This window comes from Tamandua tetradactyla, chromosome 24 (assembly GCF_023851605.1).
Source record: "Tamandua tetradactyla isolate mTamTet1 chromosome 24, mTamTet1.pri, whole genome shotgun sequence".
NCBI classification, from domain to species: domain Eukaryota; kingdom Metazoa; phylum Chordata; class Mammalia; order Pilosa; family Myrmecophagidae; genus Tamandua; species Tamandua tetradactyla.
Genome location: NC_135350.1, coordinates 55,069,564 through 55,357,921, shown reverse-complemented (window position 1 = coordinate 55,357,921; position 288,358 = coordinate 55,069,564). Strand labels below are relative to the sequence as shown.

The 288,358-nt window shown below is 36.5% G+C and overlaps 5 protein-coding genes and 1 pseudogene across 9 annotated transcripts in view; 5 read left to right on the top strand and 1 right to left on the bottom strand.

Annotated features, from left to right (window-relative positions):
* Window positions 1–335, top strand: part of LOC143668227 (uncharacterized) — a 4,264-nt gene extending 3,929 nt beyond the window's left edge. Inside the window, exon 4 of the mRNA XM_077142811.1 lies at window positions 1–335. This exon is cut by the window's left edge and continues 2,493 nt beyond it. The gene's annotated coding sequence lies outside the window, so the exon portion shown is untranslated.
* An 11,471-nt stretch (window positions 336–11,806) lies between these two features.
* On the top strand, window positions 11,807–13,649 carry LOC143667983 (growth-regulated protein homolog gamma-like). The gene is made up of 4 exons (XM_077142424.1): window positions 11,807–12,002; window positions 12,105–12,228; window positions 12,332–12,415; window positions 13,188–13,649. Exons 1-4 carry the CDS (start codon window positions 11,903–11,905, stop codon window positions 13,201–13,203), a joined length of 324 nt encoding a protein of 107 aa, XP_076998539.1. The 5' UTR covers window positions 11,807–11,902; the 3' UTR covers window positions 13,204–13,649.
* Window positions 13,650–74,476: 60,827 nt separating this feature from the next.
* MTHFD2L (methylenetetrahydrofolate dehydrogenase (NADP+ dependent) 2 like) lies at window positions 74,477–229,252 on the top strand. 4 transcript variants are annotated; one of them, XR_013168425.1, is made up of 8 exons: window positions 74,477–85,399; window positions 85,956–86,078; window positions 121,185–121,337; window positions 122,634–122,741; window positions 138,335–138,427; window positions 179,401–179,509; window positions 189,154–189,279; window positions 221,871–221,981. XR_013168425.1 is itself a non-coding variant. In XM_077143172.1 (7 exons), the coding sequence occupies exons 1-7, from the start codon at window positions 85,246–85,248 to the stop codon at window positions 229,181–229,183; spliced, it is 792 nt and encodes a 263-aa protein (XP_076999287.1). In that variant the 5' UTR covers window positions 74,477–85,245; the 3' UTR covers window positions 229,184–229,252. The 4 variants fall into 4 exon arrangements, 3 of the variants coding, with proteins under 3 accessions (XP_076999287.1, XP_076999286.1, XP_076999288.1); XM_077143172.1 differs by lacking the exons at window positions 179,401–179,509; window positions 221,871–221,981 and adding an exon at window positions 229,149–229,252; XM_077143171.1 differs by lacking the exon at window positions 179,401–179,509 and having other exon boundaries at window positions 221,871–223,213.
* LOC143668541 (chloride intracellular channel protein 4 pseudogene) lies at window positions 96,071–101,547 on the bottom strand (annotated as a pseudogene).
* Window positions 229,253–229,344: 92 nt separating the features above from the next.
* Window positions 229,345–238,100, top strand: EPGN (epithelial mitogen). 2 transcript variants are annotated; one of them, XM_077143174.1, is made up of 5 exons: window positions 229,345–229,441; window positions 229,963–230,052; window positions 232,441–232,561; window positions 233,473–233,625; window positions 235,286–238,100. In XM_077143174.1, the coding sequence occupies exons 1-5, from the start codon at window positions 229,399–229,401 to the stop codon at window positions 235,338–235,340; spliced, it is 462 nt and encodes a 153-aa protein (XP_076999289.1). In that variant the 5' UTR covers window positions 229,345–229,398; the 3' UTR covers window positions 235,341–238,100. The 2 variants fall into 2 exon arrangements, with proteins under 2 accessions (XP_076999289.1, XP_076999290.1); XM_077143175.1 differs by lacking the exon at window positions 233,473–233,625.
* Window positions 238,101–271,699: 33,599 nt separating this feature from the next.
* Window positions 271,700–288,358, top strand: part of EREG (epiregulin) — a 19,310-nt gene continuing 2,651 nt past the window's right edge. The window contains exons 1-5 of the mRNA XM_077143170.1: window positions 271,700–271,806; window positions 283,226–283,312; window positions 284,829–284,952; window positions 285,534–285,683; window positions 287,538–288,358. The exon at window positions 287,538–288,358 is cut by the window's right edge and continues 2,651 nt beyond it. Coding sequence (XP_076999285.1) covers window positions 271,758–271,806; window positions 283,226–283,312; window positions 284,829–284,952; window positions 285,534–285,683; window positions 287,538–287,619 — 492 coding nt within the window. The 5' untranslated portion in view covers window positions 271,700–271,757 and the 3' untranslated portion in view covers window positions 287,620–288,358. The remainder of the gene's footprint in view (window positions 271,807–283,225; window positions 283,313–284,828; window positions 284,953–285,533; window positions 285,684–287,537) is intronic.

The following is a 288,358-nucleotide window of genomic DNA, read 5'->3' as shown; positions in this document are numbered from 1 at the left end:
GGGAAGAAATTGGCCACAATGGGCATGAAGGAATTTTTTGCGGGTAAAGGAAATGTTCTACATTTTGACTGTGATTGTGATTGTGATGATAGTTACATAGTTAAACACATTTCATATCCTTTAAATCAGCGAATTGTAACCTATGTAAATCAGACCTCTATAAAGTTGATTTTTAAAAGGTGAAATAAAGAGGTTTCCAGAAAAGAACAAAAGCCAAGAGAATCTGTACCTACAGATCTGTCCTACAAGTAATACTAGGGAAAGTTCTTAAGGCTGAAGGAAAATGTTCCTAGAGGGAAGCCTGGATACACAGGAAGGAATAAAATGAATCAGAAATGGTTAACGTGGGTGTATGGAAACAAATACTGTTTAAAACAACAGTCACGGTAATGATTTATGGGAATAACTACATATGTACAGTAAAATATAGGTAAAAAATAGTGCACAGAGCAGGTAGAGAGATAAGTGCATTTAGAATGTAACATATCTTCAGTTGCTGCAGATAGTATTAAGGAAAACCGTACTGTGGGAAGGACATATATTGACATTTCTAGGGCAACCACTAATAAATAAAATGCAAAATTTTACATTTAAAAATATGAAAAGGAGATCAAATGCAATAAAAGTAAATCACTGAACAACACCCCAAAAAAGCCACAAATGAAGGAGAAAAAGAGGAAAGAAACACAGATGGGATGGGGAAGATGTCAAAACTGTTCCTTACAGACAAATTACTTTTATAAGTAGAGTCTCCACCCTCCAGAAGATGGAACTCGATTCCTCTCCCCTGTGAGTATGTGCTAGACACAGAGACTTGCTTCGGTGACAAGGCTAAGAAATAGAATGGAATGAAGGATCCCAGCAAAACCAACTTAACCAAGTGATCGAGATCAACATCACCAGTGATGTCATGTGGCTGTCATGTGCCCCCTGATGTGATGTGAAGGGAATTTTGCATCCACGATGTTCTTCTCCCAAACCCATAAGGCCAGTATAATAATGAGGAAAACAACATAAAATTCAGATTGAAGAATTTTATGATACACCTAACCAATATACTTCAAAACTGTCAAGGTCTTATAAAAGCAAGAAAAAGTTAAGAAACTGACACAAATCAGAGGAAACTAAGAAGACATGAACTAAATGAAATGTGACATCTTTGACTGGATTCCAGAACAGAAAAAGGATATTCATTGAAAAATTTAATAAAATTCATATTGAATAAAGACTGGAGTTTAGTTACTCACAATACACCAATGTTAATTTCTTAGTTATGATAATGTACGATTATTATGTAACATATTAACATTAGGGGAAATTGGGCAAAAGGTACACAGGAACTCCAATTTTATTTTTTGAAAGTCAAAAATGATTCCAAATTTAAAACTTCATCTTAAAAAAATGACGGGGCAAATAGAAGGCAAATAGCAAAATGGTAGACTTAAATACAACCATATTAAGAAACGTAAACTGGAATAGACACTGTAATTAAATGTAAAAATTTATCAGACTTTATAAATATGGCAATTCTATGCTGCTAAAAAAAATATTTAAAAGGCCGGAGTCACTCCCTTCCCCCTTCCCGGGCCGGCTGGGAGAATAGAGGCGGTCCCCTGAAACTGTGGCAGCAGGCGCCCACACCACGCACAGCCCCCCGGACCAACTGAGAGAATTGGATCGGAAACCCCCAGGCCGCGGAGAACGGTGACGGGTGGGGGAGGCCCCTTCCAAACCCGTGACTTCCGGGGAACGTGCACTCTCCCGGGCGGGCTGCTGCTGCTGGCGCCCTCCCCCACGCTTGTCGCCCCGGGCCGACTAGGAAATTCGGACGGGCTCTTTCCCGGCTGCTGCGACCAGCAACCCTCCCTGCATTTGGACCCCGGGCCGGCTCAAGCCGCTTCAGCTAGCGAACCCCCCGGACGGCGAGAGTTTTCCAAAGTTTAAGGTCCCACAGCACCTTTTACTGGTGGGACCCGCAGACAAACGTGTGCCACGAGCGCCACCTACTGGGCAGGATAAGAAAAACAGAACCCAGAGATTTCACAGGAAAATCTTCCAAACTTTTGGATCCAATACCCAGGGAAATCTGTCTAAATGCGCAGACGCCAACAGAAGATAATGGATCATGCTCAAATAATTGAAAATATGGCCCTGTCAAAGGAACAAACCAATAGTTCAAATGAGATACAGGAGCTGAGACAACTAATGCTAAATATACAAACAGAAATGGAAAACCTCTTCAAAAATGAAATCGATAAATTGAGGGAGGACATGAAGAAGACATGGGCTGAACATAAAGAAGAAATAGAAGAACTGAAAAAACAAATCACAGAACTTATGGAAGTGAAGGACAAAGTAGAAAAGATAGAAAAAACAATGGATACCTACAATGATAGATTCAAAGAGACAGAAGATAGAATTAGTGATTTGGAGGATGGAACATCTGAATTCCAAAAACAAACAGAAACTATCGGGAAAAGAATGGAAAAATTTGAACAGGGTATCAGGGAACTCAAGGACAATATGAACCGCACAAATATACGTGTTGTGGGTGTCCCAGAAGGAGAAGAGAAGGGAGAAGGAGGAGAAAAACTAATGGAAGAAATTTTCACTGAAAATTTCCCAACTCTTATGAAAGACCTAAAATTACAGATCCAAGAAGTGCAGCGTACCCCAAAGAGATTAGACCCAAATAGGCGTTCTCCAAGACACTTACTAGTTAGAATGTCAGAGGTCAAAGAGAAAGAGAGGATCTTGAAAGCAGCAAGAGAAAAACAATCCATCACATACAAGGGAAGCCCAATAAGACTATGTGTAGATTTCTCAGCAGAAACCATGGAGGCTAGAAGACAGTGGGATGATATATTTAAATTACTAAAAGAGAAAAACTGCCAACCAAGACTCCTATATCCAGCAAAATTGTCCTTCAAAAATGAGGGAGAAATTAAAACATTCTCAGACAAGAGTCACTGAGAGAATTTGTGACCAAGAGACCAGCTCTGCAAGAAATACTAAAGGGAGCACTAGAGTCAGAACCGAAAAGACAGAAGAGAGAGGTATGGAGAAGAGTGTAGAAAGAAGGAAAGTCAGATATGATATATATAATACAAAAGGCAAAATGGCAGAGGAAAATATTATCCAAACAGTAATAACACTAAATGTTAATGGACTGAATTCCCCAATCAAAAGACATAGATTGGCAGAATGGATTAAAAAACAGGATCCTTCTATATGCTGTCTACAGGAAACACATCTTAGACCCAAAGATAAACAAGGTTGAAAGTGAAAGGTTGGGAAAAGATATTTCATGCAAATAACAACCAGAAAATAGCAGGAGTGGCTATACTAATATCCAACAAGTTAGACTTCAAATGTAAAACAGTTAAAAGAGACAAAGAAGGACACTATCTACTAATAAAAGGAACAATTAAACAAGAAGACATAACAATCATAAATATTTATGCACTGAACCAGAATGCCCCAAAATACGTGGAATACACTGCAAACACTGAAAAGGGAAATAGACACAAATACCATAATAGTTGGAGACTTCAATTCCCCACTCTCATCAATGGACAGAACATCTAGACAGAGGATCAATAAAGAAATAGAGAATCTGAATACTACTATAAAGGAGCTAGACTTAACAGACATTTATAGGACATTACATCCCACAACAGCAGGATACACCTTTTCTCAAGTGCTCATGGATCATTCTCAAAGATAGACCATATACTGGGTCACAAAGCAAGTCTTAACAAATTTAAAAAGATTGAAATCATACACAACACTTTCTCGGATCATAAAGGAATGAAGTTGGAAATCAATAATAGGCGGAATGCCAGAAAACTCACAAATACCTGGAGGCTCAACAACACACTCTTAAACAACGAGTGGGTCAAAGAAGAAATTGCAAGAGAAATTAGTAAATACCTCGAGGCGAATGAAAATGAAAACACAACATATCAAAACTATGGGATGCAGCAAAGGCAGTGCTAAGAGGGAAATTTATTGCCCTAAATGCCTATATCAGAAAAGAAGAAAAGGCAAAAATGCAGGAATTAACTGTTCAATTGGAAGAACTGGAGAAAGAACAGCAAACTAATCCCAAAGCAAGCAAAAGGAAAGAAATAACAAAGATCAGAGCAGAAATAAATGAAATTGAAAAGATGAAAACAGTAGAGAAAATCAATAAGACCAGAAGTTGGTTCTATGAGAAAATCAATAAGATTGATGGGCCCTTAGCAAGACTGACAAAAAGAAGAAGAGAGAGGATGCAAATAAATAAGATCAGAAATGGAAGAGGAGACATAACTACTGCCTCTCACAGAAATAAAGGAGGTAATAACAGGATACTATGAACAACTTTACGCTAATAAATACAACAATTTAGATGAAATGGACGGGTTCCTGGAAAGACATGAACAACCAACTTTGACTCAAGAAGACATAGATGACCTCAACAAACCAATCACAAGTAAAGAAATTGAATTAGTCATTCAAAAGCTTCCTAAAAAGAAAAGTCCAGGACCAGATGGCTTCACATGTGAATCTACCAAACGTTCCAGAAAGAATTAGTACCAATTCTCCTCAAACTCTTCAAAAAAATCGAAGTGGAGGGAAAACTGCCTAATTCATTCTATGAAGCCAACATCACCCCATACCAAAACCAGGCAAAGATATTGCAAAAAAAGAAAACTACAGACCAATCTCTCTAATGAATACAGATGCAAAAATCCTCAATAAAATTCTAGCAAATCGTATCCAACAACACATTAAAAGAATTATACATCATGACCAAGTAGGATTCATCCCAGGGATGCAAGGATGGTTCAACATAAGAAAATCAATTAATGTAATACACCATATCAACAAATCAAAGCAGAAAAATCACATGATCATCTCAATTGATGCAGAGAAGGCATTCGACAAGATTCAACATCCTTTCCTGTTGAAAACACTTCAAAAGATAGGAATACAAGGGAACTTCCTTAAAATGATAGAGGGAATATATGAAAAACCCACAGCTAATATCATCCTCAATGGGGAAAAATTGAAAACTTTCCCCCTAAGATCAGGAACAAGACAAGGATGTCCACTATCACCACTATTATTCAACATTGTGTTGGAGGTTCTAGCCAGAGCAATTAGACAAGAAAAAGAAATACAAGGCATCAAAATTGGAAAGGAAGAAGTAAAACTATCACTGTTTGCAGATGATATGATACTATACGTCGAAAACCTGGAAAAATCCACAACAAAACTACTAGAGCTAATAAATGAGTACAGCAAAGTAGCAGGTTACAAGATCAACATTCAAAAATCTGTAGCATTTCTATACACTAGTAATGAACAAGCTGAGGGGATATCAAGAAACGAATCCCATTTACAATTGCAACTAAAAGAATAAAATACCTAGGAATAAAATAACTAAACAGACAAAAAACCTATATAAAGAAAACTACAAAAAACTGCTAAAAGAATCACAGAAGACCTAAATAGATGGAAGGGCATACCGTGTTCATGGATTGGAAGACTAAATATAGTTAAGATGTCAATCCTACCTAAATTGATTTACAGATTCAATGCAATACCAATCAAAATCCCAACAACTTATTTTTCAGAAATAGAAAAACCAATAAGCAAATTCATCTGGAAGGACAGGGTGCCCCGAATTGCTAAAAACATCTTGAGGAAAAAAAACAAAGCTGGAGGTCTCGCGCTGCCTGACTTTAAGGCATATTATGAAGCCACAGTGGTCAAAACAGCATGGTATTGGCATAAAGATAGATATATCGACCAATGGAATCGAATAGAGTGCTCAGATATAGACCCTCTCATCTATGGACATTTGATCTTTGATAAGGCAGTCAAGCCAACTCACCTGGGACAGAACAGTCTCTTCAATAAATGGTGCCTAGAGAACTGGATATCCATATGCAAAAGAATGAAAGAAGACCCATCTCTCACACCCTATACAAAAGTTAACTCAAAATGGATCAAAGATCTAAACATTAGGTCTAAGACCATAAAACAGTTAGAGGAAAATGTTGGGAGATATCTTATGGATCTTACAACTGGAGGCGGTTTTATGGACCTTAAACCTAAAGCAAGAGCACTGAAGAAGGAAATAAATAAATGGGAACTCCTCAAAATTAAACACTTTTGTGCATCAAAGAACTTCATCAAGAAAGTAGAAAGACAGCCTTCACAATGGAGACAATATTTGGAAATGATATATCAGATAAAGGTCTAGTATCCAGAATTTATAAAGAGATTGTTCATCTCAACAACAAAAAGACAGCCAACCCAATTACAAAATGGGAAAAGACTTGAACAGACACCTCTCAGAAGAGGAAATACAAATGGCCAAAAGGCACATGAAGATGCTCAATGTCCCTGGCCATTAGAGAAATGCAAATCAAAACCACAATGAGATATCATCTCACACCCAGCAGAATGGCCATTATCAACAAAACAGAAAATGACAAGTGCTGGAGAGGATGCGGAGAAAGAGGCACACTTACCCACTGTTGGTGGGAATGTCAAAGGGTGCAACCACTGTGGAAGGCAGTTTGGCGGTTCCTCAAAAAGCTGAATATAGAATTGCCATACGACCCAGCAATACCATTGCTAGGTATCTACTCAAAGGACTTAAGGGCAAAGACACAAACGGACATTTGCACACCAATGTTTATAGCAGTGTTATTTACAATTGCAAAGAGATGGAAACAGCCGAAATCTCCATCAACAGAAGAGTGGCTAAACAAACTGTGGTATATACATACGATGGAATACTATGCAGCTTTAAGACAGGATAAACTTATGAAGCATGTAATAACATGGATGGACCTAGAGAACATTATGCTGAGTGAGTCTAGCCAAAAACTAAAGGACAAATACTGTATGGTCCCACTGATGTGAACAGACATTCGAGAATAAATTTGGAATATGTCCTTGATAACAGAGTCCAGCAGGAGGTAGAAACAGGTTAAGATAATGGCCAATTGGAGTTGAAGGGATACAGACGGTGTAACAGGACTAGATACAAAAACTCAAAAATGGACAGCACAATAATACCTAATTGTAAAGTAATCATGTTAAAACACTGAATGAAGCTGCATCTGAGCTATAGGTTTTTGTTTTGTTTTGTTTTGATTTTACTATTATTACTTTTATTTTTTTCTCTATATTAACATTCTATATCTTTTTCGGTTATGTTGCTAGTTCTTCTAAACCAATGCATATGTACTAAGAAATGATGATCATGCATCTATGTGATGATGTTAAGAATTAATGATTGCATATGTAGAATGGTATGATCTCTAAATGTTGGGTTAATTTCTTTTTTCCGTTAATTAAAAAAAAAAAAAAAAGAGAGAAGGGATAATTGGAGCTGAAGGGATACAGACTGTACAACGGACTGGATATAAAAACTCAGAAATGGACAGCACAATACTACCCAATTGTAATGCAATTATGTTAAAACACTGAATGAAGCTGCATGTGAGGTATAGGTTTTTTGTTTTTGTTTTGTTTTTTTCTTTCTATTATTGTATAGGACCTAGGAATTAAAAGAATGAAAGCATTATCTTATGAAAACTAACTGAAGGAAACCTGATATGGATATAATAAAATATTAATTAATAGTAGCAGTTGTATTTATATATAGCTAATGTATTAGTCCTTAAGGAAAGAAGTAGTATTAGTGATAAAGAGAGATGACTTCAAAATGAAAAGCAATTCTACAGGAGACCAAGCAACCCTAAAATTTTATGGACTTAACATTATATCAAAATCTATGAAGCAAAACTGAGAGAACTAAAAGGAGCAATAGACAAATCCATCCCCTTAGTTAAAAGCTTTAACAAACTCATTCAATACTTAATTGACAAGGCAGTAAAAAATCAGTAAAAAAAAGGCAACATGATCAAACAATTGCCCTGAGTGAAATACATAGAACACTTCACCCATCAATTGTATAAAACACGTTATTTTTTCAGCACATAGAAAACATTTATTAACAGAGACCATACATGGGGTCATAAAGAATACATCAACATATGACTAGCCTTGAAACATTACCGTGGACATTCGCTGACCATCACAATTTTAATGATGATTTGTCATTTTCATAACTGAAATGTGCATCATTCTCCTGTGTGTGATATCTTCACTGTGGTTTACAACTCATCTCTCAACTTCCTTAATTTTGCTTTCATACCATTAGAATCATCCTGGTGCTTTCATCCCCATTATAACCATAATATACAATATTTCCATGGAGAAATTTCCTCATTTCTTGTGTAATTTTTCAATTCCATACATCTTTGTGTATGGAATACATTACATGAATATAATGTAATTTAATTACTCAATACTACTTCCACAAAGGTTTAGAAACAATTTTTAGGAAATGGAAATTCAAAGCTTATATTAAAATCTATTTTTAAGGAAATACATTGGATTATTGCTCAAATCTAACATATTGGATGGTGCCGAGTAGCAATTGCAATGTATTTAAATAATTGGAGATTGCAGAAATCATCAGAATTGTCCTTATACAGGAATAGAAAAAAAATTAGGTATTTAGCAGAAGGATGTGCAGGTTAGATATTGAAGAAGGATTTCATGTTAGGAGCTTCACTTATATCTAACTTTACATGTCTTGCAGAACTGGCCTCAGTCCCTTGAATGTTGAGTGTGCCTAATGAATATGTTTTTAAATACTATACAACATCTTCTCACTTTCTGCCCATACCTTGAACCTTTAAGACACCCTGGTAATCTCCCACTTTCCAGTTTCCATGCCTTTGCTCACGTGGTCCTCTCTTTCTGGAATGCTTTCTGCCCGTCTGTGTTCCCCCATTTACCTGGAAAACTCCTACTCATCTTTTACGACTCACGTCAGTGAACATCTCTTAGAGGAAATCGTCTCTGATTGCTCTCACAAACTAACTCCAAAAGAGTTGTATAGGGTATACCTCCATGCTCCGAATACCTTAAGATAGGATTATCGTGGTGTTCAGCAAGCTTTCTCAAAATCTTCTATTTATCTCCCTTATTACATTGAGATTAGAGAACTGCAGAGTCTGTCCTATTCCTTGTTGTATTCCCAACTTCAAACTACATTCCTAGCTTTTTATATACTGAAAAATTGTTCCATGAAAATGCTGGATCAAATGGAGAAAAGGATTAAACTTCAGTATAATTGCTCCTTTGGTTAAAAAGATAGCTCTAGCACTAGGTAGAACCAGTGGGGGGGAAAAAACAACTCAAATGGGCTTAATGGAAAGGGAAATCATTAGACCTAGAAAAGTGAAAGATTTTTGAGTACATAAGATAAAACTGGATCCTAGAGTACAATTTAGAATCAGTCTTACTCCAGGTCAGCCTGTTTTTCTCCATGCTGGCTTTATTTCAGGCAGGCACTGGAAAAGTTCCAAGCCTCTGTCCTAGTAGTTATGACCCGGTCAGACACAAGGGCTTGTTTTCCCAATCATTTCCCAGCAAAAAGGACTCCAGGTTATGTTTCTGATTTGGCCAGGCTTAGCTCACTCACTTGCTTACCCCTCAGCCAATCAGTGCAGTTGGGCATTAAGCCCAGACAGAAAGGATTACTTTGGGTCACAAGTCCATTCCTGGAGCTTTGGGGTATAGCTACCAAACCACAGCACACAGACTGGGAGGAAGTAGAGATACTTCACATAGGAAAAACAGAGCTCTGTTACCAGAAGGGGAAAGGATTCAAGCCAGGCAGAATCCTGAATAGAACTAGAGGGTGGACTTGCTAATGACATTGACACTCTACAGAGGGTTCTGAACTATAAAGAAGTGGATGGATGCAAGGGTTTAATGCCAAGCTCAGATATATTCATCTTTCCCCTTTCAGAGCCAGAGTCATTATACCAGGAGTTGTCATTGTAAACAAAATAGAGAAGCTACTATGATGGCTAAATTCCCCAGGGCCAGCCCATGTGCAGCAATACTGCACTGCCCATTCCAGCTGCCTGGACACAGTGCTTAAGATGTGGCAGCAACTCCACATTTTTACAGCGTGTAAGTTTGTGTTGATAACATCTGCAAGAGATGAAGAATACTGTAGCACACAACAGAATCTAGCAATGAATGTTTCTATTTTAGGAATAATTCTATTACTATAAGTATTAGTGATAAAATGAGTTAAAAGTTTGTGCACAGAAACCTGTTCTAATGCTAATACAATGAATAAATTGATGGGAGAAACATGTTAAAACAGGAAAGAATTTGAATATTTTAGTAGGCTTCAGCACATCTGTGCTTTTCTTTCTGAAAAATCAACATGGGGCTGTCAGGTATTGAAATATGAAAAATGGTGTATTAAGGAAGGGGAAAACAACTTCCTTTTGCACTTCATTTTGTAGTAACTGATTTTTATTGGGCAATTTTCAGGCATAAAGTTGTAGATAATTCTACAAATACGAGATGCCTGAAATGTGTCATCATTCTGGTTGCCATTGTAAATACTTAGATGCTCTATTCACCACGAACACTTGCTACACCAATACTGTCCGGTGGGCTCTGACAATCATTACGGCGACTACTTTTTGTTTTCTTACGATATAAGAATTAAAATCTAGGCAGCTTCTTGTTAATGCTGAAGGCAAAGCATTTCAGTTATTTTATGTAAAGTGCCCAAACAAGGTCAGCAGAAAACTGTTATCCTCATCTCAGCAAATATGAGCCCAATAAAAGTCCTGGTATAGGCAGGTTCCAGGGCAGAGCATTCATCTCCATTCACCTAATTTTTGAAGTGAAGTAGATTGGTTTGGAAAATTAGGGGGATACAAAGGTGATGATAGATAGGCAGATGAAAAATAGATATAGGTATAGATTTTTAATTTAAGCAAATAATATTTAAGCAACAAAATAAGATTCTTGCTTTTAGTGAACTAAAACACTGGAGACTTTTGACCACTTTGCTAATTTTGAGCCTTATGAAAAGGTGAAGTTGAACTATTTAACTATATGAATAACAAACTAAAAAAAGAAGGGAAAACTCTTATCTTCAAATTATCAATCACTTGCTTCAAAAAAAAAAAATAAATTATAATACAGTAGCCCAAGCTGCACTGTTTGGAACTCAAATACTGGATTTTATTTACAATGAATACTTGGGCAAAATACTGAAATTCCTTGCCACTCATTTTTCTTATCTGTAATAACTCTCGAAAGATCTACCGGAGGCTATTTTGTGGATTAAAACTCCACATACATTTAAAAAACAACAAATGTGATACTGGTGGCTTACTCGAGTTTGGGAACTTCCAGAATTTCAGAGAGGAAGTCAGGAGATATTTCGAAAATTTGTCTAAGTTAAAGGCTGGTCTCCAAACACTAGTGGTACGATATGGCACAAACTGTGATTTATTTGTACTTGCAGAAAACAGGAAATAGGCGGAAGTTCTTATGTGTAATCTAAGACGGCAGTAAATTTTCAGAGTGTGTTTATGCAGATAAAAATTAAATCTTAAATCAGAAAATAAGCATATATATACCTACATAAAAATGGAGAAGCAGGTCGTCCCGCTCCAATGCCCCCCGCCCCCGAATTAATTTCCCCAGTTCTCATAACCAACATTCCTTAAGGTGCCTCCGCTAATGAAGTGGCAAACACACATGCACCCGCTTCCATCCCCCTCCAGCCCCGAGGCGGGGCCAGCGCGTTCCTTCCGGACTCAGGGACCAGCCCGGGACGACCGGGAATTTCCCTGGCCGCGGGACAACGGACTTTCCTACCCAGCCATGGATAAAAGGGGTCGCCGGTCACCGGGAGCCGCAGAGCCCGGACCGCAGGCAGCTCAACCAGAGCCCGCTCTCGCGCTCCACGCACCGGCACCTCCCGCCCTCCGAGCCGAGCACCATGGCCCGCGCCGCCCTGGCCGCCGCCCCCCGCGCTCCCCGGCTGCTCCCCGCCGCGCTGCTGCTGCTGCTCGTGCTCGCCGCCGGCCGGCGCGCAGCAGGTGAGACCTGAGCCCGCACCCGGGACCCCACCGGCAGCCAGGCGTCGGGTGGGCGCCCCTGGGGAAGACAGTCCCGCTAACCGGTCTTTGATCTCCTTCCAGGGGCGCCCGTGGTCTCTGAACTGCGCTGCCACTGCCTGCAGACCGTGCAGGGAATTCACCTCAAGAACATCGAAAGCGTGAAGGTGACGTCCCCGGGAGCCCACTGCGCCCAAACCGAAGTCATGTAAGTTCCGCCCCGCGCTGCCGCTCACCGACTCAGCCGCCCCTCGCGTGCCCACATCTGACTCCCCAGCCCGACCTCATGGCCCTTCTCCCTTCTCCTGCAGAGCCACTCTCAAGAATGGGCAGGAAGCTTGTCTCAACCCCGCAGCCCCCATGGTTAAGAAAATGCTCCAAAAGATGCTGAACCGGTGAGTTAGCGTTTTTATTTGCAACCTGTGCCTGGACTCATTGGTCACAAAGACTGGCATCTGCCTCGTGAAAAGTATTTTGGGGAAATCTTGAGTTAGCTGAAGTATTCAAATCATGATTGTTATTTTCACAAAAACTGTCAGGAAGATCATTAATCTGCTCTGGTGGCAAATCTCTTTTCAAATGAAAGTAGGTAAATGTGTGTTCATAAAATATTAAGTAAATTTGGCCATTGATCCTAAAATGCCTCCTTCGTCTTAAAGAACAAACTGCTTATCTTAGATCCTCTTGGGTTTCAAAACCAAGTGGAACTCTTGATTTGGGGCATCCTGGGCTGTGAAGAGAAGAGGTGTTGCAGTTAAGACTCACCTGTGCTCAAAGAGAGCTGCACCCTCTCCCCTATTAGCCCTGTAACAGAAGACATTTTTAATCTCTTTGAGTCTCAATAAAATGGGGAAAATAATGGTAGCTACATCATGGGTTTACTGAGGATAAATGAGGACGTGCATGCTCATTTTTAGCCCAATGTGACATACAGGAATGATCAAGATGTGTTGGGTTTTGAAAGCGATAATGCAATTGCCACCACTGGTGCTATATTCCTAATCAAACAGCACCCAGGGCATCAGTGCCAGTAATTACTTGGCACAAGGCTGGAGGAGCAGTCTCATTCAGGAAATTGAAGGGTGTCAGGAATCTGAGGCAGGGGAAGAAGGCTGAACAGATGGGTGTTTTTAGTATCTACTAACGGCAACAATTTTCTCCACATAGAAGCAGCACCAGTTGAGAGATGGAAGCTCATCAGTGACTGTTCCTGAAGGAGGTTATATCTTTAGAGAAGGCGAAAAGAAAGAAGAGAAAACAGACGTCTCCTGAGGACAGCTGGACTGTGCTTAATTTGTTTGCCTATTTATTATGAGAATTTCCTTCTATTTATTTATCTGTATTTATTTTTTTCAAATGTTTGTGGTTTGTTTTATCTGAAATTTAAAGATGTAAGTGTATTTGGCAATTCACTGTACTGTTATTTTTGAGTCATTGTTATGTTAAATCAAAGCTCAGTTCTGACTTTACTTAAAGATGATGGTTTTAAATGTTCTCCATTCATTGAACTGATGCTTTCTGGGAATCTCAGTAACATCCTAGCCATTGTGAAAGAGGCTGGAGGTAAATAGCGGAGGGCACCCAAACAAATAGACAGTCATCTCACTGTTAGGATAGCAGAATGCGTGTGTGTGTGTGTGTGTGTGTGTGTGTGTGTGTGTGTGTGTATCTCTTTTGTATGGAAGAATGTCAATTATTTATTGAAATAATTTCACAGTCTGTGTTCAATATTTCTAATGTTGAAGCTGTAAAGGCTACAATGTTCTAAATATCCCTTGGACATTTTATGTCTTCCTTGTAAGGCATAATGCCTTGTTTAGCATTAATTATGCAATGTTTTTCTATTTTTTGAAATAGAAAGGTTTAAATATTTCTTAATACATTCTTATTAATAACATGAAAATAAAGCTTTTACAAAAAAATTCATGCTTAAGTTTTGTTTTATACCTCTCAACCTTTTTATTCCTTCTGAGTACCCAAAGTGCTGTGAATTTATAACAAACTATAGATCATGCCTTTTTAAAGTCTGTGACTGGCTGTCTCTTCTGTTATTTCTCTCCTATTCAAGAAGATATATTTGATGCTTTCTCAAAGTCCAAGCAGACCACTGAGAATCCCTATTTTAGATAAAATATAGATTTTTTTCACTATCACCAACCTGTTATTCAATTCTAGCTCTTAAAAAGTTCCCAAATTTGAATAGTTTTTACAGCAAGAGCTCTCATTTAAATTATTTTGTTAAATGGTTTTTCAAATAATTATGCATGTTTCCCTATTAATGCACCTGGGAGTTAATTTTAGTAAAGTGAATTCCTCCTCAGAGTACAAACAATTTACACCATGGGAAAACAAAAAAGGAAAAAAGAACTTGATCTGTGTAATGGTAAATTGATAAAAAATTTCATTCTCTAACATCTATGAATGCTGTGTTTTAGTTGCATACTGTTCCAGTGCTTCCTAAGTATTGAAATTATGGGCAGGACAAAACTGGTTTGTGGGAAGGGAGTGTCTTCTGTTCCCATAAACTTTTCTTCTGAGCTTCTTTGACTACAGGTCATATAACCTGACCATGCACAGAAAATACTCCTGTACTTTAGATGATCTCTGAGACACCAGGAACAGAGGTTACCTCCCTTGGAACTAAGATTACAAGGACAGGAAGACATCAGATGCAGATTAAATGTGAGAGGCCCTTCAATAAGGAAGATCTGGTCTAAAATCCGCTACCACGTATGGATCAGCTCTGTAATTAACCAACTGGACTATTCCAAGTCAAACCTCCCCACTTCTGTCCCCACCTCTCACCTTCCATTCCAAACTCTCCCTTAAGTATTGGGTCAGAGAGATAGAGTTGAACCTTGCCTCTGGTTTCTTTTTTCAAAATCTGGCCTCTGTGCATGTCACGCAGTGGTAATAGTACTGTGCTTGGTAACAGTGTGGTGATGGTTTAAAATCTACTGAAGCTTTTTGTTCTACTATTCAATGAAATATATTCTAAACCTGTAAATTTGCACTTAGCATTGTCCCAGAATTTCAGAAACACATCCACTTTCCATGAAAGAAACAAAGGCTGTCATCTCACGGTAAGCAAATATCTCAGTCATCTGGGAAAGAGTACATTACAAATCAGTAAAGGAAGAAAGTTTCTGCACACATAAGGGAGGCAAGGCAGTGTGTGTGGTTATCTGTCATTCAGGACCTATTCCTTGAGTTCTATTCTTGACCCTACTTTATAATCTTAAGTAGAGGAAAGAGGGCTGTGTTGGCAGTCTGCAGACCTGGAAACTTTTAGAGGTCTTTCCTAAGCAGCTGGGTGATTTAGAAGAAAATTTCTCTGAGACCCCATTTTCTCCCTTAAAAGTAAGCTAACTAGTCTCTTCATAGCTCCAGTGTTATTTGCTAAGATGAATCAGATGAGATGTAAAAGCAATTTATAAACTATTCAGAGGTAAATGAATGTCCACTACCCTGGAAGCTCCATAAATGCAACATTGACTCCCTAACCCCAAGTCCAGGGCATATATTTTAGGCCATAAGGAAATAAAACTTCCCTGAATTTCTCGCCATTTCTGGACAAAAATCTTAGCCTCCCAAGACTCTTCATTGACCACAAGAACAAGATCTTTAGGTTTTGTCTAGTTTCCTGGAAATAATTCTAAAGGATAATAAAAGTCCTCATCTCTCTGAGATGTTCAAGTGGTTACAGCCAGTACTTGGTCTCTAGGTGTCAGGTTGCTGGAGAGATTGGAGTGTCATCTCCCTAGGTATTGGCATACCAAAAGGGATGAAGACACAGAACTTGGGGAGATTTTTATTTCTATACCAGAGGGTTAGAGTTAGAACTCAAGCCTAGTAAGTTTCCAAGGAGACCCTTTCAGGATAGGAGGCAGACAGCTGCATCCTTCTCCTTTAAAAGTAAAGAAAAATCACTGGTTTATGAGTGTCCAGCTATTTGAATGGGACAATTCACCTGGCTTTCATTGCCTTATCTAGGAGGTAAAGCTTGGGGACAAATGGGGGCTGACATTCTTCTTTACTGTGAGGTAACTGATAAGAAATCTGTCTCTGTCCAGAATACCTCATGTGTGATTCCAGGATAAATATTTAAAATTGAAGTATTAAAAACCCAACATAGATATCTTAATTTAGAACATGGAAAGTATGAGGAAGGATATGCAGTAAGCTCATATGGCAATTAAGAACATGAGCTGTGAGAATTAGACTGACCTAGGAGTAGATTCCAGCTCAAACATCTTCTAACATTGTGACCTGAGGTCAAGTTTGCTGATTAAACTAAATTTCACTTTCCCCTTTCATAAAAAGAGTACAAAAGTGGAGCTTTCCTTTTGTAGTTGTTACCAGAATGATGTGTCACTGTTTGAGTAAAATGTTAAATAGTGTCTTGGAGAGGGTAATGGTTATAGAATTTCTAGGACAAAGGAGAAGTGATTTAATCTGGGTGGGTGATTTTTTTTAGTTTCATGATGCTGCTATAAAATAGTATGACAAACTTAGTGGCTTAAAACAGCATACATTTATTCCCTTACAATTCTGGAGGCCAGAAGTCTGAAATAAGCTTCACTGGGTAAAAGCTAAGGCTTCAACTGGGCTGGTTCCTTCTGGAGGTCCCAAGGAAGAATTCATTTTCTTGCCTTATCCAGATTCCAGAGGCCATCTACATCCCTTGGCTCATAGCTTCCTTCTTCCATATTCAACGCCAGTGGCATAGCAGCACAGCAGCATAGCATCTTCAAATTGCTTTCTCTCTGGCTTGACATCACATTACCTTTGTCTAACTCCAACTCTTCCTAAATCCCATTTATAAGGACCCTGGTGATTATATTAGGCCCATCTGGGATACTCTCCCCATCCCAACATTCTTAACTGAATCACATCTACAAAGTTTCCTTTATCATGTAAGGTGACATACCCACAGATCGTGGGGCTTAGGACAAGAACATCCTTGGGGGCCATTACTGAGCCTAGCACAAGGAACTTGAATTCAGTATTCAAAGTGTATAGCATTTTTCATTAGGGTAATGAAGTGTACATGCCATAGAAGGGGGAGGTGGTGATTGTGGAGGAGCCAAAATGGTGCCAACAAATGTAGCTTTTAACGTTTCCAAGTTAAAGGAAAGCAGACTTTGGTATTTTTTCAGATTGCTACTGGAAAGTTTCAGAGCATACCCAAAAAAGCTTTATTGCAAAACTGTAGGGAAGACATGGATGATCGGAAAAGCAAGAGGAAAGTCCGTGTGGAAAACTTGGAGCAGCTCCCTAGGTCTACGTTCATCATTGCTCTTTGGCCTGTTTGCATAAGCATCAACTCGTTCCTGGAACAAACAGAAATGCTAAGTATAGGTGTCCATTAAATTGTCTTTTAGACTTTGGAGTGCAAGGGAGTCCTCCAATGGGAGTGTCAGGGCAGAGAGAGGGCCCAGCATGTTCGAGGGGTTGGTCACAGGGTGACAAGATCAGAAATGGGATGTTTTCTGCATTAACAGATCAGTTTTTGCTCAGTGCAAAAGTATGATCATGTGACTTTGAGGGGTCATAAGGAAACAGGTAGCTGTGGCTGATATTTTCAGTACAAGGGAGCCAGAGCAGGAAGGATGAATGGATGAATGACCCATTTTGCCATTATTATTACTGTTTTAGTTTCCTGTATGTGCTCAAGCATATACCATGAAATGGGTTGGCTTAAACAATGGGCATTTATTAGCTTACGGTTTTGAGGTTAAAAAAAAAAGTCCAAATTAAGGCATCAAGATGGTGATGACACTCCTATAGACTGTGCCAAACTGGGGCTGGCTGCCAGCAATCCTTGGTTTTTAGTTTGTCACCTGGCAAGGCACATGGTGGTATCTCCTGATCTCTCCCTTCTCTTCCATTGATTTCAACTTCTGGCTGTTTCTTCTCTGTCTCTCTGAATTTCATTCTGCTTATGAAGGACTCCAGGAACAGAATTAAGACCCTCCTGACTGAGGTGGCCCATACCTTCTTAACTGAAGTTAACTTCATTAAAAGGTCCTACTTACGAGTTCGTATCAATAGGAATAGATTTAGATTCTAGGGCACTTACAGCTTACAGTCACCACAATTACTTATTTGGGAGTTATCCTGAGGTATTCTCTAGAGACTTACAGAAACACCTGGTGGGAGGTGAGGGATAGAAGAGATGAAGATTTTGCAAGAGCAGGAAGGAGGCAATATTTTCTCTTCTGAAACATAAAAATTACAGTGTAAGAGACCTGTTCTACCCGTAAAGTAGAGTCTGAGGCAAAGATCTAGGTGCTACTGATGTATTAATGGATTCAATCCCAGGGAAGCAGAGGTAAAGATAAGAGTCAAATATGAAGGTGTCTTATTGAGCTAATTCTCTCTGAGTACAACTCATTGCACTATCTTTCAAGGACAAAACCATATAAATTCTATCCCATACAGTTTATATGGGGAGAAGAAAAAGATTACCTTGCAGGAGGTCAACTCCCCTCACTTGTTTAAGTTACTCAAGTATGCATAGGAAGTCTGTCTGATACCAGGTCTTACATCAGCTGAAGAGGGCAACTGGATTCCTGGAAGCTGAACCATGTGACTGGTGCAGGCTCACTCAGTGTTTAGAGCAGCATGCTAATAAAACCAGTTTCATGGTCTCAGACTCTTCATGTATTTCCAGCCAGCCATCTCCAACATGCATGTTATAATTCATGTGACATTGGTGAGAGGGTGCTGCTTTGAATCCATTATGTGCCCCAGGAAAGACTATGTATTTTTAATACATTCTTGTGGGGGTAGACTTATTGTCATGGTACCTCTTGGTTAGGCTATTTCAATTGAGATGTGACTCAGCCCATTCAAGATGAGTCTTAATCTCTTTACTGGAGTATTTTGTGAAGAGGATTAAAGACAGTAAAAACCCAGAAAGCTTAGAGAGAAATCCCCTGGAGATGCGAAGAAAGGACCCACAGGAGCTGAGAGAGAAAATCACTGAAACTAGAAACTAAACCCAGGAGAGAAAGACCAGCTGACTCCAACCGTGTGCCTTCCCATGTGACAGATGAACGCCGGATGCCAGCTGTGTTTTGGCAGCTTTAACAAACCAAAATGGAGGGTAAGGATGGATTGGGGCAACCCATTACCACCACTGATAAAACAACTAATTCCATATAGAATGAGGAACACCACCTTCCCAGAGCAAAGACAATCATACTCTTCATGAAATCATAGAACTTTACAGCAGGAAAGGGCTGTCAAAGGAATACTCTGAAGCATCTGGTAAAGGGGAAAATAAATGATTACTGGCAAAGGATTCAAGGACTTAGCCTTCAGAAGGATGGGCTCACCACATTCAAAAACAAATTTTTATAGGAGAAAATTGCAAAATTACTAAGATTATAAAAATTATACTTTTTTCATAAGGAAAATGAGGCAGAAAACTTTCACTCATATTTATAAAATTCATGCAATATTTTCAAAAGGCATAGGAAAAACAAGAGACAAAATTGTTTATGCTTTAGAGTTCTGGTTTATGGAATATATTTAAGATGTTATTTGGAAGACCAAACCAATCAAGATGATTCTATTAATCGCCATTTATCTCAAGATTCGAGTGTGTTTTTCTCCCTGACCATGTGGTATGTAAAATGATTAGTCATTTTGGAAACAGGACAATGTGCTATTTTTCTTCTAAAGAAGCTTGCTATTATTTGACCTAAATTCTCTATTTTATGGATAACAAAATTTGGATCTAGAAAGGGGCTTACCTGAATAAACAGAATTGGGTTTAGAACCCAGATCTTCTGATTCTCCATTCAAGACTTTCCCTCTAATTCCATGCCAAGAGAGAGCTACCCTTTATTTTCTCATGTCCATAAAACTTCCTATTGAGTTATTTGGAATTTCTTGGACAATTCTCAGGAGTAGTCTTTCTTTGTGCCACTACATACACACCTAAAGGCACAGAGGGCTGCTGATTACATTCCTCTATTAGTTCAGAGAACATTAGAATGTTAGAGCTAGGCAGGACCTATACTGGTCCACAAGGCATATTTCAAATGTACAACACAAACATATACTGACCCACACTCAAGCTTGACATTTGTCATTATGGACACCTAGGATGACATGTATTACCATCCCTCAGACCTACGAAATTGGTTTGGTAACTAGGGAGATCCTGGCTCAGTCAGAACAAACAAAAACAAACAAACAAAAAAACTCTTGCAGCAGCAAAAGAACAAGGTCAGAAACATATTGATCTTCTAAATGTTTATTCTTTGGTAATCTTAGTTTTCCATTCCCTCTCATGGTTGTTTTGGATGCCAGTTAATGTTACCATGGCAGCAATCCTAGACTTAACATACCACCTGAATTAAAAAATTAACAAATTTGATCACCCCTTCCTTACATGCCAGCAATTGGAAAAGCAGCTGTGTTGCATGTTTGAATTCCCCAATGAAGAATCAATCCAAGAGGCCATGTTGAGCATTGACCTTCCAGTTCTGCAGAAACTACAAAACTGATAGAAACCAAGACACTGGAATTGCAAGATCTGGAAACTAGAGTCAACAGTCACCTTATTAGCAGAGGAACAGCTTCTGATTTCTGTTCTTGCACTTGGAATTTGAAAGCCAGAGCCTGGATCAATGATATCTGTGCTTCGGTATTCAAAAACCCAACATGAGGGGTCTCACCTCTGGGGCCTTATCTTTACCTGTGAGTATGGTACCTGTGTGGAAACATTTTATCCTCTGTCTTATGAGTGATAAGTAACAGGTGACTGGGCTTGTGCCTTTACTTTCAACAGTCCTCTGAAAAGAAAATTAGATGGTCTGGCAAGATTTGAAGAAATCACATGAACCCAGTCCCTATAGCAGCAATGTGGAGCTCAGAGAAAAATCTGCCTTGGGGGCCACAAACAGGTACAGGTCCACAGACTCACAAAACTCATCGCCTCACAGAGCTATCTAAATGCAAAACAGGAAGGACAACCAAGGTTTTACTAAAATAAGCAAACAAACAAAAGCTATGACAGTTCACTTGACTGTCAAAGGACATGGGGGTGGATTATGGACTCTAGAATTGTCTTTGAACACATTGTGGAACCTCAGTTTCCTTCTGCTTTTCAGTTCCCCTCTGCTTCTAGGATTCTTCTCAGATCGTTCAATACAAACCACTGCAGTGTGGGATAAAGAAACATGGGCTTTGTGGCCAAAAACACTTTGGGGGAAACAAAAAGCAAGTCTGCCACTTTATGTGACCTTGTTAGGTTACTCAACTGTTTTAAGCCTCAATTTCTGCATCTGTAAAATATAAACAATCCTTGAAGGGTTGTTTTATAACATTTCTTAAGCTAATACACCAAAAGTATATAAAGCAATACTGGTACAAAGCAGTACTCAACTAACAGTTACTATCATTACAATTTACAGTATCTGTATCAAAATAGATAATTTGAGGAAGAAAATATGAGGCACAATTTAAAATGGGATATTTAATGTAACTTACAAATTTGTATAGCTTTCAGAGAGGCTGGAATATCATGACAACAATATTTATTTTAAAACAACTGAGACTCTGCTTATCATATAATTTTAATAGAAGTCAATGAAGATTAAATTTACTATCAATCTGGTATAAAGTATCACAGATCTAGAATTAAAGACCCATATTTGAAAGGGAAGATCACCAAATAATACAGTATCTTCTACATGCTGCATAACAACCATTAAGAAAACCTAAGTTGTAATTTGAAGTAAGAAACCAGTCCTTTCCTTTGATCAAACATTTTTAAATCTTACGCTTATATATTTACTTTCTTACAGTCATCATTCTAGCTACAAACAGTGATATCACAAAATTTGATCTAATTCTCCTGGTGTATTAAGAAATTCCTTAAGAGGCTTAAGGAATTTAAGATTGTATTGGAATAGTGTTTCTGATTCATTGTAGCTTTTTGTTTGGCCTATACCCAAGAACCCAGAAATTGGTTGGCTGTTAGAAAGTCATTCAAAAAAATTTTTTGTTTTGTATGCTGTATGGCAGGGGTCACATTTCATCTTTTTCCATATGAATATCTGTGCTGGTTTGAAAGGATGTATGTACCCAGGAAAAGCCACGTTTAATCAAAATCTGATTTCATAAAGGTAGAACAATCCCTACTCAATACTGTATGCTTGAAACTATAATCAGATCATTTCCCCGGAGATGTGATTTAATCAAGAGTGGTTGTTAAGGTGTGTTAGGTGATGACATGTCTCCACCCATTTGGGTGGGTCTTGCTAAGTTTCTGGAGTCCTATAAAAGAGGAAACATTTTGGAGAATGACAGCGATTCAGAGACAGCAGAGAAGAACGACGTACCCACAAGAAGCAGAGAGCCCACAAGCCAGTGACCTTTGGAGATGAAGAAGGAAATGCCTCCCAGGGAACTTCATGAAGTACGAACTCAGGAGAGAAAGCTAGCAGATGATGCTTTGCTGGCCATGTGCCCTTCCAGCTGAGAGAGAAACTGACTGTGTTCACCATGTGCCTTCTCACTTGAGAGAGAAACCCTGCACTTCATCGGCCTTCTTGAATCAAGGTGTCTTTCCCTGGATGCCTGTGATTGGACATTTGTATAGACTTGTTTAATTGGGACATTTTCTAGGCCTTAGAACTGTAAACTAGCAACTTATTAAATTCCCCTTTTTAAAAGCCAGTCTGTTTCTGGTATATTGCATTCTGGCAGCTAGCAAACTAGAACAGTATCATATTATTGCAGCTCTTTTTGTTGAGTTCTTTTTTCTTTGTTTGTTTGGCTTTTGTTTGTTTGTTTTGGGAAATGCATAGGCCAGGAATTGAACCTGGGTTTTCAGCATGGCAGGTGAGAATTCTACCACTAAACTACCTTTGCACCCCCAAAGTCATTCAATTTTATTGCATTGAGACTTTTCCTAAAAACGTCACTCCTTGTAATCAAACTTTGCCTCCTGGAGCACCTGTGTCTGCAATGTTTATTAGCCCTTTCTTTATTTGCTGAAACTTTATTCATCTTTTTAAGTACAACTCAATGATATCTCACTTTTGAAGGCTTTCCTGATTCCCAGGAAAAGAGAAGCACCCCTTTCTCTCTGATCTCGTGGTGCTTTGAGTAAATTATAACTCTCAAACTTTCAAAGAACAGAGACAAATTCATTATATTTATATACCAGCGCTAAGCTAAGCACTGGTAGATAATGTGGACTCCATCAAAGAGTAGCAAATAAGAGAGATATTCTGATCTTGACACATTGAGGCTATGTATTAAAAAATACATAAGAGGCACTGTTGGTAATTATATTAATTATTCAGCTTAATGGTTTGATTTTTTACAGAAAAAAAATGTGCTAAATAGAACACAATCAAGGTCATTTAAAAAAACAATGAATGGAATTTAAGTTTATACTTCATTGTGAATAATTCAGCTTTGAGAGCTTTGAAGGTTAACATACTGCTCTTGATAAGGACCAGAGTTATTATTTTATTCTGAAGTCCATTTTCTCTGAACCTTATCAATAGACAGCAAATTCCATTAAGACCTTAAATATGAGTACGTAAATGGACAAAAAAGGCAAAGGTAAATTAGAGCATCTTAATTTCCTGCCTTGTGAAAGCATGGCTTTAAAAAAGATGCATAGAACTTTCTCATGACACCATTCCTTAAATCATCACTAAGTGAAATAGTATTGGATCCTTCAAAATTGCCTAGCTCCATCCCCAGAAAATAAGGCCAAAAGTTCAGACCCCTATCAACAAATTCATTTCATTCTGCACTCCACACTCTTTTCAAACAAAGCAATCTGGAAAAACAAATTCTACTTCCTTATTGACTTATAACTGACAAATACCCCTCTGATAAGGAACTCCTTCAATTCTTCAACAAGGAAGGATAAAGGAACAAAGGACATTCCTGCAGTTGTGGTGCACAAAGGACACTGCAGTGTTGGTTTCACCAACATGAAGTCAGATGTGGTTACTGAGATTCCACTAACATGCTCCTTTTGGCTGCCCTTATGACTTCTAATTTTTCCTTCTATCCATTGTAATGTTTCAGGAAACAACTCAGATCTAAAGAGATTTTTATTGGCTCTCAGAAAAACCAAAACACTGAAACACCTAAAATTAAAACAGGACATTTTACAGAATGTCTTGTGCCAAAGAAGTCCATAGAGATAGAACCAAAATCTATTCTAATACTTTGAAATAATGATTACAAAGATCCACTCTTTAAAAAAAAATTTTTTTTTAGTTAGAGATGTTGTAAGTTTACAGAAAAATGATGTAAACTATAGAATGTTTCCATATATTCCTCTATTGTTACCACTTTGCTTTAGTGTGATACCTTTGTTATAATTGATGAAAGAATATTAAAATTTATTATTAACTATAGTCCATTGTTTACATTAGGGTTCACTGTATTGTACAGTCCTATGCTTTATCCTTTAATTTTTATTCTAGTAGCAAATATATGACCTAAAACTTCCCTTCTAATCCCTTCACATACATAACTCAGTATAATTATTGATGTTCACAATTGTGCTACCATTACCACCATACATTTCTAAAACTTCACTATCAATTTACATAGAAACTCTGTACAAATTAAGTCCTATTTCTCCATTCTGTACCCTAAACCAAACCTATATTCTAGATTCAACTCTATATATTTGCTTATTCTAATTACCCCATATCAGTGAAATCACCATATTTGTCCTTTTTTTAAATTTTTTTGTCTGGCTTATTTCACTCAGTAAAATATTCTCAAATTTCATTTATGTTGCAACGGATCAGGACTTCATTCTTTTAACCGCAGAATGATATAGTCCATTGTGTGGTATATATATACATATACACCATATTTTCTTTATCCATTCGTCAGTTGATGGACACTTGAGTCGCTTCCAACTTTTGGCAACTGTGAATAATACTGCTATGAACATTGGTGTGCAAATATCTGTTCGAGTCCTGATTTCAGTTCTTTGGGGTTTACACCTCATAGAGGGATTGCAAGATCATATGATAGTTCTATACTTAGCTTCTTGAGGAACTGCCAAAATATCTCCCATAGTAACTGCACCATTTTACATCCCGACAGCAATGAATGAGTGTTCTTATTTTTATAGTGGGTATGAAATGATATCTCATTGTGGTTTTGATTTGCATTTCCCTCATAGCTAATGATGTTGAGCATCTTTACATGTGCTTTTTAGCCATTTATATACTCTCTTTTGAGAAATGTCTATTCAAGTCATTAGCTCATTTCTGAATTGGATTGTTTGTCTTTTTATTTTTGAGTTATAAGATTTTTTTTTTTATTTTGGATGTTAAACCCTTATCAGATATGTTGTTTCCAAATATTTTTCCCATTGAGTAGGTTTCTAATTTGATAAAGTCCTTTGATACCCCAAAATTTTTAATTCTGAGGAAGTCTCATTATCTTTTCTTTTATTGCTTGTGTTTTGGATGTCAAGTCTAAGAAACCATTGCATAACAAAAGATCTTGAAGATACTGCCCTATGTTTTCTTCCAGGAGTTTTATACCTCTGATTCTTCTATTTAGGGCTTTGACCCACATTGAGTTAATTTTGTATATGGTGTGAGATAAGGATCCTCTTTCATTCTTTTGCATATGGACATCTAGTTTTCCCAGCATCACCTGTTGAAGAGTCTATTCTTTCACAATTGAGTAGATTTGGAATCCTTGCCAAAAACCAATTGGCTACACAAACTACACAGATTTCCATAGATTCAATATTATGTAAATGGTCTATTCTGATAAAGATAGGAAATTATCCATTCCGTAATAATTAGAGATAAGAGGCAGAAAAACTGAATTATGTTTATTTTTTGTTTGTCAGTCAGTTTAGCCTGTTTCCTTGAGTATTTGCAGGTGGCAGTGAAGAAGAAGGAAAAGTTTCTTAATCCCTTTGGGGAAGCTGATGATCATAGTCTGGTAACTTCTCAATTTTATCCTGCCCAAGAGAGAGCTTCTCAGTTTGGACTGAAAAATGTAAGTTAAATGGGATCATGATGTCAATGTGTACCGAATTTAAGTTTTCTTTTACTGGGAGCAAAGTTTAAAACCACACAGTGCCCTTTCGGTGTTGTTCCAGCTCGGCCAAAAATTGGGTTATAATGTAGTGTCACTTTCTCAGCTCAACACAGTTTCTCCTCTTTCTTATGGGGAAATTTTTCACAAAATCATTTTCCACCAAAACCCAGGGGTGCTCTTTGCAATATTTTTGCAGTGGTGCCATTACAGGCTGCTCTTGCTCCTTCTCCTTCTGTGATCTCAGATTCCCCAGGTATCGGTTTGATTCAACACTCTATATCCTTTGTTGTGTTTGGGAGAATGTATGGGTGTGGTCAGGGCCCAAGGTGGCTGTTCCTGCTCCCTGTCAATTCCTCCTAGTCCCTGTCCAGGGAAAGTGGCTGGAAATACATTTTTGCATTTCTGGCTAAGATCTTCCAACCAGGACAGGCAAGAGCCACCAAGAGCTTTCTATTCTGACACACACTAATGAATCATCAGCTGGTAGTTTGGGTAACAATTTTAAAATCCCAAATACTTTCGTTTGGATTATGCAAAAGTCTATCAAATTTATTTGAGTGTTCAATATGGGAACAATGAACTGTCACTGAGCAATATGAAAACGTTACAGGCTTAGTAATTCTAAAGGAAGAAACCTCCAAACCCAGAAAAGAGTAAATATGAATTTGCATTTTTGAAGAATGTGAAATAATGGTGTTTGCTTACTTGCTCATTTTGCATAAACTTATCTACTAAGAAGTGAAAATTCAACTTTTTGGAATTCATAAGGCAATATTAAATACTAATGAAATCCTAATTAAATGCTTATTTTAAAAAATCAATTGGCTATAGATATGAGGGTCTATTTCTGAATTTGATTCCACTCATCCATATAACTATCCTTGCACCAATGTCATGCTGTTTTGACTACTATAGCTTTATAATAAGTTTTTAAAGTCAGGAATTGTGAGTCCACCAACTTTGCTCTCGTTTTTCAAGATGCTTTTGGCTATGCAGGGCCCTTATGCATTTTAAATAAATTTGATGATTGGCTTTTCCAAGTCTGCAAAGTAGGATGTTGGAATTTTGATTGGGATTGCATTGAATCTATAAATCATTTTAGGTAGAATTGAAATCTTAACAATATTTACTCTTCCATTCCATGAGCACAGATTTTAGATCTTCAATTTCTTTAGCAATGTTTTGTAGTTTTCTGTGTATAAGTCCTTTATGTCTTTAAATTTCTTCCTAAATATTGTAAATGGTATTTGTTTCTTAATTCCTTCCTGAGGCTACTCAGTAGTAGTATATAGAAACACTAATTTTGCTTATTGATCTTCTACCCTGCCACTTTGCTGAACTCATTTATTAGCTCTACTATCTTTTTTTTTGGTATATTTTTAGGGATTTTCTATGTATAGGGTTTTGTAATTCGCAAATAGTGAAAGCTGTACTGCTTGCTTTCCAATTTGGTGTCTTCTATTTCTTTTTCTTACCTAACTGCTTTGGTTAAAACTTCAGGTACTATGCTGAGTAACAGTGGTGGCAGTTGACATCCTTGTCTTGTTCCAGATCTGAGAAGGAAAACTTTCAGTCTTTCACCAGTGAGAATGAGGTTAGCTGTGGGTTTTTCATATATGCTTTTTATCATATTGAGGAAGTTTCCTTCTATTTCTAGTTTTCTAAGAAAGGATGCTGGACTTTGTCAAATACCTTTTCAATTGAGGTGATTATGTGTTTTTTTCCCTTTGTTTTATTAATGTGGCATACTACATTAATTGATTTTCTTTGTTGATCCACCCTTGCATATGTGGGATAAAACCCACTTGATAATGGTGTTTAATTCTTTTAATGTGCTGTTGAATTTCACTTGCCAGTATTTTGTTGAGGATTTTTGTATCTATACTCATATGAGAAATTGGTCTGTAATATTTTTTTCTTTGTAATATCTTCAGCAGGCTTTAGTATAAGGGTGATAGTGGCTTCATAGAATGAGTTAGGTAGTGTTCCTTCCTATTGATATTTTGGGAAGAGTTTGGGCTGTATTGGTATGAATTCTTCTTAGACTGATTGGTAGAATTCACCTATGTAGCCATCTGGTCTTGGACTTTTCCTTCTTGGAAGGTTTTTGATGATTGATTCAATCTTTACTTGTAATTCAGATGTTGAGATCTTCTATTTCTTCTAGAGTCAATGTTGGTTGTTCATGCCTTTGTAGGAATTTATCCATTTCATCTAGGCTGTCCAATGTTTTGGCATACATTGTTCATAGAACTCTCTTATGATCCTTTGTCTTTCTGTGGGGTCAGTAGTAATGTCCCCCTTGTCATTTTTGGTTTTATTTGTGTCTTCTCTCTTTTTTCTCTTTCAGTCAAGCTAGAGGTTTGTCAATTTTATTGATCTTATCAAAACCAAATTTTGGTTTTATTAGCTCTCCCTATTTTTTTAATTCTCAATTTGATTTATTTCTGTTCTGTTCTAATCTTTGTTATTTCTTTCCTTGTGCTTACTCTCCTTTTTTTTAATGTAAGCATTTTGGGCTATAAAATTCCCTCACAGCCTTTGCTGCATATCAAAAGTTTTGATATGTTGTTTCTTATTTTCCTTTGCCTTGAGATATTTTCTGACTTCTCTTGCAATTTTTTCTTTGACCCACTGATTGTGAAGGAGTCTGTAATTTAGCCTTCATATATTTGTGAATTTTCCAGTTCTCTGCCTGTTATTTATCCCCAGCTTCATTCCATTATGGTCAGAGAAAATACTTTCTATAATTTCAATAATTCTAAATTTATTGAGACTTGTTTTGTGTCCCAATATATGGTCCATCCTGGGTAACAATCCATGTACACTTGAGAAGAATGTATATTGTGCTGTTCGGGAGTGCAATGATCTGTATATGTTTTTAGTTCTAGGTCATTTATCATAGTATTCAAGGTCTCTGTTTACTTATTGATCTTCTGTCTTGATTTTTCTATGTTGATGAAAGTGGTGTATTGATGTCTCCAACTATTATTATAGTGTTGTCTATTTCTCTCTTCAGTTTTGCCAGTGTTTACCTTATGTATTTTGGAGTACCATTGCTGGGTGCATAAATATTCATGATTGATATTTCTTCTTAGTGAATTGCCCTTTCTGTTTATATATACTCCCCTTCTTTGTCTGTTATAACAGCTTTTGACTTAAAGTCTATTTTGTGTGATATTAGTATAGCTATCTCAGCTCTTTTCTGATTACTATCTACATGGAATATCTCTTTCCAACTTTTCACTCTCAACCTATTTGTGTCTTTGGATTTTAGGTGACTCTTTTACATAGCATATAGTTGGATCATGCTATTTTATCTGTTCAGCCAATCTGTATCTTCTGATTTACATTCAATATTATTGTTGTAAAGGTGGTACTTACTTCAGCCATTCTGTCCTTTGGTTTTTATGTATCATAACTTTCTTTTTTGTCTATGATTTTCTTTATTGCAACCTCCATTTTTCTAAAGTTGATTTTTGATGATATATATGACTGATTCCTTTCTCATTACTCTTTATATATTTTAAGATTCTAGGCACTATGTTTATGTGATGCAGGAAAATAATTGCTCAGTATTTAAGGTCCTATTCTAGAAACTGCCATGTACCCTCTCAAAAAAAAGTATCTGAATTGGGAACATGACTAAAATGTGAACTGGAGTATGTAGGTTTAATTTTGAAGTCAATGGACATTTATAATAATCAAAAATACATGTCCAGCAGTAAGGATACATGCCTAATTCTATATTGTTTGGAAATCCATTGCATACATGAATGATGGATGTTTAGTAGATACAGTATGACTTAGCAGGCTCAAAATATTTTTCTAAGTTGTACAATATATAATAATATAAAAATGTATATAAAATATAGATAATTTGTGTATAGATATATACAATAAAAAATGTGTAAAGTTATATCATTTAATTTCCTAAGCTTCTGAAAGCCAATACCACAAAATGCATTGGTTTTAAACAACAGAAATTTATTGGCTTTCATTTCTGAGACTGAGAAAAATGTCCATATCAAGGCATCATCAAGGTGATCAAGGTCTTTCTTCTCAAAGACCCTCTGCCAGCAATCCTTAGCTCCTCCACCACAAGGTAAGGAACATGGTGGCATCTGCTTGTCTTTCCTTTCTCTTCCAGGTTTCATTGCTTCCAGTTTCTTGCTTCCATGGCTTTCTCTCTCTTTGTCTGAATTTCACCCTCTTATAAAGGACTCCAGTAAGAGGATTAATACCCATGCTGGTCCATTCCTTAGCTGAAGTAACCTCATCAAGAGATCCTACTTACCATGGGTTTATATGTGCAAGAATGGAGTGGTTTAAGAACCTGATTTCCTGGTGTTCTAGTTTGTAAAAACTGCCAGAATGCAATATACCTGAAATGGAATGACTTTTAAAAAGGGAAATGTATTAAGTTGCAAGTTTACAGTTCTAAGGCTGTAAAAATGTCTAACTAAGGTAAGCCTGTACAAACGTCCAAATTAAAGCATCTAGGGAAAGAAACGTTGGTTCAAGAAGGCCAATGATGTTTGGGATTTCTCTCTCAGCTAGAAAGGCACATGGTGATATCCGTTAGGCTTCTCTACAGACTTCTTCAACAGTTTCCCTAGAGGCGTTTTCTTTGTGCTTCTCCAAAGGTCTCTGGCTACATGGGCCCTGTCTGCTCTTTCCAAAATGGTTCCCTCTTAAAGGGATCCAGTAAGAAATGCCACCTTGAATGGGTGGAGATACATTTCCATGGAAACCTTCTAATCAAAAATTACCACACACAATTGGGTGGGTCACACATCCATGGAAACAATAAAAAATATCTCACCCAGCAATAGTAAAGGGATTAAAGGTCATGGCTTTTCTGGGATACACAACAGATTCAAATTAGCACACCTGGGGTATATACAGTTCCAATGTATAGAGAACACACACACTCAGACAATTTCTGGAACAATAACAAAATAAACTATGCTCATGTCCAAGACCAAAACATGGAACATTACCAAGATACCAGAACCACTCTGTGTGTCCCACTCAAGTCTCATCACTCTCCCTCCCAACCAGTCTATTGGCCCTTATATTGAACTCTGTGTTCATCAATCTCTGTTTATTTTTTATAGGTTTACCACTGTAAAAGGAAGTAAAACAAAATAAAGTGACTATGGCTAAGAGATTAAAAATGGAGTCAAGAGGTCATTCTGGAACTCCCTGAGTGAGATATTTCTCCCAAAGATGGCCTCCCTGGAGCCAAGGGATTAATATCAAATGTTGTTCAGTATTGCTTTCAGTGAAAGATCTTGATCAAAAGGAAAAATGTAACAAGAAATAAAACAAAATAGAGTTACATGCCTAAGAGATTTAAAATGGAATGAAGAGGTCATCTGTAGGTTCCTCTTAGGAAGTTCTCAGCCAGATACCACAAGGTGCCAAAATATGTAAGGCACAAGCAACAATGTTCCTCAGAACCCTAAGGATATCTGAATACCATAAATAAACCACAAGATAAAGAACTCAGTATCCTGTCTTACCTGAGGGACAATTAGAGTACCCCAAATACTTTCAGACACACATGACTTATCTTCTTTCTCTTTAGACCTTTCTTGCTAGTGCCAAGATGAGAAACTATTTGGGTTGCCACCTGAATCTGTGTTCCCTGAATTGCAATTCTAAGATCCCAAATAAATTCCTGTGTTGTCTTGTAGCTCAGTTTGTTATTTCTCTATTGATACCACCTGTGAGTAAAATCCTAAACAATTAATTCTTAATTTTCTTTATTGTTAGACTTAGGATAAATGAGATAATACTGTATAGATATGAATTATTCAGGAGTATGCTTGTAAGTTTTATCTAGACTATATTCTCAGATGATTTCTGTTGCATTTTATGACACCAATATTTATTTATCTGTTGCACTGTTGGATGGACAAGTGATTTACTTATAGTTTTTGCTATTATCAAAAATGCTGCTAGGAATATTTTTGTACTGGCCTCCTGGACACATGCATAAGAGATACTCAAGGATATGTATGTAGTAGTGGAATGCATGGCTCATAGAGTGTTCACCAAATAATACCAAATCATTTCCAAAATGGTTGTATTAATTTATACTGCCACAAGCAATTCATGGAAGTTCCTCTTCCTCCACCTACCAACCAACACATAGAATTCATATATATGGGGGTTTGTCTCTGGACTCTTGTTTTCTCCCCCTTTAGCCACTATGCTTTCACCTACATCAATATCATGTTTTATGAATTATTATAGCATTATAAAAACTGTTGGTAATGGGAAAGACAAGTTCCCCAATATTGTTCATCATATGTGTGCCTTAACTCTTCCTAGTTCTTTCATATGTACCTTAGAATCAGCTTATTAATATAGGATTTTTGAATGCAATTACATTGAATTTATAGATCAGTTTTGGGGGTAATTTGCATGTCTTTAAAATGTTTTCTTACAATTTATGAACTTGAAATAGCCCATAAATTGAAGGCTTTCAATAATGTTTAAATTTATTTCTAGGCACTTTACTGGATGCTATTGTAAATGGTGGTTTTTAAATTACATTTTCTGAGCTTGCATGTTACTTTTGTGTCATCACCCTTCCAGTAATGTTCCCATAAATTATTTTGCACTTTCTACATAGACAACTCTGTCATTTACTACTAATGGCAGTTTGTTTTATCTTTTTCAATCATCATATATTTTATATATTTTTCTAGCCTTACTGCACTGTTTAAATTTTTAGTGCAGTGTAAATGGTGATTGCAAGCACTCTTGTTTTCTTATCAACAAATCTCTTAAACATTTTTCCACTAAGTATGTTATTTATTTATTTTAAAACCTTTATGAAGTGTAGGAAGTGTTCTGCTACTAATAATTGCTTAAGAGCTTTCTTTTTTACATTACAAATGGATACTGAATTACATTATTTTTAAATCCTGGAATTTGCACTCCTAGCTTTGCAAAGTCCTGGAGCTGCAGGTAGAAACCTATATTCTGTGAGGAGCACTGAAAACATCAGAATCAGTTTAAGTGGAAACTTAAATGGGAACATGCCACATTTTCCTTATGATTTGGACGATGTATGCTCTACCTATCCCATAATAAAAGTGTTCTTAATGAGATTGTAAAAACAAAAACAAACAAGCAAAACAAAAACCCATGCCAAAAACACCTGCCAGAGAAATTATTATTATATTGATTCTTTAATTAAATTATTTAGATACTGCTAAATAATATATCATAAAAATTCTATGATGGCAGCTTGGGAGATACAAACTTAACTCAGAGCCTTGTTCATAGTGATGGATATTTTCTTGATCAGTCTTCTGGAAAAGGCCCTGTATTATAATTAACATTATTCACAATTAATGGTAGTGCATACAGAACAGAATATTATATCCTAAATAAATGGTTGGTGCAAGATCAGGGACAAATTTATTTTTAAATATAGGTATTTTACAGTTATGAAGAAATCTAATAACTAAAACTAGATCACTTTAGAATTTAAAGTGAAACTTTTTTTTTAATATAGCACTCCTATTTTTAGTTATCCAAATATTCTTTTTTTAGAGTAACATTGAAAGACAGGATATTAATTTGCTTGGATTCTAAAACTATTTGGGTGTTGACCACTATCAAAAAGATTAATGGCAGATATAGTACATGCTAAGTTATCTTCACATTCAAATTTGAGAAGTGACAAAGGCTCTGCTGTATATTTGAATGATTTGGGGCTACACCTATCATGTAATATGACATGATATACAAAGTGACCTCTGTTACTATTTACCCCCATTAAATGTATGTGATTAAAATGGCTATACATTCTCTTACGCATATCAACAAAGTAAGCATAGGCATATCAGCTAAGACATATTTTGAGAGAAAATTTTTTTCTTTAGGAAAAATCCTTTATCTCCAACACAGTGTTCCTGTAAGCTCAGCTCCAAGAACAGTGGACAAATCATTGTGTGGAACTGGTTTAGTGAGAGCAGATTTTAATGCAGGGATTGAAGTACAAGCATTTATTTGGGAGGTGCAGGGGACATCAGAAGGAAAGTGGGGGGAAATAATATAGAGACGAATAAAGGGTGAACTATTAAGCCAGTTACCATTCTCACAGCAGGTTCTGTTGCAGGAAGATCAGAGTGACACAGATCATGAGTGCCAGAGACAACAAGCCTCAGATTCAGGAATCCTCACAAATCACAAGGAGGACAAGTAAAAAATAAATCTATATTGTGTTACCTTATAGTAAATGCTGGAGGATAGAGGATAAAGTAAAAATTTTAAAATAAAGTAATCTACATTAATTTATGTGCTCCAGAGGCATAGAAAGATCAGTTCATTTAGTCCCTGGATATTATATAACACAATTCACCCAGGTATCTTAGTCCATTACAAAAATGAATTGATCTGAATCTCTTTTTGTTGTTGTTGCTGTTTGTAAAATAAAGGAAATCACCAGGACTTTTTAGAGAGCTACTTAGGTGAGTGGCAAACAAGCTTATAATAGAGAACTAATATCATTAAAAATTTGTTTTGTTAGTCACAAAACCAGTTTTGAGACGGTTTCTAAATTTCTAGAGGACTAGGGTGGAATGAAGATTTAGCAGGTTATCCATTGAATTATCTAAGTTCAGTTACATTTTTTTTTAACTTTTTAAATTGTATACTATAGCATATATACAAAGCAAAGAAATAAAAAAGCAATAGTTTTCAAAGCACCCTTCAAGAACTAGTTACAGGACAGATCCCAGAGTTTGTCATGGGCTACCATAAAATCCTCTAATATTTTTCCTCTAACTGCTCCAGGATATAGAAGCCTAGAGGGTTTAAATTTTTTTTTTATCATCACAATTGACTTTTTTCCTTCTTTTTTTTGTGAAAAATAACATATATACAGAAAAGCTATAAATTTCAAAGCACAGCAACCCAATTAGTTGTAGAACATATTTCAGAGTTTGACATGGATTACAATCCTACAGTTTTAGATTTTTACTTCTAGCCACTCAAAAATACTGGAGACTAAGAGATATCAACTTAATGATTCAGCATTCATATTCATTTGTTAAATCCTATCTTCTCTATATAATTCCACCATTACCTTTGATCTTTCCTTCCCTCTCTTTAGGGGTATTTGGGCTATGGCAACTCTAAATTTTTCATATTGAAAGGGTCTATCACTAATATGACACTAATATGACTAATATGGTGTGCTGATGTTCTGGAGAGGCTAGGCTAGGTTTCAGGACTTATCTGGACCAGGGACCCATCTGGAGGTTGTAGGTTTCTGGAAAGTTACTCTTTGTGCATGGAACCCTTGAGGGATCTTATATATTGTCCTAGGTGTTCTTTAGGATTGGCTAGAATGGTCCTGGTTGGGGTTGGCAGGTTATGACAGATTGCAAGGTCTACCTGAAACTTGCATAAGAGCAACCTCCAGAGTAGCCTCTCAACTCAATTTGAACTCTCTCTGCCACTGACTGTTTATTAGTTACACTTCTTTTCCCCTTTTTGGCCAGCATGGAATTGTTGATCCCACTATGCCTGGTCTGGATTCATCCCTGGGAATCATCTCCCATGTCTCCAGGGAGACTTTCATCCCTGGAGGTCATGTCCCATGTAGTGGGGATGGCAATGATTTCACTTGCAGAGTTGGGCTTAGAGAGAATGAGGCCACATCTGAGCAACAAAAGAGGTCCTCCAAAAGTAACTCTTAGGCATGCTTATAAGTAGTCTAAACCTCTCTGTTACCTACATAAGCTTCACAAGAGTAAGCCTCATGATCAAGGGCATGGCCTATTGATTTGGGTGTCCCTAAAGTTTGACACTGTATCAGGGGATTCCTTAAAGGTAAAGTTTAATAGTTCCCATCCCTCAGGGGACTTTGCCAATATTTTTTGATTATATGCTTAATATAGGATGTATCCAGGCATTACAGTAATCTATACAGGATTAAAAGACCTCTTTCTTATTCTGGCCTCCCTGTGTTTCAATTGTTCAAATGATCAGCTACCCTATTTTTGTAGCCTAATTATATACACTTAATGATTCTCATTTCTAACACTTTCTCCCTGTGACTTTTTTTATTTAAGCTCAAAGGATTATTCACTTATTAACCTAGACACACTGAGAAATATTATGCCTATACTGCCCTTAGGACTGGTTCTCCCCTGCTTGTGTGGTGCTGCAAGGAGGCTGTTTACAATTAAGAGTTAAAATGTAGGTCTTGGTGCTGACAAGCTCAATCCATAGATGAATCCCTTATAGCTCTGTGACCTGGGCAAGTTATGTAATTGTTCACAAATTAGATTTTCTTACTTCTTCCCTATGAAACCCTATGCCCTAGTTATGTCAAATCACATCTTGGCTCCCTGAAAGTATCATTGGTTTTTTTTGGCTCAGACGTCTTGCACATATTGTCTCTCTAACTGGAATATCTTCCATCTCCTCCCTATCCCCCTTTCCTGTTCATCTGGCTAACTCTTAAGATTCTTCAGGTCCTAGCTTATAAATCACTTCCTCCCAAAGGCTCTTCCTGAGTCCTCCAAGTATTAGTTAACTAATGAGCAGGTCATAATAACAATCATTTCATTTTCACCTTGATTTCCAAGAGAAAGGAAATTAACTGACTTGCCTAAGGCAAAAAACAAAACAAAACAAAAAAAACCTGTTACTGGCAAAGCCAAGGCATGGTGCCAGGAATTTTGATTGTTATTCCATTCCTTTCATTATTTGCACTTCATTTAGTGGAATTCAACTCCACCCTGGTTGTACTCAGCGTCTCTAGAATGTTGAGTTATAAAACCTTCAGAAAACCCTCTGTATATTCCTGGCTGTGATTCATTTCTTCTTAGTGACATGATAACTTATCAGGCCGTGTAAGACATCCTGTAAGTTGCTTCTTGCCAGCTTGTGCCCTTTCTTCATTGGAGCATCAAGTGCTATAGTCTTAATCCGGACTGATGACTGTCTCTTGCACTTTCTTCTTGGTGCCAGTGTTAACATGTAACTATGATAATTTAGTCATATTTCTCCAGAATCCATATGGAGAATTTTTTTTTCCTTTGAGTCTTTTCCTTGCTTCTCACTGCTGAGAAGAATGCCCCCTCCTCCCCACACCTTCACCCATGGCTATGCCCAGCCCTATTTGCTCAAGGAGGAAGAAGTGGTGCATGATCTTCCCCAAGCCCACTGTTCCTTTGTTTTTCCATTTTGATTTAACCACAACTTACCCAGATGCCTAAGCCAATAACCTAGGTGTCAACACAGAACAGATCTGCTCCCTCTGCCCCACAATCAGTCTGACTCTGGGTCCTGCCATTTACACCCCCTTAATGACATTTGTATGAAGCTTCTCCTCTCCCTTCCCTGGGTGACTTCCTTAATGTGGACTTTCATCATCTTTCACCTAGACCCTGGATGTAACTTTCTAACTGGTCACTGCAATTCCATTCTGTCCCCTCAAGTCAATGCTACTCACCACAAAATGATTTTTCTAGAACTCAGATCTCATCTTGTCACTTTTGCTTGGGATTCTTCAATGGCTTCCCATCACCTGTAATCAATATTATTGAACTTGAGTGACTTACTAACCTGATTCAATCCCAATACTAAGTATATACCCAAAAGAACCGAAGATAGTGACTTAAACATATTTGTACACCTATGTCCATGGCAGCATTATTCACAATTGCCCAAAGATGGAAGCAACCCAAGTATCATCAACTAATGAATGAATAAACAAAATGTGGCATTTACACATTTTGGAATATTTTTCCAAATATGATAGAACACACGATGGAATATTTTTCAGCTATTAAAAGGAATGAAGTCCTTATACATGTGACAACATGGATAAACATTGAAGACATCATGTTGAGTGAAATAAGCCAGACACAAAAGACAAACATTGTTGTTTCTCACTGATTTAAAACAATTAGAATAAGCAAACTCAGAGTAAGGAGCTAGAATATAGATTATCAGGGGACAGAGTAGGGATAGAAAATGGGAAGTTATGGCTTAAAATATACAATGTTCCTACTTGGAATGATGGAAATATTTTAGTAATGGATGGTGATGATGGTAGTACAACAGTACTGAAATGTGTATCTGAATGTGATTAAAAAGGGAATGTTAGATTGCCATATGGTAAAGAATAAAACGGTTTTTAAAATCCATGGAACTACACTACACAAACTGTGAACCTTAAGTAGAACTATGGACTATACATAATAGTACAATCATAGAAAGATGCTATCATCAACTGTAACAAATGTTCTACACCAAGATGCTGGTGGTGGGGTGTTAAATAGGAACCCTGTATTTTCTGCAAGATTTCTGCAAACACACAACTTCTCTAATAGAGAAAAAATGGGAAAAGTAATTTTATGTTGCATATATGTTCCTTGTTTTGGTTTTCTAAAGCTGCTGGAATGCAATTTACCAGTAATGTGCTGGCTTTTACAAAGGGGATTTACTGAGTTACAAATTACAATTCTAAGGCCATAAAAATATCCAAATTAAAGCATCAACAACAAAAGCTGAAGGCATCTGGGATTCGTCTGCCACATGGAAAGGCATATGACAAGGTCTGCTGCTGCTTCTCTCCCAGCTTCTGGTTTCAATGATTGTCTCCAAAATGTCTATGGACATTTCTTTCTCTCTTAGCTTCTTCCAGGGCATTTTCTTTCTGAGCTCTCCTGAAGAACTCCAGTAAAGCATGAAACGCCCACCTTGAATGGGCTGGGTCACATCTCCATGGAAACAGCCTAATCAAAAGGGCCCCAAACAATAGGTCTGCCCCCAAAAGAATGGATTAGAAGGACATGGCTTTTCTGGGGTACATACAGTTTCAAGTCAGCACATTCTGCCCTCTGCACCCTCAAAAGACATGTTCTTTCCATACATAAAATACATTAATTCCCTCACAAGATCACAAAAACTTAAACCATTTCAGTAACAATATAAATACAAGACAAAGTCAAAAACAGTACATCTCATCAAAATCAACTACAGCTATGGTCTATCCTAAGGCAAAATTCTCCTCTGGCTGTGAACCTTTCTTCTAATACACAAAGGAGGGACAGTCATAGGATAACTGTTCCCATTTACTCAGGGAGAATTTGGAAGGAAAATAAGGGTCAAGGGTACCAAACAGTTCTGAAAACCTGCAGAGCAAAGTCCATTAGATGTCAAAGCCTGAGAGTCATCTATAGAAAGATTTTTGTCCTCAGGGGCTGAGCGTGGCAGGCCCACATGTTTCAAGGCTTAGGCAGTGGCCTTGCTCTCTTCAGGCAATGGGGTGAGGGTTTTAACATTTCCAAGCATTGGGGAGATCACCTTGTTCTCAGCACCACCCTGCTCAAGTATCTGTGTGGCACTTAGACTTTCTGCCATTTCGGGGGCGCATTCTCAACCTCCTTAGAACAGTGGGGTGGTGGCTGGTCTCTCCCCTAAATTCCTCGGGCATCTGAGAGCCCTGGAGTGGTAACACTTTTGGAGAACAATGGGGTGGAATGCCCACCCTTTGCAAATTCCAGGACAAACTCACCCGCTTCACATACAAGGGTGGGCTTGCTCTCCTGGCCCGGGGTTTCCGGGCTCCGGACCTTAGCTTCCATGGTTCTGCCCTTGAAGCCATTTTTCCTTCAGTCTATCCTTTTCCTGTCCCTGTTAGTCTGGATTGGCAGTGGTTCCATTTATACAGATTTTGCAAAATATCTTCTCACTTTGGTATGCAGTATACAGGGACCACAATGACTAGACAATAGGACTTTCCACAAATCCTTACTGGATAACCCCATTTCCAATTGTAGCTTGTCCTGTAATGGCTGACTGGTTCAATATTTGGTTAAATCCTCACATGGGACACTATTCTTAGGGGACTCATTTTTCAAATGCTCAGGATATTCCAAACTCTCAGTTTCTAGTTTCTTTGTACCCAAGAGTTGAGTTCTTAGCTTATCCCTTTTCTTTTGAGTTTTAAGCCAGGCTGTATTTTCCTCAGCTAGATATCCAAGCTTGTTGCTTTCAAATTCTACCTTCCATCTAACACCAGGACTCAATTTTGCCAAATTCTCTTTAAAACAAGGATTGCCTTCCTTTCAGTTTGCAATAACACACTCATCATTTCTGTCTACTGCCTCATTGGAAGTATCTTTAGAGTTTGTATTTCTACCAATATCCTCTTCAAAGCAATCTAGGTCTTTCCTATCAAGTCTCTCACAGTTCTTCCAGAGTCTTCCCCTTACCCATTTATAAAGTTGTTTCAGCATTTTTGGTATTTGCATATCATAATACCTCACTTCCCTGGTTCCAAAATTGGTTTTGGTTAGCTAAAAGCTACCTAAATGCAATACACCAGAAATGGGTTGACTTTTACAGTGGGAATTTATTAAGTTACAAGTTACAGTTCTAAGGCCATGACAATGTCCAAATTAAGGCATTAACAAGAGGATATCTTCTCTGAGGAAAGGCTGCTGGCACCTGGGATTTAACTCTCATGTGGGAAGGCACATGGTGACATCTGCTGGTCTTCTCTCTAAAATGTCTCTGGGCTTCTGTTTCTCCTAGGGCTTTTAGTTGTCTCAGTTTCTCTCAGCTCTGAGCTCTCCAGAACGTCTTCATCCTCTCATAAAGGACTCCAGTAAGGGGATCAAGACTCAACTTGAATGGGCTGGGTCACATCTCCATGAAAATAACCTAATCAAAATTCCCACCCAGTGATAGGTCTGTCCTCACAAGGATGGATTAAAAGAACAGAGTCTTTTCTGGGGTATGTAACAGATTCAAACCAGCACATTACTAGAATATATATATATATATTCTATGTATTTATATTTAAAGTGTAGGATTGTACAACACAAGGAATGAACCTTAATGTAAATTATGGATTATAGTTAATAGCATAATTATAATAATATTGTTTTATCAATTGTAGCAAAGTTACTACACTAATGCAAAGAGTTAATAATCAGGTAAACTGTGCATGTGAAGGGGTATATATGGAAAATCAGTATTTTCTGCATTATTTTTCTGTAAACCTACAACTTTTCTAATTAAAAAACTTAAGTTTAAGAACAACAACAAAAATATTCCATAACCTTGTATTATAGAATTTTTGAGTTCACTACAATGAAAAACACTTTAAAAAGAGCATAATTAATATAATTATGTATAGTTTATATTCTTAATGAGTATTTAATTTATACAACATTTTCATGGTTCTGATATCAAATCGCAGTTATTTTCTAATAGATGCTATATGTGAATACAATTAAGTATAAAAGTATAGGGTAAAATCTCTGGGAAATGCATCCTAATACGTTCTTATTTCCATGCTGTGATTATGGAACCAATAGTGGGGTTTTCTCTACTTCTACTTCCTCCTACACTGTTTTTCTGTTACTTTCAAATTTTCTGTATTGACTATATAACTTTTGCAACTGAAAAATTGCCTTTATTTCTCAAAATTCCAAGGCTATGATTAATGATCTGCAATATCTAGATGAAGTTAATAATGTGTTCACTATTAAATACACTAGTGATGGGAGATTTATCTCTTTCATGGACAACAGTTTTATTTCTTGTGTTATTATGATCAAAAAGGTCCTCCCGCTCAATTTTCTTATTAAATTTTTGCAAATCTTCCAGTGCAACATTTCTTTTCTATCCACATCTGACATGCTTTATAAACTATTTGAAACTATTGGTTTTATGAATTATAGGTTCCCTCTAGTGGCCAAATTAATTATGAAAAACCAAAGTGTATAATATATATAGAATAAATAACATAACAAGTGTAATGTGTGTATAATATGATATACATTGTTAGAAAACAGGTTCCTTTGTAGTACAAGTGTAGATTGCATCTGAGAATAATAAACACATTTTAAGCCCTGTGTTTTTATCAATCTTAACTGAACTACAATTTATGAGCAAATAGTGTGTAATTCCATGAGTTTCACAAATGTATGTGCTATGTACCATCAGAAACAGGAACATTTCCATCACTTCAAAAAGTTCTTTTGTGTTCTTTTGCCATTAGTCCCAGTTGACCAATACAATATGGAACAGAAATAATGAGGACAGAGATTCTTCCCTTTTCCAGCATCTTAAGGGTCTTTTACAATTAGGTATGATGTTAGCTGTAAGTTTTTCACTGATGCCCTTTATCACCTGAAGGGCATTCTTCAGGAAATGAAGAATTTCCCCTTTATTCTAGTTTACCGAGGGTCTTTTAAATTCTTATCATGAATCATTTGAATTATGTCAAACACTTTTACTACATCCACTGATAAAATCATGTTTGTGTTTTTTTTTTTCTATTCATGTAATGCCTTGGCCTTGTATTGTTTAAATATAAGGGTAATTCTGATAAAATTATCTGGGAAGTGTTTCCCACTTCCCTATTTTGAGAGATTTGTGTTGAGTTATTATCACTATGGTTTTTCTGTCTTTATATTTTATTGATTTGGGGCTCTTATCTTTAGTTTAGCTGTTCTTGAGGTAGATGTTTAAGGTAGAAGCTTAGATCATTGATTTTAGACCTCTATTCTTTTATAAAATAGACATTTTAAGCTCATCACTTCCCTAAAAGTATTACTTTAACTGCATTCCTCCAATTTTGATATGCTATCTTTTCATTTTCCTTTAGTTCAAAGTATTTTCTAATTTCCCTTTACTGTTCTTCTTTGTCTCATGGGCTATTAGAAGTTTGTTGTTATTTTTGGGGGGGCAAAATGTAACCACCTTTCTTTGAATCTTGGATATACCACTTCATAGATTTGTGACTTGGGCAAGTTCTTTAATCTCTTTGAAGCTTAGCTTTAAAAAAGCATATGGAAACTGGGAATACCTTCTAGGGCTATTGCGAAGATTAAATGAATTGATTGATGTAAAGCACGTAGAATAGTCCTTGCACAGTGCAAGCCTACAAAAAACATATCAGATACTACTATTGGTATTATTATTATTTTTTCATACAATAGTCTTTTATTGGGCAATAACATGCCAGACACCAGGATTAAAATACCAAGCAAAATGCAAAGGACTTTGCTTGTCATGATCACCATTTCCTGATAATCAGCTAGGTTCCTCTTCCCAGTGCTTCTCCCAACTCTAGATCCATAATCACATTTGAGAGTATTTTTCTTGTTATCACATCTAAAAAATGAATCCACGTGAATAGATCTTTTCCAGAGAGCATACATAATAGCCCAGTAATTGCTCCACCAGTTGCCTACATCTACTCATTTACTCATCCCTTCAAAAAGCCTAAGAATGGGTATATTTTACAGGGGAGGGGGAACTTAAAGAGAATTCAACATTATTTGTGAAACTAAACAGTATGTTACAATGCACTGTGAGGTCAGCTTCAGTGTTCCTTTTCTTCCTTTTACAACCACCCAGACCAATGTTCAGAGTCATTATATTTTTTCAATTTAAGGAATGTAAATTAATTCAGATAAAGAATCCCATATTTTTACCATTTAAATTATTTTATTGTTCTCAGTGATATATTTATAAGTTCATGCCCACCTTTTTTGATGTTTTTGAATTACTTTTTAAAAACACTTTTATTGTAAAATATATATACAAAGCAAAGAAAGAAAAATGTAATAATTTTCAAAATGCACTTACAGAACAGATCCCAGAGTTTGTCATGGGTTGCCATTCCACCACCTCAGATTTTACCTTCTAACTCCTTCCAAACACTGCAGCCTAGAAGGAATATTAATATAGCCATTCAGCAGCCATATTCATTTGTTAAACACCATTTTCTCTGTTATACCACCTCTTTCTCCTTTAATCCTTCTCCCAATCTCTAGGGATCTTTGGGTAATTGTCATTCTAACTTTCTCATGTTGAGAAGGGGTGTCCACACTAAAAGATAGGAGGATGAAGTTAATTGATAATCTTAGAGAGGCGGGTCCCTCTGAGTTTCAGGATTTATTTGACTAAGGAACTCTTTGGGAATTATATGTTCCGGGAAGGCAAACCTAGTGTATGAAACCTTTAAAGAGTCTCAGTTCAAGCTAAGTGTTCTCAAGAGTCAACAGGAGTGCTGTCGATTGGGGTTTAGCAAACCATGGCAATTAGCACTATCTAACTGAAGCTTGCATAAGAGTAGCCCCCAGAATGGCTTCTTGACTCCATTTGGTCTTTCTCGTTATACTTCTTTCCCCGCTTTTGGTCTGGAAAGTGTTGTCGATTCCACAGTGCCAATGTCAGACCCATTCCCAGGAGTCAAGCCCGGTATTGTCAGGAGATTTTTACCCCTGAATGGCTTGGACCACATAAGATGGACGGCAATAGTTTTCCTTGCAGAGTTGGGCTTAGAGAAAAAGAGACCATATCTGAGCACAAAGAGACTTCCTGGAAGCAACTCTTAGGCCTCATTATGGGTAGACTTAGCTTCTTCCCAACTGAAATGAATTTCATAGGAGCAAGCCTCAAAACCCAGGGCGTGGCCTATTTTCTTAGGAAAATGTTACAGAATGTTAAGAGGGTACCTAGGCTATCCCAGATGGGAAAGTTTAATAGTTCCAAAGTATATATACATATACTTCTTTTCTCCCTTCAGACCTTCAAGGTACCCTACCAATGCTTTTTAATTATCAGCCTACCATAGTCTGAGATATGTCCTGGTGTAATATTAAGCCATATAGATTTACAAGGCCTTATTCCTGTTCTGGACTCCAGCAGTTTGAGCTGCTGAATGAGCTATCCAGACAAGTTAATTTAGTTTGTGCATTACCAAAAATTTAGGTTTTATACATAATAAACTTTTAGGCTAAACTGTAGAAAAAGTGAAAATTAATTAACCAGAGTAAACAAACCTTACAGTAAGCCTCAACTATAAAAGAAATTTGCATTATTTTGTAATTGTGTAAATCTGACTATTTTACAATTAAGATATTCCATTTATCAAAAACTTCAAAAAGATTAGTAAAAATGAAGCCACAAACTGAGAGAAAATATGTCATACATGCAACTGATAATAGATTGACATTTAACATTTAAACAATTTCCATAAAGAAAGGAAAAAAACATGGAAAAAGACAGTTATTACACAGAGGAGTAAAAAAGGGGCTAATAAAAATATGTTCCATGCTTTAGTGGTCAAGAAAATATAAATTAAAATCTCAGTGAATACTATTTGTTACTCATTAAGTTGGCTATAATCAAAAAGACTGATAATAAAAGTCTTATTCTCTCTTATTAGGAGTAAAAATTAGTAAATTATTTTAGAGTATTTGATGCTATCTTTAAAATTGAATATGTACACCTTATGACTCCACAGATCCACTTCCACAGAAACTCCTGCATAAATGCAGCACGTCATATTAAAAAATGTTCAAAACTGTATAATGTCATTTTACTATAGTGAAAAACTGGAACAAGTTACTGGGTCCAACCAGCTGTTTACACTTGGATTCATCCCATCGCCCTTCGTCTATTCTGCTGTGTCCCAAAGGACTCAGCTCCCCTTGCCTTCTGGGGAATTACCTGTGTCACATTTCCTATTCTTAAAGTATCTAGTGTGCCTCCTGTTTCCTCTCTAGACCATGACTAAAAGGAAATCAAAATTTCTGTTCATAATTTGGTGAATAAATAAATTTCCCTAATGGAATATTATTTAGCAGAGAAAATGCTTGAACAGCTACATACAACAAAAAACACAAATTCTGGAAACATAGAATTCAGGGAATAAATCAAGCGCCCAAAGACTGCATATTCTTTGATATAATTTTTTTAAGTTCTTGAAAGAAGCAAAACCAAGTATTATATTGCTAAGAGTTACATACCTGATTATCTTTTAAGTCATGGGGACTTAAATTTCAAATAAATGATTGGACGATGGAATAGGGGAGAAGGAGAGTGAGTCATCCAAAGATATTGGAAACGTTCTAATTGTTATTTTAGGTGGTAGATTTATGGATATTCTTTTTATTGTTATGCTTCATAACATAAATGTTTGTGTATCATGGCAGATAAAATAATGGTCACTCAAATCTATCTATCTATATCCTAATACCTAGAGCTTGTGAATATGTTATTTTACATAGCAGAAGGGGTTTATGCAGATTTGATTAAAGTTGAGGACCTTGAGTTGAGGAGCTTATGCTGGATTATCCCAATGGGTCCAATCAAATCACAAGAGTCTTTAAAGGTAAAGAAACTTCTCAGCTATAGTCAGTCAGAGAGAAAGAGATGTGGTGATGGAAGAAAGATTAGAAAGCAATTCACTTGTTTGCTGGCTTTGAAGATCAAAGAAGGGTCCATGAGCCAAGGAATGCAAGCAGCCTCTAGAAGCTGGAAAAGTCAAGGAAATGGATTCACCTCTCAAGCTTCCGAAAAGAAACATAGATCTTATTCATTTAGTCCTGTGAGACCCATGTAAGACTTCTCACCTACAGAAATTTAAGAAAATAAATGTGCATTGTTTAAGCCACTATGGCAATAGAAAATTAGTATACATGCTGTACTGTTTTGAAATGATGTATATACCCTAGAAAAGCCATATTCTTTTACTCCAATCCTATGGATGCAGACCTATCATTGGATGGGACCTCTTGGTTAAGATGTTTCCATGGATATGTGACCCACCCAATTGTGGGTGGTGTTAGGTCAGGAGAATAAGGAGGGCTCTATGGCTGGACTCATGAAGTCGCTTTGGAAACGGAGGTAAATTGTTACAACCAAGGTCTTTATGGAGCAAACATCGGCTCATTCATTGCTCAACGGACATCTAACCACCCACTGCTCAACCCACTAGCATAATAATCCTTTGTTTAATGTGCCGCCCCTTTCATGCCATCACCTAACCCCTGCCCTTAAAAACTGCACTCGTCAAAGCCCATGCCCAGACTCACCTCACTCCATCTTGGGTTTGGTGAGCTCTGCCTGGGAGCACAGCCAATAAAGCACACTCACTTAAAATTATTTTGTCTCCTTTCCTTTCTCTCAAATACCTCATATCTTAAAACCTTTCATCTCGGTGCGGTAAACCCGGGAAAGGAGTGTGGGTGCTGTCCGCCCAGCCAGGGGCACCCCAGCTTCCTCTCGCTCTTCCTCCACATAGCCAGATACCAGGGATCCTTTGGCCTACTGCTACATCCATCACTGATTGGGTAAGTCCCTCCCCTCCGAGCCCAGCTGCCAGGTCTCACAGTTCTGAGAAGGAGAGAGACTGTTCGTAACTTACTCTCCGAAAATTGTGAATTCACATCAGGTTCTCTCCCGAGAGCTGAGGTGAACAGGGATGCCTGCAAGCCTCATACCCTTTCCCGGGACCCAAAAAGTCACCGGGATGCTCCGTTTCTCGTTTCCCTCCCAAACTCAGGTCCACGACCTGAATGGGACTTTAAACCAGCTCATAAGAGCTTTAAGGACTCTCTCAGGGTGTTGGGACGTTGATGCCCCTGGGTCAGTCCTTTGTTCTTGGAGCCATTCCTTGGTTCTGCGAGACCTCTCAGCATGGGCAATAAATCTTCTAAAACCCAACCCCTTACTCCTCTAAGGTGCCTACTGGCAAACTTATCCACACTGAAAAATTACTTCCAGACATCTAGCCAAAATGCCTCTCTTACTTTTGTAAAAAGGCTTGGCCACAATACTAACTGGGTAATGTTTCTCATTGGCCTGAGGGGGGTACTTTCGATTTTAAGGTCCTTAACGACCTCTGTAATTTCTGCCAAAAGAATAACAAGTGGGCTGAAATTCCTTATGTCCAGGCTTTTCTTCTCCTGCACTCCCATCCCTCTCTTTGTACTCCTTGCACCACGGCTCAGGTTCTCTGAGGCAAGGAAACCCTCAAACCCTCCCTCTCCTCTGATGAGACTTTCTCCTTTTCTGAACCCCCTGACTCATCCTTTTTCAAGCAACCACTGTCTCCACGAAATCCTTCCACACAATCCCCTCCTCCCTCACTCTATCCCTCTCTCTCTCCGGTGGCGCCTCAGAGGCCATCTTGCCCCTTGCCTTCTTCTTCTGGTCTGGTGAAGCCTCAGCTGCCATTTTGTCCCTTACTTCCTCCTTCTGCTCCAGCTGCACTTCACCTGCCATCTTATCTGTCCCCATCCTCACTTCCCACTGCCCCGGCAGCCCTCCTGCCGCCATCTTATCCTCCCCTTCCATCTCCATCCAGCCCCCCACTGTCCTCAACAGCCTTGCCCTCCTCACCTATAAGCTCTCATACCTGCTCAAAGGACTCTTTACTCTGTCCACTACAGGGAGTTGTGGGAGCTGAAGGGTTAGTTCGAGTACACACCCCTTTCTCCCTAGCTGACCTCTCTAATATTGAGAAATGGCTAGGTTCATTCTCCAGCAACCCGACCGCCTCTACTAAGGAATTTCAATATCTAACTAATGCCTACGATCTAACCTGGCATAACATTCATATAATCTGCTCTTCTTCCCTAACCCCAGATGAAAGAGACCGTATTTTCAGTGCAGCCGGGGCCCATGCCGACCAGGGCCATATAACTGACCACACCATGCTGGTAGGAGCCGAGGCAGTGCCAGACCAAGAGCCAGGGTGGGAACATCAGGTTAACACTCCAGCAGGGAAAACGGGCGAACTAGGCGGGATAAAATGCTTACATGTCTCATAGTGGGTATGCAGAAAGCTTCACATAAAATAATAAACTTCCATAAACTAAGGGAAATCACCCAAGGTCCTGAAGAAAACCCGGCAGGATTTCTACACCAACTCACAGGAGCCCTCTCTCAATGCACCCGCTTAGACCCTGACTTGGAGGCTAGTAAAACCGTGTTAGCCACACATTTTATATCCCAGTCAGCCCCAGACATAAGGCACAAACTTAAAAAAATTAAGGACGGTCCTCAGGCCCCTACTTGTGACCGGGTAAACCTGGCCTTTAAAGTTTTCAATACATGTGATGAGTTGGAAAGGGCAGAAAAGGAGTCCCAAGACCGCCGAAAGGCGAGTTTACAAACCCAATTCCTGATTGCGGCCCTGCGGCCTACCGCAATGGAGAAGAAGCTGGCTATGACTAATCCACCGCCAGGAAAGTGTTTCAAATGTGGCCTCGACAGACACTGGTCCGGCCAGTGCCCCAATCCTCAACCACCCAAGGTACCATGCCCTCTCTGTGGAAAGAAGGGAACTGGAAAAGTGACTGTCACTCAGCACCTGGCCATGGGGCGGCCATCCTTCCCACCCCTAGTCCACCACTGGCAGTCCTGGGCTTGGCCACCAATGACTGATGACACCCGGCCTCAGCGACCCCCATCACCCTTGTAGAGCCCAGGGTAACAGTCAAGGTAGCGGGTAAGTCCACATCATTTTTAATGGACACGGGGGCTACCTTTTCCGTCCTTCCCTCCTATTCAGGTGGACTCTGTCCTTCCCAGGTCACGGTTATGGGCACAGATGGCCATCCTTCACGCCCCTTAACCACTAAGCCACTCACGTGTTTACTAAAGGGACATCCTATTACACATTCCTTCTTAAAATGCCTTCTTGCCCTAGCCCGCTGCTGGGGCGGGATATTCTCACCAAGTTAGGAGTATCACTACACTAAACAAAAACTCCTCCCGCAAATCTACTACTGCCTCTACGTGTAGCCTCCGCCTCTGCCCAGGACCCTATCCTTCCTGCTCACCCCTTACCACCCCACCTAGTCGACGCAAAAGTGTGGGATACCTCCACCCCTATAATAACTTCCCATCATGAGCCAGTTCTCATCCTACTAAAAAATCCGTCCTCATTCCTCTTCCGGCCACAATTCCCCATTTCCATAACCCATCAAAGGGGACTGCAACCCATCATCATCCGGCTCAAAGGGAAAGGACTCCTTCTACCTACTAATTCACCATGTAATACTCCTAGTTTACCTATTTAAACACCTGATGGTTCTTACCGTTTAGTCCAGGACCTCAGACTAGTTAATGAAGCTGTTATTCCTATCCACCTGATAGTCCCCAACCCATATACTCTTCTCTCACACACACCTCCTCACACTCCTCACTACACGGTCCTGGACCTCAAAGATGCCTTTTTTACTATACCTCTGGACCCTGCCTGTTACAATCTATTCGCTTTTACCTGGGAAGACCCGAACTCTTTAGCTGCCCAGCAACTTACGTGGACAGTATTACCTCAGGGGTTTCACAGTAGACCCCACATATTTGGCCAACCCTTAGCCAAAAACCTAACACAATGCAGTCTAACTCCCAATATTATTCTCCAATATATAAACAACTTATTAATTTGCAGCCCTTCTGAAGATGCCTCCACAGAAGCCATGGCCACTCTATTAAATTTCTTGGCAGAGAAAGGATACTGGGTTTCACCAACCAAGGCCCAACTTTCCTGTTCCACTGTTACTTATCTGGGCCTCCTCCTTACTCCCACCTCTTGACACCTCACACTTAACAGGCAGCAAGCACTCCGCGAACTCCAGCCTCTGGAAAATGCTAAACCTTTCTAGGTTTCATGGAATTTTTCTGGCACTGGGTCCCTAATTTTTCTGTTCTAGCAAAGCCCCTGTACGATGCAGCCAAAGCAACACCTGCAGGTCCGCTGAACAACCCCTCTGCCATATCCAAAGCCTTCTCAGTCCTCTGCAATGCTTTACTTCAGTCACCTCCTCTTGCCCTCCAAAATCCTAACAAACCATTTATTCTATTTACTGATAAAAAGTGGGGAATGGCGGTGAGGGTTCTAACCCAACCTCTGGGGCCACCTATACTCCAGTAGTTTACATCTCCAAACAGATGGACTCTACTACCTGCAGCTGGCTTCCCTCTCTCCGGGCATTAGCTGCAGCAGCCACCCTAACTGCAACAGCCACCCTAACCCATGAAGCTCTGAAACTCAGCCTGGGTAAACCTCTCCAAGTTCTGTCCCCCCACCGTTTGCAAAACCTCTTATCCCATAAGTCTCTGTCTCTGCTCACTCCTTCTCATGTCCAAAAATTTCATCTACTATTCCTGGGAAACCCGGGCATTGCTCTCTCTACCTCACCTAGTCTAACCCTGCCACTCTTCTCCCTCAAGAGCCCTCACACGGTTCCTCCAGCCTTTATTCCACCACCCGTCCTTGACTAACCTCATAACATCGGTTTGTTCCTCTTGTCCCACTTGCCAAATGACAAGTCCGCAGGGAGGGTTGTGCCCTACTTTCCCAACTCACCAGCTAAGGGGCCACCTTCCAGGATAGGACTGGCAACTCGATTTCACGCACATGCCCACCCATAAGAAATTTTGGTACCTCCTAACTATGGTCAACACTTTAACAGGCTAAATAAAAGCTTTACCCACTACACGGGAAACTGCTAACATGATGGCAGACACCCTTCTAAAACAAATCATTCCCCATTTTAAACTACCTACCTCCATTCAATCTGATAATAGCCCAGCTTTTATTTCTCAGGTGGTTCAACAAACCTCATCGGCCTTGGAAATAAAATGGAAGCTACATGGTCCTTACCGACCTCAATCTTCTGGTAAGGTAGAATGAGCCAACGGTCTTATCAAAACTCAACTAACCAAGTTGGCCATTAAGCTATGACAATCCTGGGTTAACCTCCTTCCTCTAGCCCTCACCCAGCTATGTGCCACTCCATGGGCACCTACTTTTCTAAGTCCTTTTGAGCTTATGTATGGCCGCCCATACCTACTTAATCACCAGTTGCCAGTGCAGCCTCCTCCTTTAGGCTCTTACCTGCCATATCTCTCTTTAATCAGGCAATTACTGTGGGAACACGCTAACTGATTCCTGCTGCAACCAGGGGAAACGAATCCTGCCAAATCCCCCCACAATCTTCAACCAGGAAACGAGGTACTCCTCAAACAGCTGCAGCCTGGATCACTCCAACCACGGTGGACTGGCCTGCACACCGTGACCCTCACCACTCCTACAGTGGTAAAACCATTGGGGGTCTCTTCTTGGCACCGTCTACCTTGGGTCAAATTATATAAGCGGATGAGCCCTCCTACACCTGCCAGCCTCTGCGGCCACTCGGGTCCGTATCACTCATGCTGCTCACCCTCCTAACTCCCACTGGAAGCAAATCCTACGTCTGGAATTCCAAATCAGGGAAACCTTTAGCTCAGGTAACTCTTCAAAATCGATGGGCCTTAGACCTTCTGACAGCCAAAAAAGGAGGGACGTGTACATTCCTCCAAGAAGAGTGTTGCTATTACATCAATGAATCAGGTCTGGTAAAGCAAAACATTCAAACCCTAAACAAGCTAAAGGAAGATTTCTATCACAGGAAACAAGAAACCTCCTCTGCCCTAAACTGGTTCTCCTCTCCACAAGCAGCATGGCTTCTCCCACTGCTAGGTCCACTTATCTTAATTTGTCTCTTTTTTCTCCTAGCTCCTTGCCTCCTTAACTTCCTTCAGGGTCATGTAAGAAAACTATCCCAAGTAGCGGTCAACCTAATGCTTCTGCATCACCACCTGCCAACCTCACCAAACTCCTGCAGCCAGCCTCTCCTCTCTCCCAACCCTAAAAATTTCAGCCCATAGCCTCACACCATCCCACTACAGCAGGAAGTAGCTAGAAAGATCTCGAGGCCCTACTATCACAAAAAGGCTGGAATGTTAGGTCGGGGGAATAAGGGAGGGCTCTATGGCTGGACTCATGAAGTCGCTTTGGAATGGGAGGTGAATTGTTACAACCAAGATCTTTATGCAGCAAACACAGGCTCATTCATTGCGCAACGGACATCTAACCACCCACTGCTCAACCCACTAGCATAATAATCCTTTGTTTAATGTACAGCCCATTTCATGCCATCACCTAACCCCTGCCCTTAAAAACTACACTCGCCAAAGCCCATGCCCAGACTCACCTCACTCCATCTTGGGTTCGGTGAGCTCTGCCCGGAGTGCAGCCAATAAAGCACACTCACTTAAAATCATTTTGTCTACTTTCCTTTCTCTCAAATACCTCATATCTTAAAACCTTTCAGGTGGGACCTTTTGATTAGGTTATTTCCATGAGGATGTGACCCACTGTATTAGTTAGGGTTCTCTAGAGAAATAGAATCAACAGGGAATACTCACAAATATAAAATTTATAAAAGTGTCTCACATGACTGTGGGAACATAGAGTCCAAAATCCACAGGGCAGGCTATAAAGCCAACAATTTCTATGAAGGGTCTGGATGAACTCCACAGGAGAGGCTCGCCAGCTGAAGTAGGAAGAAAACCTGTCTCTTCTGAATCCTCCTTAAAAGGCGTCCAGTGATTAGATTAAGCATCACTCATTGCAGAAGACACTCCCCTTTGGCTGATTAAAAATCAGCTGTGGATGCAGCTGACGTGATCATGATTTAATTCTATAAAATGTCCTCATTGCAACAGACAGGCCAGCACTTGCCCAACCAAACAAATAGGTACCACCACTTGACCAAGTTGACACATGAACCTGACCATGACACATGCATTATTTTCTGTATGTTAAATATTAAGCATTAATTTTTTAAATAAAACATCATGTTGTTTTAAATGACATGCACCAAAGTAAAATGACCCAGAAAGTTTAAATGTAAAAGAACGTATATACATATATATATATACATATACATATATATACACACACACACACACACACTATTTCTCATGTGAAAACTAACTAAGGATGAAGGGGTAAAAGTGTAGTTCAGTGGTGGAAATCTTGCCTGCATGCGGAAAATCCAGTTTCAATTCCCAACCTGTGCAGTCTCTCCCCCCCAAAAATCAACAAATGATGCTGCGATAAGGGGATAGTCACATGGAAAAAGAATGAAATGTGACCCCATCATACAGCATACAGATAAAAGAAAAAAACTAATCAAGATGGCAATACTGATATCAAACAATTATAATTAAAAACAAGAAACTAACAAAATAAAGAAAATTATTTTGTAGTGATGAGATTAACTATAAGATAATCATGTCTTTAGTCATTGATGAAATAATGTTGGATGGATCATTCAAAAACAGAAAAATAAAGTAGAATTATCATTAGAATATGTCATGGTCAGGTTCATGTGTCAACTTGGCCAGGTGGTGGTACCTCTTTGTCTGTTTGGGCAAGTGCTGGTCTGTCTTTTGCTATGAGGACATTTCATGGAATTAAATCATGATCACGTTGGCTACATCCACAGCTGATTTCATTTGTAATCAGCCAAGGGAGTGTCTTCTGCAATGAGTGATGCTTAATCTAATCACTGGAAGCCTTTTAAGGAGGATTCAGAAGAGACAGGCTCTTCCTGCTTTGGCTGACCCTCCATCGGAATCGTCAGGCTCACAGCCTGCCCTGCAGATTTTGGACTCTACATTCCCACAGTTACATGAAGACAGTTTTATAAATTTTATATTTATGAATATTTCCTGTTGATTCTGTTTTTCCAGAGAACGCTAACTAATACAGAATAGGAAACTTTACATCACTGTTAGTCTTTAGTAAGTTGAATGGAAAAAATATATGGAAAGAGGAATTAATAGTTATGCCATTGATTATACATGTACATACATATATAAACATATATATAATTAATTTTATATGCCAAAAAAATTCACTTTTTATAAAGTCAATGACATTACAAATCCACAAATAAAGTTGATGAATTCAAAATATGGAATTGGTAGCCGCATTATTTGCAATGCAATAAACTGGAAAATAATTTTTCTCAATGAAATCCACAGTCATTTGGAAATTAGAAATTAATTTCTCCTTATTATATAACTTTTGAGTAAAAAAGTCAATTTTACAGTTACAGAAGATGTTAGATATAAAGTGCAAAGAATTGGTAGGAATCTCTATAATTTGGTGATATAACATGGCAACATTTCCAGAAGTTCATCAGAATCACAAAAGCATAGTGGTTCGAAGGCTGGTCTCTCTGGTCACACTTCCTGGAGTTTTGACACCATTTCTATCACTAAGCAGCTGTGGCCTTTGACAAATTATCTATCCTCACTTACCTCAGTTTCCTTATTCCTTCATTTTGGTGATAACTCAAAAGATGTCATATGGAAAATATTTAGCATAGTCTTTGACAAATAGCAAGCCCCAGGTAAACATAAGTTGTTATTATTAAATCCTTCTCTTTAATTAAAAAAAAGCTGAGATTTTTTATTGTATTGAATTTATTAATCATGTTAATGAAAGCTGATATATTTATAATTATAAGCATTCTGTTTTTTTCTATTAATATGTCTTTGTATTCATCCTCAGCAGAGTGTTAAAGTGTTTTTCATAGGTCCTTCACTTTTGCAGATTTCTCTTGGACTATTTCTACAGTTTCATTGCTATGAATATTGTTAGCTTTTTTGATCATGGATAATTTTTATATTCAGTTTATTAAATTCGATCTGGCAGTGATGTTGAATTTTATCAAACACCCCGTCTCTTCTTCTCCACATTTGTGTGATGCATTAATTGATTTACTTACAATATGATACTATCCTTATGCTCATGTTTGGCTGTGGTAAATTTTTCCTTTACTATACCATCAGATTATACCCACAGTGTTTTCTTTAATAGCTTTGTAATTTTGTATATGTGATATTGTTTTATAGTTTTCATTTTGTGTGTGCTTTTTAAAATTTGGCTTGAAATAATAAAGTAACTTGAGAATTTTTTTTTACTCCATATTCTGGAAAGATTTTTTTTCTGTTGTTGTTGTTGTTGGTATGGGCAGGCACCGGGAATGAACCCTGGTCTCTGGCATGGCAGGCGAGAATTCTCCACTTAACCCCCATCGCACTGCCCTCTGGAAAGATTTTTATATAGATATTATCAGTTGCTCAAGAGTTTAAAAAAACTCTTGGTCTGGGAATCTTTTATAGTTGTAATTGACTAATAGCTTCTATTTGGTTTTTCTACTTCCTGAATGAATATAAATCCTGATAATTTATATAAATCCTGATAATTTATATAAAACCTGGTTTAAAAAGATATAAAGAGGTTTGTTTCTCTCATGGAGAATTTCCTCATACAGAATGTCATTCAAAAGAGTTCATGGAATTGCCTTGACAGACAAGGGCAACATCTCCTTAAGAGCAGTTAGAGAAAAGAAGGAAGCACCAATCTGTTAGTTCAAAGGAACTATCTGTGCCAAAAATGTGATCATCTTAAATACCCGGTGGAACTTAACTGTTCTGGCTGATATTGCCAAGACAACCTTCTTCAGGAGGTCGGCTTCCCAGCTCAGGTGATAGTTACTTACCTACTATTACTTTGATTTCGTGCCTAGTTCTTGGTTTGTTTGCTTGTTGGTTCTTTGGCTGCAGTTTTTCTTCTGACTCCTCAGTACCTTATTTGGCTTGTTTTATGAATGAGATTTTTATTTGCATTTCTGTTTGGAGTACTCCAGTGCACATGTCATTGGGCAGGACCAATTCTAATTGCCCCACAACAACCTAATCCAACCTTGACAGCTTCTAATGCCAGCAGTAACAGTTCACATTGATATTCACTTCTAAACATTTGTTTTGATGGTATGATTGTTTGAAACTGTATGTACCCCAGAAAATCACGTTCTTGAAACTAAGCCATTCCCATATGTATGGAATACATGTAAGCAGAATCTTTTGGTGAGTAGCATCTTAAGTTGAGACGTGACCCACCTCATTCAGGGTGGGACATAATCCTCTTGTAAGAGTCCTTTATGAGAGAATGAAACACAGAGAGAAAGCCATGGAAGCTGAGAAAGAAAGCCCCAAGAGCCAGTAACCAAACCTGGAGGATAAGGGAGAAGACAGCAGACACAGTAATACGTCTTACCATGTAACAGAGGAGTCCTGGATCATTGACAGCCTGTCTTCAGGAAGAAGGTATCATCTTGATGATGCCTAGATTTGGACATTTTCATGGACTCAGAACTATAAGCTTATAAACTAACAAAAACCCCATTGAAAAAGCTAACCTATTTTATGGTATCTGCATTTCAGCAACTTTTGCAAATTAAAACAAATAGGGAATATTACACCATGTAAAGATGACCTATTAACTAAAGAGATCATATTAAATCAGATGTTCCAAGCAATGCCATGGACACTGTGGATAAAATGCATGGAAACATATGGCCCTGCGGCATAAAAATGCATTGCCTTCTTAAAAGTGATATTTGCAACTTTTGCAGTAATAGCTTTCATTGGAAAACTTGGAATAATCATTGGAGAAAATTTTCTTTATGTTGTTGAACTGAGTAGCTTCTTCTGTGTATAATCTTGTTCTTGCTCCTGATTTAATTCAATTGAATTCAATAAATATTTGTTGGGCAGGTATTAAAAGCACATTGAGGATAAAAATGAAAAAAGATATTGACCTTATCCTTGAGTTTCCAGCCCAGTAGGGAATATTGACCAGTAAATTAACAACTACAAATAGAACAATAAACATAACTCAGAATCCCTCTTTAAAGAACCTCTCTTAATATTGAATAGACATTTTTACCATACAATTTTTTTAAGGAACAGTTTTACATTTAGAGAAAAGTATCTGAGAAGATAGTACACACAGTTTCTATATACCCTGCACCCACTTTTCCATATGTCATGGTCAGGTTCATGTGTCAACTTGGCCAGGTGGTGGTACTGGGTGATCTGATCAGGCAAGCATTGGCCTGTCTGTTGCTATGAGGACATTTCATGGACTTAAATCATAATTACATTGACTGCATCCAGAGCTGACTGCATTTATAGAAAAAACTGCTTTTGTCCCCCTTACCAAGAAGACACTACGGGGAGTGTCTTCTGCAATGAATGACATTTATTTTAATCACTGGAAAGCTTTTTAAGGAGAATTCAGAAGAGACTGTCACACTTCCTGCTTCAGCTGGTGAGCCTCCTGTAGACTTCATCCAGACCCTTTGTTAGCGTCGCCAGCTTCACAGCCTGCCCTACAGACCTTGGATCCTTATATTCCCACGGTTGCCCAGCCAGCCTCTCTGAGAGTTCATTGAGAACCTTCATTAGTTGCCAGCTTGCAGCTGCCCTACAGACCCTGGACACTGTATTCCCATGGTTACATGAGACACTTTTATTAAGTTTGTATCTATGGATATCTCCTGCTGATTCTGCGTCTCTAGGGAACCCTAGCTAATACAATCTATTATTAACATTCGATATTGTATGGTACATTTATTGCAATTAATGATCCAATACTGACACATTATTATTAACCAAAATCCATACTTTATTTAGATTTTCTTAGTTTTTACTTGTCTCTTTATGGGTCTGGGATTGATTCCAGACTACCCCATTACATTTATTTGTTACTTCTCCATAGAGTCCTCTTGTTTGTAGCAGTTTCACAGACTTTTCTTCTAAGGTCCAGGATGGTTTTGAGGAGTACTGGTCAGTATTTTTTACTGTCTCTAGAGTTTTGCCTTTTCTAGAATGCTATGTAATTGGAATCACATCTTCAGACAGGCTTTTTTCACTTCGCAAAACACATTAAAGTTTCATCCATGTCATTTTATGGTTTGATAGCCCTTTCCTCTCTGTTGCTGGATAATATTCGACTGTATGGATCTATCACAATTTGTTTATCCAGTCATCTATTAAAGGACATCTTGGTTGCTTCAACTTTTTGGCAAACATGAAAACAGCTGTTATAAAAATTCATTTGTGGTTTTTGTGTGGACATGAATTTGAAAATCCTGACTACAAATGATTTGAATATGTTATACCAAACCATGGGCAAATAACTAAGTGTGAGGTTGCCAAATAATAACATAAAACTATGTTTAGCTATTTTAACAAACTGTCAAAATGTCTTCTAAAAATAACTGAATCATTTTTCATTCCTACCAGTATTGAATGAGAATTCTCACTGCTCCATTTCCTCAATGGAAATGTCAAATGTTGTTTTTGAACTTTAGCCATTCTTATTGTTGCATTTTTAAAATTCTCATGCTACTACTTGTAACAAATGATGTTGAACATCATTTCATATGATTTTCTGCCATCTGCATACTTTCTTCAGTAAGGGTGTGTTCAGATATTTTGCCAGTTTTTAAGTTGGGTTGTTTTCTTATTGTTGAGTTTTTTTTAGAGTTCTTTGTATATTTTGGAGAGAAGTCCTTTACCATAGATGTGTTTTTCAAATATTTTTCCCAGTCTGTAAATTGTCTTTTCATTCTCTTAATGGTGACTTTCATAGAGCAGAAGTTTTAAATTATGTTAAAGTTCTGTTTTTTCATTTTGTTCATTCCTGGATTGTGATACTAGTCTTATCTAAAATTTCATTGCCAAACTCAAGATCACCTAGATATTCTTCTACAGTTGTTTTCTAGAACTTTTATAGCTTTGTGTTTTCTATTTAGGGTTATGATACATTTTGAGTTAATTTGTAAATGATGTACGATTTGTACCTTCATTCATTATTTCTGCATATTGATGTCCAATTGTTCCAGTATCATTTGATGAAAAGACTATCCTTTCTCAATAGAATTATCTTTGTTTCTTTGTTAAAAATCAGTTTATATTTGTATGTGTCTATTCCTGGGTTATTATTCTGTTCTGTTGTTCTACATTTATTCTTTTCACCAATATTATACTGCCTTGATTACTGTTGTTTTAAACTTAGTCTTGCAGTTGGCTAGTTTTACTTTTTTACTATGTGTTGACTACTCTAGGTCTTTTGCCTTTCCACATAAACATTAGAGTCAGTTTGTCAAAGGCTTACTAGGATTTTGATTGGTATTACATTGAATCTATAGATCAAGTTAGGAATAATTTCTATCCTAATAATATTGTCTTCCAGGCCATGAACATTCTCTATCTCTCTACTTATTTATATCTTCTTTAATTTCTTTCATCACAGTGTTGTAGTGTCCACAGGTAGATCCTGTACATATTTTGTTCAATTTATATCCTTTTTTAGTGTCATTGTAATTTTTTTTTCAAACTCTGATTGTTCATTGTTGGTATATAGGAAAGAAATGGACTTTCATATGTTAACTTTGTATCCTGTAATATCATTCTAATAGCTTATTAATTCCAGAAAGTTTTTATCAATTGTTTGGATTTTCTATGTAGACAGTTTATGTCACCTGGGAAAAAGACAGTTTTATTTCTTCCTTCATATATGTATTCCTTTTATTTCCTTTTCTGGTCTTATTGCCCAAGGTAGGAATTCCTGTACGATGTTCAACAGGAGTGGTGAGGAAAGTCCTCATCTTGTTCCCAATGTTGGGGAAAGAATGGAATTTCTTACCATTTGGCGTAATGTTAGCTGGAGGTGTTTTGTAGATGTGCATTATCAAGTTGAGGAAGTTCTCAATTCCTAGTTTGCTGAGTGTTTTTATTATGAATGGATGTTGAATTTGTTAAATGCTTTGCTTAATGAAATTTTATTCATATAATCATCCAAAGTATACAATTAATGGTTCATCATATCATCATATGGTTGTGCATTCATCACCATAATCAATTTTTGAACATTTTCATTACTCCAAAAAATGAGAACAAAAATAAAAATAAAAAAGAAAAGAACACCTATAACATCTCATACTTCTTATCCCCCCTAATTATTTATTTATTTTTGTCTTTATTTTCTTACTACTCTGTCCATACACTGGATAAAGGGGTGACAGTCACAAAGTTTTTACAATCACATGGTCACACCATAAAAACTATATAGTTATACAATCACCTTCAAGAGTAAAGAATACAGGTCAACAGTTTCAGGTATTTCCTTCTATCCATCCATATACATTAAAAACTAAAAAGGGATATCTATATGATGTCTAAGAATAACCTCCAGAATGACCTCTCAACTCCACTTGAAATTTCTCAGCCACTAAACTTGACTTTGTTTCATTTCTTTTCCCATTTTTGGTCAAGAAGTCTTTCTCAGTCCCACAATGTCAGGTCCAGGCTCATCCTCAGAAGCCATGTCCCATGTGGCAAGGGAGGTTGACAACCCTGGAAGTCATGTCCCATGTCTGGGGTAGGGCAGTGAGTTTATTTGCAGAGTTGGCTTAGCAAGAGAGGTCACATCTGAGCAACAAAAGAGTTCTCTGGGGATGACTCTTAATTGTAAGTAGAATTTGCTTTTCCTTTGCAGCAATAAGTTTCATAAAGGTAAGCCCCAAGATTGACGGCTTGGACTATTAAATTGGTAGATCCCAATATCTTCTAGGATATAGGAAATGCTCCAGATGGGAAAGTTAATGTTTCCACATTTATCTCAAGTCCCTCCAGGGGACTTTGCTAATACTTTTTTTATCCTTTGGCCAGATTATTGGGGCATCACACTAACCTGTACAAACCAACAAGGTCTCATTCCCTATTCAAGTTTCCATGTAATTATGGTGGTCTAATAAACTGACTATACAGGTTAGATAATGTGTTACAGAAAACATAAGTTTTGCCCCAAATAAACATTTCTTCCTGTAGTCTCAAACAGAAGTTGGAGTTCTAAAACACAGACAATATCATCCTTTACCTTTAGTCTGATTTATATTAGCTCTAGCAAGATCAGCTTCATTTATATCTCTAATTGAAATCTGATCATTTTTTCAGCTCTTTAGACAGTTGCTGTATGAGGTAATGCTGAGTTTCATAGTCGCAGAACTCTAGCTCTGAGTCTCAGGCATCAGAAATTCCAGGGAATGACCATGTTATAGATAAAAAAATTCTGCATCTCAGAATTTAGAACAATTACAACTCAGGAATACATGTAACTGCTGTAAGAGTTTACAATCTAGGAACCTTTACAATAAGCCTTCCCCTGATAATCTATGCTGTCTAATTCAATTCTCAAAGTTTGCACTTTATAATTAGTTCATATTAGTGAGGAATTATAATGTTTGTCTTTTTGTTTTTGAGGGCTATTATACTCAATATATTGTCCTCAAGGTTCACCTAGTTGCATGCCTCACAATTTTATTCCCTCTTCCAGCCACTCAGTATTCCTTTATATATATATATACAGTTAAGCCTTGCATTCATCAGTGGATGTACCCTTAGGTCATTTCCAGCCATGGCAAATCATGAATGCTGCCATAAACAACAGTGTGCAAGTGTCCATTTGTGTTCCTGCTTCCAGTTCTTCCAAGTATATACCTAATAACAGGGCTGCAGGATCATATAGCAACCCTATACTTAGCCTCCTGTGGACCTACCACACTGCCCTCCAGAGGGGCTGCACCATTCTACCTCCCCACCAAAAGTGAATAGGAACTCTTTCTTCACATTTTCTCTAGCACTAGTATATTTCTCTTTTTTAAACAGCTTTATTCACACCCCACAAATCTATCCTAAGTAAACAAACAGTGGTTCCCAGTATAATCATATCATGCATTCACCACCAGATTCTATATGAGGACATTTCCATTTCAATTGTTACATCATTAATAGCTCAGCTGACTACTGTCTTCCTCTGAGTTTCCTCTGTAACCATAAAAGCAGTATTTGAGCAAACTGGATGTAACCTCATTCAATCAACAGGAACATGATGTGTGCTTCAATTGAAATATGGGGAGGATCATCCTCTTCCAGGACCAAAAGTAAAGACTTCACCACTGTGGTTTGGACATGGCCCAACTTGTCCCAGAGCCACGGGCACCTCCCAGGTGGATCCAGGGAAGTTTCTGGGTCATCGGAGGCTGCAGGAGAAGTTGCCTCTAGGCTGTGGGTGCATAGGGCATGCAGCTTCTTGGTCTCTCTTTATCACACCCTCTCCTGGCCTGCTGGCTGAATCACTGAAGTGGTGTTCAGATTACTCAGTGACAATAACTGAGGTTAAAGTGAACTCCTCATAGACTCAACACTGAAGGTGAAGAAAGAAGAATCAGCTGAAGGATGAGCATGGCTCCTAGACTCCTCTGTCCATCTAACTGTCAAATGCTTTTCTGCATGAATTGATATAATCATATGTTTTGTTCCTTCTTTAGCTTATTGATTTGGTGAATTACATTGATAGATTCTGAATTTTTGAACTGATTTTTCATATCTGGAATTCCACTTTGCCATGGTGAATAATTCTTTGTATATATTATTGGGTGCAAATTGCTAATATTTTGCTGAGGGTTTTTGCATCCATAATCATCAGAAATATTGATCTGTAGCTCCTTTCTTGTATAGTTCTTTTTGTTCCTTTATCTGGTTTCAGTATTAGGGTAATACAGGTCTCACAGAATGAGTCAAGTAGTGTTTCCTATGCTTCTATTTTCTAGACAAGGTTGTGGAGAAATGGCATAATTTCTTGCTTAAATGTTTGGTATAATTCACCAGTGAAACTATCTGGACTTAGTGTATTCTGCTTTGGAAGGTTATTAATTACTGATTTAATTTTTTAAATATGTATAAGCTATTCAGATTATCTGTTTTTCCTTTGGTGAGTTTTTTAGTTTGTGTCTTTAAAGAAATTGGTTCAATTGAACTTACTTGTCAAATTTGTTGACACAGAGTTGTTCAGAGTATTTCTGCATTATCCTGTTCATGGTGTCAGTAGTGATAACTTCCAATTTCATCTTTGATACAGGTAATTTCTGTCCTTTCTTTTTTTTTTTTTCTTGGTTAACCTGGCTAGAGATTTATTAATTTTATAAATATTTAAAAAAAAACATGTTTTGGTTTTGTTGTTTTTCTCCATTGTTTTCCTGTTTTCATTACATTTTCTTTAGCTTGCTTTAGGCTTTAGGTTCTCCAGATACAGTAGTGGATATGTCTATCTCTCCTTTCAGTTATACTCTTTTTTGCTTCACCAATTTTAGGTGCATGTTGCGTATTTTTAGGTGCATGCACATTTAAGGTTATTTTGTCCTCTTAGAGAATTGACTCCTTAATCATTGTAAAGTTCCTATTTATTGCTAATAATTTCCTTTCCTTCTGAAGACTTCTTTGTCTAAAGTAAAATAGCTATTCTAGCTTTGTTTTAGTTAGTGTTATCATGGTGTATTTTTCTCCATTCCTTTCATTTTAACCCAAGTATTTATATTTAAAGTGTTTTCTTTTATACATGCAACATGTAGTTAGATTCTGTTTTTTATCCACTCTGACAATCTGCCTTGAGTGTATTCAGATCTTTCATATTTAAGGTGATTTATGGATATAGTTGGATTAATATTTGTAAGTATATTCTATTCATTGAACTTGGTCTTTGTTTCTCATTTTTCCTCCCTTCTTTATCTGTTTTCTCAGATTTTAATTGAGTATTTTATATGGTTTCTTTTTCTCTCCACTCTTAGCATATCAATTTACTTCTTTAAAAAAAATTAGTGGCTTCCCTAGAGTCCATAATACACATTTATATCAATTCTAAATCCACTTTTAAATAATACTGTACTGTTTCATGTGTTGTGCAGGTACCTGCTCACAGATTACCAATTCCTTGTTCCCATTCTTTCTAACATTGCTGTCCTTCCTTCCATTTATTCATTTTCTATAATCACCTAACTGATTGTTAGGGTTATTATTTTAAACAAACAGTTGTCTTTTAGAAAATGAAGAATAAGAAAAATAAATGATTTATTTTGCCTTTACTTATTAATTCTATAATGCTGTTCCTTTTGTAATGTAGATCCATGTTTTTGTCCTTATATTATTTTCGTTTTCCCTGAAGGACTTTTTAAAAATTTTCTTGTAGTGTAAACAAGCAATTAGGATTTAAGGGATGATTTTGATTTCTGAATCATTATATAGATATTACTTTTTGCTTTCTGGTATGTTGGAGTAGACAGAGGGAAATTTTTTATTTTTCTTCTAAATTGTAATCCAGCTGCCTCGATTTCTGATAATGGTTGAATAGCTCTTATCTTCTGCTCCTGTGATTGTTAAAACCTTGTGATTAACCTTCATTTGTACCCAGTTATCCAGTTTTTCAACTTTAGAGTCTTATAATCATTAAAGACAGCCCCTAATGTTTATTAATGAAGGGTCTTGGGTGAGCCCAGAATTAACCCACTCCAAATCTAAGTTATCTTGACTGGATCTAACCAAAGTGGGCCAGCTTGACATGTGCAGTAGCTTAGACTTTAACCCCCAAGTCACCTATACCTCATTCCACCATTTTCTTACACACATTCTGTGACTAAGCATGTAATTAATCTGTGCATGCTCCATAATTAAATCACCTCTAATTATATCATCTGGGGTCACTGTGCTCTTTATCCTAAACCCTGCCCATCTTTTCTCTAATAAGACTATTATAATTACTGGACTTTGGGGAGACAAATTTTGGGCTGTTAGGCCATCTGCTGTCCTGCTACACACCTAGTAATCAACGCTTTCTCTCTTAGAAACCCCAGTGTCTCGGGAATTGGTGATAAAGTGAGTTGGGCAAAAGAATCCACAGTCTTTGTCTGGTAATGGCAGAGCAGCTTTGCTGGCAGTTTTTTGTTTTGTTTTGTTTTTCTAAGGAAGCCTTTATTTCTCTTGCAATTTTGATGGATAATTTTACTGGATATATTCAAGGTTGGTGGCTATCCATTTTCAACATTTTAAATATTTCACTCTACTCTATTTACCCTAGCATGGTTTCTGATAAGAAGTCCACAGTAATTCTTATCCTTGTTCCTCCATAAGTAAGCTGTTTTGTTTGTTTTTTTTCTTGTTTTGCTTTGTTTTCTTGGTTTTGCTGCTTTCAGAATTTCTCTTTGTTTTTGGTTTCCTGCAGTTTGAATATGATATGCCTAGGGTAGGAATTTTTGGGAATTGATACTGTTTTGTGCTCTCTAAGCTTCTTGTTTGATATCTGTCATTAGTTTTTGAAAATTCTCAACCATTATTAATTCAGATATTTTCCCCACACTTTTCTCTTTCTTCTCATTTCATACTACCATTACATGTTACACCTTTTGTAATTGTCCCACCATGCTTAGATATTCTGTTCTGCTTTTTTCTCTTTACATTTCAATTTGGGACATTTCTATTGACATATCTTTAAATTCACTGATTCTTTCCTTGACTGTGTCCAGTCTACTGTTGAACTCATCCAAGACATCCTGCATTTTTGTTATACTGTTTTTGATTTATAGTTTTAAATTTTTATTTTTTTAGTTTCTATCTCTCTGTTTATAGTACTATCCATTTTTCCTTTTATGTTGTCTTCTTTTTCCTTTAGAGTTCTTAGCATATTAATAATAATTTTATACATGCCTTGTCTGATAATTATAAAATCTGTTTCATATTGGTCCGGTTCTGATGCATGGTTTGTCTCTTCAGATGATTTTTTTTCCTGCCTTTTATCATACCCTGTCATTTTTTGTTGAAAGCTGAACATTATGTACTGGGTGACAGGAACCGAGATAAAAGGGCTTCAGTGTGAAATTTTATGTTAATATAGCTAGCACCTGGGCTGTTTTCAATGTTTGATGTAGTTGAAGGTTCCAGAAGCTTCAAATTCCTCTGGGTCCTTGTTTTTTACTTCCATCTTGACTTTGGGTTTTCCTTAATTTCTTCTTTGAATTAAATCTGAGACTTTCAGTTTTTCCACTGTTTCCACTGTAATTCATTGCTACCACACTGGAACCCAGTTAATGAGGTAATAAGGTAGGGAAAGAAGGGAAGTACTCCATAATTTATTAAATCTCTACCTTATAGGGAACCTGCGTCTTTGGGTTTGACCCTCACAAGCGTTTCTTTTCTCTCCCCAAGTCCCTCTAATGTGAGACAGAAAAACTAGAGGAGCTATTATTGACTAAATAGCTTTATTCCTAGATGAGATCAAATTTTGGTAAAATCTTTTCCCCAGCAGAGTAAATCTTTGTTGTGGAGAATGCTCTGGGAATATTTCAAAATGGTTACTTTCCCCTTCTGTCAGACCCATGAAGGAAAATTTGGTTCTTCGCTGTGAAAACCTAATGAGGTACTTGGAGGTCAAATCCATAAATGTGTAGTTGTCTCCTCAAGACTGCACTCCCCAAGCAGTTTTCACTCTCATGCTTGTCCATACTCAGCTTCCAGAAATTCATCAATATTTCCTATTTAAATGTTCTGGAGAGTTTATAGCTCTATTTTAGTTTCCAGGTTGCTATGACAAATACCACACAAAGGGTTGGCTTGACAATAGGTATTTATTGGTTGATAGTTTCAGAGAATAGGGGGCTTGCTTACTTCTGGGGTGCATAGTGTTCTGCCTGGCTAACAATCCTTTGGTTCCTTGACTTTTCTATCACCTGCCACTGTCCTCTAATTTTTCCACTGGGCTCCTGTTGACTCCCTGCTTCCAGGTCCTTCTCATGGTTTTCTCTTATAAGGCCTCCAGCCAATAGGATTAAGACACATCCTGATTTAATTGGCCCCACTTAACTAAAAATACCCTCTTCAAAAGATACTATTTACAAGGGGTTCCCACACACAGGAATGGGTTAAGATTCAGAACATGTTTGTGTTTGGGTACATAATTCAACCAACCACAACTCCAGTGACTTCTGCTCCAAGTAAGCAGATCTCACTGTGATTTTCTGTGTTTGCCTGTCTCTCCAAATTTCATGGTGCCAGATTGTCCTGTCACCTCAGCTCTCTGACTGATCCAATAAAAGTCATTGGTTTTCTGTTTGTTCAACTTTTTGCTTGTTGAGATGGGAGTGATGATTTTCAAGCACTCTACATGTTGGAGCTGAAGACAGAGGGGCTGAATAAAGTTTTAAACTATAAGATATTTTGTGGTGCCGAGAGCTGGTAAAATGATTCAACAGATAAACTGATGCTCTTGGATAATTCTGATATATGATCAGGTTCATTTCTTTCTGGGGGTCTCCTGTTACAAAATTACATCTAGGGAAATTTTTCTTATCAAAAGACACTGATAAGGAAGTGAAAAATATGCCTTAGGTGGGAAGAAATTTTATCTATCTCTATCTCTATATCTCAGTTTATAAATCTGACAAAGTAATAATAAAAAGACAAGCAACCCAATTAGAAACTGGGCAAAAGTCTTGAGTAGATACTTTACTAAAGAAAATGAATACACACAAAAAAAGATGCCCAATCTTATTATTAATTAGTGAAATGCAAATAAAAACTGCCATGAGATACCACAAGCATGCTCCCTGGCATGGATAAAATTTAAAGGTTTGATAAAACCAAACGCTAGTGAAGACATGGACTACTAGAAATAGCACATATTGATGTTAATTTAAATTGAAGCAACCACTCAGGAAAACTTTTTTGACAATTTCTTCAAACTTAAACATATAGCTACTGTATGACCCAGCAATTCTATTCTTTGGTATATATTAAAGAAAAATGAAAGTATATATCTACAAAATGATTTGTGCAAAAATTTTCTTAACATCTTTACTTATATTGTCAAAAAGCTGGAAAAAAAACTCAGGTGTCCTTCAACAGGGAAATTTAAAAACAAGTTATGATATATTCAGCAATAAAAAGAAACAAGTTATTGACACATACGAATGTATACATTTTATAGACATTAGGTTAAGTGAAAGAAATCAGATACAAAACTGTGGATACTCTCTAAATCAATTATATGAAATCCAGTGAAAAGTAAAATGAATCTATGATGATAGAAATCAGAAAAGTGGTTGTCTGGTATGAAGAGGGATGGTGACTGACTCAAAAGAAATGCAAAGAAATTTTCTGGAGTGATGAAAATATTTTATCTTTTGATAGGGGCTTGGATACTTCTATGCATGTATTTCTCCAAACAAAAAATAATATGGTCAAGATCTGTGCATTTTATTGTTTATAAATACTACATTTAATTAACAAAAATGCATCTAGGGTGGCGGACTTGGAGACAGACGCCAATATTAACCTCATGGTCACAAAGTTAGTTATAATACTGTTGGGCCAGAGGCATCATGCTGAAATCAGGAAAACTCTTCTTATGACACAGCGCGGTTGAAGGATATTAACCTCCTCCATTTACAATAATAGTAGGTGCATGGGAAGGTACATAGAGACTCTGCTGGTCCTTCTCTACTGGGTTGGTTTTAAAACGGCTTTCTCAGCTCCTATGGGTCCTTCTGGCTTCTGGGGACATTTTCTTTCTCTCTGTAAACATATCTGAGCTCTCTCAATTTCATCTGTCTTTTATCCTCTTCTAGAGGATTCCAGTAAAGATGATGAATACCCACCTTGAATTGGGTGGGCCACATCTCCCTGGAAACAACCTAATCAAAAGGTCCCACCCAACAGTAGTTCAGCATCCACAAGAATGGATTAGAGCAACATGGCTTTTCTGGGTGTATAACAGTTTCTAACCAGCAGAGTAGGGAAGAGAAATGTCTAACTAATCTCCCTGACAATAGGAATGAAGACTGACATATATTTTTGAAAGGCCAAATAATTAAAGAAATCTTTGAATTGATGAGGCTATGTTTTGAAATTTGGTGGTGTAGTTTCATTACTAACCTTAATTGGTTTTCAAGAATTTATTTAAAACCCTCTCTTTGCCCAGTACTGTGTTAAGCATAGTGGAAGTGCAAAAGAAGTAGGACCCTGCCAGGGACAAATCTATGGTGAAACAAAGTTAAGTTTATTGGCTCACTGTAAGGAAGGAGAGCACATACACAGTGGAAACCAGAGGTGTCTCAACAAAGAAAGAAAGAGAAGGGGTTATTACAGGATTTGGGGAAGGGTACAGTTTAGATGAAATTTAAATGAAACAGTAAATTGATAGACTGAAAGCAAAGAAGAACTGTGTGTAAAGGGTTCAGCATTAGGCCCACTGTAAAGTGGACTAGGGGCATGTTTCCTTCAAATCTGCAAAGTTAAGATAGATGTATATACTAAATATTAAAAATATGGGTGTGCAATGTATCCCAGAGTAATTTGGGATATATGAATAAAGAAGTCTTTACAAAGTCTGCTTGGGGGACAGAGGAGAAAGGAGGAAATTTTCAACTTCCCCATTTGGGAAATTCCTCATATTCTTGAGAGCAGTGGGGACAACCAAATCAATATTCCATGCCCTTGATCTTGGGGTTCACCCCTATGAACGTATTCCTGCAAAGGATAGGTTAAGCCTACTTAAAATTATGCCTAGGAGTCACCCCAGAGAACCTCTTTTGTTACTCAGACGTGGTCTCTCTCTTCCTAAGCCAACTTGGCAGGTGAATTTACTCCCCTCCCCTTCCCCCTATGTGGGACATGATTCCCAGGGGTGTAAATCTCCCTGGCAATGTTGGACAGAACTCCCAAGATGAGCCAGGACCCAGCATCATGGGATTGAGAAAGCCTTCTTGACCAAAAGGTGGAAGAGAGAAATGAGACAAAATAAAGTTTCAGTGACTGAGAGATTTCTAACAGAGTTGAGAAAAACCTGGAGGTTATTCTTATGCATTATATAGATACCCCTTTTGAGTTTATGGTACATTAGAGTGGCTGGAGGGAAGTACCTGTAACTATTAAGCTGTGTTCCAATAGCTTTTATTCTTGAAGATGATTGTATAAAAAAGCATTTATAATATGCCTGTGTGATTGTAAAAACCTTGTGTCTGAGGCTCCTTTTATCCCGGGTATGGATAGATGAGTTAAAAAATATGGATAAAAAATAAATAAATAATAGGGGGGATAAGGGGTAAAATAAATTGGGTAGATGCAAACGTGAGTGGTCAATGAGAGGGAGGGGTAAGGGGTATGGGATGTATGAGTTTTTTTCTTTTATCTTTTTATTTTTTTTCTGGAGTAATGCAAATGTTCTAAAAATGATCATGGTGATGAATGCACAACTATGTGATGATATTGTGAGCAATTGATTGCACACTATGTATGAACTCTATGTGTGTGAAGATTTGTCAATTAAAATATTAAAAAGAAAATGGGTGCTGCCTCAGCATCCATCTCAGGCTGCCATTGCCACTTGTCTCCACACTGAACTTTCTCCTAATTAACAAATGGCTTTCTTGGGGCATAACATTCCCCAGAGCTGAAACCCACATCTGCATTCCTGCACTTAAACAAGCCTCACTTAAAACCCACCTTCCCTGTCCCTTAGCGTGGGACGGTGAGGGGCGCGCCAGGTAGGTGAGGAACCGAGTAGCCAAGACACAAACCTCCAGCCTCCAAGGCGTCCCAGGCAACCCCGCCCCCGGGCCCTGGCCCCGCCCCTCAGGAACGCAGCGTGCCTTTGGCCCCGCCCCTCAGGAGCGCAGCGTGCCTTTGGCCCCGCCCCTCAGGAGCGCAGCGTGCCCTTGGCCCCGCCCCTCAGGAGCGCAGCGTGCCTTTGGCCCCGCCCCAAGGGGGCCGGCTTCTCTAGGTCCCGCCCCGCGCGGCTCCGGGAAACCTGGCTGCGGGCGGGATTCGGTGGCCCGCCTGACCCGGCAGGGGCGGGGCCGGGCCCTCAGGGGCGAGGACTGGAGGAGCAGGAGCTTGAGCCTCGGTTCGGAAGCCGGGGGGATTCGCGGCCATGGCGGTGCCGGCGCGCGGCTTCTCGCTGCTTAGCGCCGGCCTGGGCCCGCTGGCGGCGCTGCGCGTCTGGGGGCCGAGGGCGGCCGGGCGCGCGTTCCGGGGCCTTCGGAGCAGCGGCGTGAGGTACGAGGCCTCCCCGGTCCTTGTTTCCCTCCGGCCTGTGGGCACCCGGCTCGGAGCCTGGGCCTGTGGGAGGGGCGGCAGGTGCGCGGGCAGGGACAGCTGGCCCGGACCGGGGTCTCACGCGTGGACCGAAGGCTGGTGGTCGCCGCGGGGCTGGGGCGAGGCCCGCCTTGGCTGTGGACGGGGCCTTGCGGGTCGCGGGTCGCGCGTCCCTGAAGGCGGAAACCCGACGTGCTGCGTTCCGGGCGCCTGCAGCGGAAGGTCCCTTGCGGCTGCCGGTGCTGTTGAGTGGCTTGGGGAGACTTGATGGTTCGGTTATATATCGTGTTTGGTAACACAGGATTAGGCGGAGTCCGCATGGTTTGCTGATGTTTGAATGTCTGAATTCCTTTTTTAATGGTTATGCTGGGATCTTTCTCCAGCTGTTAAGATTAATGACTTCACAAAATCAGATATTAATCTTGATTTCTCAGTCTTTTTCTGCATGGCGCATCTCGAACCTCTCCGAAGTAAGCAATTTTAGATTCGTTGTTGCACCCGGTTGCTGACCAGTGCAATGAAAATTCAGAAAGGTACTGCTTTATCCGTTTCTGTACAGCGTGCCCAGGAACACATCACCCTTCTGCCATTTACTTATCTTAATTATAGTCGCCGCCCTAATAAACTAAAAATATATTCCCTTGACTCATAGCCAATGAATCCAGTCCGGAAGAGCCTCTGTTTTCAACCTTGGACTTCCACTAAATAGGCTTTCACTGCCTTATTATGTAGCCAGAGATCGTTTTATCCCCAGTGCCCAGCACAATGTCTGTAATAAAATAATGCTTAGTTATGTGGAAAAATAGCCAGTTCTTGTTTAATATAAATGACCATCTCCTCCATTGTGTGTTTTCTTCCTCAAGTGACAAATTAAAAATTACTGTGTTCTAGTTTGCTAGCTGCCAGAATGCAACACAACGGAGACAGATTGGCTTTTAATAAAAGGGAATTTATTTTGTTAGTTCTTCAGAGGAAAGGCAGCTAACTTTTAACTGAGGTGTTTTTCTTATGTGGGAAGGCACAGAATGGTCTCTGCTGGCCTTCTCTCCTGGCCTCTGGGTTCCAAGAACTTTCTCCAGGGTGATTTCTTTCTGCATCTCCAGAGGCCTGGGCTGAGCTGTGAGTGCTGAGATGAGGTATGCTGAGCTGCTTGGGCTGTGCTACCTTGAGCTCTCTCATTTAAGCAGCAACCAATTAAGTCAAACATCATTCATTGCAGCAGGCATACCTCCCAGCCGACTGCAGATGTAATCAACAACGGATGAGGTTCAGGTACCATTGGCTCATGTCCACAGCAGCAGAACTAGGTGCCTTCACCTGGCCAAGCTGACAACTGAATCTAACTACCACATACTGTAAGATAACCTTGGACAGTTTCTAGTGACTAAGGTCTCCTGCAAGAATGTGAGAAAATAAGTCATTCAGTGTTCCAGTTATGTAAACTCCAGTGGTATCTAAAGAATTTGCCAATTGATTTGGAATTACCAGCTCTATTACCAAGGAAAAGCAGATGCTATAGGGTATTTTTTATCTATCACAGAATTGAAAGAAACATCTATTTAGTCACTCTTTAGAAACCTAACTTATTCTTTGCATTTAAGTTGCTTTGAGGCTTTTCTAGTATTGAAAGAAGTATACTTTTTCCAAATTGTACAGGTTAATTTCCCTTTGTTACCTTGATGCTAACCATACTATGTGTTCTAGTTTGCTAGCTGCCGAAATGCAATGTACCAGAAATGGAATGGCTTTAAAAAGGGGAGTGTAATAAGTTGCTAGTTTACAGTTCTAAGGCCGAGATAATGTCCCAATTAAAGCAAGTCTATAGAAATGTCCAATCAAAGGCATCCATGGAAAGACACCCTGGTTCAAGAAGGCCGCTGAAGTTCAGGATCTCTCTCTCAAGTGGGAAGGTGCATGGCGTACAGGGTCAGAGTTTCTCTCTCATCTGGAAAGGCATGTGGCGAACATGGCATCATCTGCTAGCTTTCTCTGCTGGCTTTCTTTCTTGAAGCTCCTTGGGAGACGTTTTCCTTCTTCATCTTCAAAGGTCGCTGGCTGATGGTCTCTATTTCTCGTGCCTATGTCATTCTGCTCTTTCAGAATCTCTCATTCTCCAAAATGTTTCCTCTTTTATGGGACTCCAGTATACTAGTCAAGACTCACTCAAATGGGTGGAGATACATCTCCCCTAATCCAGTTTCACAGCCACTCTTTATTGGGTTACATCTCCAGGGAGATGATCTAATTACAGATTCAAACATAAAGTATTGAATAGGGATTATTCTGCCTTTATGAAATGGGGTTTTGATTAAAACATGGCTTTTCTAGGGTCCCTACATCTTTTCAAACCAGCATACCATGTCTATTTTTTCCATGCCTTGTATACTTAAATGGAAATCACAAACAGGAGACTAATACGCCCAAACATTTTGTTGTGGTCACTTGTTTCAATTTGAACACACACACCCATCTTGGAGAGAACAGAAATCTATTTCATTATATTTCTTTATAATATAAAATAGTTGGGTACAGTAATCTTGGAAGGAAATATAAATGATAAGAGGAATTGCTTTCAGCCCTATGTGATGCAAATTAAGACTGTAACAGTAAATTCTCTTTTGATAAATATATATATTTTAAGGCAGCTTGATCAGGTTAGGATTAGGTAGTGCTTTTAACAGCCCCTTGGCATTGAGTACCATATCCAAAGGTGAGGTTGGCTGTAAGGTTGAGAAACACCTGTGGACTGGTGGGTTTCTGGTGGGGAGGAATTGGACAGTGTGTTGATGTTTATTGGTGTCTCTTTTCTCTTCTAGGACCAGCAGAGAGAAGAGATTCCATCTTCCAGAGGTCGCCACTGTCTGCCTCCCCACTTGTCCCAATCCTGTCTTTTTTTTTTTTTAATAGCATATAAAACACATCACTTGTCTAATTCTAGTTAATGTGGCTTAAATCTGACAACCTTAAATGAAAAATGTTTTTTTCGTTATTTTTCTTATTTTGTACTAATTTCACACCTATAATAACAGAACATAGTAAATGCTTTTTTGGTGTTTTTTTTTTTTAATGCATGGAATGTCTAAAGTAACATTGGATGGAATTTTTGGAGTTACACATGTTTTGAAGTATCATTTTTATCTCAGTGGTTTTCCCCTTAAAATTTGCTGTTAGTTTTTTTCCTTTTCATAAGAAATTATATCGTCTTATACTTTGGGGAGGAAATATAATTAATGTCAAAGAAATAAATAAGCCCTGTTATTTGTTTCAGCTTATTATTTTTTATAATTAACTACCCATATAGCCAAAAATAATAAAAATAAAACAATTCCCTCTCTCCCTTCCCATTTTGCCCTGTAGTGTGAGAAGTTTATAAATCAAAATGTCCTTGGGTTATAAACATCACATGAGTCTGTGCCCAGTTGTTTTTAGTCTGTGGAGGCTGGCCGTAGCCAGACCCATCTGGCTGGGAGATTACAGACTTTGTACATTAGATGCCGTGCTCAAAGCCCCTTGACACATATCCTACAACAAGGGGACTTCTCCAAACCTAGCTTTATTTAGGTCATCCTACCTGGACTAATCATTTTCAACAACTAAATGGCTATCCCATGTGTTTTTTCATATATTTCCCTGTAACTCAATGATTCCTTAATTAATTTGGCAGATTCTCTCTCCCTTCTTTCTATGATGCCTTTGAGCAGTCGTAGAGTTTTGTATACCAGCCTACAGCTCCTTATGGAAGCTTCACCTTTCTTTATGTCTCATTGCCAATGGCTCTGTAGTTTTTGTAGCTAGGCTAACATTTAAAGAATCTACATTTTTGGACTCTGTAAAAGATACTGGTTGACTTTATTTAAATATTCGTGTTTCTTGAAGTGGGTAGTTTTGGAGTAGGTAGTGAGTTTAATTTAAAAAACAAACATTTTTAACAAGACTGTTCATTTTCCTTTAAACTCTCCTTTCTCCCTTGTAGCACTTAATATTTCTGTCTGTACTATAGAGTTGTCATTTGAATTAAAGACCCTTTTATCCTCATGTGAAACTTGAAGGACCAAGACTCCAGTTAGGAATGTTAATAAAGCTGATTTTCATAGACTAAATTCAACCAAGATAGAGCTATTCCCAAAAATTGACAAACACAGTTAACTTAAAATTATTTGCTATTTCTTTGGTGAGTATGATGGCGTGGTTTTCCTATCTGACCACCTTGCCTAGTCTAGTGAAAATGAGGTATAGCAACTATTTGGCTACAATTTTGATTCTAAGCCGTTCTTAATGTCATTTTAAATTTAGAACCTAAATGTTTCACCACTTAGTGTCTCATGTTAATTTTATGTCTGTGTCCCAGCTGTTCAGAGATGTGTTTTAATTTAATGTCTCCAAAATCAAGTTTTCTGATTAAAATGAATCAATAGATGAAAATAAAAAAGGGGCATAATGTTGATCTCAGATCTTATTAATCAGTCATGATCTTACTAATAATTTAGCAGTTTCTTTAATGACCTAAATCTTTGTGAAGTGCTTCAAAGTTATGTGATCATTTAACGTTAATATACTGATGTGATAATAAAAGCACGTAGCAGAGGAAAAAAACCCACCAGGTACTCTTCCATGGAATCCCATGGAGCTCACATAAAGGTTGTAAAATAGTTTGACTTTGAGATGATTAGGTTGTTGGCGGTTTAAAGAGATAAGGGTTTGGGTGAAATTTGAACTCTGTAACCTAAAGTAATGACCATTACAATAAAATTTGCTAATAAGAAGTGCAATTTGGACTAGAAAAATATTACCTCAAAGGTAGAAAACTTTTGTGGTCAGAATGGAATACAGTCCAAACCTAAGTTAATGTTAGAGCCAAAGACGATTTCAGGATTAGATATCTCAAAAGCTTATCCAGCTGTTTCATTAACTCACATTTGTAAGCATTTTTTTTGGGGGGGGGGGTGTGCATTGGTCTGGGAATTGAACCCCGTCTCCCACATGGAAGGCGAGCATTCTATAGCATTGAACCACAGATGCACCTTGTATTGTTTTTATTAACTTTAATGACTGCAGAATATTATATTGAATCAATTAACCATAGCATATCCAACCATCCTATTGTTTCGTTGTCTAGATTTTGGAAAATATGAAATGATTTACTCTGAGATTTATGTTGGTGGACCTATAAAATAGCTCTAATTAAAACTATTTTCAAAATTGACATTTAAAAATTATGCATTAAAATAATTTGTAAGTATAAATTTTGTGAACATTAACTTTGACAGATGCTAAATTATTATTCTTGCTGTGTATTCATGCACTCGAGTTGGTTTCTTTACCATATCTCCCTCTAACACCTCGACACTGATACTTATTCAAAAAAATGTTAATAAGATCTTATGCTTAATTTTTAAAATTCCCTGCACATTATTATAGTTGTGAATTCACTCTTTTCTTTAGACCATGATGTTTCTAATTTTCAAAGTACTTCTACAGATGGTAAAATACCTGGTAAGCTCAGAGTAAACTCTGCTAAATAGAAAATATTTTAATTCTAGTTAGTTTCATATTGAAATATTTCAGTCTAAATGATTTCACAGATGCTATCTTTGTATCTCCTTTCAGAGTACCTTTTTTGACAAATATTTAAGAAAAATTGTTAAATAATTGTTCTTATTTGTAATTTTTTTAAGTATTTTGCCATGTTTAGGTGCAATAAAATTATTAGTTTTCTAAATTATATTCCACTGCATTACAGAATACAGATTTATTCAATGAAAAATTCCCACAAGTTGAAATATTTTAAATTGGGCTTATAGAATTTCAAAATTACTTAAACATTGAGCTGCCATTGTTTAATTAGATCAGTTCTTCCCTTGTTTATGAAAGGATACATTTCTGTTTCAAATATGTTTGATTTCAGTGATTGTAATTCACTAAAAGCTTCAGATCTGAAGGGTTTTTGTTCTGTCAATAATGTTGATTAGTAATTTCCAACAGATTTTGAACAAAGTGCAACAATTGTGGGCCATTCAGATTGGTTTAGAAAATAATTTTTCAAGCACTTAGCATTTAAAAAATATGATTATGGGGCCAGCAAAGAGAGTACATTCTGCTTTGTTGACTTTGTTTCATCACAATAGTTTTGTAATTTATTCTGCTTTGTTAACTTTGTTTTATCAAAAAGTTTTATATTTTAGTTATAACTGTGTGTGTGTTTATATATGTAATATTTCTAAACTTTGTTATCAATTTATACTTCGGTTAGTAGGTTATTGTAGCTTGTTTGGACACAGTTATGGATGTGTGTCCCATGACCATTTTTGAGCACATTCTTAATAAAATTAGTTGTCCTTGCCATGACTGTTCTTCACCAAAATTTGTATTGTCAATGCAAAGCAAATTATTGCCAGTGTTTAACTTTTGAAGTGAATTTATAGTAGCATTCACAATAATGTCAGATATTTTACTTTTGTCAGAATAAAATTTCTAAAACTTTCCTTTAGTTCTATATATTGATTTAAAAAATCTAACTAAAATTAACTGATTTCCCATTTAAAGCATTTCATAACGCTAATCTAAAAGTGGCATCATTTAACTTTTGTGAGTTCTGCTCATATAGCCATCCATGAACAGTTATTGCTTCACATACATGTGTGTACAAAAAAACTTGGAATTGAAGATGAGCAAAATTGCAACTACATCCTTTTGATTTAAATGAAAAGTCGTGCTTCTCAGAGTGATAGATAAACAGCTTTTGCAACTACACGTGTTCTTATTTTGATATAGGTTCATTAAAATACTTTAACTTTTGAAATAGGTTTTGGTACTTCTTCAGTAGACTTGTGTCATGTAGTCAGGGATGTGTCCATGCAATAGTGAATGATAAATAGATGTTTTGCAAGTTATGTTATCAATTTTCTTGAGAAAAAGATTTATATTATCTTTTATTAAATATGCATGTTGATTTTATTGTGCTCGTTGTCAAAAGAGTCGATTGCAAAATAAGAAAGTAAAGAATGACTGAAGACCCATTATAGTCAGTGGCAAAAACCATTACTGCAAGAACATATGGACTATTTTAAATTATTATATATGTCTGGATTGACTGCTCAGTCTTTGAATCCCTACACATATTTCGTATACAGCCATGCTTTTCATTGATTCACTATTTGGGATGTCTGGAAATTCCATGCATCTTCCCATGGGAAAAAATTGCCTGGCATATCAAGTAATACTCATTAATGCCCTATTTTCACCTTTAAAAGTATGTTGATTTGGTCAAAAAGGTATAGAGTCCCCTGCTATTTACTGTACATCAAATATGCAATCATTTGACTCCTTACCTATTTCTCACATAGTGTACCCTTTTCCTACTTGCTCAATTGATGTTTCCTGCAAGGCAGACATGTTTTCAGAGACCCCAAAAGGAGATATTACAAAAGGCCCTCCCTTGTGATACTATATTCTCCTCTAAATTTGGCTTTATAGGGAGCAGTGAATCATAACAGAAAGGGGGTCGGGTAGTAGAGTAGGCACAAAGCACTCACCTAAAGGCAGAAGTTCGGAGTGTCAGCCTTTATTCACTCTACATTATTGTCAACTTGCTGCCAAAGATTATAGCAGCCATTTGGCGACTGACACAGGCTGACCATGTGCTCTGAAATACACTAGACCACTTTGAGCAAGGATTGTGGCAAGCTACCAAGAACGCCATAGACTCAAGGAGAAAGCATCACCTGAGACCTTGAATTTGGACTTGAAGTCTCCAAAATTGGGAGCCAACAAATGCCTCTTAGGCCAACCTATTGTTTGGTATTTGTTGTAGAAGCCCTAGTAATCTAAATCAGGGACCTAAATCAGTGGTTCTTAATCTGAGCTCTGCAGAATCACATGTATTTTTTTTTTCTTAGCAAAACCCTGTGATTTTAAAATTCATCCTATGGAGTATCTCAAAGTTCCAGGCAAGTCCTTAGGAATTGTATGTGATCAACTGTAAGTCCTGTAGTGTTCTGTGACAAAAATTTTGTCAGGATAGCGAAGGCTTTAAGACACAAAAACAGGAGCTCTAGTGGAAAACAAGGTTGAGTTTTACATGTTTTCAAGTACTTGTCATCAAGTATGTTAGAATTAACACCCGTTTGTCAAAAGCAAATATAAGTGTAAGGACAAGCAATGTACTTAAGATATTTGCCACATATATAGCTGATGGAAATTAATGTTCTGAATGCATAAAGAATTATTACAAATAAAACTATTACATAAAAACTATTACAAACTCTGGAATCTGTCCTGTAACCACTTGTTGAAGAGTGCTTTGAAAACTATTGCTTTTTTTAATTTCTTTGTGTATATTATACTATACAATAAAAAATTTAAAAAAAAAAAATGAAACAAAAACATCTGGAAAAAAATCCAAATTTCCATCTGTAGAATATTCAGGCAATGGAGTACTATGAAACAGAGAAAGTAAAGGAATTACAGTCAGATATGATAGTATGGATGAATCTCAACGAAGTTGAGTTAAGAAAGAGCAGGTTGTGAAAGAGTATGTTCAGTATGAATTTGTTTATTAAAACTGAAAAATTTGCAAAATTAAATAATCTTTAGCAATGTAAATATGAGGTATACTAGCAAACATAAGGGTACTGAAGGTGTAGTAATAAGCATAAGCTTTCTGCGCTACAGAGTTTAGAGGCTAGTCCAAGGGACAGTAATTTTAATGAGGACTTAAAATACTATAAAACTTAAGAGGGTTTAATGGGAGCTCATAGCAGAGCAGTTCCCCCAGAGGATTTCCCGGAATCAATGTCTTCCAAGCTGTGGCTGAATGTGTTCTAGTTAAATAGAACCAGACTTGGTAGAGAAGGTGGAGAGGTGAGAAAGAGAACAATTATTTCAGTCAGAGGAAATAGTTAAGGTCTGGAACTCAGAACATGGCAACTGAAGAACTGAAATATAACTGATGGGTACTCATTTCATTAGCGTTAAGGCTAATGGAAACTCATGCAGGAGCTGGCAAGCCATAGGGAATTTGTTTAGTTGAAACTCTCTTTTCCCAGTTGCTTAGATTGAAAACTTTGGAGTTATCTTTGACTATTTCTCCAACCCTACACCCAACCTCAGTAAATACCAATGTCTTACATTCAAAATAAATTCACAACCAGACCGTTTACCACCTGCCACCTTTGTCCAAGCAACCATTATCTGTTTCCTGCTATCCTACAGTGGCCTCTTAACTAGTTGATGTCCCTACCCCTCCCCAACCTTTGCTCCCATAGAATCTAATCCTCCACATTTTTACCATAGTTGTCATGTGAAGATGAAAGTCATTTCATGCCACTGCTTTTCTCAAAACTTCTGGCTTCCTGCCTGACTCAGAGTAAAAACCAACACCCTTTCAAAGAACCACAAGGCCTTATGTGATCTGACTGATTCCCCTCTACTTCTCTGACTCTGTGTTTAGTCTTGTTCCACTAGTTCTTTCTACTGTGCCTCAGACATGCCAGCATGCTCCTGCCTAAAGGCTTTTGCATCTGCTGTTCCCTAGAATTCTTCCCTCCAGGTAACAACAGGATGTATTCCCTCATTTCCTTCAGTTCTTTTGAAATGTTATCTGATTTGTCAGAGAAGTGACATTCTAACCCCCTATGTAAAATCACAACTCTGGCCCCCAGGTATGCCCTTTGCCTACATTATTTCATACATATATTTTAAACATTTACATTAAATTTTCTTTTACTTTATTTATGTCTTCTCCAATTAGAATGCAGTTTCCATGAAAGTGGATAATTTGTTTTGTTCACTAGAATAGTGCTTGGCACATGGAAAGCTATCAATGTATATTTATTAAATGAATTAACAATGGGAATATAGTCAGGAGTTTCAACCAGGGAAGTGACATGATTAAATTTGGAAAAATAATCTTGGGTTCAGTATGAAGTTAATCAAAACTAAAAACTTCTGGTCTTCAAAAGAAATTGTTAAGAGAATGAAAACGCAAAGACTTGGAGAGAATATTTGCAAATCACATTAATAATAAAGGGCTTGAATTTAGAATATACAAAGAACTCTCTCTGAGCTCAAAAATAAGAAAAAGAGCTATTAAAAATGAGCGAAAGATTTAAAGGCACTTCACAATAGAAGCTATATAGATGACAAGTACATGAAAACATGCTCAATATCTGTCATTAAGGAAATGTAAATTAAAATCATGAGACACCATAACACATCCACTTGGATGTCTAAAATTAAAAAAATTAACCATCCCAAGTGTTGTCTACTATTGGTAGCTATGGGGAGCAACCGGCACTCTCTGGTAGGAATATAAAAGTAGAACCACTTTGGAAGACATTTTTGGTGGTTCCTTTCAAATTTAAAAAGAAATATGACCCAGTCATTCCACTTCTAGGTGCTTACTCAAGAGATATGAAAACGTGTGCGCACACAATGACTTGTCCAAAAATGTTTATGTTAGAGTTATACGCCATGACTGAGCACACAATGACTTGTCCAAAAATGCTTATATTAGAGTTATACGCCATGACTGAAAACTGTAAGTAACCAAAACAGCCGTGACAATTGAATGAATAAACAAATTGTGGCATGTCCATACAATGGAATACTACTCAGGAATAAAAAGCAATGAATTAATAATACGTGGAACAACATGAATGAATCCTTAAATATTTATGCTGAGTGTAAGTAGCCAGACAAAAAAGAGTACAGAGTACAAGCTGTAGGATTCCATTTTTTAAATAAAATTTTTGTTAGTGCAAACAATCTGTAGAGGCAGAAAGTAAACCAGTGGCTGTCTGGGAATTGGGAAAAGCAGGAATGGTGAGAATGTTAGATTAAAAAGGGGTACCAGAAACTTTGGGAAGTGATGTGTATGTTCATTTTCTTTCATTTTGATGATTTCACTAGACTTATCAAATTGTACACTTTAGTATGTACCATTATTGAATGGATCCTGTAAAGAATCACTTTGTAATTTACAGCATTAATAATACCTCCATAAATCTGTTTTAAAAAATAAGGCAAAGGAGCAAGATTGAGTCACTGACCTTGCCATGTCTTTCTGTGTTTTGAAACCTATTACCAATTTTTTAATGAAGAGTAGACAAAACTGGAATCACAAGTATAGTGTACTGGTAAGTATAATGTCTAGTAATTGTGTTGTTGTAACTGAGAAATTAGGATTTAAGGGATGATTATGATTGCTGAGTTATATAGATATTCCTTTTTGCTTTCTGGTATGTTAGAGTAGACAGAGGGAAATACTCTGTATTTTAAAGATTTTAAAAATCTTTAAACTGTAATCCAGCTGCCTTGATCTCCGATCAAGATTGTGTAGCCTTTATTTTTGCCCTTATGATTTGTAAAAACCTTGTGACTAACCTTCACTTGTATCCGTTTATTCAGTTTTTCCACTTTAGAGTCTTGTGATTACTAAAGACAGCCCTTATGTTTATTAATGAAGGGTCCTGTGTCAGCCCAGAACTAACTCACCCCAAATTCAGTTATCTTGGTAACCAAAACTGGAACTAACCAATATGGACCTGGCTGACATGTGCAATAAAAGCTTAAGCTTTAATCCAAAGGTCACCCATGCCTCATTATAATACTAAAAGTCACGGCCATTAGCATATTAAGACCACCATATTCTTACATATGTTGCGTGGCTAAGCATGTAAGCAATCTGTGTGTGTTCAGTAATTAAATCACATCTAATTACGTCATCTGGGGCCATTGTGCTCATTATCCTTAACCTGCCCATCTTTTAATGCTATAAAACTACCAGAATTAACTGCAGTTCAGGGAGACAGATTTTTGGATGTCTGGACAATCTGATATCCTACTTCGCACCTAGTAATAAAGTCTTTCTTTGAAACCCCAGTGTCTCAGGAATTGGTCATTTGAACACATGAGCAAAAGAATCCACTGCCTTTGTCCAGTAATACTGTCTAGTCAGTTGGTTTGTTTTCTCAATTAATTGTTTACCCTTAAGTTATGACTGTTACTTTGAAAATAATTTTTAGTTAAATTGAAGAAGTGGCTCTCAAACATGGGCTTGTACAAGAGTCAATTGAGAGAGCTTGTTAATCATGCAAATTCTCAGGCACATTACCTATTAGGGACTCCGAATTATGAGTATGGTTGACTGGGGTCTAGGAATTTGAATGTTCAGCAATATTCCCTGGCAATTTTGATACACGTGCCCATAGACTACACTTGTGGATCACTAATTAGCAGGGCATTATTTCCATAAACCTTGTTGTATGAACATTGTATGAACCTTGTTGGATGCTATGGACCACTGCTACTGGACTGAAAATGTTCTTGATCTGATTCTACCTGTATGTACACCAATCTATTAGAGAGGGTAGATGACGTATAGAAGAAACAGCAAGTTGGCACTTTGTGTGCTGGCTGATATTCATGATCTTCTCATTTGAAAACAAGAAGTGTAGATTATAGAATGAATTAAGATGCTATGTAGTTTCCCTCCTTTCTTCCTGTCTCTTCCCCTTCCTCTACCTCTTACCTCTTTTTCTTTCTTCTACCTCTTCCTTTTTCACGATATTTGTCGACTTACATTTGATGTTTTTGTGCAATAATCATGTGCAAAAGATTATACTCTCACCAGGCCTTTCAATAGTGAAAGGACAGGGCAGGCAGAAGAAGGAAACAGTCCTCTTATACTTTATCAGGTACTTTAAAAGAAATAAACATGCAGTTAGACCAACATAATTCACCACTTTTCAGTTTGACATTGTGGAGAGCAGGAGAACCTTCCCAAATTGTATTTCCTTTATGTCATCTATCAAAGTATAGCACATCTCACACTCATAATAATGTTGAGGAACATTACTTCCTCAACAAATTGTCAGGAAGTAGTGTTCTGTCCAAGTTTTTCTATTAGAAAATGATGCCATGGTGTGGGGAGCAGTTGAGCCATCTGTTCACTGACATAGTCCCCACTGCAATCCATGCCAAGCATGGCAAGACTGATAGGTGTTGTTAGGTAGTTGGCTCGTGGCTGTAGAATAAAATTTTTCCTTGAGTAAGGGAAAAAATGTGTAGTATGTTGCTCAGGACTTCAGGTTCTTTTGCTAACTAACTAAGAGCAAACTAACTTAGCCTCAAGGCCACAAGATTATGGAGTCACATGTATGTTGCTTAGGACTTCAGGTTCTTTTGCTAACTAACTAAGAGCAAACTAACTTAGCCTCAAGGCCACAAGATTGTGGAGTCACATATATACAGCAGAAAGCAAGGCTTGGAAGATGGGTACCAGTTTTAACTAGGCTATGCTGATTCCTTGTCTAAAAAAAATAACATAGCATTTATAGAATTAATATTGTAATCTAGACCTTGAGTATGTGGTTTGATAATTAAGAAATAAATATATCTAATTGAAAATGAAAAAATGTATGCTATAGATGGAGTATAACATAGGCTAAAAAACCACAGTTGGAATCCTTCAAAAATTTTAAACACATTTGTAAACCTGAAGAGTGAGTGTCAAATGTAATTGAAACAAATCAAATTTTGGGTGCTCAGTTGGAGAACCAGAGATGTTTTGCTCACTATTGTGTTTTAAACTTGTGTGGTTAAATGTTCATCGTCTCTCTGGTACTACATTTATTATTTTGTCTTCCATAGACATGAAGCCATTGTAATCTCAGGAACTGCCATGGCCAAACAAATCCAGAAAGAAATACAACAAGGTGTGGAATCATGGATTTCCCTTGGGAATAGAAGACCTCATCTCAGTATCATTTTAGTGGGAGACAACCCAGCAAGCCACACATATGTCAGAAATAAAATAAGAGCTGCCTCTGCTGTAGGTGGGTATGTTCTTAATTGGTCCTAAATACATTTCTTGCTTTTACTTCTAAGAGTGGTAAGTATCAATGATAATTGTCAAATAAGTCATTCTAATCGTATTTATTATCAATATTATAATTATTACAGATTATTCAATTATCAAATTTGTGTTAATTCATTACTATTTTTTTTCAAATTTCTTATAAAATCAATTAGGTGTGATTTCAAATTCTGTGGTGAGATGTCACAGGAAAACTTTATATTAAAGCGCCTGTTTTTATCAAATTTACTTTAATCAAATGATAAGCCTTGTCTAGTATATTTCATCCATGAAGTGGTGGTAGTGGTTACCCTCTTTAAATCTACTAACTGTAGCTTATCACAAATAAGTGTAGTGTATCACCTATTCTCTGTTTGAGAAATCCCACTTGACGGCGTGAAGAGTGTCATCTTTGCAGGAGGGCCTTTCCTTCTAGTGGGATGGGAGCAGAGGAAATCATTGCATACTGTGTAAAATACCATTAAAAAACCACATCTTTGTTAGTCAAATGACTTTCTCTGCTTATTTTCTTCCAGGTATCTGCAGTGAGATCATTCTAAAGCCTAAAGATGTTTCTCAGGAAGAACTTTTGGATATAACTGATCAATTGAACATGGACCCAAGAGTCAGTGGTATATTAGTTCAGTTACCACTGCCAGGTACATAATGCTTTTCTCTATATGTCTGCATTTGGCTAGGAGAAAGGGCATTATTCAATAGTATATCATGACATTGCAGGTGTTCTATGAAATATATTTCAAAGGTGACTATCTACTACACTAGCAGATAATAAGTGATGGTTTCTGAAGTGACTTAAACTTACAACAACTGAAAATTGTGAAAGAAAAATCTATAATTTGGTAATACAGGCAGTCCATACTTCCCTAGTAGTTCAGGACTGTAAAAATAGCTGTGCAAGCTGAAATTGGACAAAGTGACCTTGATTGTTCTGACTTTTAAAATTTTTGTCAAAACATCAAAAACTTACCAAACTTTATAAATGTATAGGAAAATAAAACTAATATTTATTTAATATACTGTGATTTAAAACATAAGGAAGATTGAGAATTTAAGGGTTTTATTTCTTTGTTAAAAACGTATCAGGGGGTGCATGGGTGGTTGGTTCAGTGGTAAAATGCTCGCCTCCATGTGGGAGACCCGGGTTCGTTTCCCGGACCATGCACCACCCCAAAACAACAACAATGACAACACAAATAATGTATCAGGAGTAGTTTGAACAGTGCTATTCTCTTCTCATCATATAACTTATGATGCGGAGTGAGCATCTTTTTGATGCTTTGGCAAATTATCATACTGAGTTTGCATCAACTTCTAGCATTTTATCCTTTGCACTTTCAATACTGTGAAATGTCTCTGAGAGACATTAAAAGCTGGAATATGAAGGGTTTTTTTTCCCAGCTTCATTCCCTCTGGGACATCATCATTCTTTTTGTTACAGCCACTTTCCTCATTTATGCTCATAAGTTTGCCTTCACTGGATTCCTCTGACTGCATATGTAGAGTCGCTCAAAGACAGCAGCGTAGCACTCCCACAGTCAGTTATTTCTTCTACAACTCTGCACTCACTTCAAATCACATTGAAGCGAGTCTTCCTTTTTTTTTTTGGATATTCAATGGAGTCTTTCTATATAGGTCAGCTTCATGCAGGTCTCTCCTGTTTTTGCTTTGCTTTTGCCATTTTTCAGATCTTCCAGTCACATCCACATTCACTTTTAACATTGTCATGTTTTGTTTTCTTGCTGCACTTTCATTTTACTTGGCTAATTCCTTTACTTTCAATTTTCCATATTTGTAAAATGTAGAAATGTGGGTTTATCACAGGGAGACAAGGTTAACATGCTTCACTGTTTATGCACTGAAATAACAGATATACAGTGAACCATTACCAGCAGACTTTGACATACGTGACGTGATATTTACAGTGATTTGTGAACTGAAGGGTTTATACCTTATATGCAGTTACATTTCATATACAGTGATAAGTGAAACTTTAGTTTATTGGAGGACTGGTTATTTAACTAAATTACGACGTCTGAAATTTGTGTACATCAGAACTCTTTGAATCAAGGACTGTGTACAGTTTTGAGGTTTTTGTAAGTTTTGACCAACAAATATATATGACTTATAATCATTATAGCTACATGATGCTTTTACATGGCATTAGTTTTTCAATTTATCCAATAATAAAAATTAATATCTTAGTATATGTTATAACATGCTATATAAATTACACCCAAGAATATAAATTTCTAATTCTTCCCCTTCAAAAATCATAAAATTGGGAAGGATTTTAGAAGTTATCAAGGCTTATACTTGACAAAAATGCATCTGACAAATTATGCCATAGATGACACCACTTAATTTTGAAACTAGAAAAGGAATTCAGCACAGACAACAACCTAATTTCACCAGAAAATTGAGGTCTAGTGCATGTTGGTTGACACAAATCTGTCGTAAACTTTTTTCCAATGGGTTTAAACCAAGTTGCTTGATTCATGTGAAAAAGAATCTCTTTTTGTTACTTTATTTGCCAAGCAATTTTCTTTAAGTTTTCAGTTTTTGAAATTTTCCCTACTTGCATTGATGTCTCAATTAAATAGTTATGTAAAACATGCCATGACTTTCTAATAACTGTATTATATTTAGTCTTTAATAAATTGATTTATATCTGCAGAAATCGTTCCCCTTTGTGGCTAACATTCTTTAATTGGTGAATATATTAGCAACTAGATGGCACTGGTGATCCATCTGTACTAGAGACTATGTGGCTTGAGTCCTGCATTCATTTTAGAGTGGAAAACAGCCACAGGGGCCATGAAGATATTTGGATGCTCTGAGAACAAGCAATTTTCTGTCTAGTTGAAAAGCCAATAATATACGAAAGGATAGTGACTAACGTCTAATACATTAAGCACGAACTATGTGCCAAGCACTTGTATTTGCTAACTCAGTGAATCCTCACAGTAACCTTATGGAGTTGTAACTATAATTACATACATTTTACTGATAAGAAATCTGAGACACAGAAAGGTTAAGTAACTTCCCCCAAAGCCACAAAGCTGGAAAGTAATTGAACTGTGATTTGAATCCAGGCAGACTGGTCCCATGACAATACCTTTAAACATTATTTTAGTAGTTTCACCAGCATTTTTCAATTTTCAAGGAGTAATATGTGTTTACTATGTGGTGCATACTCTTTTACATGGGTTAATTTATTTAGTCCTTAAAATAGTTTTATGAGGTAGGAATTCAATCCTTCATTTTACATGTGAAGAGCTGGAGTACAGAGAGGTTAAGTGAATTATCCAATAATATCTGCTAGTAATATTAAAGCCAGCACCCAAACCCAGGTGAGTCTGATTCCAGAGTCTGCCTTCTTAACCTTCATGCTACATCATACTGTCTCTCAGAACATTCTAAGGCATCGTATAAACACCTAACATTAAACATCCACATACAAATCAGTGATTGAAACTTATAATAAAGGCTCATTCTCTGAGAAAGATGTGAATTACCCTATGTTCAAGGCAAATCCCAAACTCCATTTAATTCTTTATATCATACTACTTATGAAGCACTAACAGTGATAAATTATTATAAAACAAATATTAATTGTGTGAGTTCGTTTTAACATCCAGTGTTTGTGTCAAAAATTTTATAGTTTGGAAGATAGCGCAAGCCAAGAATGGTGCTTTAGACTCTAAAGCACATCTATTTCTATATGAGGAAACATCTCTGAGGAGTCTGATTTAGTTGATCTGGGGATTGGATATCGGTGATTTTTATGTGCAAGTACAGTTGAGAGCTGGAAAGTACATCTTTCCTGCTCTTTCTTAATAGCCCCACCCTAACAATTACTTAAAAAACAAATGAAACTTTTTTATTGTGGTAACATATATACAATGTAGCATTTCCCATTTAAACACTTCCAAGTATCCAATTCATTGGTGTTTATCATATTTGTGATGTTGTGTTATCGTACAGCTACCATCCATTATCAAAAATTTTCCATCAACCCAAACAGAAGTTCTGTGGCCATTAATCCATAGCTTCTCATTCCTCACCTGAGAAATACATTTTTATTTTTTTAAGTATTTTTATTGGGAAATATTCATACACATACCGTCCATCCGTAGTATACAATCAGTGGCTCACAACATCATCCTATAGTTGTGTATGCATCGCTATGATGACTTTTAGAGCATTTTAATCGCTCCAGAAAAAGAAATAAAAAGAAAAAAGAAAAAGCTCATATATCCTGTACCACTTGCCCCTGCCTCTCATTGACTACTAGTATTTCAATCTACCCAATTTTTTACCCTTTATGCCCCTATTAATTTATTTTTTATCCGTATTTTTTACTCATCTGTCCATATGCTGAATTAAAGAACCTCAGACACAAGGTTTTCACAATCACACAGTCACATTGTAAAAGCTGTATCATACAATCGTCTTCAAGAATCAAGGCTACCAGAACACAATCCAACAGTCTCAGGTTACTTCCCTCCAGCCACTCCAATACTATAAACTAAAAAGGGATATCTAATTAATGTATAAGAATAACCTCGAAGATAACCCCTCGACTCTGTCTAACAATTCTTTTTGAAGATTATGATGTCACTATTATAATCCCTTCATTATATTTGCTGATAAAATTTTGGCAGCTTTTTTTTTAATTAAGCAGTTTTATTGCGATATATTCATGTACCATACAATCCATCCAAAATATACAGTTGATGGCTTTTAATATATTCACAGATTTGTGCAGTCATTGCCATGATCAATTTTAGAACATTTTCATTACTCCAAAAAAAGAAAACCATATATCCCTAGCAGTTGCCTCTCAAGCCATCTATCTTTTCCCAGCTCTACATAACAACTAATCTATTTCTGTCTTTATAGATATATATTTACATTTTATATAATGGAATCATATAATATGTAGTATGTTGTGTCTGGTTTCTTTCACTTAGCATAATGTTTCTAAAAATTATTATATTGTAATTAGAGGAGTTGTAGGTTACAGAAAAGTCATGCAAAAAATCCAATGTTCTCATACCCGCCCCCGTTGTTGACACTTTATGTTAGTTTGGTATCTTTGTTAGAACTGATGAACAGAATTAAAATAGTATTATTAACTATAATCCATAGTTTACATTAGGTGCACTTTTCACACATACCACCTTGATATTAACACCTTGTATTAGTAGTGTGGTATCTTTGTTAGAACTGATGAATGGATATTAAAATAGTATTATTAACTATAATCCATAGTTTACATTAGGGGTATTTTTCACACACATCACCTTAATAGTAACACTTTGTATTAGTGTTGTACATTTGTAAAATTCAGAAAAGGACATTCTTATTTCTATTATTAACCCAGTCCATCACTCACAGTAGGTTCACTGTGCTATACAGTCCTCTGTTTTAGCTTCTAATTTTCATCCTAGTAACATACATGACCCCAAACTTCCCCTTTCAACCACATTCACATACATAATTCAGCCCTGTTATTTACACTCACAATGATGTGCTATCATCATCATCATCCATTTCCAAACTTTTACAATCAACCTAAATTTCTATTTCTATATAGAATTTCTATTCTATACAAAATAAACATCTGCACTCCCCCACCCCCCAAATTCTCTATCCTGTTTTATCCCCTGGAAACCTATATTCTAGATTCTAACTCTATGAGTTTGCTGATTATAATTAGTTCTTATCAGTGAGATCATACACTATTTGTCCTTTTGTGTCCGGCTTATTTCATCAGCACAATGTCCTCAAGGTTCATCCATGTTGTCATATGCATCAGGGCTTCTTTCCTTTTTATAGCTGAATAATAATCCATCATACATATATGTATGTGTGTGTATATATATGGATATTTATATTTGGGGGGGACCCATATTTTTGGGGGGGACACATGGGCTGCTTCCATCTTTTGGCAATAGTGAATTATGCCACTGTGAACATCAGTGTGGTAATGTGTGCTCCAGTCCCTGTTTTCAGTTCTTCTGGGTATATACATAGTAACAGGATTGCCTCATTATATGGCAATTCATGCTTAACTTCCTGAGCAACTGCCAAACTGTCTTCCACAGTGGCTGCACCATTTTACATTCACACCAGCAGTGAATGAGCATTCCTATTTCTCTACATCCTCTCTCTGACACTGTGGTTTTCTTTTTTTTTTAATAGTGGCTATTCTAGTGGGTGTGAAATGGTATTTCATTGTGGTTTTGATTCGCAGTTCCCTTACAGCAAGTGATGTTGAACATCTTTTCATGTGATTTTTGGCCATTTATATTTCCTCCCTGGAGAAATTTCTATTCAAGCCTTTCCCCCTTTTTTTAAAAATTGGGTTGTTTATCTTTATATTGTTGAGTTGTAGGATTTCTTTATTTATTTTGGGTATTAAACCCTTATTGAAAAAAAAAACCCCACCTTGTTGGATATGTGGTTTCCAAATATTTTCTCTCATTGAGTTGGTTGTCTTTTCACTTTCTTTACAAAATCCTTTGATAACCAAAAGTTTTAATTTTGACAGTCTCATTTATCTATTCTTTCTTTTATTGCTTGTGCTTTAAGAAAGTTTAAGAAACCATTGCCTACCACAAGATCTTGAAGATACTTCCCTAATTTACTTCTAGGAGTTTTATGGTCTTGGTTCTTATATTTTGTCTTTTATCCATTTTGAGTTAATTTTTGTGTATGGTGTGAGATAGAGGTCCTTTTCATACTTTTGCATATAGATATCCAGTTTTCCCAGCATCATTTGTTGAAGACACTGTTCTTTCCCAATTGAGTGGACTTGTTTATCAAATATTAATTGGCTGTAGATATGAAGGTCTATTTCTGGACTCTCCATTCAATCCCATTGGTTGATATATCTATCTTTATGCTAGTACCATGCTGTTTTGACCACAGTAGCTTTGAAATGTGCTTTGAAGTAAGGAAGGGTGAGTCCTTCCTTCCATTTCAGCCTTCTTTTTCAATAAGTTTTTGGCTATTTAGGGCATCTTACCCTTTCAAATAGATTTCATAATTGGCTTTTCCATTTCTGCAGAGTGTGCTGTTAGATTTTTGATTGGGATTACATTGAATTTATAAATCATTTTTGGTGCAATTGACCCCTTAATGATATTCAGTCTTCCAATTCATGAACACAGGATGTCTTTCCATGTAGTTATATATTTTTTTGATAGTGAAAATATACTTAATTTTTTTTAAAAAAAACAGCTGCCAGCTCTACACTGGTGTTTGAGTTCCAAGAGAGGGAGAAAGAAAATGCAAGCATTCTATAATAAGCTTTCATTTACCTTTTCAAGCAGTTCTAAAGAAAATACTCCAATTCTGCTCGACATTGTGGCTTGGGAAACTGAACATTTTTTCCATGATACAAACATAGTTATGGTAGCCCCAATCTTGGTAATTTGTAAAGGGCAGAATAAAAAAGGCTCATATAGTATAATGGTATATCAATAATGAATGCCTCCCTCTCTTTGAATCAAATAATGGTTATAACTAGTGTAAGAAATTTGTGTCAGTAAATTTAATGAAATGTGCATCAAAATGTGCATGAAAAATACATTTCTATTTCCTCTCTTTTTAACTCTGAAGATATTTTATAAGCGGATTTTTTTAATGCACAGAAATGAAAGTATCTACATGCAACTCTGGAGAGATTTAAAACACAACAGAGATAAAATAATAATGCCTAAGTTCAAGTGGATCAGCTTGGTGTAAGAATAAATGTCAGAAATCTCCTAATCATTTACAGATTGCTCAAGGGTTTAAAGGTAAGTTGTGAAGGCCAAAGTTATCAAGAAATAAAATCTCACTTGAATTTTATCACAAGTTATCAATACTAGTAAAAGAAAACAGAATTGTGTAGAAATTTGCATCTACTTTTTTTTTTTTAAAAAAAGATGAAAACTGAAATAGAAAGCTTTCTACCTGTTGAGTACAAAAATTTCTCAAAGTCTTTGGAATGTAGTGAGACTTCCCATTCAATTCTCATCTCCTCACTGAAGTGGGAAAAAGGAGAAAATTATTGGGTAGTTGTAGAAACACTATTAGATGATTTCCTTTATGTCAACCATACACTACATTAAATCACCATGAAAACCTCTATGTCCCAAATATCACCAAAATTTTAAGCTATGATTTTTCCACAAGCATATGATGAATGCATGTTGTAGAATCATCCTCCTTCTTAGCTTTTATGCATTTGCCAACCTCAATTTCATTTTACTCACTTCCCTGAAAAAGGAATAAAATCTGTCTTGCTACAGAGAAAAGTAAATCTGTGTTTGTTGGTATCAATAGACCAGCCAAGTGTGACAATGAGGCAAGGCCTTCCTCAGTCATACGTGAGGCAGCCAAGTGTAATCATAAAGATTTTAAAAGATAATTGAGAATAAATATCCAAAGTGAAATACTTCACTATTGAGTTGCCGAATGTGTTTTTCAACAGTATATTTTGAGGAACATAGCTCTTTCCTCTGCTAGTCCTCTTCTCGTTACCACTTAGTCCACCATTCAGTAGAAGGGACAGGCACCCCATCTCTCAAATCTTTTATATACTTTAAGTTGCTCAGCAAAGTTCAGCACTTCCAGAATGCTAAGTTGCCATTATTTAAAAAGTAGGTGAAAAGTGATCATGCCTGCCAATGCATTGGTATAGATGTAACACATTTACCCACAGAAGCAACTGAAATATGATTCCTCAATAGATAATCTCTGTGAAGTGCTTGATAGTGCTTTTTCCTGGAACCAGATAAATTGTCCAAAGATGTTTGCCAAAACTTATGTTTAGCAATAAGGAGTTCTAAGAAAGGAAAAACCAAAGAATCTTCCTGGACTAAACGAATACAATATGGAGCTTTTCCTATCATCTTTCTAAATGAACCAATTGCTGATATGTAAAAAATGGAGTATGGGTATAAAAATCTGGCTGCTTCCATAAAGCCAGTGCTTACTAAATGTTTGCATATAAAAGGGAGGAAAAATTGCCATTTTAAAGCATATACTTAATTTTTTTCAAAAACAACCTATGAGAAATAGCACTTCTTAAACAATTAGGTGTAAAAATTACCAAAAATGATTTTCACTCACAACCACAGTTTTTGGAATGGCATTTTAAAAGTTCATTAAAAAATACAAATGAATAAATAAATAGCAAACATTTGTGTTATTTTCACCAAGTTCCTCCTTCCCTGTTAGACACAAATAATTCCTGGTATAGAATTTCAATTTAAAAAACAAAATTCATGCAGAGTGCTATTTCTCCACATGGCTATAGAAAAAAAAACTTAACTCATGGAAGTACACTGATAGAAACTAGGCAAAATTGAATATACACACTCACCACAACAAATATAATTCAGTTTAAAAGGAGTGACTATTCCTCCACCCAAAGTATAATATTAGTTTTTGTTGTTGTTGTTGGGGGACGGAAGGGGTTGATAATCTGTGTATTTCATCTTGCTTTTAATATAGGATGAGTAATGCATTCTTTGCAAAAATTATCTACATTAAATGTACTTTAGAAACAAATTTTACTTAATATTTTGACAAACCAGCCCCTCATTCCTTAGGTTAATTTCTGTGTGTTAGTCTTTGCATCACTAATCATTGTACTGCTACAGCTAAATCAACTCAATATTGGTTTTGAGTTGCTAAATGAACTCAATATTGGTTGCATATAGTACTGCTCAAAAGATCTATTAAAACAAAGGTATAAACCCATGTTTACCAAAAAAAAGGAGCTTTTTAAAATAAAGACAAACTGTAAGAAAGCAATAATGCTCCTAATGAATGGCACTGGGCAAATTACATATAACAAATAGGTTTAGACAGATTATCAGGTATCCATTGGTTTCTCTCATAAGGATAAAATGCTTGAGGAAGATCTTGAGACTACCATCCCTTCCCTCTAAATTTTTAGCTTCTTTGTAGTATCAGATATTGTAACTGGTATAAATGATAAATGCTTTTAGGTGAAAATAAAAATCAATCTACAAAGTAAACTAGCAAAATCTGTAGTGACTATTCATAAAAGGCTCTCTTCGTGAGTGGTGATATCCTTTAATGCATATACAGGATAGGCTAAATTGAAAGAGAATATTTCTGATACAGTACCAATCCTTTCATATACTTTTACCAACTATTATAAAATCCCCAAAATACATAAATATTCCTTGCACCATGCGTTATGCACCAGTTTGGGGTCAGAATAATGAAGCCATTTCTACTATTTTAGCAGTAAAACATTGCACTGCAAAAGTTCTGCCATCTATACACAGTATATGGTGAGGGCTCCACAGAGATGGCACACTACCTCTCAACTGAAAAGTCTGTGATGGAATGTCTCCAAATTAGAGGAGAGTGGGATATGGGAAGGGGAGGTAGGCGGGATAAAAGAATTTTAAAATAATACTGCTTGGAAGTATATAATTTAAGATAGCTACTATACCTTGTCTGTCCTATGTCCTAATCTTGAACAACTGTATGTTCATGCAAAATAAAATTTCTACTTTATAGTAAGAGGAGTGATCTGTTAGGAAAAGCATACTCTGTTTGGAGAAGATGTGAAGACATCTCCCTCATAAGAGCCATTTTACTTGGTGAGTCTTTTGGCTACATCACTATATGCTATTTCAACCCTCTCATCGCTGGTACAGGTTTGGTGAACTCATCCCTATGATAAACATTAGTTAAGTTTCTCCAGATGCTGGTTAATCCTTTCAGAATATCAAAATTGTGATACTTTTTGGCCACCACCTTGACAATGTGCAGTTTGGGCAGCAGGTTGCAATCAGCTAATGTCATTTCGTTGCCATCCATAAATTCACACGTAGAAAATTTAATATTCTCCGTACTATTCTCATCAATTTTAACATGGAAGGGAGAATTCAGATATTCGCCTAGTTTATACAGCGTCTTCAAGAGACCCCTCACCAGTGCTTCATTAGCCTCTGGCCTTCAATTCTTGATAAATGCAGGACTTTGGCAAACTTGGTGTTTTGGTGAAAGCTTTAAGTATTTGGGAGGGCATAAGACTTCATCAAGAAATTTCTCAATCTTATTTACATCTGTTTTGACTTCATTGTTGAATATTATAAATGGTAGGTTGCTACAGGAGCCAAGTTCTCCAGGTCTGCAGACTTCCTTATCAGGTCAATGGTCCTGACAGTAAATACAACTCCTTTGAGCCAAAGAATCGTAAAGAGCCTTTGGAAAAAGAGGCAGGTCCCTATGCTTTCACCATCACTGCCAGCCTTGATGAAGAAAAAGAGAAAAGCTCGATAATAGGCTCTTAGTCCTCCTCCGTCAACCCATTGACAACACCATGGTTGGCTTGGCTAGACTCTGCAGAGGGCTGTGGGGTTGCTCTGTCCCACTGTGCTGCACTTCCCTCCCCTCCAGTGTCCGAACATTGAGTACGCAGGTATCTCAGCCCTGCAGCCCCACTTCACACCTCACGCCCCACGCTTTGTGTGCCATGTATATTTAATCTCTTCTATTGTGCCTTTCATTCCCCTGATTTTTGTTTTTATTCTTTGCATGGGCTGGCACCAGGAATCAAACCTGGGTCTCAGGCATGGCAGGCAAGAACTCTGCCACTGGGCCACCGTTGCCCGCCCATGTTGTTTCTTTTTATACTTTCAAATTATTCTTCACACTCACATAATGTCTTATTTATATACTTTATCTGTTTATATTTTCCTTCATCACCTTGAATTGATCTAGGAGATTTGTTTTAATATCTTTGATTAGTTGTTTCAAATTCTGTGTCTCCCCCAAAGTTTTCATTTGTTCCTTTGACTGGGCTATATCTTCCTATTTCTAAGTATGGCTTGTAATCTTTTTTGCTGATATCTAGGCATCTAATTATCTTGATGAGTTTACTCTGAAGTTTCTCTTTTGCCTAAGGCTTTATTTTTTATTGGTGTTGTGCTAAGGCTTTTCTTTGACACTTGGTTCAACTTATTCTAGACATCCAGAATAGCCATATTTAACTGATCAGATTTTAACAGCTCTTCTTCATCTGTTTCTTGCCCTGAATATGTGGTACCATTTTTAAGCTACCAATATTTGTGCTGTTTTCACCTCCAGGGGAAAGTTTCCTTCCTCTCTTCCTCCTCTGGGAATCTTGATCTGTTCTGTTTGTTTTTGTTTTGCTTCTATAGTTTTTTTTGTTTGTTTTTTCTTGTATCATACTCCGTTTTTATCCCTAGCTGCTTTTGCCTGGAGGGTAAATTCTAGAAGGAGCGTCACCCCAGAGAGAACTTTCCGAAGTCCGTATTTCCCAGTCACAAAAGGGCCAGCCACCATGAAGGGGGCCAGCCTGGCCCCAAAGTGCTTTGGGAAGAAGGTTGTGAAAGATGCCGTAAAGCCTTTTGACAGCTCCCTGAAGCTGCATTTTTCTGGCCTGCCCAGCAGATGGCTCCATTTAGCAAACTGCTCCCTGCAGCCCTAAGAAGACACTGTGTCTTTAAACTTCCAGGCCTCTACTCCTGTCAAGGGGGGCACGTTTGTAACAGTAGCTGAAACTGCTTTTGTCCAGAGTGGGTTGAAATAGCAGCTCAGAGCCAAGGTCCAGGACCTGAATTTGCTAATCAAAAACCGTCAGTGCTCAGCCATCAGTGCTCAGCCATATTTGGGGAAGAAGATCTTTATGTTCCTTTCTGGCAACCGCAGCTAGCCAGTGGCCTTATCCCATGGCCTCAAACCTGGAGTGTGGGGGATGGGTGCTAGCAGCTGCTGTGTGGACAGAGATAATCGCAATTCTTTATCGCAGTTTATCTACCTCTTCCTCCCATTTTTCCCTGGATGCTGTACAGTATTCTTCTGGTGTCTAGAGCCCCAGAACAATTGTTTCAGACAGTTTCTGTCAGTTTACTAGCTATTTTAGAAGAAGACTTCGTCCTGAAGTTCCCTACTTCACCATGTTCCCTAGAAGTTCCTCAAACTACAGCCTTTTTAAACCTAACTCTGCAGCCTTTTTAAACCTAACTGCACTCAACTTGCTTCTCCTTCCACATCTGCAGCTCAACTGATAAATTTAGCTTTTAAAAAAGGACATAATTCTGCTAAGTGACCTCATTTTAAATTTAACCACAAACATCAAATGGGCTCTTAGCACTACCTGGCCATCCTACTGCATTACATGGTCAGTTAAGATTTCTACTCTCAAATCTATTTACACCTTTTTTCCTCAAGCTTTTCACAATCCTCACCCTTAAGTTAACACACAAACTCTCCCTCTCTCTCTATTAGATGAAGAGTGGTTCTTAGTTTGCTCAAAGGAAAATAAAAGAAATCCAAAGTGAACTACCACCAAATCTCCCAGGCTAGGCTTGCCTCCCTCCCTTTTGTAGCAAAACTCCTTGAAGAAGTGCTATGGTTGATGCTTCTATTTCTCTCATACCATTTTTCCCTCTATACTGTATACTAGAATCAGACTTTCTTCCCATCACTGCCACACTGAAACTGAGCTTGTCAATCTACATCTCACCAAACCGAGGAGTCAAACCTTATTCTTCATATAACTTGACAGTTGAGCAACCCAAGATACTACACTCCCATTTTTCCTTCTGTCTTGTAGACACACCTTCTTATTCATGACTTTTAAGTCAGAAGTACTTTCTAAGTGCAGGAGAGCTGTCTTTTTCTTAATCTCTTTTTCTCATTCTATACTTACTCCCTAGTATTAACATCCAGTTGCATTACTTCAAGTAACTATTTATATGCTAGCATTCAGATTTTTAACTCTAGTGATGGACTGTTCCTTGAGTTTCAGTCTTTACCAAGTTAAATGGATATATAGTTGGATATTAAACCTTAGCTCATCATGAAACAAACTACTGATCCCCACTCTCCACGCACTCACACCCTGCTCAGCAGTGTTTCCCTATATCACTGAAAGATGCTCCTACTTACCTAACTCCAGTATCTCAGGCTTATCCTTGAATCATCTCTTTCCCTTATATGCCACCTCTAATTTTTTTGTAAAGCCTGTGGATTATATCTAAAATATATTCACTGTCCAACCCCCTGTAGGTACACAGTATTTCCTAGCATATGTCTCTTCTAGAACTGCTTCAGTGACCAGTTTCTATCTGGTCTTCCTGCTTCTGCCCTGTTATTCTATATATTTTTAGGTTTTTCCCTGCTCGATAATGGTATATCATTATTCATAATTTGTTTTTGGTAAGGTTCCAAAATTATAGCAGTGGGATTAAAGACAGATTAAATGAACTATTCCCCTTGAAGTGGCTTAATATTTATTTTAGTAACCACATAATATGTTCTTGTTTGCACAAGGTGCCATTCAGATATAGGTATACATAGCCTGAATCTATATTCTAGTTTTACTATTTACTGACTTTAATTTAATTTGACGTCTCTTATTTCCCTCATTGTGAAAAGAGGTTTTAAAATAAACCTTTTATCTAACTTACTTGCGACCAAAGCTTATTGGTTAATAGAAAAATTTGATTGAATTAGGAAATCATAAAAAAAGCATACTTACTTTAAACATTGCATTATAACAAAGCATTTAAATGTCCACTTATTCATCAATATTTTGATGAAGAGTCAAGGCTTTCTCTTTGGTTGGCAAAAGGCCCACTGATAGGAATTCTGTATCATTTTCTTTTTATTTATTTTTTAAATATTTGTATTGACAGATCTTCACACACATACAGTCTATATGTGGTATACAACCGATGGCTCACAATATCATCACATAGTTGTGTATTCACTACCATGTATATCATTTTCTGGTATTAATACTTATGCTCCAATACCTGTAATTCTCTATCTGAATGTAAATCCGTCTAGATGTCCATAATGTAGCTTAGTCTTTCCTTGTTGTCTTGCCTTTCCCTAAGTCACTACCAGTTCTGTTCTTTAGTTTTCAAGACCCCTTCCAGAATATCCAACTTAGTTTTCCTAGATGTAGCAGCTGTTTTCTTTTCATATTCTACTGCAATTTGCTTATATCATTTTAAATTAAGTCATATTATTTTCTATAAGGGGCTAGCAAAGTCTCAAGTAAAATAAATATCAAATTGGAATTATTATAATTCTAATGTTCTAGGGAATGTTTACATAACGGTTAAACAGGATGTGCAAGCAGTCTTCATGCATTTTATTTGTGTAAGAAATGAAATAGAATTCTGTTATGGTGCTGAGACAGGGTGCCCCAATAGAACAGATTTATTTTCAGGTGATGCTCAACTTTGGTCAGGAAAGGAAGTGCTTAAGATATGCTTGTGTATCTACAGTCACCCAGCCTAACTGGCTATCCTTATCTTGTCCTAAAAATTGGAAGATAAAATCAACCATATCCTAATGCTTCCTTACTCCTCTTCTGACTGCATAGATTCTGAATTGCATCTCTATTGCAATAAGAAATCATTTTATCAAGACCAGAAGGATGTCTGCTACTCATATTATTTGTTTTCCTCTTAAATAGGTATTATTTGCTTTTAGCTTTTATTAAGTTTTGTCTATTAAACTGATATGATATTAAAATTAAATCTATTTTAATTATTAGCAACATTAGAAAGAAAATGTTTTCTTGAACCAGTCCAAATAGTCACCACCAAAATTGCTTGAAAACCAGTATGTAGAGTGAGAAAAAAAGGTAGAATAATGGTCTTTTAAAACTGGGAACCAGTGATATCCTTTTCGAACTAAAGCAATGAAAGGGAAGTTTTAACATCCATAAGCTTGAACTTTTGCTATAAATGTTGGCAGTAGTATAGGATTTGCATACGATGAATTTGGTTTAAGAAGGTTAAATGATATGAACTATGTGCAAGCATTTAGATCTAAGCCTAACTAACAACAATCACCCAATGAAATTTTAATATGGCATTTTACAGTTACTACTCCCATGACAACAGCTACTACCAGCCCCAATGGCAAATATTTACAACTTATTATTTGATAGGTACTACACTAAAATGCTCTAAATGCAATAGCTCATTTAACAGTCATAATAACCCCTACCAATTTATACCTATATTGTTTAGTTAAGGAAACTAAGTTAACTGAGTTACTTGTGTCACAGGACTTGTACATACCGGAGTAGTGCCAGGAAAACCAATTACAATATTCCTTCAACAATAAACACCATCCTACTAAATGGACTCTGAAGTGAGTTATCACAAGTGATGCTAACCCCAGTATTTGCTTGCTTTCAGGAAGTCCTGTGTATTTCTGAAACACAATTATTAGGTAAAATGGGGAAAGACTTACTTCTTATCAGTCTTTTTCTAAAATAGTGTTTCAAATATTTTGCTTCAATTTTCTCATTTGAATCCTTTGAGGTGTAATAGCTTTCACTTTATTTATGTAAGAGGATTGGAAAAAGAAATGAGAGTGAAGTGAAGGATTAAAGGATTAGATCTAAAGAGATGAGTAAGACAGAGTTCACTGTGTGGATTCAATGAAAAGAACATTTTTTAGTAATTAGTCGGCATACAAATGTGGATTTTAGCCTAATTGGTAAGCATGGAGATAAGTACATCAGTCCCAAGCTGATTCTTCATTTAGAGGGAAGAAAGTCTCATCATTGCTTTTCTTGAGAGATTACAAAATTTATATATACAGAATACTTATTATTCTATTTTAGAAGTTCTACAGAGTGGGAGATTTTCATTACTCTAGGTTCAGGTTTGCAGAGCCTTTCATTCTGTTTATATTTCAATGATTTCTAAATTTTGTCTTTACCTTTGTTCTATCATTCCATTTTCCCTTTTTTTTTGCTGGAGGGTAGGGGTGGAAATTTCGGTTGAGAATTTGAGTGCTCAAGCAATTCCACATAGAATTAGTTCATTACTCTTTTGAGTAACATGTTTTTCCCTCTGGACTATTAATTCAACCAAAGAGGGAAAATTGCAGTCAACCTTTTTCCCCGATATTACCTTATCTCATGGTAGACTCTTAGTAAGTTTTAGTGAAGGAATAAATGAAGTGCCTATTAATTGTCAGACACTGCCTTTTCTTGTTACTCAAGTCTCATCCATTGGTGTATTTTCTACATATAAGAGAGTACTATGCAAGCTATGTCACTGGTCAAGATTTAGTGAGAATCTTATACCTCCATATCCATGAAAGCTGTAGTTATAGTACCTATTATACAGAGGACATGCTAGGAAAGCACACATTGTATTACTTGAATAGGGTTGTAACCTCTAACTGCTTCACTACATTGGTTATCTTTCAAACATGACAAGGCTGACGTTTTTCCCATCCTTGATATTTTAGCTTAAACCTTACAGTCTCTGGGAGCCCTTCCTAGCTTATACCTTACAGAGTTGCTTTCATCCTGCCATTCTTTATTTCTGATCTGCTTTTTTCAGTGCAGAGAAAAATAAAGCTCCCCAATGACCACATGCTGCATTACCTTCCCCAGCTTCTCCTCACAAGTAGGCTGTGACTTGTGACTACTAGCGACAAGTAGTCTTCCAGGAGTATTACTATAAAGGAGAGCAGAAAAACCAGGGATGGGAGACAGAGAATGTACTGGCCTAGCCAGGTAGATTTGGTGGCAGTTTATTTTTAATTTTCAAAAAATTTTCTTGTGAGTGAACTAAGAAACACTTTTCTTTGAGAGACAGAGACATAGAGAGAGAGTGTGTGTCAATTTAAGGATGGGGAGTACAAAAAGTTTGAGAGAGAAATAAAAGGGTAAAATAGATTTGAGAATGTAAATTTTAACTGACCATGTAATGCAGGATGGCCAAGTTGTGTTAAGGGACCATATGATGTTTGTGGTTAAATTTGAAATGAGGTTAGTTGGCAGAATTTTCTTTTTTTTTAAAGCCACATTTAATTAGTTCAGATGCAAATGTGAAAGAAGAGCAAGTTGAGTGAGAGTTGGATTTAAAAAGAGCTACAGTTTTATCAACAAGTGTAGTAGAAGGATTTTCATGGTCACACTATAATCTTCAAAAAGACCTATTAGAGTAGGAGGTATTAAGAAAGAGCTGGAAAGATGTTCTGTACTGTACTTTTAGATACAAGTCAGCCCAAGTAAGTCAGACTCCTTAGAAATGGTTCCCTATATATATGTGGGTGTGCTTTAGATTCCAAAGTGCTGTTTCTTCTTGTGCCATCGTCCGAAACAGAAGATTTTTGAAGTAGTGATCAGAAGTTTAAAAAAAAACAAACTCATACTATTGATATTCATTTTAGAATTAGTATTACAGTTTAGGTGATTTGTGTGTTTCTAGAAATTTGCCCATTTCATCTAGGTTATCTTATTTGTTGGCAAACAATTGTTCATGGTATCCTCATGTGATCCTTTTATTTCTGAGTGGTAGGTAGTAGTGTTCTCCCTTTCATTTCTGATTTTATTTTGCATCCTATCCCTTTTTTTCGTTGTCATGAGAAAGTTTGTCAATTTTATTGATCTTTCAAATTGTTTCAAAGAACAAACCTTTAGTTTTTTTTACTTTCTCTAATGTTTTTAATTCTCTATCTCATTTATCTCTGCCCTGATTTTAATATTTCCTTCTTTCTGCTGACCTTGGGTTTAGTTTGCTCTTCTTTTTCTAGTTCCTTGAGGTGTGAAGTTAGGTCACTGATTTGAAATCTCTGGAAATGATCTTTTTTATTCACTTCTGGAATAAGATGGTCTAAAGGTACTGTGCCTCCTCATCCTCCTTTGTATTGCAGTGACCTTGGAGGTTAGGTATTACAGATGGTTGTAAACTACAAAAAGAAAGAAAGCGGTGTGATTCATATTGGGCTTTGAATGAATACAGAATAAGTACACCCTTATAAGCCATGGAGATGTCAGTTTTTTGTTTTTCTTTAAAGCAGACCATAGCCTATCATATCCTAAATAATTGAATTTCCTTCAGTGCTGTGATCACCATTTTAAATTATTTCAATTTTGCCTCCTTGCTTCCCTAGCTATAAGGCCCATGCAGGCTGTAACCATGTGCTTCTTATTCATTGTGTATTCTCATTCCTCTGGCTGGTAATTAGTACTTAGTAGGCGTTTCATAATTATTTTATAAATGCTTAAATAAATGAAATGTATTTGTAGGATTCTGCTTAAGTGAATGTCACTATATCTTTCCCCTTCCACTAAGCCCACAGCATCCCTGATCCTCTGAAGCTTCTTATATGTGAAGGAAATATGGAATGATAAACAGAAGGAAAATAAGAGAAAACTTCTTCCAAGGACCTTGAACATTGTTCATCTGATTTAGTCACTGAGTGTTGCAGTTTTCTAAAGCTGTCAGAATGCAATAAAGCCAGAAATGGATTGGCTTTTATTTTATAAAGAGGATTTATTAAGTAACAAGTTACAATTCTGAGGCAACGAAAATGTGCAAATTAAGGCATCAGTAAGAGGATATCTTCACTCAAGAAAGGGTGATCATGTCCAAGTTCCTTCTGTCTCATGGGAAGGCACATGGAAATATCTGCTATCCTTCTTTCCTGGCTTCTGGTTTCAAATAACTCTCTCAGCTTCTAGTCTTCTGGGGCATTTCCTTCTGCATCTCCAAGCATCTGTGTTTTCTCCTAAGTGTCCCTCTCTTAAAGGACTTCAGTAAGTGGATTAAGACCCATCTTGAATGGGCGGGGTCACATCTCTATGGAAACAACTTAATAGGTTAGGTCCCACTCACAAGTGGGTGTGTCACATCTCCATGGAAACAACCTAACCAAAAGTTCCCACCCAACAACAGGTGTGGTCCTACAAGATTGAAGTAAAAGAACATGGCCTTTCTGTGGTACATAACGGTTTCAAACTAGCACACTGAGTCTCTCCTTTTTTTAATTTAATTTAACTTATTTTTTATTTTCAACACCCTGCAATATTGAAATTTCTTTGTTCTTCCTCATGAAAAACATTTTTTAATTTGTACATCGAGTCACTATTATTATACACTCTAGGCATTTCTAGATTATGCCATCTCAATCTTTTCTGATGGACCACCTTTTTTGATGGACCTCACCTGTTTTATTTTTATTGTCAGACATAAGGAAGAGGAAATGGAGCAGAGAACAATGGAAACTATCAAAAAGTAGATGATTTGAAGAAAAAAAATTGTTTTAAAGAGAAATGAATGTAAAACTCATTTCATGCTGAGGAGGATTTACCACCACCCTCCCTCCTACTGGAGCTTCAGAATAGTCAAGAATAGTGGAAAGAGCTAGGAATTTGAGTTCCTTTTGGAGGCTAAAATGGCCACTAGCCTAGTAGATCTGCTCTGTCCTCTGAAACTTATCCTTTCCCTAATGCTGCTGCTGGGAAAACTTGAGACTTCCCTGAAGAACATGCATCACAGGCACATCATGTCAGGGTAATGAGTTTAACATATTGCTAAACTCTTCTTTCAAGAGGTCAGATTGAAATAATGAAGACTCACTTCCTTGGCTGAAGACTCCTGAAGGAAATAGCTGATGAATTTATCATGTAGAGCCCATTTCCCTAAAGGGTTGAAGTTCTCATTCTCATCTGAAAGAACTGGCAGATTTCCAGTGCTGGGGAGGAATGCATAGTGATTCTGTCAACAGCATCACAAATAAGTCAGGATGTATGAACATAAAGAGTCATTTTCATAAATTATGAAAATAGTCATTTACTGTGCTGGTTTGAAAGCATCTTGTACCCTAGAAAAGCCATGTTTTAATCCTGATCCAATCTTGTGGGAACAGCCATTTCTCTTAATCCCTATCCAGCACTTAGGCTGGAAACTTGATTATATTAGCGCCACAGAGATGTGACACACCCAATTGTGGGTGTGACCTTTGATTAGATGGAGATGTGACTCCACCCGTTTCAGGTGGGTCTTGATTAGCTTATTGGAATCCTTTAAAAGAGGAAACATTTTGGAGACAACCAGAAATGACAGAAGCCTCAGAGCCAAAAGAAGTTTCTCAGCGGAGCTGACACAGATGTGGACACATGGAGAACAGAGACATGGATGTTCGGAGATGCTTGGCGCCCAGCAGACGTTGCTGTGAGATGTTGAGCAACTCAGAACCTGGAGAAAGCCAAGGAACATCAAGAGATAAAAACCAGTCCTGGAGAAGTAAAGTGAGGAAAACCCCACAAGAACAGAGGCTGAAAGCAACGGAGCCCAGGAGCAATGGACCAGCCACGTGACTGCCCAGCTGATAGAGAGAAACCTAAACATCATCGGTCTTCTTGAACCAACATATCTTCCCACGAATGCCTTAATTTGGGCATTTTCATAGGCTTAGAACTTTGAACTTGTAATTATTAACTCCCCCTTTTAAAAACCATTCCAGTTCTGGTATATTGCATTCTGACAGCTTGCAAACTAACACATTTACTCATGGTGAACTCAAAGTATGCTAAGCTCTCATTTAGGTTTCTCACATACCTAATAGTCTGAAAATAAACTAGGCCATATTTGAATCCTGTCTGTATCACTTGCAGATGTATGACATTAAGAAAATTAATCTCTTTGAGTTTGTTTCCTTATCTGTTAAAGGAGGATAGCCATTTTTACAGGATTCATATGAAGATTAATACAGTGTCTGCTCACATAGTCGGGTTTAATAAATTGTGGTGTGAATTGTTGCGTTGGATGTTACTCAAATGGTGCATTTGCATCAGTTATTCAACAAGTGTTAATTGAGCTGTCACCTTCTCCCAGCAGCACACTAGGGGCTGTGGAGGATATATAAGAATCAGATTCAGGCCCTGTCTTCAGAGAACAGACACTGAAGTTGGAAGATAAAACAAGCACAAGCAATGCAAATAAAATGAATTTTAATATAATACTCTAGGGCTTTAGAGGTCCTGAGAGCTGTACCACCCAGAGAAGGAGTTTCCTGGAGGAAAAGGACTTGGCTTTGAATTCTTTGCACCCAATATTCCATATTGGCTATTCTTCCAACATTACCTCAATTTTTAATATCTTTGGGACCCCCCCAAATTCCTGAATTGCCCTTCACTCTTTAAACCGGGCTTTATTCATTCATCTATCCATACATTCTTGAAATAGAAATGAATACAACAATAATGTGGACATCTGCTATCAAGCACAATGCCTAATTTAAATAAGACATGTTTTTTCCCTCCATGTATATAATAATACCATGCATGTGAGAGATAGGTTAACAACATTGTCACTTTCTTCCTGTCTCTTGCCCATCTTATCTCTTGCCCATCCTTAACCACCAGGTCAAATATCATTTTTCATTCAGATTTTTCTGATGCCCCTTTTTCATGACAGATGTGTTTCCCTTCAACAATTAAGTATAACATGGCATGTCACTTTATACTTGTTATTTGAGCATATGCCTAATTTTCACTATTGGATTATACACTTTTCAGGTGTGAGGACGAAGTCTTCTTCATTTCCCAGAATTTAACAAATAATTTTTGCACATGATCAGTGCTCAATAAATGATTATTGAATGATGCAAGTAAATAACTGAATAAATGAATGAAAGAATAGTGGTGCCATTGACAGAAGTAAAATAGGTTGATAAACTCCTCGAAAAAGAAGATTGTTTTGGTTTGGATATTGTGACATATCTTTTTTTTTTTTTTTTTTTTTGCCTAGCCTTCAGATTTAAGTGGTTTTTGACTCCATATCTATGGATTCTCGCTATAGACTAGATATTTCAATGGAGGTAATGAGGAAGATATGGATCTGGGGAAGTAGTCAGGTAAGGGGACTAGAGATAGTAATTTGTAATTATTTAACATAAATGATGTTTTATCATCAATGCTTATAAGAAAATTGTATATTTAATATGCAGATGATTTTAAGTTTCCTGATGAACCTCAAATATCTTTCAAAACCCGTGCAAAACTTTGACTCTTCTCATATGTGCTGGATAGTACATATATTACCAGTGATATGTCAGCCTTTAAGGTCATCTGTTCAGAGACATTCTTCTGAACATAAATTTTCAGTGTTAATTACCCTTACTTTTATTTGTAATACCTAGTGATATACTGTGTGGCTACTAACAGTTATCTCTGCCTCCTAAAAATATTTATTATTGCAGACTTTGATGGAAACAGTAAAAAAAAAGTTCTCTGGAAATACATAGAACAATTAATCTTTTTATAAACATAAGAACAACTAAAATTAAAGATAAACCTTACATTATACCCATAAGATTGTAGAACACTTCCCCTATCTCACACCTTACCACTGCCCCAATGGGGCTTCAGTATAACATTGGACTAAAGCTAAAAGAGCTGCAATACACAAACTCTCTCTAAGGAGGTGTACTTAGGGAAGTCCGATGTCAATAGGGGACACAAAAATGAAGACACTACAGGAATGTGAAGTCTCTGGTATCTACAGCTCCACCAAATATTAAACATAGCCCAACTCCTAGTGAGATTAACACAAACCCCACACCAAAAGCCTTTGATCTTGACTCCAATTTCTGATACATAATGTCTGGCTTTCCACAAAAAAAATTACCAGGCATGCTAAGTAAGAGACAAGAAAAAGCATGGTTTGCAGAGACAAAGCAAGCATTGGAACCAGACTCAGATATGAAATAAATTTTGGAATTATCTGGCAGGAAATTTAGAGTAACTGATTAATATGTTAAGGGCTCTAATGGAAAAAGTAGACAACATGCAAAATCAGATGGAAATGTAAGCAGGGAAATGGAAACTCTAAGAATGAATCAAAAGAAAATGCTAGATCATAAATGGTGTAACATAAATGAAGATTGGACACAACTAAGGAAAAAAATGTGAGCTTGAAGATACAGGTCCATAGAAACCTTTCAAACTAAATGCAAAGAGGAAAAAGAAAATGAAAAAACCCTCAACATTCAAGAACTATGAAACAATTTCAAGTGTAAAATATATGCAATTGACAAACCAGAAAGAGAGGAAAGGGAGAACAAGCAGAAGAAATATTTGAAATAATAGCCAAGCACTTTCCAAAATTAACGAGACACCAAATCACAGAAAACACCAAGGAGGGTAAATACCCAAACTGGTCAAAAGATTTGAACAAATACTAAAGAAGAAATATGATGATAAATAAGCATATGAATCAATGCTCAACAACATTGGTCATTAGGAAATTCAAATTAAAACTACAATAAAATACCACTGAACACTGCTATGAAAGGCTTCATGCCATGTATTAGCAAAGACATGGAGGAATAAAAACTCATACTGTGCTGGTGGGAATGCAAGATGATACAGTTTGGAAAATAATTTTAACGGTTTCTTAAAAAGTTAAATAAATACATTTACCATTTGATCCAGCAATTCCATACCTAGGTATTTTCCTCCTCTTACAAGAAAAAAAAAGGAAACATGTCCATTTAAAGACTCATATATCAATATTCATAGATGCTTAATTACTAATAGCCCCAAATAGAAAACAACCCAAATGTCCATCTATAGGTGAATGGATAAGAATGGATAACTAAACCGTGGTATACCCATACAATGGAATACTAATTAGAAATGAAAAGGAATGGATTATTGGTACACATGACAACATGGATGAATCTCAAAATAACTATGCAGAGTGAAAGTATCAAGACAAATAAGAGAACATACTCTGTGATTCCAGCTATATAAAATTCTAAGAAATGCAAACAATGTATAATTACAGAGAGCAGATAAGAAGTTACAGGCAGTTGGGGATGATGGAGAAGGAAAGTGAGGGAGGAAGGAATTGCAAGGGGGCATGAGGAAGCTTCAGGTGATGGATATGCTTATTATCTTGATGTGGTGTTGGTTTCACAAGTATGTATGTATGTCAAAGTTTATCAAGTGGTATACTTTTAAATTGTGTAGTTTATTATGTCAAATGTAGTTCAAGAAAGCTTCTAAGAACCAACCCTATTAGGAATTCTATTAGAAATGCAAACAAATGAAATCATGGAAATAGTATGCACAGGGTTCAAGGATAAAGTTTACATCAAGTTGGAAAGGAAAGGGAGATGGGTGTGATATATGACTGAATGTAGATTACTCTCAAGCCCATAATTTGATTTTGGGTGGTGGATTTCATACTATTAGTATATTAATAAAAATAACCAATTCATTAATTAAACTTGGATCGTGTTTGGACTGATGAGACATGAATTATGATTAATCCAATTTATGTATTTGAGGTTCATTTGAAAAAAAATAACCAGATTTTAAACAGAATATTTGTTTCAGACCTTTCTGAAGTGATCTGGGTGTTTCCATAGACACAAACCCATTCCTACAATCTCATTTATTCATCCTTTCTATTTTGAAATGTGTCATAAATAACATTGTTATCAAAGAATTTAAGAGCAAGGTAAACACAGTTGGGAAACGTCTCTGGTGCATGTGGAATAACTTATCCACAAGATGGCAGCGTTGAGCAAGCAGTGATTTTTTTTTATTTTTTATTTTTTATTTTTTTAAAGCTTAATGATTTATACTGATAACTGAATAAATCACCAATTCCTGATTTACATGTTGATGGGGCTGGTTTCTCCCTGAAACCACTTATGCTTATCCCCATGTATACACTGAAGGAAGCTATATCAAGAGATTTTTAGTCACTCAAATCTTTAGAATTGTGTCTTTTTGAGCAGTTGCTAACACAAATAAGTTTTATGATCTAAATTGAGATGATTTTCTTTTCAAAACATCTTAGAATTGGGAAATTTTTGAACGACAGCAGCTACTTCTTTTCTTTTTGTTTTTTTCAGGGTATCACCAGTTATTTTTGAGTGTATCCTTCCTGAAAAGCTAACAAAGAGCTTACCCAAATGAAAAAAGACCTTTGCAAAACCAAGGAAGGTATGGTGTCTGCCTTTAGGGCCTATGCAGGAGAATGCAGTTGACACCCTACAGGGCGGATCATCCAGCAAAATACCAACTTTTCTTTTAAAAAAATTTAATCAATTGTTTCTAAAAGCTTAATTTAAATGCTTTTAAAAATATGTATTCTCATAGTTGACCATAGTATCTCTGAAACAAGCATGCACCAAACTCATACCTATCTCTTTCTCTCCTTGTCTTCTCTACTCTGTTCCACACAGGTCTCTGTCCTGCCCAACTTCACAAATTTTTATTAACAGCTTGGCCTCTAAAGACATTTGTCTTTTAAACCCACCATTGATTCATTTATTTATTTATGTATTTATTGAACCTCGTCTATGACACAGACACCATTAGTGATAGAATTTACTAGAGATGACTGAAATATGGTTCTTACATTCAGTGAGTTCTTGGTCCACTGAGTGAGTGGATGAATGAGGAGATTTGGGGAATGGAACACATGGAAGCATTACAAAATTTAGTGAATGCAAGCAGGAGAGGGTATACAGTGACCAAAGTGTTGTGGGAGACAGTTTGCTTAGATAATTATAAGACCCAAGGAGACACTGCCTAGGTAATTCAGTGCAGGAATGATCCTTTAGAAAGGAGGTGACATCCAAAAAATGTTTAGTTAATGCAGCGATGTAAGGGAAGGATGGACATTTTGGTTAAAGAAAACGTTATGTGCAAAGATTTGTAGCAAGAAAGCCGAGTTGATTCAGAAACAATTCGAAGTTGTTGCAGAATTGTTGGTAGGAGATAAGGTTGGAGTAAGAGATGGCCAGTTGCTAAATGGCCAAATAAACCGTGCTAAGGAATTTAATATTATCTTCTATAAAGTGGAAGATGCAGAAAGTAAGAAGATGTCACATGATTAGCCTAACTCTAAGGACATTAGCAAGGAGTGATGGAAATTTTAATAATAATAATAAATTATTGATTATGAATAACAAGGAAGTAAAGAAAGCATCTTAACTTGGTTAGGAAACAAAGTGGTGGTGATAATAGTGATCTGATTCTTGGATCCCTTTAAAAACAAATCCACGAAGTTAGTGTGAAATTGCCAGTACTTCTGAGATAGATGGGATCTAGAGCGTTCAGGATGGTGACTATAGCATAAAGTTGCAAATATAATTAAAACTACTGAATTGTATAATTGAAAGTGGGTATAATGGGAAATTTTACTTTGTATATATGTTACCAAAATAAAAGAATTTAAAAGCCATAGGTATGTACAACACAAGAAGTGAATTTTTATGTAAACCATGGACTATAGTTAACAGTATAATAATATTGTTTTACCAATTATAACAAAAGTGCCACACTTATGCAAAGTCTTAGTAATAGGGAAAACTGTGTGTGAGGGGGATATATGGGAACTCTGTATTTTCTGCATGATTTTTCTATAATCCTACAATTACTGTAATTAAAATAATAATAATAAAAGCCAAGACTGAAAAGGTGGATTTTGCCAACTGCGCTAAATGTCCTTTGGGTTCACTCGTGGTAAAGAATAATCAGATATCTGAAGACTCTGCCATTCAAAATAAAGATACTAAGGGAGAAGGTGCAGAACATTAAATTAAGCCAAAATATTCCAAATTAAGTGTTCCACTGCTAAAATCAAATAATTGTGGTCAATTCCCTTGCTTTAGAAAAATTTAAATTAGCACAGTTCTCAAATTTAAGCTGTTATTCTATACTTTCCCTTAAACTATTGTCTACTATTTGGCCATACCAACATTTAATATAAAATGGTGTCTGGCATAATATACTTATCCAACAAATACTGAGTATCTACCATGTGCTAGGTACTTTTCTAGGTGCTAAGGATACACTAGGGAGAAAACCAGAAGGAAGACTGGGGAATGCAGATGATGATCAAATGAATGAAGTATGTTGTGTATCAGATGGTGATAAGTATGGGCAATGGAGATAAATAAAGCAGCTAAGAGGAAGAAGGAGTGCTGGGGTGAACCGCATGAAATAACATGGTTTGGAAGGCCCCACCCTGAAGACAATCTTCTCGCAAAGGCCAGAAGGAGCTGAGGGAATAAGCTCCCTGGGGGGAAGAACATTCCAAGCAGAGGGACCAGCAAGCAAAGACCCTGCATGAGAGCATGCCTGGTGTGTAAGAGACTCAGCAGAAAGGACGAGGGGACGGATGCGGCGAACAAAGATGCAGCAGAGGATGGGGTCACAGAGATGTTGGGAGTCCAGTTGTGCAGAGCCCTATTGGACATCTTATGAACTTTGGATTTTACTCTGAAGTGAAATGGAGGAAAACAAAAAGACATTGGAGCTTTTTAGCACAACAGTCATAACCTGATTTATGTTTTAAATAATCACTCGGGCTTCAGTATTGGAAATTGATTATAAGGAGACAAAAACAGGAGTGGGGGGAGTAATTAAGAAGCTACTGCATTGATCTAGGGGACAAGTCAGTTCATATCAATGGGCCTCTCTCTTTTACTTACAAGGGGTTAGATGATCTTGAAATTCCCAATATAAACCTGACGAAAGCAAGTTAGAATTTAGTGCTTTTTAAAGAGAAAGGGAAATCCTCCTCTTCTGAAAAGCATCTGAATGTTTCTTTGTAGAAAGTCTTTTAAAAAATCTATCCATTTATGTGATTGCTCTATGACCCTCTTCAATCATTTACCAGTTCAACAAATATTTACCTTTATTTACCTCTTTGCCAGGCACTAGGGGGAAGGATAGTTAGAAAGCAATTTGATATTAAGCTATTATCCTTAAGAATTTTGCTAGCAAGTTTCCCCAAACAGTGTCTCTTTCTTTTTTCCCTCCTGTGAGAAACACATTAGTATAGACAGGCTTGCTTACCTGAGAGTTTCCTCTAATGAAATACATATTGCTTCAAGGCGAGGGCTGTGTATTTGACAGAATATGGAATGTAGAACTGTATACTTAACAGAATATAGAGCCAAGGAAACTTAAGGAACTTAACAAACTAGGGTCTACTCAACAATACTCCTGACGAATAAGACAATTTTAGGATCTCTCAAGTGAATCATGTAGGACAAAGGTTAGCAACCTTTGTGTGGTATGTAGGTTCCAGCTCCATGAATTTTTTATTTTTTAACAGCCTATGAAGTAAGCCTGTCTGGGGACATCTTAGGCAGTTTCTGTGGCTATGGGAGGGTCAAGCTAAGGAAGACCCTTGACCCTTGATCCACCCGTTTGTGGCCTAGAGAACACCTCCCACTCTACCTCCAGGCTCCCCTATATTCTCAAATCTGGGGGTTGGAGTAGCACAGTGAGGTTGGAGTCACGTCTCATTCTTTTCTGGTCCCTCACCCCTCAACGCAGAAACAACTGTTAAATGATATTGGGCAGGTGGTAGGCACCTGATAAGTATTTTCTGTTTGGAATACATAATATAGACTCCTGAGGGTATAATTTAAGTATTTATTGGCTTGAGAATGATGAAAACAGCTCGCAAAAGCATCTTTCTCATTTACTCCTAAGAAATAATTAACTCCTTAAGAGACAATAGCTAAATAATTTGATTGAGCAGGCATTTATTCCGTTAGAATATAAGCTCCAGAAAGCAGAACTTCTCTCTGTTTGACTCATTGATATATCCTAAATCCCTAAAGAACAGTGCTGGGTATGTGGTAGACTTTTCATAAATATTTGTTGAGTGAATAAACTGATGAATTTTCGGGGTCCTCAAATGCACACTCAAGGTATGGGCTTTAACATCTTAACATGAAGCTTTGCCTAAAATTTCAGATTTCTTCAGCATGAAAGAAAGAAATCACTGTAAGCAAAATAAATCAAACATGAATCTTTTATGTTAAATTTATTTCAGAGGAGGAAATAGCACCTGATATCCACTAATGTAGATGCAGAGATATCCACAAATCAGGATTTTAATGAAAGCCACCTTTAAAAATTTTTTTGTATATTTTTAAATATAGGAGTCTGAGCATATAGGAGGATCAGACATATTTCCCTTGTGTGTCCCTACTGTGCCCACTAGTTTTTTCTTGGTTTTGTCATCTATAAATCAGATAATGGTAGTCATTTACCCAATTTATATTTATTCAGTGCTTTCCGTGTTCCAAGACAGAACACAGAACACTGTTCTCTGTGCTGGGGATACATGAATGAACAAAATGGACAAATAGTTCTGCTCTCATGGAGTTTCTATTGTAGCGGGGGAGAGAGACAATAAAAAGAAACATTATGAAGAAGCAGTTTTATTTGTTCAAAGTTGATGTGAGAAAAAGACAAAAAGTAGAGAGGAGTAAGGAGGATTAAGAATTTTAGGGGGCAGGTTGTACTTTTCCTTTTACCTCCAACATTTTATTATGAAAAAAAGTGAACTTACAAAAAAGTTTAACAATGGTATAATGAACCACAATGCATCCCCAACCTAGATTCTGCAATTAACATTTTGCACTATCACATATCTATCTGTCTATTCATTCACCAATCCATCTAATTTGTGAAGCATTTGAAGGCACTTTGCAGACACAAAAACACTTATTATACCCTAAAACTTCAGCATGCATATCATTAACAGTTCAGTCTTTGTGTCTTTATGTGAAATTTTTATGTATGGAAATGCACATAGCTTAAGTGCACCATTCCATAAGTTTTGAGAAATGCAAACTCCTGTGTAACCTAGACCCCTATAAAAATAAAGGACATTTTGATCAAACCAAAGAGTTTTCCCATGTACCTTTCCAGCCAATCCCTGTCACTGCTCTTCATCCCCCAATGTCAGGAAGACATTGTTCTGATTTTTTTCACCTTAGATCAGTTAGGTGCCTCTTCTACAATTTTGTATACATTGAATCATTTAGCAAGTTCTTTTTTGTGGGCTTCTTTATATTAAGCATAATATTTTTGATATTCATCCCTATTGTTGCACATATAAGTAACTCATTCCTTTTTATTGCTGAGTGGTATTCCATTATGTGGAATATATCACAGATTGCTTGTCCATTTTCCTGTTGATTTCCAATTTGGTTTTTCCAGTTTTTTGGCTATTATGAATAAAGCTGCCATGAACATTCTTATTTAAATATTTTTGCGTATATATGTCTTTATTTCTCCTGTGTAAATATGTAGGAGTAAAATGCAGATCCAGAGGATATATCCATGCTTAGATCTCTACGAAACTGCGAGATATCTTTCCAAAGTGGTTGAACTGTTTTATACTCCTAAAAGCAAGTATAAAAGTTCTGGTTGCTTCATACCTTTGCCAAAATTTGGCTTTGTCAATTCTTTAAATTTCAACTGTTTTAATGGGGGTGTAGTGGTATTTTAGGATGGTTTGAATTTTCATTCCTTTAACGATGATTGATATGAAATACTTTTCTACGTATGTATTGCCATTTGAATATCTTCCTTTGTGAAGTGCCTGTTTAAATATTTACCTCATTTTTTTTAAGTGGAGTTATTAACATTTTCATGATTGAGTTTTGAGAGTTCTTTACATATTCTGCATACAAATCCTTTGTCAGATACATGTTTTGCAAATATTTTCTCCCAGTCAAAATGGTGTCTTTAGATGAGAAGATTTTAATTTTTCTAAAGTCTAATTGATCATTTTTTCTTTTAGTCTTAATGATTTTTGTATTTTGCCTAAGAAACCTTTGCCTAAACCCAGTCCAGAATGATATTCTCCTAAATTTTCACTTGTAAGCTATCTTGTTTTTTATCATTAAGTCTATAATCCACTTCCAGTTAATTTTTCTGTATAGTACAAAGTAGGGATCATGGTTCACTTTTTTTTTTTTTTACATTTTCCCAGTGCATATCCTTTGGAAATAGTTTTATGAGTACTATTGGTTAGAAAGAACTTTGCTTTCTCATTGAACTATGTTGGACCTTGTTTTTTGTTTTTAATCAAATGATTGTATAAGTGTGGGTTTATAGCTGGGATCTCTATCCTGATCCATTGATCTATTTCTGTATCCTATATCTTAATTACTATTTGTACTGTTTGGAATTATTTCTTAATTACTGTAACAATTACTTTGTAACAAGTTTTGATGCAGATATTATAAAGCCCTTCAACTTTTTACGTTTCACGATTGCTTTGGATATTCTAATTCCTTTGTATATCCATATGAATTTTAGAGTCATTTGTCACATTCTACCAAAAAAAAAAGTAGGATTATGATTGAGAATGCATCGAATCTATGGATCAACTTGGTAGAATTGACATTTTAACATGATTGACTCTTCTAATCTATGACACAGTATGCATCACTATTTATTTTGGTCTGTTTCTCAGAAATGTTAAAAGTTCTAATTATAGAGGGCTTTCTTTTCCTTGTCTTATTGCACTCGCTAGGCTTCCCCCCCCCCAAAAAAAAAAACAAAACTGAACTATTGGAATGGAAACCCTTGACTTCATCCTGATCTTTGAGGAAAGGCTTCAGTATTTCAGTTTCAAACTTTGTTTCTCTGAGGAAGCACTGAAATCTCTGTTCAGTTCTCATAGCCTTAGGTGGGCTGCTTGGAGTTTGCCTTCTGTGCATATTTTTCAGGGGACAGTCAGAGATTTGGGTAGAATTTATGTACACAATTTGAGTCTCTACTAGGAGGCTTTCTTTTTGGTATACCTCCTCATTTTCCAGCTGATGTAGTACCCCCAAACTTTGCCCTGTGTTTCTTCAACTCAGTTGACTGAAGATTTCTTTCTGAATTCCAATGCCCAGTGGCTAGAAAATACTCCAAAAAGGGAAACTTATCCAGTGCCATTCCTTTCCTTCAAATGTCCTCTCACTTCCAAACTCTGCCTGCTTTTGGTGACTCTACAGTACTTTGAGATCATTGTTTTTTAAAAATATATTTCCAAAATTTATAGTTGTTTTCAGTGAGAAGTCTGGTTCATCATGAGGTACTCCATGTTACCAGAAGTGGAATCTATGGTCTTTAATGGTGGTCAGACTAGTCTTGAGTAGGAATGGGAATTCTGTAAACAAAAGTGTTTTCTAAACATTTTGAGAAAATTGATGCTATTGAGTTTCATTATAATTTTGTCTCTTCATTTTATATGCCACAGGGTAAGACTTCAGGAGACTTTTGGTAGCAGTCCATCAAAATCATGAATTGTATTTATTTTTCTTAATCATATAGGAAGAGGTATGATTGATTGTAAAGTGTTCCCTGCCTTTTTACGTATATGTGGACATGTTATTTAGTGTAGGGTAGGATTGTGTTTGGAAACCTGGAAGAAGCAGCACGTTCCTCAGAACATTTTAGGATTATCAAGTGTCTTGTTTAGAAGGGATGGGGGGCCATCTAGGATTTTAATTTTTGAATGGTATTTAAGATGATTAATATTTATCTACTACTACTATATGATACAAAAGGAAAAAGTGTTTTTAGAGAAAAAAATATGGATTTGAATTCTGGATCCCCCTCTTAGTCTTATGAGATTAGCTAAACCTCTTGACCTCTTTTTTGAGCTTCTTCTGTAAAATGGGAATTATAAAACTTCTTCTTCATAAATTCCACATAACTATGAGATCAAAGTAGAAAACTAGTGTGATGATAATGTGAACATTGTAAAGCACTATTTAGCTGTGAAGTATACTACTTTTTCTTATAATACCTTATAATATCATTGTAACTATTATAACTTATTATATTATGCCCTGTACATTATGTAGGAAAGGTGCATCTTTTCTGGCAAGAGACTTATGTGAAATTTAACCCATTGCTAAGATAATGTAGCATTACATTAAAATGATGAATGAATTGGTTTCCTTGGTTTTTGTGGAGTTTACATTTTTAGTCTATTCATGCAAGACTATTCTCATTAGGATAAATGACCTCTGTTTTTATGAGTCCTCTATATCACACCTTTTTGCATGTCTAAGCATCTGTCTTCTAACCGACTATTACTGGAGTAGTTTAAGACAAATATTTCCAAACAATTGAAGTTTATGAAATACACAAGAGGACAGGTCTGTGATCACCACTTACCAGAGCTGGTCTCCAAATTTTCAGGTGCTTACATTTTTTATCAAGTGTTTCAGCTGGTATGTGAGATGAATTGCTGCGGCTTCAATATTTTCAGCACAGGGAAGTAAATGGCTAAATTCAACATAGGTCAGGGATATTGGTAAGAGAATAACTTTCAAAATCTCAAACCCCAATAGAGCCATCAATGAGTTTTCTCAGTCAGTGGCTCAGCCTGTATATACATTGAAAGCTGTTCTTGAATTTAGAAATGAAATAATTTGAGCCCTAACTCAAAAATTAAATTTCAAATACGTTATTTAAAAATTTACGGGAGTTTTTATTTCATTGTGAAAAGAAGTAATTGGATAGGGAATGGGAAGTTAAGGCCTGAAATGTGCAGGGTTCCTCTCTGGAATGATGGGAATGCCTTGGTAATGGATGGTGGTGATGGTAGCACATCACTGTGAATGCAACTAACAGCACTGAGATATATAGCTGACTAAAAGGGGGAAATGTTAGATTATATATAATAACAGAATTAAGTTTTTAAAAGCATCGGTGCCACTACATTACACAAGCAGTTGAACCCTAAGTTAGACCATGGACTTTAGTAATACACTTACACAAATGCGCTTTTATCAGTTATTTCAGTTGAAAGGTGTTGCTGTTGGGTGGGATATGGGAATTCTATATTCTATACGTGATTGTTCTGTACATCTGCAACTTTTCTAATGAAGAAAAAAAAATCATCGTACGAAGTGTCTAGTGAGTGGTGGTGACTAAAAAATGAAGCACCATGTACATCATTATCACCATCCAGATTCCATGGTTAAAAAAAAAGCTAATAATTTTGTTCTCAAATAGTAAATTAAACATAATTTCTTAAAGCATTACTATAACATATATAGTGAACTTCTAGCTTTAAAGAAGACAGATGGAGGCTAAGTCTATTAGAACTTGCAGTTATTGAAAGTGAAAAACTGTTGAATAAATAAACATTCCAAAGACCCAGTTTCTGTTTGAGTATAATTCAAATGACTAGTTTTGTGCATTTCAAGGACTTGTATATACTGTGCATGGTAAATTGGACCTCAGTGTGGGGGCACTTTTAGAATACAAAAGAGCTAAGGCAAAAGCATAGCTTCTTGAAAACGAGGGCTTTGGTCATGTTTAAAAAATTATGTCTAAATGACATCGATTTGTAACGGACAAATGAACTTTTATGTAAGAAATATACCTTCATTTAGTATATTAGGCACATGGGTTAATTGTTGGGTTAATGGTAAGCTAAATTACTCTGCAAAAAGTAGTAAAAACCTATTTTGTATTTCTATACTGATAACTTACTTTTCAAAATGAGATGATTAACATCCGATAGCTCACTGATTTACCTTCCATGTAAAGACACCATAATGATATTTTGCATTTTGATGCGCTAGTGCTTTAGGGAAAGGATTTGTAAGTATGTATGTGTGTCTTCTATATTTGTTTTTTGTCATGTCATTCCAAAAGAAGTAGATATTAATGATGTTATAAATATTTTTACCTATTAACAAACCCTTTTAAATCTGCAATGCTTGAAGTATTTAATAGAATCCTATTAATGGAAATATCCTTTATAGGAGAAACATGGACTTAAACCCTTTAAATGTGAAAATATATCGAGGCAAACACAAACTACTTGGCTGTTCCCAGATCTCTTTGTTCCCATTTCACAAATTTTCCCCTTTCAGCAGACCAGCCACTTCTGGTCCTGTAATTACATTATGCTCCTACAGAAGTTAATTGCAATCATTAGTCAAGAGCACTTGGCTTACTTATTTTAGTGGCATGAAAAGGAACAGAGGAATAATTTTATACTTTTCCTGGAGCTGAATCATAATGGTCTGGCTGTAAGTCCTCAGGTTTCATTTTCAAGACATCAAAATGAAGAAATAATTTAAAAATTAGATGAATTTTATTTACTTTTCAGACCATGTGGATGAGAGAACAATATGCAATGGAATTGCACCTGAAAAAGATGTAGATGGATTTCATATTATCAATATTGGAAGACTGTGCCTTGATCAGCATTCTCTCATACCTGCTACTGCCAGTGCTGTTTGGGAAATAATAAAAAGAACAGGTAATTTGTGGTCTTTACCGAGTGAATGCTAAATGCCAAGTGAATATGTCTGCAATACCTTGGTGGAATTGCCTTGGACTTATTGAGTGACAAAAAATAATAAGCCAAAAAAATAATAAACAACAAAAAAAACAAAAAAATTTGAAAAAGGAAACAAAGTAAAAAGAGAAAAACAAAACGAAACACAAAAAATGATAACCCATAAAACTTCAGTCATTAGAAAGATATAAAATTATAGACGTCAAAGAATAATCTAAAATAAAATAAAATGAGGAATATGTGCTAGCTTACAAATTACTGCAGTGGTACCTTGTAGGAAGTGACTTTTCCAAATAGTAGATGTGTCTCCCAATTTAAACTATGAACTTATATGTTTTGATGAAAAATCTAGCATTTTGATGCATTATGCTTTTCCTTACCTTTTAAAGCAAAATATGCTAAACATATTAGAACCATCTCTAATTACCTAGAATTTCATTATAAATGTTTAATATTGAGCTGTGCCAAATATAGCACCACTCTCACAGACTCTTGAGATATGTAGTACTGTTTACCCTACAATTAACTGACTCTACATTGCCTTTTATACTGATGATCCTCCTGCCTCTGTAATTGTCACTTCAGATTCATCAGCATCTTCTTCTTTTTAATCTGCTATTCTCTAACTAATAAGTAAAGAATTTCAAGGGCAAGCAAAACCTAGAGTCATACTCTTAGAAGGTTAGTAGTAGCAAAAACTTTGCTTCTAACTTCCTCATTTTACTGATGAAGACACTAAACTCAAAAGAAATAAAGTGTAAGAAATCAACAAGTTTTATTTTTCACACCCTTTTAGCCCATCAGCTTAGTGCTCCTCTCCTATTGAGTAAACTGCATGAGCTTTGTGAAAAAATACTTTTTCCCCTACATTGTTCTTTCCTAAATGTGCTCAAAGTTTGATTGCCAATCAAGTTTGGCATTATTGTACTTTGCTTACTTTATAATTAATAATTAATATATATTTAAGCCTCTATACTTCTAACTCTTCATGTGAATTTCAGTGTTCAAAAATAATTTAGTGGTAGGTTAAAAGTGTTTTTAGTTTTTTAAATGAGTACATAATCACAAAAGAATTGCCATATCCATGAAGCATAAAATAAATATTTACAAATAATGAATATAGGGCACGTTGTAGACAGACCACACATAATTCATATTTAATTAGAAGTCTTAAAAAATGGTTTCAGTTGGCTATTCAAATGTTTTGTTTGCTTCTTGTTGGTAATTCTCCATTCATATCAAGCTTTGTATTTTAAGGAATTGAAACATTTGGGAAAAATGTGGTTGTGGCTGGAAGATCCAAGAATGTAGGGATGCCCATTGCGATGCTTTTACACACCGATGGAGAGCATGAACGGCCAGGAGGTAGGACCTTGAAAAGTATATGTATTCTTATAATTTCCTTATTTCTCAAAATCACCACATAAACACTTCTGAAAATATGGCTTAGTATATTTGTGAGTTTATACAATTAATGGTTTCCCTTATTACTCATTTAATGTTGTGAGAGCCTTGAAAGTGAATAAAGGAAGTACTGAAAATATGTGACCCCTTTGTTCCTGTTTTTCTTTTCTTTTATACATATACTCATATATATACTTTCTTTAAATCATTAACAGTGTAGATGTTAAGAAAGATGAAAAGCCACTGGAAACATAAAATCATGTCTCAGAAAATAAAAACTAAACAAAGCACAAACCTTGGAATGTTGTTCAGCAGTTCCTAAAATGGCAAATCTTGGTACTTTAGATGTTATCTATTTAGTTTACCTTACAGTTAACTGTTTTCCTACATTAAACAACTAGTCACTACGTTAAACAATGATGTTAAACAACTAGCTGGAGGGATAGTGACCCTCAAATCCCTAAGAAAGTCCAGCAAAATGTGATAGTGTTTGAGAATGTATGGCCACGTTCTCCTGGTGCCTCTCATCGCACCGTCATCCCAGGACCTTAGTTTCTTCTGCAGCCTAATAGCTGGGTGCAGAGAAGCTCCCTGGGGGTGGGGATGGACATGAGGAGGAAATCTGGCAAAGGGGTGATGAGGCATTTTTGTGGTTGCCTGAGCCAGTGCTATGGGCAGGTGGCATCATGGTAACTCAACTCATCTGTCTGCTAAATTCTGCATCTTGTTGCAATGAGGGTAAAAGACCAAGTTCATGTTCTCAGTAGATGTAGTTATTGGTCTGTATATGTGTCAAGGCCTTTTAACACTCTGTTTACTTTACTACTCTTAATCTTCGATACAGTGAGTACTACACTGCTTATTTTAATTCCAAGAAGAGGAGGAACACTTTTTTTGCTTCCTAAAATTTAATCAGGACTAATAGATATCGTCACACTCACACACACTCCTACACATGCAACAACAATGCACATAGATTTCTCGTCATTATTAACTTTGGAGAACCTTAGCATCCTGATATCCAGTTTTGAATAATACTCACTTTAGGATCTTGGTTGGATAATGTATATGAAATAATTTTTAAACCATAGACTCCTGTAGAAATATAAGCTCAACGGTACCTTTAATCACTTATCAAAAATGATTAAGTATGAGACTTTTAAATATTGCTTTCCCTTTCTAAATCTGAGGATTTAAGTATTGCCAGAAAGAAGTATGCATATTTAGATCATGGAAAATTAGTGTGACTTCAGGTAACTTAAAAAAAGACTTTTGAAGAGTCTTTAAAGGTCAAATATCATGGTATGAGCAGTTTTCACGTTATCCATCAACAAAGTTGCATTCCTAGTTTCACTGTTCACTTTTAGCTTAATCAGCTAGTGCTTATCTATCTCTTGGGGTTTAATACAATATTGACTCATATTTTCCTTTATGTAATAGTTTCTGTATTAAGCAAGGTAGAACAATCAGGAAGGTTTACCTAAATGTACTATTTTTTGTGGAAAATTTTCACCAAGATCCAATAAGCAGTTTTTTCTTCATTTTCCACATTTTATTTTCTTATCTCATTAGTAACATGACACACAACACTATGCACCTCCACAGTTTGTCCAGTTGTCTCATACCCTATCTTATTTAGGTCTCAACACTTGTGGCATAGATAAACGTTTTTCTCATTTTGCAGCAAAAGGGAATGAACTTTAGAACTTGCAGTCACTTGCCTAAATCCACAAAATATGGATATACTAGATCCAGAGTTGGAAAGTGGTGTTGACTCTGTGGTTGGGAGGATAGGCATGGGTCATACCACCCTCCGAGTGGGCAAGTCATTTAACCTGTGTAAGCCTCCACTTTGCTCACCTGTAACTTGTAGATTATAGTAATATCTCTTTCATGGAGTTACTGTGAAAATTAAATGAGATAATGAGTAGAAAACACCAGTGACCATGTCTGACATATAGTAAGTTAAACCCTCAGCACATGTTGCCTGGGCCCTTTGCTATTATTTCAATTATTACTCTTAAGTTAATAACCTATAGTCATGTAACCATAAAGTTTAAAGTACCATGATCTGAATTTAATATACTTCTGATCTGTCTTCAGAATGTTTTTCTGATGTGTTTAATATTTTAATTTTTTAGATAAATCTAGCCTTTTTTGTAATTAGGTATACTTTGAATAAACTCAAAATTTATAAAAATTCTATAAAAACATTTTATTAGAAATGTGACATTATAATATTCCAAATAACAATTTACAATGTCCCGACTTTTTCTTGTAGGCATCAGTATATTGTATGCTAACGTATTACTAAATTTCAGTTCTGAATTTTCTGTTTCTGTATAAAACACTTAAGTCCAAGAAAATTGATTAACCTTGTCTTTATCTAATTTTAAAATGAAAAATCCAATGTCATAAAGCATATAAACTTTAAAAAATATTTTATACTTTAAGCTATAAAATAGTGTCACTTGAATGCATGGTAAAATCAAATAAAATGGAAATAATTATAATATTGGTGACTTAGAAGCCAGGTAGTTACACTTACCTTTATTACAGTGGCACCAATAAACCATTATAATTATAATACCTAAAAGGTAATAAATTATACTAAAAATGGTATTAGAAGGTTTGCAACATGATTTTTGTTGTTCAAGACAACACCAGTGATTTATAAATGAGATAAACATGGGTGGTGTTTAATCTCAGGCATATTTAATAGAAGTGTAGTAACATATATTATTAATATAATGAAGTGTTGAGAGCTGCTTACTGAAGATTTGGAGTCTGTGGGAAAGTTAATATTTGAAGCATCCATGTTTGTTAGAGCAGTAATTATGTGGAGTGACTACATGTGCATTGTTAGTAATGGAGATAATGAAGGGGGATTAACTTGGCAAATTCATATCTATACAGCTTGTTCTAATGACACTCACATGTTGAGCATCAGCTCACATTGTGTATTTCTTTGCCAGAAAAGATTCAGAACCCTAATGATTCATTTGTGTCTTAAAGCCAAAGGTAATTGCACTAGAAGAAAAATGACCATACCGCAATTTAACTTTATTAATATGTGTCTACTCACAGCTAGCTTTTATTCTTGATATTCAAGGCATGGATCCCAGCTGTTTCGTGAAAAAGAGCTTCTTTTAATTACCCAGAGCCTTGAAATATTGAGAGGAGTGAGAGAGTGCTAAAATATTGAAGAATGGGGGTCATGCTGCTACTCAAGCAGGACATTGCAGGAAGATTTCCTCCTCATGAAGAGATAAGTTATGGAAGGGAAGGCTTTGTGGAGGACATGCATTTGAAAGCTATGTAGTTTCTACAGAGTGGGTGAAACATGGTCCATGTCCTCCTAGAGCTTATGTTCTTGGCAGATGCGGTGGAATACAGAGCGGACTTGATTTACAAGTGAGGGTGATTTGAATTATACGTATTCAGTGGCACAAAATAAAATTTGCCCATGGTTAATTGAGGTGACATCATGAAAATGGTGTCATCACATGAACCCCACTAATTGTTTGGATGTTTGAGTTCCATTTGTGGCCACATAACAGATTACTGTGCATTCTCTTGACTTTTTCTGAAAACAAAGTATCATTTGGCTTTAGCACAAAGTATTTTTAGCTTTACCATGAGAAAATGAGAGAGATGCTTTCCAGTTGCTCTGAAACAGTTTTATTCTTCAAGATAACAAAGGGGGCCAAGATTATGGCTATTTATCATCAGAGGAAAAATATAGAATCTGTGCTGGTTTCAGACTCTTTTAGAGTAAGTTCCTCATTGTGTATTTTTTATTTTTATGTAGGATATCTCTTCTAAATAGATCAAACTAAATGGTCACAATGTGGGTAATGTGTTCCTCCTTTAACCGAAAGATGGGGCATTGATGCTGGGACGCATTAAAAGAGCATTTTTAAAGGGTCAGCGACCAACTGATTTTGCTTAGAGTAGTATGGGTCTGGTGATGCTCTTGATTTCATTCAATGAATATTCATTGAATATTTACTTTCTATAAAAGACTCTGGGATAAAATGATGAAAAACGCTTAGTTCTCTCTTCAGGGTTCATCTATAAACAGTGTATTTTCTTAAAGCACTGCCACTGCACTGGCATTCAGTTTTTGCACTTGAGCTGGTCTTCTAACTCAGAATTTTTTCTATATTGTTTTAGGTACTTTAGGACACTGTCTATGAATTTCATTCACATTAGAGTAGCATTATATTCTATTGTTTTTGTTAAATAATGCTCTTGTATCCCAGAGTAAAAAAAGAAAAAAATGTGAGTAGTAAACCTAAAACAATTCAAATTTGCTGAAAAATTAATTTGAGCAGGTGAATTAAATTAAATATGAGAATGCAATGATGCCTTATCTTCAAGTTATCTAGGCATGATGAGCATCCTGAGTGGAAAACCACAAGGTTATTTGCCAATAGAATACTTTTCCTTTGTGCGACTTGACTCCAGTTGTGAAGAGGAACAATTTTTTGCCAACCTGGGAGCATATCATCCCATTTAAAGGGCTGGCATGCAGGTCATAATAGAGCAGTGGAATGTGATGTGAGTGGTATGTGTAGTTAACTTCATCCCAGAGTCAATTTGGGACAGGCTCTCTCGGGTTTCAAAGAGAGGAGCCAAATAGGAGTACTTCAAATGCAGGAGCCAACATAATACTGGGAAGAAAACACAGCCTGGACTGCCAGTTGGCAGCAGTGTGGGGTGTTTGCTGCGTCTATGGAAGGATTATTGACAAACTGGGACAAGCATTTAACTTCTGCTCCTCCCGTCCCACTCCCCACAAGTTAGAAGTACTAATGACAAGATTTTGGCAATACTATGTTTTGGGATGACTCCTTGTTGACTTGATTGAGTTACAACTTTGTATTTGTGTATTTGAGGAACAAAAGGCAGAAGAGAAAAGCAAATACCTGTCCTAGTGTCATTTCCAGTGTTTCTTAAATTCAGTCAGTTGTTGTCTGGAAAGCACTATGCTTAGAAAATTACGTGTATTCTCACATTAAGCAACTGGGACTATTGCATTGTTGAAAATAACATTTAACATTATTTACAATGGAAAGTGAAGTCTTTCTCTTTCCCTTTCATTTGCTCCTTTTCTCTATGACCTCAGCATATGAGGCATTTGTTTTACCACCAGCGAAAAGCATTCCTTTTCTAATAGCTATAAGCCTGATAGTTTAAGGTGTACTCATAATGCTGTTGTAATCTGCTACAACCTACCTTCTCACACATTCTGCTGCTCACCTCCTCCCTGGTACATCATGCTGAAGCTATGTAGAAGAATGCATCGTTCCCCAAGTACACCATCTCTTCCATGCCTCCTTGCCATTATACATCCTGTTACCTCTATGTGGAATGCTGATTTCTTCATTCACCCACTTTCCTCCCTTTCGTACCCATTCCTTCAAGATGCAGCTCAGATATTCCAATGTCTGTGCTGTGTCCATGTATATGTACTAATCCTAGTGCATATTGATGGTTTGCATCTTCCTCCTTCCTACATGTACATAATCAGTATGAACTTCTCAATGACAGCTATTTTGGCTTATGCTTTTTTGTTTCTTTGAGATTGGCATGTAGTAATGCATCTAGTCAGTCAATCAACAAAAATTTATCTAGTGTCCCTTATGTGTCAAGTACTATGCCAATAATGTAGAAAAGAAGACCAGAGAGTATAGATTTAAAGTGTTCCATTATCATTTACTGAAAAAATGTATATATTTGACCCTGGAAACTAGCCCCCCCCACCCCCCACAATGGCACAACATACACTTATTTGCCTCTTCTAATATCTATAGCCTTTTTCATGGAGAGGATGGATGGGAGGGCAATAAATAGCATAGTGTTCTTCAAGATGTCTGCATTTATCATTCAAATACATCTACCTTGGAAATGCTTAGTTTATGATCTTGTAAGAACATTTACAGAATCACATTTCATAGTAATAGTCTTGAGATTAAATTCATGTGTTAATCTTGGAAAGCAGAAAATAAAGGCAAAACTTATATAAAGCTTAACAAACAGAGATCACATACACACCTTTTAGCCAAACCATCTAGATAGGAGAGGAAAATACTGGTGATTCTTGCTAACATTTATCCCTTGTCCCACAGCTGAGTTGGTTAGCTCATTTCAATAGGTCATGGGAGGGTCTGAATGCTTTAAAATGTAGTTAGTTTTGTATAGCTTAAAATATGTTTCACAGTTAGCAATATCACCATCAGCCATGACCTGGCATTTGGGCACCATGTATTAGTCACCTGCGGAATTGATTTGTTAGGATGATTCAGCACATTTCACCCCTATAATTAGGAAAATAATCCTAAAAAACAAGTCTTCCAAGCCTACATCTTCATTTATGACTGCCAAGTTGTTCACATTTAGTTGTGGTCTTGAGCGGTAAAGATGGATTAACCCTGGAGCAGGATACCCTGGTGTTAATGAACACAGACTTTCTAGTCATATTGCAGGAGTTCGAATTCTGTTCCTGCCTTTTCTATGAGTTAAAGATATATGATGTTGTTTAGAGAATTAAATGAGTTAATATATTTAAGAACTTAGTGTCTTACAAATAGTAAGTGCCCAATTAGCTATTATTAGTGTACTTATCCTAACAGTATTTAAAGTATCCCACAGTAATATGTAAAGTACAATGCAGCAGATGAGAATTAAGAAAGAAAAAGAAGCAAGAATTGGAGTTGAAATAGGGCCAAGGATAAGGCTACTACTAAAAATAGGCATATCTTTACGTCTCCATGGATATATTTCCACTGTCAACCACAGTGCTTTATATATACTAGTGCTGAGTATATGTTTGGTGAATTTATTTAATTGAGTCCAAATTACACTTGGTATAGTTGGGACACTAATTTTATCCTGAAAGTTTTTGAACAGGACAAAATGAATAGTTACCCAATTATGTATCTTTCGTATTAAAAATAAATACATGCTCATAAATAAAACATTTTCTGATATTAAAATCAGAAAGTAATTTCTCTCCAGGGTCCTTCTAAACAGTGTAATAAATGCATTGAGTAATGTTCTTAACATGTTCTTAAGTTGAAATATCCATTTTTTATTAATTAAAAAAATTAACAAACAAAACATTTAGAAATATTCCATTCTACATATATACTCAGTAATTCTTAATATCATCACATAGTTGCATATTTATCATTTCTTAGTACATTTGCATCGATTTAGAAAAAGAAATAAAAAGACAACAGAAAAAGAAATAAAATGATAATAGAGAAAAAAAACTATATGTACCATACCCCTCGCTTTCATTTACCACTCTTTCAAACTGAATTTATTTTAACATTTGTTCCCCCTATTATTTATTTTTCTTCCATATGTTCTACTCTTCTGTTGATATAGTAGCTAAAAGGAGCATCAGACATAAGGTTTTCACATTCACAGAGTCTCATTGTGAAAGCTATATCATTGTTCAATCATCATCAAGAAACATGGCTACTGGAACACACTCTACATTTTCAGGCAATTCCCTCCAGCCTCTCCACTACATCTTGAACAACAAGGTGATATCTACTTAATGCATAAGAATAACCTCCAGGATAACCTCTCAACTCTGTTTGGAATCTCTCAGCCGTTGACACTTTGTCTCATTTTACTCTTCCCCCTTTTGGTCGAGAAGGTTCTCTCAGTCTCTTGATGTTAATTCTCAGCTCATTCTAGGGTTTTTCTCAGTCCTTTGATGCTGTGTCTCAGCTCATTCCAGGATCTTTGGCCCACTTTACCAGGAAGGTCCACACCCCTGGGAGTCATGTCCCAGGCAGAGAAGGGGAGGGTGGTGAGACTGCTCATCATGTTGGCTGGAGAGAGAGGCCGCATCTAAGCAACAAAAGAGGCTCTCTTGGGGGTGACTCTTAGGCCTAAATTTTAAGTAGACTTGACCTATCTTTTGTGGGGTTAAGTTTCATGTGAACAAACCCCAAGACTGGGGGCTCAGCCTATAGCTTTGGCTGTCCACACTGCTTGTGAGAATATCAAGAAGTCAACTTGGGGAAGTTGAATTTCTCCCCACTCTCACCATTCCCTGAAGGGGGCTTGCAAATGCTTTTCCAGTCACTGATCAAATCACTCTGGGATTCATCGGGGCATCACTGTGGACAAACCAACAAAATCTCATGTCCTACCTGAGATTCCAAGTACTTATGACATTCAATCAAACTATCTACATGAGTTAGAAATATCCCTTTTTTAAGGGACTGTTTCTCTTAGTGTTGAAGCACAGATTTAATGCCACCACTGGCTTACATTCTCTTCCTCACTAGACTTTTTCCCTCACTCTCTGTTTCTGGTTCATCTTCCTTCCCCCTATTCTTTCAAGTTTCTGTTCAAATGTCATCTCCTCAGGCCATCCCTAACCACCTTATCAAAATAGCACTGTTGCCTTCACTCTCTATCCACTTACCCTGCTTTGTTTTTCTTCATAGAATTTTTATTATATGTATTTACTTATGTGTGTCTTACCTTGGTTGAATAAATGAATCAATAATTTCAATTCAGTAATTTTTGGCTAAACCCAGGGGCAGGATTTTAAAACTTCTGGAGAAACTGGTGGGCTGATTCTGTCAGTTCTCCCTGATACTCTTCCTGTCAGAGGAACTTTTGGTAGATGTTTAAAAGCAGTGCGTTTATTTCCTGGTGCCTGCCCCCTGCTCCAAAAAAAGTGGTTGAGCTTGAGATGGAATTTGGCTAATTCATGGTGAATCATATTACTCAACGTCATCCACCTAGGAGCCCAAGTTGTTTGGAGGGTAGCTGGTGGTGAGAGGTGATCAAAAGCAAATCAAACCAGTAGGGTCTTGACCCAATGGCATTAAAGCCTGGTACCATTTTAAACATGACAGGATCAGAGCATTCTGTAATTACATCTAAAATTATTTAAACAGTTTAATCTCTAAAAAATAACTGAAATTGAAATCGAATTCAGGAGTCAAGAGAGTGCAATAAGATTAGAGAAATGGGCCTCTTGATCATTTTACAAAGGTAGTAAGGAAATTAAAGTTAAACCCTTCCTTTCTGTGGTAGAGAAACATGGATTTTTCTGTCATTAAAACTCCTTTACCAGTAGTTCCAGTATGTGCTAGGTGAGTGCTGAAGGCAGAAACCATCGCTACAGAAAAAGAAGGATCATCCAAGATCTCACACTGGCTTCCTAGAAGAATCAGTGATGATCCTGAAACCTTCTTTGCTGACAAGCAAAGACACAGTATTTGCCAACCCTGCCCGGCATGGAGGTCACATAGTAAAATGATTAGGAGCTTGAATGCTAGATACAGACTAACTGGGTTTGATACCTGGCACTTGAACTAATTACTTAACTTCTCCTCATAGAACTTTGTGAGGATTACCTGAGTCAATAGATGCAGAACACGAGGAGAGTACTAGACTTGCAGTAAGTTCTTATACAAGGGTTAGTATTTTAATCACATATCATTTGGCTTCTACAGAGAATTTCTCTGTGAAAAGGCCTTTTTTTACCTCTCAAAGACATACTAACAATTTGCTATTGTGGAAAGAGAAAGAAATACATATCCAAATCCAAAATCTTTACGTTTCTTGAGACATTTATCCAGAATCAGAACTCAGGCTTCTTTTCTCCATTGAGTGCTGTTCTGCTGGTGAGTACTGGGGCTTCCTCTCAGTAACTTCTTCTTTAAATTAGACCATGGCTTGAATTAGTGTATTTGGAATGAGGCAGCTTTTCCTTATCCAGAGGAAGGGACAAAGGAAAACCCTACAAATGTGGTTCTAGGCCAGGTTAGGTTTCCCATTTTGCTTCACCTGCACGTACAAGGCAGGTACAAGCAGGTATTTAAGACTTGCCTCTGGGAAGGTAGTTTAGACTTGTTTTGTGTGGCTGTAGAGGACAGCACCAGAATTGTGATAGAAGCTGTGAAAATGAGATTTTTGCTAGGGAAGACGTTTCTAACAGGGGTAAGGGATATTCTCACCTTACATTTTCATGGTAAATGATCTATGGATGGAAAAGGGTAGAAAAAGCATGATTAAAGGGAATTGAAGCAGAAGCGAAACAAATTCCTACTCACATCAAGAATCTGCTTTCTGTAAGACCTTTAACTGTCCCTAGACCTTTCTCAGCTAGACTACATAACAATGTTCTGTGCCAGCACTCTAATTTATACTTCTTTCTAGCGTGGAATTTATCACACTGTATTATAATCATTATTTATTTATCTGTTTTCCATATGAGAGTAGAGAATTGTGTATCCCATTGCCTAGCAAAGTTCTGGAATTATTTCTTGACAATTGCATAAATGAGGGTAGGGAATGGCCTGGGAGTAGCCAACAAAAGTAAACTGAGCCATTATCAACAAAACAGAAAATGACAAGTGCTGGAGAGGATGCGGAGAAAGAGGCACACTTATCCACTGTTGGTGGGAATGTCAAATGGTGCAACCACTGTGGAAGGCAGTTTGGCGGTTCCTCAAAAAGCTGAATATAGAATTGCCATACGACCCAGCAATACCATTGCTGGGAATCTACTCAAAGGAATTAAGGGCAAAAAATCAAACGGACATTTGCACACCAATGTTTATAGCAGCGTTATTTACAATTGCAAAGAGATGGAAACAGCCAAAATGTCCATCAACAGACGAGTGGCTAAACAAACTGTGGTATATACATACGATGGAATATTATGCAGCTTTAAGACAGGATAAACTTATGAAGCATGTAATAACATGGATGGACCTAGAGAACATTATGCTGAGTGAGTCTAGCCAAAAACTAAAAGACAAATACTGTATGGTCCCAATGATGTGAATCGACATTCGAGAATAAACTTGGAATATGTCATTGGTAACAGAGTCCAGCAGGAGTGAGAAACAGGGTAAGATAATGGGTAATTGGAGCTGAAGGGATACAGACTGTGCAACAGGACTAGATACAAAAACTCAAAAATGGACAGCACAATAATACCTAATTGTAAAGTAATCATGTTAAAACACTGAATGAAGCTGCATCCGAGCTATAGGTTTTTGTTTTGTTTTGTTTTTACTATTATTAGTTTTATTTTTTTCTCTATATTAACATTCTATATCTTTTTCGGTTGTGTTGCTAGTTCTTCTAAACCGATGCAAATGTACTAAGAAACAATGATCATGCATCTATGTGATGATGTTAAGAATTACTGATTGCATATGTAGAATGGTATGATTTCTAAATGTTGGGTTAATTTCTTTTTTTTCCGTTAATTAATAAAAAAAAAGAACAATAAAGATATATGTACAGTAAAAAAATAAATAAATAAATAAATAAATAAATAAAGTAAATGCTAAAAAAAGTAAACTCACTTGGCTAATTTTAAAAAGAAACAATTATAGTATAAAATAAAGCATAATGTACTGTTTGTTTTAGCTTTATAGGGTTTTTAATAGCAAATATTTTCCTCAAATTGGCACTGTGTTAATTGCCAAAACCTCTCTGATTAAAATATACTATTTTGCATAGATTTTATAGGTAATGATAATCTAGAAAACTACTCAGGTATCTCTGAGTAGAAAATTTTTAACTGTGGACATTTACACAGTAAGAAATGTATCTTGCCCATAAGTTGATTATGAAGTTCTATCTATAGTATAATAGTCAAGGAGATAGCTGATAAACCTTCTATTCTTCTTATGTCTTACAAACATGATATAAAGCACTGGACACAAAGTAGTTGCTTATGACTCTATACAAAATTTTTTTTTGGATCTGTGTGATATTAGAAAACTTTGGCCCTCACCTAAGCTGTTACCATAGTCACAATAAGAGGATAAAACTGAGAATTGGGAAAAAGGCATCTGAGGTCAGAGAAATACATCCATCCTTCTACAGAGCAGCTGTCGCAACTTGTAGCGCTGGTTATCCTAGAGAAAAAGCCAAGGAGATAGAAAAGATTTGGTGCAGCAAGCCAAAGGATTCATTGGAGAAAAGTAATGGGATATAGAGTTGAAAATGGTAATAATAATTTTCATGATGCCAAATAAGACAAATAAGAATATACTTTGCACAATAGCTAGGTCTTGGGACCAGGGGCGGGTATAAAGATACTCACCAGCAAGGGGCAGAGGCAGAAGAGTGTGAGGTATTATTTAAACACCTTGTTTTTAATTCTTTTGGTTCACTTCTCATTTGTTATCATCAGGTCTACTGAATAGCAAGCAGGCCGAAATGTTTCCATGGTGCAATATCACTGTAGTCAGAAACTGTGATCAATCAAGACTAAATATTTATGTCTTTTGTTGGTGGTGTAGAGATTTTCTTTCTCCACATAGACTTTGCACATTTCTTGTTAAGCTTATCTGTGTATATTTTATCCTTTGTCCTGCTATTGTAAAGGAGTCTTTTCTTTCTTTCTATCTTATCACTTGTTAAATGTGAAAGCTATGGAGTCTTTTCTTTCTTTCTATCTTATCACTTGTTAAATGTGAAAGCTATTAATTTCTCTATATTAATTTTTAATGATAAAGTTTATTTTTAGAGCAGTTTTAGGTTTACAGAAAAATTACACAGAAAGTACAGAGTTCCCCTATAAGTTTCCCCTATTATTAGTTTCCCTATTATTAGTTTTCCCTATTATTAGTTTCCCCTATTATTAACATCTTGTGTGAGTGTGGTATATTTGTTACAACTGATGAACCAATATTGATACATTTATTAGCCACTAAAGTCCATAGTTTTTTAGGGTTATACTCTTTGTGTAAACAGTTCTATGAGTTTTGACAAATGTGTAATGCCATACCATTTCAATATTATACCAGAATGGTTTTAGTGCTGTAAAAATGCTCTGTGCTTCACATATTCATCCCCTCTGCTCCCATTCCCAACTTGTGACAACCATCGATCTTTTCTGGCTCTATTAACCTTATCCAAAATGTCATATAGCTGAAATCATACTGGATACAGCCTTTTTTTTCTCAGACTGTCTTCTCTTACTTAGCAGTATGTATTTAAGGTTCTCCGTGTTTTTCTGTGGAATGATAGTCCATTTCCTTGTATCACTGAATAATATTCCTTTGTATAGATGTGTCACAGCTTGTTTATCCATTTGCCTATGGAAGGGCATCTTGATTGCTTCCAATTATTGGCAATTATGAACAAAGCTGCTATAACCATTTGTGTGCGGGTTTTGTGTGGGCATAAGTTTTCAAGTCCTTTGAGTCTGAATCATACCACCCCGCCCCCCAAAAAATCACATCGGCTGGCCCTTTAGTATTCTTTTATCGATGCTGTGTCAAATCAGTTTTTATTGCTTATTATTGAATGAGCTGGATTTGCATGCATCTGGTATTTGCAGACTGCTATTGTTGGGGTTGAGGAGGAGAGGCTGGGCAGCCTTCCGTTCCTTTTTCACCACTCTCACAGAGAATGCTTCACTTTGTATTGGCTCTTCCATATGCATTTTTGAGTTACTGCCCCAAGTTTGAACTATACTGGAGCTTCTGACCTTTATTCTTATTCTCTCTGCTACAAATAAGAGATATATATTTTGGGGTGAGCTTCTCACATTTAGGAAGCATATTTTTGCAGGCATTTTCAGAAACCTACCATTGCTGGCCATCATGTTTTTCTCTGGGCTTCTTTGCTCCCTTTCTCCCTATGTGTATCCATTAACTCTGCTGCTTTTTGTAGTTATTACATGATTTTGGAAATGGTAGAAAATATGTCTTCAAGTTTTGCTGAAAATGGAGATTTTCCAGTGTGGTAGTTAGACTCAGGTGTCAACTTGGCTAGGTGAAGGTGCCTAGTTCTATTGCTGTGGACATGAGCAAACGGTAGGTGAACTTCATCTGTTGCCGATTACATCTGCAGTTGGCTAGGGAGCATGCCTGCTGCAATGAATGATGTTTGATTTAATTGGCTGCTGCTTAAAGGAGAGACTCAACGTAACACAGCCCAAGCAGCTCAGCATACCTCATCTCAGCACTCGCAGCTCAGCCCAAGCCTTTGGAGATGCAGAAAGGAATTACCCCAGGGAAAGTTGTTGGAATCCAGAGGCCTGGAGAGAAGGCCAGCAGAGATCACCCTGTGCCTTCCCACGTAAGAAAGACCCTCAGCTGAAAATTAGCTGCCTTTCCTCTGAAGAACTATACGTCAACTAAATAAATCCCCTTTTATTGAAAGCCAATCCATCTCTGGTGTGTAGCATTCCAGCAGCTAGCAAAGTAGAACACCAGTTTTTGCTGTTCTTATTTTTATTAACTGTGTAGCACTTGCAAGTTACCTAGGAGGCAGAGAGGAAGATGCTGTCTTACAGCCATATTCTTAACAGGACCTCCTTCCTTGACTGCTCTACATCACTGCCCTTCACTCATTTCTCTTGGCTTACACTTTAAGAATTGGCATTTCTTAGTTTGCTAAACTGTCTTATTCATCCATTACTTCACTAAGGCATGTATTAAAGGTTCAGTATTGGTTTGCTAAAGCTGCTGGAATGCAATATACCAGAAATGGAATGGCTTTTAAAGAGGGAACTTATTAAGTTGCAAGTTTGCAGTTCTAGGGCGATAAAAATGTCTAACAAGCATCCGCGAGAATGATATCTTGACTCAAGGAAGGCCAATGGGTTCAAAACACCTCTGTCAGCTGGGAAAGCACATGGCTGGTATCTGCTGGTCCTTAGGTTTCTCATTTCAAACATCTTCCCTGGGGGTGTTTTCTTTCAGCATCTCCAGACATCTGTTGTCTCATGTTGGCTCTGTTGGTTCTGAAAGTTTTCCAAAAATGATTCCTTCTTAAAGGGTTCCAGTAAGTGACCTGCCTTGAACAGGTAGTTCAAATCTCCATGGAAACAACTTAATCACAAAGATCCCACCTAACAATATTGATTAGAATTAAAGAACATGGCTTTTCTGGAGTACACAACTGTTTCAAACCAACAGAGGTTCCTTTTATGTCCTAGTCCTCTCAATTTCCTAAACATATAATTTCAAAGTTGGCCCATTTTTTCCTGCTATTCTTTTAGCTTGGAATGGTTTTTTCTTACTTCTGTAATTAGTATATTCTTGCCAATACTTTAAGACCTAAAAAAATATATATTGCCTCTTTTGGAACCCCTTCTTGATACCTCATCCAGGCAGAAGTAATCTCTCACCTGTGCTCCCACAGTATTTTATCCAATTTTTGGTGCACTTATTTTCTTATTCTAAGTATTTATGTATCTGTCCTATTATCAAACCAATGAGTTCCTCAGGAATAGACATCTCATCTTTGTATCCCCTACTCCCGTGTATTAACCAGTCAAAGAATTTTCATCTACTGGTTTCAAATCATTAGAGCTTTCTTATGATGATCAGCATTTAGCCTTATTTGGCTTCATTTGATTTTTCACTTGTTCAATTGAAGGGTACAATATTTTGGGTTTTCTGTATTTTTTTATCTAGCTTTTGCTCTCAAAGTGGTTTAATCACTTCAAAGCAGCTCTTCTATAGTAACTACACAGTAGTTCAAAAATTTGAAAAGCCTCAATAATCATTAATGGAAGTTCTTTTGCATTACAGGTGATGCAACTGTGACAATAACTCATAGATATACTCCCAAAGAACAATTGAAGATCCATACTCAGCTGGCAGATATTATCATAGTAGCTGCAGGTAAGTCACTTAAAAATAAGTGGCTTTTATTTGGTTGAATGTCATCAGCAGGGTATTTCCTGTCCTAATTGCTTACAGATTTGAAAGAACAGATAGCTTCTTGGGTGAGTTGGGTGTGTATCTGACTAACTTCTATCAACTAGATTCTGTCTCTTGGCAATCATCATATTGGTCCATCATGCCTATGTTACCATTTGCCAATTCATTGTGGAAAATTCAGAGAGCTTTTGACGTGACAGAATAAGATAATTACTTTAACAAAGTTAACTAAGTAACATTTATGGAAAGAGGCCAATGTGGGTCAATAATTTATTGTGGCTGTAGAAGAAAAAAATGAAACAAGTGTACCCTTAAGTTACATTAAAACATATAGTGTCCAGGTAAAGGGAAGAGATAGATTTATCCAGGGCTGAAGAATCATGTTCTGGAATCTACACTCTAAGGGAAAAGTTGATGGACTGGATGATGTCCAAAGGAGAACATATAGTATGATAACATTTCCAAAAATTTTGACACGTGAGCTGCGGCTTAATGAACTGAGGAAGTCTGGGATGAAAGAAAGAAAGTATGACTTGAAGGTGTGGCAGATTTTTTTTTTAACATGAGGAAAAAAAATACTTTTCTAATAATCAAAGCTGCCTGAAAATGACCAGTTCTTGTGATGCTGAGTTCCTTATCCTTGCAGTGAATGGGGAAATGACAGATAAGAACTTAGAATGCTATGGAGCATTATTTGCCAATCTTTAACTCTTGCCCCCTTTGAATGAAAAGAAAATCTCATGCTGTCTTTTAAAATTATTAAAATATTTTTATAAATTATATATCTTGTCTAAAACACATGCAAAGACTTATGTTGTAAACACATGCAAAGACTTGTGTTTTAGAATATTTTTTTGAATCTGTGTTCCATGGGGATGGTGTTACGTTCCTTTTTTTACTCTTTACCATTTAGGATCATTATAGAACATTTTTCATATATTGAGTGGAGGATTGGGATTTTAATGTTTCCTCCAATTCTTAGTTTCTGTTAATCTGTATTTTGATGCATGAAAGAAAAATTAAATTTATTTGTGTTGCTCTGCAGGATAAGTTAGCAATAAAGTTATTTTGGAACATGGTAAGGGCAGGAGGGTAGAGAGGTTGTGGGTGGATAATTCACTTACAGATTTTTGAGAGTTTATTATTAATTCTGATTTTAACCAGAAGGGATTATTTTGAGGTAGTAAATTTATTCATTTATTCATTCATTCAATAGCACTGGACTCTTACTATGCATCAGAAGAAACTTAACAGTGAATAAAAATGACAAAATCCCAGTTCTTATAGACCTTATAATTTAGTGGGAGAGGTAGCAAATAAACAGACAACACAATATGTCAGTTATTGATAAGTGTCATAATGAAAAATAAAGTTGGGTGAGGCGGTAAGAGGTTGCATGTGGTGTTTTTTTAGATAGGCTGGTCGGCAGAGTTCTTTCTGAGGAGGTGACCTTTTGAGTAAAATCATTTTTCTGACCATTCTGCATTTTCCCAGCACATCCGAACTCTGCCTTTCCCTGCCCTGCTCTGCCTCAGGGATGATGACCACGCAAGGTTTGGCATCAGCCGAAGGGAAGAGGGAGAGGGAGGGGAAGGTCAGGTCAGCGTCAGCGTTTCTTCTCCGTTTCTCCTTCTGCCTCCTTTCTGTGCCCGTGTCTGTGTGTCTTGGTTTCTGCTGTGGGCCTTTCCTCCATGGCACTGGCTCTCACTGGGCTGTAATAACACTATTTCCTCCTCTGCCCTCTCAGACTTAGGGACGGTTCAAGCTTTCTGCTGTGGCTGACCTCTAAATGCCTCAACATCCCATGTTCCTCTGCAAAAAAAAGAAATCCCTTCACTAACATCTCTTCACTTGATGCATCTGAGGTGAATTTTGCTTCCTGTCAGGACCTTGACTGATAAAAACCTGTATAAAGTGATGAATAAACCAAGGCAATATCTCCGAAGAGGAGCTTTCCAGGTAGTGGGAAGAGCAACTACAAACGTCCATAGGGAGAAGCATGCCTACTGTGTTCCAGGACATGGGTATTTGAGAGTGTGTTATAGTGTTCCAATTTGAATTAAATATATGTTATGGGAGACTGGGAGGAAATGATGTGGGAAAGGTAGCCAGAGCTGGCTCACGTATGGCTTTGGAGGCTATGGTGAGGGCTTTAGGATAAGCCAGGGATGGCGAGAGCAGGAAATTGACATGGTCAATGTTTCCAAAAGATCACTGGGGCTGTGTCAAGAATTGACCCTAGAGGGGAAAGAGTGGAAACAGAACAGTTATTGTACATTCATTTGGTGAATGTACATTGTACCTATTGTAGGTTTTTCCATCATTTTTTATATTCAAGCCTATAAAATAGTCCTACCCTTTATATTTGCCTTTCTTCATACCGCATATTATTTCTGTTTCAGAGACAACTGCCTCTTCTTGCTTCATCTAAGGCTTGAATCAAACCTTCATTTTGCTTACCAATTAGATGCTATTGGTAATTTTTAGACTTTAAGCCTTGATTCCTGAATATTTACAAACTAGAAAGGGAAAGTATAAGTTCCAGAAGCCATTAAGTTTGATTAAGGGAATAAAGATAGTTCAAATTAGTTTCAACCAAATTTAATTCAATTCCATATTATTATATAGGCCCTCTTTTGGAAACTTGAATAAATTGAGATGAATTCAGCAATAGTGACTTGTCTCCTCATAGAGTAAAAATAGAAATATTCCCTTTTCCAGAAGTCATCAGTAAGTGAGAACAGTTTTGCTGAGAAATTATGTTCAGATGATATCAAATGGAAATTTTTGATCTGGATTGAAAAAATAAGATAGATGCCCATAGAAACAATAAACTTTTCAAGCCACAGATCAACACGAAGTAAACTACTGATATAGTAGTTTACTGACACATTCACGGGAGACAAATATTGACTTCTTTTTAAAAACACTTGGATTCACAAACAAGACTTAGGTTTTGGTGAATAAAGAGGGATTTGCATGGCCATTCTTGTCCATATCTAACTTTAGACAGATGGAATTTGCTTATTTTTTAAAAGTGCTACAGGATGTTAAGCATGTTAAGAACTTACAAAGAACATTTCACAGTTGCCTTTAGTTTGCATTTGCCAATTATAGTATTGAATGAATAATTTCTTTTCCTGGAGCAAGTTCCCTCAGTATATATCCATGATCATGTTCTGTTTACTTACTGAAATGGCAGATGAGCATGAGAATCCTCTTGTAAGAACCACAGACATTCTTTAATGACTGAATCAAACTTTACGTCACAAATTGTTATGCCACCTTATCCTTGAGTTTTCTCCTGTGGATTCACTGTGTCCTTCTTTGTAATGGCCTAAATCACATTGAGTACAGGTGTTAAAAACAAACAAACAAAAAACAGGAAAGAAAAAGAAAAAGGAAAAGAAGGATTACGCCTACATAAAGTTAAAGTGGGAACCAGGAAGTACTAAGGCCCTTAGGTGGGACAGACTGACTGCAGTAACCCCACCCAAGGTTCCTTTTCACCACCAGAGGGCACCGCTGAGGTAAGCGGCAGTTTAGACCGGGCCAAATTGGCCACACACCTTCCTAATCCTGGCCTGAAGACATTTGTAGAGAAATCAGAGGGAACTGGTCCTGTTGCTTACTTTTTAGTCCAGCTCAGAAACCTCTGACTGTGCTTAATGCTGGAAGACAGCCCTGTATATAGCACTGCAGATGTCCTGAAGAATGGAATATTGAGAAAACAATTGAGAGCGTTACAAGAAATAACTAAACATTGCTACGTTTCATGAAAAAAAATTGAGAACTTTATAAGAAATAACTAAAGATTGCTGCATTTCCACTTTTCTTCAATAATCACCTGGGAAGTTAGTGATTAAAAAAACATATTGATAAATTACAATTAAATTATAGAGAAAGCATGGGTTAACATAAAAAAGAAATTCCATGTGACCGGACGATAGGGATAAAGTATTACTAAAATGATCACATCATGCATTATGTGTGGGAAATAAGCATTTTCAATTCACAGTGAGTATTAAAGAAAGAGATAGTGATCTAGTGGCCCTGGCAGCTGGAACAGGGAATGCTGGATCCCTGTCATAACTAGGATGTCAGCATAGAAGGAAACAGTCCCATCGAGGAGAAATCAGGAAGACTGGAAGGAGGAGGAGCACATGATGTATCGGAAATACTGATAATGTCTGAGAGATGACAGTGAAGAATGTGGTGAATGAAGTCTGAATATATAAGAAGAAACTTTACATAAATCTCCTGAAGATTATGGAGCCTGAATAAAATTGGTTTATATTAATACTAATCTCACCCCAAATTCCTATAGTACTAATCTTCTCAGTTTAACTATGTACCACTTACCTTTAAACATCAAAAATGGGATTTAGCACAATCTAGAAGCCCAAATCTGAAAAATCAGACCCAAACTATGCAATTACAAGTAAGAGGCTTCAAACTTCTTACTCAGATTCACTGAGACAATTAATCTGTTTCTATTGTACCTTAATTTACCACATTTATAGCACTTAGCACCTGTTTATCTTACTAGTCTGTCATTTTACTAGTCTACAGCAGGGACTGAGACTGTTGTTTTTTTAGCTTGCTACCCATGTGCATAGAGTGATACCATAAAGGTGAAATATTCATTCATTAAAGAGTAGTTCAGATCACTAAGTGGATGAAGGGAGTGATTTGAGTATAAATATTAAGAGTAAGAAATGATGAAATGTATTAAGAAAGAGTAAAGAGGAAGAAAGAGAATACTTTAAGGGCAGCCTAAACTGGCTTTGTATAAGACTAATGATAAAGAAAGGAAAGGTAGCCAGGATAGGGCACCATTCTAAGAATAGTTAGAACATCCTTAGGCTCTTTCATAATTCTTGCTTCAGGGAAATCAGGAGAAATCCTAAGGTCGTAAATGTTCTAGTCATTTTCATTTCCCAGGCAGAGGAGGCAAGTTATTTTCCAGACATAGTCTACAGGACCCTCCACCCATCTGGGTAAACTCCGTGGAACTCACTTCATTCAGAAGATGAGGCCCTGAGTCAAGACCGCTTGCATGCTGACCTCTGGATACAGAGTGCTCAGTGGTGAAAGTTGGCATTTTGTCCATTAAGCCAACCCCTCTGGCGTGATGAATGAACCTTCATATTTGTAATTCTAGCGTCTCTCTATTGCAACACTTTTAATGATAGACACTGTAATATAAAACAAGATAAATGAGCAATTCAATGGAGTAATTTGGAATATTCATTCTTACTCGTCATGAAATGTTAAGTGACCAACCAATTTCCTTTCACCACTTTCCCATCCAATTATCAAATTCTGTATATACTCACATGAAACATCATCTTATGTTCTCAGTAGGGTTTTTCCTTTAGTAAATTTCCTCCTCCTGGGAACAGTGTTACTAATTATCAGGATTCCAGGAGACTGAGACGTTCCAAGGGGTGGGACATGAAAGTAGCCTATTCCATAGAGTTCACGAGACTTGGGAGTTGCTCACGCATAGCCTGGGCACGTCCTGTATCTCATGGCTTCACTAATGCTATTGCTCTTCTATGTCCTGCTGTCTTTCTCCAGCTTTTTCCCTTTGGTGAGCCTCTGCTTCTCCATTTAGAGTTTCTTCCCTCCTTCCTAAGTGTGTCATTTTTCTCAGCTGTGTCTATTATTTTCAGCAGTTAGGGTAGTATAAAAAAGAGGCCCTGGAGTAAGAATCATTGGATTTAAATCCCAACTCTGCCACGTACTGTGTGTCCTTGGAGCTCAGACGTTCATCCACCTCAGTCTTTCTCTCTTTCGCTGCCCTCCCTCCCCGCCTGTTCCTCCCGGTATCATCCATCCCTAGGTCATAAGTTACCAAGTGGGCAGAGCTTCCCTGATGGCCACCAGATGGTCTCATCAATGTATCGCAAGGCAGTTCAGGGTAGAGACTTGGCTAATTAATTTTTTCTCCTACTCCTAATGCAAAAACCTGGGCAACATGGACAATAGAGAGCAAAATAACCCATTATCTTAATCAAAGAGAATGAGTATTAACAGTTTGATGTATGGCCTATAAATTGTTTTATATTTATTTTTAAGACCAAATGTTTACACAGTTCTTTTACCCTGTGCGCCATATGTGTCCTACAGCTTCCTACAGCTCTACATTGTGTAGATTTTTCCTCATAAAGAGCGTTTTCTAAAACATGATTTCTGACTGTGTAGTGTTCTATAGTATAAATATACTATAATTTATTTATTGAATGTTGGACATTTAGATGGCTTCCGGTTTTTTACTATTGTACATAATACAGTAAACAACTGTGAGCCTTTTGTAAATACCTAAGATTATTTGCATGAGGTTCCTATACTATTTATTACCTTGGTCTTGAGTTCTTTATTTTCTTGAGAATGGCTATTTATATTTACAAAACCAAAATTAACATTCAAGCCTTTGTTATAACATTTGTATTATACTACTATACTTTGTAGGTATACTACAAAGCTTTAGGAACGTGTGTGAGAAAAAGGCAATCTATGGTATAAACGATAATGACTAGACTAAGAGGCAGGGTGTTGTAATGGAGGAAGCATGGTCTTTAAAGTAAGGAGGATCTGGTTTAAATTTCAATTTTAACCTTGAAATCACACCTAACTCTGAGCATCATTTTCAACTATTGTAAAATGTGAATAGAAATGCTAGTATTACAGATTGATACAAGAATTAAGTGCCAAGTACATAATTCATACTGAATGGATATGATTTTCCATCCTTCTGGTCTAGCATTGTATTGTGATTAATATTATGTTGCATATATGGAAAGAAAGATTGACAAAGAGAGATTGAGAGAGAGAGGGAGAGAGATGCCCCTCGAGGATAGAATCATGCTCTACTGATTCTGAAGATTAGGTGATTGATCTGGGTCCACACTCACAGAATAAACAGAAAGTCACTGAGCAGAATAAAAAGGGAGGGGACGTTTAGCAGCTAAGATCAGTAAAAACAGTATGCATCTATCAAATAAAATGTTAGAATGGCAGGTACCTGTCTGTAATGAAGTTGAATATTAAGAAGAGGCCACCTCTCTCTCTCTCAGCCAACACGGCAAGCAAACTCACCGCCCTCCCCACTTCTACATGGGACATGACTCCCAGGGATGTAAATCTCCGTGGCAATGTGGGACAGAAATCCTAGGATGAGCTAGGACTTGGAATCAGGGGATTGAGAAAACTTTCTCTATTGAAAGGGGGAAGAGAGAAATGAGACAAAATAAAGTGTCAGTGGCTGAGAGATTTCAGAGTTGAGACATTATCCTGGAGGTTATTCTTATACATTATATAGCTATCTCCTTTTTAGTTTATGGTGTATTAGAAGGGCTAGAGGGAAGTATTTGAATCTGTAGAGCTGTGTTCAGGTAGCCATGTTTCTTGAAGATGATTGTATAAGGATATAACTTTTGCAATGTGATTGTGTGACTGTGAAAACCTTGTGTCTGGTGCCCTTTTTACCTACAGTATGGAAAAATGAGTAAAAAATATGGATAAGAAATAAACAAATAATAGGGGGAACAAAGGTTAAAATAAATTGAGTAGATTGAAATACAAGTGGTCAATGAGAGAGAGGGGTAAGGGGATGGCATGTAAGAGTTTTTTCTCTGTTATTTCTTTTGCTGGATAAATGCAAATGTTCAAAAAAATGTTCATGGTGATGAATACACAACTATATGATGATATTGTGAGCCATTGATTGTAACCATATCAAAAATGTTTGTATGTCAAGAATGTCTGTGTGTTATTTGTTGTTTACAATAAAAATATTTTTTAATAAAAAAAAAGAAGGGGCCAGATAGCATAGTAATAGACTAAGATATCTGTTCTTTTCCCTGCAAGTAATGGGCAACCTTTAAATGGTTTTAAGTATTGGAAGAACATGGTCATATTTATATTTTAGAGGTATCTCTCTAGTTGCTCATGAGGAAAGATGAGACTGAAAGTGGCATTGATGGGGATCTAAACTAATACAGAAGTAGCTGAACATGAGAAAGAGGAGAAGAAAGTAGACTAGAAAAACTGACTGGCTTTGAGTCCTGAGTAGATGATATGAAGATTAACAAGTAGGGGACTGTACAAAGGAAGCAAGGTTTAGGAAGGGTAGATGAAGAGTGGGTAAGAGGAGATAATGAATTCAGTTTGAGCTTGAGTTTGAGGTAGATATGGAATACTCACATGGAAAAGTGTAGTAGAGATTGATATTTGTAAATTTGGAGTTTAGGAAAAAACTGTTCTGGATTGACAGGTTTGGAAGTCATTAGCATCAGTAGGATGGACACTAAGGCATGGATAACACCATCTAAATTGAGTTTATATTATGTGAAGAAAAGACGACATGGATTGAGCAATCCTGTTCTGGCGTGTCTGATACACGTTGGTTGACGTGAGATCCAAAACATTGCCTTCTTGCCTCTGCAGTACCAGTGCTAATGAAAGGTTGCCTATTCTTGCTGCAGCATTCACTTTGGTTGTGTAAGAAAAAAAATGATATTTTTCTAAATCTTTGCTGCTTCATACTTGCTGCCTTGCAGCCCTACCTTTAATCATCTTTGAAAACATTGTTAGAATAATGTAAGAAAATGTCTTTGAATGAGCCAAAGTAAACTGCGTTGTAGAGGCAAATTCATTGAAAATTGAGTTAATTTTATAAACATTGACCCTTTATAAGCATAGGCTTAAGCTTCATCAATAAATGTTTCTCAAGCTTATAATTCTTCATGCTAGCATTTCTGGTCTGTTCACAGTAGATTTGTCATGACCATCATATACTTTACCTTAACCTCATTTGATTCCTATTATGTGGCTAAGCCTGTAAACAATTTTCAAGCTTTAATTCTCACAGCCTATTGTATCTTTATAGTATTTTTCCATCAGCAAGAGCCTGATTTAAGAAACCATCTATTTCTCATACCTGTTAACTCTAATCCCTTAAAAACAAGAAGATTTTTTTCTCAATCCTTTATGATCTGCTTATCTAATTTCTGAAACTGGGTTGCCTAAATTTTGCTTGAAATGTCTATTGACTTACTCTTTAAAAACTACAACTTGAGAACAATAATGTTACATGTTTTGGATCCATTTTCCTCCATTGTTTTTCCTGGTCATCCAGTCTATTCTCTATTTGTTCTGCCACGCTTGGGCTGTCCATTCAATTTTCCTGAAGCTCCGGTCAAGCCAGTTTAAGACATGTCAGGTCTTCATGCTGGTTGGGATTGAAAGTCCTAGCTGCTTCTGGCAGCAAATGATGTCTCTATGTTAAAAACAAGGTAAGTTCTAGTGCATCTAATCTATAGCTAATAAATATGTAGTGTCTAAAACACATTATATATTTTTTCTGGTATGTGAGTAGACTATTGAAAAGCTACTCTTAGTATATGTCCTTGAAGATTACTGCTCACTTCAACAAATGATTCTGTAAATATTGTCTGGACTACACTGAACAAGGGACTTTAGGCATTTTTCCTACCCTAACTTCAATGAACCTAGCTCCTTCTAGATTTGTTAGTTTTTAATTGACCTTATTTTAAATTTAGGCTTTACCAAGTCTTAATTTATAGCTGTAAAATGTCTGTTTAATAAAATAAATATAAGGCATGAAATGTACCTCAATATTGTGCTAAATGTAAATACATCAGGCTATCATGGGATGACACTGTATGTCTTTATTTAAAATAGGAAAGTGTTCACTCAAAGATCTTATTGTGAATTTGGAAGTGCAACAAAATAGAGCAGGAGAATGGTATTTAGATGTGATATGTAATGAGTAGGGACAAACATGAATTACAGAGTGTCAGCATTGAAGGTGACCATGACACTCACTATATTGTGGCATTTGCAGCAACTAGAACAATGCCTTATTTATCCTTTTTATCTTTGTATTTCTTGAACCTAGTGATGACCTTGCACTCAGGACCTGAAAACTCCTTGTTGAATGAACAAACCTCCTTCTTTAGAACTCGGGAGCTTCTCTGGGTTTAAGTTTTTCCCTAAAAGTTAAGGAGGACATTAATAGGGGCAGATAATTTCTTCAGGACCCACCCAGGCTCAGATTCTCCCCGATACCTTGTTTGGGGCTGTTCCATTTCATGAAGGCTTAATAAGGCATTGCATCAACACCATTGACACAGAGCTTGCACCTGCAGAGTTCAAAGGTAAAGTAGGGAGGAGGCAGAGAAACAACTAAGAAATGATGACTGTCTTCAATGAAGAAATTAGAAAATACTATTGTTTTACTTTCTTGTGTGGGTAGGAATATGAGTCCTTCTCAGGTGAAGTCATCATTCCTGCTGTATGTTCAGAGTGGATGTCTCTTCCAGACATGTGTTGACTGGCAGAAAATGAAGTTATTTCATTAGATCTATAGTTAGCCATTATTAGCGTATCTTTGCAATAGCATCCATTCTTCTCATTAAAATCCAGGGAAAATGAAAATTTTTTAAGATGCAGGGATCAAATGTCACACATCAACATTTCTGCAATAATCTGTACAGATGCTTTTGGAATGAGCAGTGGAGGATCTGACTGTGCTTTAGGTGTGGTTTGGTTCTGAAGGGAGCAATGAGAAGGTAGAAACCACTATGTCGGCACATGTCTGTTGTGCCTCCTGAGTCAACTTCTATGAAACTTCTTTGCTTTTACCAATTTATGTTGTCAGAGAAGGCTCTGTACCTTATCTTTCACTAAAGTGAATTTTCTCCAAATTTATTTCAAATTTGATTACTTAACAATTACTTATTTTAGAATGATTTACCTTAGTTACAAAACCTGAGGATTAATACGTACTATGCACAAATGTGGACTTTATGATTGTGGTTAGAACAAATTTAAATAAGTCATAGTTAGGGCGGGCCATGGTGGCTCAGTGGCAAAGTTCTCACCTGCCATGTCAGAGACCTGGGTACAATTCCCTGCCCATGCAAAAAAAAAAAAAAAGAAAGTAAATAAGTCATAGGTACAGATTGCAGACAGCTCATTCCTAGTATCTTACTAATAGGTACCCTTCAAATCAAGGTAATAATTATTGTCAGGGCTCAGATATTACCTTGTAAAAAAAGGCAGGTGCATTTATTTCTATTGCATTTCCATTGTGTATACTTCATAATTGAAACTCACATTTATTTTAAGCATAAACAGGAAGATACCTTGTGTTCTAGTTTGCTAGCTGCCAGAATGCAACACACCAGAGATGGATTGGCTTTTAATAAAAGGGGATTTATTTTGTTGGTTCTTCAGAGGAAAGGCAGCTAACTTTCCACTGAGGTTCTTTCTTACGTGGAAGGCACAGGATGGTCTCTGCTGGTCTTCTCTCCAAGCCCTGGGTTCCAACAACCTTCCCCGGGGTGACTTCTTTCTGCATCTCCAAAGGCCTGGGCTGAGCTGCTAGTTCTGAGATGAATGCCCAGCTGCTAGGCTGTGCTACATTGCGTTCTCTCATTTAAGCACCAGCCAATTAAGTCAAATGTCACTCACTGAAGCAGAAACGCCTCCTAGCCGACTGCAGATGTTAATTAGCAACAGATGAGGTTCATGTACCATTGGCTTGTGTCCGCAGCGACAGAACTAGGTATGCTCACCTGGCCAAGTTGACAACTGAATCTAACAAACACACCTTGTCTCTGTAAAATACACATGCATGCACATACACCAAAGGACGCATCACAATATACATAATATACATTCTTCTTAGGATAGTTTTAGGAATGTTTTCTATTCCTAAAATAAAGGGGCACGCCATGTGAATGAAGATCCCTCTGTGTGTATTAAGAATAGCATAAGTTCTTTTAGGTCTTTAAGGCATTATCTCCAGATTTACTGCATTTGAATTAAAAAAGAAGCAATTTTAAGGGGTGGGCAGCAAACAGATTTTAAAATAATCTTTGAAGATTATTTCAATAATCTTCAAATAGAGAGTTCAGTTTAGGCTTTTAAAAAATCATTTGCTTTATTGAAGTTGCAGCATTCACAACATTTCTTTTGCATTTACAAGCATAGCCTGCCATATGGGTGTGACCCTTTCAGAATGGTTGATAATCAGGAAGAGTGTACTGGCATTCTACAGGAACTATTCAGCTGTTGAAAGGGCTGAAATTATGCTTTCATCTCCATACCTAGTTGCCATAGGTCCATATTAATTTATACCAAAATATTTATTCAACTGAAATAACTTCAGTTCCTGGGACATTTCTTTTTTTAAAATGTTTTTATTGACAGATCTTCACACACATACAGTCCACACATGGTGTACAATCAGTGGCTCACAACATCATCACATAGTTGTGTATTCATCACCATGATCATGTTTTAAAAAATTTGCATCATTCCAGAAAAAGAAATAAAAAGAAAAAATCTCATACATACCATACTACTTACCCCTCCCTCTCATTGACCATTAGTATGTCCACCTACCCAATTTATTTTACCCCTTATCCTTCTATTATTTACTTATTTTTATTCATATTTTTATACTCATCTGTCCAGACTACAGATAAAAGGAGCATTAGACACAAAGTTTTCACAATCACACAGTCACATTGTAAAAGCTGTATTGTTTTATATTTGTCTTCAAGAATCAAGGCTATTGGAACACAGCTCAGCAGTTTCAGGTACTTCATTCCAGTCACTCCAATACACCATAAACTGAAAAAGGATGTCTATATAATGCATAAGAATAATCTCCAGGATAACCTCTCAACTGTTTGAAATCTCTCAGGCACTGACACTTTATTTTCTCTCTTCCCCCTTTTGGTCAAGAAGGTTTTCTCAATCCCTTGATGCCAGGTCCCGGCTCATCCCTAGAGTTCTGTCCCTCACTGCCAAGGAGATTTATACTCCTGGGAATCAGGTCCCCTGTAGGGAGGAGGGCAGTCAGTTCATCTGAGGCTTAGAGGGAGAGGTCACATCTAAGCAACAGAAATGGTTCTCTGGGGATGACTCTAAGGCCTAGTTCTAAGTAGTCTTAGCCTATCTTTTGCAAGAATAAGTTTCATAGGGATGAACCCCAAGATTGAGGGCTTGGCCTATTGATTTGGTTGTCCCCACTGCTTGAAAGAATATCAGAAATTCTCCAAATCTGGAAGTTGAATATTTCCTCCTTTCTCCCCTGGCCCCTTGTAAATACTTCTTTATTACTTATTTGACTTTTTGATGACCAAATAATTTACAGAACATATCAGAAAATTGTTTACCTGCCATTTGAGACTCCATATCCACTAAATGTTTTCTTATCATGAAATATACTTCAGTTCTCTTTGGGAAAGCTGAAATGTAAACTCTGCATGGAAATTAGTTGGTGTGCTCCTAATCCTAGAATAACTGTGTAAATAAAAAGGTGTTAGTTAAGTTAAAGGTTTACTTAAGTAAATAGAAATAAAACCACATGTAATTAAATATTGGTAAATCTTCATGCAATTCAATATTCATATTATACTTAATCTTCAATTAGAAAAATAGGAAAGAAAAGGCAATTATCATTCATTGAATGCCCTTGTATACCAAGCATCATGCTCAGTGTTTTCATCTAATTAATTTTGTGTTTACAGCAAACCTAGGGCAAGGGATAGAAAGTCTTATTGTGTCTATTTTTGTAAATATGGAAAATAAGGCTCATCATTAGTAACAAAATTAATAATTGTCCAAGTGGAGATCTGCTTGCCTCCAAAGCCCAAGTTCTTTCCACTGACTCAGACTGCATGATTGTGAAGACCTAATGGCAAACCTGATTGCCTTACTAAGTAACTACTAGTTCCTGATGTTGGTGTGGTCAATATCATTCCATTTTCCTGCATACACAGTTACTCCAACCGTGGCTTGTCCTATTACAGCACACGGAGCAGAAGAACTAACATACATCCACATTTCCTACTGGTATGTGTGACTTGGAACTCCTGTTCACTTCTCCTTTCACTCCTGCCAGGCCAGGCTACCCCTGCCAGCTCATATAATCCTAAAACCTGCAAAGACACAGCTTTTTCACCTTCTTGTTCCTTATCTACAATTCTGTAATGCCAGCCAACCAGTTACATTAAAAGGCACAAATGAGAGAAACTGCTTGAATGATGGTCTCTTCCCTCTTGTGAGGTAGTTTCTCCTCACTACCAAGAGAGAGAAAAAAAAAAAACCAAAACCCAAATCAAAATCTTCTCTTATAAAGAAAACTTTAGACTAATTGATCAGAATTCTGGGGATTTACCTGTAACCTATAAGATGCGTAATAGATTCTTACTGAATTGTATTCAATTACTTTCTCATATTAACTCTTTTTCACCTTGTTGATGTATATCAGGGAAGAGCCTCTGTGTCTTTTTTTTTCCCATGGAACTCTTTTCCTTTTTGTCTCTCACCTTGTTCCATGAGTGTGCCTCTTTCCAAGTACTGGCATATCCACGTAGCCTAAAGTCTAATGTGATCTGCATTTTCCCTCCCTCCCTTCATTTATTCAACACATTTTAAGCCCTACTAGTGCTTGGACTACATCAAAACTTGCTTGGTTTCTGCCTTCTTGGACTTTATAATCTACTCTAAGCAGACATTAATCAAATAGCAACATACATTTACAGCATTTGAAAATTGTTGTGAAAGGAAAGTGCAAGGTGCTTTGGGTGCATATAGTAGGAAGGTTTGGTTTAAATTAGCCCAGAAGGCCTCCCAGAGAAAGTGACTTTTCAGCTGGTCCATGCTACTCAAGAGTTATTAATAATAGGTAAGAAAGATCTTAGCAGTTTTCTTTACATTTATCAATTTTATCTATGCACCTTGTGTATATCCAATGTATTGTTTATTGCAGTGGTTTTCAGTTTTACCAGTCATCTCCCACATGGTAGATTCTAAGTTCCCTGAGGACAAGAGTTCTTCTATTATCTTTGTACCTCCAGATCTGAGCATATACTTCTATTGGGCCATATAGAACAAAATAACTGATGCAGTCAGCTCCACAGGATGGAATAGATACCCAATATCCCTATGGATGTGTGAGTTGGAATTGCTGAGGTTTCTCATAATTTCATTGAACTTTCAAAAGGGATGAAAAGATGTTTGGTAAATGAATGATAAAAAAATATTTTTTAACAGAATTGTTTGGCTATTTCTGATATTTTTTTTAAATGCAATTTTATTGAGATATATTCACGTACCCTATAGTCATCCCAAGTGTACCGTCAGTGGTTTACAGTATTATCATATATAGTTGCATATTCATCAGCACAATAATTACTTTAAATCATTTTCATTACTCAAAAAGAATGTATAAGAATAAAAATGAAAATGAAAAAGAACACTCAAAAACATCCCATACTTCTTATCCCCCCTATTATTTATTTATTTTTGTCCTTATTTTTTAATCATCTGTCCATACACTGATTAAAGGGAGTAACAGCCACAATATTTTCACAATCACACACTTTGAAAGTTATATAATTATACAATTGTCTGCAAGAATCAAGGCTACTGAAATACAGTTCAACAGTTTCAGATATTTCCTTCTAGCTATTCTAATACACTAAAACAATATAGGGATATCTATATAGTGCATAAGGCTAACCTCCAGAGTGACTTCTTGACTCCATTTGAAATATCTTAACCACTGAGGCTTTATTTTGTTTCATTTCTCTTCTCCCTTTTAGTCAAGAAGTCTTTCTCAATCTTACAATGCCAGGACCAGGCTCATCCCCAGGAGTCATGTCCTGTGTTGCCAGGGAGATTTATGCCACAGGGAGTCATGTCCCACGCGGGAGGAGGGCAGTGGGTTTACCTGCCAAGTTGGCCTCAAGAGAGAGGCCACATCTGAACAACAAAAGAGGTTTTCTGGGGATGACTCTTAGGCATAATTATTAGTAGGCTTAGCATCTCCTCTGCAGGAATAAGTTTCATAAGGGCAAGTCTCAAAACCGAGGGCTCGGCCTATTAAATTGGTAGTCCCCAATGCTTGCAAGAATGTCTAGAATTCCACAGGTAGGAAAGTTTAATATTTCCACATGTGTTCCAGTCCCTCCAGGGGGCTTTACAAATTTCTCTGCTCAAATTACTCTGGGATGTATTGGGGCACCACACTAATCTGTAGAAACCAACAAGATCTCACACTCTATTCATGGTTCCATGTAATTATGATGTTTGAATAAACTGACCATATAAGTTAAATTAGATAGTGTGCTACCAAAAATATTAATTTTGGACCAAATAATCATCTCTTCCTTTGGTTTCACATAGAAGTTAAAGTTTTAAAACTCAGTCAATATCATCCTTTACCCTTTAGTCTGATTTATCTTAGTCCTAACCAGATCAGCTTCATTCATGTCTCTAATTGAAGTCTGATCTCTTTTTCAGCTTTTAACAGTTGCTGTATGGAGTAATGCTAACTCTCAGAGCTGCAGAACTCTAGCTCTGAATCTCAGGTACCATATAGATGCCCAAAGTTCCAGGGACAAACCAGGTTATACAAAAGAGCTCAGCATTGCAGAATTTAGAAATAAGCATTACAACTCAGGAATATATGTGACTGCTGTAAGAGTTTACAGTCTAGGAAACTTTACAATAAGCCCTTAATAACCAATGCTTTCGGGTTCAGTTCTTAGAGTTTGCACATTATAGTTAGTCCATAGTAGTGAAATGTTATAATGTTTGTCTTTTTTGTTTCTAGTTTATTTCACTCAACTTACTGTCCTCAAGGTCCATTCACCTAGTTGCATGCCTCACAACTTCATTCCCTCTTGGAACAGCTCATTATTCCTTTGTATGTATAGTCCACAGTTCACCCTGCCATTCATCAGTCAATGTATACTTAGGCTGCCTCCACCCATTGCCTTTGGTATGTTTTTTGTTGTTTTGTTTCCTCTGTTTCTAGTGATAATTTTTTTAACCTAAAAATACTATTCCTTTGATGACTTCCTTGCTTGCTTCGTAGGTCCTTCAGAGCTTGCTGTTCTGCAAACTTTTAGTGTTTCTGGGTGAATAGGAATGTGTCGCCCTTATTTTTCATTTGGTTTGTGAATTACAAGTCATGTTATGAGCAGTTATTAATTCTCCTGCAACAAAGCTTTCTAGGTGAGTAACAGAACCACCCATCAGATCCCTAGGAGTGAAGAAAACTTATATCATTCCTGTAGGCTCTTCATTCTTCCCTGAGTTTTGCTTGCACACTAATCTCACCTATAACAGTGGGCTCTGTAAGATTTTACCAAAGCATGGTGTTAATGATAGTGCTTTATGTCTTGTGGTAGACCAAAAAATAGAAATAACACCATTTTGCACCAAGTAAACTTTTCTCCCTTTGGTCTCACATAGAGGTTGAAGTTTTAAAACACAGTCAATGTCATCCTTTACCCTTTAGTCTGATTTTCCTTAGTCCTAAGCAGATCAGTGTTAGGTGATAGGTGTGACAGAGCAATCATCCTGTTGCTATTTGTTCCGACTGTTGCTAATGTGATTACTACATGTGTAAGGTAGGGCCTGTGGGGAAAAAGCCACTCCTGTTTCTGGAACGGTGGGATCTTAAGTGAAGAGTGAGATCACTCAGTATTTTCATCACTACAATCCTTCTGCTATGCTGGGGAGTTGTATGATTCTTAGACCAGAGAGATGGATGGAATGGGGAGATCTTTGCTTGGGGGTAAGGCTAGAGCCTCCCATCGGCTTTGCAGGAAATGAGTCCGAGTGCCCAATAGTCAGCTTCTGTTTGTGCAAAGAAAGATTGTAAAGCAAAGGCTGCTAGTTGATAAAAAGAAAGGCACCTGGCGAGTTGATGGTAGACATTACCAGCCCACTGAACTAGGCCATAGTTCTCTAAGAGAGAAATCACAGGTCAGTGGCTGTGAGTCTAGAGAGTACAGTAAGCCCCTTATTGTATTTGAGGGAAAGTCTTAAGCTTTCTCAAATCAACGTTTGTGAATTTTATGCATTGAGAAGGTGCTCGATGATTGACCTAATCACTCAGACCAGCTGATAGAGCCCTATTACTTACATCAGTAGTTTGAAAAGTGTGATCTGTTAACCCCTGGAAGACTGAGATACGTTCAGAGCGTCCAAAAAATGAAAACTGTTTTCATAAAAATACTAAGAGAATATTTTTTATTATGTTTTATTATGTTGGCGTTTGTACTGATAGTGCAAAATATTGGCAGGTAATACTCCTGGCACCTTAGAATAGAGGAACTCAATGGCCCCAAGCTCTACTAATAAGCCACTATCATTCACTGACATTCACTCAAAGTTAAAAAAAAAATCAAGTGACACTTAAAAACACCCTTAAAGTGTAAAGTTAATTTTTATAAAATCTCAAATCCTGAGTACAGATTTTTTTAATACTCTGTTTCACAAAATGAGAAACTGGCATAAAGCACTTTGGTTGTACAATGAAGTACAACAGCAATAGCTGTATTGAGGAAAAGCACTTAGGTGAGTTGTGAGTTGACTGACATCTTACGTGGAAAACATTTAACAATAATGGGCAGACAAATTATTGTTATTGAGACATAAATATTTGGCAGATGTTTTCTTGGAAATGAGTGAACTGAGCCTGGCACTTCAAAGAAAACGAAAACAACTATTTGTTGCCAATAATAAAATAAGAGCTCTCAAAAGAAACATATCATTCTGGAAAAGCAGTATCTCCCACCATGAGCTTGACATCTTCCTAATACTTAACATTTTTTCTCATGAGATCAATGGTGATATTAAATAATGTGATTCTTATATTGTATAACGGTGTGAACAAATTTGGAAGATCTGCACAACTCAATTAACTCACATTTTCCAAATAACCAATGAATGTTGTTCCGAATCCGTTCAAAGTACAAGATAGACCAGTGGGTTTTAATATAACAGAGTATGAATAGTTCAGATTTCACATTGCAACTAACCCTTAAGAAACTACAATTTATCAAGATTAGGTATGGAATCAAAGAAGTATATCCACAATTGTATGAAAAGGCTATTAAGATACAGCTCCTTTTTCCATCTACACATATATGTGAAACTGGGTCTTCTTCCTATTCATCAACCAGAGTAACTTATTGCGACAGATTTAGTGCAGCAACATTAGAATCCAACTGTTGCCTGTTAAGCTGGGCATTAAAGATTTGTGAAACTGAAAATCAATGCCATTCTTCTTCCTATTTTTGTTTTGCTTGGAATATATAGTTATTTTTCATTAAAATGTTATTTGTTTAAATTTGTAATTGGCTTATTGTTTTTCAAAATAATTAAATATTTTAACAGTTTATCAGTTTTAATTTCTAATATGGTAAAATTAAATAGACATAACTCACATAAACAAAGCTCTTTTGGGTCTTCAATTTTTAAGAATGTAAAGAGGTCTTGAAACAAAGTGACATAGTCTTACTTATATATGTGTCTTTTCAAATGGTTTGGATAGAGATACCTTTATCTAAACATAGCAGCTTTTTACTTTTATTCATAGTACTTTTCATTATCAGACATTATATTACATATGTATTTACTTATTTCTGGTCTTCTCTATGAGAATGTAAGATCCATTATGGTAGGGATTTTGTTTCTCTTGATCATCGCCTTGTCTCCAGCCCATACTATAGTGCCAGACATATAGTAGCTACTCAGTGAATATATGCTGAAATAATGAAACCATTTGCCCATTGGAGATTCTCCTTATATTGGAAAAACTATAGAGTTCTGGGTAATCCCTTTTTAATTATGTTTTTCCTCTATTTGTAAAAGCAGTTTCTTGCTAAGGGCATTCATGGTATTTTTTAGTCTCTTATAGGTACTTATATTCTGCAATGAATTAAGTCATTTATAACATGGTGTCCTTTTTTCCTGCTTCAAATCCCTCATCACAAATTCTCCTGACAGGAAGAATTGCTGCCACTGCCCAACACAATCTCTCAACTATATACTCCATCCTAGATGGACTGGAATCCTTAAGGTAGAGCTGTGTAAAATTCCGTTGCAAAACGGGAATGCCTCTACTAGAGGAGTACCAAAGTAAGGCCATTTGTGCCCCCTAAACATTACAAATTTTTAAAGGAAAGACACCTTCCCTTTCAAATTTACTTCTTCTCCCTCTCTACTAGAAAAGTAAGGCCATTTGTGCCCCCCAAACATTACAAATTTTTAAAGGAAAGACACCTTCCCTTTTAAAATTTACTTCTCCCCTCTACATTTCAGAAAGGACTATATAGGAGCCTAGAATAGAGCTCAGTCTGGGTGATGACTTTTAAGACCATCTCATTCTTCTCTCCTCTAATGATAACTAGTGTAACAGATTAAGTTTACTATACCTGCACTTCAGCTCCTCTTTCCTTAGGCCATGATCTCAACCTTGGCTGCACATTGGAATCAGTAGATGAACTTTAAAAATATTAATGTCTGTGTCCTACTTACAGAAATTCTGATTTAGCTGATCTAGGGTGCAGCCTGCTCATTTCCCAATACTCAAAATTCCTCGACCTGTGCTCTACCTATTAATCCCTCAACCCCCCTATCCCATGACCCTGAACCCCTGGAAAACATTGATCTGAACTGCTTCTTTAGTTTTGCCTTTTCCAGAATATCATATAGTTGGAATCATGTAGGATGCAGCTTTTATTCAGATTGGCTTATTTCTCTTAGCAGTATGCATTTAAGGTTCTCTTATGTCTTTTTTTATTTTAACATTTTTTATTGTGAAATATAACATAAATATAAATATTTATTATAAATATTTAAAATATAAATATAACCAAGCAGGAACAAAATTCGAAGTATATTTTAGCAAATAGTTTTAGAACAAATTTCAAAATATGGTATAGGTTACATTTCCACCATTTCAGGTGTTTCCTTCTAGCTGCTTTATGACACTGGAGACTAAAAAGAAATATCAGTATAATGATTCAATAGTCATACTCATTTGTTAAATTCTGTCTTCTCTGATACAACTCTTCTTTCTAATTTGATCCTTCTCCCACTCTCTAGGCATATTTGGGCAATGGCCATTCTATCTTCTTCATTTTTGAAGTGGGTTGTCAACATTATGGGGTAGGGAGATGCAACTGGTTGATGCTCTTGGAGAGACTGGTAACTCTGGGTTTCAGAGCTTATCTGGCCTAGGAACCATCTAGAGGTTATAGGTTTCTGAAATAAACTTAGCGAGTGAAATTTTTATAGAGTCTCAGATAGAGCCCTGGGTATTCTTTCAGGTTAACCAGAATACTGTTCACTGGGGCTTGGCATACCATGGGTATTAGCAATATCTAGCTGAAGCTTGCATAAGAGTAACCTCTAGAATAGCCCCTTGACTCTATTTGAAATGTCTTAGTCATTGATACCTTATTTTGTTACATTTCTTTTCCCCCATCTGGTCAAGTAGGCATTGTCAATCCCATAATGCCAGGGTCAGGCTCATCCCTTGGAGTCATGTCCCATGTTACTAGGGAAACTTACATCCCTGAGTGTCATGCCACATGTAGAAGAGAGGGTAATGGTTTTATTTGCAGAGTTGAACTTTTAGAGAGAGGTCACATCTGAGAAAGAAAAGAGGTTCTCTGTAAGTTACTCCTAGGCATTATTATAGGTAGACTTAGCTTCTCCATTAAAGATATACGTTTCATAATAGCATGTCTCAAGATCAAGGGTGTGGCCTATTGACTTGGGCATTCCTAATGTTTGAGAAAGTACCAGGGATTTCCCAGGTAGGAAAGTTTAATAGTTCCATATTTTTTCTCCAGTCCCACAAGGAACTTTACCAATACTTTTTAATTATCTGCCCAACATACTCTGGAATGTATCTGGGAATTACATTAAGCTATAAGTATTGCAAGACCTCATTCCCAATTCTAGGCTACATGTGTTTAGGTTGGTTAACTGAACTGGCCAGTCAAATAAAGTTATACTGTGTGTGTGCTACAGAAAATTTAGGTTTTGGAAAAAATAAATTTCTCTTCCTTTGGTCTCATACTATAGTTGAAGTTCTAAAATACAGACAATATCATCCTTTACCATGAATTCTGAATTATCTTAATTCCAATCAGATAGGTTCATCATTATCTGTAATTGAATTTTCTGCTTCTTTAACAATCGCTGTATGTAGGAATGCTGACATTTAGAGCTATAGAACTCCAGCTCTGAGCCTTAGGTGGCCCATGGGTACAGGTTATACACATATCGCACAGCTTCTCCTCTCAGAATTTAGAAATAACACTTAAAGCTCAGGAATATATGTGAATGCTGTAAGAGCATAGAATCTAGGCCCCAATTTTCTTATAAGTATTTTCTAAGAGACCACACAATATTTACCTTTTTGTTTTTGGTTTATTTTGCTCAACATAATATCTTCATGGTTCATTCACCTTATCGCATGCCTTATGAATTCATTCCTTTCTTAGCCACAAAATATTCCACCATATGTGGGCACCACAGTTAGCCCTTCTGCTTCTCAGTCAATGTACCCTTTGGCCACCTCCATCCATTGAGTATCGTGAATAATGCCACCATAAACATCAGTGTGCAAATGTGTATTTCACATTTGCATACCAAAGAGAAAATCCAAAACTCTCCTTAACTCTTGCCCTCCCAATTATTTATCCCTAATATTGTTGTGGTACTAATGATGTTTTCCTGTTAAATATAGACCATAATATGCAATAGTTTTTCTCATATACCCTGCTATTATTAAGTCTTTGTACAAGTGTCACATTTTTGAAGTAGTTCATGCAATAATTTATTTATATCTGTAGTTGTAATCAGTGAGTTACATGGCAAATATTCAACTTCAATATGACCCTATTATTTACATACTCACTAATAAATTACCATTACCTCTATCCATTCCTATAATTTTAAATTCAATCTCGTTAGCTAGTCTGTACATATTAAGTAACCATTCCCTCTTTTCTAGCTCCTGTCTTATCTTTAGGTCCTCTATATTCTACATTTTAAGATTCTGAGTTTACATTTACAAGGGGGTTCATATATTAGTGAAATCATATAGTCTCTATTCTTTTGTGTCTGGCTTTTTTTTCAAAGTTCTTAAATTCTAAGTATTAAAAACTAACTTAGATACCATTTGACCAGCTGTCAAAACTGTGAATGTTCTCAAAATATCAAGTAGAGGGTTCTTACAAAAATCTGCATTGCTATAGTAATGACCTATGTTACTAAATATTTTCCTTATTTCAGGAAAATATGAGGATACAAATATTGTTACAATTAACATATGGAAATCTTAACCACCTAAAATGGATATCTTAGTTAGCTTATCCATACACATATAAAAAAAACTAAGTTATCATTGCAAAGCCTCTTTGTACAATATGTTTCGTAAACGAATTTAATATTAAAGCAAGGAGGGAAAAATCTGTAAATACAAATATCAGAGTTAACTGAACTTTAAATATTAAACAGTATTATAAATACTATTTGATTAACTGTCAAAACTGTGTGCCTTCTCAAAATATCAAGTAAAAAATTATTACAAATATCACCTTTGCTATAGTAGTGAGCTATGTTATTAAATATTTTCAAATGTTTTATTTCAGGAATTTGTTTTATCTAATATTACTATAACTGCCTATAGTTTTTAAACCATTTTTTAGTTGTAAAATATAACATATACATATACGTTAGATTTTATAATGTTATATATATATATATATATATATATATATATATATACACACACACACACACACAAAGAAAAGAAACAATAATTTCAAAGCACACTTCAACAAGCAGCCAAAGAACAACTCCTGGAGTTTATCATGGGCTATGATGCCCTCTACTCAGATTTTTCCTTCAAGCTGCTCCAAAACACTGGCAGCTTTATCAGAGTCATATTAACAGAATCATACAGTACCTGTCCTATAGTATCTGACTTATTTCACTCAGCATTACATCCTGAAGGTTCATCCATGTTGTCATATGTTTTGGGACATCATTTTGTCTAAATACTGCAAAATATACCATATTTTGTTTATCCATGTGTCTATTGATGGGAACCTGATTGTTCCTATCTTCTGGCAATTGTGAATAGTGCTGCTATGAACATAGGTGTGCAAATATCTGTTCATGTCACTGCCCTCGACTCTTGTGGGCATATAGTGAGTATTGGTATTGCTGGGCCATAGGACAACTCAATATTTAGTTTTCTGAGGTATTGCCACACTGATTTCCATAGCCGCTGAACCATTTTACATTCCCACCAACAGTGAATAAATGTTCCAATTTCTCCACATCCTCTCCAACATTTATATTTTCTTGTTTGTTTAATAGCAGCCATTCTTGCAGGTATGAGGTGATATCACATTGTCACCTTAATTTGCATTTCTCTTATAGCCAGTGAAGTTGAGCCCTTCATATACTTTTTAGCCATTTGTATTTGCTCTTCAGAAAAGTGCCTATTCATTTCTTCTGCCCATTTTATAATTGTGTTGTTTGTTCTTTTATTGGTGAGCTGTATAATTTCTTTATGTACACAGGCTATCAAGCTTTTATCCAATATGTGGGTTCCAAATATTGTCTCCCATTGAGTTGGCTACTTCACCTTTTAAACAAAGTCCTTTGAGGCAGAGAAGCTCTTGATCTTAAGGAGTTCCCATTTGTCTATTTTCTCTTTCACAGCTTGTGCTTTAGGTGTACAGTTAAAGAAGCTACCTCCTATTACTAGATCTTGAAGATGTTTCCCTACATTTTTTTCAAGAAATTTTATGATACTAGCTCTTACATTTAGGTCTTGGATCCATTTTGAATTAATTTTTTGTATAAGGTGTAAGATCGGGGTCCTCTTTCATTCTTTTGTCTATTCTCCCATGCCCATTTATAGAAAACACTATTCTGTCCCAATTCAGTGGATTTTGGGGCCTTATCAAAGATGAAATGTCCATACATTTGGTAGTCAATTTTTGCACTCTCGATTCTATTCCACTGGTCAGTCCTTCTATCTTTGTGCTAGTACCATGCTGTTTTGACCACTGTGGCTCTTTAGTAAGCTTTAAAATCAGAATGTGATGGACCTCCCAGTTCGCTCTTCTTTTTTAGGATATGTTTATCTATTCGAAGTCTGTTTCCCTTCCATATAAATTTGATAATCAATTTTTCCAAGTCTTCAAAGTAGGTTTTTGGGACTTTTATTGATATTGCATTGAATCTGTAGATCAGTGTGGGTAGAATTGACATCTTGACAATATTCAACCTTCCTGTCCATGGCATGGAATAGCTTTCCATCTATTTAGCTATTTTTAAATTTCTTTTTGCAATTTTTTTTTAGCAATTTTCTGTGTACAAGGACTTGGTTATGATTATTCCTAGATACCTAATTCTTCTGGTTGCTATTCTGAATGGAATTTCTTCCTTAGCTGTCACCTCAGATAGGTCATTGCTTGTGTATAGAAACATTACTGATTTTTGTACATTAATCTTGTATCCTGCCACTTTGCTGAATTCGTTTATTAGCTAAAGTAGTTTTACTATAGATTACTCTGGGTTTTTTAAATATAGGAACATGTCACCTGCAAATAATGAAAGTTTTACTTCTTCCCTTCCTATTTGGATGTATTTTATTCCTTTCTCCTGTCTAATTACTCCAGTTAGGACTTCTAATACAATGTTGAATACTAGTGGTGCAATGAGCATCCTTGTCTCATCCTCAATCTCAAGGGGAATGCTTTCAATTTCTCACCATTAGGTATGCTGCTGGCTATAGGTTTTTCATTTCTGCCCTTGATGATATTTTGAGAAAATTTCTTTCAATGCCTAACTTTTGAAGTGTTTTTATCAGGAAAGAATGTTGTATTTTGTCGATTGCTTTTTTCAGCATCAATCGATATGATCATGTAATTTTCCTTTTTGATTTGTTAATGTGCTGTATTACATTGATTAATTTTTTTATGTTGAACCAACCTTGCATTCCTGGTATGAAATCCGCTTGATCATGATGTATGAGTCTTTTAATGTGGCATTGAATACAATTTACTAGTATTTTGTTAAAAATGTTCACATCTATGTTCATTACAGAGATTGTTCTGTAGTTTTCTTTTCTTGTATTGTCTTTACCTGATTTTGATATTAAAGTGATGTTAGCTTCATAAAATGAGTTGGGGTAGCCTTACTTTTTCTTCAAGTTTTTGGAAGAGTTTGAGCAGGATTGGTGTCAGTTCTTTTTGAAAATGAAGTCATCAGGTCCTGGGCTTTTTTGTGGGTGTGGGGGGGGGAAGATTTTTGATGACTGATTAGATCTCTTTACTTGTAATTGGTTTGTTAAGATCTACTCTTTCTTCTCAAGTCAGTATAGGTAATTCATGTGTTTCTATGAATTTGTCCATTTCATCTAAGTTATCTAATTTGTTGGCATGTAATTGTTCATAATATTCCCTTATGATTTTTTGAAATTTCTTCATGATCGGTGGTAACAACCCCCTCTCATTTCTGATTTTATTTTATTTGTGTCCTCTCTCTTTTCCTCTTTGTTAAGTCTAGCTAGGGGACCATCAATTTCATTAATTTTCTCAAAGAACAATCTTTGAGTTTTGTTGATTCTTTCTATCATGTTATTGTTCTCCAGTTTGTCTATTTCTGCTTTAGTCTTTATTATTTCTCTTTATGAATTTTGGGGTTAGTTTATTGTTCTTTCTCTAAATTTCCCAGGTGAGCAGTTAAATCCTCAAGTTTTGCTCATTCATATCTTTTAATATAGACATTTAGGGCAATAAATTTCCCTCTCAGAACTACCTTTGCCACATCCCATAAGTTTTGATATGTTGTATACTTATTATCATTTGTCTCCAAATATTTACTGATTTCTCTAGCAATTTCTTCCTTGACCCACTGATTATTTAAGTGTATTGTTTAATTTCCACATATTTGTGCAAGCTCTGGTTCTTTGGTAATTATTAATTATATTTGACAGTCTGATTAGTATGTCTTGGAATGGGTCTTTTTGGAGTTCTTCTATTTGGAGTTTGTTGGGATTCTTTGAGATGCATATTCATGTCTTTTATAAGGGTTGGGAAATTTTCCTCAATTATCTCCCCAAATAATCTTCCTAGCCCTTTATTTTCTCTTTTCCTTCTGGGACACCAATAATTCTTATATTTGTGAACTTCATATTGTCCATCATTTCCCTGAGATCCAATTCAAATTTTTCCATGTTTTTTCCCCTTTTGTTCTTTTACATATTCAAATTCATTTGTCCTGTCTTCTAGTTTGATTAATCTTTCTTCTGTCTCTTCAATCTGCTATTTTGTGTCTCTAGTATATTTTTTATTTGATATACAGTATGTTTCATTTCTGTAAGAGCTGCTATTTTTCTATTCTTTCAGATTCCTTATGGTCTTCTAGTGTCTTCTTGACATCCCTTTTGTCTTTAGCAAACCCATTGAAATTAATTCAGAGATTTGTATGGTCCTCTTTGATTAGTTCCAAATTCTGTTTCTCTCATGTTTTAATATAGTCATTTGACTGGGCCATATCTTCTTGCATCCTCATGTCCTTTGTGATTTTCTGCTGACTTAAAGGCATTTGATTATCTTGATAAGGTTGAATGTTGATTTCCCTCACTTGTCTAAGATTTTGTCATTGCTTGGGTTTGTGTTTTGCACTTGGTTGTCAGTAATTCCCTGCCAAACCAAGGCTGGGACCTCATGCAGAGGTGCAACTCTAATTGGAGTTCTGTTAAAAGCTAGGCAGAAAGACAGTTGCCAGACTGCACTTTCCATGTCTTCCCAGCAGATGGCAAATTTTGGGCCACCTCTTCCCCTCAGGCCTGACTTTCCTTAAGTCAGCTGCTGGGCCAAGATTCAACCAGGTGCAAAGCCAGTTAGGGCCACAGGTTGGGCAGTAGGCACGTCAGTGGAAAAGGCTAAGATAACCATGATACCAAAGCATGACAAGTACAAAAAGAGGAGGAAAACCTACAGTGTGGTCTTATTAATGAATATTATGAATTATCATATTAAAAACAACAGTGTGTTAAAGGATACAGATAAAAAAATACCATTACTTTTATAACTTTCAATGGATACACAAAAGCAATTAGTAATAGTAACACTCATTAGTGATTTAAAAAGAAAACAAAACACACAAACACCTCATTCCAAACTAGTAATAGAAAGAAATTTCCTTAATGTAATGTAAGGTATCAACATAGAATAAATAGAAAAAAAATTAGTGTTTAAACACTAGAATTATTCCCATTCAATTAAAAATGAAGCAAAGATAATAAATATTAATTCTGTTTTTCAGCCCTGTATTGGTACTCCTGGTTAATGCAGTAAGTTAAGAGAAATGAATTAGAAAACAAAAGATTTGAAATGAAGGACAAAATTATGTTTATTTGCAAATATGATTTTTTTACCTATAAAAGTCAAAATAATCTATTGGTAAAGTAATAGACCTATTGAGAAAGTTCAGAAAGGTTGATGGGTACAACATATATATAAATAGCATCTATAGATAGCAATATATACAATTAAAAATAGAATATATCCCATTCACAATAGCAGCAACCATAAAGTTCCTAGGAATAAAACTAAAAAGTAGTAGTAGACTTTTATGAAAGAAGTGATGAAATGTAATCAAAGGGAAAATCCTGAAAAAAAAAATGGAGATATAGCCTCATATTTTTGCATGGGAGAATTAATTCATGTATATATTAATTCTTCCCAAGTTAATCTAAAAATTTCATACCTCTTTAAAGTTTCGTGATTTTCTAAGAAATTGAAAAATTCATCCTACTGAAAGTTACCTTATAAATGATGTGAGTATGTGTCATGATTGGTCTGAAAGTGTTCTGGGTTATGCCTGATGACTGATTATAATTATTAGTGCCTCCATTTACTCTCATATGTGTCTACTTGGACCAGAAAATACATAATCACCTAAATTTTAGGAGTAAAGAGCAGTTATGAGAAAAAGAATATGGAAGGTGTTTCAGTTTCTTATAGCTGCCAAAATGAGATATACTAGAAATGGACTGGCTTTTAACAATGGGGATTTATTAGTTTACAAGTTACAATTCTAAGGCCATGAAAATGTTCAAATTAAGGCATCAACAGGAGGATACCTACTCTGAAGAAAAGCTGCCAACATCTGGGACACCTCTCTTAAATGGGAAGGCACATGGCTGACATCTACTAGTCCTTCTTTTCTGGGTTTTGTTGTTTTCAGCTTCTCACTTCAATGGCTCGCTCAGCTTCTATGTGTGTCTCCTTGTCTCTCAGCTTCTCTGGGGCTTCTCTCTCTGAGCTTCTTGGTTTTTTCTGTCCTTTATCCTCTCATAAAGGACTCCAGAAAAAGGGTTAAGACCCACCTTGAATGGGCTGGGTCACATCTCGATTGAAATAACCTTAACAAAAAGTCCTACTTACAACAGTTCTACACCCATAGGAATGGATTTATGAACATGGCCTTTTCTGGGATACATAACAGCTTCAAACTACTACAGAAGACTTTTTTTTTAAACTTATTTCTCACCAGCATTCCCATTTTCTAGCTTTGTGGTGGGCAAGTTACTTAACTCTAAGTGCAGAACACTTAGACCACTGACATGGTATAGGTTCTCAGCAAGTGTTAGTTATTATTTGAATAGTAGTACTTTATTAGACTTTCAAGTCCTAGTAATTAAAAATATGGTAAGGAACCACCTGAAACGATTAGAGATAGCAGTTTACAGCACTCACACAGGTCTAGTAATAGTGCCTGTTGCCATCATTCAAACTAGTAAAACACAAGTTTACAGAAGCATCTTGTCTCAGTGGTGTGGAATAGTTAGCCCTAGAATGAATATGGCTTCAATCCTGCCTGGCCAATATTCTATCAAACCTCCCCTCTCCCCCGCCAAAAAAATAATCAGACTGTTTCCAAATAACTTAATAGCTTACTAGAACTAATCTCTAGGATATGTATAGGAATGCAAAGTATCTAGCACCCAATAAGGTAAAATTTACAATATCTTAGAATTCAATAAAAAATTGCCAAGCATGCAGAGAAGTAGGAAAATACAAGCTATAATGAGGAAATCAATCAATTAATTGCAACTGACCCTGAACTGACACAGATGCTAGAATTACCAGACAAGGACATTAAAACAATTATCATAACTTTGTTCCATATGATCAAAAATTAAATGCAGACATGAGATATATTAAAAGCCTAAAATTAGAGATGGAATGTTAGACATTGCAGGAAGATTAGTAAACTTAAAGACATAACAATAAAAGCTATCCAAAGTGAAACACAGGAAAATAAGGCAATAAAACAGTGGAAGTAGCACTGGTGAATTGTGAGATAATATCAAGTGGCCTAATATATATATCATTGGAATCCCCAAAGGAGATGAGAGAGAGGAAGAAAAACAATACTTGAGGAAAATATGGTTAGATATATTTCAAGTTTGTTTAGAAAATATCAAACCACAGATCCAAGAAGCTTAGAAAACTACAAATAGGAGCTATAAATAAAACGACAGCAAGGCACAACATAATTGTGTTAAGATTCTCTTGAGAAACATAATCAACAAGAGATATCTGTAAATATGAGATTTATTAAAAGTCTCATGCAACCATGGGGATGCAAGAGTCCAAAATCTGTAGGGAGGCCGTGAAGCTGGCAATTCCAATGAAGGGCCTCGATGAACTTCACAGGCGAGGCTGGCTGGCTGAAGAAGCAATGAAAAGTCTCTCTTTTGCTTAAAAGTCTCCAACTGATTGGATCAGGCCCAAATGATTGGATTCTCTCATCTGTGTAAGACACACACTTAGTTGGTGATGGATATAATCAGACATAGATGCAATCAACTAACTGATGATTTAGTAAACCAGCCTTCTGGTTTATTAACCAGCCACAAAATATACTTGCAGCAATGGTTAGGAAAGTGCTTGCCTGACCAGGCACCATTACCTGGCCAAGTTGGCACCTGAACTAAACCATCACAATAATTAAACTCAAAATAAGTGATAAAAAAATATTAAAAACATCCAGAAGAAAAGATGTGTTATACACAGGAGAGCAAATAAAAGGATGACAGCACATATCCCATTGGAAAAAATGCAAATGAGAAGATAATGGAAAAACATCTTTAAAGTACTGAAAGCAAAAAGCAGCTCTCAACCTAGAATTCTATATCCAGTGAAAAATATATTTTTAACAATGAAGGTGAAATAAAGATCCTTTGAGACATACCAAAGCCAAAATAATTCATCACCAGCAGACTCATAATACAAACATGCTAAAAGAAGTCTCTCAGACAGAAGGATAATTTAAAATAGGCTATACAATTAATAAAGTACACTGAAAATGGAAAATACCTGAATAAATATGTAGTGTTTTCCCCAATTATTTAAATTATTTTAAAATATAATTGCTTAAACAAAAAATAACTTTGAAGTGTGGGTTTTACACATATTTAAAAGTAAGACAAATTTAAAATTTGACAATTTAATTGAAATTGACTAATTTTTGAAAGACATAAAATACCAAAGTTCACTGAAGGAGAAATATATAACCTGAATAGCCTTATATCTATCAAAGAAATTGAATTTATAGTAAAACTTCTCCCCACAAAGGAAACTCTGTATCTACTTCACTGGTGAATTCTACCAAATATTTAAGGAAGAAATAATACCAATTCTATGCAAACTTTCAAAAAATTGAAGAGGAGAGAATGTTGCCCTGTGGGCCAACATTTACCTAATACCAGAACTAGACGAGATATTGTAAGAAAAGTAAACTGCAGATCACTATTCCTTGTGGATATAGATACAAACATTCTAAGCAAAATTTTAGTACATTTAATCCAACAATATATTAAGAAGATAATACATCTTGACTAAATGGGGTTTATCCCAGAAAATTCAGGATTTAACTAACATTTGAAAATCAATATGTGTAATTCATTATACATGATGGTTTATTCCATGTGTCAGCTTGGCTAGGTTATGATGTCCAGTTGTTTGGCCAAACAAGAACTGGCTTAACTGTTACTATGAGGGTATTTTATGGATTTAAATCCTTGGTCAGTTGATTGTGCCTATGACTACTAACAACTATAATCCACAAAGGAGATTGCCTACAGCAATGAGAGAAATCTCATCCAATTAGTTGAGTCCTTAAAGGAAGAACAGATGATTTCAGCAGTCAAAAAGTGAATTTCTGTCTCCACTTCAGCCAGGCAGTTTCTCTTGGGGAATTCATTAAAACTTTCATCAGAGTTCCCAACTTTTGACCTGCCCTGTGGAATTCAGACTTGGCACTTCGTAAAACACCTCTCGTAATATTTACATATATATGTACTTTAAATCTGTAAATCTAATATTTTAATTGACAATGAATTTCTAGTTCACTTGTTTCATTTTTTAAGTGTAAACTTAGAAATACACATGAAGTAAATATTCCTAAGGACTTATATTTGTTGAATTTGAGTAGTGGTAATAGGAGTGGTTTTTATTTTCTTCTTTGTACTTTTTTTTAAATTGCTTAACTTCCAGAGACAAAAAAGGAAACAATATTTATTTGGCATCACAAATAAGAAGCTTTGATGTTCAGTGATTTGAAGGATGAGTAGAGACCTTCCATATTATCATATGTGTTCTGTAGATATTGGGATCCATTGGAAAATAAATTTGCTGCATGTGTTTAATACATTATAAGAGATGTATATTTTCTATTTCATACCTTTCCAGTAGTTTGGATGTGAACAATAGAAAGAAATCATTTTTTTCTTCATATTATTGCATTATTGTTGTGAAACAAACCATGCCCAAACTCAATGGTTGAAAACAACAGTCACTATTATTATAACTCGCAATTCTATAGTTTGGTGGGAGACCGACCTACTAGGCTGGCCTCAGCTAATCTTGGATTGATTCTTTCACATATTTGTAGATTAGCTGGCTTACTTAATTGTCATTGAGTCTGCTATGAGCTCTGCTCTACGTTGGGCTTAAGCTGTTTCCCATGTCTCTCATCCTCATTGTTTAACCAGCACACCAGATGTGACCCCTTCATGTGGAAACATTCAAAACCTCTTGAGGTTAGGCTTATAACTGGCACTTTGCCATTTCTGCCTTATTCTGTTGGCCGAAATAACACCATGGCCATGCTTAGATTCAAAGTGGAGGAAAATATACTCCACACATTAGTGAAAGAACTGCAAGGTCTTCTGTCAAGGGATATGGACACAGGGTGAGGGTGTAAAGAATTGTGGATTTTAATGCAATATATAATATACTCTGTGATATAACATATAATGAAAATCCATATGTAAGAAAAACAAAGATTTGCAAAACAATACTTAACCTTACTATATGTCTTGCTCTTTGATTTATGCTGTGCTATGCTATCTTTTTAAAAAAAATCTGCTGGTTGACACTGAATTGTTTCATGACCCATTAATGGATCCAAACTTATACTTTGAAAATTGCTATACTATAACATATCTATATACAGCAAAGTTTTCTTTTTCTAAAGTCCAGGATTATATGTGAATAACTGTGGCATATCGTAAGCATGCATTGGATATTTTCTATGTGGCTGGTAGTATTTTCTGTGTGTCCAGTAATGTGTTAACCATTTTTTTTTTTTTTTTTTTTAAGGAAAGACAGAGAGAAGGAAGGAAGGATAGAAGGAAGGAAGGAAGGAAGAAAGGGAAACATCTTTAAACATTTTCTTGTTTTATTGTATTTTGTTTTTCCGTTTTTTGTTACATGGGCTGGGGCCGGGAATCGAACCGAGGTCCTCCGGCATAGCAGGCAAGCACTTTGCCCGCTGAGCCACCACGGCCCGCCCGTGTTAACCATTTTATGTACATTATTTCATTTAATTCTCTAGCCAGTCTGATGAAGTAGGTACTGTCATTAATATTAATATTCAAGTAATGAAACTGAGACCTAGATAAGTACTTGTCCAAGATACGCAAGTTTTAAGATGTAGAGGCTGAGTTTGTAACTGAGCCTAGACACAGGTCAGGGGATAGGGAAACTAGACAAGCACTCAGAATTTGCCATGGTTAGTATTTTTGTCATGGATAATCTTAAAAATATAAATACATAAAATAGTAATTTACTACATCATACTACCTGCTAAGCATAGCACTAGATGTTCAATATTCTCCAAATAAAGGTGGTGGGGAAAGAAGAAATGTAGTTTACCTAATATGCAGACATGGGGATTTCATTACTTTTTTTCTTTTAATGGCAAAACCCTTTTTGATGGTTCTTTCAAATTACTTTAAGTACGTTAATTTAAAGTCAACTATTTATGCTTGTGTTCTAATTTGCTAGCTGCCAGAATGCAAATACCAGAAACAGAATGGCTTTTTAAAGGGGGAATTTAATGAGTTGCTAGTTTACAGTTCTAAGGCCAAGAAAATGTCCAAATTAAAACACGTCTATAGAAATATCCCATCAAAGGCATCCAGGGAAAGATACCTTGGTTCAAGAAGGCCAGTGACGTTCAGGGTCTCTCTCTCATCTGAGAAGGCACATGGTGAACACAGTCATAGTTTCTCCTTCAGCTGGAGGGGCACATGGTGAGCACAGCATCATCTGCTAGCTTACTCTCCTGGCTTCTGGTTTCATGAAGCTCCCCAGGAGGCATTTTCCTTCTTCACCTCCAAAGGCCGCTGGCTCATGGACTCTGCTTCATGGTGCTACAGCATTCTCTGCTCTCTCCGAATCTCCACAGGGTCCCAGCCCCTTAATCAATTTCCAGACTTGAGACAGTTTACAGACCCAGAGCTCCTTGAATGAAGGGGAGGCCAGGTCCCTTTTGGGGAGAATCCTGTTATACTGCCACAAATTTATACTGTTAATCTTCCTCCAAGCCTTCCCTAAGGAGACCAATGGCCTTTTACCAGGGTAACTGTGCACTGGGGAAAAGGAAATGATCAGATATTTCGTGGATTATTAGACAGTGGTTCAGAAGTGACATTAATTTCAGGGAACCCAAAAAGTCACTCTGTCCACCTGTCAGACTGGGGTCTTATGGAGGCCAGGTGATCAATGGAGTTTTAGCTCAGGTCCATCTTACAGTGGGTCCAGTGGGCCCCCGGACACATACTGTAGTTATTTCCCCAGTTCCAGAATGTATAATTGGCATAGATATACTGAGCAACTGGCAGAATCCCCATATTGGCTCTCTAACTCGTGCACTGAGGGCTATTATGGTGGGAAAGGCCAAGTGGAAGCCACTAGAACTGCCCCTACCAAGCAAAATAGTAAACCAGAAGCAATACCGGATTCCTGGAGGGATTGCAGAGATTACTGCCACTCTTAAGGACTTGAAGGATGCAGGGGTGGTGATTCCCACCACATCCCCGTTCAACTCTCCTATTTGGCCTGTGCAGAGAACAGATGGGTCTTGGAGGATGACAGTGGATTATTGTAAGCTCAACCAGGTGGTAATTCCAATTGAAGCTGCTGTTCCAGATGTGGTATCATTGCTTGAGCAAATCAGTACATCCCCTGGTACCTGGTATGCAGCTATTGATCTGACAAATGCTTTGTTCTCAATAGCTGTTAGTAAGGACCACCAGAAACAGTTTGCTTTCAGCTGGCAAGGTCAGCAATATACTTTCAGTGTCTTCCCTCAGGGGTATATCATCTCTCCAGCCCTATGTCATAATCTTGTCTGCAGGGAACTTGATTGTTTCTCCCTCCCACAAGACATCACACTGGTCCATTATATTGATGATATCATGTCGATTGGACATAGTGAGCAAGAAGTAGCAACTACTATAGACTTACTGGTAAGGCACTTGTGTATCAGAGGATGGGAGATAAATCCAACAAAAATACAGGGACCTTCCACCTCCGTGAAATTCCTAGGTGTCCAGTCGTGTGGGACATGTTGAGATATGCCTTCTAAGGTGAAGAATAAATTGCTGCATCTGGCCCCTCCTAGACCAAAAAAGAGGTACAATCCCTAGTTGGTCCCTTTGGATTTTGGCGACAACATATTCCTCATCTGGGTGTGCTATTCTGGCCCATTTATCAAGTGACCAGAAAAGCTGCTGATTTTGAGAGGGGACCTGAACAAGAGGAGGCTCTACAACAGGTGCAGGCTGCTGTACAAGCTGCTCTGCCACTTGGGCCATATGATCCAGCAGATCCAATGGTTCTGGAAGTGTCACTGGCAAATAAAGATGCTATCTGGAGCCTTTGGCAGACCCCTATAGGAGAATCACAACACAGACCCTTAGGATTTTGGAGCAAAGCCTTACCATCCACTGCAGATAACTACTCTCCTTTTGAGAAACAGCTTTTGGCCTGCTACTGGGCCTTAGTAGAGACTGAACACTTAACCATGGGCCACCAAGTTACCGTGAGACCTGAGTTGCCTATCATGAGCTGGGTGTTGTCTGACCCACCAAGACATAAAGTTGGGCATGCACAGCAGCACTCTATTGAAAAATGGAAATGGTATATATGAGATAGGGCCAGAGCATGTCCTGAAAGCACAAGTTACATGAGGAAGTGACCCAAATGCTCATGGTCTCCACTCCTGCCACATTACCTTCTCTTTCCCAGACCAGAGCTATGGCCTCTTGGGGAGTCCCTTACAGTGAATTGACTGAGGGAGAGAAAACTTGGGCCTAGTTTATAGATCGTTCAGCACGATATGCAGGTATCACCCGAAAGTGGACAGCTGCAGCATTACAACCCCTTTCTGGGGTATCCTTGAAGGACAGTGGTGAGAGGAAATCCTCCCAGTGGGCAGAACTTTAGAGCAGTACACCTGGTTGTTCATTTTGCCTGGAAGGAGAACTGACCAGAGATGTGTTTGTATACTGACTCATGGGCTGTTGCTAGTGGTTTGGCTGGATGGTCAGGGACTTGGAAAGACCATAATTGGAAAATTGGTGACAAAGAGGTCTGGGGAATAAGTATGTGGATAAACCTTTCTGAGTGGGCTAAAAACATGAACATATTTGTGTCCCATGTGAAAGCACACCAGAGGGTGACTTCAGCAGAGGAGGGTTTTAATAATCAAGGGGATAAGATGAGCTGTTCTGTGGATACCAGTCAGCCCCTTTCCTCAGCAACTCCTCTCATTGCCCAATGGGCTCATGAACAAAGGGGTTATGGTGGTAGGGATGGAAGTTATGCATGGGCTCAGCAACATGGACTTCCACTCACCGAGGCTGATTTGGCTATAGCCACTGCTGAGTGCCCAATATGCCAGCAGCAGAGACCCACACTCAGCCCCCAATATGGCACCATTCCCCGAGGTGACCAGGCCACATGGTAGCAGGTTGATTACATTGGATCACTCCCTTCATGGAAGGGGTAGCGATTTGTTCTAACTGGAATAGACACATACTCTGGATATAGGTTTATTTTCCCTATACAAAATGCTTCTGCCAAAACTACCATCTGTGGGCTTACAGAATGCCTTATCCATCATCATGGTATTCCATACAGCATTGCTTCTGATCAAGGAACACATTTCATAGCAAATGAAGTGCAGGAATGGGCACATGCTCATGGAATTCTCTGGTTTTACCATGGTCCCCATCATCCAGAAGCAGCTGGATTGACTGAATGGTGGAATGGCCTTTTGAAAACTCAATTATGGTGCCAACTAGGTGGCAATACCTTGAAGGGCTGGAGCATTCTCCAGGAAGCTGTATATGCTCTGAATCAATGTCCGCTGTATGGTGGTGTTTCTTCCATAGCCAGGATCCATGGGTCCAGGAACCAAGGGGTGGAAATGGGAGCAGTACCACCCACTATTACCCCTAGTGATCCACTAGGAAAATTTGTGCTTCCTGTCCCTGTGACCTGAGCTCTGCTGGTCTATAGGTTTTAGTTCCAAAAAGGGGAGTGCTTCCACCAGGAGAAACAACGATTCCATTGAACTGGAATCTAAGACTGCCACCTGGTCACTTTGGGCTACTCATGCTCCTGGATCAACAGGCCAAGAAGGGGATTACATTATTGGCTGGGGTGATTGACCCTGACTATCAGGGGGAAATAGGACTGCAACTACACAATGGAGGTAAAGAAGAGTTTTCTTGGAATATCAGGAGATCCCCTTGGGCGTCTTTTGGTACTAGCATGCCCTGTTATTAAAATCAATGGAAAACTGCAACAACCCAATCCCAGCAGGACTACCAATGGCTCTGAAACTTCAGGAGTGAAGGTTTGGGTCACTCCATCAGGCAATGAACCACGTCCAGCTGAAGTGCTTGCTGAGGATAAAGGGAACATGGAATGGGTAGTGGAAGAAGGTAGTGATAAATATGAACTACAGCCATGTGATCAGTTACAGAAATGAGGACTGTGATGCTGTTTTGTTCATGTTATACTATTTAAGTTGTAAGATATCAAGTTTAAGAATGAATATTACCCAAGGACTTGCACCCCCTATTCTGGAGAGATTTAATGTGTTTCCAGTTATATGCAGGACAGTTGAGTATTGTTAGGTGAAAGAAAAAAATGTGTGTTTTATTGTTTTTTATTTAGAAATTAGGTATGGCTTAAGGTGATATGTATAGCTGCCAAGTTGACAAGGGGTGGACTGTCATGGTCATGTTCATGTGTCAACTTGGCCATGTGGTGGTACCTGTTTGTCTGGTTGAGCAAGTGCTGGCCTGTCTGTTGCAATGAGGACATTTCATAGAATTAAATCATGGTCACATTGGCTGCATCTACAGCTGATTCCATTTGTAATCAACCAAGAGGAGTGTCTTCTGCAATGAGTGATACTTAATCTAATCACTGGAAGCCTTTTAAGGAGGATTCAGAAGAGACAGTCTCTTCTTCCTGCTTCGGCTGGCGAGCCTCTCCTGTGGAGTTCATCCAGACCCTCCATCGGAACTGTCAGCCTCACAGTATGCCCGTAGGATTTTGGACTCTGCATTCCCATGGTTACATGAGGCACTTTTATAAATTTTATATTTGTGAGTATTTCCTGTTGATTCTGTTTCTCTAGAGACCCTAACTAATACAGCTTGAAAATATGGTATTTGTAGATCCAATTTAATTCTGAAAACATTTTGGTTATTTGTTGACCAATATTCCAGACTAATATATCCCTGTACTTCTATTAAGCAGTCCCCATCTCACCTCCACCACCAATCTTTATTGACCATTACATTAATATTTTGAAAAGTTAAAAGTGATAAAATCTCAATCTTCATCCATTTATGCTCTCTTTCTGTCTTATCTGAGGTTGTGCATCAGTTCCAAGACATGGTGGGACCACTTCTCATTATTTTTCTAATCAGGTCTCCAATGAGATATCTGTCATCTCATCTAGTCCTTGACCAATAGTCAATGCATGCACCACAGAGGTCGTCCACATTTTCATTTATCTGGCCTATTTGAGTCCAGTGGCTTTTTCCTCCCTGCTACTTTCATGTCACTCTTGGGTACACAGCAGACTCCAAGGAAGCACCTTAACATCTGCATACACCTTCTTTGGATCCACTGAATTTTCCATTTAATTAATATATTATCCCACCTTTCCAGCCTCTATATAGGCAATGGAGATGGGATCACATTGGTTCTGGATGTCCTAAACCAATACTGGGGCTTTTGCCAACTCGCCAAGACACAGCCCAGGGTGCACTAATGAGCAACCTTTCCCTGGGAACCCCATAAGCCCAGGCTCTCATCACTTCTTCAGCTCTCTTGGTTTTTCCTACTCACGCTTTTCATTTTCTAGTTTGAGTCTAAAGTCAAACTGGACTTTAAAAGTCCTTCTGAAGTCCTAAGCTTTTAGAATCCAGAAGCCAAGGTGTAAGTCCTTTCTTCTCTGTTTCCCTTTCTTCTCTATAGCACTTCTCCCAGTCAGTGAGGACAGAATGGCTGAGCTGCTGTTTGAATGCTAAAAAGATAAAGGGGAGAATAAGGTCTAAGACAAGGCACCAAAGAAATACTAGGGATTTGAAAAATGGGTAGTGTTTCCTAAATATTATGTCACATTTGTATTTAGACTTTCTAGCTACAAGAGCTACATCTTTAAAATAAAGGCATTGAACTCATTTGTTTTCAAACTGGGGTTGGCAGACCGTAAGAGGTATTTAGCTAGTTGCAGAGCTCCCCCAATCCCACCCTATCTTTTCAACTCATTCAGTTATACTTGCTTTGATCATTTTTACATACTGAGCTGATTAAACATTTTTACTTTAAAGAAAGTTTTCATTACATAAAAATGTTGGAAAAACTTTCCCTTCAACTCTAATCCTCTATATATAACATGGCTGCTGGTGAATATAGACCCCTGCTTATTGCCTCCACCACTCCCCAAATCCACCCCAATCTCCAAATGCATCAGAATCCATTTGCAGGAAACAAGGTTTGGTTGAAAGGAGGAAGAGAAGAGAAGCACGTGAATTGCCCCCAGAAGTCCCTTGGACTTTGTAGAGAGAGGGTTCAAGACAGAAGCTGATGGAACAATCCAAGAATAATCCTATCAATTTCTAATTAGAAAAGGACTCCAGATCCCCAGATAATTGAGTATGGCACAGAGCAGGGCCCTACTGGCCCTCATCTCTGTCAGTAACCTAGCTCTGCTCTGGCATCCCAAGAATAAGAAGGTTTAAGAGCATCCAGAGATTGTCCTTGGCATGGACATTCTTATGACAGGCTCCATAACCGTGTAAGCATCAGATAGGAGCCAAAGTAGCCAGGGAAAAAGAAAAATAACAGGGTATGCTCTATGATTACTGCTAGTGACTCACTGATTTGTGAACATTTCTTGAGGATTCTTAGAAATAACAGGAGGACCCTTGAGGGAAGACACTTAATGCTAATGTAGGCACTATTTAGCTACAATTTTATTTGCTATCTCCTAAGCAATTAATGATGAAGAAAGTTTTTCTAATCTAAAGAAACATACACATTTACACAAATTCCATTGCAATTACTCATGCTATTTATGTAGCAGGACAACTTCCAGCTGAAGGAGTGATCTACTTGAATAAGCATTTCCATGGTGTTTCTTTTATATCTGAACAGGAGCCCTGGTTTTGTTCCCAGCCTCACCTCTGACTCATCATTGTGAAACCAAGAAATCGTTTAGCCTCTCAGCACCTCAAAATTCCTCTTCTGTGAATGAGGATAATGGGTAAACCTTCTCTTGCTTCACTGAATTGTTGTGAAGTTTAATTAGATAATGTTTGCACAGCCCTTTGAACTCTACTAATTAAAGTGATGTGTAAATACGGTGATTCCTTTTATCAGGATACCTTTAACTGAGCCATTTCATGGACACTTAAAGATGACTATGATAGGAGGACACATAGAGCTGGGATTACTTTTTTTTTTTTTAATTCATGTGAACTCAGTTCTGAGATCATTAAATGGATTTATGTAAAGACTGAGCTGGGGCTCTAATTGGTGAGAATAAGGATATAGCCTCACACTTACTCAAGAATTAATAATTATACCTCCATTTTAGGGAAATCTTAACTTGTAGGGTATAGAATAGAGCCCTGTGTAAAGTATCAGTAAACTTTTCAAAATGCTATCTGTGCTCAGTATATTTTGCTAGGACAATGTTTGTGATTCATTTCATAGTTGTTATATAAGGAATCATAACACAGCAGATTTGTAATCACCTAATAAAGACATAACAATTGAAGTAATTTTGATTGTGATAGTCTACTTACTAATCAAAGAGAATTACACCCACATTAGAGAGGTCTTAGATGAATCAGAAATCTTACTAAATTTTCTGATGAGAATATTTCACCTTAAAATAATTATCCCAATTGCTCTGAAATTCTGCTGTAACAGAATTTTTTCTTCTTCTAGAAATAAGTTCATTGATAGATCAATTGTCTTGGAGAGAAAAAAAACACACAAAAAATATATCTTTATATACCTGCCTTGGGCTTTAGTGTATACTTATATCTGTAAGCTACAATTTAATGTTATCAGTATATAACAATTCAATTCCAGATATTATGGAATGACCCAGAATTTAGAGTTGATATGCTTTACTGGAAACTTAGACAATATGTATAAGAGCTATGAAAACTACTAAATACCAAAGTGAGCATTTTTAACAAGTATTTCTGTAAAATTTAACAGCTAGCTTATTGGATTTTTAATGTTTCATATTCCCTATGTACTTTAGGAATGAATCTGCTGATGGACTGCCATTGACTATAAAACTATTTTGAACTGTTAGAAACTTCAAATTCAGAATCTGATTCATGTCTTCTGAAATAGATGTTCTCCCCTCAAATTCTCATTTGTATGGATAAAAGTACAATTACAGGAAACTTAGAATCCTTGAGGTTCTGCTTGAAGATGTGTATAAAATAGGAGGTGGCTTAATAAACTTCTAGAGCATAATTACCTGGTGTACTGTTATATTTCTAGAAGGAAACAAATATTGATTATTTTCATGTAAAGGGACACTAAAAAAAGTAGAATACAAATATAAAACTGTAAAATATGTAGCCTTCGTAGGCACCAAACAAAATAGAATTTGAGTTTGCTACTACAGGGAAGTAGGAAATAAATATTCTATCTATAGTCCTAAAGCCCTGAATGCATCTAACTCCCCACCCAGGAGGGTTTTTGACTGAGAGGATGAATGTTAAAATAACTGTTCAGTTCCCCATTATGTTTCTGACTATTAGATTTATCGTTATTCAGCTTCTCATTTAAGAAAGCATTATGCAAGTTTAGATAGACATTTAAATGGGTCAGTCTGAACATTGATGAGTTCACCCCCAATAATCCTGCCTCTATCAGAAGACAGAGACACAAGAACTCTGGCACCTCTTTGAGATCTTCAATTTGAGCTTGATTTTCAAGACATAAAAGTGTAAGTCAATGTCCAAAGTAGCTCTGACTTCTTTATGAATAGGAGAGTCCTCTGCAATTTTGAGAAAGAGACCATCAGAATATCATCTGATCTGGTAATTCCATTTGGTCTGTACATCCCTCCCTTTCAATTTAGCAGGTATATCACAGAGGGATATGATATGATGGGCCAAGGCATGGGGAATGCCTGAGGATTATTAGAGATCCCTGTGACTTGAGTAGTGTGTTTACTACAAGGAAGATGTTGAATAAAAGTGGTAGGACTTAAGGTTAATAGCATAGTCCCTGTATTAATAATAAGCTTGCAATGTCATCCTTTAATTTTGTGAGAAATTTCTCCTTGTGAAATTAGGGGTAAAAATGAGAAATTGGGCACTTGATTCCTCTTCCAAACACCTTCAGAATTTCCCCCTTAGCTTTTTGCCAGTGTTCTTTCTGTTTACAGTATCTACAAGCATCTTCACCAAGAGGCTCTCTCTTTATTTAATGATTGGGGTATGAATATCTTGTTGTTTTATCTGTAAGGCTGTTGATTTATTCTGAGTCTTAGTCTGGTTTTGTTTTAAAGTTTATGAAAAATATTCATCAGGTGTTGGAGGTCTGGCAATGGGGCTGTTTCACATTGTAGTTTTTCATGCATATTAATTTCTCTATCTCTGGCTTACGGCCATTCACAAAACATGAGCAGAGGGCTGGCATCACATCTGCATGAGAATCTAATTCTGAGTGTTGTCCAAAAGTGAATAGCATCTATTCCTGAATATCCAATGGATTCATCCTCTCTTTGCTAATAGGATTCAATCACAGTCCAATCTGTACTTATAGTAAAGATTTTGAGGACAGCATCCAATATTCTAAATCCCCTGGTTTCTTATGCAATGTGGAACCTTCCAGTTCTGCCTATCTATCTAGAGTTTTTTGCACCTGAACATATGAACTAATTAATTTTACATTCCCAAAACTGTTCTTAATGCCTCTGAAAATTCTGTGTAAGCATTGAAAAATCTTTGATACTGGCTTTCAGCTCATTGAGACTAGGCCTTATCATTAGCAATAAGGGGTTTTCCCTCTTCTAAGAGGGGCTTAATATTATAAAGTAATTGTGCTTTGGGAGTTTCTGACCAGCCAAGGGGGAAGGGAACTTATCAAGGGAAATGAAGAAACGGGATGAAGGAATAGGAATAATATAATAAAGACCATTAGATTCATTTTTTGATTTGGAGGAATCTAAATGAAAGGTTTAGTTTTTCACTTAATTTTTGCCTTAGGCAAAGAATTTCTTAAGGGAACAATTTTGTAATCTGAGTAACTTTTGGATGCTTCCTTATACCAATTTAAAAGTGCAGACCATTGGATGTTTGAATTTTATTCCTTCTTTCTTCTAAGGCACCTCTCAAATGAATACTTTAGTTCACATCAAAATTTCCTAAAAATGATTTCTAAATTACCCTTGGTGAAAGTAAGCAACTTAGACAGATAAGCAGAAAAGTTTGCATCATGGTGCAAATACAAGTAAGAACTAGGAGTCTTTCCCCCAGGGTATTCTTCCTAGGAAGAATCTAGGTGAAAGTGTTGCTTTTGTGCTTTGCATCTCAGCCCTACCAGCCTAAAGGCAGGACCATCTACAATTGCAAATTTGACTAATTTGTAATTCCCTGCAGATAGTAAGTTTTAGAGAGATTTTACAGACAACCAAATAAAACTAAGGAAAAGTCTCATAACGTTTTGAGAAGTACTCAAGGCCAAGTTTCTCCTAAGGATTATATAACATTCAGAAGAAACCTTCTGAACTTCTCAGTCCTCAGCACCAACTTGAGGAATGAATTTATCAGCCTTACCCCCATCCGCTTTCTGTGAACTTTCTTTTCATAGAGGTACAACAACAGCGACAACAAGTAAAGACAGAAAAGAAAAGAGAAATTGTATTGTAAGTAATAAGTCTGGTACCCACCAAGAATAAAATCTGATTAATCAAAGAATTCTTAGGAAGGCATCTTTTATTCCTAGTAAACAAAATAAAGTCGGCATTTGGAAATATTTGTTAAAAGAAATAAGAACTCGGACTCATGGAAAACTTTCATCTTCACTATCAGGGAGACCAACCCTCCACCCCCCCTCCCATCCCAGCAGTAGGCTTGTCCAACAAAAGTTCTTGGGTCATGGCCAAGAAAAAAAATCTTTATTATACCTTCATGAACCCTCAAGATTGTCAAATTATGGCTGTCCTAAAATATCACCCAAATGACCTACTGATAAGACAAATCTGAGTTTATAGCTATGCAGCAAGGGGGAGTAGTACATTTACAGAATTTAGTAAGGATGATGTCCTGAAGGCAGCTCTATCAGCCTGCAAAGGTTGATTCTTCACATCTCTTCCCAACTCCATGTTCTGTGACGTCATTCTAGCATCTTGAAGGCAGCCATGGTGGGAGTATTTATACCACAGAAATTGGCAGATGCTACAAATCGGGGATTTTTTTCTTGCCAGAGATTCAGTTTACCTTACTAGCATCTGCAGATAAGGGGTCAAAGTTGGGATATTTATGAGGCTTTGGGGTTTGTTTTATAAGACAAGTCTTTTAATGCAGGGGCTTGATAACATTGGTTGAGGAACATGATGTAAAGGATTAGAACTTGTAGACACAGCATGCAGAAATTTTTGAAGTGAGAGTTTCTAAGAGTCTTGCAGAATACTGAAAAGTGAAGCAGTTTAGTATTTATAAAAGAAGTTTTTCCATGAGTTCCTGAGGCAATAAATTATTTGCAACTTTTATCTTTCTGGGCAACATTTTCCTGGAATAATAAAGTCACGTTGATTAGTAAAATCACCTTAATTTAGACAATAAATTATGTGGGTATGAATGTTTTCAGTTCTCACATATAATGCTTGAGCCTTATATTATATAAAATTTAAGTGTTCATATTCATAGAATTACCATAGAAAAAAGAAGTAAAGTTCATAGGAAATTTCCATTCAAAATCAATGTGCATTTTCAATTTTAACAAAAAGTAAATAGCAGCATATATACATATATTGCATGTCTTTTCTTTATTAAATATCTAAATAGATTTTAATTTTATCTCACTTTTATCAAGTAATAAGAATTCAAATATGTTGCATATGCATATTTAGGGAATTAAACATACCATGTCTAAGAGATTTCTTTTCAGTAACTTTAAAATTACTATTTTTGAACAACTTTGTACTTCCAACTATTTGTCTCTATAAGACAATAATGTAAGGGTGTTACTTAAAGTATTTAAGATATCTGAAATAGAGATTCTGTATGTCTATTTGTTATAATTTCAACAAAAGAGTGTATATTATTTTATTCTTTTCTTATATGCAATGATAGGATCAGAAGCCTGCATGGGTTCAAAAACGAATTACCTGGGAGAAGAAATACAAAACATTTTAAATTTAAAAGACAAACAGAATGTTTAAATCATAGAATGGAAGATATCACTAACCTTCCCAATTCAAACCCTCCTTTATCCTATTCTAGTATTTCTAATGAAGCGCAAGAATAATGTAAAGGTTCTTTTTGCAGAATATTCATTATTTTTAGAAACTTCATGTTGAGCTAAAATGTACTCCCTTCCTTTGTTCCCTCATTCATTAGTTCTTCCCACTAAAATGTATTAAAGAAAATTCTGCTCCTTATTCATTTAACATATTGAAGACATGCCAAAATTATTAGATTTTGTTTTTGTTTTTAATTTTTTTTCTGGTATTGACAGCCTGAATTTATTTAGCTATCCCTCTAATCAGAGGTATTCAAAACATGGTCGGTTTACTGGGGCTGGTACATGAACTGTTTTTTACCCACTAGGAACACTTAAGCCAGAATATAAATCAACTTATGCTTCTTCATTGAGAAAGTCTTAATACAAAAGAAAAAAAAAAGCCAGCTGTATTTGACAGTACACTTAGTGATGTAGTTGATTTACATTGTGGCACAGCTCTTTTATCTTGTTGTAGACAGTTTGATAGGACTGCTCCAGATGAGATGATTTCCAAACCTATTCGATTCATTCTTCTCTGTACCAGCCTCTGGCATACAACCAGCTTTTCCAGAGAGAGTCTGATAAAAGTATAGCAGAAAATGCTAGCATTCTTGCATGTGGGCACTATTTCTCTTAGCATAGCCTGATATACCCCTGGAGGCTTGACTTCACTAATAAAAAGTTTTTAATCAACTACCACACCTGGTCATGAGATTATACATTTACCCCCTTTCAAATCTACCCTGCTACATACAGTCCATCATTCCAAGTACCAGTCAAGTACCTATTAACTATCCTATCCAACTTAGTATTATTTGCAAATATGGCATGTGCAGCTATTGCACATAAAAAAAAAAAATACCCCAAGACTCAGTGGCTTTAAACAATCTCATTAAAAAAAAAAAATCATGAGTCTGTGGTTCAGCTGGTCTGGTGTCTGCTGGTCTTAACTGGGCTTGTCAGCCATCTGCCATCAGGTGTGTTGGCTAGAGGCCGCCTGGTCTAGGATGTCTTCAGCTGAGACCAGTTAGTTCTCCTCCACAGGACATGCATCTTCTGGAGAGAGCTTGAGTTTGTTCTCATGTTGTGATGGGTTCCAAGAGAGAAAGGAAGAACGCAAGAGCTCTGTAAGCACCAGGCCCATCCCTAACCTAGTCGGGCAGAGGAAGGTGGAAAATGGATCTGGGGGAGGAAAAAAAAAAACAACCAATACAATGCCAATGTGTTCTTCCAAGTTGTTTATAAAAATTTTTGAAAATGACATGGAAAAATACTTTTTATAGAAGATGACTACAGACCTTCTTACAGATGAATCAATCATTAGTTTTGGAGTGTGTTATGACTCTACCAATAAGTGCTTTCATCCAACCTACATTTTCCCATCATGTTAATAAGGGCTTAGTAAAAAATGTTATCAAATTGATCCTACAGTAAGGAAATTATCTACAGATTTCTGTGTATAAATGATAATCACTGCATTATTTATAATAGCGAAATATTGGTGGCAGTATAGGAATGAGTAACTTATGGCACACCCATACAATAAATAATATTATATAGTTTTCCATTTTCAACTAATGATATGGGAAAAATATTGCAATTTAATTTTAATGACACGTTATAGGATATAATATAAATTAAATTATAGACATCATGCCTTATATCTAACATATAAATATTTTGAAAGTCTAGAGGGAAACAATAAAAATATTAACACTTGCTATCTTTGGTTGGTAAGATCATGGTGATTAATGTGCCATCTTAAGCTTTTAGATGTTCTTCCAAATTGTCTATATTTGAAATATATAATATCATCTTCAGGAAAAACAGGCATTTAAAATTTTTCCCTATTTTGTAATTTTCTTGAGACTCAAAATCAAGCTCATATTTCCCTTTATTTTGAGAATTGTGTCATTTGTCCTTTGTCAGTCAGATGTTCTTTGAGAAACAGTAATGAACACCCAAGGGTGATTTGGGTTTTTCTTATTAGGCTGGTAACTACATATTAACAACTATCCCATCAACATTTTCATCTCAAAAGTACTTCCTACAGATATGATACACATATGCTTGGATTCTAAGAAGAAATAGGATTCTATGAATATCTTTAGAACAACACTCAGTATCTATGCTAGAACTGATATGAAAGATGACGTTCTATGTCACAGGATAGAAAAACAAAGGGAAAAAATACATCTTAAACACTGATGCCTCTTTGTTTATATCATTATATGATATAAGGAACCTATAAGATAATGACAGTTATTTTTGGACTGACCATTTCCTTATGGACTTTAAACTCTTACTAGCAGTAAAAAATGGTAAAGAAGGTGTTCTAGTTTGCTAGCTGCCGGAATGCAATATACCAGAAATGGAATAAATTTTAAAAGGGGAATTTAATAAGTTGCAAGTTTACAGTTCTAAGGCTGAGAAAATGTTCCAATTAAAGCAAGTCTATAGAAATGTCCAATCTAAGACATCAAGGGAAAGATACCTTGATTCAAGAAGGCCAATGAAGTTCAGGGTTTCTCTCTCAAGTGAGAAGGCACATGGTGAACACAGTCAGGGTTTCTCTCTTGGCTGGAAGGGCATGTGGCTAACATGGCATCATCTGCTAGCTTTCTCTTCTGGCTTCCTGTTTCATGAAGTTCCCTGGGGTGCATTTTCCTTCTTCATCCCCAATGGTGGTTGGCTGGTGGACTCTCTGCTTCTCGTGGCTATGTCATTCTTCTCTGCTCTCTCTGATTCTCTCTTTTTCTCCAAAATGTTTCCTCTTTTATAAGATTCCAGTAAACTAATCAAGACCCACCAAATCAAGACAGGTCTCCACTTAATCCAGTTTAACAACCACTCTTGATTGAGTTACATCTCCAGGGAGATGATCTAATTGCAGTTTCAAATATATAGTACTAAATAGGGATTAGAAGAAATGGCTGCCTTTACAAAATAGGATTAGGATTAAAACATAGCTTTTCTAGGGTACATACATCCTTTCAAACCAGCACAGGTGGCATTTAAGCCATTGAGAATGCTGATATGGATAGTTCAAATTCTAGAAAAAGCTACTGACAATGCAACAGGTGTGCAGAGGATGTGCAATATGAAAGTAAGTAAATCACCTACTTACTTTCAGACAGCTGTCCACCAGGAGTCCATAAAGCATATATGGCCACACATTCTTTGATTCTCCTCCCAGTAAGAAGTGGGCTGTCTATCCCATCCTCTTGAATATGGGTGAACTCTTTCACTGTTTGACCAAGAGAAATATGACAGAAGTGACCTTGTGTCAGTTTCTATGCCCCAGGCTGACAAACTAGCCATTTCTATTTCCTGTCTCTTGTAATACTCAGTCTTGGAAGGTAGCTGCTAGCCTGTGAGAAGCCCAAGCCCCACATGGAGAGTCTACACGTATATGCTCCAGTTGACAGCCCTAACTGAGCTCCCAGTTGACAAATGGCATCAACTACCAGCCATGCCAGTAAGCCATCTTGGACATCTGACCTAGTTTTGTCTTTAGGTGGCTTTAGCCTTGGCCCCTAAATGACTCCAACCACATGGAAGACCCAAGCAAGGTCCATCCAGCTGAGCTCAGTCAACCCACAGAACCATGAAACATAAGTTGTTTTAAGCTCCTAAATTTGGGGATAGTTTGTTAAGCATTAATAAAACACTGGAACTTCAGCCATTATTAGCTGGTCTGTTGTTCTTGAAATGGAATTTGAAGGTACTTAGAGGAAACAGACATTACAAAAGAATCTTGGAAGAGCTATCTTTCAAATTGGAAGGGAGAAATAGTGAGGAATGCTTCCTATACTTTATATGTTTCAAGTCATAAACATGCATAATGAATCAAAGTTTGAAAAAATATATAAAGAAAGCTTGAGAGAGCAGCTCATGTGTGGAGTTTATTAGAAGCCACTATTATATGGCACTTTTATAATTTGCCAAAATGCTAGAGAATACATATTAGCATCATTTTTATCTCCCTCTCTCTCCCTCCCTCAATCCATCCCTCCCTCCCTCCAAGCCTCCTTCCTTCCTTCCCTCTGCCTCCAATTTTCAAGTTGTACTCCAACTCAGCAGATACCTATTTCATAGTCACAATCTCCCCATGCATACGTGAGACACAGAAGGATGCTGCTCAAGTTTCCATATGGAGAAGTCAAGTAAGCAATTTCTAAGGTGAGAGTAACTTCTAGTAGGATTTCATTCACAGAATCCCTCACATACTCCTATAATATTCTTCCTTCTTCTGCTTGATCAGAATTTGTCAAAGTGCAGTTAGCTTCATCATTAAGAACAGTTTATTCTGTATATTTTTAAACCCATGATAAGAAAAACATAAAATGTATAAATTGTTTTTAAAATCAAGGTCAAAGTTTAAAGTACTAGACAGAGAATTTTACAACTCTGTTTTGCTTTCAGGTATTCCAAAGTTGATTACATCTGATATGGTTAAAGAAAGTGTGGCTGTAATTGATGTTGGCATCAACTACATCCAAGACCCAGTGACAGGAAGGACAAGATTAGTCGGAGATGTGGACTTTGAAGGTAATAAATTTATTTTGATCAATGAAGAAAACAAGATTTTGTTTTGTTAGTAGAAACAGCTATTTGATGGTGGCGTTAAGTTACTACTCATCAACTCTTTGCTCTGAGGGAAGAGTTTAACCTACTTTACATATTTTCTTCCTTTCTTCCTTCCTCTCTCCTTTCTATGGCAAATGAAGGAGATAAGGAAGGCAATGTGTAGGAGTAAAAAAATCAATTCCAATTTAGTTCCTTCTCTCTACAGATGAGGAAACAGAGCCCCAAGAGAGAAATATTTCTAGATGCTAACTCCTAATTCAATTTTATTTTGAATATCCCTATCAGATACTTTACCTGCATTTCAGATTTTCAGTATAGTCTGAAGGTTATAGATGTCTATGAGAATGTGAAAACTAGTTAAATAAGTGGAGATATTTTCATATTAGAAGTTAATTATTCTGGTCAAAAAAAGATAGGGCCAAGTCAAGAACTTCATTTGTGTCCTTAAAGACAACATGACAGGGATAAATGATGAGATCTTCTAATTCAAATATCAAATTTTCACTTTGAACTAAGTCATCAGCATATAGTTCAGTAGAATCCTAGCATTGGTATTGAGCATGCTGCAAACTTGCTGTGAATACTAACTCAGTAAAATTGAAGATGCAGAAATACCCTAGGGTATTGGCCTCATGTACCTGTGATTCTATGGTACATCAGGGTAAGCAATCTGAGCCTGGTGCTAAAAAGAGAAATAACAATACAGAAAGTTTGAGGATGCAAAAAATACATTCTCTCCTTCTTTCTCCACCTTCGTGTCTCCCTTCCCACCCCTCCTTCTCTCTCTCACACACACACATACATATGCATATTCCTTGATGTGTGTTTTTATGTGTCAATATCAGTTTGTGAATTCTTTGTTCCGTCACTACTGATCAATACCTAGGCAATCATATACTGCCTTTTCCTTCCAACATAGATTTTTGAGACTTCAGATGCATGTTTTATGACTGCTTCAAGGTTGATGCCACTTTTATTTTGGTGTCTTTAGCAGGAGTAGAGGGAAGAGGGATAGAGAAGAAGATCTATTCTGCATTTGGCCCCAAATTAGCAAAATCTAGAGAGATGTGCACTTGGACCCTGTGTCTTCCATGAATTTTTCATTCACTCATTCATTCAATAAATATATATTGGGGGTATACCTTATGTTAGACACTAAGAATTGTGAATCAGAGCAAAGTAAAGATGTATCTTATCAGAGTACACACTACTGCCTACCTAGGTACTAATTATTTCCCATTTATAGAGCTACAAGTCTAGATAGGAGTGGCTTCCCTAGTAAATGTGTCTTACTATATATGTTTATAATATATACATCCTAAACTCCCTAGGAAATGACCTTCTTTCTTTATTTCATTTTTCATGTTCAGCCACTGAAGTCAGATATCAGTAATTGCATAGTCATTTTGTTTCTTGACAACATTACAGCTACCATGTGTTTATTACAATATCACCTCATACTGTGCATCCAGCAGGCTGTTTAAGCTCTTCAGCTCAAGATAAAAAAAGCAGGGAGAGATGTTTGCAGTTAACAACTTTGACTGCACTTGTGGGACAAGCTTACCCAACAGTTCACCACATTTTGTAAGACTTCTCTCTCTTCTAATATTTCTCTTCTCCCCGGTCATTTTTATGCTTTCTTATTTTTAGTAAAGAATGTTTTTCTCATGAGGATATTCTGAAAACATTTAAAAATGAACATTTTTGAGTGGGCTTATAAGCTTAGGGTCACATACGAAAGTACACTTCGAGTTATAGACCACTCAACTTCTGAATAGCTCTGCAATCAAATTGCAGTTATGTGTATGGAAACCTAAAATAAAATGAGCAAAGGAGATGGTAAAGAGAAACAGAATATATGAGATGGACAGGGCTGGGAGACCAAAGGAGTTCTATTAGACCTAGTACTGTCACCCCAAAACTTTGCAACCTCCTCGGCCATCAGTGATGTCACCAGCTAAATGACAGGCATGGCATCAAGGGCTTCTTTCAGGTCTAACACTCGCCACATCCTGAACGTCCGCTGAGGGCTACCACATGATTGTGCGAAAGCAGGGTTGTTTGGAAGGGAGCTCAGGCTTTTGCGATCCCGTCATGAAACGCGCCCATGTGTCTGCTAGCATCACCTTTGCTGACCTACTGAGTCACCGAGCCAGGGCGCTAGCGAAGACCCAGACTTGGTGAAGAAGGTCCTGCCGGTGAGGCCATGACTCAGCCACCCAGAGGAACAAGCAAGTGATAGGTTCTGACATGTTGCTTTGCAGGTTGTTCATCAAGACTTAACCTGAGGTGAAGGATGATCCACCAGCTGAGAGGGAGGATCTTTAACTTGGGTTATGCCACAAAACTTATAGGTAGCTAATTGCCACAGGGAGAATGTGGCTGCTGTGTGAGTATCGGTGAAAGTTTCACTGTAACTGTAGCCAAGATAAGCAAAGTGGATGTAAGTAAAATCAAATGTTGAAGCAAATTGTCTATGCAAAAAATCTTTGACTCACTGAAGGAAAGAGAGCAACTCATTTAAAGCCTATTACATTAGTAGGAATGATGTTAAATGGAATCCGAAATTCCATTTGGGGAATGTTGGAGATATTTAAATAATTGCAAATTTAATGATTTGTAAAACCAGGAGTCATTTTATCTATTTTATTTTTAGGAAATTACAGATGGATTTGAATGCTTCTTCATTATTAGATGTTTTGAACTCAATTTTGAATCAGGCTTGTACCTAAGGAGAATGATATTTTATACCAGATGCAGGATAGAGGTTGCACCATCATTTGCTATTTATCCTGACAAAAAGAAGGCATAAAAACACCCTAAATATTTCTTTTCAAAGTTGATGTCAAGTTTTTGTTTTGGTTTAAATGTAATTTTCTCCAGAGCATGTCTTCCTTTATCTACCATGGTTTCCTGATCTCTCTTTTTTTAACTCTGCACTTTTCTCTCCTTCCTTCTTTCTTCCTTATCCCCCTACTGGCCCCGAAAAAGCTAATGGTGTTGCACTGTGGTCAGGAGGTCATAGGAAAGTCTAGTAGTAAATTATGTTGAGAGTAAGGAAAGTATGAGAGGCTTTCTCACATGTGTGCATTCTCATCTCAGGTCATTTGGACTTATTCTTCATTTACATATACTAGTAACTAGTATTTGAGAAGTGCTTACAATGTGCCAGATACTGTTCTTAGTTCTTTACATATGTTATTCACTAAATTCTTATAATAACACTATAAAATGGATATTTTAATCACACCCCTTTTCTGAGGAACATACCTGAGATCACACAGTAATCATGTATAAGTGGGTGCACAGCCAGGCCTTTGTAACTTCTACCCTACACTGTCTCTACTATGCTATACTTCACTTGGTAAATATTTTCCACTGGAAACAAGAAGATACTTCTTTTATTTATCCTCTGAGGCCTGTATAATGTTAGGTTTAAAAAGTACCTAAATGTACTTTTGGTGTATAGATAGTCCTCACTTTGCAAGGCTCTGACATAAATAGATTTCAGTTATCACAGTTTAGTTTTACTAACACAAATCGCCAAACAATGTGATTCCAATTTCATTTACCATAATATATTAACTGTATATAAATGCATGAAGTAAAAACTTCTCTTCTAGCTTTTCACCCCAGAAATCACAATGCAAATAACAGATGTTTTTCTTAATAGGTGACCATTCAGGTCATTTCTTTTAGTCTGCCTGTGATTGGCCACTTCACATCTGTTATTCAGTTCAGACTACAAAATGTGTAGTTTTTTGCCTCCTTGTTACCACATAACATTTTTTTGAAAATGAGTAACCGAAAGAAGGAATTTCCAACAAAGATGGGACTTGAACAGGCACTTCTCAGAAGAGGAAATACGGATGGCCAAAAGGCACATGAAGAGATGCTCAATGTCCCTGGCCATTAGAGAAATGCAAATCAAAACCACAATGAGATATCATCTCACACCCACCAGAATGGCCATTATCAACAAAACAGAAAATGACAAGTGCTGGAGAGGATGCGGTGAAAGAGGCACACTTATCCACTGTTGGTGGGAATGTCAAATGGTGCAACCACTGTGGAAGGCAGTTTGGCGGTTCCTCAAAAAGCTGAATATAGAATTTCCATATGATCCAGCAATACCACTGCTAGGTATCTACTCAGAGGACTTAAGGGCAAAGACACAAACGGACACTTGCACACCAATGTTTATAGCAGCATTATTTACAATTGCAAAGAGATGGAAACAGCCAAAATGTCCATCAACAGACGAGTGACTAAACAAACTGTGGTATATACATACGATGGAATATTATGCAACTTTAAGACAGAATAAACTTATGAAGTATGTAACAACATGGATGGACCTTGAGAACATTATGCTGAGTGAGACTAGCCAAAAACTAAAGGACAAATACTGTATGGTCTCACTGATATGAACTGACATTAGTGAACAAATTTGGAATATGTCATTGGTAACAGAGACTATCAGGAGATAGAAATAGGGTAAGATATTGGGTAATTGGAGCTGAAGGGGTATAGACTATGCAACAGGACTGGATACAAAAATTCAGAAATGGACAGCACAATACTACCTAACTGTAAAATAATTATGTTAAAACATTGAATGAAGCTGCATGTGAGAATGATAGAGGGAAGAGGGCTGGGGACATAAATGAAATCAGAAAGAAAGATAGATGTTAAAGATTGAGATGGTATAATCTAGGAATGCCTAGAGTGTATAATAATAGTGAAATGTACAATGTGCAAATTTTAAAAATGTTTTTGCATGAGAAAGAACAAAGGAATGTCATTATTGCAGGATGCTGAAAATAGATGGTAATTAATATTTTAAAATGTCACCTTATGTGTGAGACTAAAGCAAAAAATGTTTATTTGTTACAAAATTTATATTTTTACTAGTGCATTTCCTAATATAACTTATGTAGATAGTTTGATTGAACGCCATAAGTACTTGGAATCTCAGGTAGGACATGAGATTTTGTTGGTTTGTCCAGAGTGATGCCCTGATGAATCCCAGAGTGATTCGATCAGTGAGTGGAAAAGTATTTGCAAAGTCCCCCTCTTGGTGGGAGCAGGGAGAAATTCAACTTCCCCAAGTTGAATTCTTGATATTCTCACAAGCAGTGTGGACAACCGAAGCTATAGGCTGAGCCCCCAGTCTTGGGGCTTTGTTCATATGAAACTTTACCCCACAAAGGATAGGTCAAGTCTACTTAAAATTTAGGCCTAATAGTCACCCCCAAGAGAGCCTCTTTGTTGCTCAGATGTGGCCTCTCTCTCCAGCCAACACGACGAGCAGTCTCACCAGCCACCCCCTTTCTGCGTGGGACATGACTCCCAGGGGTGTGGACCTTCCTGGCAATGTGGGACAGAGATCCTGGAATGACTCAGCATCAAGAGATTGAGAAAAACTCTAGCATGAGCTGAGACTTAACATCAAGGAATTGAGAGAACCTTCTCGACCAAAAGGGGGAAGAGGGAAATGAGACTAAGTGTCAATGGCTGAGAGATTCCAAACAGAGTCGAGAGGTTATCCTGGAGGTTATTCTTATACATTAAGTAGATATCGCCTTGTTGTTCAAGATGTAGTAGAGAGGCTGGAGGGAACTGCCTGAAAATGTAGAGCTGTGTTCCAGTAGCCATGTTTCTTGAAGATGACTGTATAATGATATAGCTTTCACAATGTGACTCTGTGATTGTGAAAACCTTGTGTCTGATGCTCCTTTTATCTACCATATCAACAGAAGAGTAGAACATATGGAATAAAAATAAATAATTTAAGGGGAACAAATATTAAAATAGATTTAGTTTGAAATTCTACTAATAAATGAAAGCCAGGGGTAATTTATAATCTTTTATGTATAATCTTTTTTTCTCTGTTATCATTTTATTTCTTTTTCTGTTATCTTTTTATTTCTTTTTCTAAACCGATGCAAATGTTCTAAGAAATGATGAATATGCAACTATGTGATGATATTAAGAATTAGTGATTAGATATGTAGAATGCAATGATATCTCAATGTTTTGTTTGTTTGTTCTTTTTTTTTTTAATTAGTAAAAAAAAGAAAAAGATGGGAGCACAGCAAAGAAATGTACATTGATAATGCTGGAAGTGAACTGTGAATACAATGTAAATGGAATTCAAACTCATGTCCAGTGCCATAACCACCTCTGCTATATGATTATGCAGTTGTGTTTGATTACAGTTCCCAATATTACTACCTGTGGAGGCTGTTCAGTACTGGAGATAAATGTTTAACTCCTTTCCCAGGGAATTCTGCACTGCTGATTATCCTCAGTATAGATCTCAGTTAGGCTTCTGCTGCAATGCTGTGCCTCTGTGGGTCCTTCGTGGAATCAATAGGGCCTTAAAGTTATTACTAAATATAAGTGTTATTTCATTTCTTATTGATCCTCAATCATAGAATTTAAGATATTTCATCCTTCCTCCTAACCTATGACAAATACTTACTTTTTCCCTTCAATTACCTGTACAGGTCTCTCCCTCTAACTAAAACTAAAGGAAGAAACAGTATTTAAAAGCACATGTGATAAAATTATTCTGCTTTTCATTGCATTCATTCATACAATGAATAACCTATCTGAAAAATTTGTATTTGCTACCAATTGTGTTTTGTTTGTTTGTTTTTTAACATATCTACTTTTACCTAGAATTTCTTTTAACCATTTTCTATTGGTACGTTTGAAAGAAACTTCATACTTCTCTGACAAAATAGCTGTATTCTCAAAAAAGTAGAAATAAGAGATTATGTGGAATAAGAGGTAAATTTCTTCTTCTGAATAACAAACTAAAGAACAATCTGTAATCCTAGATTAAGAAGGTCAAAATTACACTGTTTTTATATCAGGAATTCACCAAATGGATTTGGGAAGCTGAAAAATCTAATTAATGACTTCCTGTGCTGTTAATTCAGCTAGGCTTGCTCACTTTGGTGACTCTCAGGCCTCACTTAGACCTCAAAAGTAATCACAAATATTTCTATAATCTCTAAAAGCTTTAACAGCTTTTCTTCTTTTCATGATACATTCCACAGGGATTGAGGTAGAATGAAAGATGCTGGATGTCTGCTGTCTCCTGTTCCCTGCCCTCCTGCCTGTTTTCTAACCTAGACCATGCCCCTCCACTCACTGGTCTACTCAGTACAGGGAGTAGAAGGATACTGGGAACAACTAGTAAAAGGACGTAAAGAGAAAGGAAGGAGGAGCTATGTGTAAGCACTTTTCTCATAATCTGAATAGTTGAGGATTAATGTCTAAGAGCGGTTCTCCTTTCTCCACTGCTTTAAAGATATAGGATTTTAAATAGAAATTGTAGAGATAAGGTCAAAAGTAAATTATATTGTTGATGAAACTGATTTAAATTATAAAAGTAAAAACAATACATTCTATAGAAAAAAGAGAACATCCACTACTCTAACATGACCAACATTATATATATATATTTACAAAAGTTCCTTTAAGATGCTTTATGTATGAGTATTTTACACAGTTTGGGGAATATATGACTTACAACTTTTTGCATCAAGATTTGCTTCACCCTTTCCCTCTTGTTGAATATTTAGGTTCTTTCCATATTTTTTGCCTAAGTAGTATTAGAGTACAGGTTAAACTGCTACCCAAAAAAAGGAACACCAGAATACATTAACTCAAATGAGATAGTTTAGTTGTCTCTGATACAAGTCCAGAATTAGGCAGCAGGCAACTGAGGTAGGAAGCTCTGCTTCATTCAGAGACCCAAGTTTCATCTATTTTATTGTTCTACCTGAGCATTGTCCTCATCCACACGGTTGAAGGTGAACTTCCAGTTCATCCATGTCCTCTACCATCCTGTTCTTGGGAAGATAAACGAGAGTGTCCAGGGAAAATGGCTTCATCTTTTAGAAAAGTCGTCTTGATAATGCATGCACTACTTCTTCTTATATCCTATTGACCTAAACATACCTAATGACCATGCCTATTTGAAGGGAGCATGGATCCTAATAGTATCCTATGTAAGGTTGATATGAGGAATAAATGAGTTAGTAAAAAATACTTAGAACACTGTTTGGTATACAGTAAGTGTTGGATAAGAATTTGATATTATTATAGTTATTGTAATATATAATTAATAATATATAATTATTATTATATGTCCTCATCCCTTCTAGCTGACCGACCACTGAACTATATCGTATGTGAATGGATAGGCTGTTTAACAATGCTGGACAAACTCCTTATATGATTAATAGTTTATCCAAATAGTAGGTTGGTCCTGGGCTCCTTTACCAGCCATATCATTCAGCATACTTTGCTCCAGAAGCTGTGCCCCAATTTGTGTGGCCAATTCATCCTGTGCTTTGTACACTGCCCTTATTGTTTTTACTCTGAACTCAAAGTGCTCCAGGAAAAGCTTCCCCCTCTTAACACAAAGAGGACACCATAAGGGATGACTCACTAGATCTGCAGCCCCAAATGTTTGGAGCACTCTATAACACAAGACCCTTATGTCCCTTTTGTCTCAGATTTTTACAAGACTGCGTTTAGAACTCAACTCTTTTCCATTTAAGTAGCCCTGGGGCAGAGCAAAGAAAGAGGGGAAGTACTAATGCTTTCATCTTTGACATTTCTTGATTGTGGTGAGTAAAATCTTAGGTGAATAATAATCCATCCTGTGTATAAAGACTTATAGACTGAGCCCTTACTTGATTGAAAAATAATAATATTTCTTCATCCAAAAGCCACATCCAAGACTTTCCGGGAAGATGGCCAAATAGAGTGTCTCAAGATTAGCCCTGCTCCATGGAAAAGTTAGAGAAGGGGTAGGAGGGCGACTGAGGTGGAAATTCAGGAGTGCTGCTGACCTGGGAGAGCCTTCTGTACTACATGGGGCAGCCCTGGTTGGTTGCAGACGCCAAGGAACTGAGAGGCAGAAAGCTGAAGCCTGCTGCGGAGGTGCAGAGCCTGTGGGAGTGCATGGACGAAGCCCTGGCCTGGGAACTCTACACATGTGCACAAAGGGCTCCATGCCTTAGACCAGCACACACCAGGGTTATGACCCCAAGACCAATGCACCTGAACAGCTACATCCTCTCTAGCCTTTGGGCACCCATACTCACAAGCATCAGCATAACATCCCCAACCTATGCCTATACCTGCCTTGAAGCAAATACCACACTACGTACCCAACCCCATGCCCTGCTCTCTGCTCTACAACCATCCTGCAAACACAAGGCCTTTGACTACTGAAAGAAATCAACTCTCAAAGTAAATCAACCAAAATATATACATGTGATGAAGACAGCAGAAGATCACTAAGCATACCACAATGCAGACGGATATAGCCCTGCCTAATAACCAAATTAAAACACAAGAGGAGACACAGACAGAGCATAAACAGGAATTTGAAAGAATAAATAGAAAAATAGCAGATATCACAATGATTAAAGACTCTGTTGACCAAATAAAAAACATACTAGAGGCACACAACACCAGATTTGAAGAGACAGAAGAAGGAATAAGTGATATAGAGAACAGGATAATTGACTTTGAAGGCTCAAAACAGCAAATGGCAAGAAAGATGGGAAAAAATTGAATGGAAACTCAGGGAAATGATAAACAAAACAAAGCATGAAAATATAAGAATCATCCGTGTCCCAGAAGGAGAAGAGAGGAGTAAAGAGCTAGAAAGAGTAGTTGAAGATATAATGGGGGAAAACTTCCCAACCCTCATAAAGGATATAAATATTTAAGTCAAAGAAGTCCAGCAAACTCCAAACAGAATAAATCCAAATAGGCCTTCCCCAAGGCACATACTAATCAGTCCATCAAATGTTGAAGAGAAGCAGAAAATCCTGAAAGCAGAAAGAAAAAATCATTACTACACACAAGAGAAATTAAATAAGACTGAGTTCAGACTACTCAACTAGCACCCTGGAGGTGAGAAGGCAGTGATATGACATACTCAAGATCCTGAAAGAGAAAGACTTCCAGCCAAGAATTCTGTACCCACCCAAATTGTCCTTCAAAATTGAGGGAAGATTAAAGTTTTCACAGACAAAGAAGTCCTGAAAGAATTTGTCAACAAGAGACTGGCCCTGCAAGAAATACTAAAAGGAGTTCTGCTAGCTGAAAACAAAAAAGCAAGACAGCAGAGGGAGGTCTGGAGGAGGGCACAGAATTGAAGAGTACCACTAAGGGTAATTTAAAGAATACAAAGAGAAAAAGGGAAAAGAATGTATAGATCTGACAAATAAAATAAAAAAGATAAGATGATGGAATCAAGAAACACATTTTCAGTAATAACTTTGAATGTTAATGGCCTAACTTATCAATTAAAAGATACAAATTGGCAGACTGGATTAAGAAACATAATCCAGCTATATACTGCTTACAAGAGACCCATTTTAGACACAAGGATACAAACAGATTGAAAATGAAAGGATGGAAAAAGATTTTCCATGCAAGTTGTAACCAAAAGAAAGCAGGAGTAGCTATATTAATATTGGACAAAATGGACTTTAAATGTAAAGACACCATAAGAGATAAAGAAGGATACTATATACTAATTAAAGGGTCAATTCTCTAAGAAGATACAATCATAAATGTTTATGCTTCCAGTAAAGGAGCTCCAAAGTACATAAGACAGACATTTGCAAAACTGACGGGAGCAATAGATGATTCAACAATAATAGTAGGAGACTTCAATACACCACTCTCCTCTATAGATGAACAACCAGACAGAAGATCAACAAGGAAATAGAGAAGTTAAATAACTTGATAAATGAATTAGACAGAACAGTCGTATATAGGTCATTGCACCCCAAAGCACAAAGTTATACATTCTTCTCTAGTACTCATGGAACATTCTCCAGGACAGATCATATGCTGGAACACAAAACAGGTCTTTATAAATTTAAAAACATTGAAATTATTCAAAGCATTTTCTCTGATCCCAGTGGGATGAAGCTTTGTCTCAATAACCAACAAAGAATGAGAACCTTCTCAAATATATGGAGATTAAATCACACACTATTAAACAACCAGTGGGTCAAAAAAGAAATTTCTAAAGAAATTGGTAGCTATCTGGAGATGAATGAAAATGAGAATACAATGTATCAGAACTTACAGGATGTGGAAAAGGCTGTGCTGAAAGGGAAATTTATTGTTCTAAATGCCTATATTAAAAACCAAGAAAGAGCAAAAATCGAGATATGAACAGCACACCTGGAGGGACTTGAAAAAGAACAGCAAACTAACCCCAAAGCAAATAGAAGAAAAGAAATAACAAAGATTAAAGCAAAGATAAATGAATAGGAGAATAAAAGAACAATAGAAAGAATCAATAAAACCAAAAGTTGGTTCTTTGAGAAAATCAATAAAATTGATGGGCCACTAGCATGACTGACAATGAAAAAAAGAGAGGATTCAAATAAACAAAATAAGAAATGAGAACGGGTGCATTACCACAGACCCTGAAGAAATAAAAGAAACCATAAGAGGATACTATGGACAACTATATGCCAACAAAGTAGACAACTTAGATGAAATGGACAAATTCCTGGAGAATCACGAACAAGCTATACTGACCCAGGAGGAAACAGAAGATCTCAACAAACTGAGCACATGTAAAGAGATTCAGTCATCAAAAATCTTTCTACAAAGAAAAACCCAGGGCCAGATGGCTTCACAGGGGAATTTTAGCAAATGTTCCATAAAGAACTAACACCAATCCTGCTCAAACTTTTCAAAAAAAAAAAAAAAAATGAGGAAAAAGGAACTCTACCTAACTCATTAAAAGCCAATATAATTTTAATACCAAAACTGGATAAAGATGCTATAAGAAAACTACAGGCCTATCTCCCTAATGAACATAGATGCAGAAATTCTCAATAAAATATTAGCAAATTAAATACAACAGTACATTAAAAGAATTATACACCATAACCAAGTGGGATTTATACCAGGAATGCAAGGATAGTAAAACACAAGAAAATCAATTAATGTAGCACAGCACATCAACAAATTGAAAAGGCAAAATCACATGATCATCTCAATTGATGCTGAAAAAGCATTTGACAAAATTCAGCATCCTTTTCTGATAAAAACACTAAAAGAGATCGGAATCAAAGGTAACTACCTGAATATGATAAAGGGAATATATGAAAAAACAATAGCCAGCATTGTACACAATGAGAGAGATTGAAAGCTTTTCCCCTAAGATCAGATACAACACAAGGATGCCCATTGTCACCACAATTATTCAACATTATGCTAGAAGTTCTAGCTAGAGCAATCAGGCAGGACAAAGAAATAAAAGGCATCCAAATTGGAAAAGAAAAAGTAAAACTCTCATTAATTGCAGATGATATGATACTATACTTGGAAGCTCCTGAGAAATCTACAGTACTTGAGCTAATAAACAATGCACAAGGTGGCGGGATATAAAATTAATGTGCAAAACTCAGTAACATTTCTATACACGAACAACGACCTAGCTGAGGAGTCGGTTAAGGAAAAAAAATCATTCAAAATAGCAACTGAAAGCATCAAATATTAAGAATAAACTTAACTATGGAAATAAGAGATTTGTACACAGAAAACTACATAACATTGCTAGAAGAAATTAAAGGAGATCTAAATAGGTGGAAAGACATTCCCTGCTCATGAATAGGAAGGCTAAATACAGTTAAGATGTCAATTCTCCCCAAATTGATCTACAGATTCAACACAGTACCAATCAAAATTCCAACAGCCTACTTTGAGGATTTGGAAAAGTAACTACCAAGTCCATCTGTAAGGGAAAGAGACCCCGGATAGCTAAATGCATCCTAAAAAAGAAGAAAGTGGGAGGATTAACACTCCCTGACTTTAAAACCTATTATAGGGTAGGCCACGGTGACTCAGCAGGTAGAGTTCTCACCTCCCATGCCAGAGACCTGGGTTTGATTGCCAGTGCCTGTCCATGCAAAAAAATGCAAAAATAAAATAAATAAAATCTATTATAAAGCCACAGTGGTCAAAACAGCATGGTACTGGCACAAAGATAGAAGCATTGACCAATGGAATCAAATTGAGAGTGCAGAGATAGACCACCAAATCTATGGTCAACTGGTTTTTGATAAGACCTCCAAATTCTCTGAAAAGGTACGAAATACTCTTCAATAATTGGGCGTGGAAGAACTGGATATCCATAGCCAAGAGAATGAAAAAGAACCTCTATCTTACACCCCATGCAAACATTAACTCAAAAGTGGATCAAACACCTAAATATAAGAACTAGCACCAGAAAGCTTCTAGCAGAAAATGTAGGGAAACATCTTCAAGACTAGTAATAGGAGGTAGCTTCCTAAACTTTACACCCAAAGCACAAGCAACAAAAGAAAAAATAGATAAATGGGAATTCCTCAAAATCAAATGCTTCTGCACCTCAAAAGATTTTGTCAAAAGGTGAAGAGGCAGCCAACTCAATGGGAGAAAATATTTTGAAATCACATATCGGACAAAGGTTTGATTTCCTGTATACACAAAGAAATTATACAAATCAACAACAAAAGAACAAACAACCCAATTATAAAATGGGCTAAAGATAAGAATAGGCATTTTTCTGAAGAGAAAATTCAGATGGCTCAAAAACACATGAAGACATGCTCATTTTCATTGGCTATAAGTGAAATGCAGATCAGGACTACAATGAGATACCATTTAACACCTATAAGAATGGCTGCTATTAAACTGTCAGGAAACTATAAATGCTGTAGAGGATGTGGAGAAACTGGGACACTTATGCACTGCCTGTGGGAATGTATAATGGTGCACCCACTATGGAAGACTATTTGGTGGTTCCTTAGGAAACTAAATATCGAGTTGCCCTATGGCCCAGCAATACTACTGCTTGGTAAATACCCAGAAGAACTAAAAGCAATGACATAAACAGACATTTGCAGGCCAATGTTCATAGGAGCATTATTCACAATTGCCGAAATATGGAAACAAACCAAATACCCATCAGCAGACGAGTGAATCAACAAAATATGGTATATATGTATACAATGGAATATTCTGCAGCAGTAAGACAAAATGACATCCTGAAGCACATAGCAAGATGGATGAACCTTGAGGATATAATGCTGAGCGAAATTAGCCAGACACAAAAGGATAAAATTATGATTCCATTTTTATGACCAGCATAAAGGTATAAATGGAGGCTTATAATACAAAATACAGGGGACTTAGAGATACATAGAAGCTAGAGATGGGTGAACCATTAGCTAATGAGGTTGAACTCCATTTGTAAGGGAATAGATAGGAGTAAAGGTGGTTTTCTAGTGGATCTAGAAGTAATATTACCATATTGAAGATGAGCAAGATTGGAAAGGGTTGTATAGACCTACATGTCCCACTGACTCACACTAGAAACATGAATTAGTTCTCACAAGAATTACTTCAAAGATATGATTCTTGCATAAAGTGTTTAAGTCCAGGGTACTGGGGGAAAACTGCTATTGCATACTATGAGCTGAGTGCAAAAGGAAACCATAAGCACTACTCCAGCAACAAGAGAGGTAAATAATGTGGGGAAGGACAAGAGTTAAGAAGAGGTTTAAATTTCCTATTTGGCGAGGGTGTATTTATTGGTTTTCTTTCTCTTGGGAACAATGAAATTATCTAAAATTGAGAATGCTGATGGACTGTGGAGTTTGGGCCTTCTACATGTTGCCCAATGGATGCAGATGGCTGAAGGATGCACTGATAGAGAAGGAGATTGGCAAATGATGGGGTATAATTCTGAATGAAGGTTGTGCTTCTACAAAAAAGGAACAAAGTCATGAGGCATGCAACGATGTGAATGAACATGTGGAACATTTGGTGAGACAAAATAAGCCAGAAACAAAGGAAAAATAATGGTATGGTTACCTTTAGGAAATGCTTATAAGAAAATAGGGGCCTAGATTATAATCTGTTAGAGCAGACACATTAAGTCCGGAGTGGTGATTATTATTTCTGGTTTTTGAGAGCTTGTTTTATATATGTATATATATATATATAAAAAACCAGAAATAATTATATATATATATATATATATATATATATATATATATATATATATATAACCAGATATTTAGATATAAGAATGAAATTGAACAGGTTGGGGGTAAAGTAATTCAGAGCATAGGGGTAAGGAAGACAGTGTCTGTATTTTAGAACCACATGGACTCTTTTGAGACCAATGGAAGAAAGGCTTATTTGATATGGAACTGAAATTTTCTGTAGTGCATAATCTAATGCAACCTAACTGTATACTCATTAACAGCTGAAACACAGGGATCACAGAATGAGAAAGAGGTCCTTTAATCCTGTATAGATTATTGTAATGCCTTGAAATATCCTAGAGTATATTAAGCAGATAATCAAAAAATATTGGCAAAGTCCCCTGAGGGAGGGGAGAATGAATTTGGAACTATTAAACCTTACCATCAGGGAATCCTCTGATACTATGTCAAACCTTAGAGACAACCAAATCAATAGGCCATGCCCTCAATCATGGGACTTACTCTTGTGAAGCTTATGTAGGTAGCGGAGAAATTTAGACTACCTATATGCAGGCCTAAGAGTTACTTCTGGATGACCTCTTTTGTTGCTCAGATGTTTCCTCAGTCTCTCTAAGCCCAACTCTGCAAGTGAAATCATTGCCATCCCCCCTACGTTGAACAAGATATCCAAGGGTGAAAGTCTCCCTGGCTATGTGGGAGATGACTCCCAGGGATGAATCCAGACCTGGCACCGTGGGGTCAACAATTCCACCCTGACCAAAAGGGGGAAAAGAAGTGTAATTAATAAAATGTCAGTGGCAAAGAGAGTTCAAATAGAGTTGAGAGGCTACTCTGGGGGTTGCTCTTATGCAAGCTTCAGGTAGATCTTGCTACCTATTATAACCTGCCAACCCCTAATCAGGACCATTCCAACCAATCCTAAAGAACCTAGGGCAATATATAAGGTTCCACAAGGGTTCCATGCACAAAGAGTAACTTTCCAGAAACCTACAACCTCCAGATGGGCCCCTGGTCCAGATAAGTCCTGAAACCTCACCCAGCCTCTCTAGAACATCAGATACTTCCATCTCCCTACCCCAAATTAGTGACAGACACTTCTAATATCAAAAGTTTAGAATTGCCATAGGCCAAACACCCCTAAAGAGAGGTATGGAAAGTTCAAAGGTGATGTAGAGTTATATATAAAAGATAGGATTTAACAAATAAATATGAATGTTGAATCATTAAATTGATATCTTTTTTAGTCTCCAGTATTTTAGAGCAGCTAGAAGCAAAAACCTAAAATTGTGAAATTGTAACCCATGTTAAACTCTGAAATATGGTCTACAACTAATTGTGATGCTGTGTTTTGAAAATAATCGCTTTTTTTGTATATATGTTATTTTTTTACAAAAAAAAAGAAGGAAAAAGCCTATGTGATGATAAGAAAATACTTAAGTCCTCTAGCTTCCTATATTCTGGAGCAGCTAGAGGGAAAAATATGAGAGGATCATATGGTAGCCCATGACAAACTCTGGGATCTGTCCTGTAACCACTTATTGAAGAGTGCTTTGAAAACTATTACTTTTTTATTTCTTTGCTTTGTATATATGTTATATGATACAATAAAAAAGCTAAAAAAAAAAAAAAGCCACATCCATCCAGTCTATCCTAAATTCATTCATTTGTGAAAATCTCAGGGACAATCTCACCATTGTCTGCTTGCTTTCTAGTTGGTTTTAAAGTATGCTTCACTTTCTGACTCCTTCCTGTGGAATTGCTGGGTGTCACTGCCAGTGAACTGAGATATTGGCTCAGACCTTAGATATTTAACCCTGGAGTCTCTGTGCACCAAAACTTTATAGACTTTCAAAAGAACTCATGCAGATAAAACAGCCTCACCTATATATATTTAGTTTTAACTTCAATTTATATATCAGAATTTTAAGTAACATATCATTTTTAGTTTTCAGTTATTGGCAGAGACTTTTTGATCACTTTATGATTTTTGAAAATTATATCAAGTCCCTCTGTAGTTTTTACTGTTCATAACTCCAACTTCCCTGTTCTTAAATTTTTTTTAACATTTTACTTTAAAGTAATAAATGAATTCAGCAAAGTGTTGGTGTACAAAATAAACATGCAAAAATCAGTGCTGTTTCTATACCAGAGACCCTGCATCTACTATGTGTCATTTTTCCACACTGCCCTCCCCCTGGTGTTTCCAACAGCCTGTATTCCACTTTCTGTCTCCATGAATTTGTATATTCCAGTCATTTCACACAAGTGGAATCATCACACAATATCTGTTTCCTGTGTCTGACTCAGTGTATGCAATACCGTGTCTTCAGTGTTCATCCATGTTGTGATATGTATTGATGTTTTATTCCTTTTTATGGTGATGTAATATTGCATTTTGTCTATCATTCATCTGTTGATGAACATGTGGGTTACTTTTATCTTTTGGCTATTGTGAATAGTGCTACTATGAACATTAGTGTACAAATATCTATCTAAGACCTTGCTTTCATTGAGCATTTTCGGTGTACAATTAGAAATGGGATTGCCAAGTCATATGGTACTTCTATGCTTAACTTTTTGAGGAATGACTAACTGTTTTGAATAGCAGCTGTACCCACCAACAAGATATTAAGGTTCCTATTTCTGTACATTCTGGTCAAAACTTTTTATTTTCCATTTTTTAAGTGATAGCCATTCTAGTGGGTGTTAAGTGATATCTCATTATGGTTTTATTTGCATTGCTCTAATGCCTAATAGTGTTGAGTATCTTTTGATGAACTTGTTGGCCATTTCCATCTCTTTTTTTTTCCTTCAAGAAACATCAACATCCTTTGCTCATTTTTCAATTGGGTGTTTGCCTTTTTGTTGTTGAGTTTTAGGAATTCTTTATATAATCTGGATATTAAACCCTTATTAGATATATGGTTTCCAAGTACTTTCTCCCATTCTGTATGTTGTCTTTTCTTACTTTTTTTCATAATATATTTGGATTCACAAAAGTTTTGAATTTTTATGAAGTCCAGTTCATCTAATTTTTCTTCTGTTCCTTGTGCTTTTGGTATAAAGTCTAAGAATCACTGTTTAATATAAGCTCCTGAAGATATTTCCCTATTTTTTTTCCTATGAATTTTATAGTTTTAGCTCTTATCTTTAGGTTGTTGATCCATTTTGAGTGAATTTTTGTGAATGGTTTGAGGTAGGGGTCTGCTTTCATCCTCTTGCATGTGGATATCCAGTTTCCCCACCACCATTTGTTTAAGAGGCTGTTCTTTTCTCATTGAGTAGACTTAGCACCCTACTCACATAACAGTTTACCACAGATGTGTGAGTTTATTTCTGAGATCTCAGTTCTGTCCCATTGGTCTATATGTCTGTCTATCTTTGTGCCAGTAGCATATTGTTTTAATTTTTGTAATTTATTCCTCCAACTTTGTTCATCTTTTCCAATATGATTTTGGCTATTCAGGATCCCTTGCTCTACCATATGAATTTGATGGTGACTTCCATTTCTGCAAAGAAGGCTGTTGGAATTTTGATTGGAATCAGGTTGAATCTGTAAACTCCTTTGGATAATATTGACATCTTAATGTTATTAATTCTTCTGATCCATGAGCATGCAGTATCTTTCCATTTGTTTGGGTCTCCTTTAATTTCTTTCAGCAACATTATTTAGCATTCCATATCCAGTCCTTTACTTCCTTGGCTAAATTTATTCCTAGATATTTTATTCCTTTAGCTTCTATTGTAAATGGACTTTTCTTTATTTCCTTTTCATATTGTACGTTGCTGGTTGTATTAGTTTGTAAGCTGCCAGAATACACTATACCAGAATTAGAATGGCAAAATAGTTGGCCCATGCTCTTTTATCTATTCTACCAGTCTCTGCCTTTTGACTGGAGAGTTTAGTAATTTACCTTTAAAGTATCTACTGATAATGCAGGACTTCTGCCATTTTGCTCTTTGATTTTTGTAAGTTTTATGCCTTTTTTGCACCTTAATTCTTTCTTTCTGTCTTCTTTTGCATTTAATTAATCCTTTGTAATGAATGCTTTAGAATTCCTTCTCATTCTTGTCTGAGTATATTTTCCAGTTATTTTCTTTGTGGTTACCCTGGGGCTTATATTTAACACCATGAGTCTATGTTAATCTTATTTGTTTTGATACCAACTTATCTTCAATAGCATACACAAACTATGTTCTTATTTTCCACCCCCCACCTTTATGTTATTCTTGTCACAAATGACATCTTTATTCATTGCACGTCCCAAACTATAGATTTATCAAACTTTTTGTGAATTTGCATTTAGGTTCTATAAGGAATTAAAAAGTAGTACTACAAACCAAAAAATACAATGATAATGACTTTTATACTTACCTATGTAATTACTTTTACTGGTTATATTTATTTTTTCATGTGCCTGCTGTCTACTGTCTAGTACCTATTGTCTAGTACCCTTTCCTTTCAATTGAATAACACCCTTTACTATTTCTTGTAGGGCTGGTCTAGTGGTGATGAACTTCCTCAGCTTTTGTTTATCTGGGAATGCCTTAATCTTTCCCTCAGTTCTGAAAAACAGCTTGTGCAGATACAGAATTATTGATTGACATTTTTTTCTTTAGGCACTTTAAATATGTCACTCCGCAGCCTTCCTGCCTCCATGGTTTCTGATGAGAAATCAGCAGTTAATACTATTGAGACTCTCTTGTACATTTTGCATTGCCTTTTTCTTGCAACTTTCAGGGTTCTTTGTTTCTGTCAGTAGACAGTATGATTATAATATGTCTCAGGATGTGTCACTTTGAGTTTACCCCGGTTGGAGTTCATTGAGCCTCTTGGATATATATTTTTATATTTTTGTTTAAAGTTAGGAAGTTTTCAGCCATTACTTCTTCAAATAATCTTTCTGTCCCTTTCTCTCTTACTTCTCTTTCTGGAACTTCCATAATGCATATGTTGGTATGCTTTCTGTTCCACAGAATGAAATTTTCATTTGACTTATCTTCAAGTTCACTGATTCCTTCTTTTCCCAGATCCAATCTGCTGTTGGACTCCTCTAATGAATTTTTTATTTCAGTTACTGTGGACTTCAGCTCTAGTATTTAAGTTTGGTTCCCTTTTATGATTTCTGTTTTTTTATTTAAATTCTCTTTTTGTTCATCTGTCATTTTCCTAATTTCTCTTAGTTCTTTGTCCAGGTTTTCCATTAGGTCCTTGAACATATTTATGATAATTTTTTTGAAGTCCTTGTCTGGTATGTCCACAGACTTTCTGAGGTTTTCTAATGCTTCTTTTTTTTTTGCTTCTTTGCATGGGCTATTGGTTTCCTCTTTCTTTGCATGTCTTTTTTTTTTTTTTGTCATACACTGCACATTTTAATGTTTTCATACATTATCTCTAGAGATGTCTGTTCCTTAAGTTCATATCTACGCAGTGTTATGATAGGGATTTCTTTGATTGCCAGGAACTAGGAAAGGAAAGGGAAGACCATTCCTATTTTTGCAGATTAGCTTATGCTAATGCTCTCTTTCAGAGCTTAGCCATCCTAAAAATAGTTCTAGAAAAGAGCTTAAGGTAAGGCAGGCCACGGTGGCTCAGCAGGCTGAGTTCTCACCTGCCATGCCAGAGACCCAGGTTTGATTCCTGGTGCCTGCCCATGCAAAAAAGAAAAAAAAAAAAAACAACAAAGAGTTTAAGGTGAAAGAATGGGTTCCTCCCTATCTTTTCTAGGCATGTGTCTGGATGTATGTGGGGAGGCCTTGGGAATTTGCCTGTTTACATAAGTACAAATGTCCCCTTTTCCCCTAAGAAATTATCTTTCTTCCAGATCCTAGATGTTATTTGCATGTCAAAAAGCTGGTAATCCTTTGCTCCAAGCTTTTGAGATTTGATTACTTTCTTACAGCATATTAGCTGCTCTGTGGGCTGCTTCTATGTGTTAGTCATATTCTGGGACAGTGAGCCTATAATGAGTGTCCTGGTTCATGCTGCCACCAGATACACAAGTACAGACATACTTGGGTGCATACTTGGGTACATACTAGGGTGCACATTGTATGCGCATAAGGATTCTCTGCTCCCTCCAGATCCAGACCAAGAACCCACACTGAGAGCACAGACAGGCTTTGCACCAAGTTGGAGAAGGGACTTTTCTCTACTTTTTCTCTTCTTTTGTTACTCTACATTTGAAACCTCAGAGTATCTTTCATTCTATGCTCTTTTTATAGTATATTCAACCTGTCATAAAGGACTATGCTTTGGAGTCAGACAGATTTGGACTGGATTCCTAATTCTGTGGCTTAAAATAATTATGGTCTCAGGCAAAGTCACTTCATCTCCCTTAGTCTCGATTTTATCATCTGAAAAATTGAGATAATAATACCTATCTTTTAAAGTTGTCTTGAGTATTAAATGAAATGATGACCTTACGTGAGTTAATGTGTGTGAATTGCTGAGCATAGTGCCTGGCAAACAGTATATTTTTTTTTCAGAAAACATATATGTGTGTTAGTGTGCTTGCAGATTTTGCACCATTCTCTCCATTCCCATTACAGTACTAATCTAGAAATGTATAACTTCACACCTAAATTTTCACTATGCTCCTCATTCCTTGTCTGGCTTCCTTTCTTATCAAATCTATTCCTCACCTAGCCATCAATGAACCAACTCTGAAAACCCATATTTATCCCCATTTCCTCCTAACTCTTGTAGTAGTCCCACTGGCCTTTCTCATTTTACTGTTAATCCTATTCCAACTTTCTCTTTTATTTGGTTACTTCTAACTAGATTGTATGCCCCTGTAAGGTACAGTTCTTGTCCTACTTTTTTTTTTATCCCCATCCTTCTTAGCCATACCATTGGCCATTTGTAGGAACATCCTCTATATTTATAAATCTGCAGTTTTACTTTTATGTCACAGAAGTAATTCCTTAAACCTGTCTTAATGATAACTAAAGCTCCCCCTCAAATTGCCAGCAATCACATTATTCATCTATAAAAACCTAGATCAAGTAATGATACCTATATTGATTCATTCATTTATATTTTTGCAGTACCCATGCAATGAGTGCTAGCTACTTTATGCTATGTATCATTTGCAGTTCTGGAAATACAGCCATGCACAGCAGAAACAAAGCCCCTGCTGTCTTATAGTCCCCAAATTGCACATCAAAGTAAGCTGTTTTTGGAACTACTAAATTCCATATGTGTGTTCTAAATATGCATGGAAAAATAGAGTGTATTACAATTGTCTAACTAAATAGGACTGTTTTTTTAATCAATTACTTTTATGAAACCATTAATCATTGATATTGCAAAGAAGCAAATTAAAGTGACTTCTCACAATTCATTTTTCAGTGTTAAACTTTAAATTTGATGATAAAGCTGATAGGTCTAACTGAAAATATCAACCTTTCATGATAGATGATGAAAAGATAGCCCAAAAGTCCTGGAGTAGTATAAGGAAAGGTGTGTAGTTCCAATCCAGACGTGACATCTCCATAGTTTTAAGAAAGTTGATGTAAGTTGCAAAAGCCTCTCTTGAAGAGACTGTTACTAGTTCTGTGGTCACAGTACTCACATTTGCATGAGTATGTCCATAAAACTGGCCAATGTTAAGGCTAAGAGGATTAAGACTCGGTATGTGATGGAGATACAAAAGACATGTAAAGCAAGAAACTTACCTTAGAGAAGCCTACGATTTAGTTGGTAACAACCAAGTAAAAGCACAAGTTAGTATTAGATTAAGAACAAAATGAATAAGATCATTTCACAAAGTAGGTATAACTACTGATGGCCACTATGAGATCCCCATTATCAATGAGCCAAAATATTTCCAATATTGCTTACAGCATGGACAGGTGGTTATGTTGAAGTCTAGGTCTTTGAAATCAAGTCACCCAAAGGAGACATTCTATTTGGTAGAATGCACTTGACATTGAATAATCTACCTTTATATGGAAGAGTTCCTGTTGAAGCACAAGAAGGACATGACAAGAACAAGATAAATGTCTGATGCCTTTGCAAGTCTTTCTTCTTTCACACTTAATGATGGGATTTTTATAGTAATTTCTCAGGCCCTCACATTAAATACAAATATCTCTTAGAGGCAAGTTTATCTCCTAGTATCTTGGATTCATTATGGCAGGCCACTGTGTTCAAAGCCCTGCGAAGAGATTTGTTGGATACAACAAACAGTTTGCCATTCTGTGCTATAAATGTTTAGTGGCTTGAAGGAAAAGCATGGGGAAGATGACAGGAGCAGATGATGATCCTGACTTTTTAAAAGAAGTCATGAGAGAAGATATTTTAGTCATTTTCCCAGCTTTCAGTATAGCTCCCAGAAATACAGTGGCGACATTTCCTATTCCTCCTTACCTAAATGGAAACTGGTTGTGATAGTGGACACCAGCCACAGTCAGCTTAAACATTTCACTGATGGGTTGTAGACAAAGATCCAGAAAGCAACTTCTAACTTTCACCAGGTAATTGACTAGGTATTTGTTTCTGTCAAATGCCTTCTGAATGATATGAGTGGTATTTTTAGGTATTCACATCTATGAGGCAGATAGCAAGGTGCATGTTATATTTGATTTATTATTAACAGAAAAGAACTAAAACTGAACAAAACAAAAATCCTTGTCAACCTACAGCTGTGGACTATGTAGTAAATAAGTGAAGGAAGTCCTTGTAAGTATAGCTCACCAACCTAATGAAGCCAACACAATTTGTACAGAAATATGGATCAGGTTCTCAGACTCTTGCAGAGCCCCTCCCCCAATTAGGGTAATAATCCTGTCTACTTTGCTATTGCCCCACAGGAAGACTTGATAATGAATGCCTTAACACCTGTAGAAAACTTGTGGAAATCCCAGGAATCAGGCAATAAGACAAATGTGAGAAGTATAGTGATTGCCTCTGGGGCACCTGATTCCTTGCTGCCTGCAAGAGTTCATTGGTGAGCCATCCACTTGTGATGGAACCCTTTACTCTCTTTGGCTCATCATGTTCTTAAGTGTCATTTTATATCAACCATTTGAGAAAATGGAGAGTTTTCAGCATTACCTCCTGAGTCATAGTACTTCTCCTGTCCTATGCCATTCAGGTTTTTCTGGTTGTTATTCCTGTACTTCATTTTCCTAAAGCTGATCTCTCCTTCATTATAGTGGATATGTTTGAGAGGCCATGCCTAAATGAACTGCATTTAGAAGCATGGGAAAATTCTCCAAGCATTTAATTTAGACAATTACACATGCATACTAGGAGAATAAAATTCACATGCGAAAAGCAAGAAGCTTTTCTTTGACTGCCTTGCTACATGCAAGGAATCATCATCCTTTCTTTTGGGATATGGGGTCACCTTGATGGTGGTGATGGTGGCACAATATTGTGAATGTGATTAACACCACTGAATTGTATATTTAAAAATAGATAAAATTGTAAAGTTTAGGTTTTTTGTACATTAATGAGTTGGGCAATGTGTATTCCATTCTCCATACTTAACAGTTATCACCTGCTTTTGGTAATGGATGATGGTGATGGTAGCACAACATTGTCAATGTAATTTTATATGGCTGAACTGTATATTCGAAAGTGCTTAAGATGAGAAATTTTATATTGTATATAGGTTACCACAATACATTAAAAAAAAAAAAATAGCCGTGGCATTGTGAGAAATTCTTGATGGCCCTAGTGACAGAGAATCAGACAAAACGTGAAGAGAAATAAAACAGTAGGATAGGAATTTAAGACATCAATTCTTTTATTCCTGTCAAAAAAATGGATTTATAAAATACAAATGCATTCTTTGACTTTGCCAGAATATACAATTTCAAAGAGCATTAGCAAAATTAATTCTGTTTAGATACATCTGGACGTTTCATTAATTTAACCTTTGGGGGGTAGTATATAATGTATTGAAGCAGAAATTCATTCTGACAAGGAAATGAATCTTCCTAACAAAGTTACTTAGATGGGAATTTGGATCATAAAAAGCCAGCCCTGAGAACCGGAAACATAACATTTCTAAAAGAAATAATGACACAGAACATATAAGCTGGAGACGCCCTGTCAAGAAGCATAGGTTGCTCATGCGCAATGGTTAATGATCACATATTTTTTTCTTTTATTCTTACTTAGGTTGTTAAAGGACATTTTAATATTCCTTATGTTGCTGTGAGTATCCTACATGAGTAGTCTTTTCGCACCCTGTGATCACATGCTCCCCTAAATTTTTGAGGCACACTTATAGACTGGTTTCTTTCATCATCCCTATCATTAATTACCTCAAATCTTAAACATGAAATAACCTCTACGCCACACCTATTGTTCATATCCTGAAATTGAAAAATAATGTCTTCAAGGAAGAATGATAGAAATGACATAAAGCTAAGCCTTTCTTAGTTCTATCCTTTAGAAACCTGAAGCCAATAACATGAAAAAAAGTAGCTGACCACACAGAAAAAGAGAACACAGAAGATGAGATATGCATTCTAGGCTGAAAGAGGATTTCTTGAGTAATAATTTAATGATGTGGAGGAGCCTGAAATTTTATGAAAATACAAAATGATTTTTTCCCTTATTTTAATTTTCTTCCGAAAATTATTTATTTGCTCTCCAACTTCTCATCTTGTAAAAATGGCCCTTCCTAAGTATATACATAAAAAAGTTCATTCACAAATAACTTGCTTAAAAACATATTCACCTTGTATGTTGTAACTACAGCCAGGAACCATCACCCAACCTGTTCTCCAGCTGCTCATGAGGGCATCCAGCCCCAACCTCTGTTTTTACTGTTTACTTCAGCCATAAATCACTCCTTTCAGCAGCTGCACTGCAGCACCTTCACTGTCATGTCCAAAGCATCTTCCCTTTGACTTCCCTATGCCTGCATTGCTTTCTCTACCCACACCCAACCCTGCCCTTTTCCTTTCTCAGCATCTCTTTTATCTGAATTTTGAAGCTTTTCTCTCATTTCTGTTCCTTCTCGGAGATGGTCCCATAAAAATCTAAATGTTTTCCCTTTTTTCACATAGCTCACTATGTTGTTATTTCTCTCTGTCTCCCTTTCCCCTTCCTGAAATAAAAAACGTACTTCATTAAAGAAATGTGAAAACAGAAATCTTCCCCATTCACTATTATCTTGCCTTAACATGCTTTTTTTTCATTTTTTCAAATATTTTAACCATTACTCTTATGATAATAGCCAAAATCCTTGACATGAGCTGCTTCCTGCCTCCCTTCTCCATGTCATCTCTTACAGCTTTTCTTTTCTGCCTCTACATGGTTTTCTTACAGTGTTTCCCAGAATCTGAGCTCCTTTTCACCTCTGATAGCTTCTTCCCACCTTCATTAGATGAAGCATGCACCTTATCAAGGCCTGTCTACCCTTGCCTCTCCATTTCACATGGAAAAGTTTTATTTTGCTTCAGGTTTCTGGATTTTACATAAACAATGCCACTTATTACACACTGCTCAGGCTCAGGCAGGTGCCTCTTAACACAGTCACAGTGCAGTACACTTTTGTTTATGGCACTTGGTTTATCCCGGCAATTATGTTTTTAATGCATACCCCCCCCACCAGACTATAATCTTGAAAGGGGCAGTGGCTCTGTCTTTCTCACTCAAGAAACATTTGTTGTAAATCTATCTGGAACAGTATGTAGTGAGTGTGGCATTGAATACAGAATTAGGAAATGATGAAAGACACGGATTTGAGGACAGATAAAATAAAATATATTGATTACCATGACAAAGAATTTATATTTTATCCTTGAGACAGTGAAGATTCACCATGTTTATAAGCTAAGATGATCAAACCTGTGTTTTAAAGGATAAATCTGGCTGCTGTTTGGATTGAAGTGATAGAGACTGGAAACCAAAAGACATTATAGTAAATTATAAAAAATGGCCACAATTTCTTCTGTCCCCATATGCACATCCTTTTCACAATATGACTTTGCCACTCTTTCCATCCCAAACCTTTTACTTTGAGTTTAACCAAGTGACTTGCTTTGGGCAATGAATATTAGCAACTGTGATGTCAGCAGAGGCCTGAAATGCATTTGGGCATTGAGGCTTGCTCTCTCTTGTGACTGGGAACCTGGAGCCTCATGTGCAGTAGCTTAAACCAGACTATAGGAGGAAGAGAAACCATGTGGAGAGAGAGCTCCAGTCATGCCAGCTGTCCCAGCCACCCCAAATGAGGCCCCAGACATATGTGTGAAGGTCCCCTAAACCACCCACATGCAGCTGTACTAACCCTGACAACACTGCCTGGCCAATCTACAGAAATGTTAGAAATAATACATTAGTGAGGTCTTAAGGCACTATGTTTAGGGGTAGTTTGTTATGCAGCAAAAGCTGACTGATGAGTAGTCTCAACAAAAAGAAATAATTCAGTCTCTACTTGAATGTTCCTCCTAACAGGAACATCTTGGGTTGTTTTATTACCATGTTAGTCAGCTCTAATTGCTGAAACATCCTCCTTTTACTAAGCAAACATCTACTTCCTTATAATTCAAACTCCTTGGTCATGATTCTGCCCTGTCAAGAAACCAAAACAAATCTGTTGCCTTGGCCACATTAAAGCCCTCCAAATGTTTAAAGTTAAATTCACTGAAGTCTCTTTTCTAGACAGATATGTATGCAAATAATTATAACCTGGTATAACTTACTGTTTTAGTGGTATTATGTCTCAGTCATTGAGAGCTTCTTCAAGGCAGGGATGATCACATTTAACTTTTTGTCAGAAACACATATCTAAGTCTCTGCTATACAATAAGCTCTTACTGAAGCAGTGAATCTCAACCATCGTTACAACTTCCTCTGTGCTGTTTATATGTGTAACACCCTCTCTACCCCCATTAGATATATTTCTCATGTTAGGCAATGATGCTTACCAGAGGGTAATATAGAATATTGGAGTGGGAGGAGATATGAATAGTCTGACTACATTCTCTGCAGATTCTAGCATACTCTATGATTGCACATTGAAAATCATTCTACAAAAAGTTTGATGGATAAACAATGAACTCAGCCTGTAGATTTACTAGGTATCATAAAGGAAGTTACATTTATGCTATCTGAAAAGGAAGAATAAATATTCATTAGATAGAGGGCTGAGGCAAGGGCACGTCAGACAGAGACTAGGATGTACAAAAGTGAATCTTACTTGAATCCAAAGTGACTGAATTTCAATGGTAACGTATTATCTTGCCATACAACCAAATATAAACTCTAACATTCTAAAGCATGCTGATGAAAAGGTATAGTGCTGACTGGAATTTACTTTACAGGGTCCAAAGTTTATAAAGAGCACAGTCATATAAATTGTTGTGATAATCATTGCCTTACCTCAAAATATTCTTTTTTATTTATTTATTTATTTTTCATGGCTACTGGAACACAGCTCTATATTTTCAGGCACTTCCCTCCAGCCTCTCCAATATACTTGAACATATTCTTAAGTTCAGAAAACTTCTTTAAACCTAACCAAGTCATTTCCATCTAAATCTCACTCCCCAGAGTAAATTCCATGGCCATCCATAGGAATGGATGTTTTTTTTATTTGCCTCAATTGTCAGACAGTTTCAGTAGCTCTTAAGTCATGTTGACTTTATGAAATTAAATCTAACTTTAGTGTTTGTGTGCATGTTCATTAGCCTCTAATGAAAGTGCTGACGTCAACCAAGATCTAATGCCTGGAACCAGATTCTCATGCATACAAGACAATTGATATTTCCCTTAAAACACACATATTCCCTCACACCTACCACACAGTAAATAGGTCTCTGAAGGAAATTACTTCCTTAAAATGCTTCTGAATTTCTCTCCAATTGAAGCATAAGAACATCTTCTCCCCACACATAATAGAATTAATTTTTAAAAGCATCATTTTCTACAAGCAGGTGCAAACACTCGTCTGCCCTCAGGGAAAGTCCAGCCAATGAGAGGTTATTCTGATGATGTAATGCTTGTTAACATACTATCTTACAGAAGGGATTGGGGAAGGTGCTTTTCATGGCATCAAACCTGAATTGAAATGAACACTTTCTCACATGACTAATTTTAGTTCATAAGCCATCTCTGCTACTTCATAAACACATTGCTTAGTACAGCCTTGAAATAGTTAGACAAAATTATTAAACCAGAAACTTTCTTTGGAGCATTGGCATCTGCACCCAACCACATTTGCCAATAATTATTCTCCATCTTTCTTGAGAATTCACTTATTTCCATATCCTTGAAGTGGAATACATTCACACTAGCCAGCAGCAGATAAACATATTTATTTCTCAAACAAAGATTCTTATGAAAATCAAGTAAAAAAAAAGACCTAATTTTTTAAAAATCAAATTCCCACTGCCTGCCTCTCATGGCAGTGTTACAACTTCATCTCCACATCTTTCTATTTTATTTCAAAGATAAAAAAAGTATTTGAAACAAGTACTTTAATAACCAGATATGCCACAGTGGTATCGTAATCTTCTGCCTGGAGAGTAATTTGTGGGGTTGATGCTTCACTAGATGCTTATGAATGTACAGAGAAGCCCTAGACCAGTCATACAAACAGAGCTATTGCTGTTTTTCATAATCTAACTCTATGAAAAGTGATAATCAGTACCAGATAAATATCTGTTGGTGTTCCATCAGTAAAATATGCAAAAATGCAGACACCAAGCTAAAAATTCAAGCTAGTTGTAATGCTTACAACAGCTCATTCCCATTCCCTCTTCCTCTACCCCAAACCTCAATTTTTGAGAGAAAGATCGCAATAGTGAGCATGTTGTGAAAAACATAATTTGGAAGAGGAGAATTATGATACCTGAGCAAACCAGTAGTTTATCTGATCTGACGCTCAGGAAGAAAGCAACTCACACTGCTAAGCCAGTTGGGTAATTTAAAGTGGAGGATATCATTTAAGGATGATGATCTAAGAGTTCTTGTAGTCAAAATGTAGAAAAAAATTCTATAATATAACTTTTTCCTCTATTTTGTTTCTCTTTTTGTCAGAATAGCTACCTAACCCTTTGAGAAAAACTGAGTTAATTTTTAGCTCATGAGTCTTTCTTGGGACCGTTCTACTTGTCATAATCATGCATTACAGTTACATGGGGGTGGGGTAGAATTATGGAATCATAGAATGGTTTAAACCTGGCTGTGAATAATCTCTCTACCGTATAGGAGAGTAGTAAATCACATTAACCACTTCATTGAGTCATACTTTCCTCATCTTTTAAAATGAGTAGTAATTACCATTGATTGTTAATGTAATGTAACGTTCTTAGCAAATAGTAGGCATTCGATTGATAGTAACTATGGTTATGACTGTTTTCCCACATACAAATAATATCCAAGCCACTTCACTTTCAAAGTTAACACCCAAATTATATAAAAATGAGTATATACCTTGAATAGATTTCCAGATATAAGCTCATTTTATTCCACCTTTTGATTATGAAATAAAACATTTTTCCATTGAAGATTTAGTTTGTACATGATTCTTAATTTACCATTATTATTCAGGAGTCGTTTATTTTTATGTGTTAAAATTTCAAAGTGCTTTACAAAATATGATTTTTTATACTATCAGTGTCAATAGCGGCAGCAGTAATAGTAGTGGTATTGTGAAATTTGTAGAGGTAGCGCTTCTCTTGCTTGGGAAAAAGTACTGGAAGGTATTGCTCATGCCACCACATCACCTTGTTGAAAAGCAAAAATGCAATTCGCCAATTTCAAGCAAAACGAATAGGTTGAGTTTTTCAGTAAATCATCTTGAAATAAATTGTTTTGATATTACTTGAATCCAGTCAAAACACTGGCACATTTCTGAATATTGATTTATTTTAAATTTCATGTGCTATCTAATGTTCACTTTATCAAAATTTCACTGAATGTCTATCCTGTGCACGGAGAAGTTCTAAAGTTTAAAACCAACAAAATGAAGACTTGGTTTCTGCCTTCTAAGTACAGATTGCTGATTAAGGGATCAGGCTCACTACAATGTGTTAAGTACTATAATGGGGTTAAGGATGAAGTTACTGGAAACAAAGATGGTGCAACTTTGAATTTAATAATGGAGAAGTGAGTTTTTGTACTTTCCTGCAAAGAGACAAAATATTATTCCTTTGCTTTTCCTATGATTTAAAAAACATTTTGTTCTAAGGTGGTACTCCACTTCAAATAAGGTAAAGGTAAATTTACAAACCATTTGGATTAGTTTCCTAGGACCTGCAAATTACCACAAAGTAGGTGGCTTAAAATAAAGAAATTTATCTTCTCATAGTTTTGGAGGCTAAAAGTCAGAAATCAAGTCCTGTCAGCAGTACAATGCTCCATCCAAAGGCTGTATGAAAGAATCCTGCCTTGCCTCTTCTTTGCTTCTGGTGACTCCTGTCAATTCTTGGCATTCTTTGGCTTATAGCTGCATCACTTCAATCTCTGTCTCCATCTTCACATCACCCTATTTTCTCTGTCTCTTTGTGACCTCTTGTCTTCTTATAAGGACACCTGCCATTATTTAGGGCACACCCTAACCCAGTGTGGTCTCATCTTGATCCATCTTCAATTTAAATATATACACAAAGACCAGACTTCCAAATAAGACCACTTTCTGAGGCTCCAGGCAACATGCATTTGGGTGGGTGGGAGAGATACTCCCACCACATCTTTCAGGAAGGTAATATAAATTATAAAACAATGATACTTACAGTTTAGGAAATGTTTTTGGTTTTCATTCATTTAGAAGTATATTGGAATAAACTTCTAAAAAGGAATACACTTAAATAACATGGGATTAATAATGACAGATTATACATCAAAGAGCCATTGTGCTAACTTTTTACCACAAGAGCTATATAGAAAAATTTCGTTGTTCTTATTCACATATAAAGTTTTTTTTATTTATGCAAAGAAATACTAAACCAGGAAGCCAATGCACGGAGCCATTCATCTGTAGTAATATTCGCACGAAAATTGCTTGAAGTTCAGTATATTCACTGAATAAGAAGTCTACGTTGTTTGAACTATATGTGTATAAGCTTAGTAATTTATATATGTTCAATATTTTTTATATCCCATTGGAATACATTATCCACACATAAATGATGCTATTGTTATACCAGGGATATTCCAATTTAAAGGATGGATTGTGCTAAACTGTCTACATTCTGTCTCTACTTGATGATGACCAATATCATGAATTTTAGAACAAGCTCACTGGTATTATGGGTCAATCATGGGGTGTAGGTTCATCCTGTACAACTGAATAGCTGCAAGGAGGCTGAAGCTGTAGTCCTAGGTTCACTGTACTCTCTACCCACCTTCGATATCGCACACAGAAATGTTTAACTAAGTGTTTGTGTATGTGTGCGTATTATAGTTTTCTTTGTTCTAAAAAGGATTTGAAGCTGTTAGAATGATATGTTTTGAAAAATATGAAAAGCTCAGATGTATCTTAAAATGTGGAATACCTGTGCTTCCTCTATCAGCTGTTAGGAAGAAGGCCAGCTTTATCACTCCAGTTCCGGGAGGCGTGGGACCCGTGACAGTGGCAATGGTTCTGAAGAACACTCTTCTGGCAGCTAAGAAAAACATTTACTAGAGCGCACAAAAGAAAAGCAAACTGAAGTCATGCTATTTATTTATTGGACAAAGGGCAATCAGTTATATTTTATTACAAAGCTATTTATTTCTACATTGCATTTATTTTTTCATGTATGGAGTCACTGTTGATAAGATGATTCACATAAATGTATGCATTTCCTGCTAACAGAGTTTGAGTTTAAAAAAAAAAATCAGTTCCAGTGAAAACTCTGGTAACATTTATTTTGTGAATAGTAATTTTTGTTCATAATATTACAACAATAAAGGGCTCATGATAAATGAATATATTTTTGACAATCAAATATTGCACCATATGTTTTCAGTAAATTTTTTTAAGCCAAATGGGCACCCATGGAGAATATGACTTGTGTTTTGCCAAAAGCATGCTCAATTGTTAATACGTTTTCTGTTCTATGTAATATGCTGGAAAAGAACCTACTTAATAAAAAAAGAAAAAATATTGGAAATGAAATCTTGATCCCATGTATTTCCCAAAGGCAGCCCTGGAAGCCATACTAAAGGGAAATGATGCTCCATTGAAAGAAACAAAAATATTCATGGAAAGCAAAAAAAATGCAATGCTAGATAGAAATGTAATAGTTGCATCAAATTTAAATGACTACTTGACATATAGAAAATATATGAAGTATGTATTAGGATAGCATGTTATTTCTTCCTTCTTCCAGAAAAAAAGTATTTGGACTGTACATTCATTGAGAATAATGGGAAATCCAAAAATAAATAAACAAACTAAAGCAAACAAAACTAAGATTGTCTTTCCCTACAAATATCAGATAAATGTAATATAATGTGAGCCAGACCATCATTAAAGTACAACAACAATTATGTTTGTTTGCAAATTCAGAAATCCAACAGGAAAATATGACACTTTCAAAATGCCAAAGCTAAACCTGCAGATACGACTCAAAATCTACTACTTTGTATGCCAACAGTTCTTTCCTCTTTTGTTATGGCATTGGGTTCACAAAACAGATGCGATGTTTCTGAACACAATTTAAGTTAGGAAACACCTGAAGACCATTTTGAGATTTGTTAGCCGCATAATTGATAATTGTGTTTTCATGCCCAAATCCTGGTATTAATATGTACCAATAACAATTCTTAATCAATGCATTAGTCCTTATTACGTATACTCTTGATCATTTGTGTGAAAATAGACTAGATGTTTACAATTAATAACATTTCAACTATATAATAAAATCAATTTGAAAACAGAATAGGTGTCTTCTTTTTTCTTAAGAAAATTATTTCCTTGTTCAGATGTTTGTTTCCCATTTCCTTACAGCATGCTGGGGAAATGTACAATTTCCTATAACATGAAGTTTCATAGTCTATTGCACCATTAGTCCAAGCCAGTCTTTGCCTGATATCATGACAGAAGTTTAAATTCAAAGCTTCCAAGCAAACATTTCAGAAAGTGCCTCTTTAACTTTTGCCTAAAGGATGAAAACTCCCCAAACAAACAAAACCACAAATACACATACATGAAAAGGGTAAAAACTGTACCTTGGTGGCATCTTCATGGTGCGGGAGGGGTTATTTTGGAAATTTTGTACCCCTTTGGCTAGGCTAAAATTCAGAAGTCAGCCTTCCCAGAAACTATTTAAAACACATATGAGAGAGTAAGGAGGTTCATTGGTACCATATTTTTATGGTTATTTTGGGTACATAAAAGGTAGATATATGATGAGTTTGTGGAAAAGCTTTGAAGAAGTAGGCTTCCTATTCCTACAAGTTGCTGCAAAAAAAGATCCTTAAGATTGGGTCCAATAATAGTAAAAAGATGTGAGAGGAAGAATGGGCCTAGCATATATGTACAAAAGCAAGGGTTGCAATCAGATTTAAATGATATACATTTAAACGGATACGAGAGGGAATAAATCAGGAGGCATTTAGATTATATTTAGTAAGTTATGAGATCTATAGTTAGAAGCTAGAGGAAGTTGTAAAAGGGAGCTGATTTTAGAGAAGAGGTAATACACTGGATCTAACATATGTTAAGTTTGAGGTGATGACATAATATATAAATATGAGTCCTGAAGTAATACCTGCCTGAGAAGAGGAAAATAATTAATGGTAAGTGAGGTAAATTTAGTATCATCAGCATACATAACCACTAAATTACCCTACTTTTTACCATTATACATACCCTGTGTCTTCCTGCACTTGTTCAATTGTAACAGCTATCATAAATTGAGCAACTAACATGCTTTGCTTTTTAAAATATCTTAGCTTCTAATTGACAGTGTCTATTTGAGACATAAGGAATCCTCTCCCTTATCACCATATGCCTAAATCGTACTTGTAAGTTAAGATTCACTTCAAATGAAATCTGTCCATGAAAAATGCCATAAGAGTTAGAGCCAAAGAGCATGCTGACCCCATCCCCATATTCTCATACTTTCATGGCTGTTATCACTCTCTATCAAGTAACATAGTTATGTATGTACTTTCTCTAGAATTCTGTATGTACTTTCTCTAGCTCCCTTAAGTTCCTTGAAGTCAGAATCCATGCACTTGCAAACATCACCGTATATATCCTAGTGCCATGAATGTAGAAAGCATTCAGTATTTTACAGAATGAACAAATAAATGAATGGCAACTGAATTCATTAGAATTATAGAATGAATTTAGAGAGAGCTATGTGGTAGCCAGATAACCATTTCCTGCACAGTGGCAACAAAAAAAAAAAGGAAAGGGAAAGGAAGGGAAGGGAAGGAAAGGACAAGACAAGACAAAGCATAAACTGGCTTTTGCATATGACTAGACAAGAGAAGATGAGTAAGGAAAAAAGACAAAAAAGGGGAAAATATTAGTGGAGAGTCACAGCTGTGACTTTCTCACTGTACCCTACTGTAATGTATATCAAGAATTAATTAAGATATCAGCAAGTCTTCTTACAATACCCATTTCCCCCAGTCATCAGGACTGGGAAGGATAGTGACAGGTTGAAGAAGTAAAGGTACTAGACTCTGGGACTCAACTCTCTCTTCTCTTCCTTCCTCCCTCCTTCACAGCTGCTAATGTCTCTCCAGTTGCTAAGCTAACTAGGATTCATCAGTAGGGGCCCCAGAGGAAAAGAGAAATACGGGATGACTTAGAGTTGTTTCCTGGTATAGACCTTACGCTAACATAATAAACTTATACTACTTATCTGGCCCAATTCACCAAAATGGGAGAACATCTAGAGGAGCAGCATCTAGAGAAACAATAAGGAGAGGCAACTCCTTATTAAAAATAAGGAGTGTAAGTGCATGCCATACCTCCCGGGAATCTTCAGCATTTTCTAACTCAATAATGCTTGGAGGCCGTTAAAGTCAGATAGGGGGCCCCAGCATCTGAAAATTACAGTTAACAACAACCACAAAAATTAATGGAGAATTTAGAAAAGTAGATGCAATTCACAGAACCAAATGCTTTAGAAAGGAGACTAAGGAACAATGTTGTTGGCTTTGGTCAGAAAGAGGGCTTTGGTAAACTTTGAGAGAATAGTTTTAGTTGGGTAGTAAGAATAGAAGTAGGAAAAATGATTGTTAGAAATTATAGAAGAAAGAAATTTGTAGAGGGCAAGAATATCCCTAAAGAGTGAAGCATTTGACAGTAAAAGAAAAAAAAGAAAGAAATTGAATGGCTACTAAAGTAAATATAAGGTCAAAAGCAAAGGCATAGACTGACTCTTTTTGGTCTGCCCCGCCCCCGCCACACACACACACACTCGCACACACACACACACACACACACAATCTGCCATAACACAGGTTGGAAGAACACTGCTGCCAGTCTTGGATTAGCTACTCTGTGATATAGAAAATAAATATAAGGCATGGTTTCTGCCCTCAAACAGCTTAGGTGAGGGAATAAAGTAAATGAATTCAAGATTGATAAAAAGCTAAATCATGTGGTACCTATTAAAAGGAATAGAAAACAAAAAAGATAAGAGGGGCAGTATCACTGAAGGAGAGGAGACATTACAAATACCAAGAGAATGGTCAGAGGAGGGGAGGAGATAGTTCAGAATAAAGAGAATCTGGATGGAAGGATGATATAGAATTGCAAGCCTTCTATTTTTGTTTATAATGATGTTCAACTTTGCCTTAACTTTTTCTCTAAAAAGATTCTAAACTGATATGAGTTCAAGGTTTTATTATTTGTTTGTTTGTTTGTTTTGACATGGGCAGGCTCTGGGAATCGAACCCGGGTCTCCGCATGGCAGGTGAGAACTCTGCCTGCTGAGCCACCGTTGCCCACCCAGTTCAAGGTATTTATAGGCCCCAATGACTTGTTTAGCTCTGTGTTCTTATCACCTCATATAAGAATTATTCTATATTTTTCTAAGTGATTATAGATAGGGAGAATGGTTAGATTTCAATAATCAAAATTCACATACATCGAGCCCAAATATAGCTGCACAGTTTCTGTCAACTAACGTAATTTCTGCTTTAAATCTTTTATGAATGGGGAAAATAATTTAATTGCAGCAGTTGAAAAGACTATTTAACAGCCAATAGTAGAAATGTGAGAAGGGCAAAGGAAGGCCCTCCTAATTAGAATCTTCTGTGGGATGGGCCATAGACTCTACATGGAGCAATGTCTTGGACCTGGGATTATGTGTCTGATGGTCTGACTTCATTACATTAGTCAACAAGACTAAATCCTGCTTGCAAATGGCAAATCCTCATTTCCCAGAGAGAACATGATTTTATGACGCAGCTCAGTTTTCCTCAGCTTTTAAGGACTGAATCTTTCTAAAAACACCTGGCAGTCTAATAAACTGGAAGTGATAATGGTAAGTTCTTTAAGGACAGGAACTTCATCTGAGCCTTGTCTTATATATTCCACATCAATCATTTAAATTCATTATATGAATAAATGACTAGGTCTCCCATCTCACGATCAGGTGTGGCATCTCTTGATGACAAATGCTATGTGAGATGCAGGAAGAAAAGGACTGCTTAATAAGGGCTCCCCACTTCTCTTAGTCCAGATGTCTGAGAAAGCCACAGTTCATTTAATATTTAGTTTCTCATGAAAAGGACAATTTAAAACATGGTTTTAGGAGATAATTAAGGAACTCCCTGTGAGATCAGAGCACAATCGCTTAATTCTTTTGAGCCTCCATTCCTCATTTGTCATTGTTTATTTGTCATTTGTTTATTCATTTATTCATGCAAGAGATTTATTGGGGATATACTGTATGTTAGGCACTGAATTTGTTTGGACTAATTACTGAGGTTAGACTTGAGATAGCACACATGAAAACCCTTTGTAAGATGTGAAACATTATGCAAGAACCAACTAATAGTTATTACAAAGTTGACTGCTGCACTCCCATTTATCAGTCTTAGGAATAAAGATATTTAATGTCAGTACAAGCATCTCCCTCCAGAAACTGCAAAAGGAGTTGTGACAATTCATTTAATCCTTGTGGTGATTTATTTAATCCTTTTTAAATTCTAGTCAATGGTGCAAAAGAGAATTTTTTTTTATAATTCAAATATTATTTGCTTGGGAAAAATATTATCCAAAACTTGCCTGATTAATAAATGGTTTAAGAATACTCACATTTTGAAGAAGCAAAGTAGCATCATATAGAACATTAGCAATGACCTAGCAAAACTAAAAGCAGCTGCAAAAAGCAAGTTGTCGTCTTAGGTCTACAGAAATAATTCCTATAGAGATGTGCACCTTAGAAATAATATTGAAAGTTATTTTTTCCTGTTCTGTGCATGTGTCACATGTGGAAACCTACCAGAAAGTTTCCAAACTCTAAAATCTTAAGACCATGACATTGAGAAAATTAATATTAGTGTATAATTAAGTTTGAGAAACTTCATTAAACTGCTAGAACATTAAAAGGATATTCTTTTGGTAATGTATACCTGATTTTTTAAAAAGGAATAAATTATTTTAAGGGAAAAACCAAGAGATACAAAATCTGTTTTGCCAAAATGCAAAAACTATGGGCTCATGAAAATGAGCCAATGCTATATATTCAATTAACTTTAAAATGATGACTCCTCTGATAAAAGATTGCTCAAGTTATAATGAGTTCAACAAGCTGATTCTTGTGTGATTTCTAAAGCCAAATTCACATTTGCATAGCAAAGGGATCCTTCTGATAAATCTAGTTTTCTAAGTGGACATGATGCAAATGATAACCTATCTTGATTTTAGCAGGTTTTCAAGGTACGGGAAATAAAAGCAAATGAAATTCCTAGTAGAAGGTACAACACTTCAACAAAATATATTTGTTTGCAATGATTTAGGGCAAGCAAAAACTATGGGATGCTCTTTTAGTCGATAAAAAGTAATAGTAGTAGTTTGATATTTTGGCCTTTCAAATGGCACTTTAATAATTATAACTAGATAAACATTGGAAAAACTTTTAATGTTATGTTACTTCCTATTCATTGGATATCAAAAACCCATATTCACATGTCATTTTAATTTTATTTCAAAAGAGAATTTAGATCTAATCATATTTGGGTATTTTTTTTTGTTTCATTTTGTTTTTTGGTATTTATGCTTCTCTCTAATCTGACCATTGGGGCACAGATAAAAGCACTGTCGTTCCCCAAACTTGGTAGCATATTCCATTTACTCAAGAAAAGATTAAATGACAAAGTAGCATAAAGGCAAATGTTATACTATAAAAACAATTATATTTACCTGATACATAGTAGTAAAACTAAGTAGCAAAAATTAAAATGGATTATTAAGCCTCTTTGTTTTTAGACAAGTTTAGTGTTCTCTGCAACTAGATTGCAAAACTGCTTGATTTGCAAAAGGGGTCATAGTCTGTAATGAAAGTTAGTATAACTGATTCCAGTTTCAAGATTATTTCTTTAATTAAAAAGTCATGGAGCAGGCCACGGTGGCTCAGCAGGCAGAGTTCTTGCCTGCCACGCCGGGGACCTGGGTTCAATTCCTGATGCCTGCCCATGCAAAAAAAAAGAAAAAATTAAAAGCTTATGCTGTTTCCTGGTTTACCAATAACAATATTCATCTTTATTGGAAACCTAAATAGGTCTCTAGCATCTTTTGGACTGGTAAAGTTCTGTTCACACCAATGGGGTCTTGCCGGAATTCAGATCCTTTTTTGTTGTTCTAAGTACTTTCACGTATGTGATTATGCCCACAGGTAACAGGAAACCAGTGCTTCAAACGAAAACGTGATCACATTGCTAGATAACCCTGGTATCCTGGACAAGCATGTGAGTGCCTGGAGGCTTTATGCTGCTGCCAGAAGAACATATTTTTTTTAATTGGTAAGAACTGCCACATGACGCTTCATGAAATTTAAATGCGAGAAAGACTCAGAGAGCTCAATAAAAACCTTCCACCCGTCAGTCTAGGAGGAAAAGAGAAACACTGTTGATCAACTGCAGGAAATGGCTTTTGGAGTTCCTGTATCTGTTTATCTTTTATTCAATGGTATGTAATTTCCTCTTTTGTTTGGTTAACTCTGTATCAGTGGGAAATGTGAAAGAATTTATTTGTATTTGCTCTAAATCAGAGACAAGGTGGCTTCCAGTAGTTTTTCAGGACAAAGATCAGAGTAGGGACTCTCAGGATTCACTGTTTCTTATATAAGTATGTTCTTCTCCAGATGTGTTCTGATACCTCTTTATTGAAGCTTCTAAAATGTTTGCTTTGTACAATTTAAAAATAGTTGAGACATTTAACTACTGTACAATAGTGCCCTTATGATTGATTTAGAATATAAATGTATTCAACTCTCTCTTAAAAAATAAATGTTTCTATTTTCTACAATTATAATGTAGTCAACAAGAAACAGTGGGGAAATTGCCCTAATCGGGCTATGGGTTTCAACTGTAAATGAATTACAAATAGAACAGAAATAGGAATAAACAGGATAAGAATAACTTTCCATCTTTTGCTTGTATAGAAGAAGGCTCATTTGTTTAAAATGTCTTTTTCCCCTTTTAATATAGCAATGATGGCATTTGCTGAAGAGGCAGCATTTACTGTAACACCTCCAATCACAGCCCAACAAAGTAACTGGACAGTTAACAAAACAGAAGGTATTTTCTTTGCAGTTTTTGATATTTAAATGATTATTTTTAACTTTTGAAAATGGATGGTTATGATTCTCACACAACATTGCCTCCTGATGTAAAGATTAGTGATCTTATCCAGGACAGGAAAATACCAGCTCTCATTTTCAGACAGGCAAATAAAAGAAGATCAAATAAATTATTTTGTTTCTGAATATGAATGCTAGCAACATTTAGGTGTCCCTCATTTTAAATAATAATAATATATCATTTTAAATTTCATGAGATTTACTTAAAATATTTTACCAACTTAATATTTTTAATATCTGTCAACTTGCAAAACAAAATCAGTGTGGGTTTTAGAATAACTTCTTCACATCCTCTGAGCCTTTGAAAAAGGAGATATCCTCAGAAGAATGGGATAATACCGTAGAAATTTAAAGAACACTGGTTACTTAGAAGTAACTGACTTTGGAGTAGTCATGCCCACCATCACCTTTTCTTCCTCAATGGTGAACTGTAAATAAAATGCTCCAAATGACAGGGAATAAAAATATAAAAAAGAGATCAAATACATTATTTTTATATTTTTCCTTTGTTTTCTCTTAAAGAACTTGTATTTAATTTTTTTACTTTTTACTTAATTTTAAAATTTGAATTTACCATCCATGAAAGTGTCTCATTAGTTATAACTATATTCTTTTTAGTGTAAAGATGAGACTTTGCAGCATACTGTTTCTTTGGAATTAGCTCACTTCTTTCACTGCTCATGTATTCTAGCAAATCCTGATTCAAGCTTAGTTTATTAAACATGAAATAGTATAGTCTTGAAGTAGGAAGAACTTAGCTCAATTTATAATAATAAATTCTCACTGTCTCAGAATTCATTATTAAATTGAGAAAAGAAATACACCACACAATATTTAACAAAATGTTTTTAAGGTAAAATGTTTTCTCTTGTCTTGCAAGCCAAAATGAAGTGACAAAACACAGTACCTTCATAACTTAGTATCAGAAGATTTAATATCTGCAATTGCTACTTTTTTTCTAAATACAAATATGCAGTATTTTTTAAATCTGATTAGCATGCCAATATGGTGTAGCATGATAAACAAAGATGAGGTGTTATGTTTATTCATAACAATGACAAAGTAAAATACCAATTGTTCTGCTTCTGAAAAAATTTTCAAGCATCGGTAACTAATTAGAATAACTCCAAAAGGGCTCAATTGTGTGGGTCTTACTGAAGAGTCATTTGCACTGCATAAACCCCAGGATGTTATCAGTATATGTCTTTAGTACATTAGAGAACCAGGAATAAGCATTATGAAACACAAACGTTTTGCCTTCTAAAGGGAGGCTACCTATAGGGAGTCTCTGGACACTTGGCTACAAAAACATTTTCTCAGCGAGGCTATTAGCTTACTCATTTATTTCTGTCTGCTCCACACAGGACAGGTCCATCCCTGGGATTTCCATCTCTCTTTCAGAGTGCTATTACGGATGGAAATCCCAGCTAGACTGGAAATGAAAGGAAGGGAGTGGAAGCAAGCCAGGCAATTCAAAGAAGACACAGTAGCCAAAGAGAATTTAGTCAGCAAGTCCAACAATTTCATTGTGTGGATGCAAGATCTGAGGCTTCATGCAGTTAAGATACGTGGCCCAATATCACTTACATAATAACAGAGCTAGCACTGAAAATCCAAGCTTTCTAATTCCAAGACCATGGCTTTTTTAATCTTTCGCACACCTCTCAACTGCGTAAAATGCCTGCTTAATATACAAAGGTGTTGTCATTAAACTAGGTTAAGCCCCAGCCATGAGTTGTTTCTGGCTTCTCATATAGGTCACAACAGAACCTCTTCTGAAATTACTGAGGGAAAACACCCCCCTTTCAATTAGCTACTTCTGGCCATGTACATAAAGGGAAGAGGAGATTCTCACCTTAATCTTCTCTGGGGGGCGGGGGGTGGGGTAGTGAAATCACATTCGTGACCTCATAAGTGTCTTCCTAAGTGCTGACCTCATTTGTAAAAGAGGAAAATGAAAAGTTTATGAGATCTTTTACATTTATTAGTAATCAGGCACACATTTGTGAAGCATTGCTCATAATAACCCTTAAGACTAGAATCAATGCTGCCACCTTTTGGCAAACTTGCATCTATGACTTATATAGCTTCTAAAGAATGGAACAATCATCAATCTACCTCCACCCCGTAATTAATTAATGGCATATCTGAATGGTATTTGCCCCACCCCTGTGAATAAAATCTGCCAAGGGAATCAAAAGTTCAAAGGACAGAGCACCCAAACAACATTCTTTAAGGAAAAGGTCTCTTTAAACATATATTTTAAACATCTACTATAAACATATGATCCATTTCATCTGCTATCTGATATTATCTCCTTTCCTAGCTGACTTTACAGAAGAACCCAGAGCCTTGAAGTTCTCACATCCTTGTCTGGAAGACCACAATAGTTTTTGCATCAATGGTGTTTGTGTGTTCCACCATGAGCTGGAGAAAGTGATCTGCAGGTAAATTGCAAAGAACTTCTCAAGTCCCAGAGACAAGAGAAGGTGAATTTTATGCCTCTGGTATTTCACGCAGTACATTTCCAACTTCTGTTTCATCTAGCAAAAAGGGCGCATGATTGGAACATGATTCACCAAGGTTTTTTGTATTTGGATTTCTAAGGAGTCTTTTTCTAAGCCACCTAATTCTCCTTACTCAAAAGCATAGTTCCCACACCAGCAGCACCTATGTAACCTGGAAACTTGTTAGAAATGCAGAATTTCAGGTTCCACCCCATATCTACTGATTCAGAGTCTGCATATTAACAATATGCTCAGGTGATTAACACGCCCCTTACAATATTAAACATTTAAAGTATTAACACAAAATTCCCCTCTAAGATAGTTAGGAACAAATGTTTTGTTCTGTTCACCAGTATACTGGACTCGCAATTCTATCACCAGAGGATCAGTCTTGTGTCCATGACTAACTTACAGTGTAACCATAGCTCACTAAACTCCTCTAAGTCTCAGTTTTTGCACTTGTATTCTGAATTATAGGATGAAGTGAAACAGATTTTGGCAAAACACTTGTGGACTATAAAATTTTAGAACAGCATAAGATACTATTTTTATGGCCATTGATTTGCTCGGTTTCCTCCCGTGGAAGAGCACACCAAGGATTTCCTAGACTAATTCATGCACCCACACGCCTTTTCGCCCCCAGTCAGGGAGACTGCATTATAAGGAGACTTAATGAAATGATTATTATAAAATATAGAACTACTCCATTACCTTTATCAGACTGAATTTCATTTGATATTAAATTACTTACTTTCCATTGAAAATTTTTTTCATTCTTTGAAACTGGTCATTTCTTCGTACTTCTATCATCATAGGTTTTTAAATTATACATTTTTTTCTTTTTTTAAAAGGTGTTTTACTGGTTATACTGGAGAAAGGTGTGAGCACTTGACCTTAACTTCATATGCTGTGGATTCTTATGAAAAATACATTGCAATTGGGATTGGTGTTGGATTACTATTAAGTGGTTTTCTTGCTATTTTTTACTGCTACATAAGAAAGAGGTATGAAAAAGACAAAATATGAAGTTTACTCAGGCACTTGTTCATTTGAAATTTATTTATCGAGGCCTTCTAGTGTGCCAGGTATTGAAATTATAATATTGTGGTGAAAATGTAGCTGTAAATCTGGCAACTTTTTACACTATTATTTGTTTTGATGTCTTTTGTCATAAACCCAGAGAACTGATAAAATCTGTCTTTGGTAGCAACAGACAGTCCCAGTTTACAATTTCCATTCACATCTATCTCTGTCTTCCTACACCAAAGTTGTAAGTGAGCAGGACAGTAAGTCTCACAAGAGTAGGGGCTAAGTATATCTTATTCATAATTTTTATATTCAGTAACTAACTCAGTGCCTAACACATCATAGACACTCAGCAAATATTTGTTGAATGAACAATCCAAGAAATGGCTATTAAATGTTTGAAAATGTATGATGAACATGGGCCAATTTCTCCCCAGACATCAACTGGATTATATTCAGGAGATTCTGTCCACTGCTAAAAACCTAAGAAGTTGTACTTTATCTACTAAAAAATATAAACTACTTATATATTCATCCTAGTTTTTGCTATATTCATGCTAGCACTTTTCTCTTAAATCCATATAGCAAGAAATAAAGTTAGATACATTAATGAAAAAAATGCGAATACATTTCCCTTGTTCTACTCTATGAACTACATTGTCATATTTAAAATGACCAAGATCGCCTGTATAAAATAAGGAAAATTGTGTTTTGCTTAACATTTGCATTTTAGAGATAATCAAATCTATGTTTCATCATGATAGACTTTACTAGGAGATCAAGAAATGCAAGTAGATTGATGATAGATAGATGATAGATAGATGATAGATAGATGATAGATAGATAGATAGATAGAAAGTAGATAGATGATAGATAGATAGATAGATAGATAGATAGATAGATAGATAGATAGATAGAAAGTAGATAGATGATAGATAGATAGATAGATAGATAGATAGATAGAAAGTAGATAGATGATAGATAGATAGATAGATAGATAGATAGATAGATAGATAGATAGATAGATAGATAGAAAGTAGATAGATGATAGATAGATAGATAGATAGATAGATAGATAGATAGATAGATAAAAGGAAATGAGGCCTTTAATTTTAATAAGCCAGCTGTCTGAGGTCAGAATCTGAGATGGGGATTCTTATGCAAGTGACTGTTTTTCATGGAGTCCAACTCTGTGAGTGCTCTAAGGTGAAATCTATAAGGAAATAAGGAAAGTGAATAGAGCAGAAAAAACAGCTAAGCAGGATGTGTCTTTGACTCGGCCAGCCTCAGGCTGTTTCCACAGGAAGGTCTGGAGTGTAAATGGCATCACAGACTTGTCCCAGTGAGGCAAGGGGTCTGCTTTTAGTCCCCTGGATCAGTCAGTCGTGGGCTGCAAGATGTCCCTGGTGAGGTGGGTAGCAGTGACTTGTCATGTCCCAGGAATCTCCTGGCAGGGTGCTTCTCGTTGGCCAAGAGCAATTCTCTGGAGAAGGATGCTGCTGTGAGCCTGTCAACACCCAATTTAGAGGGGAATTGGGTGGGGCTCCGAGAGCAACTGCTGTGCCAGTACATTTACATAATCCACAATAGCCTTTAAACAGAAACCAAATTCATAAAGAAACCAATGCTGTCTTTCAGGTGTCTGAAACTGAAATCACCATACAATGTCTGTTCAGGAGGGAGGCCACTGTGAAGCCTTTGGAAGGAATTTTCATGGAGACATTTGTAAAATTTGATGGACCCAAAACTGAAATCTTGACTTGAAAAAAAGTTGGAAGTTGGGATCACAACGAAATGGGATGATAAAACTCAATGTTGATCTTTAGATTTTTGCAGTCGTTAAGGTACCATGGGAGTCAAGTGAACATGCTACAGGGACAAAGGTCAAGTTCATAGTCCTACTCTGGGTTTGCTGTTGCTGTGTGGCTATTGTTCTCACTGCAGAAGGACGGAGTTTCCTGCTTCCAATGTGAATGTCAGATGTGAACTTTCATGGGAATAGTTATCAACCGTGCGATAAGCCAAAGCAATGCCAAGCTTCAGTTCCTCATGTGCTTGTTAACAGCATTTTGGACCTATTAACAAGGCCTCTCTAAGTCTATTCAACTAGTCCCAAATATGCTGCTTTCACGATGTCTAAAAGAATACGATGTCAGCCTTTACAATGAATCCAGTGTTATAGCAACTCCAGTGAACCAAATACATGCCGGAAGTCTAATCCAGAGAGAAGAAAATGGACTGTCCAAGACAAACACAAATCGTATTCATCACTGTTCAGCTTTTACCTGTGAAATATGGAATAAACTGGAGTTTCTGAGGACTGAGAGATGATTGGATATCAAGCGCAGAGTAGACAAAACATTTCTATTTCTGAATGTATTATGAAACTTCGTTTTGGACTCATTAACCCCCTAATTCCTTAAAGCTTTTGTTCATCAGCTCCTACTGTTGTAAGTGGAATTACCTGGTGACCATCCATTTAGACCAAAATTCCAAAATTTCCCTAATGAATAAAAAGTCTAAAATTGGCCCTGAAATAGAAACTGAAGAACTGAACATAGGGATTTTTTTTTTCACCAGTCAACAGCATGTAGAAATTTTCTTTACCATTTCTGGCCACTTCAGAACAGATTTTGCACATAGGGAAAACAGATCAATGGAAGAAATAACTATCTGGGAATCAGGATACTTCCCTAATCATAGCTCTGCCATAGAATTCACTGTGCAGGCCTCTTAATTTCTTTGGGCTTTGCCTTCTTTTCCTACAAAGCCCTTCTTGCTTGAAAATTTGACAGAAAAACAGAGACATTTTCCTTTATCTGCCCTGAAGGTGAGATTATCCTAACACCCTCACCCTCATGCCCGCCTCTAAACCCCAAGCACACTGCTGTATATCATCTCATGTGTATATTTTAGTATTTATAAAATTCTAATTTAAGAATTTATTTTAAAAGTTAGTAAAAAATGAAATTAATAACATCTACCATTTTTCGTTTAGATTCAATATAAAACTAGGACTCACTAGAAATTTTTACTTCTCTACCCATTGTGGTACAAATAAGTAAAGAACTTCTGCTCATGAGATTGGTATAAAAACTGAATATCCTTACAAAACTTGTCTTTTGTAATTTTTACAGTTCTTTAATTCTTACAAAACCAGACAGTGGCAGTCTGGTAATGAGCCTTTCATTTATAGTCGGTGATGACCCATCATTCACTGTTGAAGCAAAACTTTGCATTCTGCTTTCCTCTGAGTAGAAGGTATTTTACTTGCCTCATGTTTTCATCAGAAGGATTTTAATGCAGATGCTTGGCGTGTCAGCACTTTCCACATGTCCCTACAGTGTGCAAAGGTTACATCACACCAAAGAGTGGGGAGGCGTAGGCTCCTCCCAGCGACTCCAGCGACCGCACCTAGAAGCTATGTTCTCCCTGAGCATTTCAAAAAGACATTAAAAAAAACAAACAAACAAAAAAACTGAGGCGAGTCCAGGAAGAAACAACAAAGCTTAATTAAAGCAATGGAGGCACTTTACGTTCTGAGGAAGGAAAGAGGAATTAATTCTATAGTCCGGAGAGGTGATGACAAAAGGGGAAGATGCTGTCTTTAAGTATATGTAAATTATAAGCATAATATAATTGAAATTAGAGCAGCATCAGAGAGAGAATTAAAACCTCCAGATTGCCAAACTAAAAAGTAAGTAAAAGCAAAAAACCAATAGAGATTCAATTATTTTTCATTTGTGGCACAGTATGAAGACAATGAAATCCACCCAGTAAAACTGTACAGAAACTAATCTGCAATGCAAAATTATCTTGTGATCCTATAACTCCTAGAGTAAATTTTGCAAGAAGGGATTCCTATGGTGCTAGAGTCACATTTGGCATTTATTTAAATGCATAAGGAGGACTTAAGTGGGAAAAAGGCATAAATGCAAGATGTTCTGAAAAACTTTTTATTTATTTATTTTTCTATGTGCAATAATACCCCGAGAAAATCTAACAGTGAACCGCTTGCATCGGAATTGTATCTTCAGCTATCAACCAGTGGATCTTTAGGTGGGGTGGCTTATTTAGGAAGGAAATAATGATGTCTCTCTGGCATCTTTGACTAAACCAAACTGGCCAATGTCTTCATCAGTTTCTTTCATCTCCCATTTTGTTTCCTCCCTTTATCTACCATTCGATTCTTTAGGACATTTTTTATTTTTGGACTGTGTAACACATTCTTAGGTCATCCATACTCACGGCTAGCCTCACTATTCAAAATTTTAGAGCATGATGCAGCTGAGAGAAAACACTAAAATCTCAGGCATTCCTGAGCCAGTAAATTTACTAAATGGGGATAATAATTGCTTGTCATTGTATCTTTTTTCCCAAATTAGCTTTTTGTATACTGTTTTCATAATGTCTGAAGTGGGAAAAAATATAACATAGTTCATTTTTTAGTGTTTCTGGCACAATAAAATCTAATCTTTTACTTTTGAAATGACTGTTTTGGTGACATCAAGATATCCATTCATTATATTTAATGGAAAATTTTTCTTAAGGAAAATACAAGGTGAACATCAGCAATTTAAGCTTTAGGATGTTGCAAGCCCATTTCTTCTCTGCAGAATGGCCCTGAGTAAGCCATCTAAATTCTCAGAATGCAACAGGCGCTCTGTAGTATGATATAAATATTGACATCTTGCAACCCACATTCATGGGATGGGTTGCCAGAAGCTCACTATTGCAAAATATCACTCTTTCTGCTTACATCACGGTTGCATGACATCATGATGCTAACATCTGCCAAGATGAACTGGAAGTGTTGAAATTTAATTTGTTTGACTCTGGCATTGCTAATCTGGGTGAGTCCACATTTCTGCCTAAACCTTTGGTGTAGCTTTATTCAGTAGCACATAAAGTAGCATATCTTCTAAGTTCAGCTCCAAAATTCTGTTATTATTCAATCAGCGCACAGTAGGAGGACAAGAGCCTAGAAGTTAATCTCCTAAGAAATAAAAGGCTAGGCTCACTGAGAAAATCCATGTAAATAAATGTGTTCAGTCATTATATTTCACTCCCTTGCCAAGGCTGAAAATGATGGATGTTCCAGATTGGGCAAAAAACACAGCTTTCAAAGAAATATCTCATAAATATTAGGAATGTGATTAAATGGAGCATTGAATTTTTTAGTCAGGTCTCATCTATAGACCTCATGACATTTCTTTGTAATTTTTATGTCTTAGATATTACAGGAGTATAAGTCATTTAGATTGAAATTTATATAGGACCACAGCAAAGCAGCTATCAAGCTTGCAATGTTTTAAATCTTTAAGAAGATTTTAATTAGGTCTCACTTCTCTCTGGAAAAATAATGGTATCTCAAGCTCTTTAAAACTGCATAAAAATATGATTCAGTATTAAGTCCATTCACAAATCAAGTTGAAGCAGAAGTACAATATAGCTACCATTTACAAGATTTACTATGTTTGAAGAACATTATTAGCATTATTTTAGTTCATTGACACCCACGTATAGTCAAGGCTTAGAAAAGGTAATGTAACACAGCTTTTATGTGGCACATTCCTCATGGATCTGGGTAGATTTGATGTCAAAGTCAATTATCTAAGCTCTATGATATTGCTGCCCAATATTTCATCAAAAATGTTAGTTTTGAGGGCTGATTTCCTAATTAACTTAGAAATTTACCCAAGTGATTTGTATGCTAATGCAAAAAAAGAGAGGTTCTTTTCTTTAAAATATCTAAAACAAATAATGTTTGTCATGGATCAACCACAAAAACTTCCTGCTGTCATTTGTAGGTTATTATGGTATGCACACTATTCTTAGGGTGAGGCTGGAGCTAAGGCTTCAAATGCGTGCTGGCAGGTCAGTGCACATTATGGGCAGAGAATGTAGATCCCAAACGGACCCTGGTTTATCCCCCCGATGAGAAGGGGATGAGAAGGTCACTTGGAGTGCTCTATCCCAGCCTGTAGACAAGGCTGGGATCATGATTTTACCCTGAGTCAGACACAGCTCGCTCAGTTTGGTGATGAGTGAGCCATCTAAGTGGTTTTCACATCTACAAAAAAATCTCATCAATTCTCTTCCCACCACATCACCCTCAATTTCTACACCCCCGCCCCCACATACATTTTAGAGGATGACAATATATGGGAGTGACCCAGCTTGGAGGCCAAATGGGAAGTAACATTTTAAAAGAAACCAAAAACTATGCAAAGGATTGAGGAGCAGATGACCTATACTCTTGTTCAGCTAGGGTCCTCGATTCACATTTCCGGGCCCTTTGGCCATGATACTCCTGTCTGGTAGGTGAAGTCAGACTCCAAAGATGACCTCCACGTTCCCTCCCTGGTTGGATGTTGGATGTAGAAAACCAACAGCCTGTAGGGCAGATCCAGGCCACAGACATTTTCTTTAGCTTTCACGGTTTGTCTTTAATCAAGCCCATGTTTAGAAATCAAGGTATTTTTAAACATGCATCTTTCTAGCTTCTTTTTGAAACACAAAAAACATAAGTGCTGGCCCCATATTCTTGCATAGCTTTGGTTGGAAAGAGTATGTGCTGTTGATAACTAACCTGCTTGTCACTTAAGTTACCAGCTCAGGGTTCCTGTGGGCCTTTCAGTCAGCAACCTTGGTTGTTTGACTGGATTAATTTTAGGATCCTTCATTTTTTTTATTAGAGAAGTTGTGGGTTTACAAACAGTTATGCATAAAATACGAAATTCCCAAATATCACCCCACCATCAACACCTTGCTTTGGGGTGGAGTATCTGTGTCAGCTGATGAGAGCACATTCTTATAATTGTACTATTAATTAAAGCCCATGGTTGAACTTTAGGTTCACTATTTGCTTAGTATAGTTCCATATATATATATAGCCAGAGGCGTGATGGGGATAGGGAATGGAAAATTAAGGCTTTAAGATGCACAAGGTTTCTATTTGGAATGAGGAAAATGTTTTGGTAATGGGTGATGATGATAGTAGCACAAGACTGTAAACACAATAATAACACTGAAATATATGCCTGAATATTATTAAAAGAGGAAACGTTAGACTGTATATATGATAACAGAATAAAATTTTTTAAAAATCCTTTATTAATTCTTCAGAATCTAGTCATCAAGACGCCCGTAGAGGGCCCTGTTGTACTGCAAACCTGCAGAGTCATGCCGGATTCTCAGATCCAAAGAGTCGCCCACGAATGCGCTCATTAGGAAAACCCACACTCACCTGGAAGCTGGCAGGGGCAGCGTCTGATGACTCAGAAACTGCCCTGCCCACACCCTCAGTCACTCTCTGCTACAATCTTTGCCAGATTTGTTTTCTCAGTACACAACCCTGCATATAGCACCTCCCTGCTCAAAAGCTCACACGGACTCCCATGGTCTACCACGTTTAGTAAGGAGTCTTCACCCAGCCTGAAGGGGTGCCTCAGTGAGCCTCAGATGGTCTGCCTTCCATCTGCCGTCTCAACGCTCCCTATGCACCATCAACTTCAGCTAACAGTCCCTCTCTGTTCTCTGAAACGAAGCAATAATTCCTTTCTGTGTTTTAGGGCTTCTACTAATCCCTCTGGATCTTTTATCATCCTCATCTCCATCAGGCAAAATCCTACTTTTTTTTTTCTTTTAAATGTTGCCTCCTCCTTGAAGATTTTTGTTATTTACAAGTGTCACCTCTCCCTTCTTCTAATTCCCTCGGAATCTTTTTTTTTTTTTTTTGCACCTCTCAAATGGCACTTACTCTGCATTGTATTATACTTTATTGATGTTCTTGGCTAAGTTCTAGTGGTAAAAATAATAATAGGCTTTATTCATTAAGCTCATAACATGGAGTGGAGTTAATGCTATGGAATTTATATGCAGGGTCTCTCTCAATGCTCAGGGCCAGCCAGGAAAAAGGTTTCACTGGAGGCTCTGTGAATGATGTGGCTATGAAGACAGTAGGTTAGGGGAGTTTAACAGACTGGGTTTAAGTCCAATTCTACCCATTATTAACTGTGCTTTATTGATCAAATTTCTTAACTTTTCTAAGTCTGGGTATTGTTATTTGTAGAAAGGGGGTAATATTTATAATATTTAAAGGGTAATAGTATGTATTAAAAGAATGTTAACTATTTTATTATGATCACATCCCAGTTTTCAGATGAGGAACTGAAATTTAGAGAGTTTAAGTAACTTGTTCTATGATAACGTGATTAGTGGAGGAACCTGAATTTGACCACAAGACTGCTGAGTTTTAAAGTTATGCTTTCGACTAGTAAGTGAGCGTGAGTGCCATGAGAGCTGGTTTCTCTGAGTGTAAGAACTGCTACCCAGTACCTGAAGGGTGGCCAATGTTATCTGAAGAAGGGTCTAAATCTCAGAAAGCTGGGTTTTGAATCCCAACTCCACCATCTTTACACCCTGTGACTGTGAACAAATTATTTCAATCCTTTCAATCACACTTTCCTCAGTTATAAAATGAGGATAGCAATTACACCTAACCCATAGGGTCACTTGGTATTACATTAAATTAGATTCTTAGTGTATGTAAAATATCTAAAAATACAGTATTCATTCAATAAACATTACTTATATTAGTGAACATTTGAAATTCCCGTTGAAACCCTTATTGGTATTCAGTAAGGTCAATTTTGCTATCACACAATATACGTGTTGTTGAAAATGACCATGCTGTGCAAAGCTGCTCAATAAAGCCACAGGGCTTATGGGAAAATTTGAATTAGGGGCATAAAACTCAAACACTTCATCAGTGAAGCATTAAAAAATAAGAGACCTAACAAAAATGATAGCACAGTTTTACAAGTTAAATAGTTTTGAAATACATAAACATTACAATAAATATGACACTTTAGCTTGGAAAAGACGTTAAATTTGTTTTGGGAAGTGGGCGTCAAGAGAGTTGTAATTTGCAGCTATTTGAAGCAGTGGAGGGGAATAAGAGTATGGTGGGTTTAGTGTTCCCCCAAATCCAGGTCCACCCAGAACCTCACAAAGTGACCTTATTTGGAAAATGGTCTTTGCAGATGTACTTAAGGTAAAGATAGAGGTGAGCTCACAATATGTAGGGTGGGTCCTAAATCCAAGAAGAGTGTCCTTATAAGAGACAGGAAAGGACACAGGGCACAGAGAAGAAGGTGACAGGAAGACTGAGTAGAAACCGATGTGATGCATGTACCAGATAAGGAACTCCAAGGATTGCCAGCAACCACAAGAAGCTAGGAAGAAGCATGGGACACTTTCTTCCTTAGAGTCTCCAGAAGAAACCCAACCCTGCCGATGCTTTGATTTTGGACTTCTGGACTCCAGAACTGTGAGCGAATACATTTCTGTAGTTTTAAACCACCAAATTTGTGGTAATTTGTTACAGCAGCCCTAAGAAACTAATGCAGAGTGTTATCTGAAATTGGACGGAAAGTTGTAACACCAGATGTTGATGGGTGTGGTTGATACACACGTGAATCAAGGTTGTTGGTAGATGGTTGAGATGAGCATATGAATGTGTTGTAGGGGAGGGGCATGTGTATGTATTCCTAAGAAGTTCAGCTCAGCTACGTGCAGATTTCCACATTCATCTCATGTTTTCCTCAGACAAAATAATGCTTATGCAAAGGCAAAATTCCCGTTAGACTCAAATTGTTCCTTTATGTTGGAGTAAATTCACACTTGTAAAACAAGCATTAATATAGAACTAATTGTACCTTGAAATTATCACACTTATCTCTTAGCCTAAACCTAGATTATAATAATTAAATTTCAAGTGTTCTGATTTTATTAGGCACTCAAGAACCTGGAAGTTGTCATAACCCTCATTTCTCTACCCAAATATTTAAAGGAATGCTAAGGACACAATTTCAAGAACCTTACATTACTGTGGATTCAGTTTCTCTCAGTCAAACTTACAGATTTGTCTTTTCCTTTGTCATGACAGAAATGAAGAGAAGCCCTCAACATGATATTTTCCCTCCTAAATTAATTAACACTCCAAGCTGGTTTTCATCCTAATATCATAGATTTATAATACTAATGTGGAGAGTTCCAGTTCTTCCTTCTTTCAGCATGACTGATTCCCCTCTTTTTAACCTCTGTGGAAACTTGTTAACTTTCATTTAATTTTACATGGTACAGAAGAAAAAGGTTTGTCTTCTTTCAGCAGTCCATGCTACATTGTAAATGACTCCAAACTGCAGATCTTCCAGGAGCAAAAGAAGTTTCTTACAGATTAACAAAACGTTTAATAGAAGGAAGGGGCCACTAAACAAAAGGAAATCTGTAAGAAAGAAGAAAATTTAACTTGGCACATATCAGAATCCCCAGCATGAGGGTTCAGGACTGTCTAGTATATGATTTAGACATAACCTAGTCTGCCAGCATTCAGGACTGGCAAGGCTGGGCAAATAGGTGTGTCTGCAGATTGGTGCTTTGGGCAGCCAGAAGCCCATTTGCTTGAAAGACTAGGGAGCTTTTTGTGAGGTGCTTCAAACCTGATACCGCTTCTTAAAACAGCACAGTAATTTTGGGGTACCATCCTCCTCACTTTTATGGCACATGATTAAGGTGCACTTACCTCACCTCTAACCCCAAGGGCAAGTAGAACATTCCATCACCCCCAGTACTAGCTACTGCCACTGAGAGACAGGCAAGTGTCATAATCTAGATCAATGAAAATCAGCCTTGAGATTTTTATTGGAATTTTGGGGGGGGAAAGTTTCTCTCTTTCAGATAGCATTGCTAAATTTGCAGATGAAATCTTGGATTTACTAAGGACCATGGATGCCACCACAGGGCAACAGGCTACCTGAGAATAAAACTACATAGAGACAAGCAGTGAGAAGAGTGGATGAGAATCAAATTCCTGATGATATCGTTCGAGCCTTTGATTCATTCAAACCATGAAGCCCAAGCTCTATCCTTGGATTTCTGTAGACAACTAAGCCAATACGTTCCATTCTTAGCTAAACATGGATCATCTTCCCTAGCCTATCAAGTTTACTCAAGATTAGAGTAGAAAATTCAGAATATTTTACTCCATAGAGGTTTTAAAGATATATGAACAATCTTAACTTATCCATACACATCCATTTTATGATAACCCAAAGACTAAAAATTTTGTTCATTGCAATGAGTGACAGAAAAATGCAGCACATTTTTTCTTTTTTTTCTTTTTTCTTTTGGGAGAACTGCAGCCAATAATTCATGCAGCTATGCTGGAAAATATACTTTCTGGGTGTGCTAAGTGTCCTACACAGCTAAATTAAAAAAAAAAAATAGTTTGTTGCTTTACAAATTAGTGGCAAATTTTAGCATTTGATTACATAAACAATTGCCCCCCCACATTAGTTTCAGTCTCGGCCCTATTTGTGCTATAACAAATGTTTTTCTTATTAAATGAACAGCAGAACTGAGTTCTACTGTTCTGCAGTAAGTTCCCAGGTAACACAAACGAACTGGAAATTATTTTTTTAACATCATTCTATATCTACTTAAAATAAGAAATTCAATGTATGTATATATACACACACAGACAGAAAGAAAATATTTATGATAAGAAAATTTCAGAAAAACGGAAAATCATGAGTCATGTTGAAAAAAGAAATTGCCCATTTGGTCCCCTGGAGTGAACTTGAAAGTGAAGCCATTAATAAGCTCTCAACCATAACTAATGAACCATTAGTGACAAAGCAGCAAGAGATCTCCAAATTGTGAGAGGTACTTAGACACTAAATTAAAGATCAGTTTTATTGTTGTGGAACTGCAAATGATCCCAAATCTTGGTCTTCTTTGTTAAGAAAATCCGGAAAAATAAATGCATGCAATTATCAGCCTTACTGTGTAGTTTAAAATTACCATACACATTTGAAGGATAATCATCAGATTATTTTACCACTTCAAGAGATGTCTTAATTTAAAAGAGTGGAAATCCCAATCAGAAGACCAAATGTAAAATTGCTGCCTTCAAAAGACAATTTCAGAGCCACCTTGAATGGTAAATTGGATATAAATTGAGAATATTTTATGAGGTGTTGCAACCACAAGCTGAAACCAAGCTGAACAAGGGGCCTTCATAAAACAACCCACATTTTAAAATTAAACAAATGATTGGAAAATTGAGCTCAACCCAATTTTGTTTGAAATCATCTGGAAGCAAAGAACTTAATCTTAGCCTATTATGTTGCTATTAAATTTCTTTTACTTATAAGGGTGCTATCTGGGATGACATAAATTTGTAAACTGCTTGATGGTAAAATCAGTGAGGGCATTTTTAGGAAGACAGGTGAATTTTTGGTGTCCTTATATTGATTGGTAAAACAGTACAATGTTTACACATAAATTTGTAGGTCAAATTTATGACACAAACAATTCTCATGGGATAGCCCACATCAAAGCAATTGCGCACTGTAATTGCACTAATATTCATTCCAAAAGCCTTACCTCAAAGAATTTGGCTTATGATTTTCTTAACATGTCTGATGAGTTGGCATAAATGTTAAAATGTATTAAAACAAACAAAACAAAATTTGAGCTGTTTTAAATTTTTTTTGTTTTAGACAAATTTGTAATAAAATATGAAGTAATAAAATATGACCTTAAAAACTTGCTCTACTCGTATGCTGATTGGAGGAGCATAGGTGCTTGTCAAGTCTTCAAATCCAAAATGGAATAACTATTTTTCTACATGAATAAGAATTACAAGCAATGACATCACAGCAGAGAATTTTAAAAATACAAAAAGTGAAAATGAATCCATGGCTTTATTTTAATAACATAGGGTTTTAAAAAATGGCTTATTTAACAAGTATTTTAAAACTGATGTTCAATCAACCAGCAGTAAATGCTTTAATGAATAACAAATTTGATTGCATGTAGTTTCAGCTATTCATTTTACTGATTATTTCTGCAGGTCATATTCTAGTAATCAGGTTACTAGAATTATTATTCAAATTTAAATAATATTATTTAAATTATTTGAAATATATTTAAATTTAAATAATAAATTAAAAATTTATCATTCTAGCAATCTGATTACTCAAATGGTAAATTTTAATATTTGGTGTATCTCTTATCTAATTCATGAGGGAATGGTAAGCAATTTCTATCAGATATATTAATTAGGGTTGCTTAATTTACAAAATCCCATATGAGTCCCCAAATTCCTCTTTAAATTCATTTGTATTGCAGTTAATTTGTGGTGCCATTTCTCCTTGAGAAACCATCCATGTTCTTGAGTCCTACAGATCCTGCTTATGAATATTTTGAATATCATTTGCCTTTGCAATGTGTAGCTTAGATGAAACTATTGTGAATATCAATTGTTCTTCTATAAATGGACATGACCTAGAAGTAATTAAGGGAATGGCAAACTTTCACTAAAATCTGTACACTCTGGATGCCTGTCTTGTGGAATTGACTGCTATGCTCTTTACTGTAGCTTCTCTATCAATGATTTTCAAAATAGAGGGTGCTCAGGAATCACATAGAGGGTGTGTTTCTTAAAGTGCAGATTCCTGGGCTGCGACGAAGATCAAGAGAATTAGAATTCCAGAGGCAGTGCCTAAGAATTTATATTCCTCATAATACTATTCTACACTAAGCAACGATACAATCCTCTTATTCACAAGGAGACTATTCCTTTTAACCCTGTTATTTTTTTCTTTATAGTTCCAAAAGACGAAAAAAATTTTTAATTCTGCACCAGATTATTTTAAAAATCTCTTATTCAAAATATATGGTTATAAATGTTGATGTAAAATTTAGCCACAAGATATTTTGGCTTCAAACTTACGTGAGTACTTTGTTCTCACTTTTTGAGCAGCAGCATGAATAAAACCAGAAGCATAAATCTTATTGCAGCCAAAATGATGTCATAGTTTTAGCTATGTGTCATCCATGTGATTTTTATATGCTAATTCCTGTTAAGGTGACTGTCATACAAAATAAAAATGTGATTCGAGTCACTCTTGCCAGAGAAAATGAAAAAAAAATTCTTGTCAGTACAGGTCTGAAAATGATCTGAAATGCTATTTGATGCCAAATCCTATTGTTGTATAGGCACTTGTGAAATTCTATATTTTCTTTTGTGTTGAGTTATTACCCTCTCAGCATATTCATTTTGATAATTTCCCTTTCATTGCCTATGTAAAAATGTGGTCCAAGATTCAAGAAACAGATGTCCAACAGTACAGATGGCTACTGAAATACTAGTTCTATTGAAATCTTTGAATCATAAAATACAACAATGAATTTCAACAATATCACTTTGTCACAACAAAAGTATGCATCATGTATGTGCAGTATTTCTCATTTAACACAGCCGTGGAATCTGATGCCATCATTGAGGTTCAAAACATAACTCCGTAAAGTTCTTTTTCTATGATCTCTGGCATCACCAGAGTTATATGAGTTTTTTGCTTATATTTTAATTTGAAAATTGATGTTAGTGTCATAAATTGCTACTGCATGACTAAATTCAAAAGAAATAAAGGGTCAAAAAGAAAAAGTGTTCTCAGAGCCATGTAACAGAAGTTGACGCTATAATGGAGAAAGGGATAATGGGTGGAACCTGTGCCAGATATGACATTATATATAATATTCTAGGGCCTAGAATGTTAACATCTCATGAGAAGATGTGTAGAGTCCTGAGCTGGGAAAGCACTGCTCTATTCATGAACAGGGACCGTAAAATCTCTACCAGACAGATGAGGTCTCAGTAGGAGGCAGAATACTCACTTTAAACTCTGGGTAGAAACACAATCAACTTGAAGAGATCAGAGCTTTAAGATATACCAAGAATAAGTATAGAGGCCTGAAATCCCATTATCCATAAGGTATGGGACTTCCAAAATGAGAAATCTAATATAAACAAAAGAGAAGACGATTCAGAATCAGAGTCCTTCCTTGCATCTAAACAGAATCCACTATGAAATGTCCCATAAGGAAGTCTCCAAAACCAAGTCTCCATAAATATTTCCAGAGAAAATATTTCCCATTGATGATGAGCTTATGAACAAAAATCATAAAACACATGAAAGATTTCAGAGGAAAGAAAGTCCATAGACCCAAGAAATGTAAAATTCATATCTAAATAGAGGTAGGTGTGATCTAAAAGGCCCTTAAAAGAAATAGTTTTAAATGTTAAAAGAGAAAAAGGAAGGAACCAATCCATAAAATAAGAGCAAGAAATTGAAAAACAATTAAGTATAAATACTAGAAGTGAAAAACACAATCTTTGCAGTAATGAAAAGGAATTCTCTGTAGATGGATTAAATACTAGATTAGGCAAAGCTAAAGAAAGAATTAGAAAAGTGGAAAAGAGATCTGAAGAGATCATCTAGAATGCAAAACAGAGAAGTCTGAAAGGTATGAAAACTTTCCAAACAGCCTAATATGTGTTCCAGGAAGTATAGCTCAAAGAAATATTCAAGAATTTTCAGAAATGATGTAGGACAATCAAACTGAAGATGTATATGTAGTCTTGAGATAGATGGATAAAAGCACAAATCATAGTGAAACTGCAGAATATAAAGGATTTTTTAAAAATATCTAAATCAAGGTGAAAAAAGATATATTGCCTTAAAAAGTCAATCAGGGGCAGGCCGTTGTGGCTCAGCAGGCAGAGTTCTCACCCGCCATGCCAGAGACTCAGGTTCAATTCCTGGTGCCTGCCTATGTAAAAAAAAACAAAAAACCAAAAGCCAATCAGAATAGTGGCAGATTTCTCAGCACTGTAAATAGATGTCATAATACAATGGAACAAAATATTCAAAATACTCAGAGACAATCACTGTTGACATAGTATTCTACCATACTTGATAATAAGAAAAAATTAAACACATTTAATGAGAAAATATCTTAATGGTTTCCAACAAGCACTGCAATCACTTATATATAACTGAGGCTACAAAAATTCAGTGAAATCCTAGATAATGGGTTAATTTCAATATTTTCCTTCTAGTTTACAACTTTAATTAAACAGTTTTCTAGTGCAAGTATTTTAACAAATACAGTTTTCTGAAACAAACATTTTTGGTCTCAAATTTACAAGTCAATCAAACTTGGAAATGTCCTTGTCTTTTTTAGTAAACACACTTTTACTCAACTTTATGATGAAAAAATAAAGAATAAACAATAAATTTGATGTGGTTTTACAGCAACTCATCAGTTACATTTGCTAATCTCTTTTATATTTTAAGATCTGTGATTTAATCAGAGCTTTACTTTTCCAGTGCTATTTATCTTCTGATTTTTTCAAGGATTCTCATTGAACCCATTATTAAGGCTTATAGCCTATGGCTGTACTTTTCAGTGAAGGCTAAATTAAAGAATATAGGCTTATAATTTTCAGTTCTGCTTTCTTCCTTCTTTTCACCACCTTCAACTTTCCTAGCTCCCTATGGTCATGGGAGTTTTAGACCCCTCCATCCTTCCTCTTCAGAAGGCAGGGATCACAGAAAGCAAACACCTGAAACTAAAAAAAAAATGATTGGAAACAGACTTGATATTTTGTTCACTCAGATAGACCTTGTAGGCATGAGGTTGCTGTTTGGTCACTCCTTTGTCCCTGGTTCAAAATTTATTTCATAACCTCCATAAGATTAAACAACAGGGCAAAAAAAAATCTTTAAAGTCTTCTTCACAAATATTGGTGGGAAAGCTGTAGCCCTCGTATTAAACGGATAACTTCAACTTGTCCCATCTGACAGAAACACAATTCTGGTATATATATGTGTAGGGAAAGGACAGAAAGCCAGAATTTTATATAAATTAGTGAGTTTCATATTTCTGTGTTTATGTCTGACTCATGGCTGAGAATTTTTAAACTGAAGCTATAATCTCTAAATTTGTGTCTATCTTTATATATGTCTGTATGTATATATATGTAAAATTTTCCTGCTTCCAGCTGGTATTATCAAATTAACTTCTAAAATCCTTAAAGGGGCTCTATTCTAATTGACTGAGAGATAAACACTTATACAATTAAATATTCTTAAAATGCAAGAAATTAAGAACTGAACTTCAACACCTTCAAAATTTTTTAAAATATTCATATAAAAACAAATCCATATGTTTTAAAAGTGGAAGTTCATAAAATTTACATGAATCTTTGATAAAGAGGGCTATAATATTTTTAGTTTAATAAAAATATCTGTGTTTTCTGAGTTATCAATGTCAAGTATAACACAAGCATACATTCTTATTCTACTTGAATATATCCTCTTTTGGTTTGCTAAAGCTGTTGGAATGCAATATACCACAAATGGAGTGGCTTTTCAAAAGGGAATTTATTATGTTACAAGTTTACAATTCTAAGACCATAAAAAGTCCCCAACTAAGGCAGCCAGGAAAAGATACTTTGATTTAAGAAAAGCAGATGGTTCAGAACACCTCTGTCAGTTGGGAAAGCAAATGACTAACATCTGATGGTCCTTTGGCTTCTAGTTTCAAACAGCTTCCCAGGGGGCATTATTTTTCTGCATCTCCAAAAGTCTGGGTCTTGTGTTTGCTCTGAAGCTCTTTCCAAAATGTTTTTCCTTTTAAAGGATTCTAGCAAACTAATCAAAATCCACCTCGAATGGGTGGTGTCACATCTCCATCTAATTAAAAGGTCTGATCCACAATTGGGTGGGCCTATCTCCATGGAAATTATCTAATCAAAGGTTTTCACCCTAAACAATAAGTCTGGCCCCATAAGATTGGATAAAGATTAAAACCTGGCTTTTCTGGTGTACATAATAGTTTCAAATGGGCGCATGTTCTAAATGATGCCTTCTTGATCTCAAACTGTCCTACGGATTTTCCAGAGGATGATTGGAAAATCACAAAAGATTTGTTTTTCACCTTGTAGAAAGAGAGATGCTAGAAGAATTCAGGTTATTCAGTATGTTATGAACTGCATGGGAAGTGTTGTCAAATTAAAAGAGATGCTTAATTTTCCACTGGCTAAATATTCATGGGAAAAAAAAGTGTAATTGTATGGGTTTCCTAATTCTGCTGAAATGCAATATACCAGAAATAGAATGGCTTTTAAAAAGGGAATTTATTAAGTTGTACCTTTCCTGTATATAAGGAACTGTTTTTCCTTTTCCTTTAAGATATCTATAACTCATATAACATTTATCTTTTACTCCTTGCCTGATCTCCAAAATTCAAACACTTTTATTGTAAAAAAAGTAATTAATGGCAATAAAATTACTTTTATAGGTTCCATATGAATATGACTTCTTTGTTAACATGACATAATTGGAGGCATTAGCTATATACCGAAGGCTTTGACTGGAATATGACAATATTTGTCATATTTGAGAATGATGCTCACTAAATCAAAGATGAACCGATTCTCTTACAGCTGACTTTATGGAGCCAGTGCTTGAAAATCCCTCTTGGGAAAACCAACCTCGTAATAGGATTATAGGGTTCTCAGCTTTACAGGTGAGTAAGAAAGGTCACTTTGTGGTAGACCCAGCAAACATGATATTTTCAGGATGAGAAAAGAGGAATTAATCCCAAACTATAGGAAATGCAGGAGAAATCTTGTGGAAAGATTTTGGCTGGGCTTCCTAGACTGAACAGGCTTTGTAAATCCAATCTGTGATTCCTTATAAAAACTTTTGCAAAGAAAACTTTAAAGGCCTTTATGGTAAGTTAACATTTTTATTACACCTATGTAAATAATCAGGACAAAGTTAATAAATCCAGCCTCATATTATGATCAATAATAGTCTTTATTGGGGATTATCTTTGATCAAAAAGGGGGTGACTGTGAAGAAAGATTTTATATTTCAGTAGAAAACTATTGCACGTTCTGCTAGATTATCAGATTCTGCTCCTGTTTATTGTTGTTGAGCTATCTTGCAACTCTTTTGTAAACTGCATGTAAGTGAAGGTCTTATGTACCTGTAAGTTGGACTGGATCCTGTCATCTTGTGTATATTGTAATCCTTTACCTATTTTTCAGCTCCTGCAGTTTATGTCAACACCTGACTATAATTCTCCAAACGAACATTGCCAATTTTCCTCCCACCCTCATGACTCTAGGTTGCATTGCAGCTGGTCTTTTCTACCAGGATCTAAAGAACTGTAAGCTAAAAGCCCGGCAACTAGACATTATCAAGAGCATGGCATCTTAGCTTCAAAAAACTCAATGAGCTGTGCCACATAGCTAGAAAAGTTTACCCTAAAATAACTGACACCACCCTTCAAGAGATGGCTCAATTAGTTTTGCAGGAGCAATACCACAACAGTCTTCAGGAGACATCTTCAACCTTACTTCACCCCTATGATCCCTATGGGGTTTCAGAGATGAACAAATATCATTCAACCTGAACAAAAGAAGAGCCTGACAATGTTTGATTTAACCCAAGATTTATGTTTCTGGGACAGAGCTATTTAAGTACACTCTCCCACCTTCACATCCACCTCCCAACCCCTTATCCCCCATCCCCATACTGTTTGCATTCTGGAAAATGACTTACTGAAAAGAAATATCCTTCCCTGCATGACTTAGGAAAGACTCGCCCATGCCCCCTTGTTTATCTATGATAGGGCCAGACACAGACTCTCCACATTCCCATTCTTTGCCTTATACATGATTAGCTGAACTACTTATCCTCTTTGATGAATCTGAAGAAAATGCTTGCTAACCATACTTGGGTTAAGCTTCCCTCCTTTCTTGATACCCCTGGACTCTAAAGGCATTTCTCAGAAAATAGGCTGCTTCAGCATTAAATGGTCTCAGATCCACTCTCTGACCATGCCAAACTTTCATCCAAATTCCCAATACTCAGTTCTTTCCTCTCTGTAAAAGAAAAACCTTTTTATCTAACTTGAAATGTCTGCAGACCTTACAGGCAGAATGTTCCCTCTGTGGTAACAGTCCCTTTCCCCCTTGCAATATTCCTTTTAAATACAATCTCTTCTTACCAAGACTGGATTTGTTTTTATTTGGACAATAGCTTGCCTCCTTCTTTTCATTAATGTGAAATGTCAACAAATTTAAAGATTTTCTACTCCAATATTTGTTTTGATCTTGTTTATATCTACTATTCTGCTCTCTTTTCTCAATTTTGTTCTCTGTGTCTCCTATTATTTTAAGCAATGTCTATTTTCTTTTTGCTACTCCTAAAAGGGCTTCATTTCCCCCCAATTTTCCGTTTCTTTGATGTTTTTCTTTTATAAGTTCTGATTGCTTTTGCTTCTGGTCCTGTTGTTTTATCACACAGCCCTACAGTCTTGTACATTATCTTTGAGAACCTGTCACTCTAAGTCTTTAAAACCTTACACTTACTTAAATCATAAGTTTATAAGGATGTGTTAAATCATGATTTTTATCTGCTGAGTAGAAACATTTTTCTTATGTGTTCTAAACCTTCCAATTGCATTTGCTTTCCTTTTTTATAGTCATGACTTAACAAGATCATTTTCATTAACAGTACGCATGGATACTCAATTATAAGTGTGATAAAATGTAAATAAAGTAAGTATGGCTTTAACAGCATTGCATACAATATGCAATGTGGGAAGCAATGAATCTCTGATGTCAAAGATGAAACTCTGGTTCTGTACTGCTGTATGTATACTCTGAGTCCCTGTCACTTAGATTTTATTTTTCTATAAAATAATAATAAATAAAAAATAGATAATGGTCATAATCTTCCTCACTGGTGTTTGTCAGGACCAAAAATCATTGTCCCTTTGGCTTCAGATGCTGCTGCTTTTATCTTGATACAATAAGATTATTCTCACTCAAACCAGTGGATCAATATAATTAATTTAATCAGTTGGGATGTTTTAAAAGAAAAAATAGTGGACCCGTGAATGTAAATAATTATAAAATGTGTTATAGTCTATGCCAGTAATAAAGTTACATAGTCTCTAACAGAAGTTTAAGAAAATAAATAATGTTATCAGTATTTGCAGCAAATATTAGTTGACAGTATTTTACAGATAACTCAAAATTAATATATTACTGAATCTTTCAGATTGTCTATAATGTTATTACTGTTTGTGGTAGTTATAACTTTAGATCCATAAAATGTGTGCTTCTAAGAATCCTCTACTCAGGATTTTATGTTTTTTTTAATATTTTTATTGAGATATCTTTACACACATACAGTCCATCCAAAGTATATAATCAATGGCTCACAATGTCATCACATAGTTATGCACTCACAACTAAAATGTTTTTAGAACCTTAGTGTCACTCCAGAAAAATAATGAAAAAGAAAAAATAAAAAATTCATATATCCCATACCCTTTAACCCTCCCTCTCACTGACCACTAGTATAGTAATCAACCCATTTTTTTTTAACCTCTTATCACGGCCCCCTATTATTTATTCATTTTTGTCCTTATTTTTCACTCATCTGTTCATACCCTGGATAAAAGAAGCATCATACATAAGGTTTTCACAATCACACAGTCACATTGAAAAAGCTATATAGTTATACAATCATCTTCAAGAATGAAGGCTACTGGAATACAGTTTAACAGTTTCAGGTACTCCTCCTAGCCACTCTAATACACCACAAACTAAAAAAGGATATCTATATGATTCACAAGAATAATCCCCAGGACAACCTCTGAACTCTGTTTGAAATCTCTCAGCCATGGAAACTTTGTCTCATTTCTCTCTTTCCCTTTTGGTCAAGAAGCCTTTCTCGACGATGCTGGATCCTGGCTCATCTCTGGGAGTTTAGGATTTTATTTAATCTTATTTAATAACTTAGCTATGTCCTTGAACAAAATGACTACAAATATGGAGCGGTTTTAAAAATCTTGTAACGTTCATTCATCCTGAAAAAATTCCAAGGACAAAGTTAGGATCAGGCTTATAAAGTTTACCTTATTGTATTTAGTATAAAACTGACAGCAATTCAGGAACCAAAATGAAGGCAGAGGTCACTTTTATGCATAAGCAAAAACTGTAGTAATTTAGATTATTCCTTTTTGCTCCTCATGCTTTGGATATAGTATAACATAAAAAGTTAGAAGCAAAATCAGTTCCTATATTCCAGATAGCGTTTTATACAAAGAAAACATGCAAATATTTTCTTCATTTTGTAACCCCTCCCCCAACTAAGAAGTTTATTCAAAAGTATCATGTTCTATTACTCAACTCTCTCTTCCCTAAAAGTTAAAGATCCTACACCTTCTAAATATGGAAGTGAAATTATTTATGGTTAATATCCTACTGATATCTAACAACTGTACATTCGTGAACACATTGCTTAAACTGCCATCACATTGCAACACTCTCCACAATGAGGAAATTTGTATCTGCTAAACTTTCGTTTTGTAATAAAATGAAGGGGCCCATCTGACATCTTGCGTATACAGTTTATTTGTAACCTTCGTCATGTACAGGAATTGTTTCTGAGTTGACGTACCCATATATACGTCATATATGGGTATACCCACCCATATACGTACCATGCGGGTATATGGGTGGGTGGGAGTGCATGTGATTCAAATATTTTTTGAGCACCTTCTATGAGCCAGGCATTCTTTTAAGCATTTTTCATGTGTGAAGTTATTTAAACCTCAGAACCATCCCAAGTTGCATATTCTGCTAGTTCCATTTTACAGATAAACTATGAATCAAGGTTTTTAAACTTCAAGCTAAGTGGGGAGCTGTATTACAAGAAAGAAAGTAAAAATATTGAAATTCATCATTAGCACCATGAAGTCCTCAAGATGTGGACTAGCCCATTCCCCTGTCTTTAGACCACACTGTGTTTAAAATATAGATAGCAGTCTTTTTTTTTTTTTCCTAAAATCTTCAAGGATAAGACTATATAATGGATCATCTTTTGTGGTCCATTCCAGTCTATTCCACACTTCAAAAGCACCCCTTAAAGTTTTGTATACTTTAAGAAATCCCGTTTGTCCTGTCCTCAGCTGAAAGAGGAAAATCTCTTCACCACAGCTCATACCTGGAGGATTTTCTTTCTACTCAACACACCCTATTCTTGTGGCTGTTCTTGATTGCCCGCTCAGCCCAGGGATTCCAGCACAAACCCGAATCTGAATCTCTTCTCAGATTTCACCACAGGCCCCTAAGGCAAGGGCAATCTTGCCACCAAATCAGAACTTCAAGCAAACTACGGGTGTCCATTTGGTACTAAATGGAACAGACTGATGCCAACACTAATACAATAATTTCATGGTTTTATTTCAAACGAGAATGACTCAGGGTTGGGCTGAATCTCTTGGGATTTACCCAGGCCTCTTACACACCTGTAGGACTGAGTATTCAGCAAAGAAATAAATAAGAACAATAGGGGTAAGTTTAAAGACACCCCCCCCCCCAAACAAAGACAAAGGACAGAAATCCAATGAGTTTAGCCTATATTTTTACCAGTTCATTTCTATGACTATGTCTTAAACTAGTCTATGACTATGACAATTATTGTTTACTCTTCCTATGGAAAGTCCTTAAAAGATAATAATTATTACGCAGGTTCTTGAAGACCTACTGCTGCCTATTTGGTTTGAATCTGTTATGTCCCCTAGAAAAGCCTATGTTCTTTTAATCCAGTCTTGTGGGGGAAGACTTACCGTAGTGTGGGCTTTTTGATTAGGTGGTTTCCATGGAGATGTGACCCCACCCACTAGATATGGGTCTTAATCCTTTACTGGAGTCTTTTAAGACAGCTCACAGAGAGCAAAAGTTCAGAAAGAAAATGCCTCAGGGGAAGCCAGAGGACCCACAGGAGCTGGAGGACCATTTTCAAACCATTCCAGGAAAGAAGGGGGCAGGTATGTCACCATGTGCTTTCCCATGTGGCAGAGGAACCCCTGACACTATCAGCTTTTCTTCAGTGGAAGTATCCTCTTGCTGATGCCTTAGTTTGGACATTTTTTTATGGGTTTAGGACTATAGATCCCCTTTGACAAAGCCAACCCATTTCTGGTATATTGCATTCCAGCACTTTTAGCAAACCAATCTACTGCCTTTGTTTCCAGCTGTAAACAGTAGATTCAGAAGCACTTCTTCTCTGGATGTGATCTTTCTCAGGCCTCTGCTATTACTGGGCTAGTCTATCAGTCAGTTAAATTAATAGGGAGAGTCTCTAAGAGGAAACTAAATTCACAGATAGATAAATTATGGGAGAGCCTCTAAGAGGAAACTAAATTCACAGATAGAAGTTGAATAAATACAGTTTTCCCATTTTTGAGAAATTGGCAAATTTGTTGCATCTCATAATGGCTTTTCTGTAGATATTTTTCTAATGAAAATACATAAATACATAAATTGAGCTGATTTGGAGAATGTCATTAAGAATAAGATTGATCTATTCCAAAGAATCTACTCCAAAGTAACATCCTCACTACTTGAAAGATGGTTTGATGGACATCTGGTTTCAGTTCTGGCATGTAAAGAACTTGAAAGTCATAATTCCCCAGTTTACAACAGAAAGCTGAATAGACTAAAATCAATAAATTTTATTGGACCTATCAGAGAACTGAAGCCAGAGGGCAAACCACCCTGAAATCTAGAGACGGGCAAATCAGGAGAGTCACTGCTGAGATCTGCTCATCTGGAGAAGTCATTAGTCATAAACTGGTAGGAACACTTAAAGAGTAATTTTTATGAATTGTTGGAGGCTGAGCACAAACTAGTATGAGAATGAGACTCTTGGAGGCTGAAGTCTTTGGGATATTCCACACTTTAATGTGTTTGAGCTGCAGGTACCATATCAGTTTCTCATGACAAAGAGCCCAAAATTATTGCTTCCTGGCTCTAGTAGCAGAGAGGGATAGGAACCATTCTAAAATACGTCCTGAGCACTCTCCATAGAAAAGGTCTAATCTCCAGGGGAGAGGCTTTACTTGAGCATTATCCCATTTAGTGGAAGAGCATTTCTCACATCCCAGCCCCTTCTAGCCTTCCTGTTTCACCTATATGAGGGGAAAAAAAAGTTAAGAGGGTCACAGTCCAGATACACCAGCTCACTAAACGTTGATATTTATTCATAACATTAGAGAACACTTGCCTTTCCAAACACCTTACGACCACACCAAAACAACTCCAGTCTCATAACACTAATAACAGTGGATTATGATTGACAGAGCTGCAAGGCACAGCCTCTCTTGAGGAGGAGTACTTAAGGAAGCCTAAAGGCATGAGGGGAGACAAAAAAAGACAATAGACGATTTTGAAACATCTACAGGAAACATTAGCTAGCCCAAATTAGGGTCAAATTAACATGAAGCCTCACACTTGATTAGCCTATGTGTAACTTTAAAAGAAATTAACTGCCAAATGTTTTCCAAAGTACCTGTGCCATTTTACACTCCCATTAGCAAGGCATGAAAATTCCAGGTGCCCCACATCCTTGTCAAAATTTGATATCGTCAGCCTTTCTTTATATTAGTTATCTCATTGTGTGTGTAGTACTATCTCATTGTAGTTTTCATTTGCATTTCTATGGCAACTATTGATATTGAACATTTTTTCACGTGCTTATTGACCATTTGATGGTTTTCTTTTGTAATATGTCCCTTGAAATGCTTTGCCTATGCTTTAATTGGGATTTTTTAATTCTTAGTATAGAGTTGTAAGATTTTAAAAATTTATTCTGGATATCTTTGTCAGATATACACATTATGGATATTTTTATGCAGTCTTTGATTTCCATTTTTATTTTTCTAATGATGTCTTCCAAAGAGCAAAGGCTTTTAATTTTGATAAAATCTGATTTATATATATTTTTTATTTTATGATTAACGTTGTTAACATATGTAAACAGTTTTTTCTAGAAGAAAAAAATATGATTTGTATAATCGTTTCTGAAGGTACTCCAGCCACAGCAAAAATTACTCACTGAACAGAAACAAAACTTTAGTAAGAATTGTAATGGTAGAGACAGATTTATGTAAATTAACTAGTAAAATAATAATAATATGTAAATTAGTAGTTTAGCACTTATTTTAGTAGCAATATCTCTTTTACAAGTTCTCCAAATGGCATCAATCCTGCGCTTATGAAGTTATTCAGACAGACGTGGGAAAATGTGAACAAGAGGGATGCATCAAACACTCAGGAGGGAAAGGCTCAGTGCCGTGCTCAATGGAGTTCTCATGTTAGGGAAGGACAGAAAGAGACATGTGGATGTGGAAACAAGTCATCAATGCTCCTTGCCAGAACAAAAAGTGAGAGGAAGCCAGGCGACAGACTGTGGTGTAAGGAACGAGAAGTGAGGGAGTCAAGTCAGTGCGCGTGGACTACTCTTTTAAGGACACGTCTCTGTGAAGTAATAAGACAGGTGAGCTGTTGCCTGGAGGAGGTATATGATTGACTTACACCCAAGCCAAAGGGAAAAAGCCAGCAGAAAAAGAAGAGTATTATCGATGTGAGTGGTAATTGAGAGAGAATTTTCTGAGGAGCTAGGATGTAAATCACAGGAAGATAGCTATTTTGGGGTCATGTGAGGTTTATCCAGAAATTCCATATTTTTCTTAAAGATATTTTAATTTTGCCAAATTGTACCTTTTTCATATATTTTTTATTTTCAAAAAAAATAAAACCTCATAAAATCTGATGAATGAATTCCTTTCAAAAGCCAAAGAGAATAAAAGCATTGCCATTCTGTGATTGTTTAAATTAGTCATTTTAAGAAAGATTAGACTCTTCTGTGGTTTATAGTTTCCAAGTTGCTTTACCAATAATGGCCAAAGATTACTATACTCTTATTACGTGCCAGGCACAGGCCTAAGATATTTTGTGCCTATTTAAGATCCATAACATCCTTAAGAGATAATAATGCTGTTATTTCTGCTTTAAATGTGGGGGGAAACTGAGGCACAGAAAGATGAAGTGGCTTGCCCTAAGTCCCATAATTCATAAACCCAGGCAATCTGGCTCAAAGCCAATGCTTTTAACCCTCCCTTTAATACTTTCACAGATATAATCCTATTTAATCCCCATCACATTCATTCACCTAGTGAGTATTAATTGAGCACTGATAACTTTCCATGCATAGAGTCAAGAACTGGAGGATATTCAATAAAGTGCAAGACATTGGTCCTAGTTAACTACTCAGAAAGGAAAAGAGATTTAAAAAGTTTTCCCTACGCCATTCTTGCATGGTCCAGGAAAATCTAGCCCCACTCCCTCTGTTCTTTTCTGCCTTACAAAAAAAAAGGAGTACCTTTTGGGAACTCTCGTACACCAGAATTCAGATTCTCAAGAGGCAACCAGGTTCTATAAACCACCACTCCTAAGGAAAACTGTTCCACTTGAAAAAAGCTCTTAATTATTTTCTTATTGCCTATAAGTAAGGACTTAAATTATAACTGTCAAATATTTTAAACCAATTACTGGCTATGCTTCCTAAAATGAAATTTTATGGAAAAAAGACAAAAAAAATACGGGGAAAACATCACACAGAACAGAAAATAGCAAAACTGCTATTGTAGAAGTGGAAATGGGAGTCAGGAAGCTGCCATTTCAGGAGCACACATTCTCTCTCCATCCTGCAGAGACTGTCTCTCCCATTCCAACAGAGATTAAAGCATCCTTGATCTACTTTTTAATTTTACTAATTGCATGTTGTAACCAATTGTGTCATTAAATAAATTTTAACAAACCTTAACACGAATTTTATCTTTCCCATGAAATAAAATAGAAGCCATATGTGAATATATATACTGCATCATAGTGTGAACTGGTTTCAGATCTCAGTCAAAAAAAGCCCAGAAGAACCTGCACTGCTTCCTAAGATGAGTTAGCCTTATGAAAATTATAGCATTTTGGTAAAATAATTGTGAAATGATGAGCTTTCAACTCTAATATAATATTATGGAATTCCCTTCAGAAGAAAAGTTATAATTAGACACATGTAAAGGTCAATCAATGAACAAGTTTAAAGCAAGAAAGAATTTTGTTAGCTGTAAAAAGAAAGAGCTGGATCTTTGGAGGAGTATTTATTTATTTATAGTTTAATGGTTTTAAGTGCTGTGTTATTGTCTTCTGTCTCTATCATGGAAGTGTTTTAGTTCCAACCTAAGACCCTTGAATAACTATGTTCATCATCACAGTCACTAAGTCCTTCACACATCAGAGATGCACTCTGAAAACATGCTGAATGTTTCAAAAGCAATGATATTAAATAATTAATCCATTGAATCGGATGAAGCTGTGACTCTTAACAACCTTGTAAATGTGCTTGAGGTGTCAGCATAATTCCTGGATTAATTTTCATTGTACTAGATACCTAAGAGTGGCCAGGCCTTTTTCATGTGGGGCAATAAGGCCATGTGTTGATTGTGCTTCTAATTGCTGGGTTGCCACTAGAAGCTGCATAGTGTTTTTTCAAAATGAATTATCTCATCTCTGACCAGTTCTTCTAAGTATGATTCAAAATGTTATTGTCCTTATCAAGAAACGTATTCTGAAGATTGCTCAAAGTATTTCATCTATTCAATAGGCTTTTCATCGTCCATACCAAGTCCACTCTGAGCAGTTGTGACCAACACTGAGAAGTGTTAAGTGAACTGCTTAATGGGCATCTCTTCCTCACCACTGGCTAAAATGTCATCCGTTCGTGTATAACGAAACTGGTCCAGGTGCCGGTTGAGATTATATGCACATTGTTAATGTAATAGGAAATCTAGTTGTAATAATCATTAATATTATAATGTTTGATCATGACCAGATGTAGGACAACCTAGTCACAATGTAATTTCCTTCTCTTCCTATAATTTGTAATGTGGAATTCAGCTTTGGTAATCAACAAATTCATTCAACAGCTATGTATTTAGTGCTATTACCTGCAAGATTACATTAGAGACAGCAGGATGTCCAAACAAAAGTAAGGTATTATTTTGGTCTCAAGAATATTAAAATTTGGTATTCAGGAGAATATGTCTTTTAACTCACCACAAATAACAACAAGAACTAATACTTATTGAATACTTATGTGCCAGACAATGCTCTACAAGTTTTATCATTAGTAGTTCTTTTAATCTTCACAACTCTCATCTATCCAATTTTATGCATGAGAAAACTTGCTTAAGATTACACAATTATTTAGTAATAGAGCCTGGATTCAAACTTGGAAAGCTTAGAACCTTGTCACAATGTCAGTGTGTCATGTAGCCTCTCCCATGCAGAGCAAATGAAATAAAATATGCAAAATGGGATTTGAAAGAAATCGCACCCTACTGCAAAACCAGAATTTCATAAAAACCATTTTGGAAATAAAACCTGAACTATAATTGGCATTTCAACATATACATATAGGGATGATGGTAATCAAGGTAGAGTGAAAAGAGGAACAAAACCTGGAAGTTGAAAAGGAAGATAGTTGAGAAAAAGTTTTTGCTATGGTGATCAGTGATAACCTTTAGAAGAATAGATTTAAAAACACTGCACAGAAGCCACATTGCAAGGGACTGAGAATGACAATGGGGTAGGTAGGCTACCCTTTCCAGATATTCAGCAATGAAAGAAGGGAGAGGCTGTTGGTTAAAGGCAGTTATGAAGTAGAGGATTTTGGGGCTTGAGGATGCTTAAGCATGACAAGAGAGAAAAGAAAGTAGTGAAATGAGAGACTCAGTGAAGAGACAAGAAAGAATATAATTAATTGGCAAGACAGGAGGAGAAAAGATTTGTTAAAGAGCACAAGAATAGGGGCAAGGAAGAAGGAATCATCTTCCTAAAAATGGCAATGGAGAACAAAGTAGTAGATAGGTAAATAGAAAAAAATACTGAGTGGAATAGCAGAAGCCACTATAATTTAAGAACATCTTAAGATATTTAGCTTAAGATACAAAAACATTTTTATTCAGCCTACTGTCTTTACATGGTACTTCCATAGGCAAAAATACCTCTAAAATGATTGTTTTTAGCTATTTATTTATTGTATGACACAAAATCATTAGAGGGCTTGAATCTTCCAGGTCAATATATATATATATCAACTAAATTATTCACCAAATATTAATAGAGCACCTATTCTGTGCCAGGCACCATGTTAGGTACCAAAAATACAGGATTGATAAAGATAGAAATGACCTATTTCTTCTAGAATTTACTGTTTAGTGGAAAAAGCAAAGAAAGAAATGCATGAAGAAGTATGTTATGATGGGAAAATTTCAGAATGTAATGCAAGCACAAAACTGGAGATACCTAATATGGTCTAGGAAAATCAGATAAAGTTTCCAAAGAAGGTAGAATTTAAGTTGAAACTCATTAGATAGTTGACAGAAAGTGCCAATTAACTAGAGCTGAAGTGTTATAAAAATTTTTTGAATTCATAAGTCACAAAAGCAGAAATGTTACAAGTAACACCAATACTTTCAGCTTCAAATTTCCCCCATAAGATCAAAAGCCATCCCTGTCCTGTCATACTTGATTCAATGTTTATTTTCAAATATCTGTTTTGACCTGTATTTCTGGAGAGTCAAGGATTTCTCAGGGTCAGAAACATTGATACAACAGATGCATTAACATAGAGCAGAAGTTTTCATCTTTGAGACCCACAATGTCCACTGTGAGATAAGCACACAGTATAACTGCAAAGCAAAGGGCAGTCAGAAGCCCCTGCTATAATGGGCGATATGTTTTCCAGGTCTAAAGACACACCCCATCATCTTGGTAAGACACAGAAGTGCTCTAGGAAATTAACGTAAGATTGATATAAAGCTCAGATTTTCTTCTGGGAAAATTTGGGGTTTCATTAACTTTCATTTTTCATATGCTCGTGGGTACACAAGTCATACTTCACCAGGAAGAATATATCTGAGGCACCATTTCTTCTTGTAAAAGGTAGAACCATAACTGGATTTCATCGGCAAGTATGTCTTGGAAGAAGTCTTTAGAGGAATGAAAATTAATGCTGTTCCAGTCAGTTCATGAGGCTGACCGGGGAGACTCAGGGGATTTTAAAGGCTTATGAGGCTGGATCTACAGCTCAAGGGCCAGAATAATTTGAGACTAGAGTCTAGGAGCCACAAGGACGATACTTCTTTTATATCATCATTTTTTCTGATCTTCATGTGTTCTGAAGTCCAAGTCCAACTTAAACTAAGTTCAATAAGCACGATGTGAGGCCTGGGGATGTTGGCTTATACCTCTTTTCTAGTTTAGAGTCAGCTATTAGCCTCACTGAAGCAAGTGGCTGAAGCTCGGTTCCCAAGATTTGGCTCTGATGTCGCTGCTTATTTTTAGTCAGTCTTTCCTAATGTTGTTCTTTCTTGTGGTGGTTGTATTTTTTTTTTCAGGGGTGTGTGTGTGTGCGTGTAAGCGTCCCCATGCTAAGACTCACAGGTAGCTTGTCTTCTCTGATAGTAACATCGGGAATTAGAAGAAACACAAGTTATTCTACACATGCAATTTGACATCCTTTTTTTTTCTATTCTATTGAACTTTCTGCTAAAAGGTGACCAGTGACCTCATTGTTGAATCTCATCCATTCCTATCGTTTTTACCTCGCTGTTCTACTTGACATTGGTGCCTATCTCTCCTTCATGGAATACTCTCCTTTTGCTTTGGGAATCCAATTCTATCACAGTTGCCCTCTTCACTTTTTTGACTCTCCTTTATCTCCTGGCAAATAAATAAATACCTGATGTTCATTAATGTCAACAATTATATCTTGAAGCTCCTCTCACTATTTTTATTAAACACTGTCTAATTTGAATTCCATGATAATACTGAGAATAATGAAAGATAGATGTCCAAATTTCACAGATGAAGAAAGTGAGGCTCGTGCAGATTAAATAAGGTCATTTCATGCCAGAAGACCTGGGTTTGATTCCCAGTGCCTGCCTATATAAAAATAAATAAATAAATAAATAAATAAGGTCATTAGATTATAAGACTCATGAGTGGTAGAAGTCAGGCCACAAATCTAGCCCTTCATTATTAATTTAATATCTTTTCTGCTTAATTGTTTGTTTTCTTTTTTTTTTTTGACATGAAATTTATATACTTTTTTTCCCGTTATGAAAAATCCCTTCACAACTGTGGTTTAGGTCATACAACAATAAAGGCATCTTGATCAGCACCAGATCTGTATTTCCTAGTTTCTAAATCCCTATTTTTGTGTATATGTGTTGAGTTCATGACTAATAAGTTATAAGCAAAGGGAAGAAAATGAAAAAGTGAAAAAAAATCTCACTGCAAGGCAGACGAGAATTCTACCACTGAACCACCCTTGCACCCTTCCCCAGCAATTTTTACTTGTCTGTTAACGGTAGTGCTAAACAGAGAATAAAACATCAATCACAGAACAATTCCTAGGATTTCTGGGACATTCCACCCAGTGTTTTAGATGTTTTTATCTCTAGGGTCTGCAATATAATTCAGATATCTTCGAGGAGATTGAAAGACAAGAGGTTTTCAAACTTAAAGATCTACTATGTATATTCCATTTCTTCATACCTCAGAATAACATTATCATTACATATTTGTAAAATTACATAAATCCATGTCGTCATGCAATAATTATGCAGATGATTTTGCAGTGAAATGCAAAGTTTTTTGAATTAAATATAATCACTCTGATGATTTTTAGCTGTATGAGACACAGAATGTTGATTGAATAAACACTCACAGTTGTTGATAGAAAAGTTTTATGAAAGTTAACACTTTAACTGTAAAATATCGCTTGAGGAGCAGCAACATCGATGCAGGCAATGGGCAATTATAGGCGACTAGGCGTTAGCTGAACATGAAACAGAAATGCTTTAAATGGGGATAGCTGCATTCCTAATTCATCATCGCTACGTGTGTAATTAATACTCCGTGTATGTGCATAAATGACAGAAGAGAGGAGGCTCTTCTATTATTAGGACACAGCCCACAGCAAATACAAGGAGAAGGAGCCCAAGAATCACTCAGGCTCCTAATATCAAATAATGTTAGGCTCTTTACATTTTGTTATTATTGAATAATTTTGTTTCAGATTCTTCCATGGATGAAATTTGTGGATGGCATTTTGGTGTGACATTTTGGAATACAATTCATTTCATAAGCACTATGATGAACAATAAGACAGTAAGAATTAACAAACACTTTGGAGAAAGAAGCTAAAAGACTGGCTCACATGATTTTCTCCTGGATGGGAAAGCAACAGAAAAAGCTTTCTCTAAGGAAAGAAATGAAAATCTATCTGCAAAGGTATGTGAATGCCCACTGAACACAATCTGAGATTAAAAAATTATAAAAACATGGATTTTAATGAAAATACACTAGTGCATCACACATATAAATATCCCTGCACTTTGGGTGCCCTAAATGTTGTCGCAGGTAAAAGCATCATGGGGTAGTGGTGAAGTGTAGTTGCTATAAACACGGTGCCTGGTTTGAGTCCCATTTCTATCATTTATGAGCTGAAGGGCCTGGACAAATTCTTAATTTATTTTGCCTTAGTCTCTTCTGAAAAATCGGAATGAGAATAGTATGACCTTCATAGGATTATTTTGAGGGTAAACAAGCAAATACATTTTAAAGTATCTAGTGAGTTTGAAATGTTGGATATGAATACTAACTATTAATATTAGATTTTTTTCTACAACATCACATTTAGACTAAAGAACAAATGCCAACTACCTTCATGTTCCTTTCCACCTATAGATCTGAATTTAAATGAGATCATAAGTAAAAGAAATTGCTTTTTACTGAATCTACTCATCCAATCAATTAATCAGCCATCCACATTTTTCACTGAACCTTCAAATGTTATGATTTCCTAAATATGTCAGAATAATTTTATAAAACCCTAAAATTATTAGGCAAACAAATGAGAAAATATAATTTGCTATTTAGTAGACTTTAAAACTTTCACAATTTTCATTTTCTTCTACCTACTTGAACATATACTGAAAGGAAAAAAAGGGTCCCATTTGAATTCTTAACCAATTTTAAATTAAGAATGGTATTAGTCTAGAGGTAAAATACTTTTTAGTCATTAAAAAGGAAGAGTAGCGTCATATCAAGTGTATGTTACTTTCCTCTGTTTTGTTTCTAGCTGGATTAAAAGTTGTTTGATTTCAGGGGCTGAAAACACACTCACTTGTACCTGTGTATCTATACATAACGATGTGTAGATATGTTCAATAAATATACGTTGAGTTAATAAATACATGAGAAATGTACTTGATTAACAATGTACTATGTTGAGCTTTGGTCAGGGAGAAATGCAAAACAGTCAGTGCCATATAAAGTTATAGGGAAATATGGAGCCAAACATTTTGCTTGGATTTTTTCGTGTTTTATTCTTATTTTATGACATTATTTAATCTAACATATATTTTTTAAACTATTATTAAAAACATAAGGCAGTGTAAGGGTAATTCAGTGGTAGAATTCCCACCTGCCATATGGGAGACAGGTTCAATTCCCAGACCACGCACCTCCCAAAAAATAAAAAAATAAAGCAAAACAAAAAAACACATATTCTTCATAAAAGTGATACTTATCAATAAAGCCCCATAATTGTTAACTGCTGACTAAATTTAGAATACAGTCAATTTTTTAAAAAATTAGCATCCATTAGAACAAAACCCATGTTCAAAGTCTCATATTTTGAATATTAAATTTAGCAGTCTGATCTTGGACACTTTCCTAAAATTTTCAATGCCTTAATTATAAAAAAGCAATCCAATGCCATTCTATCACAGAAGTTCTTACAAAGGATTAGCTGATAAAAGGCTTTAAATATTCTGTGTTATGTAAAAGCTAATTCATCAAAGTAGCTATGCTCAGTTGTCAATAAAAACAGTGACTTCATAATAAACAAGGGACAGTTGCCACCATAAAGAGTATTATTTGAGGGTGAATCCAAAAAGAAGGAAGGAGAGTTCTAGGGTTTTATAAGTCCTTTCTGATATCTTTCTTTAGATAGGAGTCACAGGGTTTGATTTGTGGCTGCTGTGACGGGCTTAGTGATGATACTAATTTAGGGCTTGTATGTGTATGTTTCCAGTATAGAATTTCCAAATTTTTCTCCTAAGAGAACACTCTTTTAATGTAAAAAAAAAAAGTTATTTTTTCAGTCTCCCACCCAGTAGTAGTTAAATATGTGTTATGTATCAATTTAAAAAAATACGCCACCATGAATTCCATATCAAGTTTAAATGAATGCAGTCTACTAATCATAATAAAACCCAAATACATTTTTTACAATAGTGTTAGATAGACATTTTACATTCAGTCTATTTAGCAGACTTTAAAACTTTCACAATTTTTATTTTCTTCTACCTATTTAAACATATTCTGAAAGGAATAAAGGGTTCCTATTTGAATTCTTAAACATTTTACATTAAGAATGGGATTAGTCTAGTGGAAAATGACCTCTAGACCTAATATTTGGATTTACTAATCCCTTGAGGAAAAAAGAAAAATTCAAAACAGTATTTCTCAGATTGGAAATTGCTGATTTGACTGATGTCTTAAAGTCAATTTCTACCTGGAAGTTTTTATATGACATGAATATTTTGTTCCCAAACTGTCTATCTTCAAATACGCCTCACGCCCTTAAGAGGAATTATAATTGTACTTCATACTATGCATATATATATATATACTTAAACACATGATTGATGAAAACTGTTCCCAATTACTTTTAAAAAAAAGGAATACTGTTTTGTGGAGGCAGTGACAAATCTTCTCTGATGTGTCATGACGGAGTCATTCTTGAAAACCATGGACTAGAAAATTGAGTAAACATAGAACCAGTGAAGAAAAGATTTCTTCATACTATATGAAATCAGCCAACAGAGAGCACACTGCTATGGAAAATTTTGGGACAAGCACAAAGATGTTTTCATGATGATGATATCTCATGCTTGCAAGCATCAGCTACAAAATGCCTCTTCATATATCAATATTATAGACTGACTGTTTTAGCACTACCCTGGTCTCCCTATTGCATCTCCACCCTACCTTCTTTCTTTTGAGTATAGAGGACACACCATATTTTTTGAAATTACATATTAATCAGGACTAATAAATTCTTTCTGTCACTCCTTGCAAGTGACTTAGAGATGCCACTGTGCATAATAAGGAAATGCTCCCAATTGACACCCCATTGTTTGGAATTATGGTTTCTTTTTCCCAGTATGTAGAACAAAAGCCATTGCTTAACCAGCAGTACCTTTTCCTAATTCTAATTTATTAAAGTTGTGGTCCCTATGAATGCCCCATGAAGCTGAACCCAATTGCCAGTATCATCTTTCTTGGTTCTATTTGTTGTGTTACAAAAGAGCAGTTAATTGAGTAGTCATTTCCTGTTTTGTTGATAAGATCAGTAGCTAAATCTAGGAACCCAGAATCCTACCTCTATCCTGCTGCTCATTCATTCATTTAACTCACAAATATCAACCACCTACCACATAGCCACCATCCTAAGCAACAGTGTTTTAGTATAATAAATGGGAATGTTTACTGACTACTAACTCTGTGGTAGGCACTATGCTAAACACTTTTATTATCTGCCTATGGGTTTGATACTATTATTTCATCACTACTATATATATAAACACACAGTGAGAGAGTAAATAACTTGTCCAAAGATTCACATGCAGGCATTCTAAATCCAGAATCTGCAATCTTAAAACTGAATAAAGGTAAAGTCTTTGTTTCCAAATGAAAATTCTGGCTAATAAAGGATATTGGAGTAAGGGAAGGGGGGGGGAGCAGGAATAATGAAAAGTAGAAAGGTAAGTTATTTATATTGATCAGATTTTACTCTTCTGTTCCAATATGTACTGAGTTCTGCTAGTATCACTGTTCTTAGGCCCTATGGGAGAATAAAATAAAGAGTAAGAAATTGATGTGTGCACCCAGATCTGAACATTTCCCTAGGTATTAGGACTTACAAAAAAGAAAAATTAAATTAAACAATAGGAAGTCGTTTCACCAGATGTGAAGTGTCAGAACTAGAACTCTATGATTCTAAGGGAGAAGCTAAACAAAAGCAAGCTGTCAGAGATCAGAATGAAATGAGATTATGTAAGCACAAGAAACCCAGGCCCCTTAAGTGAATCTGGACAAGAAGTAGGAGCTGTTTGGTTCCAGTACAAGGCAGCCATTCTTCCGGAGAGAGCCCGCCAACAAAGGCTGGAAAGCGTATTGAGTTTTCCAGTCTGGCTGGGATCAGACAATTTGGGAAACAAGTGGGAGATGATGCTGAAAAAAACTGATTGGGTTTCAATTTGTATGAGGCCTTGTCTAAACAGCAATGGAAAGTCATTGAAAGATTTTCTATGGAGTGACAGGTTTAGGGCATATAAAATCAAAAGCAACAAGTTGATGGTTGGAAAATAGGACAGAAGGGAAAAAATAGGACTTTTCTTCATAATTACTAGACTTCAAGGCAATAAATGCCTGGATCGTGGTGGAAAGAGAAGTGATGGGAAGGGAGGTATAGATGTGGAGGGCAGTTCTGGGTGGTGGCAGTTCGAATAAGGACTGTCATAGAGCCGTTCCCTGACAAACATCAGCCATTTCCTCAAATAGGCATTTATCATGGCCAGATTAGTAAAGTTAACACGCACACACACTCAAAGCTCTCCAAAGCACGCACTGGGAACAACAGCCCTGGCTGGGGAGATTAATCTTGACTCTAGTTAAGCCCGTCACCCACAACAACTAACAGCATCCACTAGCCCGCAGGACAGGTGGCCCCCCAAAGCAAACCAACCCTGGTCCACGCTGTTTCCCCAGAAGGAGATGGAAAAGTCTGGGGAGTGGTAACCAGTTAACTACACGGACTTTTTTTTTTTTAAACCACCCTCAGGTGCTCCAGGGAGGATGACATCCGCACAGTTCTCTGGCCACTCCCCCGCCGGGCTGGCCGATTATGAAACTCTGGGCACCTTGTACCTCACCCCAAGTCCTCCGGCCAGTGGCCCCTCCCCAGGCTCAAAGCTTATAAAGACCTCAGCGCGGGGCAGTTAAGTTCACTTGCCTGACAGACACGGTATCAGAGCGACTCGCCGACGCGTGGCCCCTGCAGGCTCTCTGCGGAGCTCTCCCCCGCAGCCCCGCAGGTTCGGCCCCTGCCCGTGCGCGCCCCGCACACGTCCGCCGCGCAGCCCGGGCGCCCAGCGCTGTCCGCCGACGCTCGCCGCCTAGAGGAGGATGGAGACGCGCGGCACGGGACGCGTCCCTGCTCTGCTGCTCTGCCTGGGTAAGCCCCTGCGCGCCGTCTTTCCGCCGCTCCAGCCCCGGCTCCCGCCTCCTGTAGAGGAGACATATAAAAGCCATTTGTCATAGGGTCAAGTCGTGAGTTTTCCACAAAACTAAAGTAATCCGTTTAAAATATCTCATAATGTGAGTCTGTCTTTCCCCTCTTACCGTGGTGCGGTAATCGGGAGTCAAAATGCCTTTCATTGATAATATGAATTAACTACATATATGGTATGAATGAGTTAATATATTATCCTTTATTAGGTAAAGTTAACCGTTGTAAACTTTTTTTTCTTTTTCTTTTTGAAACTTTACTTGTCCTAGAAATTCAAAGGCCTGGGACGCATTGTCGAAATTTCGTATTTTGTTCTTCCTTGTTGGGTAGCGGGGTGTAGAGTCTAGACCCGCGGGTAAAAGGCATTTGGGGATGCAGTGCTTTTCCTCCACCCAGTTTTCTAAACAGGTCTGGTTAAGTTTCCTAGGGAAAGGGAGAGGAAACATTGGCGTGCGCCAGTGCCAGCTTTGCTGGAGATCTAGATGTGACAGAATTAAAATGCTGTTCGCGGTACCTGGAGCGGGCGGGACAAGGGCAAGTCCCCACGCTTCCTGACGCAATTGGCCCCTGCACTTGTCGCCTCGGAAGTCCCCCTTAGCCGGTGTGCGGCGAGGCTGGTCCCGTGCGTTCCACTTTCCCTGCTAATTGTGCTCAGTAGCCTGTAATCAATGAGAGTATTTTAATACCTGTCTTCCTGTTTGATATGATTTAGTTCTTGTGGGTAGATTTTAGAAAATCCTCATTTAACCTTTCTGGATTAAAACTGAAAAAATCACTTCTCTCTAATTTCCTTGAATTTCAAGAGAATTTGGAACTGCATATGAACATTTTAAAAAGGAAATAAAAGTCACTAGCCAGTCTTACGTTCTTTCTGGGGTTGCAAGGAACGGCTTTCGCCTAACACACTAAGTTTACCTGTGCAATATGAAGGTTAAATTATTATCTCCACACCTTATCTCAGGGGTTGAGAGACCTAATGAAATGCATACTACACATAGTTGGAACTTAACCCGAAATCTAAGTACAGAAACACTGGTAATTGGATCTGAAGTTTCTGCTTAAAGGGAGCTAAGAATGACTTGCTGTAATATTCTCAGTAAATGCAGTTTTGTGGTCTTTGTTTGAAGCCTCTGTTAAAGAGTAAATATTAGAAAGTCCACAGTCTTCCTAGAGTTTGAAATTAACCCAGAGGTCAGAAAGGCTTAGCACATTATTCCCCACCTGTAAGGTTGCATCTGAACAATGTGTCTTTTCTGGGGAACTTACTGAATAGTCTAATTTGAGACTGTAAGTGCATGTGAATAACCTGGTTACTACCTAGTGTGTGTTTTTGTTGTCATGAAAGTGCTTAACTCCTTGATTGCATTACTTAATTATAGTTCACCTATTTCGTCAGCTGCCAAGCCCATTTCCTAATGAGCTAGGTCAGTTTCTGTTTTCCCAGTTTGTTTAGATATTTCTCTGCCACTAGAAGAGTTCCTGTTTGAAATTCTGTATCATATCTCCACACTCTATTCATTTATACAGGTGCATAGTCTTATTCCAAAATACATGAAAAAAAGGCAGAGACCTGTGTTTTTGTGAAACTGCCTTTTTTCCCCAAACAGAAGAAAACCAAGGTATACTTTTCTCAAGTATTTGTCCTTCAAAACAGGAGACATTTATTTTCTATTTCATAAACATTTTATTATTGCTGACCGGGTAGCTTTTTGTGGAATTCATATGTATTTATAATTTGGGAAAATACACATGTACCTTCAGTTTATCCCTAGACACCCAACACCTGCAGATTTAAATTGCTACACATGCACACACACGCAAAATCATTTAATCTTAAACTTTGTATGTTTTATATTGGTGTTCTTCCTTTATGGATTCGGAAACTATGACACAAGGTCATATAGAAAAGCTGGGCCACACTGAGAGTTCACACCTGGATTTGCTAGCACCTTTAGCCTACTGGACATTAAGTAAAAGGGCTGAGATATTCCAAACTAGGTAATATCTTCTAAAAAACCTATGATTTTAGAGTTGAGTTATTTCTAATCTTGTGATTATTCCATAAGGAAGAGGAGACATCTTTGCCTTCAGTTCGGCAATTATATTTGGAGCTCTCAATCTGAAATCAAGTGTTTTCGTTGATGCACAGAAATACTAGAGAGAGTCTAAGCAGGTTTTTGAGCATGTTCCTGAATGTCATCTCCAAGACAACTTAACATTACTTAATTGCAGGAGAGAGAATTGAGCAGAATAAACATTCTTTCTTGAAACTATGAGAAGTATGGCTCTCCATGAGACAGTTGGCTTGCCGTCGGTCTTCTTTGTTGACCCTGAGAGCTTATGAGCTACCTGAGTTTTGGCACAACCTGAGATGACACATCACAGGCAGGAAACATAATGACAGGCCTTTCTTGTCTGATTTTGACCCAGGCACCCTACTTGCTTTCCTCATTGGGTGTCTGGGTCAGTACTGGGACCCAAATCCAGATGGCAGGATGGAAGCTAACAGTTACCAAATGCCTACCGAGTGCCAGCTGTATTGCATGTTAGTTACTTTATTCCTATCGTGCCATTTACTCCTTAAGAAAATTGTAGGTAGGTAGGTATGGCGAGCCCGCTTTGACAAATGAAGCAAGTAAGACTCAGTGAAGTCAAATACCTTACAAGAACTTAAAGATAGTAAAACAGCAAAGGTCGTACTGTAACAATGTGTACAGAGCCAGAGTTTCTCAGGGTTATTGGGGGCATGATAAAATTAACAGGTTCTAATAGGGAAATTCCATACTAGTGGGTCTGCCCCAGGGCTTAGACCCTGTTATGAAGAGACACAGCTGTGCAGAAGTGGTCCTTCTCACTCCTTTAATATCACTCAACATCAGTTAGAGAAAACTTGTGACTGTTTTTTTAATCTATGCTAAAATATGCTGAATAGGTATTAAACCTACATTCATCATTTTTAATCATTGCTGTTCTCAGGATATTATACTTTTTTTATAAAACAGTGATTAATATCAGTTGACTGAGGCCTTTTTTTCTGTATTTGCCAAGATATATGTTAAGTAAAGGAATCAAGGAGGATATACTGTATCCTTCTTGCATCCCATATCCTTTTATATTATTATGAATTGAACATAGCATCTGTAAGGAGCCAAGCTGGAATCTACGGTCCATTCCCTTTAACAATGAGGAAATAGACATATTTCTTTCATTAAAGAAGAGCGCGCATGTAATCACTTTGGCAAAGTTAAATATTTTCTGTCCTTTTTTGCACAAGAATCTCCCATTTCCTGGTTAATGGTCACCCAAGAGATGCAAATGTCAAGTAAGAAATTCTCTTAAAAGACTGACAATTAAGGTGTGGTTTCCCCATCTGTTCATCTTCACTCTGAATATAGGTCTATGCAAATCATCTAATTAATGTAGCTATGACTGCTGTTGGGAACGTTCCATTGGAAAACAATGGCAAGTCACCCCAAGCTGTAATAGGAGAGATCCTTAGGGAGGAGCAGCCTGACAGCCATAGCCTTGGTATGGCAATTCTAGAACCTTTGAAAAAATGAAGCAATGTGATATACTCAGTGGCCTCTGGCAGTACAGTTTATGTAAGACCTGGGGTGTCTGGTTACACAGCAAATAAATGTCCAGTGACATTCTAGGTTAAAGTATGATTTAATTCACCAGGCTACTGTTTATAATATAGAGAATGATATTTTAATTGTTCAGAGAAAAATGCTAAAATCCTGGGCAGGAATCCTCAATTTTAATTTTGAGGCATAGAAATTAGATAAATACAAATCTTCGCAAAACTCTTCAATATGGGGGAGAAAGCCTGTCTGTCTGTCTCTCTCGATATATCTAAATAATATGATGGAATTTTATAGTCATTGTTTCTTATTATAGTTACTGAATTAATAGGAATAGATATTATCTATCTATCTCTATATATGTAGATTTCACATGCTCTAGTTCTTTTATTTCATATTTTCAGAAAAAATTATTTCTCTTTGAGCTTCAGTTTGCTCATCTGTGAAATGGAGAAACTAATATCTTTCTTTCCAGGTTATTGTATGTGGATTTAGTGGAGATTATTTTAGAGAATAATAAAATGCACATTTAAAATTAGAGCTGTTATCATTCATCATCAAAGAGCTTTCTTATAAAAAGCCTCATATGATCCTTACAACAGCTCCTTTTTAATCAGGAAAGGTATTATTTGTTCCATTCTTAAGATGAGGAAACTGACTTAGAGAAATGAGCTGCCTAACGTATAAGGCACTGTGTTTGTACATGCTTACCCTCTGTGATAGATACCTACAGCTCATTCCCCACTTCTGGCAAAACTTCTACTCATCCTTTAGAACTGAAAAAGTGTGTCATTTCCATTGGTAAGACCTTCTCTGATAAGTCCCTACACTTTTCTCTCACCACTCAAAACGATGCCCCCCGCCCCCCGCCATCTCCAACCTAGCCCGGTTTCCATTTCTCCTCTCCCATTCTTCTGGAACTGTATTTGTCACATAGACTGGACTTAGTCTGTGTTTAACACTATCTCTCCTTCCTGGGGCTTTACACATCATTTATCATTTATATTGTGGTAGGTTTATAGTAAACATTTAATAAAGTTTTGCCTGGAAGATGTTATGATTGATACTTTATTTAGAGTTCTCACCACTATGGTTTCAGTCAGCTGTTTTTTTGAAAATTTGCTTGAGTAGCAAAATATTTTTGACACTATATAACACCTTTTGAAAATTTAATTCTGTTGTTTCTGATTAATTTTTATGTATTTTTTTCTGCCCTCTTTCCCCATTTCTTTTAGTATAATCTGTAGTCACTGATGGTATACCTACCGAAATTTAAGTCTATCTCACGCACTGCGTTTGAGAGAAAGAGAAATTACTGCACAGTGATACGACTGAATGATGGACAGCCAGTAGGAGAAAGCAAAGCATTCTTTTAGAATGAAAGGAACCTTAGAGTAATCTAATAAAAGCCCCATTTCCCCCTTCACATTGCCCCCACCCCACGACTCTGTTTTCAGAGATATGAAAACTCAGTTGCAGGCAGATACACTTAGTATCTGAGCTAGAACGAGGTCCCATAATACGTGAACCTAATTTATGTGGGGTTTCTCAGTCGCTGTACTTTAGCCATTATAGATTGGATAATTCTTTGCTGTTGGATGGCTGCATTTAACTTTGTAGGATGTTTGGCAGCAGCTCAGGTCTTCATCCACTAGATACCAGTAGCAGCCCCTCCTCCCAGTTGTGACAAGCAAAAATGTCTCTAGACATCGCCAAATGTCCCTGGATGGCGAAATTGCCTCCGGCTCAGAACCCTTGGCCTACTGTAGTTCCCATTTTTATAGCGCAGTTTGGATACTCACTGTCTGAGTTACCAAGCAAGTAGAAGCGATATTGATGATAGGCTTGAAGCAAACATAAAGCCAATTCTAGGGTAGAAAAAATCAGCTTAGTATATTTTATTGCTGATTTTATTATCATTTACTTTTAGTAATGATGAATAACTTATTCGTGGTTGATTCTCCCATACTTTTATCAATCACTGCATGCTGGCCACAACGTTTATAAAACTCTGCTCTCTTGGCTCCCACTGAACTTTCTTTCTTTCCCAAATTCTTTTTCTCTTCGTTGGGCTGTTTCTGTCCACTTCCTACCATCCATTTATCAAAATTCCATACTATTTTTCTTGGAACATTTGAATGGGTCCCATGCCTTTAAGGCTCACAACTCTTGATATGACTTTCAGATACACTTGATCATCTCCATTTTTATTTGTTTATAAAAACAATAAGACCTGTTTTCCCAACTGCCTCATGAGTATGAACAGATGATATTTGGGCTCCAAATTCAAATTTGTTTACTCGTTATGTCCTTCCTTCATGCTAATAGCTGCAAATGCCACCATGAACTTGCTGTCCTGTCTATGTTTTCTATTCTTTTAATGGCACCAATTTCCTTGGTGTTTTCTGGCCAGAATCTTAGCATCGTTCTTTATATTCCTTATCACCCTCAAGTGTCTAGCCCCATTAATTCTATTTAGGGCAGGAACCATGCCTTATTCACGGGTTTTCCTTTTGGCACGGTATTTAATATCTTGCATACAGAAAAATCTCAAAAAATATTTATAGAATAAATAATATTTAAGACATATAGTTACTAAAAGTAAGTATGGACTAAGCCGCCCTCCTCCTTCTTTTCTGTTTATCAGGCATAGCTAAAGCCTTCCCACCCTACTAACATACTGAAGTCAAGATCTCCAATGTTAACCAAAAATATATTTCCACAAAATAAAATTCCTTGCAGCTTCCAGTGCACTAAATACATTATGTATGTTGTCTGAATCAAGTGATTAGCTTTGAAGCTTTTAAAATGACCTTTTATGCACTCATTTCCTCCTCTATTTTAATTTTTTGTGCCTGTGTTTACTGACTAAAACTCTATCCCATTTGCAAATTCATGTTAGTCATTATGCTTACATAAAGAAAGCATGGTAGATAGTACACTTCTAAAAGTGTCGTTAAATATCCAAAGCTCCAATCTTGATATAATCGTAAAGAAAAGAAGGCAAATGGCAAGCATTTCTCATTCGCACTGTTTTCCCTCAAGAGATTTGGCTTTTGAAGCAACAGTGTAACAGTAATTTAAATTATTGAATTGGATATCTAGGGATAGGTGTCAGAAGCAAGATGGAAAGGAATAAAAAAAAAATTACCAATAGAACATTTGAAATAATACTCTAGAGGTGAAGGTTTGGCATATCGGGGTGGTGGGCTCCATCTATAGAGGTCTTAGTTCCAAAATGCCAAAACTCCAGGATTAATACGAATTGTAATCCTTGCACAAGAATAGTCTCTTCCTCCTGCCTTATGGAAGCATTTCCATTATGAACAGGATTTACAACTTTAAATCAATATTTAGTGTAAAATCAATTATATCATCATATTTTGGACTCATCAATTCTTGATTTGAATAGCTTTAAATATAATATTGTATAACTGTATTATATGTAAATATAATGTTGTATAAAGATGCATTCATTTTATTATGTAATCTTTCTTATTTAATTTTAACTTTGAAATATGATTTATAAGTTACTACCAAAACTGAAGGATATAATTAAAAACCTGTGAATGGAAAAAAATAAAGCATGATCTATTACATCTTTCCTTGCCACTTGACCGTTTAAAATTCAAAATTGAAAGAAATATTGTTTGTGAACCTTTATTATATCAACCTTTGGTTCCATGCTGTTTATTTCAATATTTATAGTTGGTTTTTGTATTTTCCCTTAAATGAAACTTGGTTATAAGGTTGACTATGAAAAACTGTAGGAAGAGAATGCTTGCTTGTAGACTGCAAAGCTTTTATCCATACATTTTAACATAATTTATTTTCTCTGAAAAGTAGAGTTGTTCTACAAAGTGCCGACTAGTTAATTTCAACACCTGATGTGATAAGGAATTCACTGTTATTTCAACCAAGGCAAAACAAGATCTTTCCTAATAATGACATTTAATTTAAAATAAAAAGATACCCAAAAAAAGTGAAGGTGCATTCACTTCTTGAAAGTACACACAAGACCTAACAAGCCTACTATGTTACAGAAAATTCCTTAAATTACAGACTATCAGGGAACAAGGTAGAAAACTAATAGTCCTGGAGTAGGGTGGCTTGTGACCACAACAAAAGCGTGAACAAAGTAGAATTTGCTGCCTGTTCAGGCTGGGCAAATACTGTGATTCATTGTGAGTTTGCTGTTCAGGTCTAAATATTTCAGAAGATTTAATTCAGATAGTAAGATGCATTTCTTTTTTCCTGTAATCCCTCTCATTTAATTTTAGATCATCTTTACTTGCTTGCTTTTCTCCCAGGAGACCCATTTTACCCTCTGTTGGAGTTACAATTGGTTTTGCTGACTGGGCTTGGTCCGCTCATTACTGAATCCCAGACTCTTCTGTATCAGCTTCCTTCAAGATGAGCCCCTCAGAGCAGTCATTAGGCAGCAAGATCAGAAGTAATTATGTACAATTGAAAGGACTTTTTCTGCATCTGGCATTCCCCCTGACTACTAGACAAACATTTCTCAGTGCTTCAGGGCTCCTAATATTTAGTGCTACCCATTCCAGGGATGGTACTCAACCTCTCCCACACCCAGCCCCCAATATTTTGTGAGGGTGTAGGCTCGGCCCTGACTCACAGGGAAGAGGTGATCTGTATGCTGTGAGTCACTGACACCACTTCCTGCTGGCACATTTGAGATTTCACTGAAATAAGCAGAGATGCATAGGTGAGCTTCACTTTCCTAAAATGCATTTGGAAATGTAACAGGAAGAATGGCTTCTAAAGGAATTTTTGTTTTCATAATAACATTGGAATAGATTGTTCCAAGTGCCAATTTTCGGTTGACAGATCATCTACCCTATATGACTTTGCACAGAATTCCCCTGTATCTTAGTTATCGTTGTAGAACTTGCCACCTGACCTGTTTTATCGACACATCAACACTATAAAATCTTTAGCAATTTAATGAATACTATCATGGTAGGGGTCCTTGGTTAAAGACCAAAAGCTCAAATATAATGTCTGTGATTGAATCAGAGGGTAATCATAAGGTTCAAATGACACTAAAGATACACAAAAATATATAAATATTGAGGAAATGTGTGGGTATGGTTTTAGCACTTATTCCATTCTGGTATGTTTTTTTAAAAATAATGAGTGATTCTTAAGGATGGCAGGAGAGTGGATATAAGAATGCTCCATGGTGAAAGTTTTTCAATCTTCTGATCAACCCCACTTACTCTTCTACCCCGGTTTGTAAGGGCCTGGAGCAGAAGTAAGGTGAAGGAAAGCTTGAGAACCAGTTTAAAGCAATAGAGCTGTGCATATGGATATATGATTTAGAGTTAATTTTGCTGGGTTTTTTTTCATTTGGGAAGAGCATTTAAAATTATTTATAATTTTATCTATGAAACATTCTGCTGCTGAGATTAGTGCAGCAAATCTCACAGAAACCATCCTGAGCAATGGACTGTGTCCAGGGGAGCGTCATAGGTAAGGAAAGCCCATTTTTCATAATGACACACCCTAGACTGAACATTCTTTAATTAATGAAGACAAATATTTCACCTGTGGCCTGAGCGACTGGAACAAAGTTTCCAACGGTGGAAAAACCAACAACCACTAAAGACCTTGAATAATAATAATAATCATCATAATAAAACTAAGATGGAACACCCCAAAACAATTAACTGGATTCTATAATAATCACAGATTGCAGTTGTTAAGAAATTCCAGTCTGGAAAGGCTAGTCTCTGGTTTCTGAGAAGTACAGAGAAATTAGCTTCAAATGTGCGTTTTTCCCAGTGGGCCTCTCCTAGTTGGGTAATTGGTAATGTCTCCTCCAAAGCTTCCTTCAATTGAAGAAGCCTAAAGAAATAGGAATATCAAGATATAAAACACATAGCTAGAACTCTAGTTTGTATTTGAAGAGACTACTTAAGTTAAAGGATTTAATTCTGCTGTAGTGAGAGTGCACGGCAAAATTATATTGAGACATAGAACAAATTTGGCTTGGGTAGGAATCTCACTAATCCTCTCAAAAACCATATGAAACATAGTAGTCTTAAAATTCTATTCAACTGACAGAAAAATGGCTAGATTTTAGCCATTTTTGTCATTTAAGAAAGATTACTTATCTTGTCTATAGGAGCAACTGAAACAGCATTTATAATGTAGGAGCAACTGCAACAGCATTTATATTGTAGGAGAAACATGGGGTGAGGAGGAGATAGCTTTGAACCTTAAAAAAAAAAAAAAAAACCCAGTATTTTCAAATCATTGGAAGATAATCCAACTTGACGTCAAAAGATAGATCCCTAATTCTTGTCTCTTGTAGTCACTATATATGTGATCTAGGACATGGCATTTAATTTAACTGCACAAAGATTGCTCGTGATTAATAACTATTTCACAGGTTATTCCCAGTGTTGAGTTTAAATGTTAGAAAATTATAAACTGTGATACTTATGTGCAATGTAGTTTTTACTACCCAAAGGAAATGCAGTTTGGTTAGCAGACACAAGCTTCCTCTGACTGAGAAAAAAAAATTAAAATGCCTATTCACATGATTTAATTCATTCTGTAAAATACCAAATTACAAAGAGATTTGTAATCTTATTATACAGCATTGGAGGACACTACCACATGTACTGTTGAAACCAGAGGCTCCAAGTTGAAATACCGTTCTGTTGAGTGTCAAAAATAGACACTTCAGCAAAACAATTTTGTTAAATTTTAAGGAAAATCGAGACCCAGAGAAATTTATGAATTTTTCCAGCATCACATAGCTCACCTTTATTGGCAGGATTGCCTTTCCATCAAATGTTGCTGCTTTCCTATGGGCTTAAATACTCTGCACCAATTACAGTGACTCTGCTTTGTTATGCATAATGTTCATTACACTTTACTATTGCCCACTTCCAAACTCTGCAGTATAGTCCATTATCAGCATAGCTGTATACCTTTGAGAAAGTTATGGAAATTCTTTATGCCTCAGTTTTCTCTTATGTCTAGTGAAGATAATAATAGTGTCTTCCTCAAAGAATCACTGAGAGGATGAAATGAGATAATAATAGATAAGGTGGATAGAACCATGCCTGGCAAATCGTAAGCGTTCAAGAAATATTAGTTGCAGCTAACCAAACTACAACTACCACCATTAATATGTTTTATGTAACAGTTACTCATATCAAATGAAAAGAGTGATTGAAGTGCAAATACCTGAGGCTTACCAGAAAAAGCTAAACTCTCTTAAGTAGACATGCATGCAACTAAAAGGGTTCATCTTAGCCTGCTCCCTAGGCAATTCAGAAACTGAGTCATTCTATTGCCTATTTCTAAACATTTATCTTTTCACTGGAGACAAACCATGAAATACCTTGCTCAAACTCTCAATGTGCTGACAGAAACTCCATCCTAGGATTCAGTGTGGCTCATCTAGCATGTGTGTTCCGTCCCATGTTATGTAAGCTACATCCTGGTTCTACTTAGATTACATTTTATTAATTAAAATTTATTTTAGCATGTAAAACAGTACAAAGGGTAATTTAAGCACTTTTCAATTATGCTTGTTTCTATGAATTATTTCCTTTTATGGTTTTGATGGATTAAATTCTTAAAATAATTAAAAGAACTCTGTAAATACTCTATGTATTCTGCAATACATATATCTTATGTGTATAATAGTCTAGGGGGTCTATAAATACTATAGTTATGTGGAAATCTGATGAGAGTTTCTTTCCTAAAATATTAATTATATATTTTGGTTTCCTCTATTACAGGTTTCCATCTTCTACAAGCAGTTCTAAGTACGACTGTGATTCCTTCATGCATCCCAGGAGAATCCGAGGATAACTGCACAGCTTTAGGTAGGTTGCACATTGTCAACATTGTATTGAATGTTTACGTATTTTGGCAGAAATGTAAACTTATTTAAGACCCATAAATACATGACACTGAAAAATGAGAAAATAACTGCTGTGATAACGAAGGATATTTTTTCCCCCTCATGAACTAGAGGACTAGGAAAGTTATATAAATGAAAAACTGATGGGAGAGGGACCGGGCATTTTGTTATACATAAAAATTTGATCTTAAAGAGGTGAAGAATGAATAAAGTGAGGTTCCCTTCGTCCAATCACTGAAGCCTTGCTGTGAAGCCATCGTTAGAGGTTGCACCGGTGGGCTGTGTCTCAGGCAAAGCAGGAACATGTCAACTTTGCACCCAGTAGATACTAACATGTATATACACATATATATAACATGTAACACATATTTTATATAAATATATATATATGATGAACAAATGATGTCTTTTCTTACCAGTCATAGTATCCATTTGGAAAACATTCATTGAATATTTAATACATCATATATAGGCACAAGAAATATGGGGCTAAATAAGGCACAGTCTTTTTTTTTCTCTCAAGGGGACTTGGAGGGACTCTGGATAGTCCAAAGGAGATCTGTTTTATATTCAGTCTGAGCTTTTGAGTGAAAGGCTATCCTGAGGAACCAAGATATTTTTCCCAACAACTTCACCTTCTGTCAGGTTCTCCTTCATTGCTGGGCTCGCTGAAGTTTTTGTCTTCCTCCCTCTCTTTTTTTCTTACCAACTTTTTTTTTTCTCCTGGTTATTTAAACAAGAATATCACAATCAAGATTCTATTTTCTGGCTATTTCTTATGCATCCTTCACATTTTAACAACTAAAATATTCAAAAGTGAATTTTAGATATAGGTTACAGTACTGTTTCTAACAAAACTTCCTGTTCTTGTGGTTATATTTGCCTGGCACAGCCTTTTCTAACTTAGGCTTTGTGTGCTTTACATTTAGGTCTCATTAATGATGTTGGGAGATTTCTTGATTGCCTTCTTTGGTGGTAACCCCAACAATTTAGGAATGCAGACCAAAACAGGCCTTACTGGCTTAAAATTTTACCCACCATAGAATTAAACTCTCTTGATTTAACTAATGACTTCGGCTTTCAATTGCTTTTGGGGTAATTAATTTGAGAATTATTTTGAGATTGGGAAAAAATGATCAACTTTGTTTGGAGAAATGAATAATACCTACTATGGAAGGCAATGTTTTCTTGGGTCAAAACCAAATTTTCTAACCTTAAAAGTTGTCTTTTGAGAATTGAACACTTAAATTTAGCCTTGTTTTTTTTAAGCCCATTGGATATTTTCCTTTCGGTTCAGATGTTTGTTTATTGATCTAGGGAGTGTGATAACTGGAGTGACATCTTACTCCTGAAAATTCTTCTCACCTGATTAATCTGATCTGCTTTGTTGAAGTAACTCAAAGGTTACTATTAGGGAAGAGTGATTAATGCTTCAAAGAAGGTAACAGAATATATTCAACTTTCCATTCCCATCACAGTTCAGACAGAAGACAATCCACGTGTTGCTCAAGTGTCAATAACAAAGTGTAGCTCTGACATGAATGGATTCTGCTTGCATGGACAATGCATCTACTTGGTGGACATGAATGAAAATTACTGCAGGTAATATGCTAAGAGAAAAACAAAATTTTTTTTAAGTTATCCTATATTTCCACGGGCTATCTGAAAGCAGCTTATATGTGCAGTTAGAATCGTTATTAACTGGTTTTTAAAAATTAACAGAAATTTAAAATTAGCGTGAAAAGTAATGAAAATTAAAGCAAATAGTAATTTTCAAGTTGTAGGGAAACTTCAGGGGTGCAGAGTGGGGAGGGCTTCAGATCCTCCCTCCACACTGCCATGAGAAAGCTCCACTTTGATCTTTTCATTGAACTTCATATATGCTTCTTTTTGAAGAATTACTTCCTCTGATTTAGAGGAAAATAAAACACCTCCCCAAAAAACAGCCACCTCAGTAGCTGAACCAGGATGTCTTTTTAATACCACAATTTAGCCTGAGTGCTGTGGAGAGTTCTATTTTCAGTGTTGGCCCAATTCTAAGGTCAATCTTTGAATTTGTCCTTACAACTTCTGGCAAACTTTGCTGCTTTTTTGCATTATGGTGTTAAATTTGTTCTCACAAACTAATTCATAACCATAGTATTTTCCTGAATAATTGATCTTTCCCTTGAATTTCCCTTTAGGTGTGAAGTGGGTTATGCTGGTGTGCGATGTGAACACTTCTTTTTAACAGTCCACCAACCCTTGAGCAAAGAATATGTGGCTTTGACTGTGATTCTCACTATGTTTTTCTTTGTCATAATGACTATTTCATTATACTATTTCTGCAGATGGTAAGTTAGTTTTTAACACTCTGCTTTCATAAATTGCTTGTGTATAACACATCTTTTCATAAGAACAGACCTTTAAATCAGGTGCAAATGTAGATACAATATTATTTAGTTTTTTAACACTCTACTTTTATAAATGACTTAGGTATGATGCATCTTTCACAAGAATAGACCTTTAAACTGGGTAGAAATGTAGATAAAATATTATTTAGGGAGATTAGATGATATCTTTATCATCTACACCGATGATATCTACAGAAGAGTTTTAGAGACAGAATACCTGTCTTTGACTCTATTATTAGCTCTGTTACTTATGAGTTATGTGACCTCAAGCAAGTCAAACTTCAGTCTCAGTTCAACCCTTTATAAAACATAGATAGACATGCTTACCCTACATGAAAAACAGGGCTGTTTTTTTGGTATCAAATATGATAATAAATGTGAAAATAAACTAAAAGTATGATACCAATGGTATACTTTGCCACCCTCATACATTCATTGGCACCTAACTTTGTATTATATAAAACATAGCCTGTAAATGTATAACCCCAAAGGCTTAAGATCTTAAAATTTAAGAAAGACTAGTAAAAGGGGGTTTCCAGGGAATTATAAAACTTAATGTGAAAAAATAATTCATAGTTCCCCAAAACAGCCCCCACCCTCATGTGTAACGTGGTCTATCTGCTGAAAATGGGGAAAAATAGAGTGGCTATTGAAGCTACTGACAGTATGTCACACCATTAGCTTTTTAGGGCTGGGGCCAGGGTATGGAAGCTGTGTGTGTGTGTGTTAGTACAGTGGCTCTTAAATTATCTCAGGAAATCCTTCTTATTTTGAAACTGGCTCTTACTCTTCAGTGTAGATTTGAATGAATGCTTTTTGCTGAAAGTAGAGCACTTCTATTTTTGAAGACCTGAATGTTTGCCACTTTTATAATATTAAATTGATTTTGTTCATGTTAGATTCTAAGCATTCGTTGAATGATAATGCCTTCCTAATTGGTTATAAACACAGAACGGGATATTATCAAAACTCAAATAAACTTTAAAGACCTTTGACTATACAATCCTTCCTTTATAATGGGGAAACTGAATCCTAGAGAAGTAAATTAGCATGGTTATATCATTGAACTGACTCTAGAACAAAAGCTTTGCAATCCAGTAATTTTCTAATAAGCGTAGGCATTATGCAGTCTCCTCAAGGCCACATGCCTCATCTCTTAAATGGGTCAAAAAGTAAATTCAAAATATTAGGAAGATAATGGAAATGAATGAGTGGGGATTTTTAAGTTTGATGGATCTGTGCTTAAATCTTAACTGTGAGACTTGGACAGGTTACTTAACCCATTTGTGTTTTACTTTCTTTATCTATAAAGTGAAGATGAAAATGGTAAATGTGAGGATAAAATGAATAATGCATATATAGCATTTAGAGTACCATGAGTCACTCAATTGAGAAGAAAAGAAGGAAGGAAAAATAGGAGAAGAGAGGGAGAAGAGAGGACATGGAAGAAGATAAAATAAAAAAAGAGAAAAGAGAAAAAGAAAAGAAACCCAGGCTTAAATGTGGTCACATGACACACTGTATTCATTATCATGTTTAAGTCTCTAAGAAGTCCTATAGTCAAGAAACTCATTTAATTGTAGTTCACATTTCCTCCCAAAATTATTTGACCAAGGGTGCCACTACTCTTTACTTTATTCTTCTTCTTTTTTTTTTTTTGGTCCAACCTACTCACCTTTGTTATTTTGGAAATACTGTTAATATACCTTTGGGCTTGTGTATCTGTTTCTTTTGTTAATATTCTTCATTATCATTGACTACAAGGCTAACAGTTTCATTTCTTATTGCTTCCAGGTACAGAAACAGAAAAAGTAAAGAACCAAAGAAGGAATATGAGCGAGTGACCTCAGGGGATCCAGCATTGCCACAAGTCTGATGGACACCATCAAACTTATGGGCAGGGATGTAGAGCGTGCCTGACTAATGTTAATATTCTTATTTTATTAATAATATTTATGTTGGGTCATGCATTAGGTCAGGATGACGTATTTTTAATATACTTGGAAAATATTTTTATTTTTGTTTTATTTTTGAAAGATTATTTGCTAATGTATAATGTACACAAAATATTTAATATAGAAAGACAATTGATATTTTTGTAAGATTATTATTTCCTGAACTGAACACCTTATTGCCTGCTGCACAGGAGTGAGAAATTCCCAGTACATTGCTTAGGGAATATCAAGAAGTGGCAGATTTCTATACGCCTAAATACATAGTTAAATTAACTAAATAAGTATATTTTTCTCTACTTTAAAATCCGTGATAATTGGTTTGACTATGTCATGGTTTGATATATTAGGTGGTCATGGATTTGGTATATTACTGTGCCACGTATCAGAAGAGTAATTCAATAGGAATTGAAGAAAAGCAAAAGCAGTGTTTTTGTGCTGAATGCCACACACATGAAACAAACTAAGCCTGGGGAGGCTCAACTCCCTCTGTTCCAATCTTCAGCAATAATGCGATGTATATATGCCTCAAGGGGAAGGATGCAATTCCCCATTCCAGCCTACAACTTTTGTGGATGCCCATCCAACAGACTCATCTTAAGTGAAATGAATTGAAAAACTTAATTTTATATAATCTTTCATGTGCATAGTGGGAATTTTATA

Bases quoted from the DNA above. Each gene is read 5' to 3' on its own strand.
- LOC143667983 (XM_077142424.1), top strand. From the start codon at position 11,903: ATGGCCCGCGCCGCCCTGGCCGCCGCCCCCCGCGCTCCCCGGCTGCTC. The intron at 12,003-12,104 runs GTGAGACCTGAG...ATCTCCTTCCAG, and splicing joins CGCCGGCCGGCGCGCAGCAG to GGGCGCCCGTGGTCTCTGAA. The intron at 12,229-12,331 runs GTAAGTTCCGCC...CTTCTCCTGCAG, and splicing joins TGCGCCCAAACCGAAGTCAT to AGCCACTCTCAAGAATGGGC.
- MTHFD2L (XM_077143171.1), top strand. From the start codon at position 85,246: ATGGCCAAACAAATCCAGAAAGAAATACAACAAGGTGTGGAATCATGG. The intron at 85,400-85,955 runs GTGGGTATGTTC...ATTTTCTTCCAG, and splicing joins AAGAGCTGCCTCTGCTGTAG to GTATCTGCAGTGAGATCATT. The intron at 122,742-138,334 runs GTAGGACCTTGA...TTTGCATTACAG, and splicing joins AGAGCATGAACGGCCAGGAG to GTGATGCAACTGTGACAATA.
- EPGN (XM_077143174.1), top strand. From the start codon at position 229,399: ATGGCTTTTGGAGTTCCTGTATCTGTTTATCTTTTATTCAATG. The intron at 232,562-233,472 runs GTAAATTGCAAA...TTTTTTTAAAAG, and splicing joins CTGGAGAAAGTGATCTGCAG to GTGTTTTACTGGTTATACTG. The intron at 233,626-235,285 runs GTATGAAAAAGA...GCTGTCTTTCAG, and splicing joins TACTGCTACATAAGAAAGAG to GTGTCTGAAACTGAAATCAC.